Raw genomic sequence first — 288,358 nt, 5'->3', positions numbered from 1 at the left:
ATTTAAATCCCCAATCACCTTCCAGTCAGTATCCCTCCTACACAGTATTCCACTAATAACAATCTCCGCTTTCTTAAACTTTAACCGTGCTCCATTTACCAGATCCCATACATCTCCAACTCATCATCATCAGTTCTCCACTCCAGTTGCCCGGGTGTGGTTTACGAGCACTCTCCACTTCTGTCTGTCCATGTACCACTCTCCTCTCAAGATGACATCCCAGCTGATTCCTCTTGTTCCTATGTCCTCTTTCACTTGGTCCAGCCACCTCTTCCTAGGTCTTCCTACCGGTCGTTTTCCGGCCACGACTGTGTGTAGCCATTGTTTTGCTGTCCTTCCATCGCCCATTCGTTTGACATGGCCAAACCATTTCAAACGGGCCCTTGTCACTTTTTCATTCAGGGATGGGTACACACCAGCTTGCTCCCTTATTCTTTCATTCCTTACCCTGTCCCTTTTTGTCTTCTGTACCATAGTTCGTAGGAACTTCATTTCTGCGGCTTGTAGTTTGCTGTCCACTTGTTGGGTTGTTGTGCAGGTTTCTTGGCCATATGTTATTATGGGGGTGAAGTATGATTGGAATAGAATCTGCTTTGATCTTAAGGGAACTTGTTCATTCCAGAGGACGTTCCGAACTTGATGGTAAAACTGAGCTGATTTTTGAATGCGGTTGTTAATCTCATGCTGTATTCTGTTATCACTTGAAATTATGCACCCAAGATATTTATATTGGTCTACTGTTTCCAGTTGTGTACCTTCCAGCATTATTTTTCCTTTCTTCTTCTGCCTGTTGACAGACATAGTAACAGTTTTCGATTTATTTATTGTTAATCTGTGTGCTTTCAAATGTTCATTCCAGGTGTTCAGCCTCTCTTGGACTTCCTTCTCTGTATTTCCCCAAATTACTACATCATCTGCAAATGCAAATGCATTGATGTCCATATTGTTCTTCTGCTTAATTTCTTTCATGACTTCATCCATGACAGTGATAAAAAGTAATGGTGAAAGGGTACTGCCTTGTTGCACTCCTTTAGTGGTTTGGAACCAATCAGAATTACCGTTTCCTATCTGTACGCAACTGCAGCAGTCTTCGTAAAGCATTTTAACTTTCTGGATAAGCCCTTTGGGTACATTCTTCTTTCTTAAACATTCCCATATAGTCTTCCTTGGAACACTATCAAATGCTTTTTCGAGATCCAAAAACACTAGTGTTAAGTCTTTGCCCTTCTCCCAATGCTTTTCTAACAGTATTCTAAGTGCAAATATGAGATCGGTAGTTGATCGGTGTTTCCTGAATCCATATTGTTCTTCCTGTAGTTGTGGTTCTATTATTTTCCTTAGCCTTTTTTCAAGTATTTTCTCAAATATTTTCAAACCATGAGACAATAAAGTGATCCCTCTATAATTGCTACATTTCTTCCGGCTTCCTTTTTTGAAGAGAGGTATTATTATTCCCTTTTTCCAATCATCTGGGACTTTCCTATCCTTCCATATTGCATTAATTACTCTATGAAGCCACTGTATTCCTATTGCACCAGTTGCTTTGATCATATCTGCACTGACTTCATCAAATCCTGTAGATCTTTCTTTGGGCATACTATTAAGGGCCGTCTCTACTTCCTTCCATGTTGGCGGACTCTCTTGGTCAGGCTCATCATTGCAGCTTAAACTGACCTGCGTGGTTACATCATTGGAGTCTTTCCCAGTACTGTTGTATAAATTATCAAAATAGGATTTCATGATCTTCCTTATTTCTGTCTCCTCCCTAAATATGTTACCATCTGGTTCCTCTATTGCTGTTATGTATTCATTGTCTCTTCTTATATTTCGTATTGTTCGGTAAAGTAGTTTAGAATTAGCTTTGCTGTCTTGCTCTAGTTTATCTGTGAAATCAGTCCAAGCTTTCTGTTTTTCTTCGGCCACAATTTTCTTTACTTGTAACTTCTGATCTCTGTAATTCTGCTGCAGTTCGTTTACTCTAGATTCGTTCCTTTGACTTCCTTTTTGCATTTCTTTGTCTCTGGCTTTCCTGGTTTCATTTTTCACTTTCACAGCAATCTTCACCCAATCGTTCCACCAAGGAGTTTCTTTTCCCTTCATTTTGCTATTAGTTTTACCACAAACTTCTAATGCAGCTCCGACAATGCTTTCTTTGAATCTAGTCCACTCGATGTTGCCTTCTTGTAATACATCTGATGGTAACTTATTGGTCACTTTTTTTTTTTTTTATTGGTCACACATCTCCAACTATGTTGGTACTTATATCAGCTTGCCTTACGTTGTTGGTACCAACGTGAAACACTACCACCTTCTCTTTTCCCTCCTCCATCTCTTCTACTTTCCTCAACATCTGCCTCAACCTAATTCCTGGATAACTTTCTACCCTGGTTCCCTTTCCTCCACACACTTTCCCCACATGTCTAACGATGGAATCCCCCATGACCAGAGCCTCAACCCTACACACCTCATTTGATCCCCTCCTCTCTTGGTCAGCCCTATCTTTCCTGATAGCTGCAGAAGCTACTTCTCCTCCCTTTTCTCCTTCCCATGATCCTGTTCCACCTGCCTATTCCTATCCTCTACTCTACATTTCCCTTTCCTAACTTTTCCCTTCCTCCTACTTCCACACATCTCAGCATCAGTTCCCTGTCCCTCATCGTCCCTCTGTTTTTCTACCTGGAGTGACTCGTACCGATTTCGCACAGACACCTGTCCTGAATTCTGATCCTGAATAGAGCCCTTGGCCTGCAATCTCCTTCCCCTTACAATATTAGACCACCTGTCTTCTACAACTCCCCCCTTTCCTTCCCCTCCCTCTTGTACACCTACTGTAACCTGTACATTGTTTGAGGGAGTCCTATCTTCCTTCCTGTCTTCTGTGAGAATCCTAATTATCTCCCTCAAACTCTCCAACTCCTCTCTCATACCCCTCAATGCCTCGCCACACCCACAGTTCATACACTCGCGCTCCTTAGCCATTCTTTACGGAAAAAATGGAAATAAAAATAGAGTAACTTATTTGCAAAAAATAAATGAACAGAGGGATATATCGTCTGGGATATTACTCAAAGATCACACAATAAGGTAGTTAATATACGACTACACTACAATACTACATAGTCGTGCTCTATTTTTTTATCCTACAACCCCTAACAGGATAAAAACTGCTGTTAATTACTGAATATCGAAAGGAAAACACAAGAACTACTCAATTCCAAACTGTAATTAAGCCTATCCTCATTACAACAACAGAATTTTAGTAAGAGTTTCTACGGATACCTCTACTACACCAGTACTACACAAATATATTACAATAATAAAATAAGCACACTAAATTCTAATAGGACATATGACTGTACAGTACACTACAGTAATTTTTAAACTACTTTCAGACTATTCTAATTACAATACTGGTACCGTATGTCACTACTAAGCACAAACAGAAATTAAATTTTCAAGAACTACTGTACTCAAAGATTACCAACAAGCTAAATGCTTAGACGAATTACTATTAGTACTATGCCCTAATAGATACACACGAATATAGCAGGCAAGATACGGCACTATCTAAATATACTGTATCCACACTACAATTTTCAGCTGAAGTGTGGTTATATGAAATTTTACCACTGGTGGATTAGTATTATTTTCCCTACTACGCAGGACGGAGAATAAAAGTGTCCTTAAATGCTGAGAATAAGAGGTTGTCTACTATAATTTCTGTCAAAACCACGCCGGAAGCTTGAAGTGCAATATTATTGGGATATAAGAATTTGATTATTAACTTATACTCGATGAATAAACAAAGGTGGAAAGTACAAAGTATGCAGCGAACTAAGACTACAAATTATTGGAATAATGAATCAGCTGACTTTGTATTTATTTACACTACTATCATGTGCATGTAGCAACAATCGTCAACAATCCAATTCAGTCAGCAGTATGTAAAGATTGTTGGTTACAAGGATAATGTCGAGATAGAGGAGGAGACTAATGCTAAAAATGAATTAAAATTTACCTATGACAACGATGACATTTACAGTAAGATATAAAAGTTGAAAACTAGAAAATCGGCTGAAATTGATAAGATTTTGGAGGATATACTAAAGACAGTGGGTTGCGATATAGTACCATATCGGAAGTGCTTATTTGATTATTGTTTGGTCGGAGGAGCTATACCAGATGAATTGAGAGTTGCTACATTAGCCCCTGTGTCTAAAGGAAAGGGTGATAGACATAAAGCTGAAAATTACAGGCCAGTAAGTTTTATATGCATTGCATGTAAGCTTTGGGAAAGCATTCTTTCTGATTATATTAGACATGTTTGCAAAATTAATAACTGGTTCGATAGAAGGTAGTTCGGTTTTAGGAAAGGTTATTCCACTGAAGCCCAACTTGTAGGATTCCAGCAAGATATAGCAGATATCTCAGATTCTGGAGGTTAAATGGACTGTATTGCGATTGACCTGTCTAAAGCATTTGATAGGGTGGATCTAGGGAGACTACTGACAAAAATGAGTGCAATTGGACTAGACAAAAGAGTGACTGAATGGGTTGCTATATTTCTAGACAATAGATCTCAGAGAATTAGAGTAGGTGAAGCTTTATCTGACCCTGTAATAATTAAGAAGGGAATTCCTCAAGGCAGTATTATTTGACCTTTATGTTTTCTTATGTATATAAATTATATGAGTAAAGGAGTGGAATCCGAGGTAAGGCTTTTTGCAGATGATGTTATTCTGTATAGAGTAATAAATAAGTTACAAGATTGTGAGCAACTGCAACATGACCTCAATAATGTTGTGAGATGGAGAGCAGGCAATGGTATGTTGATAAACGGGGTTAAAAGTCAGGTTGTGAGTTGCAGAAATAGGAAAAGTCCTCTCAGTTTTAATTACTGCGTTGATGGGGTGAAAGTTCCTTTTGAGGATCATTGTAAGTATCTAGGTGTTAATATAAGGAAAGACCTTCATTGGGATAATCACATAAATGGGATTATAAATAAAGGGTACCGATCTCTGCACATGGTTATGAGGGTGTTTAGGGGTTGTAGTAAGGATGTAAAGGAGAGTGCATATAAGTCTCTGGTAAGACCCCAACTAGAGTATGGTTCCAGTGTATGGGACCCTCACCAGGATTACTTGATTCAAGAACTGGAAAAAATCCAGAGAAAAGCAGCTCGATTTGTTCTGGGTGATTTCCGACAAAAGAATAGTGTTACAAAAATGTTGCAAAGTTTGGGTTGGGAAGAACTGGAAGAAAGAAGACGAGCTGCTCGACTAAGTGTTATGTGATACCAATATAAATGGTCCGTTATTGGACATTATAAACTGATGAGCCCAACTTAGCACACTGGGGCGAAACGCTGGCAACTAGGAATGAGTTAGCTGGAGAATTGATAACGTCCAACTTTTTTGGTATTATAACTTGGTCTTCTCCGCGTGCCTTATAATTTTTCAACTCTCTGAGTGCTGTTTCCACCTCTTAGATTGTTGGGCGGGGGTATGAGTTCAGGCGAGGTTTTGATGGGTGTGTTTGTATTAATTGCTAAAAGTTCCTGGGGTTCTTCACAATTCAAAAGTTTAATGAATTCTTTTGCCATGATTTCGGTTATCCTTGTCATTACGTGTCATTTTCCATCCTCAATTTCAAGCATTAACATGGGAGTGGCAAATTTTTGTAGCTGTCTTCCAAACATTTTGTAAAAGTCTCTGGAATTTGTTTTGTGGTCATTTTCCTCTATTGAGTTGATTAGATCTTTCTGTGATTGTCTCTTCGTTTGCCTGATACTTTGTGTGAACATTTTCCTGATATGTTTGAGGTTGGTCGCACTTTCGTCTGTTTGGTGTGTTTAAAATTTTAACCATGCCTGATGTCTTTCTTCATGAATTTTGTCACATTCTCAGGTCCACCAGGCATGTCTTTTACGTGTGTTCAATGGGGCTAAATTTTCAGCTTGTTGCCTGAGAATTGGAACCAGTTCTTCTAAATTATCTGTCAGTTTTATGTTTTGTGTGACTTCTCTATATTTATCATTTCTAATTAATTGGTGTGGATCAAAGTTCCTCTTTTGTTGATTGCTTTTTTTTTTTTGGTTTCTGTTTTAGTGGTGTGGACTTAATTTTGATTTTGACTATGTAATGATCTGAACCTATATCTACTCTTCTTAATACTTTAACATTGTAGATTTCTCCGTGGAAGGATTTTTCCATAAATACATGATCCAGCTGCCATTCCCCTTTTCTCCAATCAGAATGTTTCCAAGTTTTAAGTTTGTTTGGCCTCCTTTTGAAGTAAGTGGTCTTTGAGATCAGTTTGTGTTCTCTGCAGAGTTCAACAAGTCTTTGACCATTCTTATTTGTATGTTTATGTGAAGCCCATTTCCCAATGATATCTCAGTATTTCTTTTCTCTTCCGAGTTGGGCATTGAAGTCCCCTAACAGGATCTTAACGTTGTTAATATTTACTTGGTTTTACTGTTTGGTCAAGGAGATCCCAAAACTTTTCCACTTCTTTCCTAGTCTTTGTTAGAACATTCTTTTCATTACTAGAGGCATGGTATGGCATGGCATGGTATAAATTTTGTTGGATGCTTTTAAACTCAAAGTTGCAATTTCTAGGTGAGATGGCTTGAAAATCGATTATCGAATCTATTATTTTCACATTGATATAAACCCAGTTCCAAATTGGGGACATTGTTTCATAATCCTTAGTCCAGGTTTCCCATTGTAAATTCTGTAGCCTTGAGATTTGAACGGTTCTTATGTAGTATTTTTCATCTCCTGGAGTCCTGCTACTAAACTTTTCTGTTTATCTAATTTGTCCACCAAGTTCTTTAGTTTTCCGGCTTTAAGTAGAGAATTAATATTATGAGTTTGCAATGTAGTTGATCTGATCTTGTTTGATCCTGTTCTTACGCGCTGATTACCAATGCTCCGACTCATGGATGCCTTCTAGGTGGCTACCCACCAAATCCGATGTAGCCTTCTCCTGCTTTCTTGGACAGGACAGTGGAATTTTTTCCCTAAAAGACGTTTGTTTCCATGGTTGACTTTCGAAGGTAGTTAACCTTGGGTGGAGCAAGCTCCGATTTACAACTACGGTTGTTAACCGCAGAGGGACAATCCCAGATGTTCAGGGTTCTGGGTTGGCATTTCCTCTTAACCTCCCGCCAATACTCGGGTGGTTGATTGCAGTGGTTTTCCACTGGGTGATGGGGTCGCTACGTCCCTACAGTTTAAATTATATTAAAGTTTATTATTGTCATGTCCGTATAGACAAAGTTCACAATTGTAAAATGGGGATAATTCCACCTAATCTATACTGCTTATTAAAAGTACAATATATTTATACTTAAAAATACATTATTTGCAGAACCTGTTTCGATCTGTATCGATCATCCTCAGTTGCCTTCAGAACATGAGGTAAAACAACATGTACAGATCATTGGACATTAGTTAATTTAATAAAGTGATTAAAAAGCATAATGAACAACATTAATGGCAAGTTAAAATCAATAACATATGAATTGTGTCCATAGATCCCTTATAGCGCCCGTTTCTTCTGTCTTTTTCATAGTTAACATGCACTTAAAAGTCCTCGTGTGTTGCTAGTTGAACATTTATTCCAGTGAGGTGTAGGCTTGTCAAACTGAACTGTACAACTGCTATTCCACCTACTCCAAATGTACAATAAAGAACAAGAAAACTTTTACTAAGAGAACACGACATCAATCTCCACAAGCAAATCTGAAGATTAATCAACACCAGCTTTAAGACAGCACTGCCGGCACAAAAAGCAACAAACCTCAGCACCATATTTGACAAGCCTCTAGCAACACACCAGGATCTTAACGATGAAGAAGACAGAACAAACGGGCGCTATAAGGGATCTATGGACACAATTCAAATTTTATTGATTTTAACTTGCCATTAATGTTGTTTCTCAAGCTTTTTAATCATATTATTAAACTAAGTAATGTCCAATGAATTGTACAGGTTGTTTTACCTCATGTTCTGAAGGCAGCTGATGATGGTCAATACAGATCCAAACACGTTCTGCAAATAGTGTATTTTTAAGTATAAATACATTGCACTTATAAATAAGCAGTATTGATTAGGTGGAATTATCCCCATTTTACAATCGGGTTTTCAATCTGGCAATGCTGATGCGGTGTCACAGCCTCAGTCTGGTTTCTAGGAAAGTGATGGACAGTGAATTACTGTAATGCAGAATATAATGTGATTAGCAACAGGGCAATATATTCTACCAGAGTGTCTGGGATGTATTATGCACCCATATTGAGACCTGGGAGGGAGGAGAGTGGAATATAAGCCAGGGAAATTAAATACCTAAGAAGTATGATAGGAAACACAAAGTGAGAAATGAAGTGGTGCAAGGAGAGGGGAAGGTGCCCCAACCCGGCAGGATAAGAGGAAAGGAGAATAATCAAAACAAATCAGTACAATGATTAACCCTCAAGGAGTCGCTCACTCACCTGAAACGTTAGTAGTCGCGCGGGGTGTTGACAATACCCCAACTATCATTTCACAACAACGTACCTGAAGACATTTCTCTCCAGAAATGTATTTTATTATGTGTAATATAGAATTACAAATGAGACTAGCATATGAAAATCATGAAGTGCCCAATATTCATCTGCAAAAATCCAAGCATACGAAAATATTGACATTTTTAATAAATTTTGCATTTCAGTACAAAACAAATTAATGCAAGTATATTTTTGAATTATACACAATGTTTCTGTTATAAGATTGAAGTAAAGACATGTAAGAATACATTCAACATAACATAAGGTCAGAAAGTTGGTCTGTATCACTTTGTGGTTCACCTGAATCTTGGTAATATTTTTTCGCACATATTCCTCATGTTTCAGACACATCATTCTACAACAGTGATCACAGTACGATTTAGCCTTTACATCTTTGTTTCTGGGGCATACTGTGCACCATGATTGTATCGGAGCTCGTTCTAGGATGTTTGTAGTCTTACTGGGGTCATCAGCACCAGTTAGTTTTTCCACTTTTTCCCCGAATGGTTTTCGGCAGGCTTTTGGTATAGACGCTTTTATGCATTGTGGAATTCACTAATTCCTTTCCAGGTTTACGCACATCATCCACAAGTAGCAAAATACAACCGAGCACTGAATTAACACTTTTAGCACGGGTCTTGACACCTGGAAGATGTAATACTATGTTTTGTTGACTCGTCCTAACGTTCCTTGGAGGGGGATTTTTCTTTCACTTAGTCTGTTTATCTTTACCCAAGTAATGATTTCCTCCTTCATGGTGAACTGAATCATTATTACTCGGTCCGTAATTATCTACTTCACTATCAGTCTCTGTATCACTGCCTTGGATAAGTTCCTCACAATTGTCGCTTTCTTCTGGATCTGACTTATCGAAATCTTCTTCATAACTTTCATCTTCTTCTAAAACTTCGCGTATTCTAGCACCCTGTCGTTCATAGTTACGCATTTTCACAGAAATTGAGACTATCACCACTAAAGCGAGAACTGAGTTCTAAGCCGGAAATGTTACGATAGTGGTCGCGTGGGGGTATGGCGACACCCCACGTGTGAAGAAAGAGTGCTAACACCTGTCACAGCAATTCTAATTATAAGCACTCGCTCAACACTTCATGGTGAAGGTCACTTTGAGAGGTATAAGGGATTACAGCACGCTAAGCGAAGTCGATCGCAAGATTTCGCCTACAAAATGAACAGCCCGCGCGACTCTTTGAGGGTTAAATATAATCATTTTACTAACATACATGTCCGACTCGTTGGCTGAATGCTCAGCGCACTGGCCTTCAGTTCAGAGGGCCCCGGGTTCAATTCCCGGTCGGGTCGTGGATTTTAACGTTCATTGGTTAATTCCAGTGGCTTGGGGGCTGGGTGTTTGTGCTGTCCCCAACATCCCATAACACATAACACTCAGTTATCTACACATGGCAGATGCCACCCACGCTCATCGGAGGGTCTGCCTTACAAGGGCTGCACCCGGCTAGAAATAGCCACATGAAATTATTACTATTACTAACATAGATTATGTGATATCAAAAACATGAATAAACCTGGTTTGTTCCTTCCTGAAACTGAGATTTAGTTATGATTAAGGCCAGAAGTTATATCAGTCTGCCAAGCACACTGAAATGCCTTCACCAAATGACCCTATGAGCAGCATAAGGAATGGCATCGTTCATATCTCAGTCACTTCCATACTGTCAACACCTGAGACAGGTGAAAGAAAGTAAGAAATTTTATCTAGCCCACTCTGGAAGACATAGTGCACTGTAAGCACTCCAAAGTTTAAACATAAAACATACATTTTTAAGATAATATAAAATAATGTTGATAGATTACCACTTAAGTTCATGTATTCCTGGAATGAATTCAGAGCCTCGATATTCTTCATTTCCCTCACCAAGTTCTCTCTTTGAACCTCCTCTAATAGGACGATTTTTAGCTCGCTTCATTTTACAACTCAGGCATCAAACTTCTGAAACAATAACAGTTGCATTACTTGCCATTTTAACAGATGGCATAATAATTGTCAGAAAAAGAAATTAGCATTATTGTTTTAACTAATACAGGTCTCTAAAGACTGGTTTCATGAGGCAAAGTTTATATACAGAGTCAGTAAGGGACAGCCAAACAAACATTTTCAGACTGTTTGTCTGTCCATCTGCATCTTTATCAACCGACTTTGATCCAAATTTGTCCTATGCGTTGCATTGCGTTTTCTTCAAATCAGCCATAGGCTGAAGGGGACACACAATGACAGGTATGGCACTCATGAAACCAGATGAGCTCTGTAGAATAAATGAAGAGAGAGATGGTATAAATACCACAAAGCTGTATTTTGTCTAATTAAAAATAAGTGTCATAGGAAGGTTATAAAAGTAGGAATATTAGGCAGCACTATATGGTTGATAAGACAGGGATGAAATGGCGCAAGGCTTTCAGTGCCGAGAGTGTCCGAGGATATGTTCGGCTCCCCAGATGCAGGTCTTTTGATTTGATGCCCTTATGTTAAAAATTAAATAATTGAAAAGGAGGTTCAACCTATTCAATACTTAAAAGAAAGAAATGCAGTAATCACATTCCTATTTAAATGGGACCGGTTTCGACCTTAGTCCAGGTCATCATCAGCCGTAAAAACATGTACAATGTTTATGGATATTGGAGGTCAATTTCACACTCTGATAGGCACAAAGACACGACACCACATTCTGTCATGCACAAAGTCACAACACTATCAACTAATATACGAAGATCAAAAATAACTTGAAGTCGCAGACGAATAGATTTGTAGTAGAAAGCCGCCAGCTCCTGGTGATCAGCGCGGCACATTCAAGGTCATGCGCTGCGGTCGAACGCCAAAGTAGAGTGGAGAATGTTTTGAAGGTCCAGAATTTGTCACGGTTGCGGGAAGTTAAGTACGTATATAAAAATATACGATGCAAATCAGTATAATTGAATGAGTAATTGTACTCCTGCTAAGTTCTTAAGAACTATATTTTTATATATTTTTATATACGTACTTAACTTCCCGCAACCGTGACAAATTCTGGACCTTCAAAACATTCTCCACTCTACTTTGGCGTTCGACCGCAGCGCATGACCTTGAATGTGCCGCGCTGATCACCAGGAGCTGGCGGCTTTCTACTACAAATCTATTCGTCTGCGACTTCAAGTTATATTTGATCTTCGTATATTAGTTGATAGTGTTGTGACTTTGTGCATGACAGAATGTGGTGTCGTGTCTTTGTGCCTATCAGAGTGTGAAATTGACCTCCAATATTCATAAACATTGTACATGTTTTTACGGCTGATGATGACCTGGACTAAGGTCGAAACCGGTCCCATTTAAATAGGAATGTGATTACTGCATTTCTTTCTTTTAAGTATTGAATAGGTTGAACCTCCTTTTCAATTATTTAATTTTTAACATCAATAATTTCAATACGGAACAATGAAATTTTTATCTTTTGATGCCCTTAGACGACCTGGGCGTCGTGATGAGAATTAAATGATGATGAAGATGACACATACACACAGTCCCCGTGCCAGCGAAATTAACCAATTATGGTTAAAATTCCTGGCCCTGCTGGGAATCAAACCTGGGACCCCTGTGACCAAAGGCGAGCGCGCTAATCATTTAGCCATGGAGTCGGACAAGCGTTAGGAATTGTATAGCATCACAAAGAAACCATCAAAGAAAGGCTTTATCAGAAATAAGCCTATTAAAAACAAGAGAGGCGAATTACTGACCGCCCGGGAAGGACAGTTAGAAAGATGGAAGGAGTATTTCTAGAAGATGCTCAATAGAAATACATAACAGATAGGTAACCAACAAATGGAGTCTGCAGATAGTGACCAAAGAATAAATTTAAAACCCCAACCTGGGCGAAAACCTTAAAACAGTTATGAACAGAAAAAGTGTCATGTAGGTATGGATAATGTTGCACCAGAAATATTTAAAGCAGATATTGAGACCTTGGGAAAACTGCTGCAACCTCTGTTAGAAAGGATCTGGTATGAGGTCGTGATGGTGGAGAATATTGTTTTAAGAGGGAGTACAACTGGGTAACCATCCTCTAATAACAATAATCAGAGCGAAAATGTGGAAGTGATCCAACTCTTCGAAAAATGAAGGCATCGGCCAAAGAAAGGCAAGGGTCATGAAGGGCGTGAAAATGAAAGTCTGCCTAGGCCTCGAATTCTTTAATACCATCGAGGTCAGAAAAGAACAAGAGTTGACCAAGGAAGGTCAGATAGTATAGATGAAAGTAAGGAATCTGTTGCAAGTAAGTGGAAGCAATGACAGGACTCAGCTAAGGGCCCCATGGGTGCCAATCTACACTCCCAAGTTAAGAGCCCCTGGGGCTCTGGAATGAGGAGAAGCCACCAGCTGAACGTAACAAAGCCTAATTGTTAAGATACCAAAGAAAGGGGATATTTTTAAGTATGAAAATTTTCAGTACCCAGCAACACACTTTCAAGGATAATTTCAGAGCGGGTGAAGGATGTTCTTGAATTATGCCTTAGGAAGACGTAGGCTGGCTTCTGTAAGCATCAAACATGGGGGGATCAAATATAAATGGAGTTATATATTTTATTTAAATTCCTTTATCGAAAAACACAAGGGAATAACAATTTAGTTATCCACATAGTTTCCTGCTTTGGAAATGCATTTGTCCAAGCATATGGGCAGCCTTTTATGCCCTCATCATAAAAAGAACAGGGTCCAGTCACCAGTCAGTTGTGCACGAAGTCTTCCTCATCATCTTCAAATCGTTGCCCTCCTAGAACTTCTTTAAGCGGTCCGAACAAATGGAAACCGAAGGACAATAAGTCCGGGTTATAAGGAGGATGATCAAGTGTAGTATAGTGCATTTCCTGTCACATGGAGACAGTTAAGAGATGCAGTATGGGGCCATGCATTGTCGTTGAGGAGGATGACCTGTCGAATTGGTTGGTCACATCTTTTGCGGCGATATGCAACTCTCGCCTTACTTAACAGCTTACAGTAGTAAGCAGCATTGATTGTGCATCGCTCATACAAAAAAAACAATCAGCAAAATGCCTCACCGATTGAAAAAATACAGTTGCAAGAAAATTGCCACCTGACAGTCGAGTCTTGGCTTCCACTGGTGTTCCCCCCCTTTCTTCCGCCACTCCTTACTGGCTTATTTGCACTCAGGAGGGTAGTGGTGGACCTATATTTTGTCGCAGGTGACAATTTGACTCAAAAATGCATCACTTTCTTCTGCAAACCTTGCTGTAAGCCTCTGACAGACCTCCACAGTCTCAACTTCAGATTTTTGGACAATAGGTGAGGGACCCATCTGGAACACACTTTACGGAACTGCAGGTCATTTGTGATGATTGCTTGACAGCTCCCATAACTAATTCCGACTTTTTCTGCAATTTCTGATACTCTTGACCGTCGATCATCGTCAGTAATGTCTTTATAATACCAATATAAATGGTCCATTATTGGAAATTATAAAATTTAAGCTAACACATTCCTGGTTGCCAGCGTTTCACTCCCGTGTGCTAGGTTCGGCTCGTCAGTTGTTGCCTAACACACATACCAAGACACCTGTCTAGTGCATACAGTGGAGGCCACTGCGTAGGCTACTTGAAGCCACGCAGTGCCAATGAACTATGAGAGACTTTGTCTTACTACCAAAAATTGATGCCTGCTTGGCCATCAGATGATATAGATGTCGATTCCCATAGGGAACTGAAATATTTGTCCCGAATTAGTATATTTATAATACCAGTATAAATGGTCTGTTGTTGGACATTATAAATTTTCCAGCTAACTCATTCCTGGTTGCCAGCGTTTCACCCCTGTGTGCTCGGTTGGGGTCGTCAGTTGGTGCCTAGCACACCTACCAAGACGCCTGGCTAGTGCATACCGTGGAGGCCACTGCTTAGGCTACTAGAAACCACCGGCAGTGCAAATGCACTATGAGAGACTTTGTCTCACTACCAAAAATTGATGCATGCTTGGCAATCAGATGATATAGATGTTGATTCCCATAGGGAATTGGTGTTATAAATTTACTCATTCAGGACAAATACTTCAGATTCCCTATGGGAACTGATGGCCAAGCAGGCATCAAGTTTTGGTAGTGAGACAAAGTCGCTCATAGTGCACTGGCACAGCCGTTGGCTCCAAGTAGCCTACACAGTGGCCTCCACGGTATGCACTAGCCAGGCGTCTTGGTAGGTGTACTAGGTACGAACTGACGAGCACAACCTACCACACGGGGGCGAAACGCTGGCAACCAGGAATGAGTTAGCTGGAAAATTTATAATGTCAAATAACGGACCATTTATATTGGTATTATAAATTTACTCATTCGGGACAAATATTTCAGATTCCCTATGGGAACTGATGGCCAAGCAGGCATCAAGTTTTGGTAGTGAGACAAAGTCGCTCATAGTGCACTGGCACTGCCGGTGGCTTCAAGTAGCCTACACAGTGGCCTCCACGGTATGCACTAGCCAGGCGTCTTGGTAGGTGTGCTAGGCACCAACTGACGAGCCACACCTAGCCCACGGGGGCAAAAAGCTGGCAACCAGGAATGAGTTAGCTGGAAAATTTATAATGTCCAATAACGGACCATTTATATTGATATTATAAATTTACTAGTTCGAGAAAAACATTTCAGATTCCCTATGGGAATCAACATCTATATCATCTGATGGCCAAACAGGCATCAAGTTTTGGTAGTGAGACAAAGTCTCTCATAGTGCACTGGCACTGCCGGTGGCTTCAAGTAGCCTACACAGTGGCCTCCACGGTATGCACTAGCCAGGCGTCTTGGTAGGTGTGCTAGGCACCAACTGACGAGCCACACCTAGCCCACGGGGGCAAAAAGCTGGCAACCAGGAATGAGTTAGCTGGAAAATTTATAATGTCCAATAACGGACCATTTATATTGATATTATAAATTTACTAGTTCGAGAAAAACATTTCAGATTCCCTATGGGAATCAACATCTATATCATCTGATGGCCAAACAGGCATCAAGTTTTGGTAGTGAGACAAAGTCTCTCATAGTGCACTGGCACTGCCGGTGGCTTCAAGTAGCCTACACAGTGGCCTCCACGGTATGCACTAGCCAGGAGTCTTGGTAGGTGTGCTAGGCACCAACTGACGAGCCACACCTAGCCCACGGGGGCGAAAAGGTGGCAACCAGGAATGAGTTAGCTGGAAAATTTATAATGTCCAATAACGGACCATTTATATTGGTATTATAAATTTACTCATTCGGGACAAATATTTCAATATCTATATCAAGTAATGTCTTTAACCGTCGTCTGTAATGCTGGTCAGGCAAACACGCGCATCCGTGACGATGTTTGATCACCGAACTATGCAGTCAATCTCTGGCAAATTTCCGCTGCTGTAACTCCTTCACGAGCAAGAAATTTAATAATTATGCGTTGCGCAGTGGAGTGGTGCACCTGTTGCTTTGACATTGTGAGCGTTACTGAAGAAACGGCGGGAAATATCTAACAGCATGCTCTCTCCACTCCTAATGGTCATGCCTAAGCATAGCAGAAGCACGGGGCCAGTCCTACCAACTGTTGATGTTCAGAAACAAAAATCCTGTTTATATTTGATTGACCTTCGTAGTTGTGTCATAGTCATAAATACTCTGAGAATAATTTTGGAACAGAGAGCAGAATGGCATAACACTCTCTACCTGACTTTTATAGATTTTGAGAAAGCCTTCAACTCTCTCAGTAGAAGGGTTATGCGGCACTCTTGAGGAATATCCTAAACCTTATAAAGGATATGGAAAGTTCTAAATGTCAGGTTCTGTGTACTGGAGCCTATAGATGTGACATCTGAAGTTCTTTCTTCTGGAGTCTTCCTATTTTCATTGAGGAGAGTGAATAGAGGTTAAAAACTTGGCATTTAGTGGAGCTCGCAAGACAGGTTAGAATAACTTGATATCTGCCACCTGGTTGAAAGCTTTAGAGAAATGGAAGAGAATATTAAGTGATTGAAGGAAGAGGCAGGGCCTACTGGGCTTTAAGTAAATATATATATGTTGTTGGTTTTTTTTTTTTGCTAGTTGTTTTACGTCGCACCGACACAGATAGGTCTAGAAGTTAATATAAAGAACCACCTAATCGATACTTTATTTTTTGCCTCTGGCAAAATTGAATATATACTAACACTTACAGAATATGTTTCGACCACTTAGTGGTCATCTTCAGCTGTATAAAGAAAAAACTAAGATGAAAAAAACATTAGGATAATAAGCACTAGTGATACTCTTAGGTTATAATGAAAAAAAAATTGCTGTGTTGACTGTTTGGTAAAAGTTCTTTGGTGACTCCTTTGTTATAAAATGGCGGTCACCTGATCAGGACATCTTGCCTCTCGTTCTTATTTGCTTATTATCCTAATGTTTTTTTCATCTTAGTTTTTTCTTTATACAGCTGAAGATGACCACTAAGTGGTCGAAACATGTTCTCTAAGTGTTAATATATATTCAATTTTGCCAGAGGCAAGAAATAAAGTATCAATTAGGTGGTTCTTTATATTAACTTCTTGATTACACTCATCGATACGGTCATGAAATGGACGACTTGTAACAGATAGGTCTTACGGCGATGATGGGATAGGAAAGAGCTAGGAGTGGGAAGGAAGTGGCTGTGGCCTTATTTAAGGTACAGCCCCAGCATTTGCCTGGTGTGAAAATGGGAAACCACGGGAAACCATTTTCAGGGCTGCCGACAGTGGAGTTCGAACCTACTATCTCCTGAATACTGGATACTGGCCGCACTTAAGCGACTGCAGCTATCGAGCTCGGTTAAGTAAATATTAATAAGATCGAGGAGATGAGGGCCAGTTCCAAGATCGATGGCAAATTGTTTATAGATGATAAAGATACAAAACAAGTAAACTATTTCCTATATCTTGGGAGTATTGTTACAACAAGTAGAGGAGCAGAAGAAGACACAGGAAAGCAAAATGGTGCTTTTGTTCAACTGTATCCTGTATGGAGATACAAGGACATTTCTACAAGGATTAAGTTACAACATTTTAGCACAAATGTTAAGTCCATTCATCTTTATGGTTGTGAAACCTAGAAAGTGCAAGTTTTCATGAATTGCTGCTTAAAACATATCATCACAGAAGATGGCTGGATGTCGTACCAAATGAAGATCTATGGGAGAAAACAAATCAGCAGCCAATTGAAATCCAGATAGAGGAGAGAAAGAAGGGTTGGACAGGTCACATTCTAAGTAACCCACTAAGTGCTCGAAAACATGGCCGTCTGAAGAAGACTTGGAAGGAGACGGTTGAAAAGTGCCTAAGAATGGAGTGAAGAACCAGATGGAAGTGTTTCACAGAAGCCCTATGTTCCATGAGGAGTAATAGGAATTAAGTGGTAAGTAAATAATACATTAATAAAATATGGTATTAACATGAATTTTACTTTTATTTCAGATACTATTACATCCACTTCTGCTTTCATCACTCCCACTACTGGTATCAGAGTATCTTCTTCTAGTTTGAAAAATTAAAATAAATCAGAATACTTTTAGGGCCCTCATTTCCCTAGTATGCCTCTTCAGTGATGCCTAGGCCATCTATGACAGTTGATGGCAGAGCTGTTGAGGATCCCACCAGCGGCATTGCTGACGGACTGAAAGGCAGCAACATCATGTGGTTAGATAAACGCCAATAAAGGAACAAATACTGCTTTCTGGAGTGTTGAACATCCTATATTGGTGTGACATATGCAACACCTCTCCAAATAGATATTAAATTAGTGGGCCTTTATCGGAAACTACTTACGAAGAAGAAAACAAAACTTGTTCTTTTATATGGAAAAATCAAAGAGTAGCTCTGGGGTTTGATGGTTCACAATGAACCTATAACATGTTATATAGTTACCACCAAAACAGAAAATGTTTATTTAGTGGACATTATTGACAGTCTGATTATCTGGCAGAAGAGGCTGTTAACAGCATTCAAAAATGTAAGGAGGACTTAAAGTGCAAAGTTTGTTCTGTTGTTACACATATCTATTGCTGGCAATTTTTTTCTTTAATTGCATCTTCTGCATGAAAATTATGACGATATGGATATCATAGACGACATCGAGGAGGATATAAGATTCCCAAAAGGAAAATTCCACGCAGTATTTGTCGATTTTACAAAAGCGTTCGACAATCTCAACAGGACCTTAACATGCGCCAAACTAGAACAGATGGTGGAACAAAACAAGGAACTAAGCGTCTTGATACACAACATCCTGAGTAAAAACACCATCATAATTTCAGACAACGTAACAACCTCGCAAGAAATTATACAGACAAACGGAGTGTTACAAGGAGACCCCCTTAGTCCCCTTCTGTTCAACGTAGCCACACATGACGTGGTCCAAGCAATAAGAACTTCCGCTCCGTCCCTCAAGATTTATATATACGCAGACGACATGGTGATAGGTTCTCACGATACTAACGAACTCCAGAAAGGAATAAATGCTCTAGGAACATGGGCTGAATACAACGGACTGCAAATAAACGCAGAAAAGACAGTACACATGGTCTTCAGGAAAGGAGGACGCCTATCTGCAAGGGACAAAATTTACCTCAAACATGAACCTCTACAAACTACGAACAGCTTCAAATATCTGGGCGTAACGGTCCAGACAACAGCACACTCATTCAGAATTCACACAACACAACGAGCAGCTGCCGCAACCAAAGCCATCTACGACATCATGCCATTAAGAAAACTTTCCATGGAAACAGCTATAGCCCTCTTTGATGCCAAAATCGTTCCTATTCTAACATACGGAATAGAGATAACATGGGAAAAGTTAAGCTATAAAGACCTAATACGAATGGAAAAAGTGAAAGCCAGATTCTTGAAAGCAGCCCTCAGAATTTCAAAGTACACCAAGTCAAGACTAGCGTACGAACTCGCGAAAGAAACATTTCTAATAGAGGACCTGAGATGGAAATTCAATCTGCCCTGTACAGAGAACTGGAAGAAACTGCGGTTAGAGAGGGAGAAGAAAAAGAAGGAGATATGGCCAGAGTTCTACTCTTCAGAGGCCATGATGAACAGAGCATGGACCGGCACAAACCAGGAGCTGAGACATTTTGTAAATTCCATGGCAGTCCATGGCTACCATCACAAAATCTGTAGGTCGAAGACATACCACGACCCGGACTCGATGTGCATATGTGAACTCTGTGATAAACATTGTGACCGATATCACGTACTGTCGTGTAAAAATCGTGTGAAATCAATCATAGAACTCTGTATTGATTAATTATCCTAATACTGCACAACTTGTGCGCAATAAAGTTTATATATGGATATCATCAGTCATGCATGAACAGCAGATGTATTAAAATGACATTCAGTTTCCAAACGTGAAAAAACATTTATTAATAAATGTAATAAAGTGCTTGTAAAGCCTCCATGGCTCAGGCGGCAGTGTGCTGGTCCCTCACCGCTGGGTTCCGTGGTTAAAATCCTGGTCATTCCACGTGAGATTTGTGCTGGACAAAGCGGAGGCAGGGCAGGATTTTCTCTGGGTACTCTGGTTTTCCCTGTCATCTTTCATTCCAGCAACACTCTCTGATATCATTTCATACGTCAATCATTAATCATTGCCCCAGAGGATTGCAACAGGCTTCGGCAGCTGGCACAGTTCCTATCTTCGCTGATAGATTGGGACTTTATTAATTTACCCGGTCAGATGACTGAAAACAGGCTGTGGATTTTCATTTTTACTATAATACTTGTAGATTGTCTGGAAACATACCTAAAGGGCTGTCTAACTTTGTTACCAATTTGTGAAGAAAATCATGAAACTGTTGATAAAGCAGCAAAAACAAATGTTTCCAATTTTGTATTCAAATGAAATACAGAGGATATGCTTATTGCCACTAGCCTCGCCACTATTCAGATATTTCTGAGTATGTACAGGTGTGAAAGAATCTTCAAACAGAATTTGAACCTACAAAGGACAAAAATGCAGCACAAACAGTCAACAACAGATATAATATGGTACTAACACCAGCACACTTTTTAATTTACATGGTAGATCTGATAGAAAACTGGATTTAACAAAAAATGAAAAGAAATTAGGATTTGAGTTTCCAAAGTCAAAGTTCACTTATATACTTATTTGTCAAATTCTAGTCAAAAAACTTCATATTTTAAGAGTTACTTTATGAAAAAGAGGTCACATGAGTGGTGCAGCAAGTTCTCAAAGAAGTTTTTTCATTTTTTGGGTATGTAATCAAGAACGCCTCTAAGCATGTGTTTCTGCTCAAAATATTTCATACTGATGTGAAAATGTAAACCTTTGGGTGCGGCGAGCCCATCGTAACAAGAGCCTACATGGATAAAGCAGATGTGGTGTCTCGGCGTACCCTGCTAAAAGCGACGTGCTGGGAGAACTGTGACACTGATGAGAAAGAGAGAACAACTGGTTGACTTCATGAAAGGAAAAGATATAGCCATACTTGGACTGTGTAAGACCAGGAAGAGGGGTGCGGGAGAGATTTCACTGAAAGAAGGATTCAGGCTGTATTACAGCAAAAGACCTGGAGCAGCCATCCCACTTAGAAAAGAAATCCAAAAATATGTGTGGAATCTACAAAATGCATCAGCAATAGGATGATGGTGATGAGACATGAAAGATCTATTTCAGTTGTATGTCCCACAAATGGGTTGTATAGATGAACATCTAAAGGACTTTTTAGAGGAAGTGGAGAGACAGATAGAAGATAGGGAAGTGCTATTGATGGGAGATCTAAATGCACAAGTTGGAATGGAAAGACAATGAAAGGAAGATCTTGTAGGGCCCTTTGCATATGGAAATGTAAATCCAGAGGGTGAGTTGGTGGTGGATTTTTGCAGGAGGAACCAACTGATTGTTGGAAACACCTGGTTTAGGAAGCAGAACAGTCAGAAGATTACAAGGTATGGTTGCCGAGACAGACGAACAAAGACCATGATTGAATCATGGAGAAAGAACACTGGAAGAACCTTTTAGATGTTGCAGCCATGCCTGAAGAAGACTTTGGTGGAGATCATAGAATTGTGATAGGAAAACTGAAAGTGGGAAAGGTTGAAAAAACTCCATTAAGAAGAGAGAAAAAAATTAAAGTATGGTGGCAGTTGAAGGAGAAAAGCATACAAGAAGGATTTCAAAGGCAAATAATACCTTTGGTACCCAGGACGGAGATGGGGAATGTTGAAGATGAATGAAAAAGAATTAAGGAAACGCTGGTTGGATGTGCAGAAAAGGTGTGTGGTAGAACAGCAGGAATTGTGAAAGACAAAGAGACACTGGTCGAATAATAGGGTAAAGATTAAACTGAAGTAAAAGAAAATGGCATGGAAAATATAGAAAACATCTAAGACTGAAGAAAGTAGAAGAAAATATGTGGAGGCGAAGAATTTAGCCACAAAAGTAGTGGAGGAAGGAAAGAGGAAAAGCTGGCCCTTATTTACACAGAAATAGAGAGATGATATGCAGAGCAGCAAGAAATTATTGTATGGTATCTTAAGAAACAAAAAGAGAGATAAAGTAAACACCACATTTGTGAAGGATGAAGATGGCATAATACTGTAATAACAAAGCCAGAAGAAATAAGAAATAGGTGGAGAGAGTATTTTCAGAAGTTGCTGAACATGAGAACTAATAACAGTTATTCAATGGACCATCAGGAAAGGTAACTAGTTGATGTAATAGACAAGAAAAATGTTCCACCGATCAATACTTTTATTGTGAATGAATTATTGCACTAATACCGGTTTCAACCTATCTTGGCCATTATCAGCTAGCACACAAATTTACAGTCATAGGACAAAATTACAAAGATGTTACGTAAGAGCATCCGGATGTCTAATGAAAAATGGAAGTAAAATATATTGCAGTATGTTGCGTTAAAATATCTCTGATTAAAAGTGGTGATGGTTAGAATAAACTAAAACCTATTGATTGAGCATGGACATGAGTACATAAACACATTAAAATATATATGCCACATCATAAGACACTAAAAAATATAGCACATTAAACACATTAAAACATGGTATATTTTAAAAACGTCTATTAAAATTTGAGTTCATGTTGCGTTGCATTCATTCTTCAATCCTCTTGTAGTTCTTGTGTTGATAAAGTTGAATATCGAGAATGTTCTATGGCTGATATACTTTGTATTGGTATGTTATAAGAACTCTTGTCATTAAAATTTGAAAATTGAGTACTGTGCAATTCAACTGTTGATGTAGTCAGGTAAGATTTATATATACAGCAAGATAGGGTTTAATTTTAGAGCAGTTGGTGGTGACACTTCTCTCGTCTATGCACGTTATATGGTTGTTATCTGTAAAGAAAAGCTAATATGAGTATAGTGTATGTATGAAGGATTGCCTGGATGTATGTGTGAAATGAAAAAAGTACTTACTGTTGTTGCTGTGGAGGTTGTGTACCGATACGTTTGGAGATTTGTTGTGTTCTGCTGCGAGTACGTCTGGGGCTCATGTGAGCTGTGTGGAGGGATGTTGGTGGAGGGGATGGAGGAGTGGCTATTGTAAAGGTAGGGGCGGGGTTAGGTTTGTGATTCGTCGGTTTGTTATGACGTGTGTTTACCAATTTGAGATAGTCATTTATTATTGCAGGAATGACTTTGTCAAAGATGATACTGGTTTTCTCAGTAAGTACTTTTTTCATTTCACACATACATCCAGGCATTCCTTCATACATATGCTATACTCATATTAGCTTTTCTTTACAGATAACAACCATATAACGTGCATAGACGAGAGAAGTGTCACCACCAACTGCTCTAAAATTAAACCCTATCTTGCTGTATATATAAATCTTACCTGACTACATCAACAGTTGAATTGCAAAGTACTCAATTTTCAAATTTTAATGACAAGAGTTCTTATAACATACCAATACAAAGTATATCAGCCATAGAACATTCTCGATGATCACCTAATACAACTTAATCAACACAAGAACTACAAGAGGATTGAAGAATGAATGCAACGCAACATGAACTCAAATTTTAATAGACGTTTTTAAAATATACCATGTTTTAATGTGTTTAATGTGCTATATTTTTTAATGTCTTATGATGTGGCATATATTTTAATGTGTTTATGTACTCATGTCCATGCTCAATCAATAGGTTTTAGTTTATTCTAACCATCACCACTTTTAATCAGAGATATTTTAATGCAACATACTGCAATATATTTTACTTCCATTTTTCATTAGACATCCGGATGCTCTTACATAACATCTTTGTAATTTTGTCCTATGACTGTAAATTTGTGTGCTAGCTGATGATGGCCAAGATAGGTCGAAACCGGTACTAGTGCAATAATTCATTCACAATAAAAGTATTGATCGGTGGAACATTTTTCTTGTCTATTACATTGAATCCAATCAATACGGAATATGAAACTTATAAATAATAATAATAACTAGTTGATGACGAAATGGATAAAGAAATTACAATGAATGAAATTAAAATGGCAGTAAGGAAGATGAAGAATGGAAAAACTGCTGGAATAGATGGAGATGGAGATGACAAAAGCAGCTGATCTGTAGGCCTGCAGTGGACATATCGGGTTCTCAGGATTGTATGGGAGAATAAGGAGGTCCCTGAGGATTGGCAAAAAGAAATAATCATCCCAATTTTCAAGAAAGGCGATAAGAAAGTATTGAAGAACTACAGGGGAATTACTCTGGTATTGCGTGTTGCTAAGATAATGGAGAGGATACTGGAAAGTAGGATAAGGTTGAAGGTTGAAAATCAGATACAGGAAAATCAGTTAGGTTTCAGAAGTGGAAGGTCAACAATAGATCCCATTTTCATTATGAGACAACTAATGGAAAAGCAATGGGAGTATGGGAATGATATGGTGATGACATTCATTGACATTGAAGAGGCATATGACAGTGTCCCCAGGACTAAAGTTTGGGACAGTCGGGTGCAAAAAGCAATTGGACAGGGATTGATAAAAATGATCATGGCAATGTACAAGGAATGTAGTAGTTGCATGCAAATACAAGTTGGCAGGACAAGTTGGTTCAAAATCACTAGTGGGTTGAGACAGGGAAGTGTTCTATCACCAATCCTGTTTACAATAGTAATGGATGACATCATGAGAACAGCAGAAGCAGCATATGGAGGAAGAGAAATGAATATGTTGTTATTGGCAGATGATATTGTGATTTGGGGAGAAGAAGACAGGAATGTTCAAGAACAGTTGGATGTGGTGAATGGAAAGATCGAAGAATGTGGATTGAAAATAAGTGTAGAAAAGAGTAAAATTCTTGTTATGACTAGAGGGGAGAAAGAAGGGAAAGGTCAGATTAGAGTTGCAGACAAGCCCCTGGAAATAGTGGAAACATTTAAATACCTGGGGAGTGAATTAATGGAGAATGCTCGACTGGATGCTGAGATTAGTAAAAGGATTCAAGCTGGAAGTTGTTTCTATCATAGTGTAAGAAACATGTTATGGGACAAAGATGTGCCAACGGAAGCAAAGGAAACTATGTACAAGATGTATTACGTACCCATAACAACTTACGGAGCAGAAACTTGGACAATGACAAAGAAAGATGAGAGTCGAATACAGGCAGCCGAAATGAAGTTCTTGAGGAGTATGATATAGAAGAGTAGAAGAGACAAAATAAGTAATAAGAAAATCTGGGAAGAAATTGGAGTGGAAAAAATGAATGATAGAATAGAGAAGAGCCGACTAAGATGGTTTGGGCACATAAAGCGAATGAGCGACGAAAGAATGCCAAAACAGGTGATGGAAATGCAAATGCAAGGAAGGAGAGGCCGTGAATGACCAACATTGAGATGGAAGGACACAATCCAACGCAGCATTATAGAAAGAAACCTGGACTGGGACACAGTGTTGGAAGAGGAGTGGAGGAAATACCGAAGAAAGTGGAGAGGAACCATATTTGCCCCTACCTGGCTACAGCTGGATAAAGGGAAATGATGATGATGATGTGAAAATGTGAACACTAAACAGAAAAGAAAAGTGAAATAGTGTTTATAGTTATGGTTATATAATCTTTTGATGTTTAATCATTCATAAATCATAAACCTGTGATACTTTTTGAACTCTACTTAAATTTCTAGTTTTAATATTGTGTAATGGCCACTAATTTATTTCTGCTAAATGTTGCAGTAATGAAATGACATTTCAGTATCGAATCAGTACACTGGTTTTATTATTTATAAATTTCATTTTCCGTATTGACAGATACAAAGTATAGATAAGAAATGTGTTTTTCCACCAATCAATACACAATTTATTTTAAAAGATTAAACTAGTACCGGTTTCGGCTCTTTAACGGCCATCATCAGCTAGTACATGATTTGTTTCCAGCCATTAGACAATTCACAAGTTGTTATTGTATTAGACATCCGGATGTCTAATGGGGGATGGAAATGTATACAGTAGCATGTAATTAAAATATCAGTAGTCAAGGTAAAAAGTTACAATAAGTTAGAACATGAGTATATAGAACATATTAAAACATATGGGCCACAATATAAAACACATAAAAAGTTTTAACACATTAAAATTTGGTATGTATAGGTAGACACTTGTTGAAATTTTTAGTTCATGTTAAATAGATTCCATTCTTCTATCTTCTGTGTAGTTCCTTAGCTTCTATGTTATGTTGATTTTAGCTGTGTGAGGTGATCTTCGAGAATGTTCAGAAGCTGGTATGCGTCATATTGATATGGACCTTTGTCATGAAGAAATTTTATTGTGTTATATATTCCAACTTGTGATGTACTCTGGTAAGTTTTAATATAGTAAAACAGCAGGTCTTGAGTTTGAATTTAGAAGTAGTTGGTAGCAACACCTCTCTCATCTACGTTTGTGGTTGTAGTCTGTAAAGATAAGGTAATATAAGTATACCGGTGGTGTGTGTATGAAGGAATGCCTGGTGTGTGTATGGAAAGGGTACTTACTATAGTTGTTGTGGAAGTCTTGTGCCGATGTGTTTGAAGGCTTGTTGTGTTCTACTGCGAGTGCATCTAGGGCTCATATTAGCTGTGGAGGGGGATGTAGGTGGAGGGGAAGAAGGAGTGGCCGTTGGGGAAGTAGGGGTGGGGTCAGGCTTGTGATTCGTTGGTTTGTTGGAGCGTGTGTTTACTATTTTGAGGTAATCATTCTTTAATGCCGGAATGGCTTTGTCAAAAATGATGCTGGTTTCTTCAGTAATATCATTAATGTTATGATTGGGGTTAGCGTATTGGTCTAAAGAAATGTAGAAATCTTCAGTTATGTTGAGCAGGGCGCCCTTGGAGTTTATATTTAGTATCGTCATGTCGTTATTGATGTTTGTGAAACTATGCTTGGATTCTTCTACATGTTGGCCTATTGATGAGAAATGGTTATGTTTTACTGCATTTATATGTTCATTGTAGCGGATGGTGAAGTTTCTGCCTGTACGTTCTATGTAACTTGTGTCACAATTGTTACATTTGATACGGTAGACACCTGATTGGTTGTATTTATTGTTATTATTGACTGTTTTAGTGTTATGTATAATGTTGGTACTATTGTGTGTGCTTTTGAATGCTATATTCATGTTGTGCTTCTTGAAAATATTAGTTATAGTATATATATGGGTGTTGTTAAAGGTAAATAGGGCATAGTCTTTTTTGGGTTTGGCTGTTTTTGCTAATTTAGTTTTAGGTTGTGATTTTATTTTGTGAATGATTTTGTTGACCATTTCTTTGCTGTATCCGTTATGTTTAGCTATGTCGTGGATTAACTTCAGTTCATTGTTTTGGTCTTCTGTTGTCATTGGGATGTTAAAAGCTCTATAAAGGCCGCACTACAAGATGGCAAAGCGTCCTCAGCAGCCATTATACAAAGCAACGGGGTACTTCAAGGGGACCCCCTTAGTCCGATACTATTTAACATAGCCTTAGCAGATATCTCAAATATCATCCACAAAACATCGGTTGTGATGTACCAGTATGCAGATGACATAGCAATAGGATCGCACAACAGAGATGACCTACAAGCTGTAATGGATAAACTCGATAAGTATGCCGACATGAATAGTCTCATAATCAACAGAAATAAAACAGTGCAAATGGTTTTCCGGAAAGGAGGGAGAATAGCAGCAAATGACAGGATAACAAGCAGTGAAACAGCCCTGGAAGTTGTGAATTCATTCAAATACTTGGGAATTATGCTCCAGCCCTCTTCTACTTCTTTCAGAATTCATATAAGAGAAAGGTCATTGGCAGCCATAAGAAATATGTATGATTTGAAGGAACCCACTAAACTGTCTCTAAATACAGCCATGACGCTGTTCTATGCAAAGGTTCTACCTGCCCCGACATACGGTTTGGAGCTAATTTGGGAACATCTAACTCTATCTGACCTTAGAGTTATTGAGAATGTCAAGGCTAGATTCTTGAAAAGAATTTTGGGTATTTCCAAAATGTCACAGTCAAGACTTGCTTATGAGCTAGCCAGAGAAACCTTCCTTATGGAAGACATAAGAATGAGACTACAATTACCCTCCACACGACAAGAACAGGAACTACTTCACATTAGACTAAGAAAACGAGCGGAAATTGACTTGGAATTCTACGGGACGGACGCAATGATTAATCGAAGCTGGACTGGGCCGAACAACGAACTGAGGAGTGCTCTGAATAGACTGGCCATACATGGTTTCCATCACAAACTGTGCGTACGACCGGGTTTTCATGACCCATCTGTGCAGTGCGTGTGCGTGTTATGTAACAAACGATGTGAACGATACCATTTTAGTGTATGCAGCAAAAGAACAGCTTCCTTATTGGATTACTCTAAAATGTAATGCACATTTGTGCGCAATTTCTTATTTTAAAAGCTCTATAAATCATACTATAATAGGCTGGTCTTTTTTGTGTATTGGGATGAATGGAGTCATTTTTTATGGTTTTGAGGTGTGTGTGGGTTTCCTGTAGATCTTGTAAGATAAGTGGTTGTCGTGTCTGGTTATTGTTAAGTCTAGGTAATTTAGTGTACGGTTATAATCGGTTTCTTTCGTGAATTTAATTTGGGGATCTAGAGTGTTAAGTTTGTCTAGTATAGCTTGTGCGTCAGTGGATCTATTATCTAAAATTATGAAGATATCGTCAACAAATCTGCACCAAAAGTGTATAGAAGCTGGTATGCGTCATATTGATATGGACCTTTGTCATGAAGAAATTTTATTGTGTTATATATTCCAACTTGTGATGTACTCTGGTAAGTTTTAATATAGTAAAACAGCAGGTCTTGAGTTTGAATTTAGAAGTAGTTGGTAGCAACACCTCTCTCATCTACGTTTGTGGTTGTAGTCTGTAAAGATAAGGTAATATAAGTATACCGGTGGTGTGTGTATGAAGGAATGCCTGGTGTGTGTATGGAAAGGGTACTTACTATAGTTGTTGTGGAAGTCTTGTGATTGATGTGAGTTCTAAATAATCTATATATATTTCTGCTAATACTCCAGAGGCAGGAGACCCCATAGGTAGGCCTTGTTGCTGATAAATGGTATCGTGAAATCTGAAATAGTTATTGTTTATGGCGAATTCAAATAAGTTTATGAATTAGTTTATTTCTAAGGTGCTCAAGTTGCTATTGTTTTTAGGTTAGATTCTATTATTTTGATTGTTTGTTTAACAGGAATGTTAGGGTACATATTTATTATGTCAAATGAAGCAAGGGTATGGTGTTGTTCGATTTTTAGCTCTTTGGTTCTGTTGCAGAAATCTATTGAGTTTAGAATTGTTTTGTTTGCTAAAAATGTATAGTGCTTTTTTAAAAATTTTTGGATGAATTGCAATAATTTGTAGGTTGGACTGGCTCTATAGTTTATAATTGGTCTCATAGGTACGTCTTCTTTATGTATTTTTGGGTAGGCTTTCGCGGATGGTAATTGGGGGTTCATTGTTATGAGTTTAGCAGATTCAGTTTCGGTGAGAAGAAAGTGTGTGTTTTTAAGTAAAATTTTTAAATTCCTTTGTATGTTATTGGTTGGATCTTGGCGTTTAATAGAAAAAGTATTGTCTTGGAAACTTTTTTAGTCTTTGTTATGTATTCATTTTTATCCATAATGACCGTAGTGTTGCCTTTGTCGGCCTTCGTTACTAGTAGATTGTTCTGTTTTATTTTATTTTTAAGTTTGTTTAAGTTCGATCTATTGGTGGTATTCATGTTTAGGTTATTATTGTGAATGTTATTGATGTATTACGGGATCTCTCTACTGATTTCGTATCTAACTTCGTCTCGTACGTCATATGGGATCCTTTGTAAAGCAAGTTCTGTTTCGGTAATGTTAGTTATAATATTCTGGTAGGATGATGCATTACCCCAGTTGTGTTTGGGTCCCCTGCTCAACATATCCATTTCTACGTCGTCAAATACGGTTTGCGTAAGATTTTTTATAGGCGGGTGGAATTTATGTTGGGAATCCTTGTTAGGAAGAGAGGGATCTTTGTTTTCGATTGTGGTTAGTGGCTTTGGTTTACTTTGTTCTTGTTTCAGTGTTTCCAGTTTTTTGTTTAGTGTGTTTTGTTTCTTTATGGCTAAGTCTTCTATTTTTTCTCTGGAAATTCGTTGAAAGTAATTCCAATAGCTGTGTGGGAGTTCATGGGATGCTTTCAGGTGTGTTGAGTAAAGTTCATTATTAAGGTGTCGTTTCTTACGATACAGGAATTTTATTTCTTCTTTTAACCAAATTTCATTAGTCCTGTTTTGTGTTTTGCGTGTCTGAGCAGTTCGTCTGTGTTTATTATTGTATTTCTGGAGAAACTTCGGTGTTAAGTTGTTTGAAAGGCACTCCTTCAAAAAGGCAAAGCTTTTGGTTGCGTTCATTAGTTTAATTTTCAAGTTCTGATATTGAAATGCCTTACGTTTTGCCTGGTTGGCTTCCGTATTATTATTTATAAATTTCATTTTCCGTATTGACAGATACAAAGTATAGATAAGAAATGTGTTTTTCCACCAATCAATACATTTAAAATCTATTTAAAATAGCAAAGTACATCAGAGGGATATGTGATGATAAAAATTGGTTCATGAGGAGCCAGTATGCATTTAGAAAGAAATTTTCTTGTGAGGCACAACTGGTGGGATTTCAGCAGGACATATCAGATCAGTTGGATTCAAGAGGCCAGTTAGATTGCATAGCCATAGATCTTTCCAAAGCCTTTGATAGAGTGGAACATGGAATATTATTAAAGAAATTGGAGGGAAGAGGATTGGACGTAAGGGTTATACGTTGGATAAGAACATTTCTAAATTCAAGGGTTCAGAAAGTCAAAGTAGGAAATAATATATCACAGGAAGAGAAAGTTTGGAAGGGAATCACACAGGGTAGTATAATCGGTCCGTTACTTTTCTTAATATACACAAATGATTTAGGGAAAAATATAACATCAAAAATAAGATTGTATGCAGATGACATAATTGTTTACAGGGAAATAAATAACATTGAGGATTGTTCAGAATTACAAAGGGACCTTGAAAGTATCCAACAGTAGGTTGAAGAAAATAATATGAAGGTTAATGGAGGCAAATCAACTGTTACAACATTTACAAACAGGAGCTTTAAAACTGAATTTGAATATACTTTGGATGAGGTAGTTATCCCAAAAGATGGCAAGTGCAAATACTTAAGTGTGAGATTTGAAAGTAATTTGCACTGGAAGGGTCATGTTGATGACATTGTTGGGAAAGCATACAGATCGTTACATGTCATAATGAGGTTACTTAAAGGATGCAACAAAGAATTAAAAAAAAAAAGTTACTTAAGTATGGTTTGTCCATTATTGGAATATGCAAACAGTGTTTGGGATCCTCACCAAGAATACCTAATAAAAGAAATAGATAGTGTGCAGAGGAAAGCAGCAAGATTTGTAACAGAGGATTTCAGGAGAAACAGTAGTGTATCAGAAATGTTAGAGGAACTTGGGTGGGAAACTTTAAGTAAGAGAAGGGAGAAAACTAGACTTATAGGATTATATAGAGCCTATACAGGAGAAGAAGCATGGGGAGAAATCCGTGAGAGGCTTCAGTTGGAAAATAATTATGTTGGCAGAACTGACCACAAGTATAAAATTAGAAGGAATTTTAGCAGAAGCGATTGGGGTAAATTTTCATTCATTGGGAAGGGTGTGAAGGAGTGGAACAGTTTACCAGGGGTAGTGTTTGATCCTTTTCCAAAATCTGTACAGGTATTCAAGAAGAGAATAAACAGCAACAGGGAAAATAAATGAAATGTTAGAGGGCATTCGACCAGTGCAGGTTACTGCAAATAAAAAATGTGTGTTAAAAAAAATTCCATCCCCTGGTCCATGGAGTTTGGACAGCCAAAGTAGGGGACTGCCTGTAGGGGTGAAGTACAGTGGGGACCTCGAGGGCCTTGGGACCGCTACGGTAGCTGTGAAGGCCCTTCAGGAACTCTGAAAAGTGGTGGCAAAAGGGGGCTCTGGTTAAGATGCAGCAGGTCGTTATGCTACTTAGGTTCCAAAATGGGTACAAATAAAATAAAAATAAATGTAATGTAAATTTTAATCTTATAGCAGTTGCATAATATTATTTGAAATAATTCCACATACTGTATATGAGTTGACTATGTTTGTAAGTATAGGAGATATTATACATAGAATTTTGTAAACAATATAAATTTATTAAGGTTGATCTGTTTGTTTAATAGAAAAAAATTGTTAGCATAAATTGTATATTATTGTATTCTAGAAAAAAAAAATTTCTTCTCTTGTTAATTTAAAATTTAGTGCTTGACAATAATGTATTTTAGTGTACCATTTGCCACCGAGGTAGACACCTCATTTGCAAATAAAGAGATTTTGATTTGATTTGATTTGATTTTGAAATAAATTGTGTATTGATTGGTGGAAAAACACATTTCTTATCTATACTTTGTATCCGTCAATACGGAAAATTTAATTTATAAATAATAATACGGAAGCCAACCAGGCAAAACGTAAGGCATTTAAATATCAGAACTTGAAAATTAAACTAATGAATGCAACCAAAAGCTTTGCCTTTTTGAAGGAGTGCCTTTCAAACAACTTAACACCGAAGTTTCTCCAGAAATACAATAATAAACACAGACGAACTGCTCAGACACGCAAAACACAAAACAGGACTATGAAATTTGGTTAAAAGAAGAAATAAAATTCCTATATCGCAAGAAACGACACCTTAATAATGAACTTTACTCAACACACCTGAAAGCATCCCACACAGCTATTGGAATTACTTTCAACGAATTTCCAGAGAAAAAATAGAAGACTTAGCCATAAAGAAACAAAACACACTAAACAAAAAACTGGAAACACTGAAAAAACAACAAAGTAAACAAAAGCCACTAACCATAATTAAAACAAAGATCCCTTTCTTCCTAACAAGGATTCCCAACATAAATTCCACCCGCCTATAAAAAATCTTACGCAAACCGTATTTGACGACGTAGAAACGGATATGTTGAGCAGGGGACCCGAACACAACTGGGGTAATGCATCATCCTACCAGAATATTGTAACTACCATTACCGAAACAGAACTTGCTTTACAAAGGATCCCATATGACGTACGAGACGAAGTTAGACACGAAATCAGTAGAAAGATCCCGCAATACATCAATAACATTCACAATAATAACCTAAACATGAATACCACCAATAGATCGAACTTAAGCAAACTTAAAAATAAAATAAAACAGAACAATCTACTAGTAACGAAGGCCGACAAAGGCAACACTATGGTCATTATGGATAAAAATGAATACATAACAAAGACTAAAAAATGTTTCCAAGACAATACTTTTTCTATTAAACGCTGAGATCCAACCAATAACATACAAAGGAATTTAAAAATTTTACTTAAAAACACACACTTTCTTCTCACCGAAACTGAATCTGCTAAACTCATAACAATGAACCCCCAATTACCGTCCGCGAAAGCCTACCCAAAAATACATAAAGAAGACGTACCTATGAGACCAATTATAAACTATAGAACCAGTCCAACCTACAAATTATCGCAATTCATCCAAAATTTTTAAAAAAAGCACTATACATTTTTAGCAAACAAAACAATACTAAACTCAATAGATTTCTGCAACAGAACCAAAGAGCTAAAGATCGAACAACACCATACCCTTGCTTCATTTGACATAATAAATATGTACCCTAACATTCCTGTTAAACAAACAATCAAAATAATAGAATCTAACCTAAAAAACAATAGCAACTTGAGCACCTTAGAAATAAACGAATTCATAAACTTACTTGAATTCGCCATAAACAATAACTATTTCAGATTTCACGATACCATTTATCAGCAACAAGGCCTACCTATGGGGTCTCCTGCCTCTGGAATATTAGCAGAAATATATATAGATTATTTAGAACACACGTCAATCAAAGAAATAGATAATATACACTTTTGGTGCAGATTTGTTGATGATATCTTCGTAATTTTAGATAATAGATCCACTGACGCACAAGCTATACTAGACAAATTTAACACTCTAGATCCCCAAAGTAAATTCACGAAAGAAACCGATTATAACCGTACACTAAATTACCTAGACTTAACAATAACCAGACACGACAACCACTTATCTTACAAGATCTACAGGAAACCCACACACACCTCAAAACCATAAAAAATGACTCCATTCATCCCAATACACAAAAAAGACCAGCCTATTATAGTATGATTTATAGAGCTTTTAACATCCCAATGACAACAGAAGACCAAAACAATGAATTGAAGTTAATCCACGACATAGCTAAACATAACGGATACAGCAAAGAAATGGTCAACAAAATCATTCACAAAATAAAATCACAACCTAAAAATAAATTAGCAAAAACAGCCAAACCCAAAAAAGACTATGCCCTATTTACCTTTAACAACACCCATATATATACTATAACTAATACTTTCAAGAAGCACAACATGAATATAGCATTCAAAAGCACACACAATAGTACCAACATTATACATAACAATAAAACAGTCAATAATAACAATAAATACAACCAATCAGGTGTCTACCGTATCAAATGTAACAACTGTGACACAAGTTACATAGGACGTACAGGCAGAAACTTCACCATCCGCTACAATGAACATATAAATGCAGTAAAACATAACCATTTCTCATCAATAGGCCAACATGTAGAAGAATCCAAGCATAGTTTCACAAACATCAATAACGACATGACGATACTAAATATAAACTCCAAGGGCGCCCTGCTCAACATAACTGAAGATTTCTACATTTCTTTAGACCAATACGCTAACCCCAATCATAACATTAATGATATTACTGAAAAAACCAGCATCATTTTTGACAAAGCCATTCCGGCATTAAAGAATGATTACCTCAAAATAGTAAACACACGCTCCAACAAACCAACGAATCACAAGCCTGACCCCACCCCTACTTCCCCAACGGCCACTCCTTCTTCCCCTCCACCTACATCCCCCTCCACAGCTAATATGAGCCCCAGATGCACTCGCAGTAGAACACAACAAGCCTTCAAACACATCGGCACAAGACTTCCACAACAACTATAGTAAGTACCCTTTCCATACACACACCAGGCATTCCTTCATACACACACCACCGGTATACTTATATTACCTTATCTTTACAGACTACAACCACAAACGTAGATGAGAGAGGTGTTGCTACCAACTACTTCTAAATTCAAACTCAAGACCTGCTGTTTTACTATATTAAAACTTACCAGAGTACATCACAAGTTGGAATATATAACACAATAAAATTTCTTCATGACAAAGGTCCATATCAATATGACGCATACCAGCTTCTGAACATTCTCGAAGATCACCTCACACAGCTAAAATCAACATAACATAGAAGCTAAGGAACTACACAAAAGATAGAAGAATGGAATCTATTTAACATGAACTAAAAATTTCAACAAGTGTCTACCTATACATACCAAATTTTAATGTGTTAAAACTTTTTATGTGTTTTATATTGTGGCCCATATGTTTTAATATGTTCTATATACTCATGTTCTAACTTATTGTAACTTTTTACCTTGACTACTGATATTTTAATTACATGCTACTGTATACATTTCCATCCCCCATTAGACATCCGGATGTCTAATACAATAACAACTTGTGAATTGTCTAATGACTGGAAACAAATCATGTACTAGCTGATGATGGCCGTTAAAGAGCCGAAACCGGTACTAGTTTAATCTTTTAAAATAAATTGTGTATTGATTGGTGGAAAAACACATTTCTTATCTATACTCAGTACACTGGTGACTTGAATTACCAAATATAACACCATAATTTGTGATTCAGCATTCATTTGTCAGAAAAACTTAATTTTGAGCATGAGCATAACTAACATAATTGACCTCTCTAAGGCATTTGACAGGGTGGATCATGGGAGACTACTGGCAAAAATGAGTGCAATTGGACTAGACAAAAAAGTGACTGAATGGGTTGCTAAACTTCTAGAAAATAGAACCCAGAGAATTAGAGTAGGCGAAGCTTTATCTGACCCTGTAATAATTAAGAGGGGAATTCCTTAAGGCAGTATTATCAGACCTTTATATTTTCTTATATATATAAACTAGCAAGATACCCGTGCTTTGCTATGGTATTATACTGAAATTTATAATTGAATGCTTAACGTTTTATATATAATCCGCCGAAATTCGTGATCTGACTCGTTTTCTGAGAGAATCTGCCAAAATTTGCGATCTGACTCGTTTTCTGAGAGATTATGGCAAAGTTCCTCCCATTTTTCAATCTTTCTTTCCAGCAATTGATATCGTACTTCCTGGGCTAGCTCCAGGTATTCCACCCGGTCATTTGGGTCTCTAAATCTATGACATCTTTTCCTCTAAGCATTTTTAATATGGAGCAAATACTTGAGGAGATCCGGCGTGGTGTCTTCTTGGGTGCCTTGGCGGTACTGAACCCGCGGCAGGACTGCATTCATAGTCATTGCACGCCCAGGACCCGTTTCCAGTGCAGTCCGCACATTTTTACAACAGTCCAGAACATTATTATTATTATTATTATTATTATTATTATTATTATTATTATTATTATTATTATTATTATTATTATTATTATTATTATTATTGATTTTCTGGACCACACAGAAAGATGCAAGATCGCTACTTGGCGGTAAATTACATCTGCTGGCATTGTCATTGCTAATAAAGTGACCAGCACCATTGTCGCGCGTAGGCAAGTGCGCGGGATTTCTGGTGATACAAATGATATACTTCCGTACATTATTGACGGTCAATTTCATTCCTATCGTTAATTTCAATTTTTTTAAAATTTTATTTATATGCCAGGAGAATCTACTGTAATCAAAGAACTTTCTCCAAAGGAAAAGATGGCTCTTGGAAACGAACCCAGGAAAGATTAAAAATGATCGGTTTATGATCAGAATAATTACATTGAAAATCCACAGCCTGTTTCCAGTCATTCGACCGGGTCAGGAATGGAATGAATGAAGCCCCGATCTAGCGGCGAGGATAGGAATTGTGCCGGCTGCCGAAGCCTGTCGCACTCTTCTGGGGCAATAATTAATGAGTGACAGATGAAATTAAATGATATTGGAGAGTGTTGCTAGAATGAAGTACGTCAGGGAAAACCGGAGTACCTGGAGAAAAACCTGCCCCAACTCTGCTTTGTCCAGCACAAACCTCACATGGAGTGACTGGGATTTGAACCATGGAACCCAGCGGTGAGAAGCTGGCGCGCTGCCGCATGACTCATGGAAGCTCCTAAGAAGTACATTATGAACAGTAAAATCAATTGGTCTAAACTCCTTTTCACCCCACCACCGTTAAGTTGTTTCACCCCCCTGAAAAAACGAAGGCGTGTTTCTTTATGTTTAAAGGAGATACTAAATACCAATGTTCACGTCTGTTACCTTCAGTTTTGAGATATAAGTATCCCCAAAAATAATTTTTTCATGTCCTTCCACAATCCCCCCCCCCCCCCCCGTTTAAGTTAATTTTCCGGCAAAAATTACTTGTTTCTTTAATAGTAATCATCTCAACTCTAGCATCTTCAGTTTTTTAGACATGTGTCCTCATAAAAGGAATTCAACTCCTATTCATTCCCGCCCCCCAAGGTAATTTTCCCCCATGACGCGTTTTTCTTTGTTTTCAAAGGAGATCCAAATACCAATTTTCACATCTATAACAACTTTAGTTTTTATTAGGTCCAAGTATTTATTTTTCAATTCTTTCAACTCCCCCCCGCCCCCTCCCAATCATTGGATTTTCCGACAGTACGTGTTTCTTTACTTTTAGAGCAGATTCAAAATACCAAATTTCATGTCTGTAACATTTTCAGTTTTTGAGATATCAGTATCCTAATTTATAGAATTCAACCCCATTTTCAGTCACTTTTATCCCCCACCCAACTGTTTTTTATGAAAACTAAAAATATGTGTTTCTTTATTTTTAATAGGGATAAAAAATGCCATTTTTCACTTCTGTAACATGTTAAGTTTTTGAGATATAGTGTAGGTATTCTCATTTTGAAATTTCACCACTTTTTTGGTCCCCTTAAGTGGATTTTCCAAAAACAAATCACCCTTGCTTCTTTACATTTACAGGAGATTCCAAATACTAATTTTTACATCTGTAACATTTTACATTTCTGAGATATACTGTCTACAGTCTTTCTACAAATTCACCCCAATTTGTCACTCCTGTTTAACCCCCATTAATTGGATTTTCCAAAAACAAAAAATACATGTTTCTTTATTTTTAAAGGAGATGCCACATACCAATTTTCAGGTCTGTAGTATCCTCAGTTTCTGAGATAGAAGTGTCCTCATTAAAGACATTCAACCCCTTTTTCACCCTTTTTCACCCCTCCTATTGGGATTTTCAGAAAACAAAAAATGCGTGTTTCTTTATTTTTAAAGGAGATTCTAAATGTCAATTTTTACATCTGTAAACTTTTAAAGTTTTGAGATATAGATACACTCATTTTAAAAATTCACTGCCCTTTTTACTCTCCACTATTTGGATTTTCCAAAAAAAAATTACATATTTTTTATTTTTAAAGGAGACCCCAAATAGCAATTTTTCAGGTCTGTAATATCTTCATTTTCTGAGATATAAGTATCCTCCCCTGTTTCACCCCTTCTCAGCCCTCCTACTCAGATTTTCCAAAAACAAAAAATACATGTTTCTTCATTTTTAAAGGATATTCTACATACCAACTTTTACATCTATATACTTTTAAAGTTTTGAGATAGAGTTACACTTATTTTTAAAATTCACCCCCCATTATTTGGATTTTCCGAAAACAGAAATATATGTATTTCTTTATTTTTAAAGGAGATCCCAAATACCAATTTTCAGTTCTGTAATATCTTCAGTTTCTGAGATATAAGTATCCTCATTAAAGGCATTTAACCACTTTTTCACTCTTTTTCATCCCTCCTATTCTTTCTAGAGGAGATTCTGAATACCAATTTTTACATCTGTAAACTGTTAATGTTTTGAGATATAGATACACTAATTTTTAAAATTTACCCCCCTTTTCACTCCCTTCGCGACGGAATATAAAAAATCCTCTCTTAGCGAGCACCTACGTTGTAATATAAATGTATCCTCAAAACGTAATTTCTTTATGTCCAGTAAAGAATTGGAATCAGAGATAAAACTTGTTGCGGTTGACATTTTTCTGTCATCATCATTAATGTCCCACTCCAGTTGCCCGTGTGTGGTTAACAAGCCTCCTCCACTCCTTTCTGTCCTTCCACTTTTCATGCTCCATTACTTCCACCACATCCAATCCAGCTTCTGTAATGTCCTTCCAAGTCTGATCCATCCACCCTCTTCTCGGTCTTCCAACTGGTCTCTTTCCAGTCTCTTTCCGTTAACTTCCCTTTCCAATTCCCTTCTTGCTACCCGTTCTTTTCTCATTCTTTTTACATGTTCAAACCATCTCAGTCTTGCTTTTTGTATGTTCTGTACAACAGTTCTATATTTAGCTCTTCTCTCATTTTAATATTTTGGATTCTACTTCTTCTTGTCTTTTTAACCAATGTTCTTAAAAATGTCATTTCTACTGCTTGGATCTTACTATCTTGTCTCTTATTAGTTACCAGTGTTACAATTGGTATGAAATACTATTTATATAATGTTAATTTTGTTCTCTATTATTAATTTCAGTGCTGATTACATTACTTCCATTGACAATGATACCCAGATATGTAAACTGTTCTACATTCTCTAACCGTTCTCCATCTTCTGTATGGACTAATAAATAAATTACAAGATTGTGAGCAACTGAAACGTGACCTCAATAATGTTGTGAGATGGACAGTAGGCAATGGTATGATGATAAACGGGGTTAAAAGTAAGGTTGTGACTTTCACGAATAGGAAAGGGCCTCCCAGTTGTAATTACTGCGTTACTGAAATGAAAGTTCCTTATGGAGATCATTGTAAGTACCTAGCTGTTAAAATAAGGAAAGATCTTCATCAGGGTAATCATATAAATGGGATTGTAAATAAAGGGTACAGATCTCTGCACATGCTTATGAGGGTATTTAGGGGTTGTAGTAAGGATGTAAAGGAGAGAGCATATATGTCTCTGGTAAAACCCCAACTAGAGTATGGTTCCAGTGTATGGAACCCTCACCAGGATTACTTGATTGAAGAACTGGAAAAAATCCAAAGAAAAGCAGCTCGATTTGTTCTGGATGATTTCCGATGAAAGAGTAGTGTTAGGCATAGAATCTCGAGGATAATTTAATAAAACCACCTATTCAATACTTTCTATGTTTAATGTGGTTTGAATCTACAAGAATTTATGTAGACTTATCAGGTCAGCTACATGTTTCACCCATTATTTGGGTATCTTCAGCCTGTAGCAACCTTTATGTCATGGTTTGGGACCTTTTTAACCATATATAGTATAATATATGAATGTTAATAATCTCTTCCTCCTCTGCGAACCATGTGACCTTGCCGCGGTGGGGAGGCTTGCGTGTCCCAATGATGCAGATAGCCGAGCCGCAGGTGCAACCATACCGGATGGGTATCTGTTGAGAGACCAGACTAACGAATGGTTCATCGAAAGGGGGGTAGCAGCCTTTCGGTAGTTGCAAGGGCGGCAGTCTAGATGATTGACTGATACGGCCTTGTAATAATACTCAACATGGCTTAGCTGTGTTGATACTGCTACACGGCTGAAAGCAACGGGAAACTACAGCCGTAACCACCTCCCGAGGACATGCAGCTCGCTCTGTATGAATGATGTACTGATGATGGCTTCCTCCCGGGTAAAATATTCCGGAGGTAAACTAGTCCCCCATTCGGATCTCCGGGTGGGGACTACACGAGAGGGGGCGATCATCAGGAAGATGGATACTGACATTCTGCGAGTCGGAGCGTGGAATGTTAGAAGTTTGAATCGTTGTGGTAGGTTAGAGAATCTGAAAAGGGAGATGGATAGGCTAAAGTTAGATGTAGTTGGTATAAGTGAAGTACGTTGGCAGGAAGAACAGGATTTTTGGTCAGGCGATTACCGAATTATCAACACGAAATCAAACAGGGGTAATGCAGGAGTTGGTTTAATAATGAATAAGAAAATAGGGCAGCGGATAAGCTACTACGACCAGCATAGTGAAAGAATTATTGTCGCCAAGATAGACACCAAACCAATGCCCACCACAATAGTGCAGGTCTATATGCCTACTAGTTCAGCGGATGATGAAGAAATCGAAAGAATATATGAGGAGATAGAAGATTTAATACAATATGTCAAAGGTGACGAGAATCTAATTGTGATGGGAGACTGGAACGCAGTGGTAGGCCAAGGAAGAGAAGGTAGCACAGTAGGAGAATTTGGATTGGGACAAAGGAACGAAAGAGGAAGTCGGCTGGTTGAATTCTGCACTGACCATAATTTAGTCCTCGCCAATACTTGGTTCAAACACCACAAACGACGGCTGTATACGTGGACGAGACCTGGAGACACTGGAAGGTATCAAATAGACTTCATTATGATTAGGCAGAGATTCAGAAACCAGGTGTTGGATTGCAAAATTTTCCCAGGAGCAGACGTGGACTCTGACCACAACTTGTTGGTCATGAAATGCCATCTGAAATTGAAGAAATTGAAGAAAGGAAAGAATGCAAAAAGATGGGATCTAGACAAGTTGAAAGAAAAGAGTGTGATGGATTGTTTCAAGAAACATGTTGCACAAGGACTAAATGAAAAGGCCGAAGGAAACACAGTAGAGGAAGAGTGGAGAGTCATGAAAAATGAAGTCAGTAGGGCTGCTGAAGAAATGTTAGGAAGGAAGAAAAGATCAACTAAGAATCAGTGGATAACTCAGGAGATACTAGACCTGATTGATGAACGACGAAAATACAAGAATGCTAGAAATGAAGAGGGCAGAAAAGAATACAGGCGATTAAAGAATGAAGTGGATAGAAAGTGCAAGGTAGCTAAGGAAGAATGGCTGAAGGAGAAGTGCAAGGATGTCGAAGGCTGTATGGTCCTGGGAAAGGTAGATGCTGCATACAGGAAAATCAAGGAAACCTTTGGAGAAAGGAAATCTAGGTGCATGAATATTAAGAGCTCAGATGGAAAGCCACTTCTAGGGAAAGAAGACAAAGCAGAAAGATGGCAGGAGCATATCCAACAGTTGTATCAAGGTAACGATGTAGATAATTTCGTTTTGGAACATGAAGAGGCTGTTGATGCTGATGAAATGGGAGACCCAATTTTGAGGTCAGAGTTTGACAGAGCTGTGAGTGACCTAAATAGGAACAAGGCACCTGGAATTGATGATATTCCCGCTGAATTACTGACTGCCTTAGGAGAAACCAGCATGGTAAGGTTATTTCATTTAGTGTGCAAGATGTATGAGACAGGAGAAGTCCCATCCGATTTTCAGCAGAATGTTGTTATACCTATTCCCAAGAAAGCCGGTGCTGACAGGTGTGAAAACTACCGCACTATTAGTTTAGTATCTCATGCCTGCAAAATTTTAACACGTATTATTTACAGAAGAATGGAAAAACAAGTTGAAGCTGAGTTGGGGGAAGATCAATTTGGCTTCAGAAGAAATGTAGGAACACGTGAAGCAATCCTGACTTTGCGTCTGATCTTAGAGGATCGAATCAAGAAGGACAAGCCCACGTACATGGCATTCGTAGATCTAGAAAAGGCATTCGATAACGTTGATTGGACCAGGCTATTTATGATTCTGAAGATGATAGGGATCAGATACCGAGAGCGAAGAATTATCTACAACCTGTATAAAAATCAGTCTGCAGTGATAAGAATCGAGGGCTTTGAAAAAGAAGCAGCAATCCAGAAAGGAGTGAGGCAAGGCTGCAGTTTGTCCCCTCTCCTTTTCAATGTTTACATAGAACAGGCAGTAAAGGAAATCAAAGAGAAATTTGGAAAGGGAATCACAGTCCAAGGAGAGGAAATCAAAACCTTGAGATTTGCCGATGATATTGTTATTTTATATGAGACTGCAGAAGATCTCGAGAAGTTGCTGAATGGTATGGATGAAGTCTTAGGTAAGGAGTACAAGATGAAAATAAATAAGTCCAAAACAAAAGTAATGGAGTGCAGTCGAACGAAGGCAGGTGATGTAGGGAATATTAGATTAGGAAACGAAGTCTTAAAGGAAGTAGATGAATATTGTTATTTGGGTAGTAAAATAACCAACGATGGCAGAAGTAAGGAGGACATAAAATGCAGACTAGCACAAGCAAGGAAGAGCTTTCTTAAGAAAAGAAATTTGCTCACTTCAAACATTGATATCGGAATTAGAAAGATGTTTTTGAAGACTTTTGTGTGGAGCGTGGCATTGTATGGAAGTGAAACATGGACGATAACTAGCTCAGAAAGAAAGAGAATAGAAGCTTTTGAAATGTGGTGTTACAGAAGAATGCTGAAGGTGAGATGGATAGATCGAATCACGAATGAAGAGATACTGAATCGAATTGGTGAGAGGAGATCGATTTGGCTAAATTTGACGAGAAGAAGAGATAGAATGATAGGACACATCTTAAGACACCCAGGACTTGTTCAGTTGGTTTTTGAAGGAAGTGTAGGTGGCAAGAACGGTAGGGGTAGACCAAGGTATGAATATGACAAACAGATTAGAGCAGATGTAGGATGCAATAGCTACGTAGAAATGAAAAGGTTAGCACAGGATAGGGTGGCATGGAGAGCTGCATCAAACCAGTCTATGGACTGATGACTCAAACAACAACAACAATAATCTCTTATGACTAACATGCCAGGATAATAATTTTAAAAATGTGAACAAAACATAACTGTGGGTAACATAAATTAATGGTGCTTTAACAAAAATAAGAACTTGTCGGTCCTATTCTAACTTACTTTTGGGGTTGTAGTAAGGATGTAAAGGAGAGGGCATATAAGTCTCTGGTAAGATCCCAACTAGAGTATGGTTCCAGTGTATGGGACCCTCACCAGGATTACCTGATTGAAGAACTGGAAAAAATCCAAAGAAAAGCAGCTCGATTTGTTTCATTTTAGTTTTGGACATATTTTTAGGTTAGATAGAATAGGACTGACAAGTTTTTATTTCTGTTAATACACCATTAATTTATGTTACCCAGAGTTATGTTTTGTTCACATTTTTTATATTATTATCCTGGCATGTTAGTCTTAAGAGATTATTAACGTTTGTATATTACACTATAATTGATTAAAAAGGTCCCAAACCTTGACCTAAAGGTTGTCTACATGCTGAAGATGCCCAAATAATGGGTGAAACATGTACCTGACCTGATAAGGCTACATAAATTCATGTAGATTCAAACCACATTAAACGTGGAAAGTATTGAATAGGTGGTTTTATTAAATTATCCTTGAGATTCTATGTCTAGGGTCATCTTCAATATGGAACAATAAAGAGAGTTGTTACCTGTAAAAGTGTAGTGTTACAAAACTGTTGCAAAGTTTGGGCTGGGAAGACTTGGGAGAAAGGAGATGAGCTTTTCCGAGCTGTCAGCGGAGAGATGGCGTAGAATGACATTAGTAGACGAATAAGTTTAGTGGTGTCTTTAAAATTAGGAAAGATCACAATATGAAGATAAAGTTGGAGTCAGTCGGTCGGTCGGTTGGTTTTTACTTCTCTTTGAGTTGAGGATGATTTCAAAAATGATATTTTTCCCATCCTTCTTCGAGCTATTAACAGTAGGCTTACTTATTTTGTTCAGTAGATTGCAAATATTTTACCTGAAAATAATACACTACAAAACAATACAACAATCTAAATTACCTTTTGCCACAGCTTTCTGATTAGCAAATTATGCCCATGATTCACAAAATGGAAAAAAATTATGGATTTGGGAAAACATAATGACATGTCCAGTCTATGTGTAAAAAAGCCAAATACCACTCAGTGATCATGAGATCAGCCAAATACCACTCAGTGATCATGAGATCTCCAGTTCCAAAAGACCTAGAAAGCTGACATGAATATACACTGCGAGGAGGAGGGAACAAAATAAAACTTCACATGTTGTGATGTTCTTTCAGTGATTACAAAATCAAGTAAATTTACAAGGAACTTGGCACCCACTGGTCTGGATGCATGCGCTGATTCCGCTGGGAAGGGTGTCATAAAACCGTTGTATCCTCTCCCGAGGCAAATTGGCCCACAACTGTTTTAACTGGTCCTTGATAACCTGGATACTAGCACTGGGGCAGAGTTGATATCTGACCTGGTCCCACACGTTCGTTCGGGAACAGTACTGGGGATCTTTTTGGCCACGCTGACATGTGCTGTGTGTTGATGAGCATTGTCCTGTAGAAAATGGTACCACAACACTGTCACATGTGAAGTAACATGAGGAAACAGGATGTCCGTGATGTACCATTGTGTCATCACACTTCCCTCAATCGCTACCAAGCATGGCCTAAAGTCATACCCAATGGACCCCCACACCATGACACCATGGGTATCACCACTGTGCCTCTCCAAAACACTGGAAGGTTGCCACCATACTCGCAGACGATGGTCATCCAGGGTAGTGCAGATCCACAATTCAAAATTGAACACAATGCAACGCATTCATTGGCATGGTCAGGGCACCATTTCACATGCAGCTGTTTGTGTTGTGATGTTAACAGTAGCTTATGCATGGTGCTGTAATTCCCTAGACCGATTGGTGCTGGTCTCCGATCAATGGTGCAGGATGACACAGAACATTGTGGGGATGGCACGTACAGGTTACGATGTGCTTGGTATACAATATGGCAATCCTCCCTTGTGGTGGTCAGACATGATCAATGAGTATGCCTGCCCTCACTTTCTCATGCAGTCCAACATGTGGCCACTGTCGCATTCAAATGCCCCATAAATCTGGATATTGCATGATTCAACCAGCCAGCGAAGTGGAGACCCACAACGAGAGCCCAAACTGATAACGCTCTCTCACACGAGTACGCGGCATCTCCGTGTCCATCACATTGAATATTCAACATATGATGCTGTTTGTGCCCCTTATATATCCTACCAGGTCTGGTAACATGAACAACAATAATGCCACAGAGAATTGCAAGTCTAATGATTTATACACCCGCTGATAGTGTATGACATCGCAACATGTTTTCTGGGTGCTTCAATCTTTTTGTCTGGCAGTGTAGGTTCATATTCTGCCCTGGAGGTGCTCTAAGAAAGAATTTTTCAAAATTCAGGTTTTTTTCTAGATTTAGGCCCTTTGCACATTAGCATAGGGTAATATGGGCAGAAATCAAATTTGTCGAGCAAGGACAAGACAGTGCCCATTTTAATTCTAGCAACACGAGGAATAAATCTTGGTAAGTTCCTATGGGACCAAAAACCATGTTTATTTCCCTAAAACCAACCGTTTTTTGAGATATTAGCACCACACTGCCACTGCTCCTCATTCTCATTGCTGTAGAGCACACTTGGCAGATTCAAGAACAAGGCGAGCTTGGGCAGATTGTAGGAAGAAGATAGGAAGTGCTCACACTGTCAGTTCTCTCACTTAATGTAATACGATCACACGTGCTTCTGCTTTCTATCATACAGCTTCATACAGCTCATTGAAGGGAGAAAGCTCCTGTACTGTTCAGACTCACTGGTGTCTCAGGCGCGGTTTACTGTTTTACAGCACATTTGTAACAACTGGCAATGGTTTCAAGTGTTACTATGATGCCTTGTGGAACCATGGTGAAGTACCAGCCTTACATGTCCCTTAACCCCTCATATGCTACTCACACTGCTGTTAAAATATACTCTTACCATCTGGTGGTGTATCAGGAAGGAAATGTCATAACACCGTCTGAAGAGCCTGTTCAGGGAAGGACTTATATTAAGTTTTAAGTGTTCTGGTCTTGAACCACTCACATCTCAATACAATGTGCGTTCCATAAGTAATGTGACCAATTTTTTTCTGACGCAACTGTACACCGCAGCGTGTTCTGACCTGCTGGGCTAGGTGGAGGGGGGTGTTAGCTTCAAACAATCTTTGTCTCATTCGGCAGCGAGCTGCCGGAGAGTCAGGACGTGCGTTTCCGTCAAGCCCGTTTTGAGTTTATGTAACATGGCACAATGGATCGTTCTGTAGAGCAACGGTACGCTATCAAATTTTGCGTTAAACTTGGGAAGTCCGCCACCGAAACATTTCCATTACTTCAGCAGGCCTTTGGGACTGATTGCTTGTCCAAATCACAAGTTTTCCGATGACACAAGTCGTTCATGGAGGGCCGAGAGGAGATCACCGACGAACCTTGCAGTGGACGGCCATCAACCTCATGAGTCGACGAAAATGTGACGCGTGTGCGCGATTGTTTGACCTCTGACAGATGGCTGAGCCTTCAATTGATAGCACAAACTCTAAACATGGCAAAAACAACCGTTTTCTGCATTGTGACCGAAGATTTGAACATGAGAAAGGTGTGTGCCAAACTGGTCCCAAAAGTGTTGACCGACGAACAAAACGACATGCGAGTACTTCGGTGCCGAGAAATGTTGGAAATGTGTGAAAATGATCCTAATTTTTTAAACTCAATTATCACTGGTGATGAGTCATGGATTTTTGAGTACGACCCTGAGACAAAAAGGCAGAGTACAGAGTGGTACACCCCATCGCCGCCCCATCCCAAAAAGGCACGCATGAGCAAGCCCAGGATCAAAACCATGCTCATTGTCTTCTCTGATATAGAAGCATTGTCCACCATGAATTCATACCTACCGGGAGTACAGTGAACTCAGCTTTCTACTTGGAAGTGCTCAAAAGACTGAAAAGGAGGGTCTCGCGCTGCCGAAGCGACATCAAGGACACGTGGAAAGTTCATCACGACAACGTGCCAAGTCACAGCGCCTTCATTGTCAACGACTTCCTGGCCAGGACCAACACCCCATTGGTTCCCCAGCCTTGCTACAGTCCTGACCTGGCTCCCGCTGACTTTTTTTTTTGTTTCCTCGGTTAAAAGGAGTCATGAAAGGAAAACATTGGGACACGATTGAAAGAATCCAGGCACATGTTACATCGGTTCTAAAGGACATTCCAGAAAAGGCCTTCCAAGCATGGAAACACCACCTCCAGAAGTGTATCGATGCAAGAGGGTGCTATTTTGAAGATTTTTGATTATTTGTACGAATATATTCAATAAATGATTTTTTTATGAATTTGGTTGCATTATTTATGGAACACACCTTGTATATCCCTCCTCATCAAAAACCACCCACTATTGCTAGCCTCACATCACTTATTATTTATTTATTTACATAGTTTACGCCCACATTGGAGCACTTAAATCAATCCATATACACTACAGTCTTCACAACATTAGTTATAATGTTTTCTCAACTTCCTCTTCTCTTCCCACAACTTCTTCATTTTTTCTGACCTGGTCACCCTCCCTTCATCTGTAATGGTGTACTTTTTTCCTGTGACTGTTTTCAAATCAAATCAAATCAAATCAAATCAAATCAAATCAAATCAAATCAAATCAAATCAAATCAAATCAAATCAAATCAAATCAAATCAAATCAAATCAAATCAAATCAAATCAAATCAAATCAAATCAAATCAAATCAAATCAAATCAAATCAAATCAAATCAAATCAAATCAAATCAAATCAAATCAAATCAAATCAAATCAAATCAAATCAAATCAAATCAAATCAAATCAAATCAAATCAAATCAAATCAAATCAAATCAAATCAAATCAAATCAAATCAAATCAAATCAAATCAAATCAAATCAAATCAAATCAAATCAAATCAAATCAAATCAAATCAAATCAAATCAAATCAAATCAAATCAAATCAAATCAAATCAAATCAAATCAAATCAAATCAAATCAAATCAAATCAAATCAAATCAAATCAAATCAAATCAAATCAAATCAAATCAAATCAAATCAAATCAAATCAAATCAAATCAAATCAAATCAAATCAAATCAAATCAAATCAAATCAAATCAAATCAAATCAAATCAAATCAAATCAAATCAAATCAAATCAAATCAAATCAAATCAAATCAAATCAAATCAAATCAAATCAAATCAAATCAAATCAAATCAAATCAAATCAAATCAAATCAAATCAAATCAAATCAAATCAAATCAAATCAAATCAAATCAAATCAAATCAAATCAAATCAAATCAAATCAAATCAAATCAAATCAAATCAAATCAAATCAAATCAAATCAAATCAAATCAAATCAAATCAAATCAAATCAAATCAAATCAAATCAAATCAAATCAAATCAAATCAAATCAAATCAAATCAAATCAAATCAAATCAAATCAAATCAAATCAAATCAAATCAAATCAAATCAAATCAAATCAAATCAAATCAAATCAAATCAAATCAAATCAAATCAAATCAAATCAAATCAAATCAAATCAAATCAAATCAAATCAAATCAAATCAAATCAAATCAAATCAAATCAAATCAAATCAAATCAAATCAAATCAAATCAAATCAAATCAAATCAAATCAAATCAAATCAAATCAAATCAAATCAAATCAAATCAAATCAAATCAAATCAAATCAAATCAAATCAAATCAAATCAAATCAAATCAAATCAAATCAAATCAAATCAAATCAAATCAAATCAAATCAAATCAAATCAAATCAAATCAAATCAAATCAAATCAAATCAAATCAAATCAAATCAAATCAAATCAAATCAAATCAAATCAAATCAAATCAAATCAAATCAAATCAAATCAAATCAAATCAAATCAAATCAAATCAAATCAAATCAAATCAAATCAAATCAAATCAAATCAAATCAAATCAAATCAAATCAAATCAAATCAAATCAAATCAAATCAAATCAAATCAAATCAAATCAAATCAAATCAAATCAAATCAAATCAAATCAAATCAAATCAAATCAAATCAAATCAAATCAAATCAAATCAAATCAAATCAAATCAAATCAAATCAAATCAAATCAAATCAAATCAAATCAAATCAAATCAAATCAAATCAAATCAAATCAAATCAAATCAAATCAAATCAAATCAAATCAAATCAAATCAAATCAAATCAAATCAAATCAAATCAAATCAAATCAAATCAAATCAAATCAAATCAAATCAAATCAAATCAAATCAAATCAAATCAAATCAAATCAAATCAAATCAAATCAAATCAAATCAAATCAAATCAAATCAAATCAAATCAAATCAAATCAAATCAAATCAAATCAAATCAAATCAAATCAAATCAAATCAAATCAAATCAAATCAAATCAAATCAAATCAAATCAAATCAAATCAAATCAAATCAAATCAAATCAAATCAAATCAAATCAAATCAAATCAAATCAAATCAAATCAAATCAAATCAAATCAAATCAAATCAAATCAAATCAAATCAAATCAAATCAAATCAAATCAAATCAAATCAAATCAAATCAAATCAAATCAAATCAAATCAAATCAAATCAAATCAAATCAAATCAAATCAAATCAAATCAAATCAAATCAAATCAAATCAAATCAAATCAAATCAAATCAAATCAAATCAAATCAAATCAAATCAAATCAAATCAAATCAAATCAAATCAAATCAAATCAAATCAAATCAAATCAAATCAAATCAAATCAAATCAAATCAAATCAAATCAAATCAAATCAAATCAAATCAAATCAAATCAAATCAAATCAAATCAAATCAAATCAAATCAAATCAAATCAAATCAAATCAAATCAAATCAAATCAAATCAAATCAAATCAAATCAAATCAAATCAAATCAAATCAAATCAAATCAAATCAAATCAAATCAAATCAAATCAAATCAAATCAAATCAAATCAAATCAAATCAAATCAAATCAAATCAAATCAAATCAAATCAAATCAAATCAAATCAAATCAAATCAAATCAAATCAAATCAAATCAAATCAAATCAAATCAAATCAAATCAAATCAAATCAAATCAAATCAAATCAAATCAAATCAAATCAAATCAAATCAAATCAAATCAAATTAAATTAAATTCTCTTTATTTGCAAATGAGGTGTCTACCTCGGTGGCAAATGGTACACTAAAATACATTATTGTCAAGCACTGAATATTAAATTAACAAGAGAAGAAAATTTTCCTATAATTTTAGCCTTGTATCTCTACTTCTCAGAATCCTCTTCTCCTTTCTCTCTGCAATTTGTTTCATTGTTATATTCAGCTCTTCTAAATCATTCTGGACCTCAAAATACCAGTTGTTCATGGTTTTACTTTTCCAAAAGAAACTGAAGAATTGTTTCAGGAGTCTGGTCTCTGGTAGTCTTACTATGTGGCTTGTATCCACAACTGATTCATTTTCCCGATAGACAGCAGTCTCCCTTGTCCATTTACTTGATGTTTTTTATTGATGATTGTCCTGATGATCCTTCTGTTTATTTTTTGGATTTTATCCGTTGTTGCTTTGGTACTCAACTTAAACAGAGTTTCACTTGCGTAAGTTGCTTCAGGTTTAACTACTGAACCATAATGTATGAATCTGTCATTTATCGAGAGAGATTTCTTCTTATATGTTGACCATGTGACTCCTTGTGCTTGTCTCAGTTTTGTTGTTCTGTCTTCTATTGAGCCTTTCTCATTTAGGTTCCAAGTTATAATTTCCCCAAGATACTTGAACTTTTTTACAACCTTAATTTGTTTGTTATCGTTTAGTTGAATGACAGGGGTGTCCACTTCAACGGTTGGCATAATTTCTGTCTTTTCAAATGAAATTTGTAACCCCACTTTTGCTGCTACGTTTTCTAGATGTTCAATTTGGACTTTAGCCTCTTCCACATTATTTGCCAGTAGTGCAAGATCATCTGCAAATGCTAAGCAGATTAGTTTTATATTTCCACCAATCTTGATGTTCGGTTGGCATTTCTTTTTCCATTCTCGCATGACCTTCTCCAGTACACAATTAAATAAAATAGGTGAGAGACAATCCCCCTGCCAAAGTCCAGTTTTGGTTGTAAATGGCTCTGACAATTCTCCTCTAAATTTAACTTTTGCTATAGTATTCTTGAGAGTGATTCCAATAAGGTTGATCAGTTTTCTGTGAACAGCAAATTCTTGAAAGGTATTCAGTAATGACTCTCGATGAATACTGTCATAAGCTTTTTTGAAGACAACAAAAGTGATGACTAGGTTCTTACTTCAAGCTCTTTGATTCTTCATAATCCACTTAAGACCAATGATTTGCTCTGGACAACTTCTGCCTGGCCAAAATCCTCCTTGGTACTCTCCAAGTTCTTGGTCCAGTTGTTCCTGTATTCTTGAGTGAATAAGTTCTTGGTCCAGTTGTTCCTGTATTCTTGAGTGAATAAGTTCTTGGTCCAGTTGTTCCTGTATTCTTGAGTGAATAATTTTGGAAAAGACCTTATATGTGACATCAACAAGGGATATCCCTCTATAATTATTGGGATCTGACCTATCACCTTTCTTGAGTAGGGGTGGATTATTGCTGAGTTCATTCCTCAGGCATTTTTTTGGAGTTCCATATGTCAATAATACGTTTACGCAAGTTTCAGAGAGTTTGATCATTGGCATTCTTCCATAATTCTGTAACCGACTGATTTTCTCCTGCTGCTTTATAATTCTTGAGCAAGTTAATGGCTTTGATCACTTTCTCATATGTTGGTGGTATAACCTTTTCTAGTGGTGTTTTGTTTCTTGGTTTAGGGTCAAACTCCAGATATTCGGTTGGGTCTTTGCAGCTGAGTAATTTTTTGAAGTAGTCTGCCAAGATATTTGCATTGTTTATGTTGTTATGTGCCATTTTCCCATTTTTATTTCTCAGCATAAGTGTTGGTCGAGTATATTTAGACTGATACTGATTAAATGTCTTGTAATAATCCCTTGTTTTATGTTGCTTGAATGATTCATCTGTAGTTATCAAGCATTTCTTTCTGATGATTCCTTTTAATTCTTCGAATTTCTTTACTCTTACATCACTTAATGTAATCAGCCCTGCAAGGTTTTTGTATAGTGCTCTGCCAGTGACAAATTCAACAATGAATTTCCTTTCACTGATTATCATCCTCTTCCTAAAAACATGTGACTTTCTGTTGTGCCTGATGATCTAAATTCTCCCTCTGACACAACAAATGGTTCAAAAGTTCCATCATACAAAGAAAACCAAAGAGGCAACAGGTGGCAAGCTTGATTCACTGATAGCATTAACATAAAAACATAGAGGCCGAAAAAATATTTACTGGAAAAACCCTCATGTTAATAGGGAGGCTATTAGGAAATACATGAAGAAAAATCCTAAAGTCAATCTAAAAGCTGTTAGGAGATACAAAGAAAATGAATTATTCACCCTGTGGATCCATGGAAAACAAAATCTTTATCAGGATTCAAGGACGACTGCCATACAGATTACAATAATGACATGGTTGTTGCTACTGGCCAGAAAGTTGATTGCAAGTGGTGTCATGAAAAAAAAAAAAAATGGAAAGAAGAGAGCTCTGATCTATGTTGTATTGAATGGAAAGGTACATCTTCCTCCTATTGGAGAGCCACCTCTTCCTCTACACAACATCCTAACTAATGATCACCCTAAGTCTGAGCATTTTTGAGGAACATTAGGAAGTATAAAGGATGTTTTCAAATGACGTCCTTTGGAGCTAAGGAGATACATGAGTGAAATTTTATTCTAACTTTTAAAGTTCAAGTCCAAGTTTACCATAGAATAGGAAGTTTGTTGCCCTCATCACAAGGAAACACTCATTTTTATAAATATATTTTGTTGGCAATGATGAAAAAGAGTCGAAAATCTGGTCCATTATCTTCCCTGTTGTAAAGCCTTGGTTAATTTTACAACTACAGCATCCTATACAAGATGTTAAGACAGCATTGAAGAATGCTCCAGAAGGTCAAGAGTTTAAAGTTGTGATACATGCGGACCGACAACCCCTATAGGGCACGTCACCGGGTGGCGGAAAGGGGGACCCTACCATTCAGTAGGGTTGGTTGAAATACCCAGTACAACCCACGGACCAACAAGAAGCCCAGTTCCTGCGGGCTTTAAAATATTGGGACACCCTCTCTCCAGGGGTTACAAATATGGAGGACCCAAGCCCAGGGTATGAGTGAAGTTCCCAACGGCATCCATGGCAGAGAAGGTGGACTTCGGTACGGCATCGGTGGCAGAAGAGGGAAACTTGTAGCATCTGTACTTCAGAGGAGCGGCCTAGAATAACACCTGGAAGTAGGTATAAAATGCCTCTGGGAGTGGTGACCCCATCGTAATAATAGCCTATATACGGTATGGTACTTGGAAATCAACTTTGGAAAAGGTTAGGGTGTCCCCTGCTTAAAGTGACGCGCAGTTCTCAGGGTATTGGGGGAACTGTGAGAAATGGGCAACCAGTAACCAACATTAAGATAGCAATAGTAAATCTCATGACCCTGACAGGAAGTAGTAGATTTCATTGAGAAGGAGAAGGTGGAAATGATGGGCTGAGTGAAGTGAAATGGAAAGATAATGGAAGGAAGAAATTGAGGAGGTAAGGCTTTTTGCAGATGATGTTATCCTGTATAGAGTAATAAATAAGTTACAAGATTGTGAGCAACTGCAGCGTGACCTCGATAGTGTTGTGAGATGGACAGCAGGCAATGGTATGTTGATAAACGGGGTTAAAAGTCAGGTTGTGAGTTTCACAAATAGGAAAAGTCCTCTCAGTTTTAATTACTGCGTTGATGGGGTGAAAGTTCCTTTTGGGGATCATTGTAAGTATCTAGGTGTTAATATAAGGAAAGATCTTCATTGGGGTAATCACATAAATGGGATTGTAAATAAAGGGTACCGATCTCTGCACATGGTTATGAGGGTTTTTAGGGGTTGTAGTAAGGTTGTAAAGGAGATGGCATGTAAGTCTCTGGTAAGACCCCAACTAGAGTATGGTTCCAGTGTATGGGACCCTCACCAGGATTACCTGATTCAAGAAATGGAAAAAATCCAAAGAAAAGCAGCTTGATTTTTTCTGGGTGATTTCCGACAAAAGAGTAGTGTTACAAAAATGTTGCAAAGTTTGGGTTGGGAAAAATTGAGAGAAAGAAGAAGAGCTGCTCGACTAAGTGGTATGTTTTTTTTTTTTTTTTTAACAGTTCAACAATAATAAAGGTGTTTCAATTTATTCCACCAATTCAATAGTTACATTTTCACTTACAGCTGTTACACAATTAAATTCCTAGCTACATGTAGGAAAGATCACAATATGAAGATAAAGTTGGAATTCAAGAGACAAATTGGGGGCAAATATTCATTTATAGGAAGGGGAGTTAGGAATTGGAATAACTTAGCAAGGGAGATGTTCAATTAATTTCCAATTTCTTTGAAATCGTTTAAGAAAAGGCTAGGAAAACAACAGATAGGGAATCTGCCACCTGGGCAACTGCCCTAAATGCAGATCAGTACTGATTGATAGGAAAGGATACACATTATACTGGAGTGGTGGTCAAGAGGCAATAAACAGAGTGGGTCTAATCATTTTGAAGCAATTGGGGGAGTATGTTGAAGGGGTAGAATATGTGAGTGACAAAATAATGAAGAATAGACTAAAGATGACGAATGAAGTGATGGACTTAATACAAGTGTATGCACCACAGACAGGAAACAGGTGAAGAAGGTATTGAAGGATTTTTGGTGTGGAAGTGGTTATTATCTGAGATCTGAATGCACAGGTTGGAAACGAGAGACAAAGAAAGGAAGAAATCATTGGACCATATGAATATGGGAAAAAGAATTGCAAAGGAGAGGAACTAGTGGACTTCTGTGAAAGGAATGGACTTATAGCGGGGAATACATGGTTTCAAAAGAAAAACAGCAGGAAAATTACGAGATAAGGGTGGGGTGATAGAACAAAATCAGTAATTGACTACTTTTTGGTGGAAAGGACAAATTGCAGAAAGTTGATGGATGTGACAGCTTTACTAGGAGAGGGATTTGATGGGGTCCATAGAGTTGTGGTGGCAAAATTACGGTTGGGAAAAATGGAAAAACTAAAAGAGATAAGAGAAAGCAAAATAAAAGTATGGAAATTCAAAGACAAAATTGTACAGGAAGATTTTCAGGAGAGATTGAAGCAACAAATCCCAGTTAATAAAGTGGAAAATGTACAAGAGGAAAGAGCCCATTTTATAAAGGCATTTGTTAGTGCAGCAGAGTGTGCTTGTAGTCGGACATCTACAACAGTGAAAGAAAAGGAGACACCCTGGCAAGAATGGAACCGAGATCAAACAGAACAAAGCAAAAGGAAGTATCTCAACAGCAAAAGGAGATGTAAGAAGGTGGTAGGAGAAGAAAAGAAGAAGAGTTGGGAAGAATTTACACAAAAAATGAGAGCGAATGGAAGTGGCAGTAAAAGGATGCTGTATGGACTTATAAGAAGTAAGAGGACAGAAACAGTTACCACAAAGCTAGTGTAAAAGGAAGATGGGTACTGTTAACACACCCAGAAGAAATAAAGAGAAGATGAAAGGAGTATTTTGATAAGCTATTGAATGTGAACAACTCTATCAATCAATACTAATCTGCATTTAGGGCAGTCGCCCAGGTGGCAGATTCCCTATCTGTTGATTTCCTAGCCCTTTCTTAAATGATTTCAAAGAAATTGGAAATTTATTGAACATCTCCCTTGGTAAGTTATTGCAATCCCTAACTCCCCTTCCTATAAATGAATATTTGCCCCAATTTTTCCTCTTGAATTCCAACTTTATCTTCATATTGTGATCCTTCCTACTTTCAAAGACGCCACTCAAACTTATTCATCTACTAATGTAATTCCATGCCATCTCTCCACTGACAGCTCGGAACATACCACTTATGATATAGATGTTGATTCCCATAAGGAGTCTGATATATTTGTCCTGAATAAGTAAATTTATAATACCAATATAAATGGTCTGTTACACTAGCCAACATGATTTTGCGGTAAAATAGAAAATATGTAATTCTTATGGAAATCGCTGTCCTGATTCTGAAAATGATGCTATTTTTTTCCTATCACATCTAGTTTTGACGCAATTTGGTGTTTTAGTATCTGCATGAATTCGTAATATGTAATGCTGAGAGATGTTTTCGCGCAACTTTTTAAGAATACAATTATGTGATTTGATTTGTTATTGTTTGCATTTTATTATAGGTTTATCGCTGTCTAAATTTGCATTTTGTAGTTGGGGATTTCCTGGTAAATTCATAACAAACTCCCCCAGATACCGCGAGGTATGTAGGATTGAAGATAAGACAGTTGAGAGTTTGTCTTTCATCTTAGACCACTTGAATAATCAGACATATTAAAAGCCCCAGCCCTTATGCAATGTTTATGATGGATTGATAAAGCAGTTTCCTTTCAAAGATAACAGTCCGAAAGTATTATACTCAAGAAGATGAACTTGTATTTTGTACGGATGTTTCAAATCTTCAACGTCGATTGGGAGAGAAAGAGTATGATCCTAGTAACTGTCGCGTTTTTATTGACTCTTCCAAAATAAGCTTAAAGGCTGTTTTGCTTCATAATACAAATGTTCTGGCATACGTCCACTTGCTCACTCCACAAAAATGTCTGAAACATACGAGACCTTAAAGTTGGTGCTTGAAAAAATTAAATATCATGAGCATGGGTGGCAAATTTGTGGTGATTTGAAGATCATTGGATTGTTGCCGGGACAACAAAAACGCTATACAAAATTTCCCTGTTTCCTATGCGAATTGGATAGCAGGGCATGGGGTAAACATTGGGATACAGTGAATTGGACAGAAAGGAAACAACTACAACCAAAATCCAAAAATGTCTTGAATGTAAGTCTTATTGACCGTGAAAAAATTCTACTTTCACCCTTGCACATCAAATTTGGATTGATGAAACTGTATGTCGAGGCATTAGATAAAAGTAGCCTATGCTTCCAATATTTATCCACTAAATTTCCCTCATTATTGGATGCAAAAATCAAGGAAGGCGTATTTGATGGACCACAGATTCGTAAACAGATGAAGGATAAAATTTTCACAGACACGATGACCAAAATTGAGAAAGAGGCATGGAACGCATTCAAAGATGTAGTGACTAAATTCCTTGGCAACATTAAGGACCTTCAATACAAAGAAATTGTAAGGAAAATGTTGGTAAAGTTTAAGGAACTCGGTTGTAATATGAGCCTTAAGTTTCATTTCTTAGCTTCGCATCTGGACTATTTCCGCCTAAATTTAGGAGCTATCAGTGAAGAACAAGGTGAAAGGTTTCACCAGGATCTCAAAGATGCAGAACGACGCTATCAGGGACGTTGGGATGTGGATATGATGGCCGATTACTGTTGGTCAACTGCACGAGACGACCCTTCTAGAGATCATTCAAGAACTTCAAAAACCCGGAAATTCCACGGAAAACGGGAAAAGACGGAGGTGTGAATCTAACCTGCACATAATGTAAGTAACAAAACTATGTATGTTTAACCATGTAACTTTTATTTAAGGTATGGTTTAATTAATTTAAAAGCAACTGTACAGTCGAAACTAAATAGGCGCTTTATGCTTCAGTTTCACGAATTTCAATATACATTAAAAATATAATACATACTATCTACTTGCTTACAAAGCAGCATTTATGTGTATTCAATGCATGAAAAATATGATTTCGTTTTGCAAGCTGAAATTTACATTAATACATCACATTTAATCAATACTAAGTATCAACAATTTTACGTAAGAACAAAATAATATTTTGTAAAATTGCCACCAAACCAGACGTGATTCGCCAAAACTAATTTTTTTCTTGAATTCTGTGTTGAGAAATTCACAAAACCCACCTAGTTTCGTTTTCACCACCCAAAAAAAGTTTATTTTGCAGGCTAGTGTTAATGGACATTATAATTTTTCCAGCTAACTCATTCCTGGTTGCCAATGTTTCGCCCTCGTGTGCGAGGTTGGGCTCATCAGTTGGTACCTGGCACACCTACCAAGATGCATGGTGTGCAATAGCCATGCGTCTTGTTGGTGTGCTAGGTACCAACTGATGAGCCCAACCTCGCACACGGGGGCGAAACGCTGGCAACTAGGAATGAGCTAACTGCAAAATTTATAATGTCCAATAATGGATCATTTATATTGGTACTGCATACCACTTAGTCGAGCAGCTCATCTTCCTTCTCCCAATTCTCCCCAGCCCAACCTTTGCAACATTTTTGTAACACTACTCTTTTGTCGGAAATCACCCAGAACAAATCGAGCTGCTTTTCTTTGGATTTTTTCCAGTTCTTGAAACAGGTAATCCTGGTGAGGGTCCCATACACTGGAACCATTCTCTAGTTGGGGTCTTACCAGAGACATACATGCCCTCTCCTTTACATCCCTACTACAACCCCTAAACACCCTCATAACCATGTGCAGAGATCTGTACCCTGTATTTACAATCCCATTTATGTGATTACCCCAATGAGAGCTTTCCTTATGTTAACACCTAGATACTTAAAATGATCCACAAAAGGAACTTTCACCCTATCACTGCAGTAATTAAAACTGAGAGGACTTTTCCTATTTGTGAAACTCACAACCTGACTTTTAACCCTGTTTATCAACGTACCATTGCCTGCTGTCCATCTCACAACATTATCGAGGTCACATTGCAGTTGCTCACAATCTTGTAACTTATTTATTACTCTATACAGAATAACATCATCTGCAAAAAGCCTTACCTCTGATTCCACTTCTTTACTCGTATCATTTATATATATAAGAAAATATAAAGGTCCAATAATACTGCGCTGAGGAATTCCCCTCTTAATTATTACAGGGTCAGATAAAGCTTCACCTACTCTAATTCTCTGAGATCTATTTTCTAGAAATATAGCAACCCATTCAGTCACTCTTTTATCTAGTCTAATTGCACTCATTTTTGCCAGTAGTCTCCCATGATCCACCCTATCAAATGCTTTAGACAGGTCAATCGCGATGCTGTCCATATGACCTCCTCAATCCAAGATATCTGCTATATCTTGCTGGAATCCTATAAGTTGAAATTCAGTGGAATAACCTTTCCTAAAACTGAACTGCCTTCTATGGAACCAGTTATTAATTTCACAAACATGTCTAATAGAATCAGAAAGAATGCTTTCCCAAAGCTTACATGCAACGCAGGGGGACAGAAGCAATACAGGGTGAGGACTCACAACAGCGGAAGATATAACAATGCTGGAGGTGGAGTTAGCGGTACGGTATAAAAGATGAAGATGAAAAGCAACATAGATAAATGAAATCAGTATGGAAATGATAAAGGCTGCTGGATATGTTGGTATGCAATGGTTGTACTGACTGCTAAAGTGTATGTGGAAACATAAATGTGTACCAAAAGACTGGAATAAAGGGATAATAATACAAGTGTTTAAGAAAGAGGACAAGAGAATTTGTGGTAACTGTAGAGGAATCACACTTACATCACAGGTAGTTAAAATACTAGAAAGGATATTAGAAAGAAGAATGAGAAGAAAGATTGAAGAAGTGTTACAAGAGGAACAATATGGCTTCAGGAGTGGAAGATCTACGGTGGAGCCAATCTTTACCATGAGATAGTTGATGGGGAAAAAATGGGAATATGGAAAGGATCTGGTCATGACTTTCAACGGACCGACCAACCGACCAACTTCAACAACCCTAGACAACATAATTTGAACAGCTGTAGGCAAGGGGTCTGAATTTTAAAGACAACTACAGATTCAATTGTGACTGGCTGTAGGCAAGGGACACTGCCACTATAATGAGATTTCCAAAGTCAAATGTGATAGGCATTAGGCAAGGGGGCCTACCATCATAATCTAATCTCTCAAACTCGAACTTGGACGTTAAATGAGAAATGAAATATAGGGACTTCCCTGTGGTGTTTCACGGATAACTCTAAGAGCAATGCAAACTAATTCAATCTTATCTTTTGAATAGTATTTTACCTATAATTTATTCTGTATATAATGTAGAATTCTGCCACAAAGCATGGGTACATGAGCTAGTTTTACACAAAGGTCTACAGAAAAGTAGTTGATACCAAAATATTAGGCCTAATAACAGAGCTCAGAGGGGGAAAATTTCCCTTCTTGTCAAAGAATTTCCTGAACTCAACAAAGAAGATTATTTGCCCTATTTTATGTGTTATCACCCTCAAATGATCCATCTGCATAATGTGCTACGCAGCAGTGTGGATAAAGGCTACAACAGATATTTCACAGAGGAAAAAGTTGACAAAAAAATGTTTTTACATCAAAGTCTTCCAGAAAATTCAGTAAGTGTATTCTTAATAGTTATTATTTTTTGCATTGATTCAAAAGGATTCTCTATGTTTCTTTTCAAGGATACTACTATGCAAGGACGACAAGCAAAATCATGAAGTATTCTGCAGTTTTAACACTGCTATACTGGTGCCAGACTCGGGGCTTCACCTTGCAAGTGATAGAGAAGGAGGAGATAAAAATTTCATATTGTTCCGTATTGAAGTGAGTTCACTGATAAGCTAAAAAAAAGTATAAAATGGTTCAACCTTTCAATACTATTAAAATAAGAAATGTAAGCTTACATTCCTATTTAATTAAAATTGGTACCGGTTTTGAACAGTATTTTTGGTCATCATCAGCCGATCACATTTTCCACTTCCTATAACCCACCCTCCTGATCCACCTTAAACTACTTCACCTCCTCATTTATTTCCCTATTCTTCCCTTTATTTATTCATTATTTTTCTGCTTCAACTTTTTCTTTCCTCATTACATTCCTGTCTTTTCATTCTCCCATTTGAATTACATTTTCTAACATCTCTACTGATTTTGACCACCCTAACTTTCAAATTTATATTTTACGCTATTCTAAGATCGATCTCAACTCTTACCTTCAAATATATCTCACACTATGTCATCATGCTCCTCAACTGTTTCAATATTGCGCTTTTTGGTGTTTTTTCTCTATGTCATATGTTTTAAGAACTTCATTGATCTAACTTACGAAACTTTTGGAAGCTCAGTGCCGATCTGCTGTTCAAGAACTTGCTCCGTTGTACAGTAATATATTTGACTGCGACTTTCTTCATAATTTTTGGATCTATTGACAAGCAGTGCTAATTCGTAAAATTATGCAGTGCCTCATGGACTGCAGCTGAACTCTTCAAGAATTTACTCCATGCTACATTTAGATGCATATTTGATTCTGGACTTCTTCACACACAGTGCTCTCTAACACATCTACCTTAAGAGACTTTTAGAAGCATAGTGCTGATCTACTCTTCGAGAACTTGCTCCAGTTGCATATTTGATCGGCGACTTCTTCTTAATTTCTGGATCTATCGACGGGCACTGCTATTCCCTAAAATTATACAGTATCTCATAAACTGCAATTGAACTCTCCAAGAATTCGCTCAGTACTATATTTGGATACATATTTCATTATGAACTTGCCCGCCTGGTGGCCAGGATCGTTGAGGCGCTGAAGTCTAAAAGGGTCTGGCACCGAGGTTAGCCGGTTCGAGTCCCGTTGGTCGAAAAAAATTTCACCATCAGAATGTTGGCCGGCAGGGTATGGGAGGTGGTGGTATACAATTTCTAATCACTAGATTGCGTGCCAAAAGCCTGGATTAAATTCCAAACCTCTCTGCAGTGCTCATATGGAGTGAGGCCATATGACACTGTTGATGGTGATTCGTCCGTCGGATGGGGACGTTAAGCCTTGAGCAGACCCCTTGATGCTATTCGACAGGAGTAGGCTATGTGCCGGCACCGGGTTTCATCCTCTCCCTCTTATCATATATCACGTCATTCATTTCATCTCATTAACTCCTCTGATGGAGTTGACGTCAGGAAGGGCATCCGGTCATAAAAACCTGCCACGACAGATTCATCTCACCTCATACCTGACCCCGTAGGAAAATGGGACAAGGGTTGGACAAACAAACATTTGATTATGGACTTCTTCCGGTACAGTGCTCTCTAACGCTTATGTCTTACTAACGTTCGTGATTGACAAGCAGTATCCTTAAAATTGCACAGTGCCTTATAAACTGCAGCTGATAAATACATGTGTTATAGTGCTTCATAAACTGCATCTGAGAGTATCGTCTAAACTTCATATTTTTTACTTGTGCATCTTTCAACGCACAGTACTCCCTAAAGATTTTAGTGCTTCACTATCAGCAACCTACAGAATTCTTTATACTTCACAATTTATTTATCTGTGCATTGTTTGTTTTTTGTATTTGTTTTTTTGCTATTTGCTTTATGTCGCAACGAAACAGATATGTCTTATGCCGACGATGGGATAGGAAAGGCCTAGGAATTGGAAGGAAGTGGCCGTGGGCTTAATTAAGGTACAGCCCCGGCATTTGCCTGGTGTGAAAATGGGAAACCATGGAAAACCATCTTCAGCGCTGCCGACAGTGGGGCTCGAACCCACTATCTCCCGATTACTGGATACTGGCCGCACTTAAGTAACTGCAGCTCTTGAGCATTGTTTTACAGCTATTTGTGATCAGCTGATGATGACAAAAAAAATACTGGTCGAAACCAGTACCGATTTTAATTAAATAGGAATGTAAACTTACATTTCTTATTTTAATAGTATTGAAAGGTTGAACCATTTTATACTTTCTTTTAACTTATTAGAGAAGGAGGAGGCAGAGGAGTAACATCTCATTTAATATTAAGAATTAAACATCTCTGAAAAAAAAAAACCTGGTCCAGCTGGCCCAGCTGGTAATACCTGGTAAGGGATCTGTACTAGAGTTACGGTAAGACTTCAATGGCAGAGAAAATATGCTTCAGGATAGTGGAGGATGAAGAGGAAACCCAAATTAATGACTTATCACCCAGAAGGCAGATGAAGCTGAAAACCTCTCGACCTGGTCGGGAATCGAACCTGGGGCCCTCTGAATCAAGGGTTTTAAGTCTTAAATAGTTACCGGTAATTCCCTTGGTTTGGGCAGTGGGTGTTTGTGCTGTTCCCAACAACCCAGCAACTCATACACCACATAAAACACTAGTCTCTACTACAATAACACGTTGCATTAGGATACACAACAACAAGTTCATCAGCCCATTTCATATTTTCTAGCTATTTGCCTGATCTATTGTTATACATTTATTACTATTTAATATTAAAAACTTCATCTTTGGTCTGTATTGAATGGAGATTAACATACAATAAAGAAGAGTGCAATTGATCCACCTTTTTCAATACAAGGTATGATGCTAATTCAAAATCACAACATTATTTATTTGGTACCAGTTTTGATGTCTTGGACACCATCATCGGCCAAAATAGGACAAATGAACAAAGATATACACATGTTGAAGTACAAACTATGCACCCTTAATAATGATATAACAATGGTTATATAAAATACAAATTGTGATGGTGCTTAAAGGGAAATTCATTCCTAAAATATTTACAAGTTAAAAACTTGTTGGTCAAGTTGTAAAACAAAGGTGAAAAATATTAACAAATATTTGAATGAGTCTTGATCACTTTTTAAGGTTTTGAGTCTTGAGTGTGGCGTTGTTAACCACCGAAATACAGTAGTTTGAATGTTGTCATCTAAAAACTGACATAAAAAATTGTTCCTCTGTAGATTTTGAATGTTGTCATCTAAATACTGACATAAAATGTTGTTCCTCTGTAGAATGTTGACAATAAGATAAAATATGTAAACTTAGTAGTGACTTGTAGCATCAGTTTTCATAAGGTGAAACACTAAGCCGTGAGGTAATTAAACCAGTGGATCTTGATACAGACTTGGGTATTAAAGTTATTATAAAACCAGAATGTTCTTGATCCAATGTGGGACCTGAAGTGTGAAAAGGAAAAGCTTTTAGATTAGAATAAGACAATGGAAAAGGGAGTGAGAAATTAAAAACTTTAGTAGGGGACTCACCTGGAGCGACCTGTTGTGAATACGGATTCTAGAGAGGAACCGAGTGCCGAGCTTGCTAGATGCATGGAGCAAGGTTAAAGGAGGGGAAGGGGTGGGTCAGGACGGAGGGGAAGAGGGGTGATGGATGGGGCGGAGTCAGGCGGTCATGGTAGGGAAGGATAATAGGAGAACGTATTACATATAATCTGAAAGAACAAGCTGTTTTGGGGATTTTTAACACTATTGAAAACTGAAATAAGGACATCAGATAAGATTCTGGGCTTTTCGGAAATGTTATTCAAGTTCAAATTCGGGTTATGGTCTAAATGTACGTAGCAGACTTCCGTGGTATCTAGCAAGGGGCCTTTACTTGATGTGTCCAATATCATTACGTCCTGATCCATTTCATTAAACTTGTGTTTATAGTCATGAATGTGCTGACCTACTGCAGAAAAGTACCTTTAACCTTGCTCCATGCTTCTAGCAAGCTCAGCACTCAGTTCCTCTCTAGACTCCGTATTCACAACAGGTCGCTCCAGGTGAGTCCCCTACTAAAGTTTTTAATTTCTCACTCCCTTTTCCATTGTCTTATTCTAATCTAAAAGCTTTTCCTTTTCACACTTCAGGTCCCACATTGGATCAAGAACATTCTGGTTTTATAACAACTTTAATATCCATGTTTGTATCAAGATCCACTGGTTTAATTACCTCACGGCTTAGTGTTTCACCTTATGAAAACTGATGCTACAAGTCACTACTAAGTTTACATATTTTATCTTATTGTCAACATTCTACAGAGGAACAACATTTTATGTCAGTATTTAGATGACAACATTCAAAATCTACAGAGGAACAATTTTTTATGTCAGTTTTTAGATGACAACATTCAAACTACTGTATTTCGGTGGTTAACAACGCCACACTCAAGACTCAAAACCTTAAAAAGTGATCAAGACTCATTCAAATATTTGTTAATATTTTTCACCTTTGTTTTACAACTTGACCAACAAGTTTTTAACTTGTAAATATTTTAGGAATGTTTTTCACTTTAAGCACCATCACAATTTGTATTTTATCTAACCATTGTTATATCATTATTAAGGGTCCATAGTTTGTACTTCAACATGTGTATATCTTTGTTCATTTGTCCTATTTTGGCTGATGATGGTGTACAAGACATCAAAACTGGTACCAAATGAATAATGTTGTGATTTTGAATTAGCAACATACTTTGTATTAAAAAAGGTGGATCAATTGCACTCTTCTTTATTGTATGTTAATACATTTATTACTATATTAACATAACTCCTTACACATATCTTATCCTAAAGAAAATAATGTTCTAATAAAGAGCTTAACACAATCACTGAAGAAAAACCCTGTACCCTGAAAATCATTAAAAAGAAATATATTCAGGCTCTAAAGTCTGTTCTAATATTGATTGTGTATTTGAGAGTTAACATAGATGAAACAATTGATATATCATAAGACTATTTTAATGTAAAATGTAACAATTCGATGAAAGAAGAATAATAATATTATCAGTCTGGTTACTATAGTTGCACAGTGAGAGATACCATCTGAGGAGATCTGCCAAATTTTGAACGTGTGTTGTAATATGACTGTGATATAATATTTTTCAGAGAAGTTATTCATAAAGTATGAAATACACACGGAAAACAGGCGTATTAATACATAAGTAATATTATTACAGATGTAGTCGTCGAAATTCAGTTTTATGCTGCTGAGACGGCAAAAACAAACACAAATGATTCTGTCATTTGCATTGAATTTAAATCTCCCACGTAAACCTCCACAATAACAAAATGCAGCGCAGCGGGCGTAGTGTAAAAAGGACAAAGGTAGCCAATATGTAAATATTTATTTTCTCCATAACTACATAAAGTAAACATTAATTATTAATACTGCATTATTTTGTAAATTTTACTTATATATATATAAGTTATACACACCGTAAATTTTACCAGCTTTATAACTAGAACGCACATTATATTGAGACAGTTTTTTCTATCAAAGGTAGATGTATGATTCGTGATGTTGGTGACACATAGCAAATACCAGGGAAACACATTCCTTCGTCTGTTTATATTTTGATCGGCGCTGGGCTATGGTGGGCAAATAAATCTATGAAGCAAGAGTGTACGTTTTTAGGTGGTCAAGATGTGACATTTGTTAAACGAACTGAAATATGAATTGCAGAAAGGAAGAGCTCATGGGATGTTGTTGCTGTAACAAAACTATACTCCGAGAAGTACAAAATAAAAGGGTTTCTGACTTGTCTAAATGGTATAACCTTTCAAACGGCTTATTTATTCCGTTTTTGACGTTGATATAGTTCAGCGGTGTTCTGCTGGTAATTTTTTAATGATAAATTCTGTGCGACACTGTTGTTGAGAATGAAGTAGACAGCTTTTAATTTAGATTTACGTATTGATTTGTTTTCAGAGGCGTTCGGCATATGAAGACAGTTTCAATTTACTTCACCTAGTGAATGATTCTTACCATATTCTGGATGCCAAGATGAACACATTGAAAGGAGTATTCAATACGCAAAGTACGAATATATTCAACTGGAATGGTATTGAACATGCTTATTTAATGTAGGTATACTTTTTCTAGTTACATTTGGTAAATTTTTCTCTTCAGAACCGGTACATCGAAAAAATTTTATCAAAGAGAATGTCCGACAGTTACGGGAAATGCAGATTTGCTGGCAAAATGCAGAAGAACAACGTGCCAAAACTGCTAACGCAACCAGGATAAAAGGTTCAGTACCCCAAGTTTCTACACATGTAAGTATAATTACACTGTCCCTGAAAATCTGAATAACTATATTTTCATGGGAATTAAGGTAGAATTTACTATGGGCTGATCACCCTTAATATCATCATAACACAATTTAAATGATGGAAATATTACCAGGAATTGCTTTTAGAAGAGAGATGTGTTCATTGCAATAGCTAGGGACCCACGCAGCTAACCCCAAGAAGTACTTTTACTTTCATAACCTAATGAAATGTTGCACATGCCATTGTCCATTGAATGAAAACCTACTAGCACTGCCATTGGCTGACATTGTGGGAATGACGTGATTCCCAGAAATGAAGAGAGACAGATTCCATTATGAACCTGAACAGACTAAAAACACAAGTAGATAAAAGCTGTAAAGGGAACAGTGTGGAATACAGAACAAGAACACGGAACATATCCAATGCAGTACTATCCAAACCAATGGTTTTCTCACTAGCTGGTCCTGACCAATTGAGGATGATTACCTCGTTGTACTTCCTCTTAAAACAACAATCACCACCACCACCACCACCATCATCCTAACCAATCTAATTATAATTTTACCTTCCACAGCCCAGCACTCGCTACATTCAGCTGCACACGGAACGACTGTCGTTTGTTTACACGCTCGGGAAGGATGTTGTCAAGAGGCGCTCAGCGCTGCCAACCTCTGTACTTAGGAACTAATGAGTGGTACTTTAATAGCTGGTGGTAGTGATTATTCTTACATTGGTTAGACTTTTGGTCTGAATTAGTTCTTGCCGTGCAGACGCTTAGGATAGGATCTGGACAAGACTATTGGTCTGGACGGTTAGAAGCTGCGAAGCGGCCGTAGGCCCTTAGTTTTGTGAGGAAACAAGATTGGTCTGGACGGAAGACGATTGGTGTAGACGGTTAGGATTCTTGCCATGGCCAAAACCATTGGTCTGGACGGTTAGAAGCCGCGAAGCGGCCCTAGGCCCCTCGTTTCGTGAGGAAACACGATTGGTCTGGACGGTTCGGATTCTTGCCGTGCACAAGACGATTGGTCTGGATGGTTAGAAGCCACGAAGCGGCCCTAGGCCCGTAGTTTCGTGAGGAAACACGATTGGTCTGGACGGTTAGAAGCCACGAAGCGGCCCTAGGCCCCTAGTTTCGTGAGGAAACACGATTGGTCTGGACGGTTAGAAGCGGCCCTAGGCCCCTAGTTTCGTGAGGAAACACGATTGGTCTGGACGGTTCGGATTCTTGCCGTGCACAAGACGATTGGTCTGGATGGTTAGAAGCCACGAAGCGGCCCTAGGCCCCTAGTTTCGTGAGGAAACACGATTGGTCTGGACGGTTCGGATTCTTGCCGTGCACAAGACGATTGGTCTGGATGGTTAGAAGCCACGAAGCGGCCCTAGGCCCCTAGTTTCGTGAGGAAACACGATTGGTCTGGATGGTTAGAAGCCACGAAGCGGCCCTAGGCCCCTAGTTTCGTGAGGAAACACGATTGGTCTGGACGGTTAGAAGCGGCCCTAGGCCCCTAGTTTCGTGAGGAAACACGATTGGTCTGGACGGTTAGAAGCGGCCCTAGGCCCCTAGTTTCGTGAGGAAACACGATTGGTCTGGACGGTTAGAAGCGGCCCTAGGCCCCTAGTTTCGTGAGGAAACACGATTGGTCTGGACGGTTCGGATTCTTGCCGTGCACAAGACGATTGGTCTGGATGGTTAGAAGCCACGAAGCGGCCTTAGGCCCCTAGTTTCGTGAGGAAACACGATTGGTCTGGACGGTTAGGATTCTTGCCATGGCCAAAACCATTGGTCTGGACGGTTAGAAGCCGCGAAGCGGCCTTAGGCCCCTAGTTTCGTGAGGAAACACGATTGGTCTGGACGGTTCGGATTCTTGCCGTGCACAAGACGATTGGTCTGGACGGTTAGAAGCGGCCCTAGGCCCCTAGTTTCGTGAGGAAACACGATTGGTCTGGACGATTCGGATTCTTGCCGTGCACAAGACGATTGGTCTGGATGGTTAGAAGCCGGGGCCGATGACCTTCGATGTTAGGCCCCTTAAAACAACAAGCATCATCATCATCTTCATCAGAAGCCACGAAGCGGCCTTAGGCCCCTAGTTTCGTGAGGAAACACGATTGGTCTGGACGGTTAGAAGCGGCCCTAGGCTGAGGAAACACGATTGGTCTGGACGGTTAGAAGCGGCCCTAGGCCCCTAGTTTCGTGAGGAAACACGATTGGTCTGGACGGTTAGAAGCGGCCCTAGGCCCCTAGTTTCGTGAGGAAACACAATTGGTCTGGACGGTTAGAAGCGGCCCTAGGCCCCTAGTTTCGTGAGGAAACATGATTGGTCTGGACGGTTAGAAGCCGCGAAGCGGCCATAGGCCCCTAGTTTCGTGAGGAAACACGATTGGTCTGGATGGTTAGAAGCCACGAAGCGGCCCCAGGCCTCTGGTTTCGTGTGGAAACACGATTGGTCTGGATGGTTAGAAGCCACGAAGCGGCCCTAGGCCCCTAGTTTCGTGTGGAAACACGATTGGTCTGGACGGTTAGGATAGAACCTGGACAAGACCATTTAGCGTAAGTATGAAATGAAATTATTGCTCTTGTGTATTTCCTTTACATGGTGTTTTTTCTTCATGCTTTTATTCAGCCGGGATTGGGAACGCAATGTATTTATCAGCATTGATGGCAACGACGTCACATTCTGTTCACGTTGACCAATGAGAATGCAACTAGTTACTTTAGCCATGGCCGATGGCGGGTGCTGCTCTTATTAGGTTATAAAAGTAAATGTACTTCTGGGGGAGGCATGGTGGGTTCCTAGACATTGCAATGAACACATATCTCCTCTAAACGGAATTCCAAGTAAGATTTGCATTATTTTCACTTTATTATAATGTCAAAAACTCTGGGCTGCGGACGGAAAAATTATACCACCAATCTAGATCAAGGGCTTCATCACTATCTGGCATATGTCATTAATTCAGCTTTTTGTCACTATCAGACGTACAGTGCATTGCTGATAGGAAAAACTTAAAACGGTCCACCTTTTCAATACAAAAAGTTATATTTTATTTATAACATGTATTTGTACTTGGAACTAGTTTCGACGCTGTGTTTGCGTCATCATCAGCCAAAATGGGAAACAGGCAAGCATGTAGGCATTTATGTTACACAAGGCGTTACATTAAACAATACACATCTTACAAGGAGATAAAAACAGGGACGAATATAGGAAACAAATGAATCGTTGAGAAAACAAAAGTTATACAAATTAAAAATAACCTTAACCACACATCTTGCAGTGCGAAAGTGTTCTTCTTGAATGATTCCTGAATGTAAAACACACGCGCACACATTTCTGAGGAGCCAGCAGGCAGGACAAAGTAAAGTGAAACCTTAAGAGTTCTTCTGAGAAGAGTTCATCATTTTTCTATGTTCCGACTAACTAATGAAGTCTCCCTTGAGTTCCTGATAAACATATACAACAGGAAATTCTCCTTCACTCTCCATGCCTGGAAGGCATCCTGGAAGGCCTTTTCCGGAATGTCTTTTAGAGCCGATGTAACATGCGCCTGGATTCTTTCAACGGTCCACCTTTTCAATACAAAACGCACGCGCACACACTTCTAAAGAGCCAGCAGGCAGGAAAAAGTAAGGTGAAACCTTGAGAGTTCTTCTGAGAAGAGTTCATCATTCTTTCTATGATCTGACTAACTAATGAAGTCTCCCTTGAGTTCCTGATAAACATACACAACAGGAAAATTAAACAATACACATCTTACAAGGAGATAAAAAACAGGGAAAGTTATACATATTAAAAATAACCTTAACCACATATCTTGTAGTGCGAAAATATTCGTCTTGAATGATTCCTGAATACAAAACACACGCGCATACATTTCTGAAGAGCCAGGAGGCAGGAAAAAGTAAAGTGAAACCTTAAGAGTTCTTCTGAGAAGAGTTCATCATTTTTTCTATGTTCCGAATAACTAATGAAGTCTCCCTTGAGTTCCTGATAAACATAGAATTTCCTGTTGTGTATGTTTATCAGGAACTCAAGGGAGACTTCATTAGTTATTCGGAACATAGAAAAAATGATGAACTCTTCTCAGAAGAACTCTTAAGGTTTCACTTTACTTTTTCCTGCCTCCTGGCTCTTCAGAAATGTATGCGCGTGTGTTTTGTATTCAGGAATCATTCAAGACGAATATTTTCGCACTACAAGATATGTGGTTAAGGTTATTTTTAATATGTATAACTTTCCCTGTTTTTTATCTCCTTGTAAGATGTGTATTGTTTAATTTTCCTGTTGTGTATGTTTATCAGGAACTCAAGGGAGACTTCATTAGTTAGTCAGATCATAGAAAGAATGATGAACTCTTCTCAGAAGAACTCTCAAGGTTTCACCTTACTTTTTCCTGCCTGCTGGCTCTTTAGAAGTGTGTGCGCGTGCGTTTTGTATTGAAAAGGTGGACCGTTGAAAGAATCCAGGCGCATGTTACATCGGCTCTAAAAGACATTCCGGAAAAGGCCTTCCAGGATGCCTTCCAGGCATGGAGAGTGAAGGAGAATTTCCTGTTGTATATGTTTATCAGGAACTCAAGGGAGACTTCATTAGTTAGTCGGAACATAGAAAAATGATGAACTCTTCTCAGAAGAACTCTTAAGGTTTCACTTTACTTTGTCCTGCCTGCTGGCTCCTCAGAAATGTGTGCGCGTGTGTTTTACATTCAGGAATCATTCAAGAAGAACACTTTCGCACTGCAAGATGTGTGGTTAAGGTTATTTTTAATTTGTATAACTTTTGTTTTCTCAACGATTCATTTGTTTCCTATATTCGTCCCTGTTTTTATCTCCTTGTAAGATGTGTATTGTTTAATGTAACGCCTTGTGTAACATAAATGCCTACATGCTTGCCTGTTTCCCATTTTGGCTGATGATGACGCAAACACAGCGTCGAAACTAGTTCCAAGTACAAATACATGTTATAAATAAAATATAACTTTTTGTATTGAAAAGGTGGACCGTTTTAAGTTTTTCCTATCATCCTTCTCAGTTCAATACGGACAAAAAATGAAATTCTTAGGTTTAAACAGTGCATTGCTGTCAGTGTAGGGAATGCTTTATAACCTGGGGGCTTAAGCCTCCAGATAACCTTTGCTTAATCCCCAGACCAATGGTTTTCTCACTATCTAACATAGTCCAATTTAATTAATTAAGCTGTGGCAAAAGTTCAGTTACTGCAGCACTTTTTCAGCACAGACACCTACATGCGATTGTACTGTCATTTATTTATTTCTCGCCGACTTCTCGCGTGGACGTTCCACCCCACCTGCGTCCAAGTCGGAGTATGGATAAATCCTGGTAGCGTCTCAGGGAAGAAAGCATTCATCTTGTCATTATCATACTCGTTTATCGTAGGTTGCAAAGAAGATTATAGGCAAGTCCTCTAAATTTCGCTTACTATAGTAATCGCCGCGTAAGGAAATACCCCAGAAAGTAAATATCGCCGCCCGATGCTCTTCTTTTCTCTTTTTTGTAATGGCTGATCACTGCTGCCAACCTGCCTGGTTACATATTAAAATCACCAGACATAACCATATCAAACTAACCTCAATGTAAACACCGATAATGAATGTGTCCCTACCCTAGTAAATGCTAAAAGTTAAGATGAAATAAATCAAGATATTCATAATTAAGTCGGTTTCCACGTTCAATGAGGAATTAAGGAAATAAACACACTTTCTCACTCAAATTAATGTTACCTGTATCTGTCTTTATTTTGATATACAGTAGACGTACTAACCATATTCTTGAAAAGAGGGGCGTGTTAAACGATACAATTTATTTAATAAATCTTTGCAGTGTGATTTTCGAAAGTTCCAGACGTCCAATGACTTCCCTTTCTTTTGCGTGAACATTTCCTTCTCTCTTCAATACCGTTAACCAGTAAGGAGAGAGGGTACTGGGCATATTTTCAGCCTGCAGGCTGGTTATATCTTCAAGCTTACCAGGAAACATATAGGAATACTAATGTGCCAAGCTCCGTGAACGGAAATTAGGTCAGCTTTCAAGTTCACTGCGGATTTGAAAATAATAATGTAATAAGTTCTACTGTCAAAAAAGTTCGTCCCGCAAGAGTTATTTCATGTACCGGTAGATCTAGACATGACACTGGCGTATTTGAGCACTTTCAAATACCGCCGGACTCGAACCCACCATATAAGAACACTAATGTGCCAAGCTACGTGAACGGAAATTAGGTCAGCTTTCAAGCTCACTGCAGAATTGAATATTACTTCTACTATCTACTTCTATCGTTTTCATATACGCCGAGGTGCCAGTATTTCGTCCCGCAAGAGTTCTTTATGTACCGGTAGATCTAGACATGAGGCTGGCGTATTTGAGCACTTTCAAATACCGCCTAACTCGAATCCGCCAACCTGAGTTAGTCATACATTCTCTCCTTCACTTGCTTAAATTAATTTTAAAAAATCCTGCCTTTATTCTGATGTACGCATTACTATAACTGCATTCTTAAAGGAAGGGGGGTCGTCGCCATAAGACCTATCTGTGTCGGAGCGACGTAAAGCAACTAGCAAAAAAAAAAAAAAAAAAAAAAAAAAAAAAGGAAGGGTAAGTTCAAGGACTTACCACATAAGACATATCTGTCCTTCCTTTTAATAATAATGCTAACAGCTTTACATCCCACTAAGTACTGTTACGGCATTTGGCATTTGAAAAATATTTTCAGCTTACAAGTTGGTGTATCTCAAGCTTACAACATTACAGAAACCAATGTACAGGAGCACTATGAGTCAAACAACATTACCAGATTTTTACATATACATTGCCTTAAATCACATGAAGACAGGTTGTGAGGCAAGAATGGGATAGGAAAGAGGGCTAAGATTTAAAACGTTTAAAATGTACATAAGCGTACAGACACAGCACTAGCCTGAAATGAAAATGACAGGAGCACTATGAGTCAAACAACATTACCAGATTTTTACATATACATTGCCTTAAATCACATGAAGACAGGTTGTGAGGCAAGAATGGGATAGGACAGAGGGCTAAGATTTAAAACGTTTAAAATGTACATAAGCGTACAGACACAGCACTAGCCTGAAATGAAAATGACAGGAGCACTATGAGTCAAACAACATTACCAGATTTTTACATATACATTGCCTTAAATCACATGAAGACAGGTTGTGAGGCAAGAATGGGATAGGAAAGAGGGCTAAGATTTAAAACGTTTAAAATGTACATAAGCGTACAGACACAGCACTAGCCTGAAATGAAAATGACGGGCGAAAAAAAAACTTCAGACCTGCCGAGTGTGGGGTTCAAATCCATCACTATCTCCTGACACCAAGCTCACAGCAATGTGATCAAACTGCACAGCCAGTTCACTCAGTTTTCTATGACGCGTAATAGGCCTACCACATGGGCGACCCACTTACCTGTATATGGATCTTCAGTTCTTCAATTATACATGTATGCAAAAACATTATGCACCTTAGTAAAAGGTACTTCCCTAGTTGGTTCTCTGATTGGTGCACGTATAACAAATATGTTTGGGAAGAAATACTTTTATTTTATATTTTTATATCATAAAGAAGTAATGTTGTCATAGCAAAAAGAATATGCAACGAAAAAATGAATCCAAAGAGATAAACATTATTTACTGTATTAAATATTAGTTTATTTACATGTTAAGCAATATGTAGTAGTAATAATAATAACAACAAACATGTGCAATATGGAAAAAGGAAATAAATACAAGTAAATATAAATATAATTTACAACATTTAGAGCCATTCCATGGTCACTGAATTACAAAGCAGGGGTATGAATAAACAAACATAATAAACATGAATACTAATATTTAAAAAGCAAAAAGCAAAGTCATCTCCGTACAAACCATGAAAGCCATTGGAAGGGTGGAAGGTGAAGGCTTCCACTATCCATAACGTTGGCACTTGGTGGAATGGAGTGGTTAGCTCTACACATGACCGCCCTTGCCCCCCAGTAGTTAACCTGGTACTCGTTTATCATACGCAAAACATTCCTTCCAAATTACGTTAAACCCCTGTCACTCATTATTATTATTATTATTATTATTATTATTATTATTATTATTATTATTATTATTATTATTATTATTATTATTCAATGATGGCGGCTGTGTGATAGGACGTATCGTTTGCGAGTGATAGTGAATTGGTACTTATAAGAGCAATATTTCACAATGCAGACTGTATTAGTTGTGAAGAGTGTAAGAAGCAAACGCTGATCAACGGACGTTAAGGTGAGTCTGTGTGAAATGTTTAGTGTCGTTAAGAATCACGAACTACGGTTGCATGAAGGTACTTAACCTAAACGAATAAGAGTTAGGTTCGAAGCTTAGACAACATCGAAACGTAATAAGTAGTTCACAAGATCACCGCTAAAGGCGTATTGGAACAATAATTTTGTGGTACTATCACTTGAGTTGTGAGGAAACAACACTAGAGCGCAGTTATACACCTAGTGCTAATGTGGGTCGTTCGCGTAATGTTCTGGTGATAAATGGAAACATCTACTAACACAATCACGCGTGATCAAAATCAAATGGTTACTCCGAGCATCGAATCATCGAATAAACTGAAAGAATCAAACGATGCCTCGCGAGATACCGACCTAATTATCCTATCTACAGCTGTGGAACAAGGTGAGGGAGAGGGGGAAGATGACCCAAACATGGTCGAGACGGCAGAAGTACAAAACAAAGAGCTTATATTTGTTACATTAGTCAATGAGATTAAAGAATGCGACAAAGTAAAATGGATCGAAAGATTGCAGCAGATGATTGATGCACGGTTTAGCAGGATGCCCCGAGGATGGTGGCCGAAAATAACCAAAGAGTTTCAACAACGCTTTGACCAAGGAGCTCGTCAAATTGATGTCAGGAATTTATACAATCGATTCAGACATAAGAGTCAGAATATTAATGCATGTGAAACGGATAACCTCAAAGAAAATAATGCAATACAAATGCCATCTATGGTGAAAAACACAGACTTGTTCCTCAAAGTGAAACGAACGTTATTGACAAATATTGATGAATACTGTAAGAAGAAAGAGGCAAAAACAAGAACTAAGAAAATATTTAGCCAGGGAATAAATCAAGAAATATTCGAAATGATGAATGTAATCATAAAATCGGAACGAGTAGAACAGCAAATAACCACGATCGCCGAAATGAATGATGTGTTGTATGCATGCCAACAGACGTATGAGATGGTGACAGCTAAAGAAAAGAAGGCATCTGTCTGGAAAAGCTCTATCGAAGCCAAGATCAACAAATTGAATAGAAAATTGGAAATAATTGATGCCCACCGCCCAAATGAAAGAGCAAGTAAAGAGTTGATTAGAATGTGTAGAGAAAATCGAATTCATTCAAACAAGAGTAGTGATATTCAGAAGATGCGTGATATGATTCTTGAGAAAATAGCTATTTACAAGAAGAAGACAGTGATAGCTGAAAATCGTATAGCATCTAGAAACACAAACCGAAAGTTTGAGTTTAATAGGAAGACCTTCTATCGTGACCTTGAAGGCGACAGATTTACAGTAAGTGAAGATATTAATCTTGAAGAAACCAAACGCTTTTGGACTACAATTTGGCAATATGATGAAAGACAAGATTATGAACAACTGATCCAAGAACTAAGTCCAGCGGAAGTGGAGGTAGATATGGATAGAGATAAGATAAAAGAGGTCATATCCAGTTGTATAAAGTACCTTGCGAACTGGAAAGCAACAGGACCTGATTTTGTATATAATTACTTTATTAAGAGAATGTATGCACTACATGAGAGGTTAGAACAACTAATCCACGAAATAATCCAAAACCCAGACTTGATCGATGAAGAACTTTATGCTGGGATAACATATTTGATTCCAAAAGTCCCGAATGCAAACATACCGCAGCTCCTGAGGCCAATTACATGCCTTTCAAATTTATTCAAATTAATCAGCAAAGTGTTCACGGTAATAGTCAATGATTTCTGTGACGTGAACAATATTATCTCAAGTAATCAAATGGGAACACGCAACCGATGTCAAGGCGCTAAGGAACAAGCACTTATAAGCAAAACCATAAATGAAAAGTACAATAATAAATTGTGTACTGCTTGGGTGGACATTCAGAAAGCATATGATTCGTTGTCACATGAATACCTAATTGAATGCCTACGGAAGATACATATGCCAGAAAACATCATTAAATTTGTCAATAGAACACTTGACAAACAGAGAACAACATTAATATGTGGAAATAAAGTGGTCGGTGACGTGAAAATAAATAGAGGAATATTACAAGGAGATGCTCTATCACCCAAGTTGTTCGTAATTGCTATGGAATCATTAAGCAGAATTCTAAATAAGAACTGCGAGAAGATCCAAGCAGATGAACATGGAAGAATTGAGTGCAACCACCTCATTTTCATCGATGACATTAAATTGTTCGCCAAAGATGTGCAGACATTGAACGAGCTGAGCCAGTGGACGAATCAATGTCTCAACAACATGGGTTTTACAATCAATCAGCAAAAGTCAGCGAACAATATCAATTCGAACCATATCTTTGGAGAGAAGGTAAATCACGTGGAAGGATACAAATACCTAGGAATATTAGAAGACTCGAGAAATGTAATTAAACCCGAGAATAAAGTTATCATAGCCAACAAGATCGAATCACGGGTAACAAATGTATGCCAAACAAAGTTGAACGCGAGAAACCTGTTTGCAGCAATAAATGAGTACGCGTTATCAACTATTAACTATTATATTGGCCTGATCCCGTACGAGCACGAAGAATTTAACAACATTGATCTGAAGGTGAGAGGAATCTTGAGAGAGCATAATATCGTCAGAACAGCAGGTAATATGGAACGACTGTACCTGAAAAGACATGAGTTAGGAAGAGGACTACAAAATATTTCTGAGAAGGCCGAATTGATTTTACTAGAACTATGTAAATATTTGGCAACAAACACAAGAACGAAGTTTATCGCAGAAAGTGAAAGAAGAAATGCAACCCATCTTGGACTGATTGAAGAACATTTGAAACGGAAGTACCTAATTGAGGAAGGAAACGATGTCACGGTAAAAGTAGTTAAACAGAAACAAAAACAGATGCGAATGGATCGAATCATGGCTAAGTCAATGCATTCCACATTGTTCCGTGAACAACAGGAGAAATTTGTTGACGTAAAACAGTCATCGTTATGGCTAATGAGGGGGAATATATCTCCACAGGAAGAAGGAATGTTCTGTAAGATACAAGACAGAAACATCTTCTTTAGTCATGGGAGTATATTCCAGAGGTGCCCACACTGCAACCAGGGCAATAAGACACTAGATCACCTGGCAACACAATGTGGACGAATGCTTAATTTGGACTACAAGAAACGCCACAATGATGTTGTCAGATGCTTGCATTTCATGTTCACCAAAAAGTATGGGCTGAATAATTCTAAGAAAATAAAGAACTATAAAGTTGAAAATGTCATATCCAATCAGCGAATTAGAATAAAGTCAGACGTCATCATACAGACTGAGCTTCGCATTGAACACAATAAACCGGATCTGATGATACATGACCTTGTAAAGAATGAAATCCTATTAATTGAAGTTGGAATCACAAACAAAAATATCCTGAAACAGACCGAAACCACTAAAGGAAGAAAGTACGAGATGCTAGCCAACGAACTCTCACTTATGTACAATGGGGCCAAGGTGACGATGGTCCCTGTGGTAATAACATGGGACGGGCTAGTTACCAACTTGTTCAAGAAGCACATGGACAAATTGGAAGTGAGCAAACAGCTACAGGCCTACCTACAGACCATTGTACTAAAAAGAACATGTGAGAGTGTGCTAATCGACTTCAGACGAGGCAACTTGGATAACGAGTTGTGGACGGAGGACTTGCAAACAATGATGGACCAGATGGAGGCGGTCCTGGTACCGTAAATGGTGTGCAAGAAGTGTGTATACAAATGCGTAGAATCATTGGATGTAACATGGACTTAAAAACTTATTGAATAAATTTATTATGATTATTATTATTATTATTATTATTATTATTGTTCCGAGGTGTCTGTGGAACGGCAGAGGTGAAAGAAGGTGCGGGGGTGAACAGGTCCCAAAATACAAAATTAAAGTTAAGATAAAATTTAACAAGGTTATATTTTCTTTTAAAGATTAAGAAATAACAAATAGAACAGGTACTCAGTAGCCGAATCACAATTCGAAAATGTACAATTACAATAATTACAGGATTTGGGCTCCGAGAGCCAGACACACAATTCTTGAGCTATAAGCCCAACTTTACAATATACACAATTCAACAAAGGGGCAGAAGACCCCAATCATGCCCAGGAGCACTTGCTCCCAATTACACCGTAAAGCCTCCTCGAGGCGCGCAGAAACAAAATTTAAGAAAGAGCTACCTGCTCTTAAGTTCGGGCCTATCAAAGGCCACACCAAACTCCACTTTCAAGTTGTCCTCGAAGGACATGAAAACAGGGAAAAAAAAAAAAAAAAAACCCAACCTACTGAGGCCTATTAAATAAGGAAACCGGTCAATTATATGGCCTCTAAAATACCAACTTGAGAGGAGGCGTTCTTGCACTCCTAATACATTTTGTTTAAAACCTACTTGGCACTAGGCCGTTAATGCAAGGGCTAATCCCATACTAAAGAGGTGACTTATATGAGAAGACAATTTACATTACGCTAGACTGGAAGAAACGATTAAGAAAATAAGTTCACCTCAAAGCAATATGAGAGGGAGCTCGAGAGGGTTAAGCACTCTCTATCCCAATTTATAGTTTAAACAGATAGAATTGATACCGAGTGTCTTTACATTTTAAGGGAAAGTTACATGGTAAAAGGCTTCGGACCTGCCCCGAGAGTTAAACTGCTGAGCTAGCAAGAAAAGAAGTTATTAAACGGCCATTACCTTGTGGATGAACTACTGCCCGAAGAAAGAGGCGCTTCCCACCCCCTGCTACATACTTTGCACACTGAAAGATGTTACTGAAGTGGCGCGGAGACCCGGAAATCAGCAGTTTATATACTCTCGCGGAAAGTTCGAGTCATTTCAGGAATGAGAACACCCTCCCACAAGAATTTTATTGGCTAGGGTTAAGCAACATATCCAAGTTGAAGAAGATACACCTGATTGGTCATAAATTAATTAAAGAAATTCGGGATTGGCTAAATTCAAACCGGGCGGAAGGAAGGGGTTAATATTGCCGACATAAACAATAACTGAAAGAAATTTAACAAAGAACAAACTTATAAACACAATGGAATTAATGCCCGCCTAGCAATTCCGAATGAAAATTCTAAGTTCCCATGGAGGGAATTAGATATTTTTCCACCAATAGAGCAGATCAAAAATTAGATGTATGGCTTTTCAGGCATTTGCTCTATTAACCAGCGTTTCGTCCTAGGTCTGACGCTAGACTCATCAGAGTGGGATGTGTCAGACTCTACCCACTGACGCTGATGAGTCTAGCGTCAGACCTAGGACGAAACGCTGGTTAATAGAGCAAATGCCTGAAAAGCCATACATCTAATTTTTGATCCAATTCATTCCACGTATTCACTAGTCAGAGGTCAGGCATTCAAGGGAACTAGTGTAGTTAAGCATAACATTTTCATGTAACCAAAGGATTTGGAATTTCATTCGATTCATCTCCACTGAACAGAATCCGGTTTCCCTTCCTTCCTCATTTGTTAAACATGATTTTTCCCTGAAAGAAAATGAACTTTAGAACATAGGTAATTTGACAAAAGGCAAGGTTTATATGCATCACTACTGATACATAATATCGTTAAAAATACCCAAGGTTTAGCGGCTCTTTTGGTGGTAAGGTTTCACCAACGAAATGTGAGCCTTAGTCAACCTCTTACTTACGACATCTTCTAACTCAGCTGTCACAGGTCCCAAAAACCTGATTATCCTTTTGGGGTCAGACCATTTATTACACAATTTTGCCGTGACCTGATTTGAAGCCGAGCTTATGGGGAACATTTTCACCACGACCAGCTTTCCCACTTCCAGGCTTACTCTTTTCCTGCCTAGATTGAACCTTTTTGCCATGCGGTCTCGGGCTCTGGTCAACTGTGCTACCGCTTCCTTCCATTTGGCCTCCCTATCCACTGTCCGGGATGGCTCGGACAGATAGCCGATATCCCACTTCAGCTGCATCGGGTCTACAAGGTTTCTTCCTAAAAATAGAGTAGCGGGGGCATGCCGGTGCGACTCGTGCACACCACTGTTGAAGGCTGTCCCAGCTGCGCTGATCAGTGCTGTGAAATGCTGTTAGACAGGCTTTGAGGTGTGAGGGTTTGGGGTAGTGGGGGCTCAGGAAAAGATGCTTCACTCCCCATCCAAAACATAAATGACGAAGTTTACGGCTGCTAAAGGTAGACGCATTGTCGGTCACTATCACTTTAGGGGGTCCATAAATTCCAAAAATATGCCGGGATAAAAGCTGGACGACGTTGTCGAGTTAATTTTACGTACAGGGAATAACCAAATGAATTTAGAAAAGGCATCTACGACGGACAGAATTCCAACGTTGCCATTCTTGGATTTCGTGAGAGGACCGAATTAATCGATAAACAACTTTTCTCCCGGGCATGTTTCAACATCAGCAGAATGGAGTCCAGTAAGAGAAGATTGCGCGGGTTTAGTCCTTGGACAAACGTCGCAACTTTTCACATATTCTAAAACTTCGCTTTTGAGGTTAGGCCAAAAGAAATCACGAGAGATGCGATTCAAGGTTTTATACTGACCCAGATGAGCACCCAGGTAAGAGTCATGATAAAATTGGAGCAGCATGGACCTTAATTTGAGAGGAACGTAAATTTTGTCTCTGCCGTTTTTGCGATTTCGACGAACCAACAACCCTCTTTTGACACTAAACGAATCATCTTGAAGAGACCCATCCGCGATTCCTTTCAGCAATTCTTGACATTCTGAGTCATCCTTCTGGTATTCGGAAATGTCTGTGAAGGACCAAGGGTAATTTAGTAAAATATTAATACTATCAACCTCTTCAGTCAGAACACAGTCTTCCCCAGGCTTGACCTCACTCTATTTACCCCATCAAACATGCGCGACAGACAGTCAACCACAACATTCTCTTTCCCATGAACATGTACCACAGTGAATTTGTAAGCGGACAACCAGAGGATCCATCTGTCAGTGCGGCCAAGTCGTTTCACATTGGCACTCATCCATGATAGGGCTTGATTGTCTGTATGGACGTAGAAATGATGGTGCTCCAAATACGGGCAAAACTTCTCGAACCCAAAACTACGGCTAGGCATTCTTTTTCATAAATCGAATACCTCAGTTCAGCTCCATGCAACAGTTTGCTAAAGTACGCAATGGGGACTAGCCCGCCTTCCTCATCGGCTTGGTTAAGTACAGCAGAGACAGCGAGCTCACTGGAGACACATTGCAGGGAGAAATCCGGACTGTGCAGGACAGGGGCTTCACAAAGTGCTTTTTTCAGTTGCTCGAAGGCATGGGTTTGATCTTGGCTCCAGACAAAGCGACAGTTTTTCTTTTTTAGCAGGTTTAAGGGGGTTGAAATTTGAGAAAATTTTGTGATGAAACGGCTGTAAAAACTGACCATACCCAGGAACTTTCTCACACCACGAACATTTTTAGGCTGAGAAAACTCCTTGATACATTTGACTCTATCAGGGTTCACAGCGATTCCAGAATCGGATATGATGTGACGTAGAAAATTTAGACGTTTGGAACAAAGAGACACCTTCTTAGGGTTAATCGTGAAACCGTGCTTGCGCAAACGACTGAGCACTTCATGACTATGAGCCAGGTCCTCGTCAGAGCTCGGTGAAAAAATCAGATCATCCAAAAAATTACAGACACATGAAAATTTCAGATCTCCGAAGATCGAATCCATCACGCGGCTGAGTGCTTGTCCACCAATTGAAATGCCCATCGGTACTTTATTAAATTCGAATAATCCAAAGGGAGTAAGTAGCGAGGTAGTACAAGGGCAACTTTTGAGATCCAAGGGAACTTGGTAGTATGCCATATTAAAGTCAAACGTAGTGAAGTACCTAGCGCCATGAAAATGTTGGAAGGCGCTTTCAATGGTGGGTAAGGGGAAGCTGTCAAAGACGATGTTTTTATTCACCTTTCGATGGTCAACTATTAACTTGAATCTACCGTCCTTTTTAGGGACTAGGAAGGCGGGGCTACTGAAACGAGACTTGGAGGGACTGATGACCTTCTTATCCAACAGGTCGTTGACACATTCACGCATAGCGGACTTTTGGGGGCGAACAACCGAACAGAGGGGATCTAACAGGCGTATCATCTTTTTTGAGTTCAGTGGAATAAGATAAATTTTTAGCACACCCAAGCTTATCAGTTAAAACATCAGAAAATTCTTCCAACAAGCCATTTAACATGAGGTTTGGATTATCAGTGAGTTCACACGAGGCGTAGGAAGTTGAGAATTTGACAGGGCGCATACAGTGGCACGCTCAAATGGGGCTTCAAAAGGGTAACTAACACCCGATTTAAAGCGAAAGTGCGATGGATGAAATTGATAGATAAACCGGTAGCCAGCATAAAATCAGTTCCTAATATGATCGGGACGGATAGATCGGGTACAACATTGAACGTCCAATCCCACGAGAGACCGTGAATTTTTATATGACACTTGGTTCGACCCACGGGACACACCTCACGGCCATCAACAGACACGAACTTTCTCACTCTCTCACAGTCTTGGAGATACTCTAAATTCATAGAAGACACAAGGGATTGGTTCACAAGGGAAACACACGAACCAGTATCTAATAAGGCATACAATATACGAGATCCAATATAAACTTTGGCCCAGGGGGTAGATGAGGCAGGTGCCAACAACGGGCCATCACGCCGGCGCACTCTTAGTTTCCCCGCTGAGAGTTGCACTAAGGACATACGTGCTGAGTGACACCAGCAAGACCACACTGGGAGCATTTTACAGGAGACTTAGACCAACAGTTCTTCGAGATGTGCCCTAATTTTCCACAATTCCAGCACTACCTGGCTCTAGCGTCATTTACAGTAGGCGAGTTAGAAGGTTGGTTTGCATTAACGTAGCGTTGGTGCGGAGTTTCCAAGTTGGACTTGCGCTCGGGACTATGGACGGGACGAGATGGAAAAGGGGGGTACCAAACGTAACAGATCTGGTGGCCGCATGATAAGCAACTTCTGGAAATGAACAATCGGACGGAGTAGGAGGCGGACGGTACAATTTGTTTTGACTGACAGTGGACTCAAACTCGCGACCTAGGTTAATAATGTCCTCAACACTTTCAACTTGAGACTGTTTAATGTGCAGTTTATAGTCAGGCGCTAGATTTCTGTAGAACTGGTCAAAGACTTCGGATTCAGGCACCTTAACACACAAGCGGCTAAATAAAGTTAAAATACCGGTGGCATAATCGTCAATTGCTTCCTCCACTCCTTGCATCCTCTGGAAGATTTCCTGTTTCAAACATAGTCCACGTCGGACAACCCAAAGCACTGTTTGATGCGGCTAGCAAAGTCGTCCCACGTCAGTTATAAGTCTGAACCATTTTAGAGCTGGCCCCTCCAGCATTCCTAGGATAACAGGGACAAATAAATCAAGGGGTAGCGAGCTGCGTTCAGCAATATCTTCAACCCGTTCCAAAAATTCGATTACACTGGAACTATTCCTTTCCCCAGAGAAATTCAACTTCCATTTCCTCACCACATCAAATACAGGGTTTACGTTAGCATTGCAATCAGAAATAGGCCTAGAAATGGGGGAAATTGTCTCCACACGATTCTCGCCGAGAGCACAATTACGACACACAATGGCATTTCTATCATCAGGGCATTTATTACTATTGCTACTCCGCACAGGTGAACCATCAAGTTCATTCATACCTTGCCTCATTTCTTCGACATATCTCTGGTAAAACTTTCACTATTTTCACTCATTTCTAAGGCTTTTTGATTTTCCATATCGCAGACAAAGTTTCAGAGATAACAAACGAGACAATTATGCAAGAAGACAACAATGCACATAAACTATAAATAAAACTTAAGATTAAGGCCAGAAAATAACAGCATCATAAGGCTAAACTAGGGACAAACAGAACTGACTTAAAGCGCATTTCCAGCTCTACCTCGTCTGATTCCGTTTCAGAGGAGGTATCCTAGTCGAGCACACTTCTGCTACCATTTGTGCCAAACCACCCCCTATACTATCCCCAAGAAAAATCAATATGATGATATTACACTGAAAGTAACACATACATCGGGAATAATTGAGGCGTGGACCCCGGCTAGGAAAGGCCGAGACGTAGCCCTGAGCTGGAAAGGACCCTCGTTGTTGGTGAACAAGGGGTGAAACTACAACTACCAGCAATGAAAAAACAGAATGAATTAAATTTAAGGTTTATTAATAAGATTGAAATCAAATATTAAACAAGAAAGGAACCCATAATTGAAAATAAAAAGAATGTAATGGTTATTAACCAGAACGTACCTTTCAGAAATGAATATCTCCATATCAAGGCATGAGCGCAAGATTACACTTATTTCAATACTCAATCACACATATTAATAAGCTCAGTGCCTTCCAACGACACCTTCATTACATCATAGGGCAGCGTAATTACCATTCACACATCTCAGTTTAGGTCGCCCCTTTCACGAGAAGCCTTTCTATTCATAACATGTCTTTACTTACACCATTATGCAATCAACAATATCAATAGCTCGTCAACAATCCGCCCAGCACGGAGGACAAAAGGCAGATAAAAGGAATGGAGATATCGGTACGAGACTGAGATATACATCCCTGGACCAAATCAAAGATGATAGATCAAAGAATACTACAGGCAAGCGAAAAACAGAATACAGGCAGCAAACATGGCGGCCACTCGGGCGAGCACACTCCATGGGACAAAAAATAAACAAATCTGTACCGAGAACAAAATAGGGCACAGATATAAACAAAGCAATAAAACAGGTCGACCGACATATCACCTTTTCTCTCCCCTCGCTCATTAACACGGACACACATCCAGCATTCACACACACACATGAGGGTATCGGGAAATAAAAATGCGAACGGCCGTTGAAATAACAAAGTCAAATACAATTCATAAATTATGACCCACACGGTGATCACCAACAGGTCTCACATATTCCAAGTATTAGCGTGCACCGTGCAATTAATTTTTACGGCCGGGGTGGTTGAATACTTTATTCAAATCCATCACTATTGCGACCTGAATGTAGCTTCGAGTCGAGACGAAGGGCTTATTACTGGGATGACAAAGCAGTGCACCAAAACGTAGCCACCAGAGACCAACACAAACCATATCATATAACGGAGTAGAAAAGATGTAGCCTATGTCAACCAACTGTGAATCATCGCAAAACCAAAGATTTAAAACAAACCAACATAGCTGTAATTATCAATAATTTAAATTAAAAGAAGAATGCATATATGTCCAAACCTTGAAGACGTTAAATGAATATTTATGACACAAAATCGCCACCTTGATCATCCTGGCTTCCATTGTTGTTATCTGCCACATACACAACAACAAGATGAGCTTCAAAGAGAAAAACGTTAACCACTCTCATAAAATGAACGATTTCCCTGTTTTACCACTGAGAGTGCTGCCCTCTACTGGACATTACTAGAGATACATAAGTTATTGGGGAAATGAGGCTACTAGAAGCCATTTGCATAGAGAAATATCACCTATGTGAACATTTTAAAAGCTTCTGTTCTCTTTCTTTCTGAGCTAGTTATCGTCTATGTTTCGCTTCCATACAATGCCATGCTCCTCACGAAAGTCTTCAAAAACATCTTTCTCATTCCTACATCAATGTTTGAAGTGAGCAAATTTCTTTTCTTAAGAAAGCTCTTCCTTGCTTGTGCTAATCTGCAATTTATGTCCTCTTTACTTCTGCCATCGTTAGTTATTTTACTACCCAAGTAACAATATTCATCTACTTCCTTTAAGACTTCATTTCCTAATTTAATATTTCCTGCATCACCTGCCTTCTTTCAATTGCACCCCATTACTTGTTTTTAGACTTATTTATTTTCATCTTCTACTCCTTACCCAAGACTTCGTCCATACCGTTCAGCAGCTTCTCGAGATCTTCTGCAGTCTCAGATAAAATAATATCATCGGCAAATCTAAAGGTTTTGATTTCTTCTCCTTGGATTGTGATTCCCTTTCCAAATTACTCTTTGATTTCCTTTACTGCTTGTTCTATGTAAACATTGAAAAGGAGGGGGAACAAACTGCAGCCTTTCCTCACTCCTTTCTGGATTGCTGCTTCTTTTTCAAAGCCCTCGATTCTTATCACTGCAGAGTGATTTTTATACATTAAAGTATGAAGGCTTTCACGGCCGGTGTCAATATAATAAAATTCTTCCGGGCTGTTATGCCGTGGTCCACTCCTCTCGCTTCTCTCAGACGTTTCGACTACTGCTGCGGTAGCCATCTTCTGTGGCGTCGTGTAGATACGCTCTCCTGTATCCCGCTGGCGACTGCAAAAGTTGTTTGGGAAGCAGCTGTATTTATATGTAAGTGTGTGGCCTCCAATTGGTTCGCGCTGTGCAAACCGACATCTGATCGACTATCTGAAAGCACGACCTCCGATTGGGTCGCCCCGAGCAGCTTGACGTTTGGTTGGCTATCTGAACACACGACTTCTGATTGGTTCGCGCCGGGCATGGATTCTGACTGGGTCGCTCCGAGAAGTCTGTCGTCTGATTGGATCTCGGAGTGCACGACCTCCGATTGGGTCGTGCCGAGCAATGGATCCTCTGGTTGGTTGACTGTAATGTCCCTGATCTTAGTAAACTTCGGCCGTACTTTATATAAAGGGGTGTACCAGGCCTTGCTGAGTTTCAGTCCTTCCTCCTTTCTATTAAAGTTATCTGGATGTTTATGTATTTCGATTGCTTCCCTGTAGAGACGGGCGTGAAAGTGGGATGTTGTGGCCAGTATGTCAGTATCCTCGTAACGGATCTCATGATTTCCGTCAAGCAGTGCATGCTCCGCTACTGCTGATTTGTCGTATTGTCCCAAGCGACAATTCCTTTTGTGCTCCGTCAGGCGAGTATTGACACTTCTGCCAGTCGTGCCAATATAAACAGCTCCACAGCTGCAAGGTATCCTGTAGACCCCAGTAGATGTTAAAGGGTCACGCGGATCTTTGGCTGAACGTAACATGTTCCGTAGCTGTTGGGTCGGCTGAAAAATGGTTTTAACTTCGTGCCGTTCAAGGAGCCTTCCAATACGATCCGATTTTTATACAGATTGTAGATAATTCTTCGTTCTCGGTATCTGATCCCAATCACCTTCAGAATCTTAAATAGCTTGGTCCAAACAACATTATCGAATGCCTTTTCTAGATCTACGAATGCCATGTACGTGGACTTGTCCTTCTTGATTCGATCCTCTAAGATCAGACATAAAGTCAGGATTGCTTCACGTGTTCCTACATTTCTTCTGAAGCCAAATTGATCTTCTTCCAACTCAGCTTCTATTGTTTTTCCATTCTTCTGTAAACAATATGTGTTAAAATTTTGGAGGCATGAGATACTAAACTAATGGTGCGATAGGTTTCACACCTGTCTGCACCGGCTTTCTTGGGAATAGGTATAACAACATTCTGCCGAAAATCAGATGGGACTTCTCCTGTCTCATACATCTTACACACTAGATGGAATAACTTGGCCATGCTGGTTTCGACTGAGGCAGTCAGTAATTCAGAGGGAATGTCATCAATTCCAGGTTCCTTGTTCATATTTAGGTCACTCATAGCTCTGTCAAACTCTGACCTCAAAATAGGGTCTCCCATTTCATCAGCATCAACAGCCTCTTCTTGTTCCAGAACCAAATTATCTACATCTTCACCTTGATACAACTGTTGGATATGTTCCTGCCATTCTTCTGCTTTGCTTTTTTCCCTAGAAGTGGCTTTCCATCCGAGCTCTTAATATTCATAGACCTAGAATTTCTTTCTCCAAAGGTTTCCTTGATTTTCCGGTATGCAGCATCTACCTTTCCTAGCACCATACAACCTTCGACATCCTTGTACTTCTCCTTCAGCCAGTCTTCCTTAGTTACCTTGCACTTTCTATCCACTTCATTCTGTAATCGCCTGTATTCTTTTCTTCCCTCTTCACTTCTAGCATTCTTGTATTTTCGTCGTTCATCAATCAGGTCTAGTATCTCCTGAGTTATCCACTAATTCTTAGTTGATCATTTCTTCCTTCCTAACATTTCTTCAGCAGCCCTGCTGACTTCATTTTTTATGACTATCCACTCTTCCTCTATTGTGTTTCCTTCAGCCTTTTCGTTTAGTCCTTGTGCAACATGTTCCTTGAAACAATCCTTCACACTCTTTTCTTTCAACTTGTCTAGATCCCATCTTTTTACATTCTGTCCTTTCTTCAATTTCTTCAGCTTCAGGTGGCATTTCATGATCAACAAGTTGTGGTCAAGAGTCCACGTCTGCTCCCGGGAAAGTTTCGCAATTCAACACCTGGTTTCTGAATCTCTGCCTAATCATAATGAAGTCTATTTGATACCTTCCAGCATCTCCAGGTCTCATCCACATATAAAGCCATCGTTTGTGGTGTTTGAACCAAGTATTGGCAAGGACTAAATTATGATCAGTGCAGAATTCAACCAGCCGACTTTCTCTTTCGTTCCTTTGTCCCAATCCGAATTCTTGTATTGTATTACCTTCTCTTCCTTCGCTTACCACTGCATTCCAGTCTCCCATCACACTTAGATTCTCGTCACCTTTTACGTATTGTATTAAATCTTCTATCTCTTCATAGCAGGCATTGGTTTCGTGTCTATCTTGACGACAATAATTCTTTCACTATGCTGGTCGTAGTAGCTTACCCGCTGCCCTATTTTCTTATTCATTATTAAACCAACTCCTGCATTTCCTCTGTTTGATTTTGTGTTGATAATTCGGTAGTCGCCTGACCAAAAATCCTGTTCTTCCTGCCAATGCACTTCACTTATACCAACTACATCTAACTTTAGCCTATCCATCTCCCTTTTCAGATTCTCTAATTTACCAAACCGATTCAAACTTCTAACATTCCATGCTCCAACTCGCAGAATGTCAGTATCCATCTTCCTGATGATCGCCCCCTCGCATGTAGTCCCCACCCGGAGATCCGAATGGGGGACTAGTTTACCTCTGGAATATTTTACCCGGGAGAAAGGCATCATCAGCACATCATTCATACAGAGAGAGCTGAATATCCTGAGAAGTTCCTAACTCGCTGACTATCTTTTGAAACATATATTAACCTGAATTTAAATTGAAAAATTATGAAAATTGATATTCATTAAATAAAATACACAATCGTCGGACCTTGTACTCACACTTACATCTTACCTGCCTACTTACACATACGTTATTTGATGGGCGCCAGCTACCACTCAGTGCAGCAATAATAGAATGAGAATCTTGACTATCTCTAGGGTGTTGGGGTAATAAGCTTACTATACAAGCTTACCATACAAGTTCTGGGAAAAGGAGATTGGCTTTCGGTTTTCCCATTAAATTTGAGGTTTATGTTATTCTATTCTGGAAATGAAACGCTAAATTAATTTGATAGAACAAAATATATTCTTGAAATAATTTCAATAAAAATAGTGACAACTGCTGCGATTAAAACAGTTGAGAATATGAAATTATGACATTGCAACTGAAAGAAACTAGGCATGACTTTGAATTCTTCTTGACCAGACATTTAACAATTTTACATTAAATATATCCCTCACTGTTTCAGTTGACTGTACCTCCAACACTTTGAGTGTAATTACGGCGTATTCCTTTGATCTGGTGTTTACTGTAGATGTGTCACGCCTAATTTGGTGATGTATCCATGTGACTGCTTCTTCTCCATATCATGTGACTTCTTGGTAAGTCTGCATGGTATGACTTCATTGCTAGTGTATCCTTCTATGACTCCATCACTGTTCACCATCCACTTTACTTCATCTCTCTTCACCTTCCGTTTAACTAATGACTCCCGTTGACTCACTGAGGCCACTCCATCTCGTTCACTCTCCGACCAGCTGTGACCTCTGCTTCCAATTGAATAATGACTGACGCTACAATATGCAGGCACCTTTTATAGACATTGGTTGACGCACCTACATAACCTCCAGAAATAACTATGATCTACTCCCACCTCGCGACAAATATTACACCCTGTGGCGAAATCCCCCGCGACTCCCAGTAGGTATCTCCAAGAACGTGAGCTCAGCGCTAAATACGCACGATGACGTAGCAATGACTTAGCAGTAACGCCAGCAGTATTGCACAATGTAGCAGTCATATCCAACATCTGATATATGGCAATTCTTACTGTACATGTTTTAAGTGTTAATCTACACACACGTATATATGCATACATTTAACTACAATCACGTGACAAGCATTTCAGAATTGAACTGAATAATAATTATAATACAATAATAGTAATCTCACAGATAAAATAATAATAGTACTGACATAATAATAATAATAATAATAATAATAATAATAATAATAACAATAACAATAATAATATCACAACCCGTGTGGGGATTTACCGGTTACCTCCATCGGGCGCGTCCCATTGGAATTGGGGAAGCTCGCTGGCTGTGCCGCCAGCAGAGTCAGAGGGTAGTAGGGAAATAAAATACCACCGTGAAAAAAAAACTGGTCCCTTGCCAGGGTTACGGCGAAGACTGGTAAATGACCAGAATCCAGAAAACATCTTGAGGCAACCTCTAGGGCTAACAACCCTAGTTGTAAAAGGATGGGTACCCGTCCAAAGCAAAGTCAAGTCAAAAAGCATGATGGCACAACATTTCAAGAAACATACCCCAGGGGGTAAATCTTCGGATAAATCCCTCGTCGTGAACGCCACGGCGCACGAGTCTCGTTTGGATTCTGGGGGAGACTCGACATCATGCAAGAGACGAGTCGGAGCGTCTCGGTGTATCCCGAAGAGTCAAAAACTCAGGCCAAAATCTAAAACCTTTCTAGCAACTTTCAACATAAATTCACTTACACAAACTGGCAAGCTGAAAACCCTCACCAAAGCTCTTCACGAAAATCAGATATCCATAATGGCCCTACAGGAAACAAGGTACCCAGATGAAGAGATTTTTGAATCCGAAGGCTACCGATTTTTCAAGAGCAAAGCGCAAAGAGGAATCCTCAATGGAGCTGTGATGCTTGGAACCGCGTTTGCTGTTAGAACCAAAATCCTTAAATCGGTTGCAAATTTCGAACCTGTGAATGACAGATTGTCTATACTCACAATTAAATGCGCGAACAAAACCTGCGCTCTAGTTAACGCACATGCTCCTACAAACGATAAGAACAAGTCTGATCCAGATGAAGTTGATAATTTCTGGGACCTACTGGATGAAAAATTAAACAAAATCCCCAAACACCGTGTCAAGCTTCTTTTGGGTGACTTCAGTGCCCAACTAGGTCGTGAACAGAAGTACAAGAGAGTTATAGGAAATTACCCTGCTCACAAAAGAACCAATCCCAACGGCAAAAGACTGGTGTCCATTTGCGAAAATCACAACCTGCAGGTCATGTCGACCCACTTTCGCCATCTATCCAGAAAGCAAATGACTTGGCGTTCTCCCATCCAAGCTCTCGGAGAGTTCCAAATTAATCATGTGTTGCAATCTCCAGGAGAAACAGCCCTGAGATTATGAATGTCAAGGTAAAGAAAGGCATCAATGTGGCCTCAGATTATTATATGTCTCTTATCAAATTCAAACCAATTCCCGCAAACACAAGGAAGACAACCAAACAAATCACACGCTTCGACAATGATAAATTTCGGCAAAGGGTCAAGGAGTTCCAGGAGAAGGCTAGACCAAATGACACTGACTTTAACAACGCCAAAAGTCTCCTTGTTGAGGCTGCCAAAGACGTTGCAGAAATCAAGAGAGGCAAAAAGCATGCCTGGTGGAATGGTACCTGCGAATCAGTCCTCCAAGAAAGACTCAATGCGTGGAAACAGTACTACTCTACGAAATCAGAAAATGATTGGGAAACCTACAAAACCCAACGTGCCCAAGCAGCTAGGGTGTTCAGAACTGAGAAACGTAAATACGAAAAATCTCTCATTGAAAAGATAGAACAAAACTTTAGGAAGAATGAAAGCAGAGAGTACTACAGAGCCTTCAAACGCAAACTCACTGGCTATAAACCACCATCTCTATGCTTTGAGCGAAAGGACGGCACACTGGCGACATCAAATGAAGAAAATTGCAGCATTCTGGCAGATTACTTCAAGAATTTACTTAATTGCTCTAAACCTCAAAGCGCCATTGAGACCAAGGAACCCTCACTCAGGTACCCAGATTCCAGACCACCCGACGGAGATGAAATCAAACGCCACATTGCCCGTCTCAAAAATAACAAAGCGCCGGGGGAAGACTCAGTAGTAACAGAACTATGGAAATATGCCCCAGAGGAATCACTTGATATCTTGCAAAAGCAAATAGAAGAAATTTGGAACAAGGAGACCCTACCCGAAGATTGGAAAATAGCTTTGATCCATCCATTACGCAAAAAAGGTAGCATGAAGAACATCAACAACTACAGAGGAATATCTTTGCTACCCGTGACTTACAAAATTCTATCACTTGCCATCCTGGAGCGTTTGGAAGCACAAGTCGAACATCAAATAGGTGAATACCAAGGAGGGTTTCAGAAAAGGTCGCTCAACAGCTGAACAGATCCAAAATCTCAAAACGACCATCAGATATTGTACACTATGGTCCAAGCAGTATGTGTCTGTCTTTGTGGACTTTAAGAAAGCGTACGACTCCATTGACTGGGAAGTCCTGCTAAACATCTTAAATGAATTTGGAGTTGATTTGAAACTGCTGGCATTAATTAGAGCCACCCTGACCGATACAAAGTCCAAGGTGAAGTTCCACAGATATGTCTCGCATTCCTTTGACATCAAAACAGGAGTCCGACAAGGTGATGGGCTATCCCCGATACTCTTCAACTGTGTTCTTGAAAAGATCATCAGAACCTGGCGGGTGAGATTACAGGAAACCAACTACAGTCCATTGAGAATAGGAACCAAATCCAAGGGGATCGCAACAGACTGCTTAGCATATGCCGATGATATTGCTGTTCTCTCAAACGACATAGAAACCGCTAGAGCTCAAGTTGAAATTTTAAAGGAAATTGCCAAACAAACTGGTTTGCAGATATCGTTTGAGAAAACACAAGTAATGACTAACATCAAAGAGGCTCCACCAAAACTCCATACAAGATACGGGGACATCACCCGAGTAGACAAATTCAAATACCTGGGTGAGATCATCATGAAAAATGGACTGGACAAAGAAGTACTTCAGGAGCGAGTACGCAAACTGGAAATAGCCTACCAAACATCCCGCACAATCTACAACAAAAAATGCCTTTCCCAAAACACCAAGATATGTCACTATGAAACAGTTCTGAAGCCAGTAGTTCTATATGCAGCCGAAACCCTGTCTCTAAATGCCAACAAAGGACTCCTTGAAGAACTGGAGAAAAGAGAACGCAAAATTGTGAGAGGAATCTTGGGATCAAAGTACAGAAATTGAATCCATCAAAAGAGATCCAACGAGGAAGTCTACAGTAAAATAGAGAAAATTACCGACACAATCAGAAAAAGACGGGCACGATTTTACGGTCATCTGAAAAGAATGGACGGAAGAAAGTTAACTAAAGAAATCTTTCACTTTTTTGATTCAAACCCCAAAACCACAATTCCCTGGTTTAGAAATACCAAAGAAGACCTGCCAATGCTACACATCTCAGCTGAAGACGCCCTTAACAGAGATCTCTTCCGCAAGAAAATATTGACGAACGGGCTAAACCGAGACGAGCAGCCGAAGAGAAGACACGGTGCCTCTTGGACAGAGGAGCATAAGCAGGCCCACTCACAAAGAATGAGGGAAATTTGGGCTCTAAAGAAGGCCAAGTTCAGTGTCAAATGCAACAAGACTTAACGTGGTCCTTGATGGCCCCAGCGAATTATATATATAATATCACAGATGAAATAATAGTAATAATAAAAATACAGATATCATCTTGTAATGGGATTTGAACTGTTACAGTCCTCAGGAGTTAGTTACGGCTGTAGTTTCTCGTTGCTTTCAGCCGTGTAGCAGTATCAACACAGCTAAGCCATGTTGAGTATTATTACAAGGCCATATGAGTCAGTGGCTTTAATCCAGTAATCATTGATTTATTTATGTTAATATTATGAGCCACGAAAACCTACGTTCAGTTCTTACACTAGTTTATCAGCATACTAATCTGAATAAAATAAAAATAAAATGTATTCTGGAGAGAAAAGAAAAAAGGATGCTTAACAAATAAAACATATTTACATTTTTTTCTGGTAATGACATAACTGAAATGGGGTCTCTTCTTGTATGCTAATACATTAATTAAATACCGAAAATCGTTTTACTGAATTAAAAAACATCATCTCATAACTTCCAAAATCATAATTCAACACAACTGTCGAAAAGTTTAAGTTTTATGATATGAACGACATGCCTTCCTGAAAATTAAATGCTCACAAATATGATCAGTTTCCATGTAAATTCATAATTGATCTTCCAGTTGTCCCTATACAAGATTTTCATCTTTATTATTATTTATTATGGGGAAAATTTTCATATTGGGTTGTCTTTTGGACATCCTTTTGACTAATGAGAGCCGAAATATTCAATAAATTTCCGTACTATGGCTAAAGGTTATTGCCATACACTTAAAATATTGTTAAAACTGAAATATTTATTTATCACTCCTATTATGACTCATCTGCAACACTAGCAATCATAAACAGGCCAAATAAAACTTTCATTGAACATTCCATTAGCATATCAACCGAAAAGATGTGCCATATATTCATATATTGTCCTACCACCAATCATAATGTAATCTTATATCATATACCGCTGTGCCATTAATTCAAATTAACTCAATAAATCAATCTACTGCTTGCCTTGGGAAAGAATGACTAAATATGATGATAAATCTTGACATAAATCCCTACATATTCACAATTAATCATATGGAGTCTAATAACTACATATACTCTCTCACAGTGTGTCACGAATTGACTTTGAATCAGCTGGTCTCTTGCTATTACGTTCATCTCAACATGACCTAACCCTACAATAGCCATTCCAAATACGATCCTCTTTTAACATGCATCATACGAATTCGTAACATCTTCTTACACATAACCTCTCAACGAAATAAACATTAAATCTCAACATATACGGTATATTAACACATCTCTTCTTAATAACCATTCTTCACATATAACATCTCATTATCCTTCCTTGTAATATCACATTTGTTATGATACTACTTTCCCTCGACAATATTTATTCTATAATATTTTTATAATCCAAGTAGTTTCCATCTCTTCCTCTATTTCAAGTAAGTGCGGTCATGTTTGTCAATCTGACCTCCTCTTAAATCAGTCAATCAATCAATCAATCAATACTGATCTGCATTTAGGGCAGCCGCCCAGGTGGCAGATTCTCTATCTGTTGCTTTCCTAGCCTTTTCCTAAATGATTTCAAAGAAATTGGAAATTTATTGAACATCCCCCTTGGTAAGTTATTCCAATCCCTAACTCCCCTTCTTATAAATGAATATTTGCCCCAGTTTGTCCTCTTGAATTCCAACTTTATCTTCTTATTGTGATCTTTCCTACTTTTATAAATGCCATTCAAACTTATTCGTCTACTAATGTCATTCCACGCCACCTCTCCGCTGACAGCTCGGAACATACCACTTAATGATGTAGATGTTGATTCCCATAGGGAACCTAAAATATTTGTCCTGAATGAGTAAATTTATAATACCAATATAATGGTCCGTTATTGGACATTATAAATTTTCCAGCCAACTCATTCTTGGTTGCCTGCGTTTCGCCCTCGTGTGCTAAGTTAGGCTCGTCAGTTGGGACTTAGCACACCACCCAAGACGCAAGGCTAGTGCATACTGTGGAGGCCACTGCATAGGCTATTTGAAGCCACCAGCAGCGCCAATGCACTATGAGAGCTATGTCTCATTTCCAAAAAATAGATGCCTGCCTGGCTATCAAATGATGTAGATGTTGATTCCCATAGGGAACCTAAAATATTTGTCCTGAATGAGTAAATTTATAATACCAATATAATGGTCCGTTATGGGACATTATAAATTTTCCGGCTAACTCATTCTTGGTTGCCTGCGTTTCGCCCTCGTGTGCTAAGTTAGGCTCGTCAGTTGGGACTTAGCACACCACCCAAGACGCAAGGCTAGTGCATACTGTGGAGGCCACTGCATAGGCTATTTGAAGCCACCAGCAGCGCCAATGCACTATGAGAGCTATGTCTCATTTCCAAAAAATAGATGCCTGCCTGGCTATCAAATGATGTAGATGTTGATTCCCATAGGGAACCTAAAATATTTGTCCTGAATGAGTAAATTTATAATACCAATATAATGGTCTAATATAATAGGCTGTTTGTTACTCGCTGGAGCTACAATGAAAGAGAGTCATACCACACCTAGACGTCTGTGCTGATTAGCTCATAGTGAAACCCCAGCGTGTGGGAGATAAAATACATCCTTGCTATTCTCTGCGATGTGACTCCCAATTTGGGAATGTCGCTTATATTTGTTGGTTTAGAGGTAAAAGTCACTGAGTGACATTTTCATGGTGCAGAGGTAAATGACCTTTGCCTGGTCATAATTGAACCAGAAATGCAGTTGGAGATTTCTTCTAAAATAAACAGTGGGATGGAACCTTCCTGCGCATTTGATGACCTCTGTATAACACAGAAAAGTAATATTTTGCTCTGAAACCACATATAACTCAATTTCATCTTAAAGTACACTTTAGTGACTTTTATCTCTAAACCAAAAATATTTCCTCTCTTGGTGTCTTCTAACCCTGACAGTTTTAGGATTGTGAGGTGTAGAGTATCATTCATTTTCTTGCTTTTCATGAACCTTTGCCATGTTTTGTCAATAACTTTATTGTTGAAAGGGTTGGACCTCTTCACCACTTCAAAAGGGAATGATTAATTCGTATTTCCCTTCACCACTGCTGCATGAGAATTCAGACCATATGGCCACATGGGGTCATGTATCTGTCAGCTTTTGCATTCCGGAGATACCTGGTTCGAAACATATTGTTGGCAGCCCTGAAGATGGTTTTCTGTGGTTTCCTATTTTCACACCAGTCAAATGCTGGGGGCTGTACCTTAATTAAGGCCACGGCTGCTTTCTTCTCACTTCTAGCCCTTTCCTATCTGTGTCATTGTAATGTAAAGCAAATTTAATAAATAAAATAAGTAATAATAAAAAAGTAATAATTCAGATGTTGTAATCTAGGCTGTACTAATACAGTAGAACTTGGTTAATTTGAATTTTTAAAAAACTGGAATTCTTGATTAAAAACTTTTCTTGAGGTCCTTTGGCATTCACATACAATACAATGCTAAAAATTTGTGTTTAATCAAATATTGTATAATACATCCTGCTTCCTGACTGAATGGCCAACAAACTGACCTTCGGTTCCGAGGGCTCCTTCCCTGGATCGCGAGACTTTGGTTAGGGAAATACAAATTGGGAGGAGGACAAGTACCTCGCCCATGCGGCCTCACCCGCGATGCTGAACAGGGGCCTTGTGGGGGGATGGGAAGATTGGAAGGGATAGACACGAAAGAGGGATGGAAGTGGCCTTAAGGAGGAGAAGTGGGACACCACAGAAAACCACCTCGAGGATGGCTGAGGTGGGAATTGAACCCACCTCTACTCAGTTGACCTCCTGAGCACTCGTACCACTTTTCAAATTTCGTGGCAGAGCCGGGAATTGAACCCGGCCCTCAGGAGGTGATGGCCACTACACCACAGAGGCGGCGGAGTGAATATATTACTTGTAAAATCTTTGTTACACAGTCACCAGAATTTGGTTGGGTCATATATATTGAAGTCAGTTTTTAGTTATTTTATAGCATTTTTCCTGCCCAGGCTGCGAATTTTATGGCTCGAGGACTCGGTCTTTGTGTTTGCCTCAATACACACCACAGAAACATGTAATAGGGAGGACCCCAGTCCCATTGGCAGCTAAAACGTCTGTACTTCAGTGAAATGGTTTGCAAAACGTGACTCCTGAGGAGCGCCGAAAAGTTACACCTGACAGCAGGTATATAATGTCTCTGGGAGCGGTGACCCTACCGTAATACGATATGGTACTTTTGAACTTGCCTCGGAAAAAGATTACAGCGTACCCTGCGCAGTTCCTTGGGTACTGGGGGAACTGTGAGAAATGGGGGACCAGTAGCCAACATCATGAAGGTGGGCATAATCAACTTCATGACCTTGACAGGAATGGCAGAAGAAGATGGAGAGAGATGGGGTTGAGCAAAGTTAAAGGGAAAGTAGAGCCAGGTAATTTGAAAACAGCTGGAAAAGTATGTGGATATGGTAGATTACATCAGCAACAGTTAAACTGAGAATGAGGACTTCATACGAGTGTATGCACAACAGACAATGAACAAAGAGGGATATATAGAGGAATTCGTGGAGAAAGTAGAGAAGGAGATAACTGATGTGAAAGTGATTATCGTTCGAGACTTAAATGCACAGGTCGGAAATGAAGGACAAAGAAAGGAAGAAGTACAGTAAAACCTCTTTAATTTAAAGTCATTGGGACGCAAAAATCTGACTTAGAATTACGTGATTTCAAATTAACCGCCTGCCGGGTGAGTTGGCCGAGCTGTTAGGGTCGCGCAGCTGTGAGCTTGCATCTGGGGGATAGTGGGTTCGAATGCCATTGTCGGCTAGCCTGAAGATGGTTTTCCGTGGTTTCCCATTTTCACACCAGGACAAATGCTGGGGCTGTACCTTAATTAAAGCCACGGCTGCTTCCTTACTACTCCTTTCCTATCCCATCATCGCCATAAGACCTATCTGTGTCAGTGCAACGTAAAGCCAATAGCAAAAAAGAAAATTAACTGCCAACTCATACTTCAGAAATGCCAACCCTTACCGCATCACAGAATATTCTAAGACCTGTTACTGCATGCAGTTAACCGTGATTCGTGGTTTAAACCTTTTGAATGCCATGGAGAAAAAAGTTATTTCCAAAATGTATCTAAGGTGCATTTACAGTATTCAAATAATGGACTTGGATAACTCACCGACAAACATAACCTCACGCAATGAAAGAAAGAAAAGCATGATTCAAAGACGAGGAGAAATATATTGGCTTCCCTCTGCAAGTTCTTTATTGTTTGAATTATTGTACTGATGCATTTTAGATGCCCTGTACTTGCATGGAAAGTAAACAATGCCCTTAAAACATCATGGCTTATCGAACTTTCCTGTGACGAGGGGAGAACGTTTCTTGCTTCCGTCTACATTACAACAAAGTACAGTGACTATCCTTGTTCAATTTCCCACCATGGCGCTTCTCTTGTAATTCAGAAATGCCAACCCATGCTGCGTCAGAAAGTATTCTAAGACCCATTTATGCATGTAGTTTAAAGGAGAGTTTAAACATTTCCAATGTTGTGGAAAAAACTGTGTATGAAATGTATCCAACAAGGTGCATTTACATTATTCAAATAATGCACTTGGATAAATCACTGGAAAACAAAACCTCACGCAATGACAGAAAAAAAACACTTTTCAAAAACGAGGACAAATTATGCTGACTCTCCTGTACAAATTCTTTATTTTTTGAATTACTGTACTCTTTCCATTTTTTTAGATGCCCTGTACTTGCACGGAAAGTGCCCGACGCTCTTAAAACATCTTGTCTTATCGAACTTTCCCATGGAGAGGGAGCAAAAACAGTGCAATGACCCCCACTGTTGTACAGTTTTCCAGCTGGCACTTCTCTCCTTTAAAACGATAAGTTTGTTTGGGGTCTGCAAAAAACAAAAAACAAATGCAGTTTCATCGGCATTGACAATATTGTTCTGTGCGTACAAATTGATTGTATGAGCCACGCTTTTTCGCCAACTGTGGGCATCGCCAGTGTTCGCGGATTTTGCTTCCCTGCACACTGCCAGCTACGTGATATTGTGGCATTCTTTAAACGCTGAATACAAAGGAATTACGATTTCACTTGATCTTATCAAATACGAAGCACTGTGTAGATACACCGAAGTGAGTGAAAGTGCCAAAAGCTACCCCTGCACGTTGCGGAAGACACGTTCTATCATGAAGCGGATGAATTTTGAACTTACAAGTAATGAAAATCATTTTATTTTCCATATTGAAAGAATCTCAATAATAATAATATAAGAGAATTTATTGGACTCCAACCTATTCAATACATTACAGGATGTTAACATTTTTAGTTAAACATCGTTAAAATGGAGACATGTTTCGCCCTCCTTGTGGGGCATCATCAGTCATATCAAAGCACCTCAAAATTAAACCAGACGTCTGGTTGGAAATTATGAACATAATATGTAAGAAAGAATACATTAAAAAACACGTACACACCGGGCGAGTTGGCCGTGCGCGTAGAGGCGCGCGGCTGTGAGCTTGCATCTGGGAGATAGTAGGTTCGAATCCCACTATCGGCAGCCCTGAAGATGGTTTTCCGTGGTTTCCCATGTTCACACCAGGCAAATGCTGGGGCTGTACCTTAATTAAGGCCACGGCCGCTTCCTTCCAACTCCTAGGCCTTTCCTATCCCATCGTCGCCATAAGACCTATCTGTGTCGATGCGACGTAAAGCCCCTAGCAAAAAAAAAAAAAAAACCACGTACAAGGTCCTATCCTAAACGAAATAACAGTAGACCAGTTACACATAGTAAAACACGCTAGTGGTTTCTTAATATTGAAATGAGGCCATCATATGTAATACGGAGTGATGACTCAATAGTAGAAGATGATGTAAGCATGTCAGAGGTGGAATTAGCCATCTGTAAAATGAAAATGGGGAAGGCACCAAGAATGGATTAAATTAGTGTGGAAATGATAAAGACTGCTGGACCTGTTGGACTACAATGGCTGTACTGATTGTTAAAATGTATATGGAGAGAGAAACACGTATAAAAAGACCGGGGAAAGTGAATAATAATACGAGGGACCAAAAATTGCGTGATAATTATAGAGGACTCATACTCTCTTTGCAAGTGATAATGGAAAAGATGCTAGATGGGAGAATGAGAAGAAAGGCAGAAGTTGCAAGAGGAACAGTTTGACTTAAGAAGGGAAATATCTAGAGTGGACCCAATCTTCAGTATGAGGCAGTTAATGGAAAAGAATTGAGGATGCTCATGACATTCGTAGATCAAACAAATCCCAGGGAGAAAGCAGTGACTGGGTACACAAACTGTGTCAGCAGCGTACAAACTCCATTTGGAAAGAAATGAAACTGGATTAAGACGGAAGTATACTGTCACCTCTTTTTTTTTCTAATGGTTATGGACAGAATTGTAAAGGAAACAAAGGAAGCATGTGGGAATATGGAGACGATATTGTGGTCTGGGGAACAACAAACAACAAAAGAATACAAGAACAACTTGATGCACTGAGCAAAGCACGAGCATGGTGATATCAAGAGGAGAAGGACAACGGAAAGGCGAAGCCTTGAAATTATTGACAGTTTCAAATATGTAATGCAAGGCTGGAGAGGGTGAAAGTGTATTATGCACCCCTAATTCATTCATTCACAACGACAAAGACGTAAACTGAGATCACAAAGTTAAGATTCCAGTAAAGTTCCATATTTTCAATATGTTGTACAAGATGTTGGCTATAACATTTATTTATTTATGGGACCGGTTTCGACATATACAAATGTCAACATCAGCCTAAATCACTAAAAGAGCAAGTACATAATAAATTTTATACATATAAAGATACATAACATCATATTTCATTTTCAACAAATATAATTAACAGGTTCATTAAAATCATGAATTTTGGCATGTTTTGAAACACATAATAGTCCTATGCTGTACAATCCAAATTGTGATGTATTTTGTAAGTCATTGATTGTGTGAAAGTCTTGAGAAGTTTCATGTATTAAATGTTGAATTAAAATAATGTGCACAGAACAAATACATGTTAAACCTATCGTACTTTACATACAAGGGTACATAACACCTTGCGTCATTTTCACAATTATAGTTAATAACTTCAATAAAATATTTGTCGTGTTCTTTGAAACACCTACAGTATTAGTCCTATGCTGCACAATTAAATCAAGGAATGTAATTTCCAACACGATCGTGTGATGATCATTAAGAAGTTACACGTTTTAACATATCCACAAAGACGTACACGAGATGCTGTCAGTTGATACAATTATGTTATTTAAATTTTTTTAATTTTTTTTTTTTTTGCTAGGGGCTTTACGTCGCGCTGACACAGATAGGTCTTATGGCGACGATGGGATAGGAAAGGCCTGGGAGTTGGAAGTAAGCGGCCGTGGCCTTAATTAAGGTACACCCCCAGCATTTGCCTGGTTATTTACATTTATCTACAAATTAACATAAACACATAACCTTAATCACAACAAAACACTTCACTTCAAGCCGCCATTATTAAAAACAACTGCCTATCGCTGCACATGGAGATTACAACTTTGAAACACAGTTGAAAACAGATGACTACCGACTGCCTACCTCGGTATGTCAGCTAACACGTGGTCACAAGTATGTTCTTGCTAGGATTGTAGATGATGCCCTTGTTATCATTGATGATAAAAGAACTATTGACGCAGTTTCCACCCTTAGTAATTTAAATACAGTGCACTTCCGATAGTTCGCGTGTGGATAATTCGCGTGTGGATAATTCGCTTTGGGGTTAATTCGCGGGTCTCGGAGAGTTATTTTTTAAAGTATGAATTCTTACACCCACTAATTATCATGCTGAGTAAAATTATCTCTGCATAGTTTAAAAGAATTTTAATGCGATGTGTGGAGACGAAATCATTGATATTTGAGGAGACTGGACTTTGTTTCTCTGCGATGTAGCAGTGGGCCTATATGCACTCTACTGCCAGAATGCTGCAAACTTGGAAACATTCGAGCATGTTGCTGCGTGTGGCACAGCACAGATTACCGTAATCTTGAAAGCAGAGACAATGAAAGAGGAATGCACTCGGAATTTACCCTCCCTTTCCCCACAACCCAAGGTCGCTGAACTGTAAGCCATGTGAAGGGTAGGTGCGCCGGCAGCGAGTGTATTGTAGGCTACTGTACTTGAGAATTGTGAACGGAGTGCGGAAGTCTTTTCGAAGTTTCGAATAAGTCAGTAGTAAGAGTTTTCAATATGAGTGGTCGAAAAATGAAATATAAAAGGTTAACCGTCAGTGAAAAACTGAAAATTATAGAAAGACTGGAGAAAGGGAAGGTGTCATCAAAGTTAGCCTGTGAGTTTGGTCTGGGTGAAACAACAGTAAAAGACATGAAGAAGCAAAAGGAAACCCTCATCAAATTTTCTGCTAATTGTGATCGTTCATCGCTTCGGAAATCAATGAGAACATCGGACTGTGCAAATCTAGACGATGCCATGATATGGTGGTTTAATAAGAAACGAGCGGAAGGTATTCCTGTGTCCGGCCCAATGTCTGCTGAGCAAGCAAAACATTTTCACGATGCTCTTGGCTTAGAAGGCGATTTTAAAGCATCTTCTGGCTGGCTTACGCAGTTTAAGAAACGCTACGGAATACAAGAAATTGGTATTCACGGAGAGCGTCTCAGCACTGACACGGGTGCTGCTGAAAAGTTCGCACAGGAATCAACTTTACATTGCAGACGAAACGGGTCTGTATTGGAAATGTTTACCGCCCCGAACATTAGTGATGCAACAAGAGCAGGCCTCAAAACATCCAAGGAAAGAATAACCATTATGGTGATCATAAATTAAAATTATTAGTGATAGGGAAATCCAGAAAACCCCGCTGTTTTAAATGAGAGAATGTACCTGTGCAGTACTACCATCAAAAAGCTGCATGGATGGACTCATAGATATTTAAGGACTGGTTTCACAATCATTTTGTGAAACAAGTGATGGCCTATCTAATTATGCAGTCACTGGCAATCAAAGCAGTGCTCTTCTCATCCACACGAAAGTGAACTTAAAGAAGGTGATATTTACGTGAAATACCTTCCCCCTAATGTAACTTCTATTCTCCAACCTATGGACCAAGGTGTTATTGCTGCTTTAAAGAAGAACTACAGGTCATCTCTGTTACAGCAGTTGTTTGGGGAAGGCATTGATATTCCAACATTTTGGAAGGACTTCAGTTTGTTGGATGCTCTTCATGCAGTCAATAAGTCATGAGACAAAATTACCGCTACTACGCTCGCACAATCATGGAAATCTGTTGTAGGTGAAGAGCAAGCATTTGCCGGCTTCAGTGACAATGATACTTCGAACGGGCAACATAGTCTCGCTACGATGATATCATTACTGAAAAACCCGGATAAATGCCAAGATGCAGAAGAAAGTGACATTATCGAGTGGTTAGACGTCGATAAGGACAATGATGGTTTCAGGCATGAAAGTGAGGAGGATATTGTACGGAATTTGGCAGTTGGTAAGGAAGATGGAGATTCAGATGATATCGAGTGCGGGAATGATGCAATGGAATCTCCGAAAGTTTCCCACAGCTAAGCTAGTGTCTCTATAGAAACAATTATCTCTTACATAGAAAATAGGGATGAATTTTCATTTTCAGATATTGTTTTCTTGAGAAATGTACGATCCAAAATTAGAAAAAATGAACAATCGTCTAAGAAACAATAAGGGACGACTGATTTTTATCGTTAGATACGAATGTTGTATAGACTATAAATGACTATAAATGTTATGCACTAGCTGATGATGGCCATGATAGGCCGAAACCGGTACTAGTGTAATAATTCATTCACAATAAATAAGTATTGATCGGTGGAACACTTTTCTTGTCTATACATTGAATCCAATCAATACGAAAAACGAAGCTTATAAATAAAGATACGAATGTTGGCATAATCCACATGGCATTTTGTAATTTTTCTCTAGTGTGTCTTACAGTACAATGTGAATTGTTATAATTATTTTCTGCTTGTTCATAAAATACATTTAATTATTTTAACCTGTGGTTTTGTTTTTACCAGGCTTAAAAATGACTGCAGATAATTCGCGGTTTTTGATAATTCGCGGAAGTGTGTGCATTAATTACTGTGAATTATCGGGAGTGCACTGTAACATTGATCCTCAGATAAAATTCACTTTGGAATCCAAATCGAATAAAATTATAAATTTTCTGGACCTCACGATAAATGGGCTTTTTTCCTCAATAGAATATAAAATGTATAGAAAGCTGACACAGACAGCCACTACCATTAGGAAAGATTCTTCACATCCTAAAGCACATAAATGTGCCATCTATAATAGCATGGTAGCTCAAACATTCAGAATACTGTTAACTAAAGAAAATTTAAATAAGGGATTGAACACCATTTGTTCCATTGCTAAATACAATGGATACGATAATGCATTCATGGAGCGAATCATTAATAAACACGTTAACTAAAGAAAGAACAAATTATTCAACTCTCATTTTTAGTGAAGATGTTTATAGTATAGCGAACATTCTTCAGTAAATAAAACTGACATCTATTTAAAGTTGGGCGTCTACCGATTCCAGTGTAATAACTGTGATTCCTCGTACATCGGGCAGACCGGGAAGAACTTTAAAATCAGATATTTGGAGCACGTAAATGCCGTCATATATAATAGATATTTGGTGGTCGGACACAAAGCACAGCTTCAGCAACATAAGCCAAGACATAGAAATTCTCATGAACATAAACAAAGGCTCTGTTCTCGGTGTTACAGGACCAGTTCTTTAATCCTAATTAAAATCTTAACGAAATCTCAGAAAAAAACAGCATCCTCTTTGACTTTTCAATTAAAGTCTTTAGGTGTGTCAATCATTCAAATAGACGTTCAGTATTCCACACTATACACGTTACAAGCCCCCACCACAGCACCCTCCAGACACGCCTTAAGAACGGCTCCTTCCTTCCCCATTCCCCCTCCTCTCCTGCGCAACTGATTTACTACGGCCCACACTTCAGTCCACACCTCCTCTCTACAGGATAAACTTCATAGCACGCTGATCAAGGTGAGTATTATATATCACAATCACACATATCGCTAGCTTGTCTAGGCCCACTATACTCACATATTCATTTATCTTTTCTTGTTTCTCTCCAGGCTTCAATAAACTTCGTTATTGGACTGAGAAATCTTAGTCTACAAACAGCACACCACCTAATTACATCCAAGAAAAGAACAGAAGAATTTATTTATTATACAGCAACCATCGTGTCTAATGACACCATTAAAAGTAAACTTTATACATGTGTTTTAGCAAGTTCTTAATAAGTATACCAGTTTCAATATAACGTTTTAATGCGGTATACAAACGTGTAACTTTTTGAGGATCATCAAACGATCAGAGTGTTGGAAATTACATTGCTTGATTTAATTGTGCAGCATAGGACTAATAGGTGTTTTAAAGAACACAACAAATATTTATTGAAGTTATTAACTATAATGCCGGCCCTGTGGTGTAGGGCTAGTATGCCTGCCTCTTACCTGGAGACCCTGGGTTCGATTCCCGGCCAAGTCAGGGATTTTTATCTGGACCTGAGGGCTGGTTTGAGGTCCACTCAGCCTACGTGATTGGAATTGAGGAGCTATCTGACAGTGAGATGGCGGCCCCGGTCTAGGAAGCCAAGAATAATGGCCGAGAGGATTTGTCGCGCTGTCCACACGACACCTCATAATCTGCAGGTCTTCAGGCTGAGCAGCGGTTGCTTGGTAGGCCAAAGCCCTTCAAGGGCTGTAGTACCATGGGGTTTGGGTTTTATTAACTATAATTGTGAAAATGACGCAAGGTGTTATGTACCCTTGTATGTAAAGTATGATAGGTTTAACATGTATTTGTTCTGTGCACATTATTTTAATTCAACATTTAATACGTGAAACTTCTCAAGACTTTCACACAATCAACAAGTTACAAAATATATCACAATTTGGATTGTACAGCATAGATAGATAGATAGATAGATAGATAAGAAATGGGTGAGCCCTATCTTCGCAGAGCTCCACACGTAGGTCTATGAAGACCCTTTGTGCCCCTTAAACGGGTTTGCCTAGTCCAGTCCTACTGCTCCTATAAAGGATACCAGTGTCCGGATATTGGCATTCCTGATGTCTTCCAGGCTCACAAAATGTGAGCCAAGGTATCGATGTCTAGTGCTTGCAAGAGCCTCGCACTGACATAACACATGCGCGGAGGTCTCCTCCTCCTTACCGCATCTTCTACACATCGGATCCTGGGTGATTTTCATGATGTGTAGGTGTCTCTGTAAGGTATTGTGGCCTGTCAACAGTCCAACTACCATTCTCATTCTGGTCCTATTCAAATTCATTAGGACCTTTTTATAACTTTGGCTAGGCCCTTTGATAAGTTCACATGCCTGCCTTGCTATAGTTAACCTCTTCCAAATATCTAAGTGAGACTGGTTTGTCCACTGGGATATTACCAGTCTCACGCTTTGGAGTGATACTCCCAGGAAAGGCTCTGGTCCTGTGAAAGAACCTTTTGAGCCTTGTTTCGCTAGTTTGTCAGCTTCTTCATTTCCGCTGATACCTGTGTGCCCAGGGACCCATAATAGGGTAACTGAGCTAAATTCACACAGCTGATCTAACATCCTTTGGCATTCCCATACCAGTTTTGATGTTGTTTTAACTGCACATAGTGCTTTTAGCGCTGCCTGGCTATCACTGCAAATAGTGATGCGTCTTCTGTGTCCAGGCATATTCCATATATATACAGCACAGGCTAGTATTGTGTATACTTCAGCCTGGAAAACAGTAGCATATTTATCCATAGGAAGGGAGAGCCTTGTCTTAGGCCCCCAGACCCCGGCGCCTGTGCCCGTCTCCGTCCGCGAGCCATCTGTGTACCATGTACAGCCCCCAGACTTAAGACGGGCCCCAGCATCCGCGGCCCACTTCTCCCTTGTGGGTATCACCACTGTAAATTTATAATTCAAATTAAAGCTAGGCTTCATCAGATCCCCGATCATCATTGTCATAGGGCAAGTCTGGTGAAGCCTTGTAAGAATAGAGGCATGACCTCTATTTGGGTTTTTGAAGGACCATCCTCCGAGTGACCAGAGGCGATAGGCACTCATTCCCGCTATTACCTTAACATATAAATGTAAGGGGGGAAACCTAGGATGGCCTCCATTGCACATAATGGTGTAGTATCCAGTGCCCCTGTTATTCCTAGACACGCAAGTCTTTAGACACTGTTTAACTTGGTGGTCACAGTTTTACTCTCCGAACCTGACCACCAGACTAAAGATGCATAGGTGATCGTGGGCCGTACAGTAGAGATATAGAGCCACTGGACCACCTTAGGTCTTAGGTCCCAAGTCTTCCGGACGGCCCTGCGACAGGCCCACATGATCTTGCAAGCCTTATCCACCTTATAATCTATATGTTTCTTCCAACTCAGTCTTGCCTCAAGGATTACCCCTAAGTACTTAACTGAGGTTGTCTTAACTAATTTTTTCCCAAATAGGAAAGGCTCTGACAGTCCGTCTAGCCTCCTCCTCCTGGTAAATACCACGAGCTCCGTCTTATCGGGATTAACCGACAAGTCTGTCTTGTGGCACCATCTTTCCACCCTACGTAGAGAGCTCTGTACGAGCTCGGATACCATGCTGGGGAAATTTCCTACCGCCATCAGGCTTATGTCATCTGCATAGCCTTGGGCGTATTTCCCTCCAACGTTTAACCTGGTAAGTAGTTCATCCACTACCAGACACCATAATGTTGGTGATAATACTCCTCCCTGTGGACACCCCCTGTCTATATTAGCTCTCAACATTACTGCGTTGAGCGTAAACAGAACTTGACGGCCCTGCAGTGAGGCCATAATCCATTTTATGAGCATGCTGCTCACTCCTCTTCTCTCTAGACTACGTTCTATGGAGCCCAAAGATGTATAGTTAAAGGCCCCTTCTATATCTAGGAATACAACCATAGCAAGTTGTTGCTGATCCAAGGCACTCTCCAGCCTAGAAACTAGCTGGTGTAGTGCCGTCTCAACCGACTTCCCTGGTTGATATGCATGTTGATGAGGATGCAGGGAAAAGTCTCTTAATACTTTCTCCCTGATATGTCTATCCACCAGTCTTTCCAAGGTCTTAAGTAGAAAAGACGTTAGATTAATGGGTCTATAATCCTTACGTCTAGTATATGAAGACCTTCCGGGTTTAGGTATATACACCACCTTCGCCTGACGCCACACGGAGTACACGTACCCCATAGTGAGACAGGCTCTAAAGATTCTGACCAGGTATGGTATAAGGACCCCCCCGCTTCCTGAAGAAGTGCCAGGAAGATTCCATCCACCCCTGGGCTTTTGTAAGGGGCAAAGGATTCTAATGCCCACTTAACCCTTCTTGGGGTAACAATCTCTGCTGCTTCCTTCCAGCCACTTTTATCAGGTCTGAAGGATTCGCTCGATTCTACCTCACTATTCGTGACTACCAAACCTGGAAACTGGGCATCAAGCAGTAAGTTCAGAGTCTCCCTCTCTGTGGATGTGTATCCACCCGAAGGTGACTCCAGTGAGCCCAGCCTTGCCCTTCTATCCAAGGTTAAAATTTTATGAAGCCTTGCCGCTTCATGTTGACTTTCAGTGGAGTCACAAAACTGTCTCCAAGATTTCCTAGAAGTCTTTTTGACTTCTGACTTGTACCTTCTTTGTGATTCTTTGTAAGAATCTGGGCTTTCTTGATCCTGAAGTTCCCTGTATTTATTCCAGAGCCTTCATGTATTTCTCCTCAGGTGTTCAAGATAACTATTCCACTTGAAGCTTCCTGTTACTCTTTTTGCCTTAACAGTAGGGCAGTTTAATTCATAAGAGGTAACCAGTGTCCGTGTGAGAAAACTCACACTGAGCTCCAGCGCCTCTTTGTTTTTAATTATATTTGAGGGTCCTCCCTCCAGTCCCCTCCTCACGTTGTCCCTAAAAGACGTCCAATCAGTTTGTCTAGGGTTTCTATAAGATGGGATCTCGAGGGAGCCCTCTATATAAAACACAATTTGTCTATGATCTGACAAGGAAGGCACCAAAGAAACTTTCCAGTCTTTAAATTCCTGTATGATTCCCATGGAACCCAGGGTAAGATCTATAATCCCCTCACTCCTATTATTAATGAAGGTAGGGGTATCACCAATGTTCATGATCTCAAGATCAGTTGTACATAGAAATTCTATGAGGTGCTCTCCCCTTCGGTTTGTATATTTACTTCCCCATATGCTGTTATGAGCATTGGCGTCACATCCTACTATGAGGTTTAATCCTTGTTTCCTACAGTATATCACCAGTCTCTTGAACTCCTCCGGCGGGGGTGGAGATTCAGAGTCTCCTGGGAAATATGCAGAGCAGACAACCAAATCTTTTGGCTGACCGCCCTCTTCATATCTCACTAGGACTGCTGCCAGGTCTCTAGTAATGAAGCCTGGTATAGCCCAGGCATTGTGATCTTTAACTAGTATACATGCTCTAGGCTTTTCCTCTGCTATTCCACTGAATAAAGTGAAACCTGCACATTTTAGTCCCATGATATGCCCCTGTCTAAGCCAGGGTTCTTGTATCAGGGCGACCAAAAACCTGTGCCCTTCTGGATACTTCTAATAAGTACCCTAGAGGCCGCTATGCAATGTTGTATATTTGCTTGTATGAAAGTAATCATTCTTTACCTTCATGCAATACTTTACCTTATGTGGTCTCCGGAACGTGCTGTTCCATCTCCCGCAATGAGTCTTGAGGCTTGGCTGGCCCAGGTTCCTGTCCGGGCTCCCGCTCTTCGCCCCTGTTGGTCTCTGTATTGTCTGTGGTGGGGTTGGTCCTCTGCTTGTCACGCTTGCTCTCACCAAGGTGAAGGTAGCCACATGCACCCCGCAGAAGATCTTCTTCCCCACCACTTTCTCCACGTCTCTGGAGTCCATGCTGACCACAAGTCGGACACCTCTCTTCTCCTCCTTGCGGTCGTAGACCCTCCAGCTGGTGGGATTTAAGCCATGGTTCTGGCGTGCCATTCTTCCCAAAAGGACGTTATTGTCCTTTGGTTGTCCTGGTATCCAGACCATGACTCTCTTATAGGAAGGAAGTTTATCCATGCCCACAATTGTGAGCCTGGCTCCTTCCCACAGTTGTATACCTGTAACAAGACTGGAAAGCCATGCTACCGTCTCGTCATTGTCTGCTATAATGACGTCCGCACCTCTCGACAGAACTGAGGCTTAATGGGCCCTTGCTCCAGAAGCTCGTCTATCAGATTGATGATAGCCTCTTCCACAGCTTCCACCTGTTTCTTGGTTAGCTGCTGGTCAGGATATCCTACAGGTACTATGGCCATCCTGATCCCAGCTTTAGCTATCCTGGCATATTCCACTTTGGGTTTTTTGCGGGTCTGTCGGTCTTCTTCTGGGGTTGCCCCCGACAGAAGTCGTTTCCCCGCTGGCATCTTGGTGGGTGGGGTCCTCTGTGCCCTAGAAGCAGAGCCCTTTTCAGGGTCCCGCCTCTTGTGCCCATTGGATCCCCCCACAGTTGTTACTGTCGTGGTATTAGAAGGCCCCTCAGGTCCCGGAGTTAAGCCCTCTTTGGCCTGCTCCCGGGCCTTTAAGGCCTTCTTATATCTCCTCTTCTCAGCACCAGAGCGCTATTTCTTCTTCTTCTTCTGGACCTGTAGATTGCCCACCTCTTGAGTGAGCCCTCTAACTGTCGAAGATGAACTATCCGAGGGTATCTCCGAAGAGTCCCCTTCGGTTGTTGTTGTACTGGTGTTTCTCTTGGAGGCCCCAGAAGAGCTTTCTAGTTTATGGATGGCTACCGTATTCATTCAAGTCCCACGAGTAGCTAGGGAAATATATGTCCGCCCAGGCGGAGCCCCGCATACCTGGGTAAGGCTACTTACTTCGAGAGGGCGCCAAGTATCTCGAAGGCTCCGTTCAAGACACATCTCCCATGTGCCATGCACCCCATCAGCACGGGTCGCATTACACCTTAGGGTTGGGCGGTGCTTTAGCTTCCTCCTCCTTGTATACCGAACGGTTACCCAGTGGGGCTCCGTTCGGCATCGCAAGAAAGGAGCTACTAGCCCCCCTCACCACGAAGAGGATCTTCAATTGAAGAGGGTAACCAGAGTTAGCCCCCTACAATTGTAGAAGCACACACGAGGGGGGTACAGCATAGGACTATTATGTGTTTCAGAACACGCCAAAATTAATGATTTTAATGAATCTGTTAATTCTATTTGTTGAAAATGAAGTATGATGTTATGTATCTTTATATGTATAAAATTTATTATGTAGTTGCTCTTTTAGTGATTTAGGCTGATGATGACATTTGTATAGGCTGTGTCGAAACTGGTCCCATAAATAAATAAATGTTGTAGACAACATCTTGTACAATTTACATTTGTATTGAAATGTGGAACTTTACTGGACAATGACAAGTGGGGAGGAGAGTAGAATTCAAGCCAGTGAAATGAAATACCTAAGGAGTATGATAGGAAAGGCAAATTGAGAAACAAAGAAATGAGCGAATTGATAGGAGCAAACTAAGATGGTTTGGACATTGTAAGGTTCATATGTTCATATAGATCGCAGTATTGCTCAATTATCCAGCTACAATAAAAAGGTATTAAGAGGCCGTGATAATAAAAATTATTCGAATAATATACAGATTGCAGACTTGCACTATGTTGAGAATAGCAGGGTATGTCAAATCAAGTGAGGGACACAATAGGTTAAGATTTCAAGATAAGAGAAAACCACAATAAAAATTTGATGACAAATATATTATGGGAGCGAAAGCTGGTTGGACTCAGGATATCTTATTCATAAGTTAGAAGTAACAGACATGAAAGTAGCAAGAATGATTGCTGGTACAAACAGGTGGGAACAATGGCAGGAGGGTACTCGGAATGAGGAGATAAAGGCTAATTTAGGAATGAAGCTGTTCGCATAAACCGGCTTCGGTGTTGGGGTCATGTGAGGCGAATGGAGGAGGATAGGTTACCTAGGAGTATAATGGACTCTGCTGTGGAGGGTAAGAGAAGTAGAGAGAGACCAAGACGACGATGGTTAGACTCGGTTTCTAACGATTTAAAGATAAGAGGTATAGAACTAAATGAGGCCACAACACTAGTTGCAAATCGAGGATTGTGGCGACGTTTAGTAAATTCTTAGAGGCTTGCAGACTGAACGCTGAAATTAAGGGATGAAAGTATATGATTTTCCACCTGTTCAATACAAATTCAAATGCGATAAACAATGAAATGTCACATTTTATTCATAAATGTTAGGGACCGGTTTCGGCATGTCTACGACATCATCAGCCTAAAGTTAGATACACAAGGACACAAGTAAATTACACATGTCAATACACAAATAAACTTTCTAACATGTTGGCAATTCATAATAGCGTTGATATATGCAAAATTTTGAATGTATAAAAACTCTCAATTATACCTCTTATAAAATTTACGATAAAGGTAAAATGATCTATTTACAGTTCTGTGATATCTATTACCTAATGATGTTTTGTGTTACAATTGTGTGTTAAATAACAAAAGATGTCTTTTAAAACACTTCTGCCTGAACAGATTATACACCTAATAAAAATTTGGGGTATTGACATTCCTATAGTATTAAAATTTAAGACGTTCTATCACGTGAAAATACTCATGTAAATAAAATTAGTAACAGTGTCCAGTATTGTTACATTGTAAAAGAGAATAGCTGTTCGTTATATAATGTTTGTTAAAATAGTTCCTCATTACAATATAGGCGGTAAGCCAAGTTAAATTGAGCGGCTTTAAGAATCAAATAAATCTTGCTTGAAATAGCGGTAGCTTAGTTGTCAGGTTGCCAGATGGTTTTAAGTTTCTAAATCTCAGAAGTACAAAGAACATGTGAGTGGCTGAGGCCGTAGTTGACGAGTATGAGTTCACAAAGCACTATGTCATCAGGTGGTGAAATACAATTCAAGAGATCTTGTTTCAAAACGGACCTAAAAAAAGATTGAAAACTGTATCAATATAACGTAAAAAAGAACGCGAAAGAAATAAGTAATTTTGAAATATAAACTCACCTCATGCACCACAAACCAGCAGAAGGCTAAAGAGGAACTAATGCGGGATACTAGCGAGCGATGTGTCAGGCAGCAAGCCACAAGTACTGGCGGGGAATCGGGTCGTGTCATGTAGGTGGAGGGGAAGAGGTTGCAGGCAGAGGCGAGTAGGGGTCGGGAGGGCGTGGATTTCGGTAGGGGTAATACGCTAACATGTTGCGAACTGTTTTATATAATGGCTGATCTTTAGGCATTTTGAGCTTATTAATCATTGAAATAAGGACGTCGAATAAGATGGTCGGTTTTTCAGATATCTCATTGAGATTAAAATTAGGGTTGTAATATTGGTCTACATGAATAAAGCACTGATCTGTAAGGTCTAAAAGAAGCCCTTTATTCATAACTTCGATGATATCTAAATCGTTGTCAATCCCGTAGAAGCTGTGTTTGTAATCTGAAAAACCGACCATCTTATTCGACGTCCTTATTTCAATGATTAATAAGCTCAAAATGCCTAAAGATCAGCCATTATATAAAACAGTTCGCAACATGTTAGCGTATTACCCCTACCGAAATCCACGCCCTCCCGACCCCTACTCGCCTCTGCCTGCAACCTCTTCCCCTCCACCTACATGACACAACCCGATTCCCCGCCAGTACTTGCGGCTTGCTGCCTGACACATCGCTCGCTAGTATCCCGCATTAGTTCCTCTTTAGCCTTCTGCTGGTTTGTGGTGCATGAGGTGAGTTTATATTTCAAAATTACTTATTTCTTTCGCGTTCTTTTTTACGTTATATTGATACAGTTTTCAATCTTTTTTTAGGTCCGTTTTGAAACAAGATCTCTTGAATTGTATTTCACCACCTGATGACATAGTGCTTTGTGAACTCATACTCGTCAACTACGGCCTCAGCCACTCACATGTTCTTTGTACTTCTGAGATTTAGAAACTTAAAACCATCTGGCAACCTGACAACTAAGCTACCGCTATTTCAAGCAAGATTTATTTGATTCTTAAAGCCGCTCAATTTAACTTGGCTTACCGCCTATATTGTAATGAGGAACTATTTTAACAAACATTAAATAACGAACAGCTATTCTCTTTTACAATGTAACAATACTGGACACTGTTACTAATTTTATTTACATGAGTATTTTCACGTGATAGAACGTCTTAAATTTTAATACTATAGGAATGTCAATACCCCAAATTTTTATTAGGTGTATAAGCTGTTCAGACAGAAGTGTTTTAAAAGACGTCTTTTGTTATTTAACACACAATTGTAACACAAAACATCATTAGGTAATAGATATCACAGAATTGTAAATAGATCATTTTACCTTTATCGTAAATTTTATAAGAGGTATAATTGAGAGTTTTTATACATTCAAAATTTTGCATATATCAACGCTATTATGAATTGCCAACATGTTAGAAAGTTTATTTGTGTATTGACATGTGTAATTTACTTGTGTCCTTGCGTATCTAACTTTAGGCTGATGATGTCGTAGACATGCCGAAACCGGTCCCTAATATTTATGAATAAAATGTGACATTTCATTGTATATCACATTTGAATTTGTATTGAACAGGTGGAAAATCATATACTTTCATCCCTTAATTGTAAATCTTTTTCAATACGGACCAATTATGAAGTTTCTAACATTAAATTGAACGCTGAAAGGCATAACAGTCTATAATGATAATGTATGTATGTATGTATGTATGTATGTATGTATGTATGTATGTATGTATGTATGTATGTATGTATGTATGTATGTATGTATGTAAATATATTCAAGAGAAATGAAACCGAAAATCTTTACTATTTTTCTTTCAACATCACAGACCTATACGAATACAGTTTTTTCCCAACCATGAACCCCATTATGTTTATTTTGTTTCATTATAAGAGCATACAAGAAAGAAAGAACGAAGGAAGGTAGGGAGGAAACCAAAAGATACGTCTACCTAATAACAAATTGATAAACTAAGCAGTAGATACAGTAATTTACCGAATTACAATCTCAAGAAAAACGCACGTTACAACACCAAAAAGGTCTTCAGAGGTGAAGTCCATTGAATAATCACACCTAAGAATGACATTACTAAAGAACTGCACCTATCGACAATGTATCAGCATTTAAAGTTAAAAACTTCATTATTGTTCTGTATTGAATAGAGAAATAAGATGTACAATATTATAGGTTAGGATCCACCTTTCAATACTCCGTAATAAGATGGTAAAAAGTAGTTACAACCTGTTTAATGGGACCGGTTTCAACACATTTTAAGTGTCATCATCAGCCAATTTGCGAAGATCTTAAAACAACTAGCACATTGAATACAGGCAAAAAATTAACATTGTATCATAACGTAGCAATTCAGTAAATGTTCAAAACACAATAATCACAGTCAAGAGAGTAAACAGAACATCACTATCTTGCGCCGAAAACAAATATAGCTGAAGTTCATAAGCAGGTCAAATATTCGCTTATGTAAAGTCGTTGCTAGGCAGGTCTTGTAGGCATTTGTTTCTCCGGCCGAAGAGCAAAAGGTGACGTGAATGAAGTCCTAGGAAAACAGTGTAGGATTTAATTTCGTCAAATTTCAAAGTGGATATATAGGTTTTATAAAATAATTTAAAACGTTAAAAAAGAATAAAGCCAAATAAAAAATATATTTAAAAAAATAGGAAGAAATAATGAAAGAAATACGAGGTTCAACTCGAAACAACTTGCCGTAGTAATTGATAAAGAAATGATAAATAGAGAAAGGGGGGGGACGTTAATTAGAGGGTGGTGATGGTGGTGGTGGTGGTGGTGGTGGTGGTGGTTATTGTTATTAGAGGAAATACAATTGGGCAACAATCCTTAATATAATACTAATTCGAAGAAAGAAAAAGAACCGACACTTCGAAAAATGAAGATATCGGTTAAAGGAAGACAAGGGCCACAAAGGGCGTGAAAATGAAAGACTCCCTAGCCCTCGCAAACCTAATAGCATCGGGGTCGGAAAAGAACAAGAATTGACCAAGGGAGGTCGGACAGGATAGATGAAAGTGAGGAGCCTGGCACAAGTAAGTGGAAGCAATGCCAGGACTCAGCTAAGGGCCCCGTGGTCGCCAACCCACGCTCTGAAGTTCAGAGCCCCTGGGGGATGGAGGATGGGAAGGAAAGAAAAAATGGAAGGGATCCGATACTTCGAAAAATGAAGATATCAGCCAAAGGAAGACAAGGGCCACGAAGGGCGTGAAAATGAAAGACTCCCTAGCCCTCGGAAAACTAATAGCGTCGGGGTCGGAAAGGAACAAGAGTTGACCAAGGGAGGTCGGACAGGATAGATGAAAGTGAGGAGCCTGGCACAAGTAAGTGGAAGCAATGCCAGGACTCAGCTAAGGGCCCCCGTGGTCGTCAACCTACGTTCCGAAGTTCAGAGCCCCTGGGGGATGGAGGGTGGGAAGGAAAGAAAAAATGGAAGGGATCCGATACTTCGAAAAATGAAGATATCAGCCAAAAGAAGACAAGGGCCAACGAAGGGCGTGAAAATGAAAGACTCCCTAGCCCTTCGGAAACCTAAAAGCGTCGGGGTCGGAAAGGAACAAGAGTTGACCAAGGGAGGTCGGACAGGATAGATGAAAGTGAGGAGCCTGGCACAAGTAAGTGGAAGCAATGCCAGGACTCAGCTAAGGACCCCCGTGGTCGCCAACCCACGTTCCGAAGTTCAGAACCTCTGGGGGATGGAGGGTGGGAAGGAAAGAAAAATGGAAGGGATCCGATACTTCGAAAAAATGAAGATATCAGCCAAAAGAAGACAAGGGCCACGAAGGGCGTGAAAATGAAAAACTCCCTAGCCCTCGGAAACCTAAAAGCGTCGGGGTCGGAAAGGAACAAGAGTTGACCAAGGGAGGTCGGACAGGATAGATGAAAGTGAGGAGCCTGGCATAAGTAAGTGGAAGCAATGCCAGGACTCGGCTAAGGGCCCCGTGGTCGCCAACCCACGCTCCGAAGTTCAGAGCCCCTTGGGTGAGAAGGGGGAGAACTGAGGAGGATCAAGGGGGGTGTTGCGGAAGGGGGAAGTGGCATGAGAGGGTATTGTGTAAATTGTGAAAGATTGATTCCTTATTTGTTGACTTCAGGTTATTTAAAAAGGAGATGAGAAAATCGAAAAGGGGATTGGGTTTCTCAGAAATATCATTCAGATTAAGATTTGGATTGAAAAACTGGTCAAGGTGTATAAAACAGTTTTCGGTGATGTCTAGGAGAGGGCCTTTATTTAGAGTGCTGAGAATTTCAATATCCTGGTTTATTGTAGTGAAAGCATGTTTTGTGTCATGTATGTGTTGTCCCACTGCCGAAAATCTGTTGTGCTTTATTGCATTAACGTGTTCAAAGTACCTAATTTTGAAGTTGCGACCAGTTTGACCTATGTAAGAAGAATTACAGTTGTGGCACTTAAAACGGTATACGCCTGATTTAGAAAAGACACTTGTTCTATTTAAGGAGTGGGAATTATGAAATAATTCAAGGTTTCTATTATTAGTTCGAAAAGAAATCATAGTATTATGTTTTTTGAAGACATTAGCTATACTATAGGTATTTGCATTGAATGTGAATGTGGTGTAAGCAGCTGGTTTGGGAATATCTTTTAAGAGTGTTGTGTTAGGGCGGTGTCTAAATTTGTTAATGATTTGTTCAATAAAATAAGAATTATAACCGTTAAATTTGGCAATAGAGCGGATGATGTTTAGTTCTTTATTTAAATTATCCTTTGATAGCGGAATTTTGAAGGCGCGGTTAACCATACTGTTGTATGAAGCACGTTTATGTGACTGTGGGTGAAAAGAGTCTTGTTTTATGGTATTAGCTGTATGTGTGGGTTTTCTGTAAATCATATATGATAATGAGGAAGGTAATCTGTTTATTGTTATGTCTAGAAAATTAATAGATTTGTTTGATTCTGTTTCAAGAGTGAATTTAATATGTGGATCAATTTTATTGAGGCTATTAAGAGTAGAAGCTGCATTGAAAACTCTATCATCCAGTATAACAAATGTGTCATCCACATATCTAGCCCAAAATAATACATGTTTAAAGTCGTCATTGTTATCAATGAAATTGTGTTCTAAAAAGTCTAGGTATATTTCTGCAAGGATCCCCGAGGCTGGAGAGCCCATAGCTAAACCATCTTGTTGATAAATTGTATTGTCGAAGATGAAGAAGTTGTTAGTAACTACTAATTTTAAGAGGGTCATAAAATCATTAATTTCAAGTTTGCTTAAGCAACTATATGTATTTAAGTTATTTTCAATAATAGGAAATAATTTTCTGATATTAATACTGGGATACATATTGACAATATCGAAAGAGTGTAGAGAGTGGTGTGGTTGGATTTTGAAGTTATTTAATTTCTGAACTTCAGAGCGTGGGTTGGCGACCACGGGGCCCTTAGCTGAGTCCTGGCATTGCTTCCACTTACTTGTGCCAGGCTCCTCACTTTCATCTATCCTGTCCGACCTCCCTTGGTCAATTCTTGTTCTTTTCCGACCCCGATGCTATTAGGTTTGCGAGGGCTAGGGAGTCTTTCATTTTCACGCCCTTTGTGGCCCTTGTCTTCCTTTAACCGATATCTTCATTTTTCGAAGTGTCGGTTCTTTTTCTTTCTTCGAATTAGTATTATATTAAGGATTGTTGCCCAATTGTATTTCCTCTAATAACAATAACCACCACCACCACCACCACCACCACCACCATCACCACCCTCTAATTAACGTCCCCCCCCCCTTTCTCTATTTATCATTTCTTTATCAATTACTACGGCAAGTTGTTTCGAGTTGAACCTCGTATTTCTTTCATTATTTCTTCCTATTTTTTTAAATATATTTTTTATTTGGCTTTATTCTTTTTTAACGTTTAAATTATTTTATAAAACCTATATATCCACTTTGAAATTTGACGAAATTAAATCCTACACTGTTTTCCTAGGACTTCATTCACGTCACCTTTTGCTCTTCGGCCGGAGAAACAAATGCCTACAAGACCTGCCTAGCAACGACTTTACATAAGCGAATATTTGACCTGCTTATGAACTTCAGCTATATTTGTTTTCGGCGCAAGATAGTGATGTTCTGTTTACTCTCTTGACTGTGATTATTGTGTTTTGAACATTTACTGAATTGCTACGTTATGATACAATGTTAATTTTTTGCCTGTATTCAATGTGCTAGTTGTTTTAAGATCTTCGCAAATTGGCTGATGATGACACTTAAAATGTGTTGAAACCGGTCCCATTAAACAGGTTGTAACTACTTTTTACCATCTTATTACGGAGTATTGAAAGGTGGATCCTAACCTATAATATTGTACATCTTATTTCTCTATTCAATACGGAACAATAATGAAGTTTTTAACTTTAAATGATAACGCTTACCAAGCAAAATCTAAAGCCTATAACTATTTAGGCCTTAAAATCAAGATCGCTAAGCTAGGCAAAGATATTAATTTTCTCAAACAGTGTATCGCGCATAATTTAACCCCTAATTTTCTTAAACCTACCAGTTTTAGACATCGCAATTCTTATGATTGTTCAAGAACACAAAAGAAAATTAACAAGATATGGTTAACCAATGAAATTAAATTCCTTTATAGGAAGAAATCTTTCCTAAACAATCGTCTTTACGAATCTCACCTCGAAGCAACTCGCCTACTATCAAGTGCTCAATGGGACTTATTTCAATCCCATATAGACGATAAATTATTCTTCATACTTTCCAAAAAGCAATCAATTCTAGACAGAAAACTTAACAATCTCAAAAATATCTCTACGACAAGGAAACCTTTTACTAAATTACCTAATGAACCAAAAAATCATGACAGTATAATTAGTAAGTTCCACCCCCCTGTTATAAACTTATCCAAAACAACCCTAGATGATAATGATAACTTAATCCTATCAAAAGGCCCTAAACATAACTGGCCTAACTTAAATAAAAATAACAGTGTTTTTAATACAATCACTGAATCTGAATTGGCTATCAAAAAAATGCCTTTAGAACTACAGGACGAAATTAGACTTGATGTAAAAAGAAAACTTAATAAGATTTACACATCCAATGATAATAGCAACACTGTTCCCTTCGTTGAACGTAAACACATTCTTAACCTCAAAAAGAAAATTAAAGACCAGGACCTCATCATCACAAAAGCTGACAAAGGTAACACTACAGTAATAATGGATAAAGTTGATTATATCGAGAAAACCAAAAATTTCTTCAGCAATAATTCCTTTTCTATAGCAAAGAAAGATCCTACCCAACAAATTCAACGTCTTCTAAAACAAACCCTTAAGAACTCTTCTTTCTTATTTACTGAACATGAAAAAACAAAATTATTAAGCATGAATCCAGGCCTACCAACCGCTAAATCTCTCCCTAAAATTCATAAAACTGACGTCCCTATTCGACCAATTATTAATTACAGACCCAGCCCACTTTACAAATTAGCACAATTCATTCATAAATTTCTTAAGAATAATTACAAATTTTTATCGAATAAGTCTGTAAAAAACACCATAGAACTAGTTGAGAAATTAAATAACTTCAAAATCCAACCACACCACTCTCTACACTCTTTCGATATTGTCAATATGTATCCCAGTATTAATATCAGAAAATTATTTCCTATTATTGAAAATAACTTAAATACATATAGTTGCTTAAGCAAACTTGAAATTAATGATTTTATGACCCTCTTAAAATTAGTAGTTACTAACAACTTCTTCATCTTCGACAATACAATTTATCAACAAGATGGTTTAGCTATGGGCTCTCCAGCCTCGGGGATCCTTGCAGAAATATACCTAGACTTTTTAGAACACAATTTCATTGATAACAATGACGACTTTAAACATGTATTATTTTGGGCTAGATATGTGGATGACACATTTGTTATACTGGATGATAGAGTTTTCAATGCAGCTTCTACTCTTAATAGCCTCAATAAAATTGATCCACATATTAAATTCACTCTTGAAACAGAATCAAACAAATCTATTAATTTTCTAGACATAACAATAAACAGATTACCTTCCTCATTATCATATATGATTTACAGAAAACCCACACATACAGCTAATACCATAAAACAAGACTCTTTTCACCCACAGTCACATAAACGTGCTTCATACAACAGTATGGTTAACCGCGCCTTCAAAATTCCGCTATCAAAGGATAATTTAAATAAAGAACTAAACATCATCCGCTCTATTGCCAAATTTAACGGTTATAATTCTTATTTTATTGAACAAATCATTAACAAATTTAGACACCGCCCTAACACAACACTCTTAAAAGATATTCCCAAACCAGCTGCTTACACCACATTCACATTCAATGCAAATACCTATAGTATAGCTAATGTCTTCAAAAAACATAATACTATGATTTCTTTTCGAACTAATAATAGAAACCTTGAATTATTACATAATTCCCACTCCTTAAATAGAACAAGTGTCTTTTCTAAATCAGGCGTATACCGTTTTAAGTGCCACAACTGTAATTCTTCTTACATAGGTCAAACTGGTCGCAACTTCAAAATTAGGTACTTTGAACACGTTAATGCAATAAAGCACAACAGATTTTCGGCAGTGGGACAACACATACATGACACAAAACATGCTTTCACTACAATAAACCAGGATATTGAAATTCTCAGCACTCTAAATAAAGGCCCTCTCCTAGACATCACCGAAAACTGTTTTATACACCTTGACCAGTTTTTCAATCCAAATCTTAATCTGAATGATATTTCTGAGAAACCCAATCCCCTTTTCGATTTTCTCATCTCCTTTTTAAATAACCTGAAGTCAACAAATAAGGAATCAATCTTTCACAATTTACACAATACCCTCTCATGCCACTTCCCCCTTCCGCAACACCCCCCTTGATCCTCCTCAGTTCTCCCCCTTCTCACCCAAGGGGCTCTGAACTTCGGAGCGTGGGTTGGCGACCACGGGGCCCTTAGCCGAGTCCTGGCATTGCTTCCACTTACTTATGCCAGGCTCCTCACTTTCATCTATCCTGTCCGACCTCCCTTGGTCAACTCTTGTTCCTTTCCGACCCCGACGCTTTTAGGTTTCCGAGGGCTAGGGAGTTTTTCATTTTCACGCCCTTCGTGGCCCTTGTCTTCTTTTGGCTGATATCTTCATTTTTTCGAAGTATCGGATCCCTTCCATTTTTCTTTCCTTCCCACCCTCCATCCCCCAGAGGTTCTGAACTTCGGAACGTGGGTTGGCGACCACGGGGGTCCTTAGCTGAGTCCTGGCATTGCTTCCACTTACTTGTGCCAGGCTCCTCACTTTCATCTATCCTGTCCAACCTCCCTTGGTCAACTCTTGTTCCTTTCCGACCCCGACGCTTTTAGGTTTCCGAAGGGCTAGGGAGTTTCATTTTCACGCCCTTCGTTGGCCCTTGTCTTCTTTTGGCTGATATCTTCATTTTTCGAAGTATCGGATCCCTTCCATTTTTTCTTTCCTTCCCACCCTCCATCCCCCAGGGGCTCTGAACTTCGGAACGTAGGTTGACGACCACGGGGGCCCTTAGCTGAGTCCTGGCATTGCTTCCACTTACTTGTGCCAGGCTCCTCACTTTCATCTATCCTGTCCGACCTCCCTTGGTCAACTCTTGTTCCTTTCCGACCCCGACGCTATTAGTTTTCCGAGGGCTAGGGAGTCTTTCATTTTCACGCCCTTCGTGGCCCTTGTCTTCCTTTGGCTGATATCTTCATTTTTCGAAGTATCGGATCCCTTCCATTTTTTCTTTCCTTCCCATCCTCCATCCCCCAGGGGCTCTGAACTTCAGAGCGTGGGTTGGCGACCACGGGGCCCTTAGCTGAGTCCTGGCATTGCTTCCACTTACTTGTGCCAGGCTCCTCACTTTCATCTATCCTGTCCGACCTCCCTTGGTCAATTCTTGTTCTTTTCCGACCCCGATGCTATTAGGTTTGCGAGGGCTAGGGAGTCTTTCATTTTCACGCCCTTTGTGGCCCTTGTCTTCCTTTAACCGATATCTTCATTTTTCGAAGTGTCGGTTCTTTTTCTTTCTTCGAATTAGTATTATATTAAGGATTGTTGCCCAATTGTATTTCCTCTAATAACAATAACCACCACCACCACCACCACCATCACCACCCTCTAATTAACGTCCCCCCCCTTTCTCTATTTATCATTTCTTTATCAATTACTACGGCAAGTTGTTTCGAGTTGAACCTCGTATTTCTTTCATTATTTCTTCCTATTTTTTAAAATATATTTTTTATTTGGCTTTATTCTTTTTTAACGTTTTAAATTATTTTATAAAACCTATATATCCACTTTGAAATTTGACGAAATTAAATCCTACACTGTTTTCCTAGGACTTCATTCACGTCACCTTTTGCTCTTCGGCCGGAGAAACAAATGCCTACAAGACCTGCCTAGCAACGACTTTACATAAGCGAATATTTGACCTGCTTATGAACTTCAGCTATATTTGTTTTCGGCGCAAGATAGTGATGTTCTGTTTACTCTCTTGACTGTGATTATTGTGTTTTGAACATTTACTGAATTGCTACGTTATGATACAATGTTAATTTTTTGCCTGTATTCAATGTGCTAGTTGTTTTAAGATCTTCGCAAATTGGCTGATGATGACACTTAAAATGTGTTGAAACCGGTCCCATTAAACAGGTTGTAACTACTTTTTACCATCTTATTACGGAGTATTGAAAGGTGGATCCTAACCTATAATATTGTACATCTTAATGTATCAGCACGTAAGATCATGTTTGAAAGTTCACTGACCCAGCAGAAATCACAGTCATCCAACGGGGCTGTTCAAAGACAGTTTCATTCAACTTCGCATTATAGGGACATAGATCAGAAACATGATTCATACGTAAGCAATGTAGGGGACTCGCAAGGCACTAGGAATTCAACACGCACAGCTCAGAAGAAAAGTTGCCACTAAGTTCATAATTTACTATTTTCCGTAAATAGAAGAGAGATGAAGTCCTGGCTTAGCAATGGCATGCTCCCCGATTAAAATTTTAAAAAGGAATTTGTTCTTCCTGAATTCCAAAATTAAATTGATGAATAAAAATGTTTGTTATACCAGTCTCCAAGTTCATTGCACTAAAGCAGGAAAGGCAGTCAAAGTGCATTGCTCCATAATAACGAAGACGATGTTGCACATTCCACCCTCTACGCAGGCTAAGGTCCACCTCAATTGAATTGGAGGAAGGCCTGGTTTACATAGGAAAGTGTAGAGGGGGAAAATGAGGAGAGGCAAGTCGAGCACATTCTAGATGTTACGAGAGCGTGTGTTAGTAAACAGAACAGTATCGGGTGACGTCATCAGGAGCATGAGCGGGCTTGAAGGCGGTCAGTTGACAGAACACGGCGTACATTAATAGAGCTGGAATGCGTGCGGGGTGATTGGATTTTTAATAAATATTGGTAATGAAGTGATTCAATACCAGTCGCCGAGAGAAATACGGCGTATTGCCGTGATAAAGGTGAGTCCATAGTAGTACGGTAGCAGAAATGATGGAGGTTATGTGCGTGTGGCGAATTTCCCATTGCAGTAGATGAGGTGATGTGATGAGTCAGCTACAACATGTAGAGAGGATGGATGAGGGAAGAAGAAGAGAGCGAGAGGAAGGCCTAGAACAAGGTGGATCAATCAATAAAGAAGAAAGCAAGAAGAAGAAGAAGAAACCTGAACTGGGACAAAATGATGGAAGATGAATAGTGGAAGGAGAGGGGAAGGTGGAGAATTCTGGATAAGGAGAAAGGATTATGATGATGATGATGATGATGATGGTTACAGATGTAAAGGAACAGGGTTTAAACTTTCTGGTAAGGTCCCAATTAAAATAATGGACCCACACTAGGATTTCTTGGTATGAGAACTGGAAATTAACCAAAGAAAATCAGCACGATTTTTTCTGGTTGATTTCCGACAAAAGAATAGTGCAGAGCTGGACAAATCAGAAAATCTAGAGACCATAAAATTTCTTAGGAGCCAGTCTTAAGAATTAAAAAATAAAATACAATAAAAAATAAATTCTTTAATATTAACCACTTTGATCTGTGCTTTATGTGTGTCAGTGGATTAATCGAGGGTATGTATATTTCAAGTGTTCTGTTACTTACGTCCCCTTCTGATTCATTAGTGACCTTGTTTTATTTTGTAATTTATTTCAAAATCCCTTCATTGAATAAATCATGTCGTTTTATTTTTAATTGCTTTTCCACTTTATTTTTTCAAAGAGATGATTAGGCCCACTTCGTCGTAAAACAAAACATCATGACCTTCAGCTTATTATTCGCGCCTCCCTATATTTGTTAAATTCTGGGAGTGACGCCATTATCCATGATTTTTACGCATTAGCTACTGACGTCAATGGTACGGAAAATGTTGCACGATTTATGATGTGTTAATTATATTTTTGGTGGTGCGTTAGTGGGCCGCTGGTCTCGGTAATGAACTTGTCACTTTCCTAGAAGTAATGAGAAGAGCGAGTTGTTGCATGATTTGGGTTGTGCAGCCAGGAGCTTGTGCACGTGAGATAGTGGATTCGAACTTCACTGTTGCCAGCTGTGAAAATGGTTTTCTGTGATTTTTCATTTTCACACCAGGCTTATGTACCTTTATTAAGATAACAATCATGACATATAACAAACAGAAAAAGATAAAGTAAGATTTCCTTGCCGGGCTGAGTGGCTCAGACGGTTAAGGCGCTGGCCTTCTAACCCCAACCTGGCAGGTTCGATCCTGGCTCAGTCCGGTGGTATTTGAAGGTGCTCAAATATGACAGCCCCACGTCGGTAGATTTACTGGCACGTAAAAGAACTCCTGCGGGACTAAATTCCGGCACCTCGGCGTCTCCGGAGACCTTAAGAAGTAGTTAGTGGGACGTAAAACAAATAACATTAATTATTAATTATTAAGATTTCCTTTCTAATTAATGTGCTTTGTTCTGCGGCATGTTTTGTTAAGTTTTACCCGTTGTTGACAAGTGTGGTGGAGGGATGATACTGGTATAGTTTCAAGAGGATATATAACAAGATAATTATTATTCCCTCTTAATTTCTTTCTTAGAAGAAGGGGTCTGTCTGCTCAACTAACCCAGGGCCAAAGGAGAACAAAAGCTAATACGAAATGTAGGCTGGAGGGTCATGGTTTGATTCTTGACCAGATCTGAGGTCAGCATGCAATAAAGCTGTTTGATGGGGGAGATGGTGCCCCAGACTAGAAAAACAAGAGGACCGCATGTTACCCCACTGTCGGCAGCCCTGAAGATGGTTTTCCATGGTTTCCCATTTTCACACCAGGCAAATGCTGGGGCTGTAGCTTAATTAAGGCCACGACCACTTCCTTCCCATTCCTAGGCCTTTGCTATCCCATCGTTACCAGACCTATAATATTTTTTTTAAATTCAATTTTTCTGGTCTTTATTAATTTGTATGTTATATAACTGTTAACATTGTCGAAGAAATTAAGGTGATGCCTCCTGTAAATAATAATAGTGTGATCAAGACCTGCTTTGCCAAGAAGCAAATTGCATGTCCGTATTGACCATACATGTTTCGGCCCTTTTAAAGTACATACAGAGATGGCCAAATTATTCGACTAAAGGTCCAAAAATCCGTTGTTCTCTTATGCTGAGTACCTGTGGGAACTAACACTGGAGATGTTACAATGATATAGGGACATTTGGATAATGGTTTTAAGATTTTCTGTTCCGTATTTGGCAACACTGTTAGGATTGTTATCTGCTGTCTCAAGGACTGTATTTAGTTATGTGCACATGTGATTGTTTGTTTGAAATTTACCAAGAAGTTATTTATTGTTTAGTTACTATTGTCACTGAATTCCATGAGCAGACCTCTGGTTCTTTATGCTGACATATCAGTGCATAACATCAATGGATCAAGAGAAGTTTAAGGTTATGGGGAGCCAAACTGATATGTCCCCAAGGAAAGTTGGGGTGGCAAGAAGGAGACTACACACAACAGGAGATAGCAACAAGACTTAATTTTTCACAAGAATCTGTTAGGGCCTAATCATATTAAGAAAATGGAAGAAAATGATGAGGCTTACCAGTCATAATGACAAGCAAGGTCTGGTAAGAAGAGTAAATTAAGCTTTGGAGGTGTACGAAAACTGGTCTCAGTGTCACGAAAGCATCATTCAGCTACCAGCATTGATCTAAGCATTAATTTGAAGACAAGTGGCATAGATCTATGTGCTAGAACTGTGTCCATTAACATTCTTCATCGAGTATTGGAGGTAGAGAGGTTGCTATGACATGGGGTTTTATTATTATTATTATTATTATTATTATTATTATTATTATTATGCACTGCATATGATACATAAGCAATAATTAGCATAACAATTGAGGTTTAGTTTATAACACACGCTCAACATGGCAGCAATCGTTCATCAATGAGAGACAATGTTGTGAGCAGCACTGTACAGCGTATCCGCAGGTATGGTGTATTTAGCATCCCTAATGAGGTCGGACGATCGCGGTAGACTTGCAACTTCAGATAACCCCTCAACCAATAATCATACGGATTGAAGTCAGGGGACCGGAGAGGCCGAGCATGACATGTCACCATTGCAGATGCATCTAACGCCCTATTTTTATAGCAGAGGGGTCTCATGCGGTATCATTGATGTGTTGCTGTCCAGCGCCGCCTGTTGTGCACTCGTTGTTGATGTCAATAAAACTCCATGTCATGTCAAGCATGTGTGGCCATTTGTACCAGACGTGTTGCTGTGTGCCACCTGTTGTGCACTCATTGTTGATGTCAATAAAACCCCATGTCATGTCAAGCATGTGTGGCCATTTGTACCAGACGTGTTGCTGTCCAGCGCCGCCTGTTGTGTACTCGTTGTTGATGTCAGTAAAACTCCATGTCATGTCAAGCATGTGTGGCCATTTGTACCAGACGTGTTGCTGTGTGCCACCTGTTGTGCACTCGTTGTTGATGTCATTAAAACCCCATGTCATTTCAAGCATGTGTGGCCATTTGTACCAGACGTGTTGCTGTGTGCCACCTGTTGTGCACTCGTTGTTGATGTCAATAAAACCCCATGTCATGTCAAGCATGTGTGGCCATTTGTACCAGATGTGCTTCTGTCCAGCGCCGCCTGTTGTGCACTCATTGTTGATGTCAATAAAACCCCATGTCATGTCAAACATGTGTGGCCATTTGTACCAGATGTGTTGCTGTCCAGCGCCACATGTTGTGCACTCAATATTCATGTCAATAAAACCCCATGTCATGTCAAGCATGTGCGGCCAGTATCCAGTAATCGGGAGATCCTGGGTTCGAGCACCACTGTCGGCAGTACTGAAGATGGTTTTCCGTGGTTTCCCATTTTCACATTAGGTAAATGCCGGGGCTGTACCTTAATTAAGGCCACGGCCGTTTCCTTCCAATTCCTAGACCTTCCCTATCCCATCGTCGCCGTAAGACATATCTGTGTCGGTGCGACACAAAGCAAATAGCAAAAAAAAAAAAAATAATAATTATGCTTGAGGGAATTCAGCCTCTTCTGACACCTCCAAGTACTGTGAAGGATGTATTTGTTGTCTCCAAAATCCTTTAAGGGGCTGGGGTGCTAAAGCATTGATCAGGCACTGATGTAAGTTTTTTTTTTCTTCCAGGCTGCTCATCCTAAACTCAGAAATCAGCCACACTACGCCCGCTCCTTAGCCAGAGCTACCAAGTCAGCTCCTCCAAAGCCTGTTTCTGAATCACCAGATGTTCCATCACAACAAGCTGCTAAGCCTGTATTATCTGATCACAGAAAACAACAGATTCCTCTTGAAATAGATGAAAATAAATCAGAAGAAAAATTACGCCCCAAGGGGGACGTTGGAAATACTTCTCAAAAAAAGCGTAGCCGAAGCTCATCGAAACCCAAGATGACAAACCGCTGTTGTGGGAATACTGTATCGGAGGAAGAAACTGAGTCCGAATCTACCAGCAGAGGCTGTCAAACTCTCGATCCTAGCAATATGGACAATTTGTATTATGAGGGTGTAATAAAGTATCCCTCTTCGAGAAAATCTCCCGAGAGAGCTAAACCAAATTTCAAATTGGTTCCTACTCGTGATATGGCGCTTCAGACTGACGATACCGATAGCCTCTCAAAAAGAAAAGTCAACTCAAGCAGTAATAGCTCAGCTATGGGAGATATGAAAACAAATGATGATGATAGCACAGTAATTAAGAACATAGCTGACTGTCAGCTTAAGGAATCCTCCTCTGAGGAAGAGGTAAGAGGATTCAGTATTTTTATTTATTTTTTATTTTATTTTTTTAAATTAAATTATTTATTTATTTATGCATGTCCATTCTCATTTGATTAGCTCTCTCTGTGCCATCCTCCTTGGCTGAATGATCAGTATACTGGTCTTCAGTTCAGAGCTGTCGTAGGTACGACATCGTAATTGGTGTAAAACCTTCAATTAGTGTGGTTAGTATATTTTAATTATAGTTTATTTAATGCTAAATTATGTTTTATTAAGTGTTAAACATGACTAGTATATGGTTTCTCTGTAAATATGTAGTATAAAATTGTATAACCTCAAATACGTATTGTTTAGCCTCAAAATCTAGGGAGTCGAAAGCGGTAGAAAATTCCATAATGTTTGTATGTTAGACTTATTGTACTATATTTGGTATATATGAAGGGTTCTGGAAACTTACTGTAAGGTTTTATTATCCAGATACATGTAGAGACATTACGAATGTTGTAGACATCAAAAATGATTCTTTACACCGGGGAGCTCATAAAAGAGCTGGCTTCTTTAGTATGATTTACAGAGCTTTTAATATTCCGCTTTCAACCCAGGATTTAAAAAAAGGAAATTAATACTATATACCATTTAGCATACAAGAATGGCTATAATAAAGAGTTTGTAAACAGGATTATAAATAAAGTAAAAAATAAGCCTAAGACTACGTTAATACAAGAACGAAAAGAAAAAGAGAATAAGAAATTTGCCGTATTTATATATAATAGCAGTAAAATACATAGTACTATGAATCTATTCAAAAGACGTAATTTAAGAATTGCTTTTAGGACTAACAACACAAACTCAAAATTATTTTATAACACTCATATCGTTAATAATAATAATAATAATAATAATAATAATAATAATAATAATAAATTCCAAAATTCGGGTGTTTATAAACTGAAATGTGCTAGTTGTTTAAAAAGTTACTTAGGACAAACAGGTAGGAACTTCATTATAAGATATCAGGAACACACCAGAGCCAAGAAATACAACAGATACTCGGCCATGAGCGAACACATGACCGACTCCAATCACATGTTTACAAACATAGATAATGACCTTAAAATACTGAAAACCGTAAATAAAGGCCATTTATTAAACATATATGAGGAAATCTACATTTATCTAGACCAGAGAAACAATCCAAAAAATAATATCAATGAGCTTTCTGAAAAGTATAACATTTTATATGAAGAACTATTAAAAGCGAAAGTTAGGAAGAAACGTCAGACTCTAACACGTCACACGGTCGGTGACACTCAGGTTGTTCACCTTAGGACACACTCCCCGCTCAGCGTAGCAACTACCAGTACTTGTTTTAAAGCAGATGCACACTTACCTCGGTAGAAGTGAGTCCTTCTCCGCACATCGGGGCCAATAATAAGGAGTAAGTAATACAATTTTATTACATTACGTTATATTTATTTCATCTTCCATTTCACGTTACTTACACTTATATTATTTTTCATTTTTTATTTTTTCATTTTATTTCAGATAAAATTACATCCATTACCACACAGACCTTTACCATCACGGCCCTGAGCTGACTCTAAATTCTGAAGCATTTAAATTTATTATACCATCTAAGGAATGCTTATTAAGTTTCAACAAATCTTTCACCAAGAGATACAAATCAAGTGTGCTATTTACAACAAATTATATTTTAAGATTTTATACGCAAAACTGGTATTTTCCAAGAATATCAACAAGAGAAATATGGACAATTTAACTGTTTTATCTGTCTTATGACTTACAATTTTAACAAAATTTCGAAGATCTTATTTTAAATGTCAAAAATTTTAATGTGTCTTTCCAATTTTAATAATATTTATTTCTGATATATTAATGTTAATTTATTATTAGCTGATAATGTCCCTTAGGGGACGAAACATGTACTAGATATAATAAATTAAATATTGTATTGAATAGGCAGACCGCTTAGTTATAATATTTAAGTTTATCTTGAATATTCATTGATTGATTTTAGTCAATACGGGATTAGTATTACTTGAAATGAAGCTGTTAAAGCTTATCACTTGTAAACCAGGAAGTTTGTGTCGCTAGGAGGATGATGAAACTTGTGTGCATTATTACACCCCAGAGTGGCGGCGAAGACACGAAGCAAGTCTGGTCAAGGCCAAGGGGCTTGCAACCGTTTTGTGGGACTCGGCGGGCGTTTTGCTGGTGGATTTTCTTCACGAACAAAGGACAATTAATGCAGCCTATTACTCTTGCCTTTTGGATGAAGAAAAAACTGCGTATCACAACAATCGACGCTGCCTACTGATCCGAAACATCATTCTTCTCCATGACGCAACGCCTCATACTGCTGCTTTAACACGGGAAAAACTGAAGGAAATTCACTGGACACCTCTGGAACACCCTCCGTACAGTCCAGATTTATCACGCTGTGGCTACCATTTGTTTGGACCACTCAAACAAGACCTAGGAGGACAGCAGTTCAGTGATGATACATGTGCAGAAGAGTTTGTGCGCAACTGGCTCCGCACACGTCCCTCTTCTTTCTATCAGGGTGGCACAAGTTTGATGGAGAAAATATGTATCGAAGGCAGGACACTACGTAGAAAAGTAATCTCGATATGTGTGTATATTTTTTTTTTTTTGGTTGATTCAATAAATTTCAGTTTATATTTGATCCGCCCTCATACATTTCTAAAGCAACAAATGAACCTAAAAGAGATCACTAGATTTTAACATGTTGAATGTCCGAGCGGGCCATCAGGCTACGGCGGTCTGCCGGGACCTCTGTGTAAACATTGAACTTACTGCTTCCTGGAGACCAGAGGACAGTTGCTTAATGGAAATGACTTAAGCTATGGACCTTCGTGATCCCTATCGGAAGTTTGGTAGGCCCGGGGTGGCAATAACAATATTGTCTGGACCTCTGCGTTGGACCACTGCTCTCAGTGGAACACTTTAATGACAGGATCCTGGATGATCACAATAGCACTAAGACTGCCAGCTGAATTTCCCGTCAAGCCACAGCAGTTTTCAGGGATTGCTGAGTAATCACTCGAACAGTTACAATTGTATAGCGTGCATAATACACAGTAACCGGCAATACACAGAAATTTCTCCGTGCAACAGTGACCGTATATCAACACAGATGCTGTCTTGGCAACTGTTGAAGCACAAATGACCTGAAAATATGTAAGTAAACGTATTTCCTATAAATACGAGGGAAATTTGCTGGGACTGCTACGTGGGATCACTGGTCCCAGGGGAACATTTTAAAGACAGGACTGCTATGAATTTTGTAAGTGATAAATATAATTGTCAATCCGTATTGAAGATACTGAATGTAGGATGCTAAAGGGTTCATTGTGTCACCTATTCAGTACACTATAAATTTTTTAAACAGTTAGGAATTTATTATTAAATCCATTTGAGACATGTTTCGCCCTTCATTGAGAGCATCATCAGTCATAGTACCTCCTTAAGGCATAAATCAGGTACCTGATTAGTAAAAGATACATTACAATGGGAAAGTTAAGCAAAAAAGAAAAACATGTTCAGTGATGATACAGTTTATAGTCAGCACCACTGGGTATTTTAGCAGAGTCCAGCAGTGGTGGTCAGAGCGCTGCTCATTAGAAAATTATAAAGTTTATACATACATTTACATTGAAACAGTTAGGGGAGAAAGGTTATAAAGTATCTGGCATCAATGTTCATGACACTAATTATTGCCGTTGGTTGAACGATTACAGGTTGACAGGGTAACTATACAGTAAATTTACAATATCCAATTGAACAGTTGAGAAATTACAAGCTTATATACATATTTGCAAGAGAGCAGCTTGGTGAGAAAGGGTATAAAATGTCTGGCATCAAGTGCGTCCCGTTGTTTTAGTCGGTTGACGATTGCAGCATTAACACATCAGTAATATGCAGAGTGGTCCAACCTTAGTTTATAACCACAGGGGGCAGGGAAAAATATTCCACCGTTTTTTCAAGAATGTCGAATGAGGTTCTATAGGCGTAGTGATACTGGAAGTTGTCTGGTTGAAGTCCCGGGTTCATGAATATATCTTAAGAAGTACGGTGAATTTGGTCGGCAACACTCACCAACAAAAAGCTTCTCATTGACACATCAGGTATGTAACACAACATTTACTCTTCTTTACTTACCAAGATCTTTTCTTTACACACCAATTAATAATAATAACATCTCAATTACAGATAACTTCCACTTCATACAACACAACTTTTAACAACGCGCTAGAATCCAGCGCACACCAGCACGAACATGGTGTGCCACCGCGGCTCCTCTTCACAAACAGAAAAAGAAGATGCCTCGTCCCAGCTATGACGCTCTGACTCTGTAGTGATGTATTTTTAATCCCTCCACTGTGGATTATACCATAAGCAACTCTATTCTATTTCACCAGGCCAGCTGCACAAAACAATAACATCGTCCCGAGGTCCTTCAGGTTTTCATTTATGGAATAGTATCAATTTAAAGTCTCATTACATCTCACACTGATGTTTTCACATAGTATTCAAAACTACATGAAGTTAACAGAATTAAAAAGCGAAAGACTCTAACCCGCAATGTATTCCCAGTAAATACAATCACTACTACGGTGGTTACACCAAACAAGTAATAAACACGAGCAATTACACACTATCAGAAACATGGGCTGCCCTACGCGGATCTCAGCAACAAAAACATAATACGAAATATCAGTAGTGGATAATAAACCAGGAAAGTGGAAACAGGCAGGACCTACCGAGGGCATGGACATGGCTTAGATTGCAGATTCCGAAATGAATCGCCGTGATCCTTATATTTTAAAAATATTATTTACGAGTGAAATTTTACAAATACGTTCCGAACAAAATCCACCAAATTACAACTCACGAACTATAAGCTCCATGATACACATATCTTAAACGTTCTCAAATCAAATCAAAATCTCTTTATTTGCAAATGAGGTGTCTACCTCGGTGGCAAATGGTACACTAAAATACATTATTGTCAAGCACTAATATTAAATTAACAAGAGAAGAAAATTTTCCTATAATACAATATTATACAATTTACGCTAACAATGTTTTCTATTAAACACACAGCTCATCCTTAATAAATTTATAATGTTTACAAAATTCTACTTATAATATCTCCTGTACTACTTACAAATATAGTCAACTGATATACAGTATGTGGAATTACTTCAAATGATACCATACAACTGGTATAAGATTAATATTTACATTGCCTTTATTTATTTACTTTCTTTTTTTTACCCGTTCCGGATCCTAAGTAGCATAACGACCTGCTGCGTCTTAACCAGAGCCCCTTTTGCCACCACTTTTCAGAGTTCCTGAAGGGCCTTCACAGCTACCGTAGCGGTCCCAGGACCCTTGAAGTCCCCACTGTACTTCACCCCTACAGGCAGTCTCCTACTTTGGCTGTCCAAACTCCTTAGACCAGGGGATGGAATTAATTTATTCACACACATTTTTTTAAAATTTACAATAACCTGCACTGGTCGAATGCCCTGTAACACTTCATTTATTTTCTCTGTTGCTGTTTATACTCTTCTTCAATATCTGTACAGATTTTGGAAAAGGATCAAACACTACCCCTGGTAAATTGTTCCACTCCTTCACACCCTTCCCAACGAATGAAAATTTACCCCAATCGCTTCTGCTAAAATTCCTTCTAATTTTATATTTGTGGTCAGTCCTGCCAATATAATTATTTTCCAACTGAAGCCTCTCACGGATATCTCCCCATGCTTCTTCTCCTGTATAGGCTCTATATAATCCTATAAGTCTAGTTTTCTCCCTTCTCTTACTTAAAGTTTTCCACCCAAGTTCCTTTAACATTTCTGATACACTACTCTTTCTCCTGAAATCCCCTGTTACAAATCTTGCTGCTTTCCTATGCATGCTATCTATTTCTTTTATTAGGTATTCTTGGTGAGGATCCCAAACACTGTTTGCATATTCCAATAATGGACAAACCATACTTAAGTAACTTTTTACTTTTAATTCTTTATTGCATCCTTTAAGTAGCCTCATTATGACATGTAACGATCTGTATGCTTTTCCAACAATGTCATCAATATGACCCAGTGCAAATTACTTTCATATCTCACACCTAAGTATTTGCACTTGCCATCTTTTGGGATAACTACCTCATCCAAAGTATATTCAAATTCAGTTTTAAAGCTCCTGTTTGTAAAAGTTGTAACAGTTGATTTGCCTCCATTAACCTTCATATTATTTTCTTCAACCCATTGTTGGATACTTTCTAGGTCCCTTTGTAATTCTGAACAATCCTCAATGTTGTTTATTTCCCTATAAACAATTATGTCATCTGCATACAATCTTATTTTCGATGTTATATTGTTCCCTAAATCGTTTGCGTATATTAAGAAAAGTAACGGACCGATTATACTACCCTGTGCAATTCCCTTCCAAACTTTCTCTTCCTGAGATACATTATTTCCTACTTTGACTTTCTGAACCCTTGAATTTAGAAATGTTTTTATCCAACGTGTAACCCTTACGTCCAATCCTATTCCCTCCAATTTCTTTAATAATATTCCATGTTCCACTCTATCAAAGGTTTTGGAAAGATCTATTGCTATGCAATCTAACTGACCTCCTGAATCCAACTGATCTGATATGTCCTGCCGAAATCCCACCAGTTGTGCCTCACAAGAAAATTTCTTTCTAAATCCATACTGGCTCCTCATAAACCAGTTTTTATCATCACATATCCCTCTGATGTACTTCGATATTAAACTCTCCAGTATTTTACAAACTGTACTGGTCACGCTGATTGGTCTGTAGTTCTCTGGTTTCCTTTTATCACCCTTTCCTTTATAAATTGGTATTATTATAGATTCCTTCCATTCCTTTGGTATCACACTATTATTTATGACATAGTCAAAGAGAAATTTTAAATAAGGCACTATGTACTACCCCATTGTCTTTAATACCTCCCCAGTAATTTGATCGCTTCCTGCTGCTTTTCCTTGCTGAAGCAGTTGGGTTTCTCTGAAAATATCTTCGTTTGTGAATGAGAAGCTTCTCGTTTCCCTCTGTGTCTCTCCCTCTCTATCTTCTGTTTCGGTTTCGAACTCTTGACAATCATCTACTCAATCTCTAAATTCCCTACTAAAAAGGTTTGCTTTCTCAGTATCTGTTAAATAATGTTCACCCCCTTCTCCCACCATTGTAGGAATTTGGATTCCTTTTCCTTTTTGATTCCTGATATATGAATACAGCTTTTTCCATTTCCCTTTGTGGTCTTTGATGATGGGCTTCACTACAAGTTTCAAACTTCAAACCAACTATACAACTAGTTACAAATCCAGTAGTACAATGCAAGTTAGTAGGTTAAAAGCAACGTAGAACAATTACAATTTACAGTGAAGTGAATGTACTCTCCTAAACTCTAGCGTATATCAAGAGACACTGAACTACCAGAGGCAAACCCCAAGGTAAATGTATTAAATTACAATCTACATATTTAGTGAAGTAAGAAATGGGAATGCCTCGAAAACAAACAGGGAACCCCAGCAGAAAAGCTAAGGCGTCGTAAATAATTAATTTGGCGAATCTAGGTTAGGCTAGGGCAGACTCCTATACGAAAAAGCAACCGAACATTACGGAAAGTAAGAGTGTTTACCCGCAGGTGTGCCATCCCGGAAGCGAGGCCTCGCACACACGCAGACCAACATAGACTAAGGGCAGATCAGGCCAAGACAAGACCGAATTATCCCGAACGCTGCCTCGCTCACTATATATAGGAAAACTCTGGCCTTGGAGTAGCCAATCAGAATGCCCGAGTCCGCCCATTCCCTCCTAGGTTCACCAATCACAATTCCTACTTCCGTTGCGAACTTTAACTTTCTCAAATACACACGTTCGCGAATCTTCCATTTCCAGAATAGTTAGAAAATTCCTTCTAGAAAACATAACCCACAAAAGGCACACACCCTGTTCAACAATTTTCTAAATACTTCCAGTAAGTACAGAATACATACGTTACAAATATTACACAGTACAGGTTAGGTCACTATAAATAAAACATTATATCATACTTTACAAAAAAAGTCTTCAAAAACACTTCCACTATATTGTTCACCTGTGACAGTCACCAAAAGATAACTGCCGTCATTGTTGCCATTCAGTTGCACCGTGTACTCAGTGACACCCAATGAGTCTCTGTCTATGCCGACCAAATTCACTGTACTTATTAAGCCATATTCATGAACCCCGGACTTCAACCAGACAACTTCCAGTATCACTACGCCTATAGAACCTCATTCGACATTCTTGAAAAAATGGTGGAATATTTTTCCCTGCCCCCTGTGGTTATAAACTAAGGTTGGACCACTCTGCATATTACTGATGTGTTAATGGTGCAATCGTCAACCAACGACTAAAACTACGGGACGCACTTGATGCCAGACATTTTATACCCTTTCTCACCAAGCTGCTCTCTTGCAAATATGTATATAAGCTTGTAATTTCTCAACTGTTCAATTGGATATTGTAAATTTACTGTATAGTTACCCTGTCAACCTGTAATCGTTCAACCAACGGCAATAATTAGTGTCATGAACATTGATGCCAGATACTTTATACCCTTTCTCCCCTAACTGTTTCAATGTAAATGTATTTACAAACTTTATAATTTTCTAATGAGCAGCGCTCTGACCACCACTGCTGGACTCTGCTAAAATACCCAGTGGTGCTGACTATAAACTGTATCATCACTGAACATGTTTTTCTTTTTTGCTTAACTTTCCCATTGTAATGTATCTTAATGTTTACAATTTAATTACTAATCAGGTACCTGATTTATGCTTTGAGGAGGTACTACGACTGATGATGCCCTCAATGAAGGGCGAAACATGTCTCAAATGGATTTAATAATAAATTCCTCAGTGTTCAAAAAATTTATATTGTATTGAATAGGTGACATAATAAACCCTTTAGCATCCTACATGCTATGAATATTGTCAGAAAAAACACATATTTTTCATTTCGTTCATGCAAATTTATATTTTAGCTGACAGTTTTGTACATTTAAGAAGAGATTAATTACAAGAACTTTAAAAAATTCCTCTGGCACTCAATGTGTTAATGTCCATGCAAATGTTGTTTACCGGGTGAGTTGGCTGTGCGGTTAGGGGCGAGCAGCGGAGCTTGCATCCGGGAGATAGTGGGTTCGAATCCCACTGTCGGCAGCCCTGAAAATGGTTTTCTGTGGTTTCCTATTTTCACACCAGGCAAATGCTGGGGCTGTACCTTAATTAAGGCCACGGCTGCTTCCTTCCAACTCCTAGGCCTTTCCTATCCCATCGTCGCCACAAGACCTATCTGTGTTGGTGCGACGTAAAGCCACTAGCAAAAAAAAATTGCTGTTTTTGTGGTAGTATAGTAGTCACTAGGATATGCTGTACTGGACAAGCTGCCTGTAGTTGGTGTCTGACAGTTGTGTTCCCTGTTTGTAATCACATGTTCAAATCAAATCAAAATCTCTTTATTTGCAAATGAGGTGTCTACCTCGGTGGCAAATGGTACACTAAAATACATTATTGTCAAGCACTAATATTAAATTAATAAGAGAAGAAAATTTTCCTATAATACAATATTATACAATTGACGCTAACAATGTTTTCTATTAAACACATAGCTCATCCTTAATAAATTTATATTGTTTACAAAATTCTACTTATAATATCTCCTGTACTACTTACAAATATAGTCAACTGATATACAGTATGTGGAATTACTTCAAATGATATCATACAACTGGTATAAGATTAATATTTACACTGCATTTATTTATTTACTTTCCTTTTTCTTTTTCTTTTTTTACCCGTTCTGGATCCTAAGTAGCATAACGACCTGCTGCGTCTTAACCAGAGCCCCTTTTGCCACCACTTTTCAGAGTTCCTGAAGGGCCTTCACAGCTACCGTAGCGGTCCCAGAGCCCTCGAAGTCCCCACTGTACTTCACCCCTACAGGCAGTCCCCTACTTTGGCTGTCCAAACTCCTTAGACCAGGGGATGGAATGAATTTATTCACACACATTTTTTTAAATTTACAATAACCTGCACTGGTCGAATGCTCTCTAACACTTCAATTATTTTCTCTGTTGCTGTTTATTCTCTTCTTGAATATCTGTACAGATTTTGGAAAAGGATCAAACACTACCCCTGGTAAATTGTTCCACTCCTTCACACCCTTCCCAACGAATGAAAATTTACCCCAATCGCTTCTGCTAAAATTCCTTCTAATTTTATATTTGTGGTCAGTCCTGCCAATATAATTATTTTCCAACTGAAGCCTCTCACGGATATCTCCCCATGCTTCTTCTCCTGTATAGGCTCTATATAATCCTAGAAGTCTAGTTTTCTCCCTTCTCTTACTTAAAGTTTCCCACCCAAGTTCCTTTAACATTTCTGATACACTACTCTTTCTCCTGAAATCCCCTGTTACAAATCTTGCTGCTTTCCTATGCATGCTATCTATTTCTTTTATTAGGTATTCTTGGTGAGGATCCCAAACACTGTTTGCATATTCCAATAATGGACAAACCATACTTAAGTAACTTTTTACTTTTAATTATTTATTGCATCCTTTAAGTAGCCTCATTATGACATGTAACGATCTGTATGCTTTCCCAACAATATCATCAACATGACCCTTCCAGTGCAAATTACTTTCAAATCTCACACCTAAGTATTTGCACTTGCCATCTTTTGGGATAACTACCTCGTCCAAAGTATATTCAAATTCAGTTTTAAAGCTCCTGTTTGTAAAAGTTGTAACAGTTGATTTGCCTCCATTAACCTTCATATTATTCTCTTCAACCCATTGTTGGATACTCTCAAGGCCCCTTTGTAATTCTAAGCAATCCTCAGTGTTGTTTATTTCCCTATAAACAATTATGTCATCTGCATACAATCTTATTTCTAATGTTATATTGTTCCCTAAATCATTTGCGTATATTAAGAAAAGTAACGGACCAATTATGCTACCCTGTGTAATTCCCTTCCAAACTTTCTCTTCCTGAGATACATTATTTCCTACTTTGACTTTCTGAACCCTTGAATTTAGAAATGTTTTTATCCACCGTGTAACCCTTACGTCCAATCCTTTTCCCTCCAATTTCTTTAATAATATTCCATGTTCCACTCTATCAAAGGCTTTGGAAAGATCTATGGCTATGCAATCTAACTGACCTCCTGAATCCAATTGATCTGATATGTCCTGCTGAAATCCCACCAGTTGTGCCTCACAAGAAAATTTCTTTCTAAATCCATACTGGCTCCTCATGAACCAATTTTTATCATCACATATCCCTCTGATGTACTTTGATATTAAACTCTCCAGTATTTTGCAAACTATACTGGTCAGGCTGGTTGGTCTGTAGTTCTCTGGTTTCTTTTTATCACTTTTTCTTTTATAAATTGGTATTATTATAGATTCCTTCCATTCCTTTGGTATTACACTATTATTTATGACATAGTCAAAGAGAAATTTTAAATAAGGCACTGTGTACCACCCCATTGTCTTTAATACCTCCCCAGTAATTTGATCGCTTCCTGCTGCTTTTCCTTGCTGAAGCAGTTGGATTTCTCTGAAAATATCTTCGTTTGTGAATGAGAAGCTTCTTGTTTCCCTCTGTGTCTCTTCCTCTCTATCTTCTGTTTCAGTTTCCAGCTCTTGGCAATCATCTACTGAATCTCTAAATTCCCTACTAAAAAGGTTTGCTTTCTCAGTATCTGTTAAATAGTGTTCACCCCCTTCTCCCACCATTGTAGGAATTTGGATTCCTTTTCCTTTTTGATTCCTGATATGTGAATACAGCTTTTTCCATTTCCCTTTGTGGTCATTACTCTCTTGAAGTATGCCATTCATATAATTCTCTTTTGTTTCCTTTTTCACTCTATTCATTTCCCTCATTAGCTGTTTTCTAGTTTCTCTACTCTCCCTACCCTCTTTGATTTTCCTGTTTACTATTCTACATTTTCTTTATATTTTCTAATTTCCTTTGTATAATGAATAGGGTCTGAGGTCATTTTACCCTTCTTAACAGGTACAAATCTCTTCTCTCCTTCCCAAATGTTTCCTTTAAATTTAGCCCAAAGTGTATCCACGTTACTCCCTTCACTTATCCAACAAGTGAATTGTGATTTAAGGTAAGTCCCAAATTCATCAACTTTAGTTTTCCTGTACAATTTCTTGTCTTGTGTAACCCTCTTATTAAGCCTTTTTGGTACGAGACCTACATCCATTATTACAGCCTTATGGTCTCCTATTCCTTCAATTACCTCAGTTTTATCAACAATTTCCCATGGTTTAACCAAGAATACATCTAGTAAGTTATTGAGACGAGTCAGTTCTTTTACTACTTGTGTAAATCCTCCCTCCCAAATTAACTTATTTGCCAGTTTCTGTTCATGGGCTTCACTAGCAGCTCCATTCCATTCAACTTCAGGCAAATTTAGATCTCCCCCAATTATTACCATATCATTATTATTGCTTCTATGAGTATAATCTATTATTTTCTCAAAGATTTACATGACTCTTTCCTCTCTTCCAGGCCTGTATGTTCCTATAATTCCCACCTCCTTCATATTATCACAAACTAATTTTATCCCTAATATTTCATCCGTTTCATCAGTAAACCATTCATGTGAACAGTAAGTTTCCTTCACCAGAATAAACACCCCCCCCCCCTCCCTTTTTATCTCCTCAGTCTCTACGATAGACTGTGTACCCTTCTGGAAATACTTCTCTATTACTCACCCCTTCTCTCAACCACGATTCCACTCCTATCACCACATCAGTCTTATAAGATTCCATCAATGTACCGAATTTTAATTGTTTATTTACTACACTTTGACAGTTTACCAAGAGCAATCTCAGACCCCCTTCCTCCCTAAAACTTGACTGTTGCAATTGGGTAACTTGAAATGTTGTTGATGTTAAATGGTGTAATGAAACCCCTGGGCAAAACTTCAGGAAAGAAACCTTCATTTAGAGACAGAGGAAAAATGTTTTTGCATTATGGGTCTGGAAAAGTATAATTAATGAGTTATTTGTTTATGATATAGATGTTGATTCCGATAGGAAGCCTGAAATATTTGTCCCAAATGAGTAAATTTCTATTACCAATATAGTTTGTCCGTTATTATAAATTTTCCAGCTAACTCATTCCTGGTTGCCAGCATTTCGCCTCAGTGTGTTAAGTTAAGCTCATCAGTTGGTAAATAGCACACCTACCAAGACGCATGGCTAGTACATACCGTGGAGGCCACTGCGTAGGCTACTTGCACTATGAGAGACCTTGTCTCATTTTCACAAACTGATGCCTGCCTGGCCATCAGATGATATAGATGTGGCCTGATAGTATATGCAGGCTGGCTCACTTAACTGTTCACCTCTTCTCATAAACATTTTGAGACATTGCCGAACTTTGCGTGTGTTGTGCTGCTATTCAGAAGATTGCGCCTTAAGTGACTGACCTTCTTCTTCTAGATTTTACGATTTAAAATCCCACAGTACCAATCCCAATTATCTTATATTGCCTCTTCATCTGTTTTTTGAAAGACTCATTCCTTAATTTCTTATTTACCTGTGCATTGTTTTTGCATTTTATTCGGCTGATGATGACGCGATTGGGGTCGAAACCGGTACCGCTTCCGCTTATAATTAAATAGGAATTTAATCTACATTTCTTATTTATTTGTATTGAATAGGTTGAACTACTTTATTTGATATTTCAATTTAACTATAAATGCATTGTCATAATCGTTATATTTGGCTATGAAGCGGATTATATTCAATTCTTTATTTAGATTAACTGTATTAAGTGGTATACTGAATGCCCTGTCTACCATACTGTTGTAGGTACCATATTTGTGTGCTTTGGGATGAAAATATTTTTTCTTGATAGTATTGGCTGTCTGTGTTGGTTTTCTGTAAATTTCGTATTCTTCTGATGAAGGAAGTCTGTTTAATGTGAGATCCAGAAAATGTATGCCTCTGTTTGTCTCAGATTCCAGAGTGAACTTTATCTGCGGATCAATATTGTTTAAATTGCTTGGAGTGGTGGCTGCATCAGTAATTGCTTCGTCAAGGATAGCGAGTGTATCATCCACAAATCTGGCCCAAAATTATGTGTTTGCGAAGTCACTGCTGTTGTTAATTGCTGTATGCTTTAAATGGTCAATATATATCTCAGCTAAAATTCCTAAAGCCAGTGATCCCATAGCTAAGCCATCTTGTTGGTATATGCAATTATTGAAACTGAAGAAATTATTCTTAACCACTAATTTCGATTTCCATGAAATCCTGGACCTCAAGTTTACTGAGGTTCATATATTTATTTAGATTGTTTTGGATTATAGGAAAGAGTTTCTTAGTATTGATGCTTGGATACATATTTGTTATGTCGAAAGAATGCATTGAGTAGAAAGGTTGCATTTCAAAGTCATCAAGTTTTTTAACTAACTCAGTGGTATTTTTCACTGATTTATTTGATAGAAAATAATAGTTCTTTTTCAAAATTTCTGGATGAATTGTGTTAGCTTGTAAAATGGACTTGGCTTATAATTTATGATAGGGCGTATGGGGACGCCTGTTTTATGGATTTTGGGTAAAGCTTTCGCTATTGGAAGTCACAAGTTCATTGTTATTAGTTTCGTCTTCTCCTGCTCTGTGAATAAAAATGACGTATTTTTTAGGGTTGCTTTCAGGAGATGTTGCAATTTTTGGGTTGGATCTTTTTTTATCACTGAAAAAGAGCTATTCTCGAAAAATTCTTGTTTTTTTTTTTTTTTTTTTTTTTTTTCCAATTTCACTTTTATCCAGTATTACTGTTGTGTTCCCTTTATCTGCTCTAGTGACAATAAGATTCATATTTTTAATTTTCTTTTTGAGGTTAATTATTTGTTCCCTTTCTACAGAATAATCTTGGATTCCAATGTTAAGTGGTGGTTTGCTTTTTGACACATGGGTGTTTATTCAGTTTTCTCTTAATATCAAGTCTGATCTCATCCTGTATTTCCAGGGGCATTTTATTAACAGCTGCTTCTGATTCGATAATTAATTTGGTAGTGGGATTGATTATGTTAGTGTTCGGCCAATTATGTTTCGGACCTTTTTCTATAATCTTGTTGTCTTGTTTTGTTAGTACTGTTTTTGATAAATTTATAACGGAAGGATGAAATTCTACAATCAAGTTGTTTAAATGGTTATGAATTTTTTTTTTTTTTTTTTCGTACTCCAGTTTTTCGTCCCATTGGCCTTAAGTGTGTCGAGCTTCCTGTCTAATGTGAGTTGTTTCTGAGCTAACTCTTCAAACGTTTTACTATCGATCTCTTCAAGGTGTGCCATGTATAGTTGGTTATTCAGTAAATATTTCCTCTTATATAAGAATTTAATTTAGTTTTTAATCCATATCTTATTAACTTTATTCTGTGTACTCTTGTATAGAGGCGAGTTTTGGTGTCTTTTGGTGTTCGCTTTGAGGAAGTTAGGAGTCAGGTTATGTTCTAAACACTGTTTTAAGAAATGAATGTCTTTGCCTATTTTAGCGATTTTTATACTAAGATTCCTATAATGATAGGCCTTGAGTTTTGCCTGGTAAGCTTCATTATTTAGAGATATGATCTTCATTAATGTTTCCGTATTGAATTGAGATCAACAATAAGATATCTATTAGGTTCAACCTTTTCAATACTAATTAGGTACGTGTTTATGTTACAAATACCTTTTATTCAATACCTCTGTCGCCCTCAGCCCAGCCACCGAACCCAGCTCACTGAGTATCACACTGGCTCCACCTCGAAGCCCAACTGTCGTTCACTCTAACACTGACTGATTCTCCGGGGCTAGTCTCCCTTTTTATTGCTCGCGTAATTTGATCCAGAAATATCACGATGTCACTGGAGGCAGAACATTCCCGTTGATTCTCAAAGAAACTCAGATGTAAGCCGGCCGCCGAGAACAGTATACGGCACCGGGCGAGTTGGCCGTGCGCGTAGAGGCACGCGGCTGTGAGCTTGCATCCGGGAGGTAGTAGGTTCGAATCCCACTATCGGCAGCCGTGAAGATGGTTTTCCGTGGTTTCCCATTTTCACACCAGGCAAATGCTGGGGCTGTACCTTAATTAAGGCCACGGCCGCTTCCTTCCAACTCCTAGGCCTTTCCTATCCCATCGTCGCCATAAGACCTGTATGTGTCGGTGCGACGTAAAGACCCTAGCAAAAAAAAAAATCAGTATACGGACATTCCAGCCCCTTCCTGGAAGTACCGAAAGGAGCTACCACGGGGCTGGCACTCTTCTGGGGCATGAGTGCGTTTTCTTGTGTAATCGGTAAACATCGTCCAACCTGAATGAGTTGGAATATCAGTCACCATAGATGTGATAAAAGGATATGCTACGAAGGTAAATGAGCAAACAAGATGTTGGAAGGAGTTATTTAAAAGAATCTGTAAGTACGTTCCTTGGTACTATGTGTCTTGGTTGGATGGGACAACTATGCCCTAATTTTGTCAATTTTATTTTCCTCCTGAATTTTCAATTTAATAAACTTATGTGTTATTCCTTATTCCATATTTCCTTTCAGTTAGGTGTTTTATTCTTTCGGTATCTCTGGTGCAGGAGAACGGGTCTAACTTCACAGTGTATTACATCTGCCTTGGTCAGGGTCTACACGGGCCTATGCGTGAGTCATACACCACTACTACATTTGCATCTCTACTATGTTTATGATCATATTGTTTTTACTCTGCTTTGTGTTGGTATTGACTTAGGCTAAGGGTCAAGGTCGGTGTCAGTCTTCACCATATCCATCCTGCAGGTCTTCCAATCTGGCATTTTTCTTCTACCTCTCGTTCCAAGTGCACTCGGGCTGTTCTCATAGGCTCCATCATCATCACGTGCCTGAACCACCAAAGTCTGGATGTGCTGGGTGTGTCTAGTAGAGATGTCTACCTCACCTCCTCATTTCTTAACTTGTCCATCCTCGACCTCAAGAGCTTTTTTCCGACCCTGGTGGTATTAGGTTTACAAGGCCTAGGGTGTCTTTCATTTTCACGCCCTTTGTGGTCCATGTTGTCCTTTGGCCGATACATACATGTTGAAGTGTTGGACCCCTTCCAATTATTTTTCCTTGGATTACTGTTAATGGAGGATGATTGCCCAGTTGTACTTCCTTTTAAAACAATAATGACCACCACACCACCACGAGAACTTCATCTGTGATGTCTGCAATGTTGATGTGTGTCTCTTTGTGAGCGTGCATATTTTGAGTTGGATATGAAGTAGCTGTTGAACATTTGGTATCTTAACATCCTAAGGAAGGGTCCTAACTTATTGGTTGAAGAGGCTGCACTCTGTTGTACTCAGTTTGTCTCTGGAGACTATACTGCCACACTCTTCAGCAGATGATCTCTTGCTGTACGTACTACATTAATGTCCAGAATTAAAGAGAGAACACTGCTACCAAATTGTGCAAGATTGCAGACGTAATATTACCCAGTGAGTGTAGTACAGTATTTAAAACACAATATGGAAGTGTCCTAGCTCTCACAGGATGAGTGCAGCACACCTGCCTGAACCTAAAGGTCATCTGTACTATTGAAATCAGCGTCTTGACAACAGCTGCAATGTGAACATCCAGCTATGGCTCAAAGAAAACACTCCAGATCTGGGCAGTCTGAAGATGCGATTTATCACTCTACTGTTGTCTGAAAATGGTTTTCATGTTGTGTGGATATATGACAAAAAGATGGATAATGGAGATGTTGCTACATGGAGGCCATTTATGTGGCCCCCACACTGTGAGAGAACAACAGAGCTGTTGGCATTGTACCTTACATCAGCTCTCCCTGTGGGTGGGGGCAGTAGAATACATTCTCGGCACCATGGCAACTACACTCTTTCATAAAAAAGGGAACACCTTGAAAGACTAGAGATAGGAAGTTCATATTCACAGGACATATTCATTAGTATGTTCTGCACAAACAATTAGCATTTCAATCACCTAGGTTCAGCATGTGATCTGTTGCCTAGTAGGCACTGGGTCCTCCATGGGCACTGATAACTTGTTCCACGTGTGATGGCATCGACCCGTAGTGTATAAGGTACGAGTGGTGTCCTGGGGTATACCATCCGTCCTGCATTCACCATCTTTGCTGGTTGGCATTGGGTCACAGCGCCGCACCCGTCGTATCACCATATCCCACACATTTTCAATGACGACAAGTCCGGTGATCGGGCGGGCCAGGACAACAGTTTGACATCCTGTGGCAACAAGAAGGCAGGTGTTCATGCAGCAACATGTGATCGCGCATTGTCCTGCTGAAATATGGCATCTGGGGTATCGTGCAGAAAGGGGATGGCTACAGGTCGCAGGATGTCATTCACGTAGGTCAAACTGGTCACAGTGCCCTGGACATACACCAACTGTGATTTGTGGTTGTACCCAACAGCACCCCACACTATAAGGCCTTGAGTTGGCGTTGTATTTCTTGTGCGAATGCAGTCAGTGTGATACTTTTCCCCCTGTCTGTGGTGAACCAAAATTCGGCCATAATTTTCAAACAAACAGAACCTGAATTCGACCGAAAATACTATCTGCTGCCATTCTTATCCCCAGTGACGTCGTTCCATACAACATTGCAGTCTGGCATGTCAATGCACATTAGTCAAAGGTAGGCGGAGAAGTGGACGACGTGTCTGTAACTCAGACTGTAATAAACAGCCACGGACTGTCACTCCTGATTGTGTACGATGTGTTAAACTGTTCCACTCTTGCGCCAGAGCCGTGGAGGACGCAGATCTGTCCTGCAATGCCATTCGGATGAGGCGTTGATCTTCTCGGGGGTGGTCTGGATGGTGCGACCAGACCCATCTCGTCGTGTTCTACGGCCTTCTATGAACCATTCTGTACACACCAGTTGCACTGCCGACACACTTTGTCCCACACGATCAGCAATTTCCCAGATAGATGTATCATGTTCTCTCATGCCAATAATGTGTGCCCTCTTTAAAACTCACTAATTTGATGGTACGGTTCTCACATAAGTCTGCGAGGCATCCTGCACATCTGCTCAAGTCACACTGATCCATTACCTTTGGTTTATAGCGACAACGAGAGCTGTAGGCACATTTTACCTGTCGGTGGTGGTGCGCCGAGATATCGATGTGGACTTTGAACCTGAGGGCCGACATGGTTCAGATGCTAATCATTTCTTCAGAACATACTGGTGCACATGTTCTGTGAATATGAATATCCTATCGCTAGTTTTTCAAGGTGTTCTGGTTTTTATGAAGATGAGTGTAAAAGGGGTTGGTGCCCATGGGTCCCCTAGCTAAGCCTAACTTTGCTTCCTCATACTTTCTTCCTTACTGATGTCTTTCTTATCCGATCTCCCTTGATCAGCTCTTGTTCTGTTCCGACCCTGACTGTATTTGGTTTGGTGGTGGCGGTGGTTATTCCTTTAAGAGGAAGTACAACTAGCCAACCATCCTCTATATAACACTAATCAGAGGGGGAAAATATTGAAGGGGTTCAACACTTCGAAAGATGAAGGTATCGGCCAAAGAAAGACAACGGTCATGAAGGGCGTGGAAATGAAAGACTCCCTAGGCCTCGAGTGCTCTAATACCATCAGGGTCGGAAGAGAATAAGAGTTTACTAAAGGAGGTCAGATGGGATAGATCAAAGTGAAGAGCCTGGCACAAGTAAGTAAAAGCAGTGCTAGGACTCAGCTAAGGGACCTTGGTCGCCAACCCACACTCCCAACATAAGAGCCCCTGGGGCCCCTTTTAGTGGCCTCTAACAGGAGGCAGGGGATACTTTGGATGTTATTCTACCACCCTCACCCAGAGGGGGATGTATTTGGTTTGTGATTCTTCTCTTTCTTGTGCCAGTATCTTCTGTTTATATTTCTGATTAATATCAAAGAGAGGTTGGTCACGACCAAACAGCTTCAGAAACATTGATATTACAACAAACCATCTACAGGAGGCTGAATGGCCTGTAACCCAGGAGCTGTGATGTAGAAGAGAAATAGGAGTAATTTCCACAAGATCGGATCACTTCATGATCAGGCTTGCATTGCTACCAGAGGTGTTTACACGCTATATTGAGCAGAAATAACTATTATGTAAATGTCTGGCAAACTTTTGAAATTGCTTTTCTTCTGTGTGAAAGATGCAAGTTCATTTTGTAGTTTAAACTGCAGTTATACTCGAATGATTATTGATTACTAGCTGTTACCTGTGGCTTTGGTCACGTGGATTTCATAATTTGATAAATGTAATTGTTCATCGGTATTGCAGTAAGATAATTTCTGAAAATCCCCGAAGTATAAAAATTCCTTACAAAATTGTACAGAACTATTTTAATCCTCCTAGTCATTACTATGTATATTTTACGTCCAATTAAGACGAAACTTCACACATAAATAGACATGTTTCGATCCGGTATTGAATCATCCTCAGTAAGACATGCATAATGAATTAAAAAACATAGGAACACACAAAATGTAATATTATTTAAAAAGTTTTTTTAAAAGCCTGATGAAAGTTAAATAACTGTGAAATGTTGATCGTTAAAACAATCTTGAGCTGGAGGTCTTTCTGTTGCAATGTATTTGTTGACCTTTGGTGTGGTTCAATTAGTATCTGTATACTGTTGGCTTAGTTGTTGTGTTCCAACGTGGGCTGATATACATAAGCGTTATTGAAGCTGAACCGTCTGATTTCTAGTGTACCAGGCAAGTTGGCCCTGCGGTTAGGGTCGCGCAGCTGTGAGCTTGCATCCGGGAGACAGTGGATTCGAACCCCACTGTCAGTAGCCCTGAAGATGGTTTTCCATTTCCCATTTTCACACCAGGCAAATACTGGGGCTGTACCTTAATTAAGGCCACGGCCGCTTCCTTCCCACTCTTAGACCTCTCCTATCCCATCGTCGCCATAAGACCTATCTGTGTCGGTGCTACGTAAAGCAAATAGCGTAGCTGATTTTTAGTGTTACGTGGCCTGCTTGTTCTCTGACTACGGAGTCCAGCCCTCGACTGACTTGCTCCCGCAGTCGAGATGCAAGACGTGTTGCTACAAGGACAACTTGCGAGTGGAGATGCAAGACGTGTTGCTACAAGGACAACTTGCAGGAGCAAGTCAGTCGAGAGCTGGACTCCGTAGTCAGAGAACACGGGTGATACAAATGGGCCACGTAACACTAAAAATCAGATGGTTCAGCTTCAATGATGCTTATGTATATCAGCCCATGTTGGAACACAACAACTTAAGCCAACAGTATACAGATACTAGTTGAACCACACCAAAGGTCAACAAAAACATTGCAACAGAAAGACCTCCAGCTCAAGACTGTTTTAACGATCAACATTTCACAGTTATTTATCTTTCGTCATGCTTTTAAAAACTTTTTAACTAACATTTCATTTTGTGTGTTCCTATGTTTTTTAATTCATTATGCATGTCTTACTGAGGATGACCCAATGCCGGGTCAAAACGTGTCTATTAATGTGTGAAGTTTCATCTTAATTGGACGTAAAATATATAGTATTGACTAGGAGGATTAAAATAGTTTTGTAAAATATTGTAAGAATCGTTAAAACAGTCTTGAGCTGGAGATCTTTCTGTTGCAATGTTTTTGTTGACTTCTAGTATCTGTATACTGTTGGCTTAGTTGTTGTGTTCCAACGTGGGCTGATATACATAACCATTATTGAAGCTGAAGAACCATCAATACGGATTTATTATGAGATTCATAGTCTATAAAAAAACTCACTGAAAAATTAAATTTCATTTATCCAAGAAACTCTTTGTAAACCACATTTGTGGTATTTACTTTTGGGTCAAGTTGAGCATGCGACATAGAACTGTACATGTGAGAAACAGTCCTCTCTCAAGTCGAAAACAAAAAATACATGTTTCTTTATTTTTAAAGGACATTCCAAATATTAATTTTTACGTCTGTAACATCTGGAGTCTTCGAGATATAAGTATCCTCATAAAAATAATTCAGCCAATTATTCAGTCATTTTCACTTGCCCCTTTAAATGGTTTTTCAGAAAACAAAAAATGTTTTTTTTTATTTTTAAGGGGGATTCTGAATACCAATTTTCATGTCTGTATCACATTCAGTTTTTGAGATGTAAGTATCCCTATTAAAGGATTCAACCCTTTTTCCGGTCCTTTTCACCCCTCTTAAATGGATATTCTGAAGACAAAAAGATATGAGTTTCTTTATTTTTAAAGGAAATTCCAAATATTAACTTTTACATCTGTAACATGTTAAGTTTTTGAAAAACACTAATTTAAAAAGATGAACCTCATTTTCACTTTTTTAACCTCCCCTTGAATGGATTTTCTGAAAACAAAATATGCATGTTTCTTTATTTTTAAAGGAACATCCATATACTAACTTATATATCTGAAATGTTAAGTTTTGATATATACGCATTTAAAAAATCTCCCCATTTGTCACTTCTTCACCCCTTCCCTTAGTTAGCCCTTAAGTGAATTTCTGAAGAAAAAAAAAAGTTTCTTTATTTTGAAAGGAGTTTCCAACTACCAATTTTCACCTCTTTAAATTGTCAAGTATTCGAGATATAAATATACGCATTTTAAGAATTCACCCCTTTTTTCACCCCTTAGTGACAGAATATCAAAAAATCGTTCACCAGTGAACACCTACATTGTAATATGAATGTATCCTCAAAATTTTATTTCTTTATGTCCAGTAGTTTTGGCTTGGTGATGGTGAATCAGTCAGTCAGGACATGTTATTTTATATATATACTAGCTGATTGTACTCGTGCTTTGCTACAGAATTCTACATTGTATACAGAATTCTAGGTTAGGTAGTGTACACGTTGTGAGCAAGATTGTATTAACTCTTTCATTGCGGAAGTAGACTTTTGTCGACTTACTTCCCTATAACATTCGCTGCGGTAATCGACTTTTGTTGACTTGGTACTTTCCATATTATTATTTATAAGTGTAATTTTCCATATTGATTGGTACATTGGTACTTTCCTGCTATAGTTTCTGCGCGCTTCTTTAATAAAGGCACATTTAAGGATACAGACAACTGTAGTAATGTATTGACTGTACTAAGCATTGTTTGAAAACGTTGCCGCCAATACTGGACCTCAGTTTATTTGTTATCTTTCACCCGCCCGCCCGCCAACATTTCCTGTCAGCTGTCTGGCCGATAGCAGGCTTCACTCAGCAGCTATGAGCACGCGGAACAACATTAGTAATGACAGTGAAGAAATATTCAATCTTTTAGTGGCCGATTCTGATTCAGACTGTTCAATAAATTGGGACAATGAAACAAGTGATGATGTGCAGATTGATTGTTTGGAAGAAAGTGCCGAGGAAGATCTTCATTGTGTGTCCGACTAGCAGGATATTAGAGATGACATTGAAACTGCACTAATGAATGGAAGAATATTGTACAATAAGCTTCAAAAAAGGGCAATTAGTGCTCCCGACTTCAGAAATTCTGTCATAATGGGACTTCTACGGAGGTATCAGCGCAGTCCGCCGGCAAAGCGAGGAAGACCTTCTGATTACATACCTCAAGCGCGCCTGACGGAGAGGCAATTTCTTGGGGAGCAGCGGGACAAGAGTCTCAAACCTAATTGTGTTGTTTGTTCCATATTACCAGCAAAATGTTCAAAGAAAGGAAAGGGACTGTGCAAGAGAAAACAGACAGTATTTTTTATAAGATTTGCCCAGGGCAGCCAGCAATGTGTCCAGTTCCCTGTTTGGAGATGTATCACAATAATGTGTGTTTCAAGCAGAAATGGCACTGCTAGTTTGCCAAAGATGAGTTAAAAATTGTGCAATTGTGTTGAATGTCACTAACCTTTACAAAAATAAAGTTTCAGTTCATTTGGAAAATACAAAAAAATTACATTTTTCTGTATGTGTTCTGTTTAAAAATAGCGCAGCGAAAGAGTTAAATTGCATAGCTCTTAACGTCACCCTAGAAACGCGACAAGGAAGTCACCAAACATCTCTTTTCATGTGAAGACTGGGTTAGGGAATTTTCATTGTAATGGCAAACACTCACTCTTCACCTGCCTTTTTACATCCTCAGAAATACTGTCTTAGTGGTTTTTGCCAACTGAAATGAACATAGGTCATTACAAGGACGTCAGTAGGAATGGCAAGATTAAAAGCAATATTTTCATATGAAATACTTGATCAATGAAAAACCACACATTTTCTCACTTTTAACGAACAGTACTACGCTGCCGATCTAACACTCCAAATTCCAGAGCTGGAATTGTCCAGCCCGCAGACAGCCGTGATCCGGGAACACTCTTCGTCCTTTTCTTTTTTTGGCAGGGGGGAGGGGGATCGAATAGTGGAGAGTCCCAGGGCAAAAACTATGCCCTTTTACTAATCTGTTGAATAGGAGTACCCGATGGGTCGGAAAATCTCAATTCACTACACTGGCAGGAGAAAAACACTATCTGACTTGGAGGCAAATTTTTCCTCCAAGCCAGAGCTGCTAATTTGGAATAAAATGAACGTAGAAGTTAATATAAGTGAAGAGGAAACAGTTCTCTTCAGGGTTGAGTTTTGAGTTATTTAGTGAATTATGGTGCTAGACCAGGTCCAAGTGAGCCTCTGCCTTGTGTGCACACTGCTCATTCAAAACAGCACCTCAGAGTAAGGATCGAATGGCTGGAATACTGTTGCGTACCAGCAGTATCAGAAAATGTATGAACCAGAGGAATGGCATGCTAAAGAAGAAAGTTATCTAACTGTCCAGCTATTTCCCGCCAGTATTCAGGCAGGCTGTTATACTCGGTTCAGAGTTGAGTGGCAGCATAAGGGACAAAGAACATCAGAACAAACAATGGTCAATGTAATGTTACTGTTGATCAATGTTATGCGCTTTCGATATTGTAGGCCTTCACATTTAGTTTTCTTCTGACTCTGAAATACCAATCTTATCATAATACCAATATAATGGTCCGTTATTGGACATTATAAATTATCCAGCTAACTCATTCTTGGTTGCCTGCGTTTCGCCCTCGTGTGCTAAATTGGGCTTGTCAGGTGGGACTCGGCACACCTCCCAAGATGCAAGGCTAGTGCATACCGTGGAGGCCACTGCATAGGCTACCTGAAGTTCCCTATGGGAATCAACATCTATATCATCTGATGGCCAAGCAGGCATCAATTTTGGTAAAGAGACAAAGTCTCTCATAGTGCATTGGCACTGCTGGTGGCTCCAAGTAGCCTACTCAGTGGCCTCCATGGTATGCACTGGCCAGCGTCTTGGTTGGTGTGCTAGGTACCAACTGATGAGCCCAACCTGACACACAAGGGCGAAACGCTGGCAACCACGAATGAGTTAGCTGGAAAATTTATAATGTCCAATAACGGACCATTTATATAGGTATTGGTACTGTGAAGGAAAATTGAAAAAGTTGAAAATAAATTTTTAGAAAAGTAAATTAATATTGTACCTTGTGTATCAGGGTTTATTAAAATTGGAATAGACATTTATTTTTCCCGAATTAAAAAGAGCTAATTTGTTTTGTTGGTTAGTGTAATATTATTATCAAAAATAACAAATTTGTAATGAAATATTAGTCGGTTTATAAGATATCTGGTTCTCCAAGAAATGAATTTAATTCAGTATTTAATAGTAGTTACTAAAGTTACATAGAATTAAATTTCCGATCTTTTATGTCTTATACATTTTTTTCCGTCCGGCTATGATAACAGATATTCATGAATTTCGATTTTTGTTGCTAAGTCCACATCAACGCCGAGCCACGAGAAAATGCCTGAACAGAATTTAATGAAAATCGTTATATAGAGTTGGGGAAGAAGAAACTATAGTACAAGCTTTAAACAATTTTACTGACCCTCGATGAAATTGTAGTTTAGGGGTAAGTGCCTAGAATTTAATTTTTAAATATCTATGTTATTGGTCCTATAGAAAAGTACTACATAACAAAAGTTATAGTGAATACAATTTCCGATCATGTATGCTTTATTCAGTTTTACCGTACCGGCTATGATAAGAGTAGTGTTTCAGAGTCGGAAGAAAACTAAATTTGAAGGCCTACAATAACATTGACATTGACCATTGTTTGTTGTGATGTGCTTTGCCTCTTATGGTACCCGATAGATGAGATTACTGTTGCATACTGAGTATAACAACCTGACTGAATATTGGCGGGAAAGAGCTGGGGAGTTAGAAAACGTTTTTCTTTAGCATGCCATTCCTCTGGTTCATACAGTGTCTGATACTGCTGGTACGTATCATACTGGTTCATCTTAGTATTCCAGCCATTCGATCCCTACTCTGACGCGCTGTTTTGAATGAGCAGTGTGCACATTTGGCAGAGGTTCACTTAGTTATAGTAGTACGACCTGGTCTAGAATTACAATTTAGGCCTATTCCAAATTGTAGCACTACAATTCACTAAATAATTCAAAATTCAACCCTGAAAAGAGCCGTTTCTTAAGAAAAGCGTCTTCCTCTTCACTTTTATTAAATTCTACATTCATTTCATTGCAAATTAGTAGTGAAGAGGGGTTTTCTCCTCTGGCTTGGAGGAAAAATTTGCCTCCAAGTCAGATAGTTTTTTCCGCCCCCAGTGTAGTGAAATGAGATTTTCTGACTCATCGAGTACTCCTAGGAAATAGATTAGTAAAAGAGCATAGATTTGTCCTGGGAATCTCCACTATTCGACTCCCCACCGGAAAAAGACGCACAGATCATGGCTGTCTGCAGCTTGGTCATTCCAGCTCTGGAACTTTGGACTGTTAGATCTTCAGCGTAGTACTGTTCATTAAATGTGAAAATGTGTGGTTTTTCATTTCATCGAGTGTTTCATATTGCTTTTAACCGCGCCATTCCTACTGACGTCATTGTAATGACCTATGTTCATTTCACTTGGGAAAACCACTAAGACAGTCTTTCTGAGGATGTAAAGAAGCAGCTCAAGAGTGAGTGTCTGCCATTATAATGAAAACTCCCCAACTTGATTGTGACTGATGGTAGGCAAGCGGGCCTACCATTACAATGAAAATTCCCTAACCCAGTCTTCACATGAGAAAAGACGTTTGGTGACTTCCCCATCGCGTTTCTAGGGTACCGTTAAGAGCTATGCAATATAATACAATCTTGCTCACAACGTGTACACTACCTAACCTAGAATTCTGTATACAATGTAGAATTCCATAGCGAAGCACGGGTACATCAGCTAGTTAAAAATTAAATAACTGGAAAGGAGGTTCAACCTATTCAATACTCAAAAGAAAGAAACGTAGCAATCACATTTCTATTTAAATGGGACCGGTTTCGACCTTAGTCTAGGTCATCATCAGCCATAAAAACATATAAAATGTTTATGAATGTTGGAGGTCAGTTCCACACTCTGTTAGGCACAAAGACACGACATCACATTCTGTCCTGCACAAAGTCACAACACTACCAATTACGTATATAAAAATATACGACGCCAATTAGTACAACTGAATGAGCACCCGTACTCCAGATAAGATCTTGGTAAACAGTTGACTTGAAAAAAACAATTGTAGAGAGAAGAAAAAAATGTAGTAAAAAGCGCAATATCGGAAAACAAATGAAAACTTACATGCACAGTGCGCTATTTTTAAGAAGAAAAAATTTTTAGGTTATGATTGAAGTAGTCGAAGTTGGCGCAAGACAAAAATTTGAAAGAGGAGAATAAATTAAACGAGGAAGAGTGATAGTGAAATAAGAGAAAGAATAAAAGAAATTGAAGTTAGATGGTAATGAGGAAAGATAAGATAGGGAAATGAAGGAGGGGTAGTTTAAGGTGGGTTAGGAGGGTGGGTTATTGGAGGTAGAAAATGTGGGTGGGAACTATGTAAGACATGGAAAATAGAATTGGGGTTTTGGAATTTGGAATTTTTGAGAAGAAGAATTAGGAAGTCAAAAAGGATATTGGGTTTTTCAGAAATGACGTTTAAATTGAAATTAGGGTTGAAGTACTGGTCAAGGTGGATAAAGCAATTTTCAGTAATGTTTAAGAGGGGGCCTTTGTTAATGATTTTAAGTATGTTTATGTCATTGTCAATACTGGTGAAACTATGCTTGGAGTCTTGTATGTGCTGTCCTATGGCGGAGAATCTGTTGTATTTAATGGCGTTAACATGTTCAGAGTACCTGATATTGAAGTTGCGGCCAGTTTGTCCGACGTAGGAGGAACTGCAGTTGTTGCATTTAAATCTGTATATACCAGATTTAGAAAAAGCATTAGACTTATTTAGAGATTTAGAGTTGTGTAAGATATCAAGACTTCTATTGTTAGTTCTAAAAGAAATTTTCATATTATGTTTTTTAAAGATATTAGTTATTTTATAAGCATCCTGAGTGAAAGTGAAGGTGGAAAAAGCAGTTGGTTTTATTGTGTCTTTAGATAACATTGACATTGACCATTGTTTGTTGTGATGTGCTTTGCCTCTTATGGTACCCAACCACAAAAATCCAACGCCTACTCAAACATACTTTAAAAAACGTTTCCTTTCTCCTCACAGATCAAGAAAAAACTAAACTAATAAACATGAACCCTGGACTACCCACTGCCAAAGCCCTCCCTAAAATTCACAAAACTAACATTCCTATCCGTCCAATTATCAATTACAGACCCAGTCCCCTATACAACACTTCTAAATTCATCCAAACATTTTTACTAAAAAATTATCGATTTTTATCCAACAAATCTATCAAAAACACTTCTGATCTAATCAACTAATTAAAAAATTTTGAAATGCAACCAAATTTTTCTCTCCATTCTTTTGACATTGTCAACATGTACCCTAGTATTCCAATTCCAAAATTATTCCCCATTATAAACAACAACCTAAACAAATTCAGTAACCTATGTAAACTTGAAATTCAAGACTTCATGTCTATTTTAAAATTAGTTCTCAACAATAATTATTTTACCTTTGACAACACCATTTATCAACAAGATGGCTTGGCTATGGGCTCACCTGCTTCTGGCATTCTTGCTGAAATTTACCTTGACTTCTTAGAAAACACAAGTATTAATAATAATAATAATTTCTCCAACATCCTCTTTTGGGCGAGATATGTCGACGACACATTGGTAATATTAAATGAGGAATCAACCAACGCAGCCTCTACACTTCTTCATCTCAACAACTTAGACTCTAACATTAAATTCACCCTCGAATCAGAACACAACCAAACTCTTAATTTTCTAGACCTAACTATTACTAGACATCCTTCTTCTTTATCTTACAAAATTTTCAGAAAACCAACCCAAACAGCAACTACAATAAGACAAGATTCTTCGCACCCCCAAGCTCATAAACGTGCTACTTATAACAGCTTAATTTTTCGTGCCTTCAACACCCCTATGTCCAAAAAAGATTTAAATAATGAATTAAACACCATCCGCAACATTGCTAAATTTAATGGCTTTAACAACTCCTTCATTAACCGCATCATCAACAAATTCAAACACCGTCCAAAAACCACTTTATCTAAAGACACAATAAAACCAACTGCTTTTTCCACCTTCACTTTCACTCAGGATGCTTATAAAATAACTAATATCTTTAAAAAACATAATATGAAAATTTCTTTTAGAACTAACAATAGAAGTCTTGATATCTTACACAACTCTAAATCTCTAAATAAGTCTAATGCTTTTTCTAAATCTGGTGTATACAGATTTAAATGCAACAACTGCAGTTCCTCCTACGTCGGACAAACTGGCCGCAACTTCAATATCAGGTACTCTGAACATGTCAACGCCATTAAATACAACAGATTCTCTGCCATAGGACAGCACATACAAGACTCCAAGCATAGTTTCACCAGTATTGACAATGACATAAACATACTTAAAATCATTAACAAAGGCCCCCTCTTAAACATTACTGAAAATTGCTTTATCCACCTTGACCAGTACTTCAACCCTAATTTCAATTTAAACGACATTTCTGAAAAACCCAATATCCTTTTTGACTTCCTAATTCTTCTTCTCAAAAATTCCAAATTCCAAAACCCCAATTCTATTTTCCATGTCTTACATAGTTCCCACCCACAGTTTCTACCTCCAATAACCCACCCTCCTAACCCACCTTAAACTACCCCTCCTTCATTTCCCTATCTTATCTTTCCTCATTACCATCTAACTTCAATTTCTTTTATTCTTTCTCTTATTTCACTATCACTCTTCCTCGTTTAATTTATTCTCCTCTTTCAAATTTTTGTCTTGCGCCAACTTCGACTACTTCAATCATAACCTAAAAATTTTTTCTTCTTAAAAATAGCGCACTGTGCATATAAGTTTTCATTTGTTTTCCGATATTGCGCTTTTTACTACATTTTTTTTCTTCTCTCTACAATTGTTTTTTTCAAGTCAACTGTTTACCAAGATCTTATCTGGAGTACGGGTGCTCATTCAGTTGTACTAATTGGCGTCGTATATTTTTATATACGTAATTGGTAGTGTTGTGACTTTGTGCAGGACAGAATGTGATGTCGTGTCTTTGTGCCTAACAGAGTGTGGAACTGACCTCCAACATTCATAAACATTTTATATGTTTTTATGGCTGATGATGACCTAGACTAAGGTCAAAACCGGTCCCATTTAAATAGAAATGTGATTGCTACGTTTCTTTCTTTTGAGTATTGAATAGGTTGAACCTCCTTTCCAGTTATTTAATTTTTAACATCAATAATTTCAATACGGAACAATGAAATTTTTATCTTTAAATACATCAGCTAGTTCATGAATATCTCTTGTTATCATTGCCATTACAGTAAAAATGTATAAGACATAAATGATCGTAAATTTGATTCTATGTAACTTTATGTAGTATTTATCGATAGGACCACTAATAATATAAATATTTGAGAATTAAATTTTAGGCCTTCCCCTAAACTACCATTTCACTCAGCATGAATAAAACAATTTATAGCCTAGATTGTAGTGGCTCATCCCCTGACTTTATATTCCAATTTTCATTACATTCTCTTCAGCCGTTTTCTCGTGATGCGTGTACATACAGACAGACAGACAGACAGACAGGCAGGCAGGCAGGCAGGCAGGCAGGCAGGCAGGCAGGCAGACAGGCAGACAGACAGGCAGACAAAAATTATGGAAAAGTAAAAAATGCATTCATTGTTATTGTGGACATGACTGATATAGAAATACAATTATTTTCAAATTCTGAGCAATATACAGACAAAACTCTTTATTTTAATATATATATTTTGTACTCATCAAATTTGGTGATTAATTAGCATGTGTTTACGAGCCAGCATCAGTTATTTTATTGTAAGTCAAGGGCTAGATTTCATTATCGGCGAGCTGTGCCAGCATGTAATAAGTGGCTTGACAAGTTTCAGCCCATCTTTCGATCGAGGCGGCATGATAATCACGTGACCAACTGGATTTCTCAAGGGTTAGCTCTGCCCGATCTTGTCCCAGCCAATGTGCGAACCTATAACCTGCTACAATAAAAGACACACCTCCAAGCTGGAGGCTATAAAACATTAAGCTCACGTTAAATCATTCTCTTTCTGCTTTCTGCTTGGACTGCGTCTTATTCTGTGACGCTCATTCTACGGACATCAGCTCACTGCTATTTTGGTTATTAATTTACTCTAACAGAATATTGCCATGTGGATAGATCTACAAGCGTCGAATCTAAGTTAAGTGTGATATTCAACGATTCGGTACAGTTTCACCTGGTTCGTGCACCCTGTCAGTTACAGCTTATTTCAACCTTGCACATGAAGAAGAGTACAATCCACTGGATATCGTCGCCAAGTTCAAGATGCACTATACAGTGTCATGAGGAACATCATCTTCGTCGTGGGAGGTCAACTTCCCTGCCATCATGAATTGCTAAGCATGTAAGGTGATTCTAGCATCGAAATGGTGATCGTGATGTACTCGCTGGAATATAGAAGACGCCGGCCAGGAATCGAACCACAACCTAAAATTTAAGTACCATTTTTTGAACTTTATCTGTTCATCTGTGTAGAAACTAGATGATCTTCTTTAGCCAGTAGTTCTATTCATTTTTCAGTATTTAGTCATATCTGACACTTCCAATCTTAGTAGGGACAAGGTAGACTTGTTACATGTGTGAATGAGATGTTGAACTCTATTAGTGTAGTTTAGGGTCGTATTCATGAACGAGACTTTGACTTAGACTTAGAAGGCGGTAAGTCGCCATTTCCATTTCATAATTGCTACTTGGAAGTAAGTAAACTTAAATGGCAACTTTACTTCCAAGTCGCCGATGTTCCGTACTTAAGTAGACTCTGAGATCAGAAAAATAACAAAATGGTAGATATTGCTGGTGTAGTTAATGTTTTAGACGAAATTGAAGAGATCGAGGGAATTATTCAGTACGTTGTGCCTAATCCTTGGTGTATAATAAGAGATGCACGGAACTTAGTTGAATTTTATACAGAAAATGAGTTCAGAAAGCGATATAGATTCGACAAACGTACAGTATTAGATGTACTAACGATGTTTGAAGACAAATTACAGAAATATAATAATCGAGGATCACCCATACCTCCAATAATACAGTTGCTAATTTCGTTAATTTTTTTTCTGTTTGCTTTATATCACATCGTCACAGATAGGTCTTATGGCAACGATGGGATAGGAAAAACCAAGGAATGGGAAGGTAGCGGTCGTGGCCTTAATTAAGGTATAGCCCCAGCACTTGCCTGGTGTGAAAATGGGAAACCACGGAAAACCACCTTCAGGACTGCCGACAGTGTGGTTTGAACGCACTCTCTCTTGGATGCAAGCTCACAGCCGCGCACCCCTAACCGCACGGACAACTCGCCCGGTCGTTAAGATATTATGCTAAAATTATTATTACTATAGCGCAAAGGTTTTACACTTTCTACTCATTGTGTTATCTAATTAAGTTAAGGGAAGATCAGTACAGATTAATGCATTCTTATGGTAAATACAATAGCCTTTCACACTTCCATGGTTTTCAGGTAACTTCCACATTGATTCCGCTGATTTACGAGGAGTAAGCCAGCCCTCAGTATGTAGAATAATCAGAAGAATATTGATCCTGACTGCCAGAAAGAGAGCACAGTTTGTTTCGTTCCCAAATGAAGCTGAATGTCAAAATAATGTGTGACGTGTGTATAAAAGATCCCGATTCCCTGGAGTGGTTGCAGTTATTGATTGCACCCATGTACCAATAATAAGTCCATGTGGCAACCATGCTGAGGTTTTCCGTAATAGGAAAGGAATTTTTAGTTTCAATTGTCAGGGCATAGCCAACCACGAGATGAAGTGTATTGATTTTGTTTTCAGCTGTATCTTTCTTCTCTTTCACTAGTTCTGGTAACACCTCCCTTTCATAGTTGTTGAAGGCTGGCAATGTTTTCTTTCCATCCATCATCGAGAAATAAAAATTAACTGTATTGGATTGAGTTTAAAGTTCAATGCGATCTATAACACAGGAGACAGCTGAATTTCTTCTTCTTCTAATTCTTTACTAAGAAAAAACATTGAGTGATGGGAGATGCTACACTACGCTTCCATTGTTTTCATTGCCAACTTCACATCGTAACTTACCAAAGTCTACTTTCACCAGACTCTACTTTGTAAAAGTTGCGTCTGTGAAACAGACTTCCACGAAATTCAACTAAGCGAACTTACATAAGTCGAAGTCAAAGTCTCGTTCATGAATACGACCCTTAATGTAGTTCGTCTTCTGAATGATTTTTCAATCTTATGCTTATTTTTAAAGTCATACTTAAAAATAATTGACCTCTCGATTAATATTGGATTTGACTTACAATTGTGACACTTTGAGATATTGTGAGGTGGAATTGGATGTGGTTCCATTTTATTAGAATTGAATTGAGTGTCATCTATGCATCGTCGGGCAGTTAGTTAGGATTGTGTCATATGGTTTTTCAGATTAATTTCGAGATTTTTGATAGCCTTAATAATCATTAATAATAACAATAACTCAAGTTACAAGATCAGGTTAAAGATTAAATTAAGGGTCGTAAGCAATAAATAGTAAGTGATTATTCTTGGAAATGATATTTAGAGTGCTCTGCATTATGAATTTGTCTGGAATATTGGTGATCCTGTGGGATAAAATTATAGTGATTTTGGAGCTTGTGTCTTGGGAACACAGCGTCTTATGCAGTTTTGGGGCACATTTTAGTCACATTTCTTATGTGTAAGGATAATAATTAATTAATTGATGCTTACCGACCATGTGTTGAGATGATAACCCACCTGATGGTAGTGATTATTGTTTTCTGTCAGATCTTCAGATAGTAACCTTTAATTCTAATTGATCATCGTTGTACGCTAATAATAGATTCTGTGAAAGTGATAACTCTAATTCGATCACGTACCACATGTTAAGTCGGCATGTTTAACGAACCTATTCGATTCAACTGACTTTGATCATGAATAAAAATTATGAAATAATAAGTATATGGCCAGGACTCGACTGTAAATAATGTAGATATAATTTTGTGTGCCCATTGTATGAATGTTGTAGTTAGTGATATTTTTCTTATATAAATTGTGAACATTATGCTTTAATCTGGTCATGTGTTCATCACGATGATCCAGATTATTGTCTTTTGTCGATGTATTTTTCTGTGGAAGTGTTTATCGATGTGTTTATTGAAATCACGTTAACTTAACAATAAGGGTTGAATTAAGATGAATAAGGCAAAGGCAATGATCAAATGAGCAATGACTAAATAATTAAATTATTCAAGGAGTTAATAATTGGACAATTCTATAGTTCAGTGAGTTGATGATGTGAAAAGCTGATATGTGACGACAATAGGTGTTCAAATTTGAGTGAATTATTCCATGTTAATTAATTCTATAAAATGATCGTATGACAACAGAAATAAAATTTGAAGTAAGGAATTCAGTGCTAGTGAAACAGGCGTATTGTTTTAAGACTCAACATTGATCTTAACGTCATGTGACGACGCAATTAGACAAGTTAATAACCGCAGTGTTAAAGATTGAGTAATTGAATTATGACTGTATGAAACATTCTCATAAATTGAAGATGCTAATATAACCTAAACTTGAGATAATGTAAATAATGGAAGTGTAAATAAGTTATTCAGAGGAAGTAGGAGAAGTAATTCGGGAAAAGGTTTATCCTCATTTTAATTTTTGATTTTAAAGCCACTGAAGGCCTAATTTTTTGTTTGTTACCTTTTCAGAGCATAACCTTTTGCCTATGCAGATGAAGAATTAAATCAGTTTTGTTTGTACAGTCAGATGATAATGTCAACACCATGAAAAGCAGCAAGAATATTTTGTGATTCATTTTCTTATGAGTGCTTATGCAATAAATGTCAAAGATTGTGTTTGAATTTGTTCTTGTGTATGGTCTCCAATCCTATCCCTTTTTAAATGCCTCTAATAGAACAAACGGTCCCCCTTGGGATCTCTTGTGCGCTGGTTGAGCTAGACCGGGAAAAAGGGGGCAATATAGATGTTGGTACTCGGTGCCACGTTTCAAGGCCAGTTTATTCAGAGAGTTTGATCCCAATCTGAGATGTGGAATAGAATGAGGTTTACTCAGCCTTGTTGGTACAATAAAGGAACAGACTGACATGAAATGCTAACGTCCCTTATGCAAATCATTCTATTCTGACCATGATGAAATTAGTTTCATGAGGTGTAAGAAGAATTCTTTTCTTTTCCCTTCCATTTTATTTCTCGATACCATTCTTAGAATTTTTCCAACTTCAGTTAATGCTTGTTTTTCCCTTAAAATTGCAATGAACACCTCTTATCATTACTATAGGGTCTTGTTAACAATTGCGATTGTCATAAGATCATGATGTGATCTTGTTGATTGCAGAATGAAGGGGATGCCACAAAGTTGCTAGGGAAGAAGAAATCTTCAGCTGGAAGTACTACTACTGTTGATTATGATCAGCTGAAAGCTCCTCCAACTTACCAAAAGGGGGTTGTTCCAAAGTAAGTCTCACAAACATTTGTTTAAAATATCTTCTTCTGATATGCCAGGCCCGCAGTGGAGCTTTACACAACACTACTTTTGTTTTTTCACCTTCAGAGCTTAACACATTCCGATGTGGCCTTTGTAATGTGTACCCGTCACTTAGGTCAGCTTTTATCTTCACAACTTTGACGTGTTTTTTTCCTATTTCAAAGAAAAGAATTACAATGTTTTTATTAAAAAACAAACGACGAAGATAAAATCGGGATGCTGTCGGTGAGCTTGAGAACTGCTGGATCCATTGAGCCCCAGGGATACTTCTGATTTTTATATATTTCACGATTTTGAACTAGTGAGAGCTTTTACAGGGGTATGTCCCAAATTTGGGCGATTTTAGCCCTACATCCACTATAAAAATGGGTAAATGGTTGGCCCTCTCAAAAAATGAAGTGCAGACTCTCCATGAAATTAAATTTTCTATGCATTTTCTTTGTAGTGGTCCTGAAAACTTCAGCTTTTTTTGTGTTTTTGGCTGTGTCCACGGTGTCTCGCTGTATCTCTGAAATTCCTTCAAGCAGGAAAATCAGATTTCAGTGATGATATTTATTATTATTATTATTATTATTATTATTATTATTATTATTATTATTATTATTATTATTATTATTATTATTATTGCTGTTGTTGGTGTTATATTAGTGCCCTTGCAAAGCTTGGAAAGAATCCACCGGGCGAGTTGGCCGTGCACGTAGAGGTGCGCGGCTGTGAGCTTGCATCCGGGAGATAGTAGGTTCGAATTCCACTATCGGCAGCCCTGAAGATGGTTTTCCGTGGTTTCCCATTTTCACACCAGGCGAATGCTGGGGCTGTACCTTAATTAAGGCCACGGCCGCTTCCTTCCAACTCCTAGGCCTTTCCTATCCCATCGTCGCCATAAGACCTATCCAGGGTTTGCTAATGAGTAGGCTACTCATTTCGTGCATAAGCAAGGGTCACATGAATCACTGTTCTTCATCATTCGTTTGTTAATATGCGAGCCCGCCATTGTGCGGAGAATGTTTGGGGGTTATAGTAGTATTCCTGAGAGAGCCAAGTGTGCTTATCCATATTGTATTTGAGAACTGCTCTGGGCTGTGGTTTAATTATTTAGTCATTATCATCGTCGTACTGTATTTATATTCCTTGGCGCTGCCAATGCCAATAAATTGCGTCACATTATCACCTTGCCATCGTCATTCACTGGTAGTCCATGGCACATGCATGAGCTTAAGATGTTTGCAGGTGACAAACCAACTCATTGGCATGACATCGTAGCCCAAGCGTTCTGACAGGAAGTGATTAAATTTATAACTGTTTTGACAAAGGGTGGAATTTTTTGTTCTATCCAGTGTTGGACATACTCAGTGGAATGGCAAAATTGCAGCCGCCCCCCCCCCCGCCCCCCCCCCCACACACACACCCACCCCTTATTTTGGCTTTCAGTTAAAATTTGCCCCAAACAGCTCGATGGTATTATATGTGCTTAAATACCAAACCAAAACAATGGCCCTGTCCTGAACGAATCATCACTCTTATGGTATTACAATAATAACTAAACTTATGTCATAATGGTCCGCCTTTTCAATACTATATTATGCAATGTTTACATTACATTTTTAATCTAGGAACTAGTTTCTGCCTTGGCTGGCCATCATCAGCCATAAACACATCTAATGACTATTGATGTGAATTATATCACATGGCGTTCATAAAAGACACCAATTGTCATCATCAGCCAGTGATACAATTCAGTAAAATATAAACATCCAAAAAACAATATAAAACACATGACATACATACAGTAGTAAGTTAAAATTATGGTACAAAAGTATGGAATGAGTATATGGTGTGTCAGACCATGAAGTAAAATTCTTTAAAATCTAAGGTGAGGAACTCGGTTATCAAGTCCATTCACACATGAGAGAGATGATCCAGCTTGAAGCATATAAGTCATAATTTTTAAAAGTTTTTTTTTTTCAATGTCTGGAGTCTACAGATTCAAGTGTAATGAATCTAGTTCTTCATACGTGAGGCAGAACGTATGTAGTTTTACGATCAGATATTTGGAACATGTTACCACCATGTAATAGGTTCTCGTCAATAGTTCACCACATTTCTGACTCTAAGCATAGGTTTACTGACATTGAGCACGACTTAGAAATCATTAAAACAGCAAATAAAGGGCCTCTCCTGCACATTATTGAAAACTGCTTTATCCATCTTGATCAATATTTTAACCCCAACTTTAATCTAAATGAAATTTGGGAGAAACCTAAGATTCTTTTTGATTTTCTAATTAACTATTTTAAAAATGATCAGATCTCCAAATATGAGTTTGATTTTTTACACCATGCGCAACACCCATCTTCGTCAGTTATCCCCACTACCTCACCCCTCAGCTCCACTCTATCCCCTCCCCTTCCTCCTCCTCTCACCGTCGCTTGGCCTTTGCTCCTTTACTCTTTCAGAAGCTCAGCTCCACTCCATTCACTAACTGCTCCAACATGCTGCTCAAGGTGAGTTTGAAACTTTTTCTACTCTTCTTTCTGCGTTTGTAATTCCAACATGCCTAATTTGGCTTCCATCTTTTTTTCATTTTTTTTTTTTTTTTCATGAAGTTTCCCTGGTCCCGTATCGAACTGGGAATCAAGCATGGTTTCAAAACATGATCTTCACATGACCATCCTGTTTTCTCTGGAACCACCTGAGTTATGACCATATACAAACAAGAGTTATTCTTCACATAAATTACATATGTTTTGCAATTTTCTTTTAACAAGACAAAGATATAAACATATTATGACTTAGCTGGATCATCTCTTATATGTGAATGGACTTACCAACTGAGTTTCTCACCTTAGATTTTAAAGAATTTTACTTCATGGTCTCATTCCATATTTTTGTACCATAATTTTAACTTATTTTTAATTACTATTGTATGTGTGTCATGTGTTTTATATTGTTTTTTGGATGGTTGTATTTTGCTTAATTGTATCACTGGCTGATGATGTCACGTAATAAGTGCCGAAACTAGACCGCTCTTTTATGAACGGCATCTGATATAATTTACATCAATAAATTATTATTGTATTGAAAAGGTGGATCCGAAATATCTTTAATTCACTGTAATCCCACTTGAATACGGGCCATAATGAAATTTCTAACTTTCAACTTGCCTACCAGGCAAAGCGAAAAGCCTACCACTATATGGGCTTAAAAATTAAGATCACCAAATTGAGCAAAGATATTAACTTCTTGAAACAGTGTATTACGCGTGATCCAACTCCAAATCTTTTGCAAGGCACCGTTAAAAACCATCGTTCTGCACTGCACTCTGTGAAAACTCATCAAAAAACTAATAAAATTTGGTTAAGAAATGAAATTAGTTTTTTACACAAGAAAAAATATTTTTTAAACAATAGACTTTACAAAACTTGAAGTAGCCAATTTGCTTCCTGTTGCTCACTGGAACCTATTTCAAATCAAATTTATATTAGACTTTTTGACTTGCTTTCACAAAAACAACTTTCATTAGAGAAGAAATTAAACACTTTAAAAAATAACACAGCATCACGGAAAAATCAGTCCAAAGGGTCCGGAGTGTCAAGAAACGTAATCGAGCAATTCCACTCTCCTGTGGTTAATTTGTCTAAAGTAATTTTAAGTGAGGAAGAAATCTTGGGCTTTCAGCGTCACATTATTCATTTGAGGAAGCAAATTGGGAATGCTGACCAGACACCTGTCTATTTTGAAATGCCGTTGGGAAAGACGGTGGATACGAAGGGTTCTACAAGTGCAACCATCAGAACAGGTGGTAAGAAAAAGCAACGATGCACGGTAATGTTGTGTGTATTAGTGGATGGAATCAAACTCCCTCCATATGTGGTTCTGAAAAGGAAAACACTTCCCAAAGGAAACTCGCCGTCTGGTATTATTGTTAGAATACGTGAGTCCAGCGTTAGTTGAGGACTGGATGAAGTGTGTTTGGCAACATCGTCCGGGAGTTTTGTTGGACAGTTACCGAGGACATACAACTGACACCGTAAAAGATATGAGGAAAGGAAAAACCAATCTTGTGATAATTCCCATAGGACTCACTTCTATTCTACAGCCGTTGGATGTGTGCGTGAACCGGCCTTTCAAAACTGCAATGAAACAGTTGTACACCGAATGGATGCCTGATGGTGATCACGCGTTAGCACCGACCGGACGAGTGAAGAGTCCTGAAGTGGGACTGATATGCAGCTGGATCAAGACCGCATGGGTGTGCGTTCCCAACGATGTAATGTCCAAAAGCTTTAAGAAATGTGGAATTTCAAATTCAGTGGGCGGTAGTGAGGACGACTATTTGTGGAAAGATGCCAGGGACAAAAGTATTGGACTGATTTTATTTCTGATTTTTGTGATGATTTTATTAATTGTAAGCTGTTTGAATTTATATTTGTGGTATATTTGAAGAAAATTAAATAGGTATGTGAATTATTTGATTTTTATTTTTTTCCATATTTTGCCGTTTCAAATTTAGGGTGCAGGTCTTATTCGGTGGCGGGTGGTATTCGGGATTATACGGTAACTCGAATACAAAACTGATATCTCTAAACAACAGTAATATACAAATAACATTTGGTTTGGTTCTCGTGTAGGTACTAATGCTTTTTTTTTTTTTTTTTTCTGCTAGTTTATCTGCCAGTTTGCTGCCTTCTACACATGCAGGGATCCTTATAAAGTGATGGTTAGTAGATGTTTAATGTCATGAATTGTTGATGATACTGCTTGTATGGCAGCTAGTGAATCTGTGAGTAGGACTACTTTTTCACATGACAAGACTATAAATTAGATTTTGTAGGGCACGATAGGTGACTTCTATTTCTCCATCAAAGTTGCCATGATATCTACCTACTGGAGCGTATTGTGAGAAGACTCCAGCGCCTTCTCTTCTGTCAGTGAGTCATCTTTGAAGACTCTTAACCACTGAGCTTCTCAGCATTACTGGGATACTGTCTCTTTGTCTGAGCTTATCTGGGAGAGATAGATTGATTTGTATTGAGGTGTAGTCCAATGGAGCTATTGGTTCAGGGGTGGTTTCAGTTTCGTATGGTATACTTAGTGCTTTTAAAATATTTCTCCTAGCCATTGTAGGTGTTTCTTGGGTTGTGATTGTTCATTGTGTCTTATTCTGGGTATCCAATTTGCTTTTTGTGATGCTTCCATTATTTTATTTAAGTTTATTGTAGCTTTAAGGAAAGCAACAGGAAACTACCTCACTCCTCATTTCCCTAGTATGCCTCTTCAGTGACACCTAAGCTATCTATGACAGCTGTTGGTGGAGCTGTAGAGGATCAGACCAGCCTTCAGGCTGAATACCCAACATACATACATTGCAGCTTGTTTTTGTATTGGTGTGTTATTTGTATATAGCAGTGGACTACAAAGAAATCAAATATACAGTTAAATTGAGATATACAACTTGAAAAACTTTAGTTATGAAATTAATATTTAAAAGGAAATAACTAAAATAGCGCACATTTTGAACAGTTATGAGAACTGGCAGCAATACAGGTGAACTTGATCTTGGAGTCAACTCTAGCAACACAACTCCACAGCTTTCTTCAGAGATGTACCGGTAGACAGAACACCTGCTGGCAAGTTGAATACTGTTTAGTTGTGACAGGGCAACTCGAAATCTTAGAAATGTTGCACAACTTCTGTTTTCTAACGTTTTGATGTCTCTTTTCTTTCACAGGTGTGGAGTTTATTACAAAGTCTTGAATGTCCAGGGGCTTTTTTAATGATCTTTTGCACCTCCCTACAGGCTGTTTTTATTATGTTTTGTCAGGAGACTCGATGTATAAGCATTTCTTTCTCCGTACCACATATTTGATGAAATCATCCTAAAAGCCATGTGATGCATCATTATCCTGGGTTCATTTTCCAAGAAGGAGTCGTGCAAATTCTTGAGCAGCCCCTTCCACCTTCGACCAGCTTTTTTGAATTGTGGTAATGAGCAGTGGTGTAACTCGTGGTACATCAATCTTCTTCTCTTTCAGTTGCCACATGTGATTCACCTTAGTCCTGTTTCTGCTACAGTATTTGTTTGACGCATAACTTCCAAATGATTGGTTGATATTTTATCACAAGTGTTCAACAGCTGATGAGAATGTAATTAATTTGTTGCCTTGATACCATTGCAGTATGCTCTTGACATACATGTTGGTTGTGTTTCCGTGTAATTGAGAATTTACTAAAATCATTCTTCTCTCTGTATCCATGGAGTTTTTGACTTTCCCTTCTGATGTCCAATATATCCACGGAAATCAGTCAATGCTAACGTTGCCTTCTGGATGGACTTGGGCAGTTGTTGCAGGCAGACTTATCTTCACCACGCCTTTAGCAAACTCTGGACTGCTGAAACAAAACACCTGAACTCAAGGAAAGACAGATCAGAGATATTTCAACAAATTTTCTAGTGTTCCAGGATCTGTAATAGTGAAATTTGACTCTTTAAAACAGAATTTTTAATTATGGTTTTGAACTTCCACTGATAGAAAACGCGTTTCATTATAGATATTTACGTGATAGACAAGAAGAATGGCGTCAAGCTGCCGAGAAGCGTACTCGTGATGTTGCAGATCCGTCTTGTCCTCCTGGACATATTCCTTTGCCTGAGACTGATAGAAAAGACACCTTGAAGATGTTGAAGAAAAGTATGTATATCTTATTATTAATGTAGTTAGTGTCCTCGGTAAGATAGCATTTACCGAACTGGTTAGCTGTGCACTTTCGGTCATGTAGTTGTGACTATATTTGTTGTATTGTTGGGTTATATTTTATGTAATTGTGTTTTTTGACGCAACTTGTCATTCTTAAAAGTACACTGAGTGGCCAAAAGTCACGGGAAGGGATGTCCCATTAGAAAATGTGCCGTGTATGACTCATGAGCATTGCGGCTGGCTGCGGCGTAGCTGAGCAGTCTGTCACAGACACCAGTGTCGTGAAGATGGCAACACGTCGCAAGTTAACCGACTTTGAACGTGGGACTGTCGTCTACGGACAGCGCAAGTGTCATAGCACTGCGGAGATTACATGCAAATTTGGGCTTCTAAGCTCAACAGTGTCGAGGGTGGATCTTCAATATCGCAGAGAGAATGTTACCACCGGCGTAAACTGCCGCGCGGGAAGGTGTTTAACGAACGGGCATCACGTCGCCTCCGCTCAACGGGCTACTGTGAGTCAGATCACCGCCCAGTTGAATGTTGGGAATCAGGAACCCATTTCTACTAGGATTGTAAGGAGGCAACTGCACTGCATAGGCTTCGCCAGCCGATGACCAACTTGTGTCCCTTTTATGACACCTCGACACAGAGCTCAATGAAGTCCATGACCCCGCAAACATCGGCAGTGGACCATGGAACAGTGGAGGCGTGTGCTATGGTCCGATTGTATCAAGCTTATAGGCACGTGAGAGTGTGGTGTATGCCCCGTTAAGCTATGGATCCTGTGTGTGATTATTCCATGAGCAAACTGTACAGGCCTAATACTCTATGATTTTAATGCTTTATTTTGTGGCGAACTTGATTATATAATTGTGGTACCATTTAAGTTTTTATCATGGGAAAGAAAGGTTAGTATTGCAAGAAGCTGGCTGCGCTGGAAGTTGTCAAGGAGAACCGTGACATCCTTTTTGACAACTTTAAAGATAACCTCTCAAATGATGACACACATCAATGTTAACGAGAATACCGTCAACACATCCACACACAGAAGGAAATTCACCCTTCATTAGAAATCCCATCGCTATATTATGTGGATTATCAGGCCAACGTACTGTTACTATAACATCTACAACTTTGGTAACAGTTCTGTAAATAATTGATTTTGATGTTCCATGCATTGGTGCAACACCGTGCAGCTGGGTACCATTTACTAACCAATGTATATAAGCATATAAGAATTTGTTCTTTTTCAGAAAGGAATTGACTTCTTTTTGTTGCATGTTTCAATAAATGACCGAAGAATATAGTCAACTTCTGTTGGGGTTATACGAAATCTCTTGCAAAAGTCCATCAAAGTGAGGTTATGAAAATTAATCTCGTCTTTGTAGTTCTCTTATTCAATCTTCATCACTGTCCTCACTTGATGCTAACAAAAGCTCACGTCGTAACGTGTTTATATCAGTAAACAAAATTCTACGCCGAGAAACTAGTGTACATACTTGTTAACCCCTTGAGGGTCACGGCGCGATATATTGCGTGTAATTTAAAGATAAAAATTTCATTGTTCCGTATTGAAAGTATCACAGTTAAAATTGAAATAATAAATAAAGAGGTTCAACCTATTCAACACAAAAGAATAAGAAATGCAGTGATTTTACATTCTTATTTAATAATAAGTAGAAGTGGTACTGGTTTCGACCCTAGTCCAGGTCATCATCAACCGATTAAAACATGAAAAACAATGCATAGGAAAAAGAAAATAAATGATCAAGTTCACTCCGGATCAGTAGAAGAGGCGATATAAAAATGACGGGGGTAGACACTGTAAAATTCAGAAGAAGTAAAATGTAAGTCACTTAAAAGGAACAGTGCGTAATTTTCTGAACAGCAGTAAGGCACACGCACTGTTAGGCAAAGTTTTATAATGTTTATGAAAAGCGGAGAACGGTTAAATGAGCTAGCTTGTATACACTGTCAGGCACAAAGTCATAACACAATCGAACACATATGAAGATCCATAATCGTGCTGAAGCTGAAGATGAGTAGATCAATTGAAGTAACTTGCCAGCTCCCGGTGATCAGCGCGATATATTCAACATCAGGCACTGTGGTTTGAAACGCCAACGTAAAATGAAGAATAGCTTAATGATCCAGTATTTGCTTGAGTTGTGGGAATGTAAGTATATATAGATACGTATAATATAATTCAATATAATTGAATAAGTAATTGTGATCCTGTAGAATTTTTGAAACAGTTGACGAGAAAAAAAACATTGTGAAGAGAAAAAAATATAGTAAAAAGCGCAATACTGGTAACAAATGAAAACATATATGCACAGTGCGCTATTTCTTAAAATGTAAAAAATTCAAGTCGTGATTGAAGTAGTCGAAGTTGGCGCGAGCCAAGAGTTAAATTTGAACGAGAAGAACCAAAATGAAGGTGGCATTGTTTTTTTTTTCCTTTTTTTTTTTTTTTTTTTTTGAGGTGAAAAGAAAAGATAGGAGAAATTAATATAGAGGAAGAGGAATAGTGGAATAAGAGAAGAATAAAAGAGATTGAAGTTAAACGGTGTTGAGGAAGGATAAGATAGGGAGATGAAGGAGGGGTAGTTTAGGGTGGGTTATTGGAGGTAGAAAATGTAGGTAGGAACTTTGTAAGGCATGGAAAATAGAATTGGGGTTTTGAAATTTAAAATTTTTGAGAAGAAGAATTAGAAAGTTGAAAAGAATGTTGGGTTTTTCAGAAATGTCGTTTAAATTGAAATTAGGGTTGAAGTATTGGTCAAGGTGAATAAAGCAATTTTCAGTAGTGTTTAAGAGGGGGCCTTTGTTGATGATTTTAAGTATTTTCATGTCTTTTTCAATATTGGTGAAATTATGCTTGGAGTCTTGTATGTGTTGTCCTATGGCGGAGAATCTGTTGTATTTAATGGCGTTGATATGTTCGGAGTATCTGATGTTGAAGTTGTGGCTTGTTTGTCCGATGTAGGAGGAGCTGCAGTTGTGTTTTCTTTTCTTTTTCCTATGCATTGTTTTTCATGTTTAATCGGCTGATGATGACCTGGACTAGGGTCGAAACCGGTACCACTTCTACTTATTATTAAATAAGAATGTAATCACTGCATTTCTTATTCTTTTGTATTGAATAGGTTGAACCTCTTTATTTATTATTTCAATTTTAACTCTGATATATTGCGTGTAGCGGTAAGTGCCGCAGTGGTTACAGCGCAATATATTGCGTGTCGGAATTTGAAGTGATACATCTTCGTAACTGTATATCTTTGGACAACGATTGAGAAATGGATAGCTCCCTACATCTGTTGGCTATATTTTGAAGTCGTTAGGTTATTGTTATCACCATGGGAAGTGCTGGAAATGAAATGTTTTTAAGCGAAAATAAATGAATTGTTAAGAGGGCATTCGAGCAGTGCAGGTTATTGTAAATAAAAATGTGTGTGAATAAATTAATTCCATCCCCTGGTCTAAGGACTTTGGACAGCCAAAGTAGGGGACTGCCTATAGGGGTGAAGTACAGTGGGGACTTCGAGGGTCCTGGGACCGCTACAGTAGCTGTGAAGGCCCTTCAGGAACTCTGAAAAGTGGTGGCAAAAGGGGCTCTGGTTAAGACGCAGCAGGTCGTTATGCTACTTAGGTTCCAGAATGGGTAAAAAAAAAAAGTAAATAAATGCAATGTAAAGTTTAATCTTATACCAGTTGTATAGTATCATTTGAAGTAATTCCACATACTGTATATCAGTTGACTATATTTGTAAGTAGTACAGGAGATATTATAAGTAGAATTTTGTAAACAATATAAATTTATTAAGAATGAGCTGTGTGTTTAATAGAAAAAATTGATAGCGTAAATTGTATTGTATTATAGGAAAATTTTCTTCTGTTGTTAATTTAATATTTAGTGCTTGACAATAATGTATTTTAGTGTACCATTTGCCACCGAGGTAGACAACTCATTTGCAAATAAAGAGATTTTTATTTCATTTTATTTTATTTTATTTTATTTACATACATACACACATACGTACATTATCATTATAGACTGTTATGCCTTTCAGCGTTCAGTCTGCAAGCCTCTGAGAATTTACTAAACGTCGCCACAATCCTCGATTTGCAACTAGTGTTGTGGCCTCATTTAGTTCTATACCTCTTATCTTTAAATCGTTCGAAACCGAGTCTAACCATCGTCGTCTTGGTCTCCCTCTACTTCTCTTACCCTCCATAACAGAGTCGATTATTCTCCTAGGTAACCTATCCTCCTCCATTCGCCTCACATAACCCCACCACCGAAGCCGGTTTATGCGTACAGCTTCATCCATCGAGTTCATTCCTAAATTAGCCTTTATCTCCTCATTCCGAGTACCCTCCTGCCATTGTTCCCACCTGTTTGTACCAACAATCATTCTTTCTACTTTCATGTCTGTTACTTCTAACTTATGAATAAGATATCCTGAGTCCACCCAGCTTTCGCTCCCGTAAAGCAAAGTTGATCTGAAAACAGACCGATGTAAAGATAGTTTCGTCTGGGAGCTGACTTCCTTCTTACAGAATACTGCTGATCGCAACTGGGAGCTCACTGCATTAGCTTTACGACACCTTGATTCAATCTCACTTACTATATTACCATCCTGGGAGAACACACAACCTAAATACTTGAAATTATCGACTTGTTCTAGCTTACATAAAATCAGCTTCATGGTCCGTATCGCACTTCAATAGATTCACAATTAAGTATTTAATTTATTTTCCACCTAGTCGATACAATGATTGCTTAAGGCAATTTTTAATGGTCAAAAGTGGTACATGTTTCGTATATTATCAACATCTTCAGCCACATAACACTGTTTAGATGAAAAATATATAAAATTGACAAAGTAATGCTTTAGAGGAAGTGTCCTTAAAGTTAATTTTAAGGACACTTCCTCTAAAGCATTACTTTGTCAATTTTATATATTTTTCATCTAAACAGTGTTATGTGGCTGAAGATGTTGATAATATACGAAACATGTACCACTTTTGACCATTAAAAATTGCCTTAAGCAATCATTGTATCGACTAGGTGGAAAATAAATTAAATACTTAATTGTGAATTTGTTCTAGCTTTGTATCACAAATCTGACATTCAATTCTGTTGAATTTCTTACCTACTGACATCAATTTAGTCTTCGAGAGGCTAATTTTCATACCATACTCATTGCACCTATTTTCAAGTTCCAAGATATTAGACTGCAGGCTTTCAGCACAGTCTGCCATTAAGACCAAGTCGTCAGCATAGGCCAGACTGCTTACTACATTTCCACCTAACTGAAGCCCTCGCTGCCATTTTATACCTTTCAGCAGATGATCCATGTAAACTACGAACAGCAAAGGTGAAAGATTACAGCCTTGTCTCCTGTAAGTACCCTGAACCAAGAACTCATTCTACCATTAATTCTTACTCAAGCCCAATTGTCAACATAAATGCCTTTGATTGATTTTAATAATCTTCCTTTAAATCCATAGTCCCCCAGTATGGCGAACATCTTTTCCCTCGGTACCCTGTCATATGCTTTCTCTAGATCTATGAAACATAAACACAACTGCCTATTCCTCTCGTAGCATTTTTCAATTACCTGGCGCATACTGAAAATCTGATCCGGACAGACTCTCTGTGGTCTGAAACCACACTGGTTTTCATCCAACTTCCTCTCAACGACTGATCGCACCCTCCCTTCCAAGATGCCAGTGAATACTTTGCCTGGTATACTAATCCATGAGATACCTCGATAGTTGTTGCAATCCTTCCTGTTCCCTTGCTTATAGATAGGTGCAATTACTGCTTGTGTCCAATCTGAAGGTACCTTACCAACACTCCACGCTAATTCTACTGCTCTATAAAGCCATTTCATCTCTGCCTTCCCACTATATTCCACCATTTCAGGTCTAATTTAATGTATTCCTGCTGCCTTATGACAATGGAGTTTATTTACTATCCTTTCCACTTCCTCAAGCATAATTTCACCATCATCATTTTCCTCCTCCCCATGAGCTTGGCTGTTTGCAACACCACCACCACGATGATTTCCTTTTACATTGAGAAGATGTTCAAAATATTCCCTCCACCTCTCCAGTGATTCCCTGGGATCTACTGTGAGTTCACCTGAATTATTCAAAACACTGTTCATTTCCTTTTACCCTCCCTTTCTAAGATTCTTTATTACTGTGCAGAAAGGTTTCCCAGCTGCTTGACCTAGCCTTTTCACGTTATTACCAAAATATTCCCATGACTTCTTTTTGGATTCAACAACTATTTGTTTCGCTCTGTTTCTTTCATCTACGTACAAATCCCTGTCTGCCTCGGCCCTTGTTTGGAGCCATTTCTGATAAGCCTTCTTTTTGCGTTTACAGGCTGCTCTCACTTCACCATTCCACCAAGATGTTTGCCTTTTCCCATCTCTACACACAGTTGTTCCTAGGCATTCCCTTGCTGTTTCTACTACAGCATCCCTGTATGTCACCCATTCACTTTCTATATCCTGAACCTGCTTACTGTCTACTGTTCGAAAGTTCTCACTAATCATATCCATGTACTTCTGTCTAATTTCCTCGTCGTGGAGATTTTCTACCCTTATTCGTTTGCAGACAGATTTCACTTTCTCTACCCTAGGCCTAGAGATACTTAGTTCACTAAAGATCAGGTAGTGGTCTGTATCATCGAAAAATCCGCGAAAAACTCGTACATTCCTAACAGATTTCCTGAATTCGAAGTCTGGTACCCCTACCCTCCCATGCGCAGCGGTGAATAGCCTTATGCTTGAAGAATGTATTCGTAACAGCTAAACCCATACTAGCACAGAAGTCCAGCAAACACTTCCCATTCCCATTAGCTTCCATATCATCCCCACATTTACCAATCACCCTTTCGTATCCTTCAGTTCTATTCCCAACTCTCGCATTGAAATCGCCCATTAGCACTATTCTATCCTTGCTGTTGACTCTGACCACGATGTCACTCAATGCTTCATAAAACTTGTCAACTTCATCCTCATCTGCACCCTCACATGGTGAATACACGGACACAATTCTTGTCCTAATTCCTCCCACTGACAAATCTACCCACATCATTCGCTCATTTACGTGTCTAACAGAAACTATGTTGCGTGCAATAGTATTCCTGATAAAGAGCCCTACCCCAGACTCTGCCCTTCCCTTTCTAACATCCGTCAAGTACACTTTATAATCTCCTATCTCTTCCTCATTATCTCCCCTTACCCGAATATCCCTTAGTCCTAGCACATCCAGATGCATCCTCTTTGCTGACTCAGCCAGTTCTACCTTCTTTCTTCCATAAGCCCCATTAATATTGATAGCTCCCCATCGAATTCCATTTCGTTCGCCAAGTTGTTTCCAAGGAGTCCCTCGCCTGTCAAATGGGAGTGGGACTCCATTACGCCCATAGGTCCGAGGCTTGCTTAAAGTGTTCTGAGCTCGGTAAATTCATGAAGCTGGATGCTACCCTACTTGCACCTAGTGCAAGTGAGGATATCTCCTCTAATGGGTTATGGACCACCAGTGAATTGTATAGTCCTAGCCGCCTGAGCACAAGGAGGGCCACGACTCAGAATATGTCCGAGATGCCCACTCCCATTCCATAGCAACTGGTATCCCGACACTCAGGACCACTTACTAGGCCACTCAGCCGTAGGACCACTTACTAGGCCACTCAGCCGTTGCCCATGGTTCACGAACTAGGACGTGACTACAGTAACCCACAAACATGAACCATCTTTATTTTATTTTATTTTATTTTGTTTTGTTTTGTTTTATTTTGTTTTGTTTTATTTTATTTTGAAGCGGATGTCTTCAGCTTTAGGGAGTCAATTGCAAACAGCTGAACATGGGTGCGCGAAGTCAAGCTGACTTGCTTACAAGCGACGATACAGCCCGTGAAATTCTTATGAATACTGAAAGTGATTGTTCACTATTTGAAGACCAAAAAACATTACTAATAATGATGTTTCATAATTTTTGTGCTCAAACTAGTTGTTTGGTGTCTTGTTAACATGCCATATTAAATTCATTCGTTTCATTAAAATATAATGCCTCTTGAGGGTTGTTTTGCAAACATGTGCAATAACCTGAAGTTTGGGGTGTGCAGTGGACTAAGAAACCTGACTCTCAAAGGGTTAATTAACAGATGAAAAGGGAATCATCTCTTTGCAAGATTTATGAAAACTTTTCACTTCATTTCTTTGCACTTTGCATTTCTGTACCAATGGAGGATCATAACAGGCTTGAAAAGTGAAAAGATTCCTAATTTTTCGCTTTTTACTTTGGAAGCTAAATCTGAAAAGTGGTGGTGGAATAAAATCCGAACTGGAAATGCAAAGTGAAAAGTTGCAAAGTTCATTCATGGAACAGGTCCCTGGTCTGGGCGGCGTTCTCATGGTGGCATTTAGGCCCATTGTCTGGCTGCATGGAGTGCTGACAGTTGCACATTATATGGATATTCTTTCAGACCATCTGGCCGTAGAGTACCCTGATGGAGATGCCACGTTTCAACAGGTCACACAGGTGTTGGGAGGAGCACTTCAGTGAAGTTATGACAATGGGTTGGCCCTCCAGATCCCCCAAGTATTTATGGGATGCTGCACGCTCCATGAATCCCGCACCAACTACACAAAACCAGTTGTGGGTTGCAGTGCCAGATGCATGTAGAGCTGATGCCTCGCTGTATTGCTGCTGTTTTGAGGGATCACAGAGAAGCAACTCGTTATTAACATCACATTCAGTGTCTTCCCATGACGTTTGGGCACTCACTGTCTTACGAATGAAAAGTCCTTATACAGTTGTTTAACTCTTGTATAGTTAGACGTGAATAAACCCTGTATAAGCATTGTATATTTTTCTTACTAATAAATGTGGTATAGGCATTGTATCACTACACAGCATGTATACACTCGTTCCAAGTCATAGGAATCTCTTCCTGCAATTCACTGACATATTTCAAACGTTCGCCGCCTTTATGAACGCTCCTGCTGGTTATCTACGAGCAAAACTTTCTGGAAAGTTGCGCAGTAGCATGGCATTGTACGTTGAAGGTTAGGTCAAATGTTCCACCTTTACAATACCAAGATTCTTTATTAACTAAATATTTACATGATTTTTAATTATATCGGGACATGTTTCGTCTACCTTGTAGACATCATCAGCCATAAAAACTTTTGAGAAAAAGCTACAAGGACAAGGACAAAGTAACACATTAAAATAATTCGGATAACCGAATATGTCATTTAAAATGGTGAAGAATTCAGAACTGTTTTGAGCACAGCACTTAAGAATACCGTTGAAATTAAACTTAAAATTGTCCACATGGGATGATTCAGTAAAAACTTTGCGTTAAAATTCTTCCTTTTTGTGTGATGTGTTAATATATAATATTCTGTTATGTCGTGAAGGCTTGATAATGAATTGCACAATGTTCATTCCAATAGGATAATAACGATGTATAAGAAATCCAGCGAGCATATGTTAAAGCCGTCTTATTGGTGTAGTGTTGGCATTTCCTATTGAGAAGTTAGGTGGAAAATTTGAACGTGATGACGTAATATGGAATGTGCAGTAGAGGGCCCTAGAATAAGAAAGATAGCTGTTGTTAGTGTTAAAATAGGCAAGTTTTTGTGTCTTGAGATGTAAAGTAATGAAAAAATGAAAAATGAGAAGTGCGGCACATCTGATTACTTACGTTCTCGCCTGTCTGACGGCGACTAGTTCAGTGTGGAAGCCTGTGGTTGACTGAGAGCGAACTATGGAGGTCGTGTGTGAAGGGAGCCGCCATGAGGGGAAATTAGGGGAAGGTTAGGATCAGTAGGCGGGAAGCCGTCACATGGAAGCTTGTTAGTGGTTTTGTCAAAGTAAGAACTATTGAGCAATGCCTCAAAAATTACGTTCGCAGTTTCGGAAATTTCACTCAAATTGTGAAAGGGATTGCATTTATGATCTATATTAATATAGATGTTTTCTAAAACATTGAGTAAAGTGCTTTTATTATGAAAATAAAGAATTTTTAAGTCCTGTTCTATGGAAGTGAAGGAATGATTGGATTCTGTCATGTGAGTACTCATGGCGGAGTACCTTCTATGTTTAGCGGCGTTGATATGTTCCTTATATCTAACTGAAAAGCCTCTTCCGGTTTGCCCAATGTAGCTCGCGGAACATTGGTTACACTTTAACTTATAAACGCCTGACCTATTATATTTATTCATAGTGTTGTTAATTTTATGTTGGTTGTAAAAAGATTAGTATTATTGTTGACTGTTTTAAAAACAATGTTGATCTTATGTTTCTTGAGGGTGTTGGTGATATCATAAATCTTACTATTTGTATAAGTGAAAGTGGCGTATTTGTCTGTTTTTCTTTTTGTTTCTCTAAGTAAAGTTGAACTGGATTTGTTAGTAATTTTATTGATTATCCTGTCAATGAAATGCCTGCTAAAACCATTTTTACTCGCTATTAAGCGGATAAATTCAAGTTCTTTTTTACGATTAGCATTTGATAAAGGGACGTGAAAAGCTCTGTGGATTAAACTATAAAATGTTGCTCTTTTTTGAGATTCCGGATGCGTTGAGTCTTGTCGAATAGTATTAATAGTTTGGGTGGGCTTCCTAAATATGGTATAAGAGAATTTGTTGGAGCTATTGTTAATAGTGACATCTATTTAAAGTTAAGAACTTCATATTTAGGTTCCGTATTGAAGCAGAATTCACATCAAAGAAAAGTACAATAAGTTCCACCTTTTCAATACATTATATTATGTGACAGTTTTACGTTACAGTTAAACCTTCACATTTTTATACACTCGGGACCGGTTTCGACAGTGTACCTGTCATCATCAGCCAAGAACAATTAATCGAGGACAATAAACCTTACAATACTTCAGGTATGATATAACAGTGAATATAAAATTATACATTATCTATCTACAAAAAGGTGTGAACATGTCCAGGTAAAAAATCACGATTTAAGAAAAATCATAGTCCTGTAGGGTGTACACTTATAAAATTTCTAATTAAAATAACGTGTTAAAAACCTGCTGTTATATTATAGCTATAGCAGAGATGTTTATAGGTGTAAATCTATGGAGTTTTGGCACTCAAGACATATAGCTATGTTTGACAAGTTAAAGTGTTCAAACATTTAGTTAAATGGTGTTCCACTTAGAATATGTGATACAGTTCAGCTGAGGTTATAGTAATATGTTTGTAGGCTTAGTTTGGTATTTTTAACACTCGGGACATATAGCCATGTGTGACAAGTTAAATGTTGATAAAACATTTAGTTAATGGTGTTCCACTTAAAATATATGGTAAAGTTCAGCTGAAGCTACAACTTGGACTTGAGGAGCAGATAATTATGTAAAATATCAATATAAGTAGAAATGAACAATTTGAATGGGTCACTGCTTGTTGATGTAGATGATCAGCGAGTCCTATTAAACAATTATACATGTCGACATGTGGTTGTATATCATCTTGCTGAGAAGTAACAAAGGTCCTGGTTAAAATGGTGCTTGTAGATCTTATGTTGTAGGTTGTGATTACATAAATTGACTAGAAGGGATCCTGATCCAAGTCGGAACCTATAAGAAATAAAACGCGATATAAAGTTACCGTATTTAAGAAACGAAAGGGAGTTAAATTTCGCGAAGTATTGGTGAATGAGAAACTCACCTCAGGTGCCAAGTTGATGGTAGACGGAACGTAGTGGAACTGACAGGCTGAGGAGAGACGAGGCCTAGAAGGGAGCAGGGAGGGGCGGAGTTACTGAGTTAGGGGAAGGAGGCAACGCGGTAGAGGCGGGACTGTGATCAGGTGGGCGCGTGCGATGGTAGGGGAAATATGTAAGCGTGTTGTGTATTGTTTTGAAGATGGATCGGTTTTTTGGTATTTTAAGAGTGTTCATTATTTTGATAAAAGTGTCAAAAAGTATTGTAGGTTTTTCGGAGAGATCGTTAAGGTTAAAATTTGGGTTATGGTATTGATCGAGTGAGATGTAGAATTGTTCTGTGAAATCGAGTATGGGGCCTTTATTTATTATTTCAATGATGTCTATGTCGTTATTCATACCATAAAATTTATGTTTATAATCATGTATATGTTGGCCTATTGCGGAAAATTTTCTGTATTTTATCGCATTTACGTGTTCAGTATATCTAATTTTGAACGATCTACTGGTCTGTCCAAGGTAGGTGCTGAGACAGTCGTTACAGTGAAATCTGTAGACGCCTGATTTGTCAGAAGGGTTAGAGGTATTGATTGAGTTAGAATTGTATAGGATATCTAGATTTCTGTTATTAGTTTTGAAGGAGATGTTAATTTTCTGTTTCTTAAATATATTTGTAATTTTGTGAATATTACGGTTGTAGGTAAAGGTTGAAAAAGATTTCGATTTAGTAGCTTCTTTAATTAGGTTCGATTTTGGGCGATGTCTGAATTTACTGATTATATTTTCTATAAAATTCTTGTTGTATCCATTATGAGCTGCGATATTGCGTATGGTATTTAATCCTTTGTTGAGGTCTGATTTCGACATTGGGACATTAAATGCTCGATGTACTAAGCTATTATAAGTGGCCCGTTTATGGCTTAGGGGGTGAATAGAGTCTTCTTGTATTGTAGTGGCAGTATGTGTAGGTTTTCTGTAGACATTATATTTGAAGGAAGATAGAAGTCTGGTGATAGTGAGATCAAGAAAATTAATAGTATTATTGGCTTCGGATTCCAGTGTAAATTTTATGTCTGTATCAATAGTGTTAAGGTGCGTTAAGGTGGTAGCTGCGTCTGTAGTGCGTTGGTCCATAATAATAAATACATCATCGATATACCTGGACCAAAGATGTATATTGCTAAATGTTATGTTATTGTCAATTTTTGTATGTTCTAAAAAATCTAAGTATATTTCTGCTAAAATGCCGGAGGCTGGGGATCCCATGGCTAGGCCGTCTTGCTTGTATATTGTTTTATCGAAGGTGAAATAGTTGTTATTGATTAAAAGTTTCAAGATAGACATAAAGTCAGTGATCTCAAGTTGACTAAGTTGACTATGGTTATGCAAATTTTGAGGGATAATTTTAAGAAGTTTTTCTGGTTTAATACTAGTGTACATATTAGTGATATCAAACGAATGTAAAGAGTGGTATGGTTGAAGTGTAAAGTCATCCAGTTGTTTGATAAGTTGTAGTGTATTCTTGATAGATTTTCTAGACTTAAAGGTGTAGTGTCTTTTAAGAAATTGTTGAGTGAATTGTGCTACTATGAAACCCACCTCGAAGTTGCCATGTTGTTATCAGACGCACAATGGAACATCTTCCAAGAAAAAATTTACAGTAAACTATCCACTTTGCTTGTCCAAAAACAGTCCACATTAGATAACAAATTTCAAACCCTCCTCAACAGATCTTCCATAACCAACAAACCATCTAATAACCTGATCAACCCAAACAATGCCAGTCACCCTATAGCTAACTTTCACTCTCCTTTCATCAATTTATCTAATACAACATTTGATGATGAAGAGATCACTATTTTGTCAAAAGGCCCTAAACACAACTGGCCTAATTATAATCCATTAAATGTTGCGAAAACACTAATAATAGAAACGGAAACAGCGATAAAGAAGATGCCTCATGATATACAAGATGAACTCAGACACGAAGCCAACAAACAGCTTAAGAAAACCTTTACATCACCTACCCAAAGCATGACCAAATCTCAACTCGAAGATAGAAATAAAATCATTCAACTTAAAAATAAAATTAAAGATACTCATACTATCGTCACGAAAGCAGATAAAGGCAACACCACTGTTATTATGAATCAAACAGAATATGTATCCAAAACCAAAATGTTTTTCACAGACAGCACTTTTACAATAATTAACAAAGATCCTACACAAACTATCCAACGGCAATTAAAACAGACGCTTAAAAACACATCATTTCTTTTAACCGACAGTGAAAAAAGCAAACTAATTAAAATGAACCCAGGACTTCCCACCGTTAAAGCACAACCTAAAATACATAAACCTAATATCCCGATACGTCCTATAGTAAACTACAGACCGAGCCCATTGTACAAAGTAGCACAATTCACTCAACAATTTCTTAAAAGACACTACACCTTTAAGTCTAGAAAATCTATCAAGAATACACTACAACTTATCAAACAACTGGATGACTTTACACTTCAACCATACCACTCTTTACATTCGTTTGATATCACTAATATGTACACTAGTATTAAACCAGAAAAACTTCTTAAAATTATCCCTCAAAATTTGCATAACCATAGTCAACTTAGTCAACTTGAGATCACTGACTTTATGTCTATCTTGAAACTTTTAATCAATAACAACTATTTCACCTTCGATAAAACAATATACAAGCAAGACGGCCTAGCCATGGGATCCCCAGCCTCCGGCATTTTAGCAGAAATATACTTAGATTTTTTAGAACATACAAAAATTGACAATAACATAACATTTAGCAATATACATCTTTGGTCCAGGTATATCGATGATGTATTTATTATTATGGACCAACGCACTACAGACGCAGCTACCACCTTAACGCACCTTAACACTATTGATACAGACATAAAATTTACACTGGAATCCGAAGCCAATAATACTATTAATTTTCTTGATCTCACTATCACCAGACTTCTATCTTCCTTCAAATATAATGTCTACAGAAAACCTACACATACTGCCACTACAATACAAGAAGACTCTATTCACCCCCTAAGCCATAAACGGGCCACTTATAATAGCTTAGTACATCGAGCATTTAATGTCCCAATGTCGAAATCAGACCTCAACAAAGAATTAAATACCATACGCAATATCGCAGCTCATAATGGATACAACAAGAATTTTATAGAAAATATAATCAGTAAATTCAGACATCGCCCAAAATCGAACCTAATTAAAGAAGCTACTAAATCGAAATCTTTTTCAACCTTTACCTACAACCGTAATATTCACAAAATTACAAATATATTTAAGAAACAGAAAATTAACATCTCCTTCAAAACTAATAACAGAAATCTAGATATCCTATACAATTCTAACTCAATCAATACCTCTAACCCTTCTGACAAATCAGGCGTCTACAGATTTCACTGTAACGACTGTCTCAGCACCTACCTTGGACAGACCGGTAGATCGTTCAAAATTAGATATACTGAACACGTAAATGCGATAAAATACAGAAAATTTTCCGCAATAGGCCAACATATACATGATTATAAACATAAATTTTATGGTATGAATAACGACATAGACATCATTGAAATAATAAATAAAGGCCCCATACTCGATTTCACAGAACAATTCTACATCTCACTCGATCAATACCATAACCCAAATTTTAACCTTAACGATCTCTCCGAAAAACCTACAATACTTTTTGACACTTTTATCAAAATAATGAACACTCTTAAAATACCAAAAAACCGATCCATCTTCAAAACAATACACAACACGCTTACATATTTCCCCTACCATCGCACGCGCCCACCTGATCACAGTCCCGCCTCTACCGCGTTGCCTCCTTCCCCTAACTCAGTAACTCCGCCCCTCCCTGCTCCCTTCTAGGCCTCGTCTCTCCTCAGCCTGTCAGTTCCACTACGTTCCGTCTACCATCAACTTGGCACCTGAGGTGAGTTTCTCATTCACCAATACTTCGCGAAATTTAACTCCCTTTCGTTTCTTAAATACGGTAACTTTATATCGCGTTTTATTTCTTATAGGTTCCGACTTGGATCAGGATCCCTTCTAGTCAATTTATGTAATCACAACCTACAACATAAGATCTACAAGCACCATTTTAACCAGGACCTTTGTTACTTCTCAGCAAGATGATATACAACCACATGTCGACATGTATAATTGTTTAATAGGACTCGCTGATCATCTACATCAACAAGCAGTGACCCATTCAAATTGTTCATTTCTACTTATATTGATATTTTACATAATTATCTGCTCCTCAAGTCCAAGTTGTAGCTTCAGCTGAACTTTACCATATATTTTAAGTGGAACACCATTAACTAAATGTTTTATCAACTTTTAACTTGTCACACATGGCTATATGTCCCGAGTGTTAAAAATACCAAACTAAGCCTACAAACATATTACTATAACCTCAGCTGAACTGTATCACATATTCTAAGTGGAACACCATTTAACTAAATGTTTGAACACTTTAACTTGTCAAACATAGCTATATGTCTTGAGTGCCAAAACTCCATAGATTTACACCTATAAACATCTCTGCTATAGCTATAATATAACAGCAGGTTTTTAACACGTTATTTTAATTAGAAATTTTATAAGTGTACACCCTACAGGACTATGATTTTTCTTAAATCGTGATTTTTTACCTGGACATGTTCACACCTTTTTGTAGATAGATAATGTATAATTTTATATTCACTGTTATATCATACCTGAAGTATTGTAAGGTTTATTGTCCTCGATTAATTGTTCTTGGCTGATGATGACAGGTACACTGTCGAAACCGGTCCCGAGTGTATAAAAATGTGAAGGTTTAACTGTAACGTAAAACTGTCACATAATATAATGTATTGAAAAGGTGGAACTTATTGTACTTTTCTTTGATGAGTGACATCTAAGAAGTTTAATGAATTATTGACTTCCGCTTCGGAAGTAAACTTGATCCATGGATCGACTCCATTCAACTGTTCAAGAACGATATCGCCGTTGGAGACGTTGTGATCTATTAAAGTAAATGTATCATCAACAAAGCGTGTCCAGAATACGATACCTTTAATTTTGTTAAGAATTTTGGAATTTTCCAAGTGGTCTAAATAAATTTCTGCCATTATTCCTGAAGCCGGGGAGCCCATAGGAAGACTATCCTGCTTATAAATTTTCCCATTAAAAGTGAAATAGTTGTTGGAAGTTACAAATTCTAAAATATTTAAAAATTCTTCTATTTCTTGTATGCTTAATTTTCTGTGTTTTTGAAAATTATCCTTGATGATCTTTAAAGTTTTCTTGACTGGTATATTGGAATACATGTTTTTAATGTCAAATGAGTACATTTTTTGTTGCGGCTGTAATTCTAGCTTTTTTGTCAAATTACAAAATTCTATAGAATTCTTGATGGAGTTGGGATTTTCAAATTTGTAGTATTTCTTCAAGAAATTATGAATAAATTTGGAAGTTTTGTAAGTCGGGCTGTTTCTGTAGTTAACTATGGGTCTTATTCATTAAACTTCTTAGATGTCACTATTAACAATAGCTCCAACAAATTCTCTTATACCATATTTAGGAAGCCCACCCAAACTATTAATACTATTCGACAAGACTCAACGCATCCGGAATCTCAAAAAAGAGCAACATTTTATAGTTTAATCCACAGAGCTTTTCACGTCCCTTTATCAAATGCTAATCGTAAAAAAGAACTTGAATTTATCCGCTTAATAGCGAGTAAAAATGGTTTTAGCAGGCATTTCATTGAAAGGATAATCAATAAAATTACTAACAAATCCAGTTCAACTTTACTTAGAGAAACAAAAAGAAAAACAGACAAATACGCCACTTTCACTTATACAAATAGTAAGATTTATGATATCACCAACACCCTCAAGAAACATAAGATCAACATTGTTTTTAAAACAGTCAACAATAATACTAATCTTTTTTACAACCAACATAAAATTAACAACACTATGAATAAATATAATAGGTCAGGCGTTTATAAGTTAAAGTGTAACCAATGTTCCGCGAGCTACATTGGGCAAACCGGAAGAGGCTTTTCAGTTAGATATAAGGAACATATCAACGCCGCTAAACATAGAAGGTACTCCGCCATGAGTACTCACATGACAGAATCCAATCATTCCTTCACTTCCATAGAACAGGACTTAAAAATTCTTTATTTTCATAATAAAAGCACTTTACTCAATGTTTTAGAAAACATCTATATTAATATAGATCATAAATGCAATCCCTTTCACAATTTGAATGAAATTTCCGAAACTGCGAACGTAATTTTTGAGGCATTGCTCAATAGTTCTTACTTTGACAAAACCACTAACAAGCTTCCATGTGACGGCTTCCCGCCTACTGATCCTAACCTTCCCCTAATTTCCCCTCATGGCGGCTCCCTTCACACACGACCTCCATAGTTCGCTCTCAGTCAACCACAGGCTTCCACACTGAACTAGTCGCCGTCAGACAGGCGAGAACGTAAGTAATCAGATGTGCCGCACTTCTCATTTTTCATTTTTTCATTACTTTACATCTCAAGACACAAAAACTTGCCTATTTTAACACTAACAACAGCTATCTTTCTTATTCTAGGGCCCTCTACTGCACATTCCATATTACGTCATCACGTTCAAATTTTCCACCTAACTTCTCAATAGGAAATGCCAACACTACACCAATAAGACGGCTTTAACATATGCTAGCTGGATTTCTTATACATCGTTATTATCCTATTGGAATGAACATTGTGCAATTCATTATCAAGCCTTCACGACATAACAGAATATTATATATTAACACATCACACAAAAAGGAAGAATTTTAACGCAAAGTTTTTACTGAATCATCCCATGTGGACAATTTTAATTTTAATTTCAACGGTATTCTTAAGTGCTGTGCTCAAAACAGTTCTGAATTCTTCACCATTTTAAATGACATATTCGGTTATCCGAATTATTTTAATGTGTTACTTTGTCCTTGTCCTTGTAGCTTTTTCTCAAAAGTTTTTATGGCTGATGATGTCTACAAGGTAGACGAAACATGTCCCGATATAATTAAAAATCATGTAAATATTTAGTTAATAAAGAATCTTGGTATTGTAAAGGTGGAACATTTGACCTAACCTTCAACGTACACTCACGACAATACGGGCTTTATAATGAAGTTTATTTTATGTAGCATGGCATATCGAAAAGGCAGTGGCAACACAAAGTGAGACAGCTGGAAATTGGCTTATATTGATATTAACATTTCTTCAGCTTGCTTGTGTAATGAACACCATGAAGGAAATGAAAAATCTTAAGAAAAGATCAAGAGCTCCAAACTGGGATTGTACGGAAAACTTGACAAGGGTACACATTCCAAAATCCTTACTTTTCAGAAGAAAGGAAACGCTGTTTTGTAGCTAAAAGAAAGGTTTGATCAAAAAAGTTTCTATTAGGCATTTATACATCATATATCTGTGTATTCAACTACAAAGTATGGAAATCATATTTTGTACGGTTTTCAAGTTATACCATTTTTTATGTCAAGGAATATGTCCCTTTTTATTCTCAAAATTGAGAAAGATCTTTGTAGAGGCTGATAATGTATAATAAACTTGCAATTTCAAAAGTCTATTACACAAAAATACGCCCAACCATAATTTATTTTATAGTTAATCATTGTCATTCTGTCTCTTTAAAGTGTTTTACTTTACAAAGATGTCTAGCCTCCATAACCTCTAAATGATGTATGTCTTCTATGTTTAAAATATCGTGAAGATCATCAACATTATGGTCCATTCTTTCAATGTTAAATGGATAAGTCACCACGATTATATTACTGTAGCCAGTAAATACCATGAAAATAAAGTGCTCACTCGTTTCTTTTTCCGCTACTCGCTGCTATGCAACGTTTATACAAGGGTCCTGGTCTGTATAAGCAATTCAATGAATAACTATAACAGATGTATACACAGGAGGCTTATACACAGTTTATTAGTAAGACCGTCAGTGTATAAATACAGTACTAACAATAAATATTTTATTCCTAAAATAGTGAATCTTATACTAAACTGGTAATCTCGAACGTAAGTGTTCTATGTTTTCTACTATACTGCTGTTGAACCAACTACTTGGTATGCTTTGTGCAATTAATTTTCATCTGCTGTGAACTTTCACTGATTTTTCCTCTGTATTTTGTCAGCTGTTGCTCATAGTTCCGGTAAATATAAAGAAAGATATAATTATTGTTATAGTGGAACCTCGATTCCCGGAAACTATGTTTTCCCAGATTATTCATTCAAATTACATGGCCTTGTGTGCATTCTAATTAAATCATGTTGTAAAAATTGTGCATTATGCGTTACTCAAAGAACCATCCAGAAATTTCAGTCCCACCAACGGCTAAATTCTCGATCTAGTGTTTTTCAAGAAAGTGTATATTACAAAAGGACGGCTATGGCATACATAAGGATCTTGGCTTTAACATCATCATTGCGATATAATTAGAGCAAGTACTGTTCTGGAAAAGCGATCGGTGGTGAACTTGCATGAGAGACCAACCTCACTGCAGCCTGTATGACGGTATACTTAGTGTTCTCCAGTTTCATGAACATTTTAATGATTCCATCACTTTTGCACATAACTTCAGCTGTAGCATCAGTCCCTTCCTATAAACAAATATCTGCCCCAATTTGTCCTCTTGAATTCCAACTTTATCTTCATATTGTGATCTTTCCTACTTTTAAAGACACCACCAAAACTTATTTGTCTACTGATGTCCTCCCACGCCATCTCTCCACTGACAGCTCGGAACATACCACTTATGTAGGATGCTAAAGGGTTTATTGTGTCACCTATTCAATACATTATAAATTTTGAAACATTTAGGAATGTATTACCATTTCCATTTGAGACATGTTTCGCCTTCTTTGAGGGCATCATCAGTCATAGTACCACCTCAAGGCATAAATCAGGTACCTGATTAGTAATTAAATTGTAAATACTAAGATACAAACTTAACATATTACAATGGAAAGAAAAAATGCTCAGTGATGATACAGATAAACAATATATGTTTATGACACAGTAGTCGGCACCAATGCGTAAATTCACAGGGTATTTAGCAGTGTCCAGGAGTGGTGGTCCGAAGAATAATTGATGCTACTCTAACAGAAAATCATAGGAAATTATAAAGTTTATACATATATTTACATGGAAGCAGTTTGAGGAGAAAAGGTATTTTTTTTTTTTTTTGCTAGGGGCTTTACGTCGCACCGACACAGTTAGGTCTTATGGCGACGATGAGAAAAGGTATAAAGTGTCTGGCGTCAATGTTCATAACACTAATTACTGCCGTTGGATGAACGATCACAGTTTGACAGGGTAATTATACAGTAATTTTACAATATTCCATTGAACAGTTGGGAAATTACAAGCTTATAATACATACTAGCTGTTGTACCCGTGCTTCGCTACGGGATTCTCAGAAAGACTGACTTGGTGGTTTTCCTAACTGAATTCAACATAGGTCATTACAGAAACGTCAGTAGGAATGTAGCAATTGAAAGCAATGTTATCATATAAAATACTCGATCAAATGAAAAAAAACCGCACACTTTCTCACTTTCCACGAACAGTACTACGGTGCCGATCTAAGAGTCCAAAGTTCCAGAGCTGGAATAACCAGGTCGCAGACTGCCGTGAACACTCCTCTGTCATTATTCCGTTAAATATGCACAATGCGCATTCCAATCAGTGCCTCAGTGTAGGGATTGAATAGCTCGAATGCTATGATGAACCTGTGTGTTACGTACCAGATATATCAGAAAGTGTATGAACCAGAGGAATGGCATGCTAAAGAAGAAAGTTATCTTACTCCCCAGCTACTTCCCGCCAATATACAGGCAGGCTGTTACAGTCGATACGACCAGGCGAGTTGCCCGTGTGGTTAGGGGCGCGCAGCTGTGAGCTTGCATCCGGGAGATAGTGGATTCGAACCCCACTGCTGGCAACACTGAAGATGGTATTCCGTGGTTTCCTATTTTCACACCAGTCACACCAGGCTGTACCTTAAAGCCAAGGCCGCTTCCTTCACACCACTATTCATTTCCTATCCCATCGTCGCCATAAGACCTACCTGTGTCGGTACGACGCCAAGCAAATTAAAAGAACCTCGGTACGCTGCAGTAATCCTATCTATCTGGGATGAGAGGAAACAGAAGACAAAAAGCACATCACAACAAACAATGGTCAATGTAATGTTATTGTTGATAAAGTTTGAGCTTTCTATATTGCAGGCCTTCACATTAGTTTTCTTTCGACTCTGTGATATTAGGGTGTCCTACAAAATTATTTATATCGTAGACTGTAGTTCCTTATTCTCAGACTTTACATACCGATTTTCACTAAATTCTGTTTACCGATTTTCTCGTGACTCGGCGCTGATATGGACTTAGTAACAACAATCCAAATTCATGAATATCTATGATTATATGCGGTACGATAACAATGTATAAGACATAAGTGATCGGAAATTTAATAACTTCTTACATAACTACTACTAACTTACGACATAACTAAAGTTATGTTAGTTATGTAGTATTTATCGATACGATCACTAATAACATAAATAACTTATATGAGAATTACATTTCAGGCCTTCCCCTAAACTACCATTTCACTCAACGTGAATAAAATAATTTGTAGCCTAGATTGCAGTGGTTCATCAACCGACATTATATACCGATTTTCATTAAATTCTCTTCAGCCGTTCTCTATTGATGCGTGTACATACATACATACAGACAGACAGACAGACAGACAGACAGACAGACAGACAGACAGACAGACATTACGGAAAAGTAAAAAATCCATTTCCTTGTAACTGTGGACATGACCGATACAGAAATACCATTCATTTCAAATTCTGAGCAATGTACAGGCAAAACACTTATTTTATATATAGATTACATTTCAGTTTTTCCCCTAAACTACCATTTCATTCAGTGTGAATAACATTATTGACAGCCTATATTATAGCGACCTATTCTCCGACTTTGAATACCAATTTTCGTGAAGGTACGACCACTAATAAAATAAATATTTGACAATTAAATTTTAGGCCTTCCCCTAAACTACCATTGTTCTCAGCGTGTATAGCCTATATTGTAGCGAATTATTTCCCATCTTTGTCTAGCGATTTTCATTAAGACACGACCACTAATAACATAAATATTTGAGAATTAAATTTCAGGCCTTCCCCTAAACTACCATTTCACTCAGCGTGATTAAAATAATTTATAGCCTAGATTGTAGCGGTTCATCACCCGACTTTACATTCCGATTTTCATTAAATTATCTTCAGCCGTTTTCTCGTGATGCGTGTACATACAGACAGACAGACAGACAGATAGACAGACAGACAGAAATTACGGAAAAGTAAAAAATGCATTTTCTTGTTACTGTGGACATGACCAATACAGAAATACCATTCTTTTCAAATTCCGAGCAATGTACAGACAAAACTTTTATTTTATATATATAGATTTAAGATTTGTTTACAAGAGAGCAGCTTGGGAAGAAAGGATACAAAATATCTGGCACCAAGTGCGTCTCGTTGTTTCAGCCGTTGGTTGACGATTGCAGCATTAACACTGTACAGTAATATGCAGAGTGGTCTAACCTCAGTTCATAACCGTTGAGGGCTGGTAAGAATATTCCACAGTTTTTTCAAGAATGTCAAATGAGGCTTGCTTAAAGGCGTTCTCCAATGATGACAGCGACACAACGCCCTACCGCGCAGAGTGCAGTTGCCACTGCGCCTTCGGAGGGGTTCCTTCAACCTCGGAAACAATCCAAAGTGACAAGGACTCGTGTCTGGTGACTCCCAATACAATAAGAACTTGACATTGTCCTGCAACACGATTGGGCGCAGAAATCAGCAGTAGTAGTCACTGTTGAGAGCTTGTCCCTCAGGCACAGCATGCGTAGTCATATGCCACACTCATCTGACTGGGTTCCTGTTGAAATTTCTGTGGGCATGGCAAACATTCATTCCATGGATGCATTAATTCAGATTCGTAGGCTCGTGCCGATGTCTTACCAATGATGACAGTACACTGCAGAAATGCGTCTCCTTTGTTGCAGTATCCATCCAGGTGGATGCCAGCCAGTGCACACCGGTGCCATTTCTGTACATCAGTGATTTGATGTGCAACCCAACGGGATGCAGTTTTCCTCATGTTAAGACATTTCGTCAGTGATGACCGAGACCAACCTCTATGGATAGTTCCCGGACAGTCCATCGATGGTCTACAGAAATGAGATCACTCAGGATATCGATCTGATCTTGAGGAATGGACGGCCAACTTGTGCGGTGGAAATCTGCAGTCTCATTCCGACCCGCACGAAACGCGTTGACCTGGTGCAACCGTCCTATAGGGTAATGCAAACTCGTCACAGGCTTCACGTAATCCTCAATAACATTCTGATGCATTTTTGCCACCGGCAACCTCGATTTTAGTCCACAAACGCTGATCACCTTTTGAAAACATGCCTTAGGGCGGTGAAATCTGTTGTATACAAGAACCACAATATATAAAACACAACTTAAAAGTTTATTGGATTGCAGTCTTTCACACAAAATGAAGGGAATTTAGACTTGCTTCTTAGAGTGGTGAACACGCTAGATAATAACATAAGTAATTTGACCATTGGTTGAAGAAGTATATACATATGTACAATTAAGATCCTACATGCGCAGTGAGATCTATCTTGATGAGATAGAGTGCCACAAAGGAGTGAAAGTTACAAGTGAGGCGGTAGTTGTCCTGAGGTGAAATCTCCCGATCAGAATTCAGTCCACATTTTCAAGAGGGATGCCTCCGTGTCTGACATACGGTGTAGCCTAATCGCTGGACACAGCCGACTGCCTGGAGTGGTAGAAACGTCACTCCAATATGTACTTGAGGGCTGACGTCACACATCATACGTCAGCGCTCAGCTGGACACACTCGTAGCTTCGAGTAGGTTCAGTGCGAGAGCGGGTTGCGGAGCTCCCAGGCGGAGGACACTAGAACACCCTCCCCTCCTAATTGCCCCGGTACGGCATGAAACGGCGACGGCGCTGGCGGTGGCAGCGATGCTGGGCTGGAGAGTCGGCCGTGTTGGTTGTGGTGTTCGTTGCCTGGTCGCGGGGGTGGAGCGTAGAATCATCCTGAAAAGAACCCATTGTGATTAAATGGTCCAGAGCTCTTTCTGCGATGGAATTTTTTAGGGGAGACAAGGGAATCAACATCAGGTGATGGACGATAGCGGAGGCGGAGCTGGTCCTGGCGGCAGATGCGTTTCTCGGCGGTCTGGATGTCGTAGTGACGATGTCCCAAGGTACGGCAGATGATACCAGGAATCCAGGGAGGATTGGACTTGAAAGTCCGGACATATACTTTGTCTGCGGCGTGGAACTTTGATTGCGAGCAATGCAGCTGGGCAGGACGAGGCTGCAACAAAGAAAGCAATGTTCGATGAGGGCGTCCATGGAGCTTGTGAGCTGGAGTGAGGCATAGTTCTATATCTTCCTAGCAATTGCAATAAGGCGTGGTCCTTGGTTAAACCTGAAGATACGGCTTTCTTCATGTTTTTCTTGAAAGTCTGGACAAAACGTTCAGCTTCACCATTTGATTGTGGATGAAAAGGAGGTGCCAAGATGTGCCGAATGCCATTATTGATGCAAAAGTCCTGGAATTTAGTGGCTGTAAATTGAGGTCCATTGTCGGAAATTAAGACTTGGGGTAAACCTTCAGTAGTGAAAATCTTCTGGACTGCTCTAATAGTAGCTTCCATAGTTGTAGAAGGCATTTCCACAACATAAGGAAAATTAGATAGTGAGTCTATCACGACGAGCCACATGAGTCGAGAAAGTCTATGGGCCGAATTCATAGTCAGCACTTATACATAAGTGGAACCCTTAAGTAATAAGGGATCGCTTATAATAAGTATTCACTTATATGAGTTTACATTTCATAGACAGCACTTAAAGAGCACACTCATTGATACAGTAAGTATCACTGGAGATGTGGCAATGCTGTATATTCAAAATCAAAATCAAAATCTCTTTATTTGCAAATGAGGTGTCTACCTCGGTGGCAAATGGTACACGAAAATACATTATTGTCAAGCACTAAATATTAAATTAACAAGAGAAGAAAATTTTCCTATAATACAATATTATACAATTTACGCTAACAATGTTTTCTATTAAACACACAGCTCATTCTTAATAAATTTATATTGTTTACAAAATTCTACTTATAATATCTCCTGTACTACTTACAAATATAGTCAACTGATATACAGTATGTGGAATTACTTCATATGATACTATACAACTGGTATAAGATTAATATTTACATTGCATTTATTTATTTACTTTTTTTTAAATTTTTACCCATTCTGGATCATAAGTAGCATAACGACCTGCTGTGTCTTAACCAGAGCCCCTTTTGCCACGACTTTTCAGAGTTCCTGAAGGGCCTTCACAGCTACCATAGCGGTCCCAGGGCCCTCGAAGTCCCTACTGTATGCCCATGCTTCCTGGATCGTGCAGTTCTGGCTACCGAATAGTGGGATGATCTATTGTGCTTTGTTTATCGAAGGACATTGCACGACCGCGCGCGTAATATTTGAGGTTAAAAGATCGTCCATATTGTATTTGGTTATCAGAATGGATAACAAAACAGCGAACTGAGACGACACCTGCAAGAACTTGCACATAATATAGAACAAGCAGACCGACACAGTTTCTCATCAGAATATGAATGACGTGGGAAAAACTTGTTGTGGACAATGCAAACTACGAAAATGCCCAGAGTCTAATTTTCTTCTTAATATGTTTATAGTTATCCAGGTGCTCGAACCTATACAAATATTCATTGAAATGTACAGCATCTAGCCTTACAACGCTTTTAATGATTTGACAAGTATATCCATAGCAGTTATGTTGTAATAGGCCTAATTACTTCCCTAATAAAATGCAAATAGTATGTTTTGATGTGTGACGCCATAATTTCAGAAACTTCTGATATAATCTGGCAAACAATTCGTTGACTAACATGATATAATTAGCACAGATCAACCTTAAAATAAATAGTGGTAGTGCAACACGTTCATTTTTCTTATAACTCAGTACAGCTCTTTACTATTCCGTAGGCCTACAGTCTTGATAACTTATCAACTTGTAACATGTTTCCAATTAATTAAGCGAAATACTGGTAATGATGATGGTGATGATAATAATAACAATATCCTGAAATTAAGAGGTGGCATAAAATCTCAAAACAATATCTTCATTAATGGTGAGATAGTGAGTCCTCTAGAGGTTATGTTCACTCTCTCAATCAAAGGAACAAGAATATTCATAACTCTCACTTTACTAAAACAAAACCTTCATTAAATTGTTGGTCATATTACATTTCGACAGGATTTTCCATCTCTACTGTGTGCACGGAAAGCATTCTGTGAATGAAATGCAACATATTCAGCAAAATCATTATCCTCCATCTTGCTGCAACATAAGTGAGACACTTAAGTGTGTGTGGGAGGTCCACTTATAGCAATAAGTGGGACACTTAAGTAGGTACTATGAAATGGAACCTGGCTTATAAGGGGCATTTATGTATAAGTGCTGTCTATGAATTCCCATGGAGAACGGTCAGATGTAGTGCTTAACATGGTTCACAGTGGCGGATGAGCTTCTCGATGTCAGCGTCAATAACAGTGTTGACGGGCGAGATGCTTGGTACGGGATATTCCCCAATGACCTTCATGTAACAAGGTGAGAATTTGCTTGCGAAGGCTAAGTGGGATGATCACTCGGAATAGTGTGCCTGTTTCTAATAGGATTACTCCAGCACGGACTGTGAGACGATGCTGGAGACGATGATAAGGTGCAAGGCTGGTAGGAAGTTTATGCTGAAGCGGCCAACCATCGCGGATATAAGTACGAATGGTAGCTAGTGTACTGTCCTTATCTGTTGCTTTGGCGATGCAAGTGGCATCAATAGGAAAACTGGAGACAGGTTCTTCAAGTTTGATGTCTAATTGAAGACATTCAGATTCTTGAATATCAAAAGTAGTATCAGGACCTGCAGGGAGGCGATAGAGAGCATCAGCATTACAATGCTGGGATGTGCTACGATATGCAATCTGATAGGAGTGGTCAGAGAGAAATATTGACCATCTTTGAAGTTTCCGGAGAGAATGTTCAGGTATCGTATTACTAGGATGGAATAAGTGAACAAGAGGCTTGTGATCCGTGATGATAAGGAAATGGTTACCATACAGATATTCATTGAAGCGGCGAATGCCAAAGATAATAGCTAATGCTTCTTTCTCTATCTGAGAGTAGTGACGTTGGTGTTCGTTGAGTGTTTTGGAAGCGAAGGCTATAGGATGTTCTTGTCCGTGGCAATCCTTCTGGGAGAGAACTGCGCCGAGGCAATAATCTGATGCATCAGTTGCTAGGGTGAGTAGCTTACCAAGCTGAAAATGTGTAAACTTGACAGCTTGGACAAGGTCCTTGTTGATGGTCTGCCAGGCATGATGACATTGCTGAGACCAATGAAATTTAGCTCCTTTCTTGCGTAAGGCATTCAGAGGAGCTGCTACCGAAGCAAAGCACAGAATGAACTTGGTATTGTAGTTAGCTTTTGCGATTAAGGATTGCTGTTGCTTGATATTCTGCGGTGCGGGCATGTTGGTAATGGCAGAGACGTTCTGTTCGCTGGGCCGGATGCCATGTTTATCAATGATATGTCCCAGGTATTGAACTTGCGGTTGAAAGAAGGTGCATTTAGCAAGATTAGCATGCAGGCCAATTTTCTTTCAATTTTGTGAGAAGCAGGCATAGATTACGCAGATGATCCTGATGATCTTTTCCCGTAACAATAATGTCATCAAGATAATTAGCACAACCAGGAATGAAGGCTGTAAGTTGCTCTAAATATCGCTGGAAAATTGCAGCGGAGGAAGATACACCAAATGGTAGGCGCTGGAGCTGTAGAAGACCAAGAGGGGTATTTAGTGTGAGGTACTGTTTAGATTCTTCATCTAAGAGTAGCTGGAGATAAGCTTCTATCAGGTCCACTTTAGAGAAAAACTGTCCACCGCCTAAACGGTGAAATAAGTCTTCAGGACGGGGAATTATGAAAACGTCTGTTTCAATTTGAGAGTTGATTGTAGAACAAAAATCACCATAAATGTGGATATTACCATTTGCCTTCTTGACTACGATGAGCGGTGTAGCCCATTTACTGGAGTTAACTCTTTCAGTCATAATTTTTCATTTTTTAAGCAAAAAATGTGAAACTTTGAAAATTAGTTACACTTATGTTTATTAACATTTGTACCAAAAAACAGTTACGTACAATAACTAGAATCCTAGATCTAGAGCGTCCTACAAATAGGACACTGTGACTTGTTAGCCTAAATTAAAACTATACTGGGCCCTTTCTTTTACAAACACATCATTGATAATTAGAAGAAAATTAGAAATAAAAATGAAAATAAAACACTACACCTACTGCCAGGTACTCCATAGCAGCGACCTCAGTAGTCATTAGACATTGTGGGAGAGCAGAGTGGGGCGCTCTGTGGAACTCACGGACTTCGAACGTGGTCAGGCGATTGGGTGTCACTTGTGTCAGAAGTCTGTACGCGAGATTTCCACACTCCTAAACATCCCTTGGTCCACTGTTTCTGATGTGATAGTGAAGTTGTTAGGTACACTTTGGTGTAAAATGTCGTGAAGTTTCACACTTGTGGCCAGAGCTTACCAATCCCCTTTTAGAAGAGATAAAAAAAATGAAAGGTCGATTCCACTATATCGCCGAGCGTTAATAGAAACGGCTTTCGCAAGTATCAAACTCAAGATCGATGCGTAAGAGGCAGAATGCTCCAGTATACAAGTTCTAACTCACAAGGCAATAAACTCAGCAGAGCGGAGCGCAGAGGAAGGTATAATACACAAAGCCGTACTTCGGAACATTCCAAAAAAAACATTAATGGTGGGCCATACCCAAGAGGAGTTATCGTGGTAAGTGCATGTTAAATCATAGGAAAGGAATACCAGAAAAGAGAACTCTCAAAGCACAGAATTTTTTTTTTTTAAGATAACATATATATTGAATAAAGTTTTCAAAATAACAAGATGTAGATCCACAAAAAAGATATAAAACAGATCACGAGGGACTATTTCAATGGTCAATAATCTAGTTTAGATAGGCACACACAATTACAACAAAGGGTAAAATGACCCGTAAAAATCAACATTATCTTTGGTTACAACGAGGGATAAAAACCCCGAGAATTACAACTGTCTTTGAGGTACAACCAAGGGGTAAATGCCCCGTGAATTACACATATCTTGACTCGTACAAATTCGAGTGAAAAGGTTAAACCTGAGCAAATCAATGTTCTTGTTTACATACAAGCTCCCATAGGAGGGCCATTTGATGAACTGGAATAAGATAGTTAAAAAACAATTGGCAGTAATTTTAATTGAAGAGAGGTTTACAATACAAAAAAAAAGGGAGTACTTTGCAAGATACTACCACAATCCCCCAGATTCGTGTTTCAGCTTAGACCATATAGGAAAACATATGAACATCGATAGATCATAAAAGGGTTAGCAGACCGCGATACACCATCTTAAATAACAAAGGTAAACAAAAGGATAAAGATAATAAAGGAAGGGAAAGGGAAAAGGAGGGCAATGAGGCGAAGAAAGAAGAAAAATCAGGAGGGATAAGGAGACAGAGTACTGATCAGGCCGCGAAGCTCCCACATCACATGAATGGAAGGCAAAGTTCACACATCACACATCGCGAGTCCAGTCCACATTCTCGATTCACTTTTCTATCTCAAGTTCGGAGTTAGAATTTTACCAGAGTGTCAATTTCGTAATGCCCTTAAAAAAAAGGACTAAAGTTCGGACTCCAATTAACAAGCCGAAGAAAAGGGCAAAATAGAATGAATGTTAATATGAGGAGAAATATGAAGTCTGCTCACCCAGTACGCTGAACGGAGAAATTTTAAAACCAGTATGTACACAGGCCAGCCGCGCACACTTCCAGAGCTTCCACTGCCTATCACAACATTTGATCCACACCTGAACATCGAACAAGCACACGCAGCCCGTATATATACGGAACCGAGGTCGCCGTGGAACATGCGAGAAGCGATGACGTCACAGGGCCTCGCGTGGAGCGATGAAACAGTCCAGACAGTCAAGTGGCAGGCGTGAAGGCAGACAGTTCGTGTAGCGAGACGATGCGTTGGGTTTGAGCGTAGAAGAAAAATAAGGTAAGCGATTTGAACACGTTACATATTCTGCCCACCCGAAGAAATCCGAAGGATTAGAGTGGCTGCTGACGAAACGGCGATGAGGAATAGAGATGACGATGGCGGTCCAGGAGATGCCAAGCGATGTGGGCGTAGATGAAGAGTAGAGAATCTGATGACAGCATAGGCGACGGCAGGCGGAGAAGCAGATCCGAAGAATGATGAAAGAGAAGACAGAGAGCTGCAGGTCCCACGAAGTCGCAGCGCGGCGCCAACTCGAGGATAGGGCAGGCAGAAGCAGCAGGGCGAAAAGAAAAGAAAACGGAGAACATGAATGACAAGATAACAGATAAAAGAAGGAAAAGAGAAGGGGGGGGGGGAAACGGGAGAAGGGCAAGGGAACGATGCGGATCGACAGGGTAAAGGAACATAATTAATTAAAAGGTCTGCATAACACGTTAAGAATAGAAACGTACAGATTATAAAAACAATACACAAAAAAGACCACATTAAATATAAAAAGGGGGAGGATCAAGCATGAAAATATATTTTTAGGCAGTGGGAGATGGACCTGGGTGAGCAGAGACAGAAAAAAAAGGGAGAAAGGGAGAACAAAAAAAGTGAAGGGAAGAAGGTGATGGACAGCGAATTAAGTAGGCAAAAGAACAAGCAAAAAAAAAAAAAAAAAAGAGAGTAATAACCGACCCGATCAATACTCATCTCCCCCCCTCCCCCCTGGGAGAAAAAGAGAAAGAGTAAGGGAAAAAAAGGTGGGGGGAAAAGAGAAGGAATTAAGTATGAAACGGCTTTAGAAGAGAAAAATGAGCCTTTCGGAGGTCAGTAGGGGATTCCACAGACTGGAGCTGCGCGGTATTAGGCGAGGGAAAAGAAAGAATACGGAAGGGACCCAACCAACGAGGAGAGAGTTTATCAGAAATATTCTGAGGTGCAGAGCTGAGGGGGTGATTTTTAAGAAGAACTAAATAAAAATATTTAAATTTAGAAGGTAAGACACGAGAATTACACAGTTTCTTGTGAACTTCGCTGGCCTGAAGGAGCTTTTGATAAGCGGAATGCAATTGGGAATGATTAAGACGATGAGAGGGGGTCCAAAAGCGAGGGTAGATCCCACGTTAGAGCAAGAGGGGTATTCAACTCACGGCCGAGAAAGAGTTTAGCCGGAGTGCAACCGGTAGGGGAATTAATGGTGGAATTGAGGGCCGGAACAAAAGAAGGAAGTTCGGTGTCCCATGATTTCTCGTTTTGGGAGTGGAAAATAGATAGAAATGTTTTCAGGTTACGGTGGTAGCGTTCAATGGTATTTGCCTGAGGGTGATACGGGGAAGTGCAAACTTTTTTAATGCCGAGAGAAAAACAAAAATTATAGAGGTGAAAATCGAAGCATTATCAGAAATGAGAACTTTAGGGAGACCAGTGATAGGAAAGATGTAATTAAACGAAAGATTGATAACAATTTGTGAGGAGATATTTCTCAAAGGACAAACAATAAGAAATTTAGAAAAATCATCTAACAGAGTGAAAATATATGAATTGGATTTAGAGGATTTAACGATAGGGCCAACAATGTAAATGTAAAACTTTTCAGACGAATAAGTAGCAGGAGAAGCGGCATAGGAGCCGTAAAGAAGGTGATTTAACGGTTTATGTTTCTGACAAGAAGGGCAAGATCGAACCCACGAAAAAATGTCTTTACGCATTTGCGGCCAAAAAAATTGGGAGGCAAGGCGAGCGTAGGTCTTAGCTCTTCCAAAGTGGCCGCCCATAGGCGAATCATGAAAATATTGAAATACCATAGATCGGAGAGTGGAAGGAAGAACCAGGTGAGGAGTAGCTTTAGGGGTAGGTTTAAAAAGAAGGAGTTGGTGGTGGACCCGAAATGGGCCAGAATAATTAGGAGAAGTAATTTCTTGAGAAATTTGTTGACAGTACGGGTCAAGCTGTTGATGGTGCAAGCAAGATTGAAAAGAGAGGGGAAAGTTAGTTAAAGAAGAGACGGAAATAACAGAGTTAACGGGAAGGGAATCAAGTTCGGAGGGTTGAAGGTGGTGGTCATCAAAGAGACGGGAAAGAGCATCGGCAACAGAATTATTATAACCGGAAACGAATTTTAAGGAGAATTTGAAACGAGACAGGCGGAGTAACCAACGACCAGTACGAGCAATTTTTGGGGCATTATGTAGTAGCAAAGAAAGAGCCTGTTTATCAGCGCTGACAATGAATTCACGATGGTCAAGGTATTCAGAAAAGTGTTCTATTGAGAGAATAAGAGCCAGGGCTTCTTTTTCATAAGTAGAATACTTTTGTTCAACAGGGGATAACAGGCGGCTAAAATAGGCAACAGGAAGCGTACGGTCATTAACAGTTTGTTGAAGGACAGCGCCAATGGCAATGTCCGAGGCATCAGTGGATAGTTCAAAGGTAAGATTAAAGTCCGGAATTTGTAAAAGGGGAGCATGGGATAATTTAGATTTGAGAAGATCAAAGGCCATTTGTTGCTGAGGGGACCAGTGAAATTTCACCCCTTTCCTTTTGAGTTTATTCAATGGATCAGCAATGGATGAAAAATTAGGGATGTACTTGGTGTAGAAGCTGACCATTCCCAAAATGGATCGTAAATGTTTCAAGTTAGTAGGAGGGGGTATCTTATTAATGGCGGAGACACGGTCAGGGTCAACAGCAATACCATCAGAGCTCAATATGTGGCCAAGAAATTTAATCGAGGTTTGGGCGATCAAAACTTTAGAGGGATTAACGGTGAGACCGACATTGCGAAGACGAGTAAGGACTTCGCGTACATGAGACAAATGCGATTCAAAATCAGGAGAAAAAACTAAGATATCATCAACGAAAGGAAAAAGATATTTATACTTAATGTCAGGAAAAAGGGAGTCCACAAAACGCTGCATTATTTGGGAGCCTAGATTAAGGCCAAAAGGAACTTTTTTTAAATTGATAGAGCCCATTAGGAGTCATGAACGCCGTATACCGAGAACTGAGATCATCTAAGGGAGCTGATTGTAGGCAGAATTGAGGTCAAAAATTGAGAAAAATTTAGAACCGGAAAAATGTTGGAATGCCGAATTTAATTTAGGCATCGGATAGGCGTCATAGACGATTTTCTCATTGAGCTTCCTGTAATCAACAATGAACCTCGCAGAACCATCAGGCTTATCCACCACAAAGGCGGGGGAGGCATAATCGGAAGATGATGGAATAATAGTATTGTCTTTAAGCATTTTCTGAAGCAACTGATTTAAAACTTTCGTACGAGGAGGGCTAAGAAAATAAGGCGAAGAGCAAACCGGAGTAGAATCCACTAAATCGATATGTGCAAAAAAATTCTTAACTGTTCCCAAATCAGAGGTAATAACATCCGAAAATTCGGTAAGTAAAGCTTGAACCTGATCAGAATACATAGAGTTAATAGTAGGAAGTAGGGAATGTGAACGAAAAGGAAAATCAGATATGCTAATCAACGCAACAAACTTGTCCGAAAAGGAAAAAAAACTTTAGACTGGGCGGAATCGAGAAGGAGACCAGTATGCAAAAAAAAATCATATCCTAAGATAACCGGGAATGACAAGTCCTCAACAATCTGAAAAGTGAAAGGCCAAGAAAGGTGCTGTAGTTTAATATGTAACAAGATACTACCCAAAATTTGTAAGGGTTGATTAGAAACCGAAAGACATCGAAGGGAAGATGGAAGATATTTCAAATGAGGATTATTGTGAAGTAAATCTTTATAAAATTGGGAACTAGTAAGTGACACTGCCGCCCCAGAATCGAGGAGGGCGACAGAGGGAAGGTTATTAACAGTAAGCAAAACATGACAACTCGGGGGTAAAAAGGAAACAGAATCAAGTATGGATTGGGAAGATGCGGATACGGAGGTAAGCTCCGAAGAATAAGGCAGATATTCCCCATGTGAACGCCTACTGCCTAAGGACGCGGGTGAAGGGCGTTTACCGAAGGCAAATTAGTACATTGACGGGCAATGTGGCCCGGTAATTTACAGCAATAGCAGGTTATGGGAGGACGAACACTAAGGGGGGGTACTGCAGGCAAAGAAGAACGTAAGGGAGGAGCAGTAATAGGTGGAGGAGAGACGGAAGCATAGTAGGAACGATCCCCTAAAGAATTTATAGTATGTTGTTGAGCGAGATTGTAGAGTTGAAAGAGGGAAACAGGGGGAGCAAGAACATTAAAAAGCATGCGGAATGATGGGGCGGCATAAAACTGAATAATAGAGATCAGTTTGGAGGTATTATATGAAATATTTAAAACATCACTATAAGTGATGATAGAGTCCAAATAGTCGTGCGCAGGTTCGTTGGATAGCTGGTGGCATCTGATAAACTCGGTACTTAGTTTGTGACGGACTTCTAGGGGTAAGAAATAATTGTGTATCGCATATCTCAATTCATACCAATTTGTAAAGTTTGACATATTATCCAACCAAAAGGTGGAAAAAAACCCCCCGTAGTTTTGGTGGAGAGGAGGCCAATTAATTGGGGAAAAGAGGCAACTTTTATATTTAAGAACTTGCGAACCGAAAACAGCCAAATGGTACGATTTCGGGGATCTGTCGCTAATAGTTGGGGAACTTGTAATAACGACTGCTTAATAATTTGTACATTAAGTGCACTATCAACAGAGGGGGTAGTAGGTACTGGTGGTTTAGTATCATCAGATTGAAAATCAGGTGTGTGGTTGGATGAAGACGGGTATAGGGAGGGAGAAGACGGAGCAGAAGAAAAGGAAATTAAATTCGGTACAGGAGGGTTGGGCAGTGATAAATTTGGTGGTAGCGGAGAAGATAACAATGAAGAGTCTTCCCCTAAAGGGAAGTTATCGGGGAAGCAAGCCATAAGTACGACCGGGAAGAAGAAAGAGAAAGAAAAGGAAGAATAAAGATAATCAAAATAGAGGGTAATCTGCTACCATATGTTAGGTACACTTTGGTGTAAAATGTCATGAAGTTTCACACTTGTGGCCAGAGCTTACCAATCCCCTTTTAGAAGAGATAAAAAAAATGAAAGGTCGATTCCACTATATCGCCGAGCGTTAATAGAAACGGCTTTCGCAAGTATCAAACTCAAGATCGATGCGTAAGAGGCAGAATGCTCCAGTATACAAGTTCTAACTCACAAGGCAATAAACACAGCAGAGCGGAGCGCAGAGGAAGGTATAATACACAAAGCCGTACTTCGGAACATTCCAAAAAAAGCATTAATGGTGGGCCATACCCAAGAGGAGTTATCGTGGTAAGTGCATGTTAAATCATAGGAAAGGAATACCAGAAAAGAGAACTCTCAAAGCACAGAATTTTTTTTTTTAAGATAACATATATATTGAATAAAGTTTTCAAAATAACAAGATGTAGATCCACAAAAAAGATATAAAACAGATCACGAGGGACTATTTCAATGGTCAATAATCTAGTTTAGATAGGCACATACAATTACAACGAAGGGTAAAAATGACCCGTAAAAATCAACATTATCTTTGGTTACAACGAGGGATAAAAACCCCGAGAATTACAACTGTCTTTGAGGTACAACCAAGGGGTAAATGCCCCGTGAATTACACATATCTTGACTCGTACAAATTCGAGTGAAAAGGTTAAACCTGAGCAAATCAATGTTCTTGTTTACATACAAGCTCCCATAGGAGGGCCATTTGATGAACTGGAATAAGATAGTTAAAAAACAATTGGCAGTAATTTTAATTGAAGAGAGGTTTACAATACAAAAAAAAAGGGAGTACTTTGCAAGATACTACCACAATCCCCCAGATTCGTGTTTCAGCTTAGACCATATAGGAAAACATATGAACATCGATAGATCATAAAAGGGTTAGCAGACCGCGATACACCATCTTAAATAACAAAGGTAAACAAAAGGATAAAGATAATAAAGGAAGGGAAAGGGAAAAGGAGGGCAATGAGGCGAAGAAAGAAGAAAAATCAGGAGGGATAAGGAGACAGAGTACTGATCAGGCCGCGAAGCTCCCACATCACATGAATGGAAGGCAAAGTTCACACATCACACATCGCAAGTCCAGTCCACATTCTCGATTCACTTTTCTATCTCAAGTTCGGAGTTAGAATTTTACCAGAGTGTCAATTTCGTAATGCCCTTAAAAAAGGACTAAAGTTCGGACTCCAATTAACAAGCCGAAGAAAAGGGCAAAATAGAATGAATGTTAATATGAGGAGAAATATGAAGTCTGCTCACCCAGTACGTTGAACGGAGAAATTTTAAAACCAGTATGTACACAGGCCAGCCGCGCACACTTCCAGAGCTTCCACTGCCTATCACAACATTTGATCCACACCTGAACATCGAACAAGCACACGCAGCCCGTATATATACGGAACCGAGGTCGCCGTGGAACATGCGAGAAGCGATGACGTCACAGGGCCTCGCGTGGAGCGATGAAACAGTCCAGACAGTCAAGTGGCAGGCGTGAAGGCAGACAGTTCGTGTAGCGAGACGATGCGTTGGGTTTGAGCATAGAAGAAAAATAAGGTAAGCGATTTGAGCACGTTACAAAGTGGAAATGTGAAGGGACACGTACAGTACGAAAGCATACAGGCCGACCTTGTCTGTTGACTGACAGAGACCGCCGACAGTTGAAGAGGGTCGTAAAGTGTAATAGGCAGGCATCTATCCAGAATATTACACAGGAATTCCAAACTGCATCAGGATCCACTCCAAGTACTATAACAGTTCGACGTGAGGTGAGAGAACTTGGATTTCATGGGGGGGGGAGGCTGTACATAAGCCACACATCACGGAAATCGATGCCAAATGACGCCTCGCTTGGTGTAAGGAGCATAAACATTTGACGATTGAACAGTGGAAAAATGTTGTGTGGAGTGATGAATCACGGTACACAATGTGGCGATCCGATGGCAGGATGTGGGTATGGCGAATGCCTGGTGAACGTCATCTGCCAGCATGTGTAGTGCTAACAGTAAAATTCGGAGGCGATGGTGAAATGGTGTGGTCGTGCTTTTCATGGAGGGGTTTGCATCCCTTGCTGTTTTGCATGGCACTATCACAGCACAGGCCTATGTTGATGTTTTAAGCACCTTCTTGCTTCCCACTGTTGACGAGCACTTTGGGGATGCGATTGCATCTTTCAACATGATTGAGCACCTGTTCATAATGCACGGCCTGTGGTGGAGTGGTTACACGACAATAACATCCCCGTCATGGACTGGTCTGCACAGAGTCCCGACCTGAATCCTACCGAACACCTTTGGGATGTTTTGGAACGCCAACTTCGTGCCAGGCCTCACCGAACGACATCGCTACCTCTCCTCAGTGCACCGCTCCGTGGAGAATGGGCTGCTGTCCTAGATCTAGCACGATATTTTAAAAACATCTGCAGCTGACCATTATACAGATTCACAGTTTCTAATAATATGTCTTGAAAATATAAAGCCTATTTGATACCAAAAATTTATCTCCTTTTCTATAGCTATTCTAAGTATATAAACATGTTTCAAAGGAAGGTGGTTTTGTATAATCGATATACAGTATTTGATGTCATGGCATATTTGATTCATTGTTTCCGCATACATTACATCCCTACAGAGGGCATAATATACAATCCATAGAGGTTGTTGTTGAAGGAACAGTATACTGGCATGGCAAGAGTGTATAGCTTTTCAAAGATGATTATGGTGAACGGAAATCAATCGTCCTAAATCTAGGACATTGTGACTGAAAGGGTTAACTGGAGCTACAATACCGACTGCTAGCCATCTCTGTAATTCTTGCATAACTTGATCCTGAAGTGCAAGTGGGACTGGGCGTGCCTTATAAAAGCGAGCCGTGGCTCCTAATTTAAGCTAGATGATAGCTGTGTATCCTTTGGCTGTGCCTAGGGTGGAGTCGAAAACTTCCGGAAATTGCTCTAGTAGGTTAGTGACATCGGAGGTGGGTTGCAATGCAGAAACGACATTGACGTCATGTATCTGAAATCCGAATAGGTTGAAGAGATCTATGCCTAGAATGTTGGATGCAGTGTAGTTGTTGACAGCCGGTAAGGTAACTACTTTATGAATGTCCTTATAACAGTGATTTTGCCTTTAATATCAATCTTCTTCTTGTTAAAAGTGACAAGCTGGACATCTAAAGTTAAGAACTTCATTTTGGTCCGTATTGAATGTAGATTTACACTATAAATTGAGGATAATTATGTCCACCTTTTCAATACAAATACAATGTGACGTCATTAACACATCACGAATTTGTTACCTTTCAAAAAATTGGGACCGGTTTTGGCATTATTTGTATGCCACCATCAGCCATAGTTACCAAAGACTTATACTGTAACATATCTCTACACCTAGTACAAATAGGTTACTGTTTCCAATTTGATAATAGGTGAACTCATTTTAATACATGTCAGTTTTGACCAAAATGCACAATTGCCTTTAAACGCCTAGTAGTTATAAAAATTTCAAAGATTGAAATTTTTTTTAACTGGATGCTAAATCAGCATTTTGTAATATTTAAAGAAACTGACAAAAGCTTTAACTTTAGTCAAAAATTGTATAGAAGTAATAAGTCATAATATGTTGCATATAATATGCTACCAATTTTAATCTTAAGTTTTAAGGACTACACCAAAAAATTTGTAATAGTTATGTAAGAATATGGTCAAATTTTTATATATATTTATGTTGTATGTCATGTTAATATTGTACTTAAGCCTTGTCACAAAGTTTCCTATGGCTGATGATGGCATACAAATAATGCCGAAACTGTGATCGCTGCCATAAAATAGGGCATATCAAGACTGTCTGTCAGAGTAAGTCCTGCCCTGAATGTCCTACTGAGAAGAAAAAACAGGACATGGAAGTTGATCAAATCAACCTTGTTCTACCTACAACCAATTCTAGCAAGATCATCATTCCGATCACTTTTCCAGATCACTCGACTGATTTCCAATTGGATGCTGGATCGCCTGTCTCCATTATCAATTCTAAGGATTCCCGCATTGTAGTAGCTCACTAAAAATTCTTTCAGTGCCGAATGAAAACGCACCAGACTCGCCCTCGTAGAAGGAAGATCATTCTAGAATTGGTGCTGATGAGCTCTATAGAGAAACTGAAGTGGTAGGTGGTATAATTGTTCAGGAAGTTAACATAAAGGCGATAGAAAGGAAGGTTTTAAAAGTAGGACTATCGGGCAGTACCCTATGGTCGATAAGACTGGGATGAGGGAGTTTGATAAAAGTAATTATGATTGCAGGAATATGGTAAATGAAAACTTTAACAGCATATGGGATGGGCTTAAAGCAGTTGCTGAGAAGAGAGAAAACAGACATGTACCTTTAAAGGGGGTTAGATTAGTGGTGGGGACAGAGCAAGGAGGATTGTAGAGTAACTCTGTTCTAGCAGTTATGTGACATCACAGCGGATCACCGATTTATCTGTATAGAGCAAGTGAGCAGAAATACGCTGCTATTTACACTGCAGATTGATACAATTGTCCAGTTTGTCTGTATCATGTTGGTGTATTACATTTTTATCATTTCTTAAATATTTTAACACAAAATTTTACAAAAGAAACTTTCTTAAAACATGTCCATCTTTTCAATACATTTGTCAACTATTCATTTACACTAAATAGCTTATTTGAAGATAGTATATGTTTCAATCCTCAGCTAACATTGACAACGTTAAAATGAACAAGATACAAAGACATTTTAAAATACCAAGTTCCACATTGACAACCATCTATCAAGAATTTGCAATGGCAGTTATGTCTACCGCACAAAAGAACATTTCGAACTTCTTTGTTATATTTACCACGTGATCAGATAGAAGTCTCATGAATCAGAAGTTTATGATCAAATTTATAGATATAAAAGCAGCAAGACTGTTTACAAGTTGGTTGTAATGTGTTGGAACCTACAAGGATATTGAAATTAGCGAAGAAGTTGCCTAAGGATAATGTGATGGCAAGCATAACCCGTTGTCGTGTGTATTTTAGCAAAAAAGTGGAAGGATATGTAGGTACTTTAGGGCAGGAACAGGTTCCGGGAATTATTAATGAACGCAGGCAGTGGATATGTGAGGATTTACAAAGGCAGAAATATTGCCGGTCAGCTTCGCAAGTGTTGCATGTAAGCTCGTTAGGTATAGTTCAGTTTGGGATTTAGAAAGTTTGTTCCAGTGAGGCTCAGCCTCTAGGATTCCAGCAAGATTTTAGAGTCAGGTCAAATGGACTGAGAGGGTAGGTCATGGGAGACTACTGATGAAAATGAGGTCTACTGAACTAGACAAAAGAGTGGTTCAATGAAACCAGATCTCGGAGAATATGTAGAGAACTGGACAGACGATGTTACACTGTAGAGAGTAATAAATAAGTTAGTATTTTGAGATGGACAGCGGACAATGGTATAGTGGCAAATGGGGTGAAAAGTGTTGCTGGAGTGGATCAGTGTATCAGCCAAATCAAATTTAAACCAGAATTTAAAAGTAGCAGCTCTGGTAGCGAACTAGAAATGGGTGGGGCTTTGAGAGGATGTTAGTGGGGATGTCCGGAGTAGGGGTCTTGATGCGTCACACGACACAGAGCGACCGCCATGAGCGAGCAAGAAGTACACATTCCGTTGCACAAGTTTGTGCAGAAACAAGGCACCAAAGCTTTGAAAATTTTGAGAAGGCTCTGTGCACAGTTTGGGGATGCAACCCTTTCAAAGACCCTGGTGTATGAACGGCGTGGCAGGATGGGAAGAAGTGGAAAACGAGCCCCACCAAAGACGACGGTGGACGTGCTGTACATGACCTTATTGAGGAAGATCGGTACATAAAAATTTCTGAAATTGCTTCAACATAGGAATAACGTTTGGAAGTGTTCATGCCATCATCAGTGATGAACTCAACCCTGCCTTGTGAGTTCCTCGTCTTCTTACCCGGGAACAAAAACAAATTGTGCCAGGATGTTTGTCGGAGGCGTCTCAATTGCTCTGAGGAGGAAGGATATGATTTTTTGCGTTGCATTGTGACTTCTGATGAAACTTGGGTTCATCGTTACACCCCGGAGTCGAAACAAGCAAGCATGGAGTGGCGGGAACGAGGTGCAGCTGGACGTCAAAGCCAAAACACGCCTTTCTGCTGGAAAGGTGCCTGCAACTGTTTTTTTGGGACAGTGTGGAAAAAATGGAGGAAATGCATTGGACACCTCTGGAACATCCTCCTTGCATTCCGGACTTGTCACCTTGTGATTATACTTGTTTGGACCACTGAAAGAAGAACTGAGAGGAAAGTGATTTGATGATGATGCAGTGGTAGAGGAGTACGTGCGCAACTGGCTGTATACATGTTCTTCTTCTTCTTCTTTTTGAGGATGGTATACAAAGTTGCCAGCTCGGTGGCAAAAATGTGTGTCAAGTTCAGGAGACTATGTAGAGAAATGAGGTGCTTATTACGTATTTGCTGATGATTCAATAAAATTCTAAAAAATAATTCCAGTTTATATTTGATTCACCTAATAAGTCTTCATTGGGGTAATCACATTAACAGGAATGTAAATGTGGTACCGGGTTTCAGTAATGATGTGAAGAGAGGGTGTATAAGACACTGGAAAGACCCCAATCAGTTAACGGTTCCAGTGTATGGGACCCTCCTTCAAGAACGGGAAAGGATTCAAAGGAAAGTGGCACGATTTGTTCTGGGTGATTTCCAACAAAAGAGAAGTGTTAAGAAACCGTGGGCTGGGGAAGACTTGGAATAAGGAGATCAGCTACTCGACTTCCATTTACACCCTTTGCCATTAAAATTCCAGAGTAGTATTGTGTTAGGAAACTTGACAACCAGTTAATTAGGACAGTTTGATACACCTGTCTTTCCTTCAGCTTAGCACAGTTATTTCTGGAAGTGTGAGAACCACGCAGGATCGCCTTAGTTTAGGCCAGGGGTTTAAAGCTGGATGCTCTTCCTCATGTTTCGTAATTTTTTCAGGTGAAAAACCCAGCACAAGATTGAGCAGGATTCAAACCTCAGCCATTTGGGTTGAAAGCCTGTAGCTAAGGTACTGCATTAATCAAGTCACAGAATTTGATACACCTCGACATTTAATCTAGTTTTGTAATACCAAAATTCTGCTTAAGAATACTCAATTCTACTCTAATAATAAACCCAGGAGTCTTGATGAGTTTGTGCCACCTCAGATGCAATAAAATATTTGGTTGACATTTTCATTGTCCCACACTGCTCAGCATTTAATATTTAAAAATTGGACATTCCTGCTTTAGTCAAGCATGTGCTATGTTTTTATTGTTCTAAATTAGTTTTTATAGATCTTAAGTTTGGAATTTCATTATGCAGAGTCGTATGACATGTTTATGATCTGTTAATGTCTGTGTTATGATTCTGTTAATTTGTATTTATATGACTTAAATCTAAAAAATCACACTGAGGAAGCCTTTAAAGAGGGTGAAAGATGTATGGGACATTGCACATCATTTCAGAAAAAACACTGTAGATATGAACTTAGGGTCTTCTAAAAATGTTGAGAATATTAAAAGGTAGAGAAGTAAATGAGGTTTTCTTTTCATATGTACCATGAAATATAGGCTTTTGAATGGTAAATGATGTGGGTTGTTCACGGTATTATCGAGATTAAAATGTTTGTTTTATCTGTACACATCAGTGCTTTTAGTTTTAAATCTGTGTTTTCAGTTTTATGGGGCTACGAATGATGTATGAGTATATTGTGGATTCTCTCAGAACCAACAGTGAGATTGAGCTCCCATAAGAAGCTACTGGGGTGATAAACAACAACATAGTGTCGACCACCAGTCTCAATGTAAGATCCCTGGTATTTGTTGTACCAGGACCTAGCAAGTAGGTCTTCATCCATTTCTGCGGGGGTTTCATACACCCAACGACTTGACGCAACCCCAGAGGTGTTAGATCATGCTGGCCATGGGACATTAACATCAAAGTGGGCTGGTGCACAGTCGTGTTGAAACCACATCCTTTTGCCGACAACATTCTCCAGGAACTGTGGCTGCACACCAGGTAACGTGGACCAGTCAAAGGGGGAGGCAGCAAATGTCCTATTAGGTGATCTCACCCATACGTTTATCTGCTGGTGGATTGTCCTCACTCCAAACTTAGCTGTTGCAGCTGTTGAAAACACTATCACGGGTGAACAATACCAACTGTACAAAGTACTGCCGCGGATAATCCATTGACAGGAGTGAACACGGGACTCAAAATCCGTTTGTCTCAGTGCTTGCACACGTTCTTTATGATAGGGATGTAATACCTGTTCCGCCAGTACTCTTGACACTATATCCTTCGAAGTGTGCGTTTGACGGGCAAGTTGATGGCTGACACCATCTCCTCAAAGTTTGGTGTTCGGACATGTCTTTGGCAGAAACCATGGCCGGTTCTCTGTGGCGTGAACAAACCCATCTCTTGTAAGTTGGTGTCCACGGAGATAAACTTCTTCCAGTTAGGATGGTGCCTGTTGGGAAAGCATTCTCTGTACATTCATGCTGCTTTACGGCACTATACATAGTATTAACTAGGCGGATCATTCATCTCTCTAAATACTGGGCCATTATGGTCAAGATTATTAATAGCACTATATCCTGCTGCACTGTACACAGTATCACACCTCACCATGGACACATCACAAGCTGCCTGATGCAATGGACAACTGACACCAGGAATATTGGTGTGCATGGCGCACAGGTTATTGCACTGGTGCAATGCATGCAGTCGTCACATGACACACGTGCTCTGAGCTAAGTTGTGTACAGTACGTCTGTTTGGTGGTCAGGGGTGTTTGCAGTTTATCACCCGCTGCCTGTTTTTGTGTACAACAGACACCTGGGATCTTTGCGAGAGTGCGCCGTTGTGATATATGCATTGAGACTGGTGATAGTCACTTTGAACAATTACTATTAGCTACGTTGTTGTACACTGTTTATGTCCATAACACAATAAATATGCATTTCCGACCATTGGTTCTCTATATCTATCCACTATCACCTGTTTTAATTTGACCTAAAAGGTTTGAGACACCCTGTATAGGGTTACGGCACTATATATCGAACACTTGAGGTTATCTCTATGAATTATTGATCAGTATTTTTTTCCAGTGAAGAAAGGACCTCTGAAATAGTTATAAAACCTTAACGGAACATCCCCTGGTTGCAACTGGCTTGTTCAGACTTTTAAAATGTACAATTTTTAGGCTCCAGGCGCCTTTGTAACCGTACGTATGTACGACTCCCGAGTTTTTAGGTTAGGAAATTTTCGTATATAGTTTGTTACGTTAAAATCATGTAATTTTGTTTATTTACCATGTAAAAACGTAATATTATAAGAAGAATGTATAGTTAGGGAATATTGCATATGTTCATCATTATATTTTGTATAAATTTCTGTTTGGGTAAGAGTCCGTAAATATGGCCTAGCCGTAAGGATTGTGCAACTGGGAAAACTGCGACTATATCGGGAAGGACGGTTGAAGTCAGTTGGATGTGTTGCAACAAATGGCTGGAAAACACGGGGTACGGCAGGTTGTATCGGTTGAAGAATTGGAGTGAATCAATGTGGACATACATGAGTGGACGGTCTATGTCACATCATATACTCGATAGCCAATGCGAGGGCTTTGTTTTGAGCGAGGTTTGTGTTGACAGAGTGACGCGGGAAGAAGTGCCGGTGTGAGCGTTGCTACCACTAAACTTTTCAGGACGCGATTACCACGTGTAGCAAGCCTATATAAGCATGTACGCGTGTGCGGCGAGTCATTCTGATTCGAACTCTAATGCTGTTTCTGATTGTGTTTCTGTCTCTGATTCTGTGTGTTTTCTCACTCGAACCGGCGCGCGGGAGCTACTTTGCGCATAGTCCTAGGCAATGTTGTATTGTTCTTGAGTATCGTTTTCGGAGTGAGCACGCTATATGTTGCTGATGCTAATGAGTTTCTGGCGGATGTTAGGTCAAAGACGCTACTTAAGTGTTTATTTGTAACTTCAACTCTGTACAATAAGTTGGACTACAATTCTTCTACGAGATTATGTACAGTGGATGTGGTGATGCGTACAGAATCGAGATTCGGTAGTGGATGTGTGATTGAGCACAGAGCTGATTCTTGGTCGAGGAGATCGTCGGCCGAGTATCCACTTTCAGTTGCAGAAACCTGAGGCGTTACACCAATCTGTGCGGCACTCGAGAAGAACTCAAGACGTCGATGAAGTGTGTAAATAGGGTTAGGGATGCTCTTCGTAAAGAAGGTTGCATCCGTACGTAGAGAAAGTCGTCGTACTTTTCTCTACCAGAATACGATTTTTGTTCTATAACAGTAGTGAGTGTAGTGGGACTCTTACCTGGAGGTATGTTAAGAAATGTATATATAGTATCAACAATTTTATTGATGGTTTGTAGTGTGTATATTTGCCTTTGTAAATGACAAACGAGTAGGTCTCGTGAAGTAATGATTTGGTTGTTGTTAGTAGTGTGTATATTGCCTTTGTAAACGACAAACGAGTAGGTCTCGTGAAGTAATGATTTGGTTGTTGTTAGTAGTGTGTATATTGCCTTTGTAAACGACAAACGAGTAGGTCTCGTGAAGTAATGATTTGGTTGTTGTTAGTAGTGTGTATATTGCCTTTGTAAACGACAAACGAGTAGGTCTCGTGAAGTAATGATTTGGTTGTTGTTAGTGGTGTGTATATTTGCTTTTGTAAACGACAAACGAGTAGGTCTCGTGAAGTAATGATTTGGTTGTTGTTAGTGGTGTGTATATTTGCTTTTGTAAACGACAAGCGAGTAGGTCTCGTGAGGTAATGATTAATGTTGGTCGTAGTTGTTTGTACGTTGCCTTTGCGGACGGCAATCAGGAGGGGGTCTCTTTAAGTGATGATTATTGTGGTATTTATTATTTTGGGAGTAAAGTTCTGGTATCAAACTTGCAGTAAATCTTTTTATCAGTGGAGTGAGGATGAACCTGGCATGCTACCTTCATCTAATTTCAGGGGTAAACAGGTAAGGTTACAAAGCAAGTCTGGAGCCTCGTCAGCCTGATGACCGTCGCCTTGAGAGAGGGAGTTACTCGTTGCTCTATATAGTTATATATTCCTGTAATTGTTTTACAGGTGGCGCCCATTGTCTTGGTATTTATACTTATTTCACTCCGTTCATTAATTATATAAATTTTTATTATTTATTGGTAGTCTTCAAATAGTTACAATTGGCGCCGTCAACGTGAGGCAGAATGATATCCAGACTTGCTATATGACCTTGGTAGGCACATTTGGTCCAGTGTTTTAATGAGCTTGTGTTAGGAGTTATGTATCGGTGTTGTCATGTTTTGAGTTCTATGTTTTATCAGTGGAATATGAATAATAGTAAGAGTAATAGTAGTGTAATGAATTTGAGAAGGAGAAAAGTGCATAAAGGAAGTATGTCAGTTAATGATGAGGAGAGCAGTTGTGGCACAAGCACACAAAGTTTGATGAAAGTAGTTTTCAGAGTGATAATATGTCTGTGGAAAAAGTGTATGGAATTGTAGTGGGGGGTGAAGGGGAAGGTAGTGATCAAAATCAAAGTAGCATGGGGGGTAATAATGAGTTTATGAAGTTAGTATTGGAGCAGTTGGCCAAATTGATTGATCAAGGGAATAATTTAAGTAGTCAAATTAGTAATCAGGGGAAGGAATTAAGTGATAAAATTAGTAATGTAGGGGAGGAGGTAAGTAATTTAATTGATAAGCATTGCACGGCAGCTAATGATTGGGGTAGTAGTGTGGGGAAAGGAATTGATAATGTAGGGAGGGAAGGTGATGATTTGAGGGATTTTGGGGGTAAGGGGTGTGAAGAAAAGGAGGAGGATTTGTCGGAGGACCTACTATGTGCTAAAATTGATGGTGATAACACTGTGGTAATTGATGCTCTTTGGGAAGTTGCAGAAATTGAAAAGGAAGTTAGTTGTAAAGGTGATGAAGATTATTTTGTGGAGGAGGAGTCTTTGAGGAAGACATATCATGTTGTAGAGGATGGTGTAATTGAGGAGATTAATGTTACGTCGATAATGTGTCTGAGTAGTGATGATTTTGAGATTAATGAAACTTCCGTTAAGAGGGTCAAGAGCAACAGTGTTGATGGCATGAATGATGTGCGAGTGGGAACAGCGATGAAAGATAGGGAAGTGGGAGAATTTAGTAGTAATGGTCGGGATCTCGAGTTCAGTGATAGTAGTGATTTCAGGAAGAGAGAGAGTGTGAGTGAAGGAAAGTGTGAGAAGGGTTGTGTGAATGAGATTGAGGTGATTGAAGCTGGTATGTCTGATAAGGATGAGTGGAGGAAAACTGTCGATGCTGTGGGTGAAATTCTTTGTGAAGTGGAGGTTAGGTCACATTTTGTGCATAATGAGAATCATAAGAGTGGTTGTGAATATTATGGGGATTCAGGGTTTGAAGATTTTATGAGGAGTAATTGTGTTGGAAAGCTTTTTGGTATTTGGAGAAAGTTCAAAGAAATTGAGAGTGACAATGTGTATGAGAGAACAGGAGGTCGATTCAAACGTATGTTGAGTGGAATATCTGATGCTGAAGATCGTACGAATGATTTCATTGAAGTGTGGAAGAGTATTGATGAAAGAGGTGCGATTGTGGTGTGTTTTCAGAACAGGAGGGATGTTTTGATTGTGAAATGTATGAGTGTTCCGAATGAACGTCTGTGTAAGTTGTGTGTGAAAGAATGGGAAGAGAGTTTTTGTGTGAGATTGGCAACCATGGTAGATCTACCCTCAGCAGAAGTGGTATCTTCAAAGGTGATTGATTTAGCGAGGCAGAATTTAAGGAAGTCAGCTGATAGGAGAATGATGCAGCAGGGGAGGCATCATGGAGATAGTTTTGAAGTAGGGGAGGAGGTGTTACTAAAGGTTCCACACATTTCATCTGCAGACAACAAAGAAATTCATAAGTTTTTTCAATTGTATCAGGGACCTTACACAGTAGGTAAGAAAGGTGGCAAATGTGCTTATCACCTGTTGAATAACAAAGGTGACATGATTGGTACACACAATATTCACAATCTTAAGAGGTATGTAAGGTGAAGTATTGTAAGTTCAGATGTTTTGTGTATGTTAAGAAGAATATGCGAATTTTCTTGAAATCCTGAGTGACTTTGACAGGCTGTGTAGGCTGCTGTACTGAAAAGACTGTGATTTGCTCAGATGTATTGTATATAATCTTCACAAATCAAGGGGAGGTATTGTAACCGTACGTATGTACGACTCCCGAGTTTTTAGGTTAGGAAATTTTCGTATATAGTTTGTTACGTTAAAATCATGTAATTTTGTTTATTTACCATGTAAAAACGTAATATTATAAGAAGAATGTATAGTTAGGGAATATTGCATATGTTCATCATTATATTTTGTATAAATTTCTGTTTGGGTAAGAGTCCGTAAATATGGCCTAGCCGTAAGGATTGTGCAACTGGGAAAACTGCGACTATATCGGGAAGGACGGTTGAAGTCAGTTGGATGTGTTGCAACAAATGGCTGGAAAACACGGGGTACGGCAGGTTGTATCGGTTGAAGAATTGGAGTGAATCAATGTGGACATACATGAGTGGACGGTCTATGTCACATCATATACTCGATAGCCAATGCGAGGGCTTTGTTTTGAGCGAGGTTTGTGTTGACAGAGTGACGCGGGAAGAAGTGCCGGTGTGAGCGTTGCTACCACTAAACTTTTCAGGACGCGATTACCACGTGTAGCAAGCCTATATAAGCATGTACGCGTGTGCGGCGAGTCATTCTGATTCGAACTCTAATGCTGTTTCTGATTGTGTTTCTGTCTCTGATTCTGTGTGTTTTCTCACTCGAACCGGCGCGCGGGAGCTACTTTGCGCATAGTCCTAGGCAATGTTGTATTGTTCTTGAGTATCGTTTTCGGAGTGAGCACGCTATACGTTGCTGATGCTAATGAGTTTCTGGCGGATGTTAGGTCAAAGACGCTACTTAAGTGTTTATTTGTAACTTCAACTCTGTACAATAAGTTGGACTACAATTCTTCTACGAGATTATGTACAGTGGATGTGGTGATGCGTACAGAATCGAGATTCGGTAGTGGATGTGTGATTGAGCACAGAGCTGATTCTTGGTCGAGGAGATCGTCGGCCGAGTATCCACTTTCAGTTGCAGAAACCTGAGGCGTTACACCAATCTGTGCGGCACTCGAGAAGAACTCAAGACGTCGATGAAGTGTGTAAATAGGGTTAGGGATGCTCTTCGTAAAGAAGGTTGCATCCGTACGTAGAGAAAGTCGTCGTACTTTTCTCTACCAGAATACGATTTTTGTTCTATAACAGTAGTGAGTGTAGTGGGACTCTTACCTGGAGGTATGTTAAGAAATGTATATATAGTATCAACAATTTTATTGATGGTTTGTAGTGTGTATATTTGCCTTTGTAAATGACAAACGAGTAGGTCTCGTGAAGTAATGATTTGGTTGTTGTTAGTAGTGTGTATATTGCCTTTGTAAACGACAAACGAGTAGGTCTCGTGAAGTAATGATTTGGTTGTTGTTAGTAGTGTGTATATTGCCTTTGTAAACGACAAACGAGTAGGTCTCGTGAAGTAATGATTTGGTTGTTGTTAGTAGTGTGTATATTGCCTTTGTAAACGACAAACGAGTAGGTCTCGTGAAGTAATGATTTGGTTGTTGTTAGTGGTGTGTATATTTGCTTTTGTAAACGACAAACGAGTAGGTCTCGTGAAGTAATGATTTGGTTGTTGTTAGTAGTGTGTATATTGCCTTTGTAAACGACAAGCGAGTAGGTCTCGTGAGGTAATGATTAATGTTGGTCGTAGTTGTTTGTACGTTGCCTTTGCGGACGGCAATCAGGAGGGGGTCTCTTTAAGTGATGATTATTGTGGTATTTATTATATTTTTGTTTATTATTTTGGGAGTAAAGTTCTGGTATCAAACTTGCAGTAAATCTTTTTATCAGTGGAGTGAGGATGAACCTGGCATGCTACCTTCATCTAATTTCAGGGGTAAACAGGTAAGGTTACAAAGCAAGTCTGGAGCCTCGTCAGCCTGATGACCGTCGCCTTGAGAGAGGGAGTTACTCGTTGCTCTATATAGTTATATATTCCTGTAATTGTTTTACAGGTGGCGCCCATTGTCTTGGTATTTATACTTATTTCACTCCGTTCATTAATTATATATATTTTTATTATTTATTGGTAGTCTTCAAATAGTTACACCTTTAAATGCAACAGTTGTATTTCTTCATATATTGAACGGTCTGCGTTATATATCGATCAGTGAGGTCTTATTTATCGAACACGATTTTTATATATCGAACGGTAAGGTTTTAAATTCCGAACAGAAATATTTATTTTAAATCAATTTATTTTAGACATTATATGATTGTGATAACATGAGCAAAATAGAATGATTCTTAAATATAAATCACAAAAGTTGAGGAAGCAATATTAATACACATTAAAATATCCTGAGAAACACCCCCCCCCCCCCCAAAAAAAAAAAACTGTTTCTTATCTCTACCCTTCCACAGAGAACAGAACATATCTTTAGACTTCCTTGTTTCTTTTCTTTCTTCTCAATTCTTCCCGGTACTCCTTTGAAGATATCGCGTATGTTTTCTTTAATCTAAACTGATGAGGTTTTTCTGGTACTTGAGGAACTTTGAGAAAATCTCTGAAAGAATCTTCGCTACTACTTGAGGTGGGTGAGCAAGCAAGTTCCAAAGCAATTTCATGCTCATTCAATATTTTCGGCTTGTGAACTTTTACTCCACTCTTCAAAATGACAGCACCAGGAAGATCTGTCTTGGGAGAAGGTACATACACCTCTAAACGTTCATCATTCCATGTGAAATCATCTCTTCCCTGATCACCATCATCTTCTGATGAACTGTCTGTCATCGTTTCATTCTGATTAGTAGATATTGTTTCACATGTTGCATTGTACCGAGTTGTAACACTTTTCCAATAAGCATACAAATCTGGTTCACTATCATTCTGCTTTTCTCCATCATGTCTTAGTTTGTCATTGAAGTTATCGAGAATGCGAGAAGGCAAGAATTCCTCCAGGTCATCAAGCACAAACTTTAACTTCTGATTGGAAGTGGAAAGGGATGATGGGCTGCCTTCATCATTCTCTTGCTGTTGCCTTCCCACCGGGGATTTCAAAATATCTGCAACACATTTTGTGTAATCCACAGTGTTGGGATCTAGCGGATAGAGACCACACTTACGAAAGGCGCTTTTCACAATATCTGGCCTAATAGCATCATCCCAAACTTTCTTTAACATGGGTGCAAAATTTACCTTGGTTGCTGATGCACCGAGAGTTCGTATTTTCTCGTCTTGAAGAGCATTTTCCCATGCTCTCTTTAGAGGTGCAAATACCCCCACATCTGCTGGTTGCAGAAGATGGGTGGCGTTAGGGAAAAGGCAGTACAAAATTATTCCATCATCATGGCAATATTCACTGACTTGAAGGGATAAGTGACTCCTGTGTCCATCAAGAAATAAAATAACAGGAAGTGTAATTGTCTGTACCTCTAGCAATGAGGTAGTTCTTCATCCAGCCACTTTCAGTTTTCTCGTAGATCCAAGGCTCAGGTACACTGCTGAAGTCGTATGTTGCTGTAGACGATCATTGTTGGGGCACAACGCCCGTCGGCACAGAAATTTCCTTCTTTCTCTTTAGAGGTTGCCATAATTTGAAGCTGTTCCCCTCTGACTCCAAGGTACTTTCCTGAAACCTTATGGAACAGAAAATTTGTCTCGTCTGCATTGAATCTTCCATAATTGAACTTACATCCTCAGATTCCAGGAGCACGACAGTCCAGCAAACCAACCACGTATTCTCTCTTCAGAGACAGCAGCCCTGCCCTTGCTAATGGTTTCAGCCTTCTTCTGAGACAGGGAAGGATGCCGTCCCATAAAACATTTGAACCAGGTTTTACCAGGTCTTCCATACTTAAACGGTGTGCTCCTTTCTGATGACTGCACAATTTGCTGAACAGTGTCAAGTAAATTCTTTTTCTTCAACGGAAATCCTCTCTTAGCCATGTTGATAACCCATTCACTAATGCCCTCTTCTTCTCGTGGACTCAAGAACGGCTTCCGCCCAAGGGCAGTCTGAATCCTCTGACGTCCAGAAAGTTTGTCATTTAACGTTGTTAAAGGGACCTGGTATGTTTTAGATGCCTCCCTTTGCGACATCATACCAGACTTAACCTGTTGAACAGCTTCAGTCAAGACAGATAATGAATACTGACACCTTTTCATTTCTTCAACAGGTTTAACTTTGGCTTTTGGGATAGTTCCCCCCATTGGGCGTCTTAATTTTGACCATAGTCAAGCTCTGAGCACTAGTTAAGGAAATAAATAATTATTTTCTGCTTTCTAATTTTAAATAGCTAAAATGTAATAAAATTGTTTTTTTCAAAGAGTGCGGGATAACTGCCCCCACACCCCCCCTCTTGTCGACGCCACTTTATTTGCCGCCGACGACGAGAAACCTTGGATAGTGACAGGATTATTAAATAAAGTGATTAGAACTACGTACGGCATCGGACAGACACAAGACTTCGTAAAGAAAATCTAACTATACCCGATGAAGTTCAAAATTCAGGCCCTCTCAAATTAGAGATAGACGCCTCAGCAGTCACGACCACAGATATCCGGACTTCGGCGCCAAATAAAACAGTACTACAAATTAAAATCATAAACAGCCCTTTCGTTTTCAGTGGTGTTCGATATTAAGGATTGTTTTTGTATTAAATGAACCTCATTTATCGAACATCCTTTCGATATTTGAAAATGGGAGTCAAATATCGAACAGTATTTTATTTTAGAAATAAATATGAAGATAGGTGAAAACTCACAATACAAGAAAATAATAAACATGTATGTATGTTAACACAACCTATTATTTAAAGGATACCTTCTGAAGACACTATTTTACCGACAAAAACAGATAATCACAGGGACACTGCACCTTAGTAACAATACAACAATCTCATCAAAATCCTGCCAAGTCCAAAGTTCTAAGACTTTCCCGCGCTCGCCAACACGGTAACGACTTCGACCTATCGATTGATATAAAGCTAAGTTTGGAAGGGTGAATTTAGAAATCTCACATGTTATGTAAAATTTTCTATATCCTTATTTTGAAACGGGATGTGCGAACTGTTCGATATTTAAAGGGTGTTCGATATATATAGTGCCATTACCCTATTTTTTAATGTGGAGAAAGGTCGATTTTAGTAAGTATGTTCCAAGAACATGTTAAAACATAACTAAATTCTTAAGACAGTAATTATTATTGTATCTGTATACCAGTATAAAGAAATTAAAGTCCTGTCTTTAATATTACTGTAAGAAGTTAACTTATATACTGTACACAACATTTCATATAATGAAGACTCTTGAACAGAGGAAGCTGATATTGTGCAGAATGAATTAACTTTATTTCTCTGAATTGTTACTTCAAAATTTAAAAACATATTTTCCCCCCATCTGATTTCACATGAAATAGCCATATGCATAACATTGTAATGAAAAGTTTAGTCATGCTTGTATTCGGGGCATACAGATTTTCAGCCGGTCACTTTCCGTTGCAGGAATTTACAAATCCTACATATTTTCTAAATGATGCTTGTGGTTCTTTTCCCCATCAGGTTATGCCGATTTGGTCCTCAAGCTAAATATGTTGCCCGTGAGATCAGACTCACTCAAGACTCGTCAGACCAAAATGCAATTAGAGGAGCAGCTTAATAAATTAGAAGAAGGAATCAAAGTATTTTCAAGGCCTAAAGTGTATGTCAAAGTTGGAGGTTAGTTGATGGATCATGGTAGTGATGTGCTTATCCACTGAGAACTTTGTTAATTATAGAGGAACTTGTATATTTTTCCATGACTTTCATGTACATATGGATTTTGTTACCAGTTTTTGTTACTGTACACTTGTTTGTAGTATGGATACACAGAGTAACACTCTTGTAAAACATGTAAATAATAAAAGACTGTTTTCCATAATTCCTGGTCTTATTACATTTTTTCTGTATTCTCTCAGGATACTTAAAGGACAGATGTTTGATTATACAGTTTCCATATAGGATATTTAAAAAATACAAATTAAGCTTATTCCAGTCTGTGCATTGCAAAATATCTACTAAAGTAGAGACATTTTCTGAATAGTAGAGACTGATGTCTTCACAGCCAAGAATAATACATGATATTCTTTTGAATTTACCTCTGTGAAATGAGGCAAGCCTCTGTAAAATATAAAATTTCCTTGCAGTTCTTGTTTCACAGGCGATAAACTTAAAAGGATATTGTGTCTAAATACTTTTTTTTTCTTTCCTTTTTTGGTGTAGGTTTTGTTGTTGATCTCACACCATTTTGGATGTTGGCAATCAGCATGGTAACAAATCTTTTATCTGCAACTGACCAGAAAAGTCCCTCCAAACTTGTACTGAATTATGTTCTCAAGTTTTTCAGCCAAGAAACTCTTTTTTTTTTTTCCAGGTCCTGATTTTCCTTCCATCTTCCTCTGAAGAATGCATTGCAGTAAAGCATATTGTTGCCTGTTTCTCATGATATGCCCTAAATACTCCTGTTGATGAGATTATACTCTCAAGAGAGTCTCTTCCTGCTTTGCCATTTCTCTCACACGAACATATTTCAGTTCCATGGTTTTGGTGGTGATGATGCAGACCCTGATACTGAAACGCCTCAGCCCCTGGGTTTAAGCCAAATTTGTTTTTCGATGTGTATGAATGTGAACTATAAATACCTTAAGAGTCTTTGCGTGGCGATGTAATACCTTTATTTACCTGCATTACGTATATAGCGTAGGTTCATCCAAGAGTGTCCACTTAACGTTAGGAACATCATAACATGAGAAAGAAATTATAAAATAAGAAATAGTTTACAAAGGTGAAAAATGAGAGTATCCTCCTAATTCAATACAATAAATATTCCGTCATTAGACAGAGTAAACAAATTCGAACATGTTTCGGCTCATTTGAGCCATCTTCAGTGAAAAATGAGGGGAGATTTGAAATAATTTACATAATATAAGTTGAAAAAATGCTAAAAAAAACATAATGAAGGAGTAAATGACAAAACAAACAAAAGAGAGCCTAGACGGAAACAAAATTAGTACAAATATACAATATTTACATCAATATTTTCCGTCTAGGCTCTCTTTTGTTTGTTTTATCATTTGCTCCTTCATTATGTTTTTTTAGCATTTTTTTCAACTTATATTATGTAAATTATTTCAAATCTCCCCTCATTTTTCACTGAAGATGGCTCAAACGAGCCTAAACAAGTTTGAATTTGTTTACTCCGTCTAATGACGGAATATTTATTGTATTGAATTAGGAGGATACTCTCATTTTTCACCTTTGTAAAGTGAAAACCGTCAGTATGGAATGATTCTAATATCTTGTAATAATAAGAAATAGTTTGCACAAAAGCATTATTGATAACCTGGGCACTACATACATATTATCAAAATGCAACTTAAATGATAAAACACTACAAATAATATAAAATGTAATATATGAGAAATGCGCACTCTTGTAGGCATGTGCCTATAACCAGCACCCTCATAGCTAGAACAGGCATCATGCCACCACTGTTTACAGTCTTTACATTGAATGTGATCTTCAGTTAAAGGTTCTTCATACTTTTTATCACATTCTGGGCAGAAGATACTGTCCTCAACTGGTGTGCATGTTGTGGAAGCTGTAGCATCAAAAAGCCTTTTCTTTATTTGTAGACTTGCAGAATTTCTGTCCTCTTTTCTCACTCACTTTTGACATGGAAATCAATAACGTATGAGATCATAACTTCAGACTTTTTACCTTTCCTCTTTCGCTTCTCTTCGTGAGTTGCTTTTGGAAGAGGGAGGAGAGTTGAAGGTTACCCTATTTCCTTACATTAGGCCTATCAGCATTGACACTGTTTTATTCAGGTTCTTCTGAGGGTGGAGGGTAGCTCGTAACGGCCGAAGGTTCGAAATCTTCATCTGAGAAAACATCCGGGTTGTTCATGGATAAATCCCCATAGCCTTGAAAGAATGATTTGCTTTTTCAAGCATTGTCACTCTTTCATAGGCAGAATGGAAAAGAGAGGAAAGATCCTTCAGAGTGATTGCTCCTCCAGGGTGATTGAACATTCAATTGAAGAAGCTTATTTTAAGGGTCCAAAAAGTCCTCTGTCAAGGGGTTGCAGCATGTGGAGGAACAGTGAGATATCTCTACAGAAAATAACTGCATCCAAACTACAAGCAGAACGGGATCTTGTTCACTTGGTTTAACAAGTTGTTCAAAGTGTTTCAACCAGTCGAGAAATGTACCTCAAGTCTGACATAAGTGGCAGTGGGAGGAAAGCAACACCTCTCAGCTACAACATGCCACTTTCCTTTTCGCGAAATAACTTTTGGAATGCGGTTAGGGACAGTGGAATCATCCATGTTTCTCTTCTATTACCGTCTTCAAATTACTGAAAAATCTCCGGCATTGGACTTGATTGAACCCTATGGCTCTACCTGGACTGCACTTCTTGAGAGCACAACCCATAGATCCAGTTTTTTCCTCCTCGTTGAAATTGTTGCTGATGTTGTTGCTCTTTGCGAATTGAAACGTAAGTTGCATCAGCTGCCTCCTTGTTATGCCATAAAATCTAGTATCCAAGTCCTTCACATGCTCTACTAACATCTGCTGCTGATCGGGGCTCCTCAGAGATGTCGGAAACAGTGCCCTAAAAATACAACGAAATTCGTACGAAATGTGGATAAAATAAAACAGATACAAATTTTAATAAACCTCAAGTGTGTACTTACAGCTCCAAGTGATTCTTTTACTCTCTCCTTTCCCAGCAATCATTCAAAACAGCTTCAGTGAAAATAGGCTTTCGGTTTGACTTTTTCTTATAATAAAAAAGTTAAAGCAATAAGACGAAATTTAAGCAAGTTGTCCCTTAAGAGCGCGCACTGACGTCCTCTTGCAGGACAATCCAAGGGCTCGGTAGTAGTTTCATGTTTTACTCACTAGATAGCAGCAGCATGCAGGATAGCACTGTGTCAGTAACAGTAACTTCTTCTCTCTTATAATACAAAAGATAAAACATATCATAATGTTCCAGGGGTGTGCAAATACAGGTTCAGAATATTATACGAAAATGAGTGAAAACAAATCCTTATCTGTAACAAGGCTTCAGTGATACAGTACACGCTGCTGCCAACTTCGGAATTTCAAACTCTGCACTCTTGTGGGAACTTACCCTACTCTACGAAGACATTTACAACAGTTGTTCAAAATGGCATAACCTAGCTTCAATGCAGAGATGATAACATCACAGTAATTTCTAGTGTATGTGGTTGAACAACTCTGCTGTTACAGGCAGACAGGAACTCCTCTTCAGTCTGTACAGGTGTCTTGTAGATACATTCTTCTGATGACCCCACAAGAAGAAATCAAGTGGAGTGAGATCAGGCAAACGAGCTGGCCATAAAACAATACCTCCTCTTTTTGTCCACTTGTCGGCAAATATCTGATTAAGTTGGTCACAAGCAGCCCCTTTATGTTGAACCCACTTGCATTGACTAACCTGCTACCTATGGAAAGAACATGAAACCAAGGGGTTTCCTCTCTCAAATGGATTTGGATGCCCTTCCTGAAAGTCTGTATCATCATCGTCATGGAAGCTTCAGTAATGCAGAGCATAAATTCAGGGCTGGGTCCCTCACACATAGAGAAGTGTATACAAACATCGATCATGGGCTAGATCTTCAGGTATTGTGGGTTAGCTTGGATTGGTTCATGTACTCCTGCCATTACCGTGCAAGAGTTGTTCAAAATGCTCGCCACCTGCCTTACTGCAGGCCTGTGCTCGTCACATGCTCAATTATACCCACTATTGTATGTATTGTTTGAAAGTAAATAATTCCAATATAAATGGTCCGTATTGGATACTATAACTTTTCCAGCTAACTCATTCTTGGTTGTCAGCGTTCACCAGTGTGCCAATTTGGGCTCACCCGTTGGTAACTAGCATACCTACCAAGACACATGGCTAGTGCATATAGTAGAGACCACTGCGTAGAGCCGCAATGCACTATGAGAGACTTGATCTCTTTTACAAAAATTGATGCCTGCTAGCCATCAGATGATGTAGATATTGATTCCCATAGGGAATATCTATATCATTGTTTGAAAGTAGGTGCTGAAGTGCTGCTTCATCCTCCGTAGCAGTCGCGTCCATCAAAGACTTTGCGTAACCCCACACAAACTGGTTTAGATCAGGTGTTCGTGGAGGCCAGAAAAGTACACGTTTCTGGACCCATGTTATATATACTTTTTCCTTCTCTGCGAGCAATACAACCCTGAAATTATGCCATATATTTTTGAAACACCTTATATAATAAGCCTGTTAGGAAACATGTTAACAGAATAAAATACAGTTTTCCATTATTTCTGATTTTATTACGTTTCTGGGGGACACGGAAAGAGCCTCCCCGAAGAGTGTATGATTTACATTTGGGCGTTCCCTAGGCAACGGTGGGGTGTTAACACCGGCTGATCTTTCCAATTCAGAAGTAACATCAACTATTATATAATGACATTCGTAAGTTGGGAAAGGTTCTTTTCAGAACCAAAAATGACCATCATATCTATAAACATAGAAGGTAAGCTCTTACAAGATCTTTGCCAAGCAACAAACTGTGATGCAATATGTGTACAGGAAACTCACAGGGATGTACACCAACTATGTCCTAGAATACCAGGTATGAAACTGGCAGCAGAGTGACCGCATGCACGATATGGTAGTGCAGTTTTCGTCAAGCCAGATCTCCAGATACTCTCCACATCAATTACAGAAGAAAATGATATACAATTGATTGCAGTGGAATTGAGCAGTTCGGTTATAGTTTCCATCTATAAACCTCCTAATGTAACATTCTCATTCATGCCACCTAACAATCTCGATGATTGGAAAGTATCTTTCTTCATTGGCGACTTCAACAGCCATACCAGTATTTGGGGCTATGAACAAGACAACGAGAGTGGTGAGAATGTTTTAGAATGGGCTGAGGAACACCATCTGTCTCTTATCCATGATAGCAAGCTCCCTTCTTCTTTTAACAGTGGTAGATGGAAGCGGGGCTATAATCCAGACTTAATATTTGTGAGTGAAAAGATAGCACATCAGTGTGTTAAATCTGTATGTGCTCCTATTCCGAATACACAGCTTCACCCAATAATGTGTCAACTGGTAGCTGCCATTAGACCTCAAGAGGTCTACTTTAAAAAGAGATATAATTTTAAGAAAGCTAACTGGGAAAGATTCACCAACTTACTGGACGAGAAGATCAAACCACTCAATCCAATTCCAGAAGCATATGAACAGTTTAATAATATCATCAGGGAGTGTTCAAGAGCTACAATCCCTAGAGGATGTAGAACAAACTACATAGAAGGTCTGACTCAAGAAACCTCTGCCCTCCTAACAGAGTATCATAAATTATTTGAAGAAAACCCTTTCAGCAATGACACCATCACAATGGGACAACAAGTAATTTCTTCTATTTCTGAAGTAAAACGGGCACAGTGGTTAAGGTTGATGGAAGAGATTGACATGGGTAGAAGTAGTCAAAAAGCTTGGCGATTACTTAGATGACTCAGTAGTGATCCTAATAAAACTTCAACACATTCCAATGTCACAGCAAACCAAATAGCACATCAACTTCTACGAAATGGACAACCATCAAATCCATGTCAGCTTCAGAATAAAGGAATTGAGAGGAATTATGAGCAGGAGACAGATACACTCACTAAACCTTTTACTTTATCTGAGCTGAACAGAGCAATAAATCAGTGTAAGAATGGGGTACGGCTGCCGGCCTAGATGAAATATGTGTTGAGCAAATTGAGCAATTTGGACCTGTTGCTAAACAATGGTTACTAGAACTGTACAACAACTGTATAAACACCTGCAAGTTACCACGTGTGTGGAGGAAAGCCAGAGTAATCGCAATTCTCAAACCAGGAAAAGACCCAAATGATCCGAAAAATTACAGACCTATCTCACTGTTGTGTCATCTGTACAAGCTCCTAGAACGGATGATCCTTGAAAGACTTAGTGTGATCATTGTCACCACTTGTTATCTAAGAGCAAGCAGGATTCCATAAAGGGAAAAGTCGTAGTGTACTTCACAGGTCCTCCATCTGACACAGTATATCGAAGATGGATATGAAAATCATAAAATCACAGGGGTGGCTTTTATCGACTTATCTGTTGCATATGATACAGTTAATCATCGTATACTGTTGCGCAAATGACTCAAGTAATTTGCAATCTTCTCCAAAATCGTAGGTTCTTCGTTGATTTTCAGGATCAGAATAGTCGATGGAAGAAACAAAAGAATGGTTTACCACAAGGCAGTGTTCTCGCCCCTATGCTCTTCAATATCTATACGAATGACCAACCTCTTCCAGTTGGCACCAGAAGCTTCATATATGTGGATGATCGAGCTATTGCTACTCAAGCAAACTGCTTTGAGGTTGTAGAAGAAAAGTTATCAGAGGCTTTTTCTGAACTATCCTACTACTACAGAGGAAACCAATTGAAGTCTAACGCATCTAAAACTCAGGTATGTGCTTTCCATTTAATGAACAGACAGGCGTCAAGGAAATTGCAGGTAGTATGGGAAGATACTCAACTAGATCACTGCCCAACACCTAAATATCTAGGTGTAACATTGGATCGTGATCTCACCTACAAACAACACTGCATGAACATGAAGCAGAAAGTGTCAGCTAGAAACAACATCCTTCGCAAGTTGTCTGGAACCAATTGGGGTACACATCCAAAGACGTTGAGAACTACAGCCCTGGCTTTGTGTTACTCCGCTGCAGAGTACGCTTGCCCTGTTTGGTACTGATCAAGTCATGCTAAACAAGTTGATAAACATGTCGACTCATTACTGGCTGCTTGAGACCAACTCCATGAGATAGAATCTACTGTTTGGGTGGAATCGCCCCACCAGATATAAGAAGAGAAGTTGCATCCGTGAATGAGAGAACTAAAGCACTTGCCTTATGTGCACACCCATTGTATGGATATGATTGAGGTCCAGGAGGTGCTTCCTGAATATAACCGAATCTGCTCAATCCACAAGGTTGAGATTATGGAGAACTAGAAATCCTCAACTTGCTGGTTGGATGCTACCAATTGAACATCTACCCTCCAGGACACGAGGAACATTGGTCTATGTGGAAATCGTTGAACAGGCTTCGCATGTCAATATGGTAAAGTGGGGCTTTCCTGGCACATCCAAGCAATGTGAATGTGGTGAAGACCAAACCACAGCCCATTTCATGAACTGTAGTAAATGTCCTTTCAGTTGCACAATGGAGGATTTGATGGCTGCGACACCTAATGCCCGTGATTTGGAAAAATTCTGGGCAGACACTATTTGATATGTATGTCATTAAGTACCATTATGCTATGTAATATGTATACTTCTGATACAAATAAATAAATAATTACATGTTTCTATTTTATTACATGCTCAAATGCAACCTTTTTTTCGTCTCAAGAGAGAATGCCACAGAACTATTATTTTATTCGTTTTAAATATATAAACTTCCCTAACCTTGTCATAAACACACGGGATGCATCACGTACATTCAAAACTTGCTTTTACATACAGTACCATTTGCTAGCATCAGAAATTACAATAGCTCATTTAAAAAGAAAAGTTCTTCCTTTTTCCACGTCCTCTACTTCCCTGGAGAATCAAATATAGGAAAGCATATCATTGACCTGTTATCTCCGTTTTTAATAATCTCGCGAGAAACCATTCGTGGCATAATGAAGGTGAAGTATGAAGGCATTTACACTGGAACCAATTTTTGCCTGACCCGGTGCCTATTTTCACATTCTTTGTAATCTTTTCCTTTGTCCTGCACATATCCTCATTCTTCAAAAGACTGGACCATTTCCATTTTTTCTGTTTTTAGTGTTGAAAGAATGTTTCTCCAGTTGTTGCTTCCTTTTAAAACAATAATCATTACCACCACCTCCATTGCTCTCATTGTTAGACAGGAGCATAACTGGAAACTCAAAATCGGTAGACGGTCTGCCTAGATAGCACCAGTTCAGAAGGTGCGAACTCGGTAGCTGAGGCCATGTGGTTATTATTTTAATGTGTAGCGAACTTGATGATGATGATGATTATTATTTTCTTAAATTTGTAATTTCAGAAGTTGAATTTTATTAAACAGGTGGGAGAATTCCAGCAAGAGAAGGGAGCCAGTGCAAGGATACAGTAATGACATTCATTTGGAAATGGGCCGAGATAATGCCCACCACCACCACCACCACCACCAAAAAAAATCTAGAGTCATTTCTTAAGAAAAGCTTCTTCCTCCACACTTTCATTATTCTACATTCATTTTATTCCAAATTAGTAGTGGCTTTGAGGAAAAATTTGCCTCCAAGTCAGATAGATTTTTCCGCCGCCTGTGTAGTGAACTGAGATTTTCAGACTCATCGAGTACTCCTAGGAAACAGATTAGTAAAAGGGCATAGTTTTTGCCCTGGGAGTCGCGACTATTCGACACCTCCACCCAGCTGAAATAAGACCTTCGAAGAGTGTTCACGGATCACGGCTGTCTGCGGCCTTGTCATTCCAGCTCTGGAACTTTGGGCTGTTAGATCGGCAGCATAGTACTGTTCGTTAAAAGTGAGAAAATGGGTGATTTTTTCATTTGATGGAGTATTTCGTATGAAAGCATTGCTTTCAATCATGCCATTCCTACTGACGTCATTGTAATGACCTATGTTCATTTCAATTGGGAAAACTACAAAGACAGTCTTTCGGAGGATGTAAAAATTCAGGTGGAGAGTGATTGTCTGCCATTATAATGAAAACTCCCCAACAGGTGGCTTCTCCGTCGCTTTCCTAGGGTAACGTTAAGTGCTATGCAATTGAATACAATCTTGGGTCACAACGTGTACTCTACCTAACCTAGAATGCTGTATACAATGTAGAATTCTGTAGCGAAGCATGGGTATATCAGCTAGTAATAATAATAATAATAATAATAATAATAATAATAATAATAATAATAATAATAATAATGATGAGAGATGAAGGAACTATATATGACTCAATACAACCAATCTGAATTAGGGGAAATTTAATGATGATGACAGTGATGATGAAATAAAATAAAACATATTTACAGTCACAAACATTTTATTTAATAACATTTGTAGCCTAGTTCCACTGGACAACAAAATTAAATTTTCTTTCTTTCTGTAACAATGAACAACAATAATTCAATGTACATAGAATTCTAATTAAATATAACAACTGTGTAATATATCAATCAGTGCATATATTAGACTAGAATCTGCCAATACCTTCTTGTTTTTATATTAGTTGCTAAGATACTTCCAAGAAGAAGACCGTGAGATCATTAATCAAAATGCACAGGTATTGTAGGTTTAAAGCATGACTATACAGGTATATTTCAGATCATATCATGAAAATGCTCCATAACAATATACATACATACATACATACATACATACATACATACATACATACATACATACATACATATCACATATAAAAAAACCTGAAGATGGTTTTCTGTGCTTTCCCATTTCCACACCAGTCAAACGTTGGAGATGCATCTCAATTTAAGGCCAAACTCGCTACCTCCTTTCCAATCATCGCCGAAAATGTGCAGAAATTAAACAGGCAACAAAAAATCCTCCATTTTAACTCGCGGAATGCCAAAGATTATTTCTCTTTTTATGGACCTTGTGATAATTGATGAGATATTGATAAGTGAGAATTATTCAATTAGTATGTAATTAACAGTAATTTCTCGTAAGTTGAACATATGTGTCGAGTACGGTTATCAGGGGTACTATTTAATACTAAAAGAAAAGCCATCTCCGTTATAGACCACTGTTATATTTAGGTGGAGTAGTGAAGTTATCCCATTATAGTTTTGAAGACCCCTGGGCAACTGAGGCTGCACAGATCACCATGTATGTATCATTCTCTGAACATTTCAATGAAATTAAATACAATAGGTTTTCTGCAGTTCGTCAGCATATACAGGATTATAAACACAAATTTAATGGATTAGATCAAGATTTAACAATATTAAACACGTTGAACAAAGGCCCTTACCAGATATCATGGGAGCCTCTTACATACATGTAGACCAATACTTCAACCCAAATCTCAATTTGAACGACATTTCCGAAAAGCCTAGAATTTTCTTTGATTCTCTTATTTCAATTCTCAACAGTGTTAAACTCCCTAAAAACTTCTTGTTCTTCCAGATTATATGTCACACATTACCCTTCTCTAGCACGCCCACCTGACTCCGCCCCCTCCGTTACCCCTCCTCTCCCCCTTCCTGACCCACCCCTTTCCCCCACTTAACGATGTTCTATGCTTCTAGCAAACTCTAGCACTTGCTCCTTTGCACTCTCCACGCATACATCAGGCCGCTCGAGGTGAGTCTCCTACTTAACTTTATAGCTTTTTGCCCTATTTCCAACATCTCATTTAATCTCCTAACACTTTTCATACTTCAGGTTCCGAATTGGATCGAGAACTTTCTGGCCATATGTCTACTTTCTCTTTACCTGTAATATGATCCACTTCTTTGAGTACCTCATAAATGACGGCTTCTTTTTATGAGTTGACATTACAAGCCACCATCAAACTTACTTATGTTACATTATTATCACTTAGTGTTTAGCAGTGCTACGCTTGAGACTTTTTAACCATTCCAAAGTGATCAAGTCTTTAAACATTTGTTAATATCTTCACTTTCATTTTATACTTTGACCAACAAGCACATAACTTGTTTATATTCTTTTAAGCACTGTATTTTTACTTCATCCTATTAATGTCACTTATTACTAAGGGTCTATTATATGTACTACATACTTGTATATCTTTGTTCATACGACCTGTTTCGGCTAATGATGGTGTCAATAGACACCGAAACCGGTACTGAATAAAAATGTTGTGATCATATTAACAACATATAGAACTGTACCAGGTTTTCTGAATTTCATACAAGAGAGAGATTAATATCTTACAAAGGGAGCACTTTGGTAATTAAAAGATATTTGTAAAAACTTGGCACCTTGGCATGGTCTGGAAAATGGAAATTCATTAACTCCTCTTTGTTATTAGTAAAAAATATAAATAATAAGCATTACTTAGCTGCACTTAATTGTATAAATTTTTACAAGTCAATATTTCAGAAAATGAACAATAGCTATTCATTATTTATGGTAGGGATAGGAAATCTGCCCAAAATGCAGATCAGTATTGATTGTGTGTGTCTATAAAAACTCCACCTGATCAACTTCAATTTCTAGGTTAGTATTTAAGTTATAAATTTGCATTATAATGAAAACAGCTTAATACTAGAGTTAAAGAACAATGGTAATCGTTTTCAATATCATGACATGGATGCCGTATTTCTTAATCAATTTCCCTGTTCTTTTTCTCCTGTGACAAGGGCCTGTCAGCACTGCTCTGAATACAGTGCAGTCCATAGGCTTATTGAACTAACTTCAGTTGTTACTAAAATAAAATGCACGTCTAAAGACAGTACCAGTAGCCTATTCCTGTCATTTTTAGTCATAAAATGTCTCCTTAGTAAATTTTTGGACATCTATCAGGACAGCAGAGAACAGGATCATCAGGAATATAATAGAAAAATTATGGAATAGTAAGTGCAACATTAAGTGGATTACAGAAATCAAGGAAGATATGGATGAACTACAAATTACAGTGAAAGACCTAAGAAACAAAATCGACAAAATCAAGAAACTCACAGACAAACAAAAACCAGACTGCAAATCAGAATCAACAAACAGACAATAGGAAGGGTCATTTCCGATGAAGAAAGAAGGATAAGATCAGAGAGAATGAAAAAGTACTGGGCTGACAGGAAACTAAAAAATTATTTGTATAAAGTTGGCTAGAGTGGTCCATTGAAGGCCATAAAATGTAAATAAATAAATAAATAAATATACTGTCAAGATAAGACTCCCCTTTCATTTCTTAACTAATCTCTCCCTCCTCCACCTTTGCCAGAGACCACTTCCAGGATTTTTACCTGTCTTCTTCTTCTTCTTTTATGACCACATAGGATTACTTTAGTCAGTCCGTCGTTCAGGTCTCTTTGAAGGGATTGTTCGGGCTTTGCGGTCCTCCCAGTACTTCTTCAGACGCTCCGATCTTCGTGCCCTTTCCTCAGTTGAAAATGTGCGTGTTGTTGGTTTGTTTTGTGTAAGAGTAAAGCGGAGGTTTGTATTCTTGAGTTTTGTATTCAATTTTATCTTATTTTTGGTGTCTTCTGTTGTAAGGCCTATTTCCTTCAGATCCTCTCTTACTTCTCTGATCCATTTACATCCTGTTGTGGTATTTTTTGAGACGAGATTGTGTTGTACTAGTTGTTTCAGAAGTCTCGAGTCCTGCATCCTCATGATATGTCCAAAGAATCCCAGTCTCCTCTTACGCATAGTATCTGTAATGGGTTCTAGCTCTTTGTACACGACTTTGTTAGGTATTAACCGCCACTGTCCATCTTTCTGATATTTTTTGTTGATACAGGTTCTTCCAATCCTCCTTTCAATTTTCTGAAGTCTGTCAGTCTTTGATTGTTTATTCAGGTAAAAGAGTGTTTCTGCTGCATATGTAGCTTCCGGTTTTATAACTGTGTTGTAGTGTTTTATTTTTGTATTTATTGATAGACATGTCTATAGCATAAGAAGTAATGACGACGCCAGAAGATAATCCAAATACCATGCCCTGTCGGGAAGGTCAGAGGGACGGGTATAATTTGCACAAAATGGGAAGCTAGTATATAGCATTATAATAGTTTTAATCACTCACTCCATATTCAGGATGTTCATCTACAGTACGTAAGAAAGTTACCCGAAGAACAAGATTTGGCACAGACTTGACATACAAAAAAAAAAAGTCTTTTCCCAAAGCATAATGGAAGAAAACTACGTGAGATTATGAGAAATAGATCCTTTCAGTGCTGGTGCCATTTAACACCTAAAGGAAAAGGAGTAATTTTATATTCAGAATGCCCAAAAGCTATTTTGCTTTACCTCGCACCGACACAGATAGGTCTTATGGCGACGATGGGATAGGAAAGGCCTAGGAATGGGAAGGAAGCGTTCGTGGCCTTAATTAAGGCACAGCCCCAGCATCTGCCTGGTGAGAAAATGGGAAATCACGGAAAACCATCTTCAGGGCCGCTGACAGTGGATTCGAACCCACTATCTCCCAGATGCAAGCTCACAGCTGCGCACACCTAACCGCATGGCCAACTCGCCCGGTCTGCCCAAAAGCAAACTCCTCGATGACTCATAAATCACTCCTCTTCTGAGTACATAAATGCAGTGAAGATGTCATGCAACTCCAGTCAGATCGGTACTCAGTAGGTCGTTCAGCACGTGTTGCCACTAAAATGGCTGGAACGTGCCAGGATTCTGCTGTAGCACTGAGCTACTGCGCAACAATCACCATACGAACATCGATTGCTCAAAGCTTTGAGACAGCAAGGATGATGATATAGATGTTGATTCCCATAGGGAACTTAAAATATTTGTCCTCAATAAGTAAATTTATTATACCAATATAATGGTCCGTTATTGGACATTAGAAATTTTCCAGCTAACTCATTCTTGGTTGCCTGCATTTTGCCCTCGTGTGCTAAGTTGGGCTCGTCAGTTGGGACTTAGCACACCTCCCAAGATCATTATGATGGTATTTTTTTTTCAAAATGGCGCCCGGTAATGACAAGGTAGTGTTCTATTCTCCGAGTAAATTAACCGTAAAATGTGACAAAAAGTGCGGAAAATGTCGAAGATCAGTGAAAAACTGATTGTTGTGTGATTCATGTGATTGATGGCGGCATTATAAGTGCGGAAATTGCCCTAGAGACGTAAAAACTAATGAAAATGTTGACTGGATTTGTGAGCAGTGTGTTCGGAATGTTGTAGTTGGCGACGGCGTTGACGATGAAGCACTGAAAACAATCGATGAGGAATATAAAAGTGCATTAGAAATTATAAACATTCTACAAAAGGAAAATGAGGCTCTTAAAGTTGAAAATCAAGAATTAAAAGAAAGACTGCGATCACTAGAATTTGGGACTGACCATTCTTCGAGTGATATACCGGTACCAGTAACAAACTCGAGCACGTGGTGTCAAGTAGTTCATGGATGGCCTGCTAAGAAGAAATCTACAACTGAATTTCCGGAAATAAACATCAGAAATAGGTTTTCTGCCCTAAATAATTTAATTCTGGAAGAAAGTTACCGCGCGCGTGAAACCAAATCATAATACCAATATAAATGGTCCAATATTGGACATTATAAATTTTCCAGCTAACTCATTCCTGGTTGCCAGCGTTTCGCCCTCGTGTGCTAGGCTGGGCTCATCAGTTGGTACCTAGCACACCTACCAAGACGCATGGCTAGTGCATACCGTGGAGGCCACTGCGTAGGCCAATTGTAGCGACCGGCAGTGCCAATGCACTATGAGACACTCTGTCTCACTACCAAAAATTGATGCCTGCTTGGCCATCAGATAATACAGATGTTGATTCCCATAGGGAATCTGTAATATTTGTTCCGAATGAGTAAATATATAATACCAAATCATCGCGATCCGCTGCCGTTGCCGTGCCGAGGTTAAAATTTAGGCCTAGATTCCAGATTCAAGACTCAGTTAGGCCTAAATCAGCAAAGTGTTTGGTGATAGCCAAGGAAGGGGAATTGCGGGAGTGATAAATGACGAGAATATAGCAGCAACCGGAGAAATATATCCAGGAGCTTCTATCAGCAGTGTCCTGGAAAACGTAGAAGAAGCAACTAGGAACTTCGGGAGCGGCGATGCAGTGCTTATCATCGGTGGGACGAACGACGTAGCTTACGACGACGCCAAGAATGTAAGATCACAACTTAAACGTACATTAGGGAAGCTGACCCACACTAACGTCTTTGTAGTGAACGTGCTCCACAGGCATGATCTGACTAGAGACTCGTGTGTGAACATTGAAGTGGACAAGGTCAATACAGATATTGTTAAAATTTGTAAACATTTTTGGAATACTCAGGTTATTGAATGCAGCAGTTTTGAGAGATACTGTTATACAAAACATGGCCTCCATCTAAACAATTCAGGTAAATGAAAGATAGCAAATATTGTTCTAGATTTTATTAATCTTAAGATATGTACTGTAAAACAGGCAACTCCCTTGAGTTATAATACTGACCAGGAAAACTAGTAGAAAGAGCCAGCTGTACTTCAAGCTGGCTCAGTCAACTAGAAAATGAAACTCAGGAAAGTAAGGAATTTCAAGTTATCCAATTGCAACAGTAGTTTTAGGGAGGAAGGGGGTCTGAGATTGCTCTTGGTAAACTGTCAAAGTGTAGTAAATAAACAGTTAAAAAATTCAGTACATTGATGGAATCTTATGAGACTGATGTGGTGATAGGAGTGGAATCATGGTTGAGAGAAGGGGTGGGTAATAGAGAAGTATTTCCAGAAGGGTACACAGTCTATCGTAGAGACCGAGGAGATAAAAAGGGAGGGGGGTGTTTATTCTGGTGAAGGAAACTTATTGTTCACATGAATGGTTTACCGATGAAAGGGATGAAATATTAGGGATAAAATTAGTTTGTGACAATATGAAGGAGATGGCAATTATAGGAACACACAGGCCTGGAAGAGAAGAGACATGGAAATATTTGAAAAAATAATAGATTATACTTGTGACGAGAATTTACGGTACCCTCATTTGTTGGACATATGTATTTGTGTGTGGGGATCTTATCTGCCATTCTCGGCCATTGTTTGCATTGCCGTTAATTTATGTGCCTGAACTGTGCCTATTTAAAATGCATTTTAAGTCCATTGTTACGTCAGTAGCTTCAAAATTTCTGATTCGCCCAATAAACCAGTTAAAATGCGCGTGCACCGAGTCTACTGCTTTGAACTGAGCGATGCGCTTCTCGCTGACTGGAAGCCAGTCTGTTCCCGGCTAAGCGCCATGATGGATGAATTTGAAGGAGTTATTGTGCACAAGACTGAAGTGAAAGTTGGCCGAATGGAGTCTGATTCTCCAGGCTAATAACCATTGAAATGGGCCGGTGGCCTTAGTTATAGTGTAATTAAATATCTGCTGTAGTTTCTATTCATCGTTCTTTCATATCTGTGTTGTGGAATGAATATCTGAGTGAGTGTACCTTTGGCAATATGGCCTAGAACGTAAGTTACTGCATTACCGTATATTAAATTGGACATCCAAAAATGTAAGTACAAGTATCATCTTAATTATTTCGAAACGGTTCTACTGCCGGATTATTTGGAGAAGAAGAAAGTGTGCAACATGCTATCTGTGACATCTATAATATAAAAAATATTTTGGCAAGATTATTCTGTGTCTTCTCTGCGACCGTAATTGAAATTAGGCCTATAGGTTATGGAAAATTATAATGTCCAATAACGGACCATTTATATTGGTATCACCGTCTATTCATTAAATTAAGCTGGAATTTCTTTTGCATCGGACATTTTAATGATATAAATTGTATCTTCTAAATATTAAAATGTAACTTAACGTGATTTTGGTAAGGTTCTATATCCAAATTATTATAATGGAGTAATTCTGGAACATGGTATATGCGCGGGTAAGAGACCAATTATTCCATTCCTTTAATTTAACTGAGATTATCATTATGATACCGTTTTCTGTTTCCTAAAGTTATTATTATTATTAATTTAGTTGGTGGATTTCCTTCTACTTTTCTTGGTTCATAGTTGTGGTATCCATTGATCTGTTATCTATGTTTTGAAAGACGTGTGCTAGTATTGTTTTTGTAATGGATCATTGTTTGATTACTTAATGGGATGGTTTATTTCTGGTCTTATTCGGCCATTACCGTTTTCCAGGGCCTCCTAAAATTAGAATTTAATAACCGGCGTTTAAATCCTCAATTTATATTTGGTTGAAGGAAATGTTAAATTCAAAATATTATAATTATATTATTGTAATATTGTGGTTGAGGAAGCTGAAATTTGTTTCAACCATTCCTTAAAGATACTTATGGTTACCCTCCTCAGATTATTCGTGTCCGTGTTTTCTTTCTTTCTTTCATTATTGCGTGTCTTATTTTTATCTTATCTCTGGTACGCTAATTTTGTGTGGGCCTTGCCTTTTGTCTTAAGTGGGATGTTGGCTTGGTTTTGGGTAGCTGCATGCTTCGTGTGTACCATTGTTCGTTTTCTGTGAAATTTTAATTGTGTTTCCCTTCATAATTTGTATTTTATTTGAAACATATTTTTATTCGGGTTCGTGCGATTTTCTCTTGTGTTCTCTTAATTATTTACGTGTGGAATATTTGGTCGGCTATCGTTGCCTTTAATATTCTGTGTGATTCCGTGTTTCTGGAATTATTGAAATCCTTGTGTACTGGGTCTGGAAGCAAATTTCAGTTTAATAAGATTAATTCTAGTATACCTACTTACTAGGAATAGTTGGCCAGTTGTGTAATTAATATTTAACGCACAGATCCGTTTTAACATTTGTCATTGAGTGATTCTGATGCGAGCTGCAGACTCCGCTTATTTCTTGGTACTGTAAGAGTTACTTTAGTGTGTGTAAACTGAGTGTGTTTTCATGTTTTACTATCTTAAAAATAGACATTTGACTCCTATTTTAATGAATTGAATTAATATAATTTTTTTCTTTCATTTACTCATTTATTACTACATAAAAATTATTTTACGTCGTTATGCACTCATAATATATATTGCTTTAAAAATTGATTTTTATCCATAATTCAAAGAGGTTATTTACAAATTTATTATTTGTTCTTCAGTTTTCATTCATCAATTCTGTTTAAATTTTTCCTAATTTTTAAGTAAAGTTCAAGTTATTTAAACATTAATCTTGCTTTCATTTAGTAGTTAGTAATGTTGACCTGGCAACACCTCAAGTAGCTAGTTCGATCCTGCCCTTTTCCCCTTATGTTCTGTGCCCTCCACGCTGGTTTTGTTAATGCTGCTGCTGCTCGATGGTAAGTATTTTGCTTCTTGTGCTCATTTGGTGATATTTATGGGTTTTATTATCATTCCTGTTTTTTCCTTTGTCAGGATGCAATACTCATAAAAACAATAATAATGATATGGTAATAATTGGGGGAGATCTAAATTTGCCTGAAGTTGAATGGAATGGAGCTGCAAGTGAAGCCCATTAACAGAAACTGGCAAATAACTTAATTTGGGAGGGAGGATTTACACAAGTAGTACAAGAACCGACTCGTCTCAATAACTTACTAGATGTATTCTTGGTTAAACCATGGGAAATTGTTGATAAAACTGAGGTAATTGAAGGAATAGGAGACCATAAGGCTGTAATAATGGATGTAGACAAGAAATTGTACTAAAGTTGATGAATTTAGGACTTACCTTAAATCACAATTCAGTTGTTGGATAAGTGAAGGGAGTAACGTGGATACACTTTGGGCTAAATTTAAAGGAATCATTTGGGAAGGAGAGAAGAGATTTGTACCTGTTAAGAAGGGTAAATGACCTCAGACCCTGTTTATTATACAAGGGAAATATGAAAATTAAAAAGAATATGTAGAAATGTAAACAGGAAAATCCAAGAGGGTAGGGAGAATAGAGAAACTAGAAAACAGCTAATGAGGGAACCGAATAGAGTGAAAAAGGAAGCAAAAGAGAATTATATGAATGGCATACTTCAAGAGGGTAATGACCACAAAGGGAAATGGAAAAAGGCGTATTCATATATCAGGAATCAAAAAGGTAAAGGAATCCAAATTCCTACAATGGTGGGAGAAGGGGGTGAACACTATTTAACAGATACTGAGAAAGCAAACCTATATAGTAGGGAATTCAGAGATTCAGTAGATGACTGTCAGGAGTTGGAAACCGAAACAGAAGATGGGGAGGGAGAGACACAGACGGAAACAAGAAGCTTCTCATTCACAAATGAAGATATTTTCAGAGAAATCCAACGGCTTTGGCAAGGAAAAGCAGCAGGAAGCGATTAAATTACTGGGGAGGTATTATTTTTTTATTTTTTGCTAGTTGCTTTACGTCGCGCCGACACAGATAGGTCTTATGGCGACGTTGGGACAGGGAAGGGCTGGGAGTGGGAAGGAAGCAGCCGTGGCCTTAATTATGGTACAGCCCCAGCATTTGCCTGGTGTGAAAATGGGAAACCACGGAAAATCATTTTCAGGGCTGCCGACAGTGGGGTTCGAACCTACTATCTCCTGAATACTGGATACTGGCCGCACTTAAGCGACTGCAGCTATAGAGCTTGGTGGGGAGATATTAAAGACAATGGGGTGGTACATAGTGCCTTATTTAAAATTTCTCTGAGTATGTCATAAATAACAGTGTAATACCGAAAGAATGGAAGGAATCTATAACAATACCAATTTATAAAGGAAAGGGTGATAAAAGGAAACCAGAAAACTACAGACCAACCAGTCTGACCAGTATAGTTTGTAAAATACTGGAGAGTTTAATATCAAAGTACATCAAATAGATATATGTGATGATAAAAATTGGTTCATGAGGAGCCAGTATGGATTTAGAACGAACTCTTCTTGTGAAGCACAACTGGTGGGATTTCATCAGGACATATCAAATCAGTTGGATTCAGGAGGTCAGTTAGATTGCATAGCCATAGATCTTTCCAAAGCCTTTGATAGAGTGGAACATGGATTATTATTAGAGAAATTGGAGGGAATAGGATTGGACGTAAGGGTTACATGTTGGATAAAAACATTTCTAAATTCAAGGGTTCAGAAAGTCAAAGTAGGAAATAATGTATCTCAGGAAGAGAAAGTTTGGAAGGGAATTGCACAGGGTAGTATAATCGTTCCGTTACTTTTCTTAATATACGCAAATGATTTAGGGAACAATATAACATCAAAAATAAGATTGTATGCAGATGACATAATTGTTTATAGGGAAATAAACAACACTGAGGATTGCTCAGAATTACAAAGGGACCTTGAAAGTATCCAACAATGGGTTGAAGAAAATAATATGAAGGTTAATGGAGGCAAATCAACTGTTGCAACTTTTACAAACAGGAGCTTTAAAACTGAATTTGAATATACTTTGGATGGGGTAGTTATCCCAAAAGATGGCAAGTGCAAATACTTAGGTGTAAGATTTGAAAGTAATTTGCACTGGAAGGGTCATTTTGATGACATTGTTGGGAAAGCATACAGAATGTTACATGTCATAATGAGGCTACTTAAAGGATGCAACAAAGAATTAAAAGAAAAAAGTTACTTGAGTATGGTTTGTCCATTATTGGAATATGCAAACAGTGTTTGGGATCCTCACCAAGAATACCTAATAAAAGAAATAGATAGTGTGCAAAGGAAAGCAGCAAGATTTGTAACAGGGGATTTCAGGAGAAAGAGTAGTGTATCAGAAATGTTAAAGGAACTTGGGTGGGAATAAGTAAGAGAAGGGAGGAAACTAGACTTATAGGATTATACAGAGCCTATACAAGAGAAGAAGCATGGGGAGATATCCGTGAGAGGCTTCAGTTGGAAAATAATTATATTGGCAGAACTGACCACAAATATAAAATTAGAAGGAATTTTAGTAGAAGCGATTGGGGTAAATTTTCATTCATTGGGAAGGGTGTGAAGGAGTGGAACAGTTTACCAGGGGTAGTGTTTGATCCTTTTCCAAAATCTGTACAGATATTCAAGAAGGGAATAAACAGCAACAGAGAAAATAAATGAAGTGTTAGAGGGCATTCGACCAGTGCAGGTTATTGTAAATAAAAAAATGTGTGTGAATAAATTAATTCCACCCCTGGACTAAGGAGTTTGGACAGCCAAAGTAGGGGACTGCCTGTAGGGGTGAAGTACAGTGGGGACTTCGAGGGCCCTGGGACCGCTACGGTAGCTGTGAAGGCCCTTCAGGAACTCTGGAAAGTGGTGGCAAAATGGGCTCTGGTTAAGACGCAGCAGGTCGTTATGCTACTTTGGTTCCAGAATGGGTAAAAATAATAATAATAATAATAATAATAATAATAATAATAATAATAATAATAATAATTAAGTAAATAAATGCAATATAAAGTTTAATCTTATACCAGTTGTATAGTATCATTTGAAGTAATTCCACATACTGTATATCAGTTGACTATATTTGTAAGTAGTACAGGAGATATTATATGTAGAATTTTGTAAACAATATAAATTTATTAAGGATGAACAGTGTGTTTAATAGAAAAAATTGTTAGCGTAAAATGTATAATATTGTATTCTAGGAAAATTTTCTTCTCTTGTTAATTTAATATTTAGTGCTTGACAATAATGTATTTTAGTGTACCATTTGCCACTGAGGTAGACATCTCATATTCAAATAAAGAGATTTTGATTTGATTTGATTTGATATAAATTTACTTATTCAGGACAAATATTTTAAGTTCCCTATGGGAATCAACATCTATATCATCTGATGGCCGGGCAATGAGACATAGCTCTCATAGTGCATGGCACTGCTGGTGCCTCCACGGTATGCACTAGCCTTGCGTCTTGGGAGGTGTGCTAAGTCCCAACTGACGAGCCCAACTTAGCACACGAGGGAAAAACGCAGGGTACCAAGAATGAGTTAGCTGGAAAATTTATAATGTCCAATAACTGACCATTATATTGGTATTACAGCAAGGATGAGACGTGAATGAGGAGGTTCACTGCATCTCTGCTGATGACTCTAATTGGAAAGCTGACATCACAACCATCAGCCAAAAGGCAGTAAGGCAAATTTGAAAGGCTCAAAATGTGGGCCTAGAAAAACAAGCTATTTATGTGCCATGCTTTTCTTACCTGTCAGCTGTTGATTGATGGACTGTCAGAGACCTGCTATTTGGCTATTATATTAAGGCAGAGTAATGAAGTCATCCCATTGTAATTTTGAAGACCTGGGCGACTGGCAGAAAGGCTCCTGAAAGTTTTTGTGTGGTTATGTCTTGCAACAGATTTTATTTGTTGCGGAGAGCATTTTGGTTTGATGATGCTCACACGAGACAGGCCAAAATATTTTGCGATAAACTTGCACCAATCAGAGTTGGTGAAATAGTGCCAAGAGCTCTATTCCGTAAGGAAATACGTTACAGTGGATGAGATGTTAAGAGTCCTTCCATGGACATGCAGTTTTAAGGAATTCATGCCTCGAAAGCCAGTGAAATATGGACTTGAGTTGTATGCTATTTATAAGCCTTCACTCCGATCTTACGTTGAAAATCCGGAGAAATGTTGACTTTCTTCATAAAAAGCCAGATGAGTCACATATACCTACTGCTCAAAGGAATAGGAAAATCAGTACTGTTTGTATTAATATCCTGTAGTAACATTATTTGTTTGTGCTGACCAAGTCTGTTTTATAATAAACTTATTTAAGTTCTTCCAAATGTTTTGTTATATATGTAAGTTAAGAGTATTTTACAACATTGACTTATAAATACTAAATTTTTGAAAAACAAAGAGAAGTCAAATACAGTTACAAGTTCAATGTGGAATACCCTGGAACGAGCGTGGCACTCGCCCTCAACCAACAGTGTTACAAAAAATGGCTTGAGCAGGGGAAGTCAGGAGAGACTGTTTTAGGAAATTCATTTTCTGCAATGTATATACTGAAACTTCTCAATAAAAATTCAAGGACATAGAGCATACAATAGCTGTACCAGAACAGGACTTAGAAGGAAGGATCTTCATTGGCTGATGAGCCTGAAAATAAAGGTTACAGATCTCTTCTGATTATATTATACATGTTTGCGAAATTAATAACTGGTTCGATAGAAGGCAATTCGGTTTTAGGAAAGGTTATTCCACTGAAGCTCAACTTGTAGGATTCCAGCAAGATATAGCAGATATCTTGGATTCTGGAGGTCAAATGGACTGTATCGCGATTGACCTGTCTCAAGCATTTGATAGGGTGGATCATGGGAGACTACTGGCAAAAATGAGTGCAATTGGACTAGACAAAAGAGTGACTGAATGGGTTGCTATATTTCTAGAAAATAGATCTCAGAGAATTAGGGTAGGTGAAGCTTTATCTGACCCTGTAATAATTAAGAGGGGAATTCCTCAAGGCAGTATTATCGGACCTTTATGTTTTCTTATATATATAAATGATATGAGTAAAGGAGTGGAATCGGAGGTAAGGCTTTTTGCGGATGATGTTATTCTCTATAGAGTGCTAAATAAGTTACAAGATTGTGAGCAACTGCAACGTGACCTTGAAAATGTTGTGAGATGGACAGCAGGCAATGGTATGATGATAAACGGGGTTAAATGTTAGATTGAGAGTTTCACAAATAGGAAAAGTCCTCTCAGTTTTAATTACTGCGTTGATGGGGTGAAAGTTCCTTTTGGGGATCATTGTAAGTATCTAGGTGTTAATATAAGGAAAGATCTTCACTGGGGTAATCACATAAATGGGATTGTAAATAAAGGGTACAGATCTTTGCACATGGTTATGAGGGTGTTTAGGGGTTGTAGTAAGGATGTAAAGGAGAGTGCATATAAGTCTCTGGTAAGACCCCAACTAGAGTATGGTTCCAGTGTATGGGACCCTCACCAGGATTACCTGATTCAAGAACTGGAAAAAATCCAAAGAAAAGCAGCTCGATTTGTTCTGGGTGATTTCCGACAAAAGAGTAGCGTTACAAAAATGTTGCAATGTTTGGGTTGGGAAGAATTGAGAGAAAGAAGAAGAGCTGCTCGACTAAGTGGTATGTTCCGAGCTGTCAGCGGAGAGTTGGCGTGGAATGACATTAGTAGACGAATAAGTTTGAATGGCGTTTATAAAAGTAGGAAAGATCACAATATGAAGATAAAGTTGGAATTCAAGAGGACAAACTGGGGCAAATATTCATTTATAGGAAGGGGAGTTAGGGATTGGAATAACTTACCAAGGGAGACGTTCAATAAATTTCCAATTTCTTTGAAATCATTTAGGACAAGGCTAGGAAAGCAACAGATAGGGAATCTGCCACCCGAGTGACTGCCCTAAATGCACATCAGTATTGATTGTACTGACTGATTATGAGAGTATTTAAGGCAACTTCTCTCGTAAGACCCCAATTAGACTGTGGATGGAACCCGCACCAGATTTGAAAAGCGAGATGGAAAGCAGCACGAATAGTGGTATGGAAAAGGAGACGAGCTGCTTGACTAAGCGGTATGTTCTGAGCTGTCAGTAGAGAGATTGCAAAAAACAGATCAGTAGCAATTGTTCGACTGACTGATAGAAGATGAAGTTAAGTCATTCAAATCTTGGTTATGATGACTTTAATTTTCCTACGGTTTTTCCACACTTTCCTCATAAAACTAGTATAAAACGTGAAACACCAATCTCAATCCAAATTTGACATGCAGCCTACATGCCAATATCTCAAATTATCAGATGTCCAGTGCACAAAACAAAAGGTCTCTGTACAGTGAAGCATAGAAAAAGCAGTGTACATCAAGGTTCTAACATCCTGAATGTGAGGACAGGAAAGCATGTGGAAGGCGACTTCTATCATGTTGTCATAATATTATAGGGTTCCCATGAAATTTTACATTTATCTCCCTGATTCAGTTTCTATATCCTCACCACATCATGAATGAGAAAAATATCCTCAGTACAAACATTAGAAAAAGTGCTATTATAGTGCAACACCTCACCCCTGCACCCCAGTCAAACTCTTTTTGGTCTTTTTACCACATCTATAGGTCTAACAACCTTGCACTATCACACTAGAGCAGAATCAAGTCGATCTCTAATAAGCGCTGAGCATATTCTACATGTATAAGTTCACAGTATTGCCGAAGCAGTTGGTGGGCAAGTTCACACCACTCCAAATAGCCCCCCTCCTCGACGAGATGGCTTTTTAAGAAGTTGGTGGGCTTCATCAATGGAATTTTTAAGCATGAGAAAACAGAACAATGCTTATAAATTTTGTTGATAATAGTTTGTTTTAACACTTGCACATAGGTTAACAACTGGTGAGAAATGCGATTGTGATTGTTTCTACTTATTAGTTTCATTAAGTCTAAGAAGAGATGGACCGTGTAACAATGTGTGGATAGAAGGAAGACATGAGGTCCAAAATTTAAAATAATGGTAGTGGTCATTATTGAGAATTAGATGCTGTATCCTCCACTGCTGAAAATGTCTTCCTTCTATCCATGGTAAGTCAATGTTCAGAGCACTTTCAGATTTTCATTTTTCCATACCTTGATCAACTCTTATGCTAACCCTATTCTCACTGATAGATTTGTGTTTCAATTTTTATCTTTCACAGTCTGATATAATTTTATATCTATATAACCTTTTAACTTAAACATCTGTAATTAAATTTATGTTTAGGAACAATAACAGACTATAACCACAGGAAACAAATAGTCTGTCTTGTCAACTATAGTAACAGTAGAAGCAGTTAATCTCTACAGAATGATCTATAGTAGAATTGTAATAAGCCTTCTTTTACATACAGCATTTGGCAGTGGGAAGCAATGTACTTAATCAAGCGAAATAAATTGTCTCATAGTTGTAAGAATGAATGTAGGTATCAAGAAAACACTTAAATGCAAGATTTGAAGAAAAACGATTATATCCTAAAATATTCTGAGGAATGACTTGTCAATGGTGTATTTTATACTTTCCTCCAGCATTGCTACCTCCTCCCTGATCTTTGTTCAGCTTGTTGACAAATAACTGACTTATTATGTTAGAATTGTACTCTTTGTAGCTGCCTAGAATCCTATGGGTAAATTCTTCACAATCAAACTCAATGTGGCCATTATGAAATTGTTCTGCTTCATTGTTATACCATTCTGATATATTAAAGTTTGGGAAAAACAACTCAATCTCCCTAGCAGCTGATGTTGATGAGTCTGAAATTAAAAATAGTCATGTCAGAACACTAGATTATCTATAAAGGATGAAGTGGGTAAGCACACAAAATACTAACCAGAGCCATGAGTTGCATTGCGGGTGTCGGAGAGGCCGCACCAACCACGTATTGTTTCTGGATGTGTGTACTGAGCCTGAAAAACTTTGGTAGGACCCATTATATCCCTCCACATCTGAACAGCGTTCTCTCGGGCTAACACGTGAACGTCAAATGGCCCACTGAAACAAAAAATTATATCAATTGCAGGAATGTGTTATACAATTCTTTGTACCAGATGTACGAGGGCAAGTCAATAAGTAACTGCAATCAATTTTTATAATTTATTACAAAAAGAGTACACACTTTTTATTGATATCATTTTTCAGCTGAGTCACCTTGCACATGGTGCACCATTTCACAAGATACGCTCTGCAAAAACGCGCAGCAACCGCTTCCTTCACCTGTTGATCGAAGCTCAATTGACGGCCTCTTAGAGCATTTCTAAGTGGACCAAACAGATGGTAATCTGATGGGGCGAGATCGGGGCCATACGCAGGATGCTCCAACACCTCGAGATGCAGCATCTGAAGAATATGAGTGGGGTGGGCGGTGGTACGAGGACGCGAATTGTCATGCAATAAAAGAACTCCTTCTGACAATCGACCTCTGCGTCCTTGAGAGTCCCAAAACACTGTGAGCAACACTTTTCCTGCGGACAGTTAACTCTTGAATTTCTTTTTGACTCTAGGGATCCGGGGATGCTGACGTTTGCTCTCTGGTTCGTGTTTCATCTCCAGTGATGATCCGTTTCAGAAATGTTTTACCTTCGTTAGCATGACGGTCCAGTAGGTGCTCTTCATTGAGTTGTTTTGGAACCCATCTCGAACAGACTTTATGAAAGTTAAGCTTGTTATGCACGATTTCAATCAATCAACCAACCAATCAATCAATCAATCAATCAATCAATCACTACTAATCTGCATTTAGGGCAGTCGCCCAGGTGGCAGATTCCCTATCTGTTGCTTTCCTAGCCTTTTCTTAAATGATTTCAAAGAAATTGGAAATTTATTGAACGTCACCCTTGGTAAGTTATTCCAATCCCTAACTCCCCTTCCTATAAACGAATATTTGCCCCAATTTGTCTTCTTGAATTCCAACTTTATCTTCATATTGTGATCTTTCCTACTTTCAAAGACACCACTCAAACTTATTCGTCTACTAATGTCATTCCACGCCATCTCTCCGCTGACAGCTCGGAACAGACCACTTATTACAAGTAATGAAAATCATTTTTCCCGTATTGAAAGAATCTTAATATAATATAAGAAAATTTATTCTAACTTCAACCTATTCAATACAGTACAAGATGTTAACGTATTAGTTAAACATCGTTAAAATAGTTGAGACATGTTTCGCCCCTTCTGTGAGGCATCATCAGTCATATCAATACCTCAAAATTCGCCAGACGTCTGGTTGGAAATTGTAAAAATATGTTGCATGAGTGAATACATTAATATATAAATTTTAAACTTACCATCAAATAAGACTTTTTAAACTACCATTTTTGTCAATACTGTAGATATGCCAGCCTTGTTTTAAGTAAAAATTCACCAACGTGTTCATTGGTGTAACATTTTTTAATCAATTTGATATTTTGTTAATGATAAGATCTTGTAAATGTTTCTTTAATGTATTCACTCATGCAACATATTTTTATAATTTCCAACCAGACGTCTGGCAGAATTTTGAGGTATTGATGACTGATGATGCTCCACAGAAGGGGCAAAACATGTCTCAACTATTTTAACGATGTTTAACTAATACGTTAACATCTTGTACTGTATTGAATAGGTTGAAGTTAGAATAAATTTTCTTATATTATATTACATACCACTTAGTCAAGCAGCTCGTCTTCTTTCTCCCAAGTCTTCTCAGCCCAAACTTTGCAACATTTTTATAACACTACTCTTTTGTCGGAAATCACCCGGAACAAATCGAGCTGCTTTTCTTTGGATTTTTTCCAGTTCTTGAATCAGGTAATCCTGGTGAGGGTCCCATACACTGGAACCATACTCTAGTTGTGGTCTTACCACAGACTTATATGCCCTCTCCTTTACATCCTTACTACAACCCCCAAAACACCCTCATAACCGTGTGCAGAGATCTGTACACTTTATTTACAATCCCATTTATGTGATTACCCCAATGAAGATCTTTTCTTATATTAACACCTAGGTACTTACAATGATCCCCAAAAGGAACTTTCACCCCATCAACGCAGTAATTAAAACTGAGAAGACTTTTCCTATTTGTGAAACTCACAACCAGACTTTTAACCCCATTTATCAACATACCATTGCCTGCTGTCCATCTCACAATATTATCGAGGTCACGTTGCAGTTGCTCCCAATCTTGTAACTTATTTATTTTCTATACAGAATAACATCGTACATCATCATACAACATCATATGCAGAACCTTGGCTAATGTGCATATGGTTTTCCATGTTGTCAACAGTCACTCATCTGTTATTCAGGATCATATCACGCACTTGTTCAATATTGGTATCAGTTACGGTTGCAGATGGACGCCCGGATCTTTCCTTATCCTTCACGATCGTGCGACCTCTTTTGAACTGTTCAGTCCACTGGTAAACACTTCGCTCTGGCAAAACATTGTCTCCGTAGTGTGCTGAAAGTCTTCTATGAATTTCAGCTCCTGATACACCCTCAGACCACAAAAAAAAAAGATTACGGAATGCTGTTGTTCCTTGGTACAAAAGAGAGTGGCGTGGTCATCTTTACGTTGCAACAGCGCAAGCTGTACTCATCTGATAACGTTGAAACCTACCACAGACGTAGACAACGGTGCCATCTAGCGGCTGGTGAGCACACAACGCCATATAGCCAACCTAAAGACAACTGGAGCAAAATTGCAGATACTTATTGACTTGCCTACGCGTTATGTTACGAAGAAAAATCAGAATTTAATTCATGAAAGGAGACTTAACATAAAAGAAGTTGTTGAATCATAGAAATTTGACCTACATTATTTTCACTATCTAAAACATAAATAAAGCTATTTATTTGCAATTTTTATATTGACTCCCAAGTCCTAGTATCGCCAATGCATGAATAAACACAGCATGTGCCAAAAAAATCACAATTGTTTATGCCTCACAATTGAACACAAAATTTAGGCCATTTTATAAATATAAATGGAGTTTCTTTGTCAATTTTTTAATATTTATGGTTGATTGACAAAGACTATCATTACAAATAATAGCAAGACCAGCTAAAATAATATAGATACAAAAATGATCAAAACTAGTTTCAATTAGATGAATGTTGTTATTTTGTGATACTCTGTGTGTGTGTGTGTGTGGGGGGGGGGGTGTTCATACTGATCTAGAGTTTTAAGGGTGTGTTCATTAGTGTTGATGAAGAGAGTTGCTTTTACTGATATCTGTGTGTTCGTATCCTGTGTTCAGTAAATAATTGGCAAATGTAGACTGCATTCTAAGTCCGAGTGGTCTGATTCAGCCAGTTTGTGCTACGTCTTTGAGTTGTTAACAAGCGGTGAGTACTACATTCCTGGGTGCTAAGCTTAATCTCTAGGACATGCTGGTTTATATTATGTAATTAATAAAACTATTATATAGAAATTGATAAGTATTGGAAGGTGGGAACCTACTCATAACTTAACCTTAGTTGTGTTGAGCCAATACGGGATAAAATATGAGAATTATAAGCTGTAATTCCTGGGTGCTGCCGATTTGAAAAATACTTGCAGAGATACTGCTACTACACACTCACAAGGATAGTACACTGGCACTGGTATGTCTACGAAGACAGCACCAGACTCACTCATATCAACAGATTATCTGCAATACACATAGATCTGTCAACTTCCTAGCCTTGACTAGATCAAAAACAGAATACAACCCAGAGACAACATCGAGTACACAGATTTATTATTTTGTGTGGATACTGCTAGCCTGGGGCAGCCCTAGTAAGGTTCAGTGGTTCAGAATAGTGTAGTATGTGATCTATGAGTTGAGGAAAGTTGGAGATAACACAAACACACCATCCGCAACCCAAAGGAATGAACCGTTAAAATCCCTCGTTCCCTGAGGACACTGACCACTCAGCCATGGAGCTGAACAGCACATGGGTACTTGTAATCCTGCAAGTTAACTGTGGGCCATACTATTATAAGCTTCCATTTGGGAGATGGTGAGTTTGAAACCCCGAAGATGGTTTTCTGTGGTTGCACATTTTCCGCTCACTACCTTTCCAGGCCTACTTCTCTCCTATCTCAGCATTTCTGAAAACCTACATCCTTTCAGTGCTTAACAAGTAAATTTCATCAAGGTCAGAAGGACAGTCTGTTAGTTGTCATTCTGTTAATATTCCTTCCTATTTTCCAATTTATTGAAGGCAGCATGATAAGGTGCGCGGTTTCAGACGTAGAGATGATGAGGGGAAGCTGTCTGCACAGGTATGATGACGTACTTTGACCGGGGGCTTTTGGACAGCGAGTCGATGGTAAAGGATCAGTATAAACAATACTGCCTTCAAATTCTACACAGGACTGCACGCCTACATGCTGATCAGACCCACAATTGTACCAAATGGCAACATAAAGCCAAAGAAGTAAACACCGCCTCAGAGCTAAAGAAGAAGAAAAGTGACGTTAGTACTCGATGTCGACAACCCTATGTGGAGGGATGTGTTCACTATTGTATTCAGCAGTCACCATTCATATAGTTGTTCGACTGCTATTGCCCTTCAGTTCAGAGGATCCTGGGTTTGATTCCTGCCTGGGTTGGTGACTCGGAGACCCAACACAACGCACCACCATGAAAACAGGTAATAGTGATTACATCCCTTCACACAGAGTTGACATCCGGCCGTAAAACAGGGCCAAATCCAATCTCCACAGGTGTGAGAAGAAGATAAGTCCATCACTTATTATAGCAACACCTCATCTACAGTGCCTGATACCAATAGGTAGCTTCAAAATACTGAGACACCCTCTCTCTAGGGGTCATAAATATCGAGGGCCCTTGCCCTGGGTTGTGGATGAAGTCCCCAACGGCATCTACGGTGGATAAGATGAACTTCGCTACGGTGGAGATGGCGGAAGGGGCAAATCCGTAACGTATGTACTCCAGAGGAGCGGCTACGAAAGGTGGTACTCATAATCTCAACCGCAGAGGTGTATGCAGTAATCAGTAAGATATCTAGACCGGATGCGCAAGCCATGACTTGCTCCGCGCTCCCTAATATTATGGAGAACGCGGACGTTGTAAGCTCAGTCGCTTCTGAGACTAAGTCCTGTGTTGGTGCACATAACATAGCTGCTAAAGACCGCTTAAGAAATAAACTTACAACTAAGTTCCCTATTACAATTGGGATTGGAGCTGCTTTATCCATATAGACTATTGTTACAATGGGCTTGCGACACCCAAAGGCATTTTATACCTACTGCCAGGTTCAAAATTAGGCCGCCCCTAACATGGAGGCAGACACCCTAGGGCATCTCCTGCTAAAAGCTATGCGCAGCTCTTTGGGTGCTGGGGGAAATGTGAGAAGTGGGCAACTAACACCAAACTACATCAAGATTGTGACAGTAAATGTTCTGACACTGACGGGAAAGACAGAAGAACTGGCTGACTTCATGAAAGAAAAAGATATAGCCATACTTGGACTGCGTGAGACCAGGAAGAGGGGTTCGGGAGAGATTTCTCTGAAAGAAGGATACAGGCTGTATTACAGCGAAAGACCTGAAGCAAAAAATGTAGTGGCCACCACACTTAGAAAAGAAATCCAAGAATACGTGGAATATACAAACTGCAACAGCGATAGGATGATGGTGATCCAGTTCGAATATGGCATGAAAGATCTATTTCAGTTGTATGTCCCACAAACGGGTTGCATAGATGAACATCTAAAGGACTTTTTAGAGGAAGTGGAGAGACAGATAGAAGATAGGGAAGTGCTATTGATGGGAGATCTAAATGCACAAGTTGGAATGGAGAGACAAGGAAAGGAAGATGTTGTAGGGCCCTTTGCATATGGAAATGTAAATCCAGAGGGTGAGTTGGTGGTGGATTTTTGTAGGGGGAACCAAATGATTGTTGGAAATACCTGATTTAGGAAGAAGAACAGTCAGAAGATTATAAGGTATGGTTGGGGAGATAGAAGAAACAAAGACCATGAGTGATTATATAATCATAGAGAAAGAACACCAGAAGGACCTTTTAGATGTAACAGCCATGCCTGAAGAAGACTTTGGTGGAGATCATAGAGTTCTGATAGGAAAACTGAAAGTGGGAAAGATTGAAAAATCTCCATTGGAGAGAGAAAACAATTAACGTATGGAAGTTGAAAGAGAAAAAAATACAAGAAGAATTTCAAAGGGAAATAATGCCCTTAGAATCCAGGATGGAGATAGGAAATGTTATAGATGAATGGAAAATATTTAAGGAATCGCTGGTTGGATGTGCAGAAAAGGTATGTGGTAGAACATCAGGAAATGTGAAAGACATAGAGAGACATTGGTGGAGTAATAGGGTAGAGATTAATCTGAAGGAAAAGAAAATGGCATGGAAAGCATGGAAAACATCTAAGACTGAAGAAAGTATGTGGAGGCAAAGAATTTGGCCAAGAAAGTAGTGGAAGAAAAGAGGAAAAGCTGGGCCTTATTCACACAGAAATTGAAATATGGAAAGCTTGGAAAACATCTAAGACTGAAGAAAATATGTAGAGGCAAAGAATTTGCCCAAGAAAGTAGAGGAAGAAAAGAGGAAAAGCTGGGCCTTATTCACACAGAAATGTAGAGATGATACGCAGGGCAGCAAGAAATTATTGTATGGTATCTTAAGAAACAAAAAGAGAAATCAAGTAATCACCAGATATGTGAAGGATGAAGGCGGCATAATATTAACAATACCGGAAGAAATAAGAAATAGATGGAAAGCGTATTTTCAGAAGTTGCAGAACATGAGAATTAATGACAGTCATTCAATGGAACACCAGGAAAGGCAACTAGTTGGTGAAGAAATGGATAAAGAAATTACAATTAATGAAATTGAAATGGCAGTAAGGAAGATGAAGAATGGAAAAACTGCTGGAATAGATGAATTTTCCATGGAGATGATAAAGGCAGCTGAGCTGTAGGCCTGCAGTGGATATATCAAGTTCTCAGGAATGTCTGGGAGGTCCCTGAGGATTGGCGAAAAGAAATAATCATCCCAATTTTCAGGAAAGGAGATAAGAAAATATTGAAGAACTACAGGGGAATTACTCTGGTATCGCATGTTGCTAAGATAATTGAGAGAATACTGGAATGTAGGATAAGGTTGAGGGTTGAAAATCAGATACAGGAAAATCAGTTAGGTTTCAGAAGTGGAAGGTCAACAATAGAGCCCATTTTCATTATAAGACAACTAATGGAAAAGCAATGGGAGTATGGGAATGATATGGTGATGACATTCATTGACACTGAAAAGGCATATGACAATGTCCCCAGGACTAAAGTTTGGGACAGTCTGGTGCAGAAAGGAATTGGACAGGGATTAATAAAAATAATCATGGCAATGTACAAGGAATGTTGTAGTTGCATGCAAATACAAGTTGGCAGGACAAGTAGGTTCAAAATCACTAGTGGGCTGAGACAGGGAAGTGTTCTATCGCCAATCCTGTTTACTATAGTAATGGATGACGACACGAGAACAGCAAAAGCAGCATATGGAGGAAGAGAAATAAACATGTTGTTATTTGCAGATGATATTGTGAAATGGGGAGAAGAAGACATGAATGTTCAAGAACAATTGGATGTGGTGAATGGGAAGATCGAAGAATGTGGATTAAAAATAAGTGTAGGAAAGTATAAAACTCTTGTTATGACTAGAGGGGAGAAAGAAGGGAAAGGTCAGATTAGACTTACAGACAAGCCCCTGGAAGTAGTGGAGACATTCAAATACCTGGGGAGTGAATTAATGGAGGATGCTCGACTGGATGCTGAAACTAGTAAGAGGATTCAAGCTGGAAGCGGTGTCTATCATAGTGTTTTTTTGCTAGTTGCTTTACGTCGCACCGACACAGATAGGTCTTATGGGGACCTATCATAGTGTAAGAAACATGTTATGGGACAAAGATGTGCCAATGAAAGCAAAGGAAACTATGTACAAGATGTCCTACGCACCAATAACAACTTACGGAGCAGAAACTTGGACAATGACAAAGAAGGATGAGAGATGAATACAGGCAGTTGAAATAAATTTCTTGAGGAGTATGATATAGAAGAGACAAAATAAGGAATTAGAAAACCCAGGAAGAAACTGGAGTGGAAAGAAGGAATGATAGAATAGATAAGACCCGACTAAGATGGCTTGGGCAAATAAAGTGAATGAGTGATGAAAGAATGCCAAAACAGATCATGGAAACGTATATGCAAGGAAGGAGAGGCCGCGGACGACCATGACCGAGATGGAAGGACACAATCCAATGCAGTAATAGAGAAAGAAACTTGGACTGGGACACAGTTTTGGAGGAGTGGCGAAAGGACCGAAGAAGGTGAAGAGGAACCATACTCTAATTGGGGTCTTACCAGAGACTTATATGCCCTCTCCTTTACATCCTTACTACAACCCCTAAATACCCTCATAACCGTGTGCAGAGATCTGTACCCTTTATTTACAATCCCATTATGTGATTACCCCAATGAAGATCTTTCCTTATATTAACACATAGATACTTACAATGATCCCCAAAAGGAACTTTCACCCCATCAATGCAGTAATTAAAACTGAGAGGACTTTTCCTATTTGTGAAACTCACAACCTGACTTTTGATAGCCGTTTATCAACGTACCATTGCCTGCTGTCCATCTCACAACATTTTCGAGGTCATTATGCAGTTGCTCACAATCTTGTAACTTATTTATTACTCTATACAGAATAACATCATCCGCAAAAAGCCTTACCTCTCATTCCACTCCTTTACTCATATCATTTATATATATAAGAAAACATAAAGGTCCGATAATACTGCCTTGAGGAATTCCCCTCTTAATTATTACAGGATCAGATAAAGCTTCGCGTACTCTAATTCTCTGAGATCTATTTTCTAGAAATATAGCAACCCATTCGGTCACTCTTTTGTCTAGTCCAATTGCATTCATTTTTGCCAGTAGTCTCCCATGATCCACCCTATCAAATGCTTTAGACAGGTCAATCGCGATACAGTCCATTTGACCTGAATCCAAGATATCTGCTATATCTTGCTGGAATCCTACAGGTTGAGCCTTTATACACAGGGGCTACTATAGCAACTCTCCATTCATCTGGTATAGCTCCTTCAACCAAACAATAATCAAATAAGTACTTCAGATATGGTACTATATGGTACAATGTCCCAACCTATTGTGTTCAGTATATCCCCAGAAATCTTATCAAATCCAGCTGCTTTTCTTGTTTTCATATTTAATAAGTTGAGGGGAGTTTTTGAAAGTAGGATAGATCATAATATGAAGATAAAGTTGGAATTCATGAGAATAAATTGGGGCAAATATTTGTTTATGGGAAGAGGAGTTAGGGATTGGAATAATTTACTAAGGGAGATCTTTGATGAATTTGCTGGGCTGAGTGGCTCAGTGGCCTTCTGACCCCAACTTGGCAGGTTCGATCCTGGCTCAGTCTGGTGGTATTTGAAGGTGCTCAAATACGTCAGCCTTGTGTCAGTAGATTTACTGGCTCATAAAAGGACTCCTTTGGGACTAAATTCTGGCACCCTGACATCTCAAAAAACATTAAAAGTAGTGGGACGTGAAGCAAAATAATATTATGATTATTATTTGATATATTTCCAACTTTTTTGAAATGGTTTAATACAAGAGAACTGATAGGAATCTGACACCTGGGAGAGAGCCCTAAATGCAAATCAGTGATGATAAGATTGGCATTCAATTAATACACAGAGAAGCAGACCAGCTTGAGAACTTCCAGTGGAGAGTAAGTAAGTTCCACTCACTTTATCTTTCATATTATAATTTGGATTTTCTTACAACAGATCGCTACCGGAGGATATGCACACTTTGTTACCTGTTACCATGTATCAATGAACAATTCTAAGACTTTCATGTGACTGGTTTGGCATGCAAAAGAAATACTTGGTGTTTTTATGACTCAGTAGATTTATTTTTTATTTCCTGTATTTTAATTTGGTAGTTCTTTCCACAGTTTGAATGGCTCATGCATTATGGATATTTTAATTCCGATTGTTCACTTTTTATAATCTAAATGTAATAAAGGTTTAGTAGGTCCACTAGGTGGATGAAATATGTACTAATAATTTATCTCAGGTAATGTATTTTATCTGATTAAATACTGTATTGAATTGATGGATCCTTCACAATATTGTATATGTTTAATGATTTCAATATGGAACCAATATGAAATTTTTAGTACTGTATTTAATAAGATTGGCAATTCAGCTTCTCCACCAGTTCTGCTACGTTCCTACAATTTGTTCCCTCTTAGCACCCTTCAAGATGGCGGCTAGTGATCACGTGTCCAGTCGAGATGTTCCTGCTTATATACTCTGTCAAGCCGTCTCTTCCACTGGTATGGAATAATGATGTGCCATTGAAACGCAAACAAAACACTTTACAAAAGCTACTTTCTTCCAATCCTGATATATAGAGTGGAATCATGAGGTTAAGGGCCAAGCCCATGAAAGCCAACTACAAGTATGCAAACTGAAGGTTCTGCAAAGTATGATGGGAAAAACTAGAAGGCACCATATCATGAAGAAAGACTCGGAAAAAACAGTCTCAGTGAAAGGATAGAACAGTTACGTTTGAGACGGTCTGGCCACCTTCACGGAATGAAGGAAAGGAGAACGCCACAACAAATGTCTGAAATGAAAGTAAAAGGCATAAGACCCCGGGGGAGAACTAGGAAAAAAGATGGTTCGTAAGAAGAGTGAGAGATGTGGAAGAGGTGTTTGAAAGAGTGTGGTGGAAGGATAGAAGGAGATGGAAATCACTGATCCCCAACCCAACCCAAACGTAATTAGAGAAGGGAAAGAAGAAGTAAATAATCTCAACATTATTGAGACGTTTTCCCATGATGCTTCAGTATGATACCTGGTTACCACGACTATTCTTCTCTTTACAAGTAACTATTCTCATTTTGGTTCCGTATTGAAGATGACGTATGTCTCAAATATTATCACAGTCTTAATGATATTATAAAAAAAGGATCCATTTTAGTTTTAAACTCTCAAAATTCATGTTTAACCACGTTTTAATCTTCAAAAACAGTTAATTTACTCTTTTTTAACATACTTTGGTGCATTATCGTTGTTTTAGATGTTGGAAGTCAAATGGACTGTATTGCAATTGACCTATCTAAGGCATTTGATAGGGTAGATCATGGGAGCCTACTGGCAAAAATGATTGCAACTGGACAAGACAAAAGAATGACTGAAGGGGTTGCGATATTTCTAGAAAATGGAATGCAAGAGAATTAGAGTAGGAGAAGCTTTACCTGACCCTGTAATAATTAAGAGAGGAATTCCTCAAGGCAGTATTATTGGACCTTTAGGTTTTCTTATATATATAAATGATATGAGTAGAGCCTGGATTTCCATGCAAATGCATGTTTTTTAAATAAGGTGGTTACAATTCTCAAACTTTTCAAATATTCGTTTTATGGCTTAACGATTCCAAATAACTGTTCTTTTTCCCTGCTATGTTCACATGTATTGGTTGTTTTCGGAGAAAATTCATGTTGAAGATTTTGGATTTAACAGCGAATATTTGGACGTTTATCATTGCATAATATGACTTTTCTTGTGACTTTGGTGCATATATAATGTTAACTTGCATGATAGTGCCTTTTATAAATGTTGGTTTGCAGAATTTAGGACCCCTTCTTCACGTTATACAGTATGTTTATTACTGAGAGACGGAGAGAATGTATTCCTGGCATCCTATGTGACAACCAAATTTAGTACACTTTCTTATCTGTTGCTTGAGTAAACCTTGACCTAAGCCAGAAGGCCCTACGTCGATCTCTGTAATTCTTAGGAATAAGCTGCCCCAGTTATACACTGTTATAAATCGAACTGTAAATTGTGCATTACTCATTGACGGCTCATTTTTTCCCATATGTTAGACGAACCAAACACATCTTCTGTGACGCCGTGTTACTGAGTTAGCAGCTTACAAACCTTGGTTTGGCACTGAACCCTCTTCCGTCGTTATCCTGGATTTTCCTACCCAGAACTCTCACTCGTCACTTTGTTATCACAGCAGGCAATCATTAGCAGTTATTGACGACATTCAAACGTGTCTGCCATCATCGCACGAAGAAGTATCTGTGGTAGGTAGATATAAGTTGTTCAAACATGGCGCCTGCCGGTCGTGTTGCTTCTCAAGATGTTGAGAATTTTCAGAAATGTAATAGTTTAATGGAAAGTAGTGAGTGTATAGAGTTTAATGATGGGAAGACGAAGGTGTCAAATACCAGTGGAAGTGTGGATCAGGACTTAGGCCAAAGGAAAAATTATTCGCAAAGTGTTTGTGTATGTGACGCACGCATCGTGCATGCGGAAAGTGTGCCGATTGTGTTAATTTATTTTCCGAACTGGCCTCAAGGGATGAAATTATTCAAATATTAATGGAAGACATTGAACGTAATAGACTTAGTTTAAATGGTGTGACTGAAGTGCAAAGTGAGACATGGTCAGAAGTAATTATGAGGAGTTGCAACAGTAGGCCTAAAACTAATCATGATCGGGGTGTAGGCCTAGGTATTGAATTAAGGAATAAGTTCCAGGTCGTTGAATCAATTACCTCTAGTGAAGAAGAATGTGTAAAGATTAGTAACGTTCCAGCCATTACAGGGAAGCCTGCACTGGGATTGAGGAAGAAAGAATGTAAGGTAGTTGTGTACGGGGATAGACATGGTCGGGGTATTGCTGTCGAACTTGGTGATATGCTACCGGAGACTGAAGTTGTAGGTTTTGTCAAGCCAGGTGCTGTTCAAAGAGGTTCTTAACTCAGATATGGAAGAGATGGGAACACTTAATGAGAATGACTATGTGGTTATTATGGCAGGGACGAATGATATTGCTAGAAATGAAGCATCAAATGTGATTTCTGGGGTGAAGAAAGCACTTTGCAAATTAAAGACCACCCATGTAATATTATGTAATATTCCACATCGACATGATTTAATTGAATGGTCTTGTGTAAATAAGTTAGTTGTTATACAAACAGGCGGCTACAGATTATTGTCAAATGCTTTTAAAATACAGAAATAATTGATATGAGCAATACGGATCGAGGATATTTCACAAATCATGGCATGCATCTTAGCAGAAGAGGGAAAAAGCAGCTATGTAATATGATAAGAAAGAAAATACAACAGACTCCAGGAACAACTATCACGACTAATGCCATACCACTGCTGTTCGATAAAGATGAGGAAGGTGCAGAACATTTGCAGGTATTGAAAGTAAGAAGAGTTGAGGTGAGTGCTACCACTAAAGAAGGATGCCTAGGAGAAGAAAATCAGCTGAAAGGGATTAATGTGATTCTACCACAATCATCAGAGACAGCAATACCAGAAAGCACCGAGTACTCAGGGAAAACTCGTGAAGAAACCATTGAGCTCGTCAGTAGCAGTCACTTGGATGAAGAAGGAGAGGAGTTACTGGAGAAGTTGGATGTTGGAGCACCATCAGGACGAACTGAAGGAGGGCAAGCTGAACAACCAGAAATAAGAACGTCAAGTAGGACAAGTATTACTAGAGCAGGATTTTTTAAGGTAAAAGGTAGCAATATTTATAATCTAAAGGGAGAACTAAATTTGTTCCACCAGAATGTTCAATCTTTAAGAAATAAAATTCAAAGTATGGAGGTTTTGTTGGCAGATAACCTACAAGGGTATGATGTTTTATGCTTAACTGAACATTGGTTGATAGAGGATGAGATTTCAAGCTTTGTATTAGAAGGTTATGCTCTTGCAAGTAAGTTTTGTAGAAAGAAAATGAAGTGTGGAGGTTCATGTATATATGCGAATAATAATATCAAATGTAAGCAGTTGGATAAATTTGAATATCTGAATGCAGAGGAGCATTTCGAGGCTAGCTTTGTTGAACTAGTGGATTATAAGTTAATACTTATATGCACTTATAGAAATCCTTCTAGTAATGTTGAAACTTTTTATAATAATATTGAAATTATTTTAGATGACCTACAGAATAAGAACAAAAATGTAATAATCATGGGCGACTTCAATGTAGATTTTTAGGGAATAATGGTGGGCGAGATAAGCAAAGGCTAGAAATGTTGTTTTCCTTGTACGGTCTAAAGGCAGTTGTAAATCAACCAACTAGAATATCTGGGGATACAAAATCAGCAGTAGATCAAGTTGTATTGAATGAGGAAATGTGGAACTATGAAATAGAAGTTTATGATACACGTTTTTCAGATCATTTTGCTCAAACCGTGCATCTAAATTTTAGGGTAATAGGGAACCATAATTTAAAAAATAACAATGTCTTTTACAGGGAAGCTAGAATGTGTAACAAGGAAAATATTTTGCATTTTAACCAGTTATTGGCCAAAGAAACTTGGGAGAGTGTATATAGAAATAACTCAACTAATGAGGCCTTCAGTGAGTTTTTGGGTTTGTTCAACTATTATTATCAAGTGGCAATACCAGTCAAAAGGGTAATTGTAAAGAACTATAGGAATGGGTGGATTACAACAGAAATTAGAAATTCAAGTAGATGATTAAGGTTTTTAAGCAAATGTTTGAAAGGGAGTAACACCTCATCTGAATTGAAGGATTATTATAAGAAATATAAGAACATATATCAAGAAGTTTTGAAGGCTCCAAGAGATTGCATAATGAGAATGAGCTAAAAAATTCTAAAAATAGGTCTAAATGTATGTGTGTGTTTAGTCATCAGCCCAAAGGCTGGTTGGATCCTGAACAGTTCTGCCATGAGCTGTCATAGATGGCCTAGGCATTACTGAAGAGGCGTACTAGGGAAATGAGGAATGAGGTTGTTTCCCGTTGCTTTCCTCACCGAGCCAGAAGTTGCTATTACATATCAGTCTGCCAAGCCCACTGAAATGCATGCACCAACCGACCCTATGAGCAACATTTTCATACCATTCATAGCAGGGACTGGCTGCATAACGAATGGCATTACTAGCATCGCTCATACCTCAGTTACTCTCATTTTGTCAAAGTCAAGGATAAGACAGAGACAGATCAATGAATGTAACAAAATTGCTCTAGCCCATACCAGAAGACTCAGTGTACTGTAAACACTAGGAACATTTTAAAAAGGGAGAAATTCATTCATTCATTTATTTAGCTTCCATAGACTGTACAATTACATATTTTGAAATATGCCAACAGTATAAAGTACACTAATTTCATTAAAAAATAATATTACTCTTACAAATGCAGGGAAAGAAGTCAGTGATCCAGAACAAGTTGCAGAAATCTTTAGTAACTATTTTCTAGAAGCAGTTTTGAGGTTAATGGAAAATTTTCAAACATCAATGACAAGAAAAAACTTTAATACAGTTCAAAGGAATGTATCATCCATGTTTCTTACTCCTGTGACTGAGCAAGAGATAGATAAGATAATAAAACAGATGGGTAAAAAGAAGTCTTCTGGTTTAGATGGTTATACACACCACCTTATTAAATACTGATACCAACACATAATCAAGCCTCTCTGTTATTTGATAAATTTGTCACTAACCAGTGGTAAATATCCAAGCAAATTCAAAGTAACCAAAGTTGTTCCAATACATAAAAAGGGTAGTGAAGAAGATGCTGGTAACTGTAGGCCTGCCTTCCTCCCCTCTGTATTCTCCAAAACACTGGAAAGAATTATGTACGATAGACTGTTATCATTCTTAGAGAAGCATAATATATTAGCTGGTTGCCAAAATGGCTTTCGTAAAAATAGATGAACTACCACAGGTGGTGGTGGTGGTGATTAATGTTTTAAGAGGAAGTACAACTAGGCAACCATCCTCTATATAACACTAATTAGAGGGAAAAAAGGAAGGGATCCGACACTTCGAAAAATGAAGATATCGGCCAAAGAAAGACAAGGGCCACGAAGGGCGTGAAAATGAAAGACTCCCTAGCCCTCGCAAACCTAATAGCGTCGGGGTCTGAAAAGAACAAGAGTTGACCAAGAGAGGTCGGATACGATAGATCAAAGTGAGGAGCCTGGCACAAGTAAGTGGAAGCAATGCCAGGACTCAGCTAAGGGCCCCGTGGTCGCCAACCCACGCTCCAAAGTTCAGAGCCCCTGGGGCCCCTTTTAGTCGCCTCTTACGACAGGCAGGGGATACCGTGGGTGTTATTCTACCGCCCCCACCCACAGGGGGATGAACTACCACAGCATTCATTAACTTTATTGAACGGATATATGACACACTAGATGGGAAGGGTGCATGTTTGTAAGTATTTTCTTAGACTTAACAAAAGCTTTTGATATAATTGACCACAACTTGCTTTTAGAAAAGTTATATATGTATGGAGTTCGGGGAATGGCCTATAACTGGTTCAAATCATTTTTAGGGGATAGAAGACAGATTGTTGAAATATCATATACCGGTACTGATTTGAGCAAAAATGTAATTAAGAATGTGTATTCCTGTGCCAGAAACATAGATCATGGTGTTCCACAGGGGTCAATTTTAGGACCATTATTATTTTTAGTATTTATTAATTATATCGTCCAAATTGTCGATGATATTCAAGGAGTGCAATTAACTTTGTTTGCAGATGATATTACTGTTTTTGTAGCTGATGAAAGTTCTGAAGGGTTAGAATTAAAGGCAGGCAATATAGTGAGTAATATCCTGATATCCTGAGCTGGCTTGAGGATAATAAATTAATTTTAAGTAAACAGAAAACTTCTGTGATTAGATTTCACCATAAGGTTAATCTAAATATGGAAATTAGTCCAATATCATTTGGAGAGACCATAGTTGAGTATTCATCATCAACAAAGTTTCTTGGCTTGTGGATGGATAAATCGTTAACTTGGGAAAAACATACAGAGTTTATAGGGAAAAAGCTTAGTAGAATTTATTTCATGATAATATCTTTGAAAAACAGTTTTAATTTGGAGGCTTGCCGAATAATGTATTTTGCATATGTCCATCCCATACTAACCTATGGAATCATTTACTGGGGGAATTCCTGATATAGAGAAGTCATCTTTAAGTTACAGAAGAAAATAATCAGAGGAATGGTCAGTGTCAGCAGGAGGACAAGCTGCAAGGAATACTTTAAATTTTATTTCATTTTACCATTGCCTAGCCTTTATATCTTCCATTTTTCCTCAATAACATCCGACAAGTCCTTAAAAAATCAGAAGAGAACAAAGAAAAGGCCGCCGCAGGAGAAAACAACGGGAAAGAAGAACTGGCCCGCCAGAAAACAGCGATACTGCCATACATTAAAAACACTACAGACAAGATACTGGACAAATACAACATAAAAACTATCTATAAACCTCACCGTTAGCTAGCCTGTTATCTACCACCAGTAAAAGACACAATAGAATTACAGGCCCCTGGAGTGTATCACAGTGAATGTAGCTGCGGACCTTGTTATGTAGGTGAGACAAAACGTCTGATCTCCACCCGCCTAAAAGAACATATCCGTCACACCAAGAACCAAAACACAGATATCTCAGCAGTAGCCAAGCATTCCTACGAAACTAGGCACGGAATATCATTTGACAAGACCAAGATCCTAGCAGCTATCCCTTGGAATCTGGAAAGGAAAATCCACGAGGCTATCGAAATCAAGAAACATCTGAACAACATAAATTTAGAAGAAGGATACAAAATCAGTAATTCTTGGATGCCTATCATTCATAGTTTAAAACATACAGACCACAACATAAACACACCGGCCGCAACCCCATTACATAACAGCGGGGGCAAGCCCCCACTACCTGGCCGTGACATATACTTTCCAGAAGTTTCGCGAGACAGCCAGGGCTTACGTCAGCCAGAAAGGCTAGGATATAAAAGGCCAAGATCAAGGCCACTCTAGTAGTGTAATTTCTGCCTGGGAGACTGATTACCTCGGATCGAGTAGGGGTATTTCAGTCGCCTTGACAAAGAATACTGCAATGTATTTGAAACGTCAGTAAACTGTACGTGATATGCGTACAAGTACAACACAGTTCAACCCAGAAATTAAATTAAATAATTCTTCACACTGTGGAAGCTTCACTTCTAAGATAAATAACATTATTATTATTATATTTCCCTTTATTTCTCATGGCATGTATATTACTGTTTTATCCTTTGTTACTGTAAATATGATTATTGACGTGCCCCATATCACTGTATGATCAGTTGGATGAAATAAAATACAAATACAATACAAAACAAAGTGATCCTGATTTTGAATTCGTCAAGCTTATATAAGACGTATTGTGGTCAAAATGCAAAAGATGTACAATTTGACCTCACTTTGTCCCAATTGTCTTCATTTAAGTATGCATCTACCAAGCTCGATAGCTGCAGTTGCTTAATTGCGGCCAGTATCCAGTATTCGGGAGACAGTAGGTTCGAACCCCACTGTCGGCAGCTCTGAAAATGGTTTTCCGTGGTTTCCCATTTTCACACCAGTACCACGGCCGCTTCCTCCCCACTCCTAGCCCTTCCCTGTCCCATCGTTGCCGTAAGACCTATCTGTGTCGGTGCGACGTAAAGCAACTAGCAAAAACAAAAGAAAACAAAAAAAGTATGCATCTGCCACTTCTTGTGACATAGAAATATCATTTTCTGTAAAAATAGGTATATTTTTCAATACAAATAGTTTTGATGTGAATTACAAGTCATTCACAAATAGATGGCACTAGTTTTGACAACAAGTCTGTCATCTTCATTCATTCATTCATTCATTTAGCTTCCATAAACTGTACAATTACATATTTTGAAATATGCCAACAGTATAGGAGTTGTCAAGTGATTTCCTAATACTAACAATAATATATGCACAACAATGAACATTTTGAAAAAGAAGAAAAACAGAAACACCAAATACCTCAATGTTAGGACAGCACATCTTAATTTTAAAAAATAATATTAATAACCAATATTTACAAGACAAAATAAAAATATGTTGGTGTGGTGTTAATAATATGAACATACTTTTAAGGCTATATACTAGATTACAAGTTAATAAGTAGTAGCATCATTACCAGCACATCATGTATTCTTCTGTACTGTAGAAGCAGCTACTCAGCAGGAGATTTTTTAAAGCTGTGGTAAATGAACTAACGGGACTAATATCTTCAATCTCATTTGGAAGCTTATTATACAATCTGATTCCAACAGAGTCTACATGTCTCAAGGCAATGGTTTTACTCTTGTGCTCGATAAAAATATTATTTCTTGTTCGCGTCTGGTAATTGTGATTGTCAAAATTCTTTCTGAAGTGATCAATATATTTTTTTACGTGTAGAATGCATTGCATGATGTATATGCTTGGTACGGGGAGTATCCTTAGTCTCTTAAATAATGGTCTGCAATGATCTAACCTGTTACGTCACAATATAATTCTGATAGCTCGTTTCTGTATTCGAAAAATAACATCAAGATTTGATTTGTAGCAGCCCCAGAGACCAATAGCATAAGTGATGACTGAATGGAAATATCCAAAATATGCTATTCTAACATATTCTTCACTACAACTATTAGACAAAATCCTTAAGGCAAAACAAGCAGAACTCAAGAGACTTCCCTATTTTTTAAATATGACAATCCCATCTTAATTTTTCATCTATATGGACACCTAAAAATTTTGTGGTCAACGTATTTTCAATTGCATTTGCATTTAATATAAGGTTGTGTTTTTTTTTGCAGTTTTGTCATGGTAGTTAGATGCCTTGAATTCCATGTATTGGGTCTTTTTAAAGTTCAATGTTAATTTGTTTTTCCAGAACCATGATTCTAACCTAGACAGGACTGTATTTGCTGCAGTTTCTATAGACGTAGGGTCAGGATTATTAATAATTATGTTTGTATCATCAGCATACAGAACTGCAGTTTCTACCTGATTATTGTGAGGAAGATCATTCGCATAGATCAAGAAAAGAACAGGCCCCAAAATACTACCCTGCGGAATACCTAAGTCTATGCTTTTTACCTGAGAGTGATATGTCTCATTATGCCCTGTACTGTTACAATGTGTAATTTCAAGAAACTGGGATAGTTTATCCAGGTATGATCTAAACCAGTCATTAACAATTCCTCTGACTCCAATCTGATATAATTTGTGCAACAATATTTCATGATCAACACTATCAAATGCCTTTGAAAGGTCAAGAAATAGTCTTATCACAGTTTCATCATTATCAAGAGCGTTTACGACCAACTGTGTAAAATGTGATAAAGCAGACAAAGTACTTCTGCCAACTCTGAACCCGTGTTGTGCATTATTTAACAAGTTATATTTGATTAAAAATTTAGTAACCCGATCTTTCACAGCACATTCAAATATTTCTGAAATAACAGTAAGTATTGATATTGGTCTGTAGTTATGTAAATCGTGTAAGTTTCCACTTTTAAGACTGGGATAACTTTGGCTATTTTTAGGACATTAAGAAATTTACCACTAGAAAATGATTCATTGATGAGATCAGTTAAAGGCTGTACCAGATAGAGAGCACATTTTTTAATGAGTTTTGTGGGAACTTCATCTACACCTGTGGAAGTTTTGTTCTTCAGCCAGTGATACAAAAGGTACAAGGTTGAAATTCCTAAAAGCAATATAAAAACACATAACAAGAAATGTACAATAGCTAATGTTACGTGAAAATAAGTATGATAAAAGTTTTGGCACAAAAACTTGAATTATGAGTGAAGTGCATTAAACTGTTGTGTTAAAAGACCATTTTTTTTTTTTTTTTTTAAATCCTGATGCGTAGTCATATGCACACGTACAGTAGTTGGTACATTAGCTTGAGGAATCTAAGCCTATTAATATATTAAGGCTTATGTCTTGTTATGAGAGAAAAGTTAAAATAATTCATCTATGTGATGAATAAAATTCTGTTTTATGACAATAGTGGTGTTCGACGGTGTCATAAAAGTTTTTGGTCAGGTGGTTCTTGAGGTGTTCATGTGAAGGTCATAATTTTTATAGAGCCATAGTTCGATTCCCGGTTCATTGTGGGACCAGAATGACCTAATAAGAAAATGAAAGCCAAATTGGGCATGAGAAAGATTAAAGGTATGTGGGGGGAAAAAAGAAAATATTGAACTCACCTTGCACAGCGTGTTGAGGTACTTACAGTACTTAGTTATTGTACATTTCTTGTTATGTGTTTTATATTGACTTTGGGAATTTCAAACTTGTACCTTTTGTATCACTGGCTGAAGATGACACAGACTTGTCGAAACTAGTACCATCTATTTGTGACGTAATTCACATCAAAACTATTTGTATTGAAAAAGGTGGAACCAAAATATACCTATTTTTACTGTAATCCCAGTTCAATACGTATCATTACAAAATTTTTAACCTTTAATCATTTTTTGTGTTTAAGAATGTGCTGACAGATAAACGGATGAGCTTAAATTAAGACAATTTGGAGAAATTAGTTGTAGAATGTTTCAAAAGGAAATGAATTTTGATAGTGCATATTTTCCAGTTTATCATGCATGTTTTGCCATATGATAGTGCATGAATGCATATTTTGAGATTTGATTGTGCATGGATATCCAGGCTCTAGATATATGTAAAGAAGTGGAATCAGAGATAAGGCTTTTTGTGGATAATCTTCTTCTGTATAGAGTAATAAATAAGTTACAGGATTGTGAGCGACTGCAAAATAACCTCGATGATGTTGTGATAAATGGGGTTAAAAGTCAGGTTGTGAGTTTCACGAATAGGAAAAGTCCTCTCAGTTTTAATTACTGCGTTGATGGGGTGAAAATTCTTTTTGGGGATCACTGTAAGTATCTAGACATTAATATAAGGAAAATTCGTCATTGGGGTAATCACATAAATGGGATTGTAAATAAAGGGTACAGGTCTCTGCACATGGTTATGACGGTATTTAGGGGTTGTAGTAAGGATGTAAAGGAGAGTACATATAAGTCTCTGGTGAGACCCCAACTAGAGTATGGTTCCAGTGTATGGGACCTCACCAGGATTACTTCATTCAAGAACTAGAAAAAATTCAGATAAAAGCAGTTCGATTTGTTCTGGGTGATTTAGGACAAAAGACAAAAATGTTGCAAAGTTTGGGCTGGGAAGACTTGGGAGAAAGGAGACGAGTTGCTCGACTAAGTGGTATGTTCCGAGCTGTCAGTAGAGAGATGGCGTGGGAGGACATCAGTAGACAAATAAGTTTGAGTGGTGTCTTTAAAAGTAGGAAAGATCACAATATGAAGATAAAGTTGGAATTCAAGAGGACAAATTGGGAGAAATATTTGTTTATAGGAAGGGGAGTTAGGGACTGGAATATCCTATCCAGGGGGATGTTCAATAAATTTCCAATTTCTTTGAAATCGTTTAAGAAAAGGCTAGGAAAACAACAGATAGGGAATCTGCCACATGGGCGACTGCCTTAAATGCAGATCAGTAGTGATTGATTGATTGATTGATTGATTGATTGATTGATTGATTGATTGATTGTGGAAAAGTACTTACTCTTCATTACTTCCAACATTGTCTTAACTCCCCCTCACTCTAGGCTATTCTAGCAATGTCATCACCATATTGAAGCATATCTGTTTTCTCTCCTTGGGTTGTTATACCGTATTTTTTTGCTAGTTTCTGCCTCATCTCATCTAGAGATTATTGGATATATGCATTGAAGAGAGGGCACATTTCTATCTTACATCCTGTCTCATAACTGCTTCTTGCATATGTATGTCACATTTTATCACAATTGCATCATTTTGTGGAGACTCCAGATAACTCACCGGTCCTTGCTCTTGATTCCGGCTTCCCTTAACTTTTGGAACAACGAACAAACTGGGAAGCCAATGCAAAAGACCTTAAATAGTGAAAAATTGGACAAGTTAATTTAAGGCATTTTGGAGATTAGAAAAGGATGCTATAAAAGTTACATACAAATAAGTATTGTTGAAAAATATGAATCAAGCTCTTCCTAGTGACATGTACTTCTGAAGATCACTATATGTACTGTATGCAAACAATGTATCTTTCAATGAACCACATTTCTCGGGCTTACAGCCCACAAGACTGGGCAGAGGGGAAGGGAGATAGATATCAGATCATGACGCCAATTCTTACTAGTGGCTTGGAATATTTCTTATTTAATATTTGTGCACACATGTCAGCCTATGCTTTGCTGTAATTTGTGGAACTTAAATTACAGTGTCAAGAGGAGCTCTGAAAAATGCATTAGGTCACTATCCCTAATTTTCCTAAAGTGAGTGTACTGAAACCTACAGGAAAACTCCACTCTGAATAGTTATTGTTAATCACCGAAATATCTGATCAGTAGAACTTCCCCATATTATTTCACACCATCATACAGCAAAATGTTCGAGTCAAGCTCTGCCTTCCCATACACACCTTAAATTCTTGTGCTCTGTCAACAAAGGCACAATGTATGTGTGATTTTTGAAATAATAAGTCACATCCCTCACGATTAGTACATCAACAGTCGTGTAAAACTTAAAGCTTGCTTGCTCTTTTTTCCATGAAACTCTTACTTGTAACTTCTAACTGAAGAGTGGTCTCTTTCCTCGTCCAATAATAATTTTCCACCATCCCAGTTCTCTATAGCACACTTTATCCACAGCAGACGTTTTTAGGGCATAAGTCACAGTAGATAGGACAGTAGCAGGTGGTGGTAGTGGTGATTATTGTTTTAAGAGTAAGTACAACTGGGCAACCATCCTCTATATAACACTAATCAGAAGGAAAAATGGAAGGGATCCGACACTTCGAAAAATGAAGATATCGACCAAAGGAAGACAAGGGCCAGAGGGCGTGAAAATGAAAGACTCCCTAGCTCTCGCAAACCTAACAGCGTCGGGGTCGGAAAAGAACAAGAGTTGACCAAGGGAGGTCGAATAGGATAGATGAAAGTGAGGAGCCTGGCACAAGTAAGTGGAAGCAATGCCAGGACTCAGCTGAGGGCCCCGTGGTCGCCAACCCACGCTCCAAAATTCAGAGCCCCTGGGGCCCCTTTTAGTCGCCTCTTACAACAGGCAGGGGATACCGTGGGTGTTATTCTACCACCCCCACCCACAGGGGGATAGGACAGTAGCACTACTACCAATAATTCTCTTGGTCGACAGCACAATACTGCAATACACCCACTTTAGCTGAAAGCTTTCTCTCCCCTAGTATGAGAGAGACTACATGCAAGTTTGTTTTTCTACGTACAGCCCAACAGTCCGACTATACTTTGCTATCCCAACAGTCCCCCCAGATTTAAATGAATAAAGGCAAAGGTGATACCGCAGATCCCAACTCATATAGAGGAATAGCACTAGAATGTACTCTACTAAAGACTTTAACTTCACTAGTACGTCAACGTCTCATTAAACTGGTGGAAAATAACTTACCGGAGTCGCAATTCGGATTTAGAAAAGGAAAAACAATGACTTTAGCTATCCGCTGTCTCCAGACTGACGTAGAAGAAGCCTTAAAAAAACCAGGGGGTAAATTGCATGCCATCTTTATACATTATTTGAAAGCTTTTGACACCATAAGCAGAACCATACTGTTAAAAAAATTGGAGAGTATCACTGGTAGTACGAACTACCTTATACCGCTGATTAGGAACCTACTGCTCAACAGTTCATTAGAAGTAGATGATGGCATTACCAAATCTATTATTTTGGAACAACCAACCAGGGTATTGCAGGGAGACCCATTAAGTCCATTACTATTCATCATTGCGACAGCAGACATAGTAGATTTGGTAAACCAGGAAAGTGTCAAACTATTAATGTACGCTGATGATATGGTCTTAACATCAACGTCAGAGAAGGAACTCCAGGCATCATTCAACCAAATAGTAGGTTGGATAAATAAAAATGAGCTCAAACTGAATGTAGAAAAAGCAGTTTCCATGACGTTTAGAAGAGGGGGGCCTCATGGAATCTTCTTTTATGGAGACCAAGAACTTAAGTCCGTAAAACATTTTAAATACTTGGGTGTAATTTTTCAAACCCAAGGTAATGTTTTCACCCTCCATCTCATGTACCGTCTAAATACATCTATGAAAGCAATATCTGACATTAAGCATCTGAGAAACTTGTCTTTAGAAACGGCCATAAAACTCTTTCATCTAAAAATCAGCCCTATAGCAACATATGGCTTGGAAAACATTTGAGTATGATACAGTTAGATAAAATCGAGAAGTTGAAGGCAATCTACTTGAAACGGGCTCTGTGCCTCTCCAACCTTCCCAGCTTGTGTATGAGCTATCCAGAGAGGGATTTTATGTGGAAGAGCTAAGGTTAAAGCTTTTGCTTCCACCAACAACACCCTATATACATCTGCTTCGAGACCTACGATTGAAGAAGGCTGACATCTGGGAAGATTTCTACTCTGTCAATGCCATGCTAAATCGCGAGTGGGTTCAAGGTGGATATGAACTGCGACACTTGCTGACAAGGTTCTCTGTTTATGGGTTCCATTATAAACTATGTAATATAAAGCGTTATCATGAACCAGGTTTGAACTGTGCGTGTTTAAAGATGTGGTGCACACTGTACTAGGTACCATATTTTAAATTGTAAACAGCGATCGGAATCACTGGTGAAATTCTGTAACGAAGATTAATGTTTTGTATATTAATTCTTTGCACATTGTGTACGTTAAATAAATTATAATTTCAAGACAAGTTTGTTTCTCTACGTACAGGTCGGCAGTCTAACTATACTTTGCTATCTCAGCAATTCCCCCAGAATGAAATGAATTCCCAGACAAACAGCAGCTATACAACTCACCTGCACATAAATGTAACTAAGCGTTCATAAAAAAATCTCTTTTTGTGCTCTTCATAAAATGCTTCTGCTTGTTCACGAGACCATTTAAATCGTTCAGTCTTCAACACATAAAATCCATTCAACAAAATTGTATCTCGAACAGACTGTAAATAGAGAGAGGTTAAACGTTAAGTGGTATTGAAGTGAACAAAAAACTAAACATTGAATGAATTTCAAAAACACTCCTTCTTTTAATGTATTCTTAAGCCAAAGAGCCCAACACTTTTCGATATAATTACATAAAATTCAACATTAACTGAAAAGTCATTCACTGTCTCATCGGGGCTCGAACAAGATAGGCCCCTACCTTTAATATATCATGGAAACTATGTTTGTTATCGAAATATGGCGAATTCTCGGTTCGAGTCCGCAACGAGGACAATAAGAAAAATAAATATGTTAAAGTGCACATTCATCATGTTAAAAAAGTACATAGGAGAGATCGTACGGTACCTGAAGCGCATGAGGCGCTTTTATGACATGCGGTTTTACAATTGCTAAAGTAAGCTGAAGAAGTTCTCTCGCATGGACCGGCATACCAAACAATTGTTGATCGAGTTAGGATGACATTACCCACTAAACGTTACAAGTTTTATATCCATTTTGCCTTGTTCCAAGTACGTTTGAGGAAACTCCAGTTATTCAGTTTTAGGTTAGGAATTATTTAATATGATGAGGACACTAGCATGACCTGCACAAGGCATCCTCTCTGAAATAAACTTATGAGTTTTGCTGTTTTATGGTTGTATGCGTGTCTGATTTCGACTATAAAACAACGAGTGCTTGCTCCTGAACAGGGTACAAAGAGCAGCGGAGAGCGGCAAAGCAGATAGCCGCGGATAGTATTGCGCTTCATTTTTTTCCTTTGTCTCATCTTCGTCATAATGATTCATGTTATCCAACATCTGAATTGATTTTGACCTTAGCTCAACGAAATATGGAAAAGAAAAATTCTTAAAAAAACACCCCATTCTACAAGCAGAGTATAAGCTGTATTGATATATATGATATAGAGACGATTAAAAGATGATAACACGAGAATAATAATAATAACATTTCCGACATTTAAGGGAAATATTACATAGCATAATTGGCAACATCTTGAAATACCTACTATCAGAAAGCTAAAATCAACGACATGAAAGATAAAATATTAATTTACCCCTACTATAGGCTCCGTGCGGATAGTAGTGTGCTGCTGCGGGTGGATACTACGAGAACTACCTAGGAACTTCTCACCGCCGTCTCGATCCTCCTATACTGCCTGCTCTATGCGAGCCTTTTTGCGACTATGCTGCGACAAAATTTCTCCGCTAGATGGCAGACATAGACACACAATGGTCTAAACTTATTCTAATGACGACAGCCTACAAAACACTATGCAGTATGGTCATATATTCACTGAAGCTCGTAAATTACATCAGTAATATTAAATATCGGCAATATTACCTGCACGAAGTCGCAGTTGGCCTCTTCATGCACAATTTAAAGATTTTCCTGGACGAAGGCTTGGAGTGGTACCGTACTTTTTGTGTTCTTGCCAACGCAATATCAAATAATAGAGGTCTTACGAACTTGGTTACGATAATATCACTAACATTTTGCTCATGTTCTTTGACCTCACACTGTAACAAAACACATTCTGAAAGTTTTCTTAAATATTTGTTTTACGTCGCACCGATACAGATGGGTCTTATGGCGATGATGGGATAGGAAAGGCCTAGGAATGGGAAGGAAGCGGTCGTGGCCTTAATTAAGGTACAGCCCAGAATTTGCCTGGTGTGAAAATGGGAAACCACGGAAAACCAACTTCAGGGCTGCCGACCGTGGGGTTCGAACCCACTATCTCCCGGATGCAAGCTCATAGCTGCGCGCTCCTAACCGCACGGCCAACTCGCCCGGTATTCTGAAAGGGAAGGCGTCGCAAGTCCGCGTATTACGTTCATACGCTTGAAGGACTTCGACAATAGGGCACATCAGTTTAAACGAACTCCTGGAGATGCTTCACCAGAGTAACAAAACTAGGTTTTGGGTATCGAACTCCTCCTCTGTCCTGATGTATAATCAGTTCCATTTAGAGATGTCGAAGCTCTAGGCAGTGAGATGTTGCTGACATAAATGTCACACTCCATCCTCTCTTCAACAACACGAACCTAGTACCCGCAAGTTAGGATTTGATTTCCTGTTTCTAGTTTGATTGTAATATTATCGTCTGTATATCTGAGGTTGTCCAAAATGTCTAAACATGAAGGCGTTTTGTGATTGTCCGCCAGAATTTTTATCACAAGGAATCCACTATCCTCCACGGCTTTAATCACCTTCTGAAAAAAAAAAAAAATCCGCAGCCATTTTCCAGTCATTCGACCGGGCCAGGAATGGAATGAATGAAGCCCCCATCTAGCAGGGAGGATAGGAATTGTGCCAGCTGCCGAATCCTGTCGCACCCCTCCGGGGCAATGATTAATGAATGACAGATGAAATGAAATGATATTCGAGAATGTTGCTGGAATGAAATATGACAGGGAAAATCGGAGTATCCGGAGAAAAACCTGTCCCGCCTCCGCTTTGTCCAGCACAAATCTCACATGGAGTGACCGGGATTTGAACCACGGAACCCAGCGGTGAGAGGCCGGCGTCTACCGCCTGAGCCGTGGAGGCTCCATCAAATTCTGAAATAAGGTGTAAAGGCACAGATGCGAGAGTAATCTGAGGATATCCAATAACTTCCTTTATTAGGTCCTTGCCTAGACAAAGCCGACAGCCGCTTTTCTCTCAATTCTCTTCTAGACGGTATTTCATGGAGTCGTATATTTTCTGGCTGCGAACAACCTTGCCGAGATTGGCAACATGGTATACAACAGTTGAATATTTCGGGGAAAGAATCTGAAGTTTCAGTTCTACGAAAAATATACCTTGCACGAACGGAAAGAAACAGGTACCAACACCTTAAAATCACTTTTGAAATATCTATAAACATAACATGATTAATTCATTTCACAGTTCTATTCAAAACATATCATGTACGAATTAAAGTGACCAGACACGTTTACTCATTGTACAAAATAACTCAGGTTTTCACACACATTCATGCACCAATAATATAGTGCTACACCCACACTGACAGCGAAGATTGTGCGTCTACTGCTGCACTCTTACGGCGATTTGGAGAACTATTGGTAGTCGCGCCTTCCTGTGTTAAACTAGTGGCATAGAGCAGGCAGTATAAGAGGATCGAGACGGCGGTGGAACTTCTTCGTCAACTTGGGAACATGCATCATTTTCAAAAATATTTTTTTTGAAAAGTACACCAATGAAATAGTACGTAAACGTATTACATTGTGGTATGTTGCCTTGTTTTCTACCATTAAAAAAATATTTAATAGTGCCTTTCCGCAAGGCGAGTGAAACGGCCTCTGACGTAAGCGGCGCGCTGTGACGTCACGATCCCGTATCGCATGGAGCTCTACCAGCCGTTGTGCATCAGCCGTTGCTAAAAGCCGATTGTTTATTATTCATGATCGCGAATAACTTCAGAATGACAGAAGAAAGGTTCAAAACAGCACAATCAGACAATCTATCATGTGTAGATGTCATCATTCTTGAAAAATAGTGACTTTTGTGGCCGCAGAATTTCGCGGATAAAAAGCAAGTTTGTAAGTGGCATCTTTTATATACGTGCAATGTACTGTAACCCATAGTATTAGGATAACAACTGAACCTGGATAGATATCACATCACTTTCAACATTTCCTTCTAGACTGATTCCCCTATTAAAGAATAACATTACATTTTCGGGCTTTCAGCATTAGTAAAGTAAGAAATCGGATTTCAGCACTAACATAAACATATAGGTAGCATTATAGTACTAGTCCGCTTCTGTGGTGTAGTGGTTAATGTGTGCCATTCCCGGAGGCCCGGTTTCGATTCCCGGCTCTGCCATGAAAGTTGAAAACAAATAGTACGAGGGCTGGAACGGGGTCTACTCAGCCTCGGGAGGTCAACTGAGTAGAAGGGTTTCGAATCCCACCTCAGCCATCCTCGAAGTGGTTTTTCGTATTTTCCTACTTCTCCTCCAGGCACCTAAGGCCACGGCCGTTTCCTTCCCTCTTCCTTGTCTATCCCTTCCGATCCTCCCATCCTCCAACAAGGCCCCTGTTGAGCATAACAGATGAGGCCTCCTGGGCGAGGTAATGGCCCTCCTCACCAGTTGCATCACCATACTCAAAGTCTCACGTTCCAGGACACTGCCCTTGAAGTGGTAGAGGTGAAATCCCTCGCTGAGTTCGAGAGAAAACCAACCCTGAAGGATAAACTGATTAAGAAAGAAAGAAAGAAGGAAAGAAAGAAAGATCATAGTACTATAGGGCTATAATCTATCATTCCCAAAAAAATATATATTTATGGTTGGGACAACTGGCCTACCCACTTCCGGGGCCCATGAAAGAGAATTAAATATCTTTGTGGAGGGAAAAAGTTAAACATGATAAAGGTAAATATGACTTCATCTAGTTTTCACAAGTCGGGCTGAGTGGTTCAGACTGTTGAGGTGCTGGCCTTCTGACCCCAACTTGGCAGGTTCGATCCTGGTTCAGTCCGGTGGTAGTTGAAGGTGCTCAAATACGTCAGCCTCGTGTCGGTAGATTTACTGGCACGTAAAATAACTCCTGCAGGACTAAATTCCTGCACATCGGCGTCTCCGAAAATCGTAGAAGTAGTTAGCGGGGCGTGAAGCCAATAACATTAATTACATTTGGCTTTTAACAAGCTGAGCATATCAGGAAAGAAAAGTGTCCTGGTGACATTTTAGTCGTTCAATACAGGAATGTCTTTGGGTGCTGTGACTTTAATTTTTTTTTCTGTTTGCTTTACGTCACACCGTCACATAATGGCGACGATGGGACAGGAAAGGCCTAGGAATGGGAACAAAGCGGCCGTGGCCTTAGGTACAGCCTCAGCATTTGCCTGGTGTGAAAATGGGAAACCACGGAAAACCATCTTCAGGGCTGCCGGCAGTGGAGTTCAAAACCCACTATCTCCCGGATGCGAGCTCACAGCTGCGCGCTCCTAACCGCACGGCCAACTCGCGCGGTATTTTTACCCTTCGGTTTATTGACTTGGCTTGTATAACCTAAAACTTAGGCTAAGTTGGATTATATTTTAAACACCTACATCACTATTTTCACCTGTGTGCAATTATGTTATTTATTTCATTAATATTATGATAATTATTATAATTGAGCATTGTTAACTTATAAGACTCCAACAGACAAGCATTGGTTTTGTGTAGTTATACATTTGTTAAATTCACGTCGTTTCCTTTCATGATGTACACGCCTATTCTTTGCTACATTATAGGGTATTTAGACATAGCCTAAATTTCTTTACCAATTAAGCTCTTCAATAAAGACATACATAACTGTCCCATGCCAAGATATATTGGTAGAATTAGAGCTGTCAAAATGGTTCATAACCCCTTTGATTTATTATCTTGACATGGATCACCCAAAACATAGGTTAGGTTTGGAGAATACTTTAATAATCAGCATTATTTAATGCACCGTTTATTACTTTCATATTCCAAGATGTAATTGAAGCATTTAAATAAAGCGTCATACATTAAAATTTAAAGTTTTACCACTAGAACAGCTGACATGGAAAAGTGATTTGAAAATTCAAACAAATTCATCTTACGTTAAAATCTT

At 38.6% G+C, this 288,358-nt stretch overlaps 2 protein-coding genes across 6 annotated transcripts; one reads left to right on the top strand and one right to left on the bottom strand.

Annotated features, from left to right (window-relative positions):
- The first annotated feature begins 67,151 nt into the window (after positions 1 to 67,151).
- LOC136883064 (micronuclear linker histone polyprotein) lies at positions 67,152 to 230,573 on the top strand. 5 transcript variants are annotated; one of them, XM_067155255.2, is made up of 7 exons: positions 67,152 to 67,343; positions 67,505 to 67,611; positions 67,704 to 67,849; positions 131,919 to 132,533; positions 168,523 to 168,641; positions 173,339 to 173,392; positions 175,225 to 175,343. In XM_067155255.2, the coding sequence occupies exons 1-6, from the start codon at positions 67,246 to 67,248 to the stop codon at positions 173,388 to 173,390; spliced, it is 1,137 nt and encodes a 378-aa protein (XP_067011356.2). In that variant the 5' UTR covers positions 67,152 to 67,245; the 3' UTR covers positions 173,391 to 173,392; positions 175,225 to 175,343. The 5 variants fall into 5 exon arrangements, with proteins under 5 accessions (XP_067011356.2, XP_067011347.2, XP_068085888.1 ...); XM_068229787.1 differs by lacking the exon at positions 173,339 to 173,392 and adding an exon at positions 230,225 to 230,573 and having other exon boundaries at positions 67,202 to 67,410; positions 175,225 to 175,364; XM_067155236.2 differs by lacking the exon at positions 173,339 to 173,392 and adding an exon at positions 230,225 to 230,573 and having other exon boundaries at positions 67,202 to 67,410; positions 67,479 to 67,611; positions 175,225 to 175,364.
- Positions 230,574 to 255,768: 25,195 nt separating this feature from the next.
- Positions 255,769 to 283,438, bottom strand: LOC136883057 (nucleoside diphosphate kinase 6). Its single transcript, XM_067155205.2, has 4 exons — positions 283,110 to 283,438; positions 282,618 to 282,760; positions 256,665 to 256,825; positions 255,769 to 256,587 (listed from the first exon to the last, which is right to left on the bottom strand). Exons 1-4 carry the CDS (start codon positions 283,191 to 283,193, stop codon positions 256,334 to 256,336), a joined length of 642 nt encoding a protein of 213 aa, XP_067011306.1. The 5' UTR covers positions 283,194 to 283,438; the 3' UTR covers positions 255,769 to 256,333.
- Between the last annotated feature and the right edge of the window lie 4,920 nt (positions 283,439 to 288,358).

Source organism: Anabrus simplex, chromosome 1 (genome assembly GCF_040414725.1).
Source record: "Anabrus simplex isolate iqAnaSimp1 chromosome 1, ASM4041472v1, whole genome shotgun sequence".
NCBI lineage: Eukaryota > Metazoa > Arthropoda > Insecta > Orthoptera > Tettigoniidae > Anabrus > Anabrus simplex.
The sequence above is the reverse complement of the archived record's forward strand: the minus strand, read 5'-3'. Positions and strand labels throughout refer to the sequence as shown.

Excerpts from the sequence above, each read along its gene's own strand:
- LOC136883064 (XM_067155218.2), top strand. Across the intron at positions 67,612-67,703 it reads AGGAGTATTCAATACGCAAA|AACCGGTACATCGAAAAAAT; the intron begins GTACGAATATAT and ends TTTTCTCTTCAG. Across the intron at positions 168,642-175,224 it reads CAAAAGGGGGTTGTTCCAAA|ATATTTACGTGATAGACAAG; the intron begins GTAAGTCTCACA and ends GTTTCATTATAG.
- LOC136883057 (XM_067155205.2), bottom strand. The coding sequence starts at position 283,193 with ATGCCGGTCCATGCGAGAGAACTTCTTCAGCTTACTTTAGCAATTGTA. Across the intron at positions 256,826-282,617 it reads TTAGTTACATTTATGTGCAG|TGGGCCATTTGACGTTCACG; the intron begins GTGAGTTGTATA and ends TTTTTGTTTCAG. Across the intron at positions 256,588-256,664 it reads CAATGCAACTCATGGCTCTG|ACTCATCAACATCAGCTGCT; the intron begins GTTAGTATTTTG and ends TTTTAATTTCAG.